Source organism: Sciurus carolinensis, chromosome 3 (assembly GCF_902686445.1).
Source record: "Sciurus carolinensis chromosome 3, mSciCar1.2, whole genome shotgun sequence".
In the NCBI taxonomy this organism is placed as follows: Eukaryota; Metazoa; Chordata; class Mammalia; order Rodentia; family Sciuridae; genus Sciurus; species Sciurus carolinensis.
Genome location: NC_062215.1, coordinates 3461454 through 3727186, shown reverse-complemented (window position 1 = coordinate 3727186; position 265733 = coordinate 3461454). Strand labels below are relative to the sequence as shown.

The 265733-nt window shown below is 56.8% G+C and overlaps 4 protein-coding genes, 1 long non-coding RNA gene and 2 pseudogenes across 9 annotated transcripts; 3 read left to right on the top strand and 4 right to left on the bottom strand.

Annotated features, from left to right (window-relative positions):
- Positions 1 to 8453: 8453 nt before the first annotated feature.
- LOC124980791 (uncharacterized) lies at positions 8454 to 10195 on the bottom strand. Of its 2 annotated transcripts, none has more exons than XR_007107869.1 (3): positions 9686 to 10195; positions 9057 to 9130; positions 8454 to 8919 (listed from the first exon to the last, which is right to left on the bottom strand). It is a non-coding gene; the product is annotated as an uncharacterized LOC124980791 (long non-coding RNA). The 2 variants fall into 2 exon arrangements; XR_007107868.1 differs by having other exon boundaries at positions 9057 to 9223; positions 9870 to 10195.
- Positions 10196 to 77267: 67072 nt separating this feature from the next.
- Positions 77268 to 80199, bottom strand: Socs3 (suppressor of cytokine signaling 3). The gene is made up of 2 exons (XM_047547520.1): positions 79907 to 80199; positions 77268 to 79349 (listed from the first exon to the last, which is right to left on the bottom strand). The coding sequence occupies exon 2, from the start codon at positions 79259 to 79261 to the stop codon at positions 78566 to 78568; it is 696 nt and encodes a 231-aa protein (XP_047403476.1). The 5' UTR covers positions 79262 to 79349; positions 79907 to 80199; the 3' UTR covers positions 77268 to 78565.
- Positions 80200 to 94127: 13928 nt separating this feature from the next.
- Pgs1 (phosphatidylglycerophosphate synthase 1) lies at positions 94128 to 131156 on the top strand. 4 transcript variants are annotated; one of them, XM_047542843.1, is made up of 10 exons: positions 94128 to 94266; positions 103767 to 103956; positions 107330 to 107407; positions 108820 to 108919; positions 109947 to 110136; positions 110747 to 110925; positions 113109 to 113630; positions 122900 to 123048; positions 126438 to 126566; positions 130513 to 131156. In XM_047542843.1, the coding sequence occupies exons 1-9, from the start codon at positions 94136 to 94138 to the stop codon at positions 126555 to 126557; spliced, it is 1659 nt and encodes a 552-aa protein (XP_047398799.1). In that variant the 5' UTR covers positions 94128 to 94135; the 3' UTR covers positions 126558 to 126566; positions 130513 to 131156. The 4 variants fall into 4 exon arrangements, 3 of the variants coding, with proteins under 3 accessions (XP_047398799.1, XP_047398800.1, XP_047398801.1); XR_007107581.1 differs by lacking the exon at positions 122900 to 123048; XM_047542844.1 differs by lacking the exon at positions 130513 to 131156 and having other exon boundaries at positions 122973 to 123048.
- Dnah17 (dynein axonemal heavy chain 17) lies at positions 128449 to 242160 on the bottom strand. Its single transcript, XM_047542791.1, has 81 exons — positions 242088 to 242160; positions 240843 to 241036; positions 240207 to 240399; positions 239941 to 240040; positions 239629 to 239714; positions 238058 to 239444; positions 237426 to 237499; positions 237152 to 237304; positions 236975 to 237061; positions 234968 to 235135; positions 234386 to 234502; positions 228869 to 229134; positions 227928 to 228123; positions 225724 to 225870; positions 218848 to 218956; positions 217893 to 217996; positions 217063 to 217203; positions 215838 to 215981; positions 214459 to 214641; positions 213144 to 213398; positions 212067 to 212236; positions 211433 to 211655; positions 210149 to 210265; positions 209560 to 209646; positions 207381 to 207533; positions 189745 to 189993; positions 187168 to 187290; positions 186274 to 186621; positions 186090 to 186181; positions 185741 to 185867; positions 184106 to 184258; positions 182630 to 182755; positions 182424 to 182531; positions 181732 to 181863; positions 181429 to 181589; positions 180792 to 180948; positions 179226 to 179330; positions 176345 to 176502; positions 175836 to 175974; positions 175444 to 175671; positions 175052 to 175189; positions 173903 to 174062; positions 172979 to 173106; positions 172065 to 172213; positions 168290 to 168572; positions 168026 to 168199; positions 167376 to 167583; positions 166858 to 167023; positions 164435 to 164537; positions 163600 to 163747; positions 163167 to 163258; positions 161134 to 161295; positions 160380 to 160544; positions 158198 to 158389; positions 156268 to 156534; positions 155114 to 155275; positions 154484 to 154717; positions 153790 to 153954; positions 152801 to 152896; positions 152488 to 152705; positions 150129 to 150336; positions 149883 to 149998; positions 148182 to 148374; positions 147681 to 147916; positions 147051 to 147173; positions 145506 to 145710; positions 144782 to 144946; positions 144430 to 144570; positions 143989 to 144159; positions 141387 to 141509; positions 140661 to 140854; positions 139024 to 139172; positions 138157 to 138284; positions 137343 to 137570; positions 135207 to 135398; positions 134234 to 134413; positions 133790 to 133972; positions 132892 to 133074; positions 132436 to 132579; positions 131821 to 132046; positions 128449 to 130605 (listed from the first exon to the last, which is right to left on the bottom strand). Exons 2-81 carry the CDS (start codon positions 241001 to 241003, stop codon positions 130358 to 130360), a joined length of 14373 nt encoding a protein of 4790 aa, XP_047398747.1. The 5' UTR covers positions 241004 to 241036; positions 242088 to 242160; the 3' UTR covers positions 128449 to 130357.
- On the bottom strand, positions 195460 to 196489 carry LOC124981036 (transcription factor AP-2 gamma-like; annotated as a pseudogene).
- On the top strand, positions 218761 to 222688 carry LOC124978923 (TRAF3-interacting protein 1-like). Its single transcript, XM_047542846.1, has 2 exons — positions 218761 to 218958; positions 220201 to 222688. Exon 2 carries the CDS (start codon positions 220390 to 220392, stop codon positions 221014 to 221016), a length of 627 nt encoding a protein of 208 aa, XP_047398802.1. The 5' UTR covers positions 218761 to 218958; positions 220201 to 220389; the 3' UTR covers positions 221017 to 222688.
- A 16411-nt stretch (positions 242161 to 258571) lies between the features above and the next one.
- Positions 258572 to 259278, top strand: LOC124978882 (dnaJ homolog subfamily B member 6-like; annotated as a pseudogene).
- Positions 259279 to 265733: the final 6455 nt, after the last annotated feature.

Genomic DNA, 265733 nt, shown 5'->3' with positions numbered 1-265733 from the left:
CGGAAGCGTGGGTCCCAGGCATCGCCTAGCCACGGCCGAGCCACAGAACGACCTCCTGTTTGCAGATCTTTCTCCGTTCGCACAACCTTCCAGCTGGCAGTCTGGGGGAGGGGACAGGGCCTGGAGGGCAGGGTAATCCTTTCCTGGGGGCAGAGGGGACAGAACAGCTTCCATCTGCCAGGGCCTCCTGGTCCCCAGGGCACCTACACCAGCCCCACTGAGGGCCAGTGGGGTCTGCAGGGTAGAGGGAGCAGCAAGGGTGGGCTCTGCAGGGGAAGCGGGGGGCCTGTGGGGATGTCCTTCCTCTGGGGGCATGAGGTGTGTGTGTGCATGGGAAGTGCATTTCTGGGGGTTCATATGTGTGGGTTGTGTGTATGTGCACTGTGTGGGGTGGTACATGTGGGTGCGTGGGTATGTGTCTACACATGACGTGTTCACATGTGTGTGAAGGTGCACGTGTGCACACATGTGTATGTGGGGTGTGTTCACCCCTGCGTGCATACATGTCTGCAGGGGGTGGGCATATGTGTATATGTATGTGTGTGTCCCTGGCTGCACCTGAGATCTGAGTCATTACAATGGCAGCTGGGGACAGGTCTCAACTCCGGGCTGGGCTGAGAAGCCTCCACAGAGCCAGAGTCAGAGCCAGCTCTTCTTGTCCTGTTACTCTGGCTCTGTGCTGACCCCCTCCCTCCTCTTTGTAATTCTGTTGTGCCTTTAATTCTCAGCAGGAGAATTCCCACCAGCAGAGGTCATGGGTCGCCCCCCATCAGCTGTCCTCTTTTCTCCCACAGCCAGTGCTTGGCCAGGTCTCTGAGGGCTCCTGATGGCCCAGCAGGTTCCTGGCCTCTGGGATTGGCCCTGCAGCCCGGCCCCCTCCTGACACTGCTCTGCTCCCTTGAAGGTCCATGGCTGTCCCTGCACTCTGGCCTTGACATTTCCGTTCCCTAGGTATGCTGGCCTTTCTTCCACAATAGGTCTCTGCACCTGCATTCCTTCTACCCAGAATTCCCTGACCTGGTCACTGCCCTCTCAGTCTTCAAGTCTCCGAGAGGCTTCTTGGATTCCCGCTGCCCAGGGTCACAGCTGTGGGTTTACTCCGCCAGCCAATGCTCTACGCACACAGCGACCCAGAGCTTCCACCCTGCATCCCCGGCCCAGTGCCTTGCTCCCGGGACTTGGTGATTACAGGTGAATGGTCGACAAGGGAGGGACACAGGGTCTGACATGCCTGAGCTGGGGTCCCTGCAGCATGAATGGAGAACTGGTACAGGCTCTGCTTTGGAGGAAGGTTTGGGGGTCCTTGGGGTTCCTCCCTTGCTGGCTATCTTGAACTGTCAGTCAGTTCCCAGGGCTGTGGGAGACTGTGCAAGCAGCTCAAGATAGGAGTCCTGGGTGGGCTGCCTCCATGACACCCCTGGCTTCCCGGCACCTGCCCTGGCGGGTGCTGGCTCTGGGGTATGGGTGCTCACACACACACACACACACACACACACACACACACACACACTCACACTCACATGCTGAGTTCAGTGTGCATATTCCTGTAAGGCTGCTGCTGGCAGGAAGTGAGCTGCAGGGAGGCCCCTGCTGGGAACCGGGGGCTGGCCCCGTAGAGATAAAGAGGCAGCAGATTGGAGCTGGAGATAGCAGGTCCTGGTAAACAGGGCCAGGGAAATGTCCTTTCCATCCCATCCCCTTGGCTCTGAGCCCTCTATAGGGCGCTGGCCTACACCCAGCCCCAATAGCCTGTGAGTCTGGGGACACTGTAACACCAGCATCATTTCCAGCCTGGAGGGTGGCAGGAGGGCAAGGCACAGGGCCTGGGGGCCCGGCGGGGCATGGCGGTGTGGGGCCACCCCATGTCAAGGCCACCTGTGCTTTGGGAGGGTGGGGGGGAAGGGCTGGAGCTCCCCCGAGCCCCTGCCTCTCCCCAGCTGGTAAGGGAAAACTGACCGCGTCTCTGACAGCACGTCTGCCTGCTCCACCTCAGGAAATCCACAGAGAGGTGCTCCGAGCAAGGGTGGGGGCCAGCGGAGGAAGCGGGGGCAGCCCGGCGTAGAGCAAGCAGACTTTCCAGACTGGTTGCTCGTGGAGCTGGGGAGCCCCTACCGAGCTGAGGATGTCCCCCTCCATCAGCCGGTGGTGGTGGGCTCCAGGGGCTGGCTGGGCAGAGCGGCCAGGTCCCGGAGCTCTGCACAAGCACACTTGCTTTTCTTTCCACCTTATGAAACCTAACACTCCTGCAGAAAAGGGCATGAAGCATTTTTTATAAAGTCTTGCAAATAAATATAAATATCGGACGAGCTCCCAGGCCACTCGGATCAAGAACAGACCATGGCGGTGGTTCCAGAGATGCCCTTCCCATCCAGCCCTCCCCCTGCCAGAGTCGCTGCTGTGCTCTCGCCACCATTCCCGGCTTTTCTTACCGTCTCGTCCCCTGTCTGCGTCCCCCAGCGTGAGTGGAGTGTGGCCGGCTTTGAGCTTTCTGGGAGTGGAATTAGCGTGTGCCCTTTTAGGTTTGGCTTGTCTGAGTGGACACTACTTCCCCAAGAGTCCTGTGTCTGTGGCTGCAGTTCCGGTCTTGCCACCACCGTGTACCTTTCCACCGTTGCCTGCGACACTCTATTTCTCCATTCCCTGGGCTGTGTCTGGATATGCTCTTCACAAACAATGCCACCAGAAGTGCTCTTTTTTTTTTTTTTTTTTTTTTTTTTTTTGGTGCCAGGGATTGAACCCAGGGTCACTTAACCATAAGCACATCCCCAGCTCTTTTATTTTTTATTTTGAGACAGAGGCTCACCAAGTTTCTTCAGGCCTCGCTGAGAGGCTGAGACTGGTCTGGAACTTGGAATCCTCCTGCCTCAGCCTCCCGAGTCGCTGGGATTACAGGCGTGTGCCACCACACCTGACCACATTCTTATTCCTGTTTCCTGGGCTCAGGTGCCTCTGCTTCTGCAGGACACATGCCTGGGGGTGGAACTGGTGCTGCGGGATACCGAGTGAGCCATTTCCTGGTGGGGTGGAGATGATTCCCTCTCCCGCGTCCGTCAGCTTGTCTGTCTCAGGAGAACTCAGCACCGCCAGACTTCTTAGCTCCAGCCATCCTGGGGGGTGTGCAGTCCTCATTTGTGGAAAACCTGTTCATGTCATGTCCCCCACTTTTTCTTTTTCTTTTGGTACTGGGGATTGAACTCAAGCGTGCACAACCGCTGAGCCACTTTTCCAGCCCTTTTTACTTTTAATTTTGAGAAAAGGTCTTGCTGAGCTGCTAAGCCTGGCTTTGAACTTGTGATCCTCCTGCCTCAGCCTCCAGAGTCACGGGGATTACAGGCATGGCCACCATGCCCAGCATCTTTTCTCATTGACAGGCCAGACTGGAATCTGCTTGTACGTGCTGCTGGCTGAGGCTGGCGGGTGTTGCGGAACCCCCTCTGTGGCTTGCCTTTCTGCTTTGTCCGATGACACCATTGAAGGATGGGAAGGCCTTCATCTCGTGCCGTCAGAGTGCCTGGCCCCGACTCTGTGATGTCTGATGAAGGTCACCCTCCCCACCTCAAGGTCATGGTGATTCTCTCCTGTGGCATCTCCTGTGCTGGGGACCTTGTGTGTCCGTCACCTCCCTATGCTTGCCCACCTGCGGAGACTGGCAGGGGAGGGCAGAGGTCTGACAGCACAGCAAGGCTTCTGCCCCTGGGGTCTCCCTTTGTTCTGTGCTGCCCTGGTTCAGGTTGGTGAGGTCACAGGGGTCAGAGTGGGGATCAAGGGTGGACGATTGAGGTGGGTCTGAATAAGCGTCAGAGGTGGCAGAGGGCTAGGGAGGCCAGGGATACCATAACACCATCACCACCGAGGGGGACTCAGAGGTGGCCTTGGGCCAGCCTGGAAACCCCTCCTGGGGCCTCAGGAAGCCTGGCATGACAGGGCACTGCCCTGGGCCTTCCTCCAAAGAGGCTGGAGCTCTGCATATTGGGATTGGAGAGGCTGGGTCAGGTGCCCACCCTTGGGAGTCCAGGGGTGTGGCCACAGGGAGCTGGGGGCCTTGGGGATGGGGTGGAGCTGAGGGGCAGACTTGGAACCTAGGAGCCCAGTCTGAAGGCCTGACAGTAGGGCGGGCGGAGCGGCTGGAACCCTGGGAAATGCTCTGCGCGGCTGGGAAGCAGCCAGCCTTCCAGGAATCTGGGCTTTGGGGCTGGGGGCAGAGAGGACTTTAAGGGGCCCAGCAAACCCCAGAGCTGGGTCCCCAGCTCAAGGGCCTCTCTTGTGGGTGGGATGCTGTGATGTGCCTGGACCCTGGGGACAGGGGACCCTGGGGACTGAGTGCCAGGGATCCCTGCAGAGCTCTGGAGGAGACTAGTGCCCAGGGAATGTCTAAGCCCCCTTTCTAAGGCCCGGGCTCCCACTGAGTGCAGGCCACACCCCCAGGCCTGTGCGCCGAGGCCCCACCTGCTCCCACCGCCCCCCACCCCAGCCTGCAGGCCTGCTGCTGTCTGTCAGCTGGGGCCTGTGCTCAGTCTGACATTATTTACCGCTGCAGTTTCCTCCTCCTTCCAGTAACTTGTCCTCCAACTTCAGGCGGCCTCTGATTAGGCAGCGAGACCTCTAATCTCTCTCGGATCTCATTTACCGGCATCAGGGCTCTTGCTTCCTGTTGCTGGGCCTGGACCCAGGCACAGGGGTCAGCTCCCTGCCTGCTAGGCCCTCGCCTGTTAGGGGCCTCTGTTCTGGCCCCTCAGCCCACAAGGCAGGAGGATGGAGGGGTCAGACGCCGGGCATGGGATGTGGCAGCCATCAAGGGGTAGGTTCAATGCCACAGACACTGGCCCAGTGAGGGCAGGGGGTCGGAGGATGAGGAGGCCACGGGCTCGAGGTCCAGCTCAGGGCCCTTTCTATTCCTGCCTGCTTGGCGCGTACCCATGGGGGACCCTTCCCCTGAGGCCCTCCCCTGCAGCCCCTTCTCCTGCTCCTGCAGCCACCAGGGCCAGAGTCCTGTGGGAAAGAGCCGGGAAGGCTCAGGAGACGGGCATGAGTGGGAGTCACGTGGACAGAAGCTGAGGCTTTGGCTCTGCTGCCTGGAGACACAGGACCCACTCACCTGTCACCCTGGGTGGGCTTCCCCAACTACCGCAGTGGGGTCCTGGCATCTCAGTGACAAGGGGTGTGGGCGCGAGTGGCGCCCAGCCCACTGAGGGCCTTAATCCAGGGAGAGGCAGATTCCCGACAGGGAATACAGGTGGTTCCTGACGGGAGGTTCAGCTCAGGACTTTGGACTTTACTGTGGTGTGAAAGCCTCCTGCAGGAACTGCACTTTGAATCTTGATCTCTTCTAGACTAGCAGTGTATGCTGCCTTACTCTGGAGATGCTGGGTGGCAGGGACATGGCGGAGGAAACCTGGGACCTCCCAGTGACGCTGCTGTCCTGCCGTGCTCCTTGGGGCAGATGGATTAACTGCCTGTCTGATTCTCAACATTTCCAATCTGTGATTTGTAAACCCAGGAGCCCCCACCAGGGCTGCACAATGCTGAACACCTACTGTGCGCAACACGAACAGTGCTGGCGCACTCCAGGTGCCGGCTCTCTGTTCAGAGAGGCTAGCCAGCTCTGAAGAGCATCTGCCTTCATCCTAACCCACCTGTCCTCTTGTCCCCTGCACCATAGGCAATTCTAGTTCATCTCCCCCTGGAAGTCCTGCAGGGCTGGAGGATGCCATTGCTGGAAGACAACCGCTGCATCCCAGGCCCGACCCCAGCAGCCGAGAACAGCCCAGACCATGAGAGGAATGTTGGTCACTATGGCAGCTTGGGAGGGGCATCTCGGGGAGGAAGGAAGGTACCCTGAGGTACCAAGACCCCTACCACCGTGGTGCAGCATGAGGTGTCTCCTTCACATTGTTCTCCAAAATGGGATCCAGAGGGCGATCCAGAGGCAGAGAGGAGGGGTTCTATACTTAGTCTGTTTTTAAAATATTTTTTTAGTTGTCAATGAACGCTTATTTCAATTATTCTATGTGGTGCTGAGGATCGAACCCAGTGCCTCACACGTGCTAGGCAAGCACTCTACCACTGAGCCACACCCCCAGCCCCCTATGCTTAGTCTTTATCCCTTTTCAAATACCTACCTTTTGTGAATATTTCATAATGCAAGTACTATATACATAGCCACGGAAACTCATGATCTTTAAATAGCTATGCATGTGTTGTATGTCTGTATGTCTATATGTATTTTGGCACCAGGGATAGAACCCAGGGGTGCTTTACCACTGAGCTACATCCCAGCCCTTTTTATTTTTTATTCTTAGACAGGGTCTCCCTAATTTGCCCAGGCTGGTCTTGAACTTTCGATCCTCCTGCCTCAGCCTCCTGAGCTGTTGGGATGACAGGCAGGCGTTTGTGTGTGTTTCTTACTGGCAGGTGCATGATCCGAACAGTGTGACGGTCTGCAGGTGGCTGTTTCCTAGCCTCTATCATTTCTTATCCTGAGCAGCTGCCCACTGAGCTTGCTGTGCAGGTGTGGGATGAAGGAAGCCCCACGCTCAGGAACCTGGAGGGGCAAGTCCAGAGACGGCTTCATGGAGATCAGGTGGAGACCAGGGCGTAGCAGCACCATGGGTACATTCAGGGATCAGGCCTCTGGTGGGCACGTGCACCCACTGGGAGGAGGGACAAGTAGGAAGCCTGGGGTGGAAGAGAGGGGCAGCCCAGGACTGGGGCTTCTGGCCAGGATGCCAAGAATCCCTTGCTGGGGACAGGGGGGTGGCACGTAGGAACAGCTGTAAGACGACCCCTCAACCAGCTCGGGGACCCTTTGGGAGGTTGGCCTGCGGAGAGCCAAGTTCCATGGACACACTCGGTCCCACTCCTGCCACGCCCAGGCCAGGGGCAAAATGTAGTTTGGGCTGCTGAGTGTTCCTGACCTGGCGAGCAGTTGCCACACGACACCAGCCATCCTGGAAGTTCAGGTGCACTCCTTGTGTGCCTGGCGAACAGAGGCAAGTTGCCGCTGGGGAAGGAAGATTCAGGAAGAAAAGCCCTCCAAGATCCACCCATAGGCTTGCCCACCCATTGGGTGCTCGGGTTAGGGTGCTTTGTCTCTGGCCCACGGCAGGACCTTGGACAGACAGCCAGGAGCTGGTAAGGCTAGAACCATGACCCCCATTTGACTGGTGAGAAAACTGAGGTCAGGGAGGTAGAATAACTTGCCAGCAAGTAGCATAGCCAAGATTGGAGCCTATGCTTCAAAGGTCTCTGCAGGACCCCTGTGGCTGTGAGGACCCCCTGTGCAGAGCCAGCAGGACCTGGAGGCTGAGTGCAGCCCTCTTTCTTTTCTGCACCTGCAGAAGTTCCATCTGGTTTTCAGCCTCTTCTTCCAGGAAGTCTCCCATGATAGCCTCCCTCTGCCAAAATACAAGTCCCCTTCTTTTTGTTTTTATTTTGGTACTGGGGATTTAACCCAGGGGCACTTTACCACTGAGCTACACCCCCAGACCTTATTTATATTTTTTATTTTAAGACAGGGTCTTGCTAAGTTGCTCAGGACCTCCCTAAGTTGCTGTGGCTCACCTCAAACTTGCCATCCTCCTGTCTCAGCCTCCTAAGTTACTGGGATTACAGGTGAATGCCATGGTGCCCAGCTGACCCTTCCCCTTCTTCCTGTGTCCTTGCACCTGCTTACCTTAGAGCAGCCTCTGTCACTGATCACTTGCCAGAGTCCCTCACTGGGCTTTGGGGTCCTGGAGAGCAGGAACTGTCTCTCATTCTCATTTTGGGGTCCCCAACATGATGGGCATTCAGAAAATACCTGAATAAACGTGGATGAAAAATCTGCCAGCCGAGCGTGGAGGAGGAGCTTCCTTGAGAAGAGGGGCAAGGAACCCGGAGGGAAGCAGAGGATGAACATGAAGAGAGCTGTGGGTCACCCGGGGCAGCCCAGCAAGGGCACCGAGCCTGCTGCGTGCAAGCGCCCACCTGACTTGGGGGATAGTGTGTGGGGCAGAGGACCGGGAACAGGTGGACTGTGACCAGACTGGGGGACTGGCGGGTCCTGGAGCAGAGGCATGCCAGAGCAAGCCTTCCTTCAGCAGGGCCGTTCCTGGGCTGACCCCGCTGCAGAGGAGGAGGGCGTGGAAGGCAGCTGACTCCCTGGCAGCCTTCTCCTGCCAGGCAGCACCGGCCCTCACCAGAGCGCAGGACGCACTCCCGGGGGCCTGGAGTTCAGGGGTTCATTCTCATTTATACGCCGTGTCTTTACTGGGAATCAATTGGCTGCTTAGGGGCCGTGTGGCATTGGCATTGGCCCAGGGGCTGGGCCTGGGTGCCTGAGGCCACTGCATGGCAGTACTAGTGTCCTCCGCCCCACCCCTGGGCTGGAAGCCCCCCTGTCACCCTGTACGTTCCCCGTCTAGGTTAAGCAGGGAGGCAGTGCCCTGGCGCTGGGGAGGACCCGGCCTGATCCTCCCCAGGAGCAAGACCGGTGAGGTGGGCTTCAGCAGCCCCGCCCTGGGCCCCACACTGAGGCAGCTGTTCCCGGAATGGGGGTTTTAAACTTTTTGTTGTCGTTGTTGGCGCATATGCATGTGGCCTTAATTATTTACACGCAGCACTTATCTCCCCCAAATGTTTTATGGGGATTTGGCCCTTCCGAGGGCGGGAGCGGCAGGCGCGGGGGCTGGGAGCAGCTGGAGCGGGAGCGTGGAGAACCGAGGAAGCGGGGCTGTCCCGCAAATCAGCCCTGCAGCCGAGACCCGGTGGTGAGTGAAGATTGACCCTTTCCGGCACCGGCGGCCCGGGTAAAGCCGCACCTGCGCCTCGGTCGGAGCGGGAGTCAACACCTGGGGCAGGTTGTCCTCTCTCGGGCTCTGGTCTGTGCAGACACCGCCGGTAGGGGGCGCCATGACCAGAGACCAAGGCTGGGGTGCGTCCCTAGAGAACCAATCCAGGGAGAGGAGCCACGTATCAGCAGGTCTTAAGACCCGCTGGCTATTTTCTGGTAGGAGTGGGGAGGAGAGAAGGGGGGGGGGGGCTTTGGCATTCGCATCCACTGATTTCCCAGGCATTACCTGGTCTCATTTTAGCGCTCATCACCCCCTGGAGACAGGAGTGGTCTTATGTGTCCACTTCATAGATGAGGAAACTGAAGTTCAGAGGAGTTACCCGTCTAAGGATCTCCAGCAGAGCAGGGGTTGGTGTTCACCTGCATTCAGGGGCGGGTGGTCACTCCGGGCAACTTCCCAAGAAGTTGAGCACAGTGAGCCCTCCCCCATCACTGCCTACCCCCTCCCTGCTTGGTCCCTGCGTTTGGGCACCGCCCCCCCTGGAGATTCCTGGAAGTGTCTTTGGACACGGACACAAACACACAAACACACACACAAAGTCCTGACCCTTCCACCAGCCTACATGGTTTGCAGGGGCCCCCAGGCCAGCCTGGGCCTCCCAGCACATGGTGCGCTCAGGTGTACACCATGCACCCTTGGCCACATGCCTGAGTCCCGGGCGCCCCGCACCCAGTAAGCCCCAGAGGTCCGCGGCTGAATCAGCTGCTCAAGTGGGGCGTCGGGAGTGCCCAGGTGGGAGGTCTACCTGGGGGAGCCAGCAACCGGGTGGGCAGCTAGGCGGGGTCCACCCAAGGTGCCGGAAGTGGGCGTTGGGGCTTGGAGGTGCACCTGAGTCTCGGGTCCCTGCCCCTCACCCCTTCTCCGGGCGTCCAGAGACCCCGGTCTCACTGGCTAGGAGGGCTGAGCGTGTCGTTGGGGTGGAAAGGACTTGAACTTGCGCCTGGGCGGGAATCTTCCCCACCGGGGCTGGGTCCGGGCGAGCTCCTGTCCTCCTCACCCCAGACCCCTCGGGTGGGTCGGGCCGGCGCGGGGACTCACTCGTGGCATCCGCTGGACTTCACCCCAGGCCGCGAGCCCAGCGCGCTGCGGATGGAAAGCTCTCGCAGGAGGGAGATTCCCGCGAGCTCCCGGGCGGCCTGGTAATTGGTTCATCGATTAACAGCCGGGTGTAGGGGCGCTTCGATGGGGGCGGGGCGGCTGAGTCAGGGGCCCAGCCCTGGGGAGATGTTACCGGAGCCAGGCGGGGAAACGCGTCCTGCCAGGCCGGGGAGAGCCGGGTGCCTCTCCAAGGTGGGGAGGATCCCTGGGGGGCCCGCGGCCTGCCGGGCCCCCCTTGGGCCCCTGGAAGAATTGGTTCCCACTAGCCAACCTGTTCCCACAGCCAGAAGTTGCCATGGTGACCCCTCCCACCTTCAGCTACAGCTTTTCCAGTAAAACCACTGCAGAAATCCATACTTCCCGACAGGCACGCCCCCGGCCCCCCACCCCCATCGCGCGGTCTGGAGCGGCCCGGAGTTAACCCTGCGCATGCCGGCGTCGGCTGTTTGGGGGAGACAGGGGAGCCCCACTGGCGGTGGGGGCCGTAGGCAGGAGAGAAGGTGGACGTGGGGGCAAGGCCGCCTGCCCAGTCACTCCTGCCTCTGGCTAGTGACTTGAGCAACTCCAGGAAGTTGGAGCAGAGAATGGAAGCCAGCCCTGACTTTGCCACCCGCCCCTCCTGCCTGGGAGGAGGCCTTGCTGGGGCCCCACAGAGCCTGGGCTCCAGCCTCAGGGAGGGAAGGAGCAACTCTCCACAGTCAGTGGGGCAGAGGTCCTGCCCAGCCTGGTCTTCAGGGCTGCCCTGCTGACTCTGCCATTCCTCCTTTACCCCTCCGGCACAAACCCCTTTCCTGAAGGCAGAGTAGGCCACCGGCGGGAGCCTGTGCTCCCCTGGGTTGTGGGACCCCAGAAGTCACTGGCCACTCAAGGTCCTGCGTGTCCTCCCTGACAGGGATTGGGATCTGGGCTGCTCACAAGTCTGGGGAGGAGGCTCTTGGAAGGTTGGAGCCCCCTGGGCCCCAGGGACAGGCTGCCAGGCCTCTGTCAGGGGAGGGGCCCAGGCCAGCCTCCCAGCGCTGGGGATGGAGAGGGTGTGTTCTAATTGTTTTCTCTGTAGCCGGGATGAATAATTGAGAGGTCTTTGAAAAGAATTAATTAGCCGCTTATTGACTGTGAATGCTCTGCTGCAGATGATAAAGGGAAGGCTTGTTGCCTGCCTTGGGTCCTGCTGGGGCACATTCACAGTCCTTCCCTCAGCAGGACCTGGGGCTCTGCCTCAGCCTGGGACCTGGCCCCTGGTCCCTGGGGAGGGAGCTGGCAGCCTGCTGTAGTTCTGCCTGGACTTCTGGTTTGGGGGGTAGCATCCCTGTTCCCTGCTCAGCCACAGCATGCTCCATCTATCTTCCAAGAGGCAGGTTTGGGCTCCGGGCCCCTAAGGAGGGGGACAGGCCTCACTATTACCAGACCTTGCCCCAGGAGGTTAGGCTCAAGTCCTGAGGCCAGACTCTGGGCCGGACCCCAGAATCTCAGAGAGAGGCACCACTGCTGAGGGACTCATCAGTCTGGCCCACCTACGGTGCCCCAACCCGTTTTGGGGAACTCTGGAATGACAGGAACATAAGCAAGCGTTCTGCCCGCCCCCGGGATGGGGGTGGGATGTGTGAACATGGCTGTCTTGGTGGGAGAAGACCTGCTGGAGCAGACCGGCCGGCTGGCTCGCAGGAAGCCCTGCATTGCCTGGGGTCCTAGTCATACCAGTGACTTATGTCCCATGGCGCTTCCTCCCTGCCAGGCCCGGCGGCGCAGAGCATGTCACACATACTAACTGGGTTGGATCCTTCCAACAACCCCACTGGACCCTGTGAAGTCAGGGGGGTGGACATGTTTCCAAGCTGGGGCTACAGAGCCTCAGGACAGCACCTGGCACCTGGACAGGAGTTTGTTGAATGAATGAGTGAGCGAGGGAATGAGTGGATGTGAGGTGGCCAAGAGGCGAAGCTGGGCCAAAGCACCTTTTTATCTAGCTGGAGGACCCGCCGCGAAGTGCCTGCCGGTCCCAGGGAGCGGCCCCAGGAAAGGCATGGGGGGCCTGGGCTCCGTGGGGGAGCAGAGGAGGCGGCTCCCCAGGGCCGTGCTCAAGGTCAGCCCCTGCCTGAAGAGGGAGAGCCAGTTAGCGACCATTGCCCCAGAGAGCCGTGACATGGCCTGGCTGTGACCCCTGCACAGGGGGAGGGAGAGGCAGCGAGGGGTCTGAGATGTCTGGGCAAGTTGGGGGATGGAACCGGGCGGAGGGGTCCCAGGGCTGGGAAGCACCGAGCTGGGCTCTTGGCCTCCAGGGTCTTAGGTCACCCGGCCTGTTCTGCTTCCATACTCACCCCTCCCGCTGAGTGCTGGAGGACACTGCGCCTGACCCCAGGAGGGCCATGACAGCAGGCTTCCTTGCCTCTCCTGGGCTCAGAGCTCTGGGCACTGCAGACATGGGAGGTGGAGACCCGTGCAGGCGGGGTGTTGGTCCCCCCCAGCGCCCTCCCCGCCCACTCCCTTCCTCTCTTCCAGCATCGTGGGCTCCCCACGTCTGTCTCCAGCGGTCGCAGCGTGCCAAGAGGTGGGTTGTCGCTCAGCTCCTTGGTTCACAGCTGGAACTTGAACCCCTACCCCGAGTTGCTGAGTTAATAAGTGTCAGGAGGGAAGACTTGAGCCCATGTCTGCCAGACTCCATGTTGCAGCAGACAGATGCCGGTCGCTGGCCTCTGGGAACTGCCCCTTCCCTCCGTCTGCACACTTACATGGGAACAAATAGCCACTTCCCCTCAGGGCCTCTGTCTGGCTGCAGAAGTCAGACCTGGAGCTGAGGGAGAGAGGCCAGTCTCTCTAGGTGGGTGACTCTGGGCACACAGAGCCTGGGAATGTTGACAGCCATGGGTGGCACAGGACAGGAGCAGAGTAGGGGTCTTGTTCCCGAGGTGGGGACCCAAGCCCGTCTCCGTTCCCTATCTGTATTCCTGCTGGTGCTGGACATTTGACCTGTTGGATGCTTGGAGTCCATGCAGCCTCTCTCCTCTGGAGGACTCCCAAGAGAGCCAGGAGGCAGGACGCCTGCTCCCTCTCCTTGCTAACCTGTGGGCATGTCACCAAAGTGACCAAGCAGATGCTCCTGCCTTGATGTACTTGGAATCTGAAACACCTCTAAAGGCTCACGTGTCAAAGGCTTGGTCCCCAGCTGATGGCACTACCAGGAGGTGGGGCCTCATTTGGAGGAAGTGGGCCATGGGGGCGTGTCCATGAAAGATGTATCTTGTCCCTGGCACCTTCCAGCTGCCATGAGGCCAGTGGCTCTGCTGCACCATGTGCTCTGCCTCACCACAGGCTGGCAGCAGTGGGCCACTGACCACAGCCAAAACTTCTGCAACCGAGCCAAAATGAGTCTCCCCTCCTTCAGGTGGTTTTTCTCAGGTATTTTGTCACAGGAACTACAAGCTGACCCATACAACCTGGATTTTGAAATCTTGAATAGAAACACCAAGGACAAGAAGAATTTAGGGGCTCGAGGTGCAGCTTATTGGTAGAGCTGTACTTACCATGTGCAAGGGTGTGGATTCAGTCCACGCACCAAGAAAATAAAAATAAAGAGACAATGAGGAGTATTCACAGGGGCTGTGACAGCATACCTGAGGGACAGTCCAGCAGTGATATCCTACTCTGGTCATTCTGTGCTAATCAATACACCACAAAATTCTTTTTCTGCCTAAGTCAACTAGACTGCCTCTGTCATTAGACATACCGACTAGTGACTTCCCTTGGGTTCCATGTGAAACTTCCTGTATCAGTCAGCTATTGCCGTGATTAGGCTGCATAACAAACATAGCTCTTCCACAAGGGAGTGAAGAGCAGGATTTAGTCCAACCCCCTCTTATTTGTTTTTAAATTTTATTATGAAAATACTTGAATAGGCAGAAGGGCTTTATGAAGTCACACAGAACATTGCCTGGGTTTCACCATCATTAATATTTTGCCATATTTTTAATCCATCTTTTTTTTTTCCCCTTGGTATCTATCATGGTAAAATAAGCATAACAAAGTTTGTTACCATTTTAACCATTTTCAAGTGTGCAACTCAGAGGCAGTAAGTGATTTGCACTGTTGCACAACCACCATGCATCTCTGGAACTCTCTCGGCTTCCCCAATGGCAACTCTGCCCCCCGTGAGGACCAGCTCTCCCCCTGGTGCTCTCCTGAGGCTGTTGACCACCCTTCTACTTTCTGTCTTTATGAGTCTGGCCACTTGGGGACCTCAGGTAGGAGGAGTCACCCAGAGTTTGTCCTGTAACAACTGGCTTGTTCCGAACCGCATGTCTTCCAGGGTCCATCCACGTTGTGGCAGGTGACTGAATGTCCTTCCTTTCTACGGCTGACATTGCCTGGTGGGAGGCACTGTGTTTTGTGTGTCCACTCACCTGTTGATGGACACCTGGTTGCACCCGCCTTGGGCCCTGCTTCTCTCTAGGTGATCCTGCTCTTAGTTCTTCTGGGTGTGCACCCCGTGTGGAATGGCTGGCCCTTATGGCCATGCTGTATTTAATTTTTGACCCTCCACCCCGTCTTCCACAGATTCACCATCTTGTGCTCCTGCTGGCGCAACCCACAGGTCTGGCCTCTTCACACCCTTGCGACGCTCCCCGTTTCTGTAGTTTCTGTTTTTAAGTAACAGCTGTCCCGATGTTAGTGACGTGTGTTCGTGTGGTTTTGATCTGCATGTCAGTCTCCTTTTGACCTCAGCTGGCTCGAGATGGGTTTCTGTTTCTCGTAACTGGTACTAGTTAGTGTAGTGTAGTGGCTGTGGCATCAGATCTGATGATAGGAGTTGTGGCTTATGAGAAGTTTATTTCTCTTCTGTACCAGCCCAGTGTCACGAGCGGCAAGGAGGCGTCAATGAGAGTAAATTTGGTCCAAAATCAATTGGCTTTTATTTGATGCTGATCACACAATTATTTATAGTTATTCTAACTTTAGTCACACCAATATCACACACAACTTAATCACTAAATTATTATAAGCCCCGAATAAGCAAGACTCACTCCTTACTGAGACCCGTTCCTAAGGTCCACTCCTGTGTGACGTGTCTTGAGTCGAAGGGCAGCGACTCCCAGAGGTCAATCAGGAAGACAGCTCAGGAGATCTCGCTGGGGAGCTCCCTCCGGCCAGAGTCCTGATCAATCAGCGAGGATGGTTGGACAGCGAAGGAGGGTGGCGAGGGCACAGCAGGCAGGCTGGGTGGAGACGTCTCAGGCAGGATGCACACGGGCAGCTCCGCTGTCACTTCCACGGGAACGTCTCGGTCACGGTCAGGATGATGGATGGTCCATCAACCAATGAGCAAGTCAGTGAGTCTCCTCCAGGCTGGGCACAGCACTGGCGTCATTGGTGTAAAATGGGGACTGGAGCTAGGCTCAACACGAGTCCTTTTAAATCCTTTTTATCAGACCCTGTCAGCCGGTCTTGGTCAGGGGAAGTCAGTTATCTTATTTGGGGTCAGTTGCACGTGTCTCCTACTTGGGGGCAACGTCAATCTTATCTTGGGGCAACACCACATCATTACCTCATTACAGCACAGAGCACTCAAGTTATTTTTTTGCAAGTTACACAGCACAAGTTGTTTTTTGTAAGTTACACAGCACAGAGTAAACAAGTTGTTTTTTTTTGCAAGTTACACAGCACACAGAATGTCACACATTTAACTTTGCTCCTTACACCCAGGTTGGGGACTCCCCGCTCTCCTCCCCTGGGGACCCAGCAGATGCCTTCTCTGCCATCTCAACCTGGAGTTTAAGGTGGCTCTGCTGGTCACCCCTCAGCCCTCAGGAAGGAGGCTCAAACCGGGGGAGCACCTGGCAAGACTGGCGACCCAGGGTGGAGCCTTCCTCTCACCCTTCATCAGGGCAGCTTCCGGAAGGGCCATGCCCACCGCAGAGGGGCCGTGACAGCAGTCCCTGGCCAGGCAGCTGAGCCCCTCCGCACTTCCAGAGGAGAGAATGGATCGGGGGACGGCCAGCTGTCTCTCACAGGATACAAACAGCTCCAGCGGGTGGACCAGCCGGCGGTCTTCACTCTTCCACTCCTTCCTGCCCCACCAGCTCCCAGGAGGAGTGAGGACCCCATGGGACCTTGGGAGTCTGTGTCCAGCCTGCCAGTGTGCCCAGAGTGGGCCTCCGGTGGAAGGAGCCCGTGGCATGGGTGTGGCTGCAGACCCTCACCCGTGAGGCCGACATGTCTGCACCAGGGGGTGACGTCGATGCTGGGCCCCGCCTCACCTGTGAGCAGGCGCTGGGCGTTTGCATTTCTCTTTGGACATCTTTGTCCACCTGGAGGGAAAATGCTGCCTGGGTGGCTGCACAGTGTCCCTGTCACGAGGAGGAAGGCCCCCAACAGACCAGCTTGGTGGCCCCTTTCAATCAAGGAAGTGCCCTCTGGCTCAGAAAGCTGCAGGGCAGTGTTGGTGGTCAGTAGGGTGACCACTGCCCAGCCCTCATGAGCCACTGGGACTGTGAGCTCTGGAGTTCACAGTTCCTTTGACCTGGGTCCTGGGGCTGCCCCAGACTTTCATCAGAGCTTGGAGGGACCGGCTTTTCTGTCTGCCCACTCCCACCTTCCAGCATCTGGCTCCCCAACCCCTTCATCAACCACCGTGTCCTTTGTGCTGTGACAAGGACCTTCAGTGGGCTCCCTGGGTGGAGAGAGCAGTCCTCTGCTCTCTCTGGGGTCACCCGTGGTCCTGCAGTGGGTGGACTGGACAAGCCCCGGGTCACCCTCGGGCTGGCAGGGGTAGAGCGGGGCCACCCGTTCTTTTCTCTTACTTTCACTAAGCGCACTTTTGTGCCAGACCCCGTTCTGGGTGCTGGGGACGCGGCAGTGAGCCAGCCCGAGGCAGGTTCTCTGGAGTTTGCGTGGTTGGGGGTGGGGCGGGTGGCTGCCCTTAGCACATGGACTCAGACCACAGCGCTGCAGAGTGACTGCTGCCTCTGTTCCCTCTGTTGCTGTGACAAGCTGCCACAAGCTTCAAAGCTTAACACCACACACATTCACCAGCTGAGGGTGCTGGGGGTCCAGAGCCCAGCAGGGTCTCCCCACACTAAAACCAGGCCCCTGCGGCTCTGGTCCTTGGAGCCCACCCCCGTGCCCCTGGCCTTTGCCAGGCTCTCCAGCCGCCTGCGTTCCTCGGCTTGTGGCTCCCTCCAGCATCTTCCCAAGATGGGACAGAAGAAGCAAAGAAGATGGGGAGAAAGGAGACCAAAGGGAGGAAAAGGGGTTCTAACCTCATTGGAAACCTGGGGCTCCTTCTTCATGCCTTTGCCACAGGCCAGTGTTCCCCAGGCCTGTTAATCCCAAAGTGCTGGGAAATCTACAGACCTTCACTCACAACCTTCAAGTTACTGGAAATTCACTTGCTTATGAAAATGGCCCTAAAGCCTATAATAGAGGGTACAATCCACCATGATCTATTGATCAGATAATGGAGAGGACTTCAAAGATCCTGAGAAGGGCTGGCCACTGGTGATCAGGATGATGCCCACCCCTCACGGTTTCCTTTAAAAGAGGAGGCCGAGACCCCCAACGCTGTCTCCCTCTCCAGGCGGCCGGCACTCTCCCTTGGCCGGGGCCGTTTCCTGGTAAATCTCTGCTGCGTCTCTCCCTGACTTGTTCTGGAATTCCTTCCTTTTCTTTTTACAGTACTGGGGTTGGAACCCAGGGGCGCTGAACCACCGAGCCACATCCCCAGACCTTTTTATGTTTCATTTTGAGAAAGGGTCTCCCTGAGTCGCCAAGGCTGGTCTTGAATTGGCAGCCCTCTTGTCTCAGCCTCTGGGATCCAGGGTGCGCCACGGCGACCAGCCTTGGGATTCTTTTCTGTGTAATGTGTCAAGGGCCCTGTTGTCCTGAGTTGAGGGCCCATCTCCAGGACTCCTTGGACCCTATCCAGTGACATACAGGCCAGCAGGGCAGTACCTTTCTGTCCCCTCTGCCTGGCCTTGCCTCCATCTGTGCCTCATGGCTGCATTGAGCCACGCTGAGGACCCAGGACCCGCTCCCTATCAAGATCCTTAGGAAGGCCGGGGAGATGGCTCAGCTGGGAGAGCGCTTGCCTACATGTGCAAAGCCCTGGGTTCCATCCCCAGCACTGGGGAAAAAAAGATCCTTATGAGAAAATTTAAACACAATGTTATTGCAGTGCTGAGGATGGAAGCCGGGGCCTTGCGCGTGCCAGGCGAGGACTCTCCCTCTGAGATCACCCCGGCCCAAGACCCTTGTTCATCACGCCCCCGAGGCCGGGGACGGTGAATATGGGGCCATCTGTCAGCCTCTGACAGATACATGCAGAAGCCCAGGAGTGGGCTGGTTGGGGGGCCTGGAGGAGGCGCCTGAGTGCAGGAGGGGGTGGCGTGGGGGTGCTTCGGGGAAACCGAGGGAGGGGGCGTTGTAGAGGCTCAGCCCCAGGGTTGCTCCCTCCCTCCTCCTCTCCGTTCCTCCCGCTCTTCCTTCTTTTCTGTTTTTCTTCAGTTGATAATTCTAAGACTCTGCCCTGTGGGAACCTTACCTGGTCCTCTTATTTAGTGTCCTGCTCACAGTGGAGAACACAGGCACTGGAGACCACAGGACCCTCCTGTGACATTCCTGTGGTTGGAACCCGGCAGTCTGACCCCAGCGACCCCACGCCTAACCACAGGACCTGGTGGGAGTGGGGGAAGGGCGCTGGGCCTTCCTGGGGACAGCGCTGCTCTCCTGTCCTGGCCCCCAGAGCCTGGGACTTAACAGGAAGTTCTTAGGATGCACTTGAGCATGAAGCTGGCGGCTCTGGAAGCGGCTGCCCACTTCCCAAACCTCATTCCCAGCCCTGAAGAGCAGCCTCTCCTGGGCTGGCTGTCCTCAGTTCCCCTCTGGCAGGGTTCGCCTGCCATCTGCGCTCCAGGGCCGAGGGACCAGCTCCCCCAACCAGCCCAGAGGCGGCAGGGGCAGGCGTGTGCCCGTCCCCTCTGTGTCCCCCGTGCCCCACAGGACAGGAGGCTGCTGGTGCTCCCAAATGCTGGGCGAATGAGTGAACCTGGTAACAGGGGCCCGCAGATGCAGCTGGCCAAATGTCGGCCGGTCTGGTCATCAAGGGCTGATTATCAGGTGGAACCCCAGACACTTCCCCGGGCCTCCGGGAGAGCCTGCCACCTGACAGCGTGTCTTGGGGACCTTGGTGGGTCTTGGTTTTCAGCACTAGACTCCAGCCCTCTGGAGGGCTGATGGCCTGGACAAGTCCACCTGCCAGCTTGCTGGGGATCCAGCCCCAGCCTGGCCCTGTGTGTGGTGGACTCTCCAGCTCTGGACGCCAGGTCCGCCACAGACTGGCTGAAGGCTGCTGGGAGCTTGGGACGGCCCAGCTACGCATGCACGGTCCCACTCACCTCCCAAGGGCCCTGAAATGATGTGTGTGTGAGGCCTACCCAGGGTCAGGTCATGGAGGTCAGAGTGGACAGGTGGCTTGCCCAGAAGTATCTACCAGGGTTGTGTGGGCACTGCCAGATCACTGCCTGGGAAGATCTGTCCCCTCCCTCTGCCCCAGACTGGGAAGACTGGTGTGGGGAGGAGGACCCCAACATTAGACAGCCCTGGACAGGCCAGTTGGAGACAGAGTTTATTGGAAAGGCCAACCTTCTTGCCCCAAAGGCCTGCTGTGGTGCCTAAGATCCGGCTTCCTCATTTCTGGGAAGGGATCCCTTCAGCCCCCACCTGTCTGCTGACCAGGGAGACTTCGGCGAGGCCCGCTCCTGGCTGAGCCCACACGTAACTTCGGGTCTGTGAGATGGGTTTGCTCACGCAGAGCTCATGGTGGAATGGCGTGGCGGGAGGGGGCGCTGCAGACAGGCCAGGCTGTTCTCTCTTCATTTCTTCTACCCTTCTCAGCCATCAGGTGGAAGAGAGATCCGTGTTCCCTTTCACAGAGAAGGACACTGAGGCTCACAGGCTGTCATTTCCCAACAGGCCTATGCGGCCATCTGCCGGGTGCTGAGGAAGGCTGGCTGGCTGGGCGGGGCCTCCACCTCCCACCTGCTCCCCCCACGCGCCCCCCACATGGAGTCTTGCTTCTCCCCTGGTGGCCCGTAAGTCTTGGTCATGGAGGAGGCCCCTTCCCCCAGGAAGGCCAGGCAGCAGGAGGGCCCTGAGACAGGGGCAGAGCTGGCTGGGCATGGGAGCCTCCCTTGCCCACCCCCAGCGCCTCAGGAGGCCACCTGGATCAGGAGCGGGGGGTGGGGGCCAGGCGGGGCTGGGCACAGCTGGGCCCGCGGGAGTTGCGGAGGGGCCACTGGGGAAGGGACTTACCAGCAGGCAGCTCTGCAGGACCCCGGGAGGCTTCCTCACTTCCAGGAATGACAGAACCAGGGTGGGGGAGGCGCTGCCCGGGTGCCAGCTCCTGCCTGCATCCAGGCCCCTCCTCCCCCTGCGCCTCCCACCTGCTGTCCTTCCCCGCACCCCCTCGTCCCCCTCGCCTTGCGGCCTAGACCTTGACGACTCCCCCAGAAGGGGCAGAGGAGCTGGGCTGGGCTCAGGTGCAGAAAGGCTGGGTGTCTTGCAGAGGGGGAAGCACGGCCGGCCGTGGGTTGTTGAAGGCAGGGTTGTGAGGCCCACTGAGGGGCGGGGGCCACCTGCCACCCCTTCCAACCTGGCCGCCAGCCCAGACACCTTCCCAGCCGTCATGAGCATTCGACTGCGGCCTGCTAGCCGGAGTTGTGGCCCAGCTGCCCTGTTGACGGGTGGTGTTGGGGAAGCTGCACCCCACTTGCCCCTCCAGGGGTTGACCCAGAGCACTCACTGGGCCTCTGGCCTCCATGCTGGGGGCAGGGCCGCCATCTAAGATGACACCCCCACTCTCCCCACCCCGCCCCAGCTCCTCTCCTGGCTTTCTCCCAGGGTGGAGGGTTTACTCCAGGGCGTGGGTGCCCTGTGTCCCCAACCCCAACCACTTAGATGCAGGAAGCTGGGGCCCTGGGCTGAGGGAAGCCTTTGGGAGGTCCTGGGGCCTGCAGGGCGGCCCAGCCTTTCCCAGAAAGAGGAAGGGAGGAGCATATCTGGGGAGTGACGTCTCCATCCTCATCCTCTGTGCCAGAGCTCCACCCCTACCCTGGCCTCTGCCAGACTCCAAGGCCCCCCAGGGAGGACATCAGCTGTGGGAGGTCAGCCCTGCAGGGCATGCAGGGGTCAATCCCCTCCGTGCCTCGCCTCTCCAGACTCTGAGGGGCCTCTCTCCAGGGGCCTCCTGTGATCCTCTGCCCCCAAGCTTGGGGTGCAGGCCTTGCCCATCTGTGCTCCTGCAGGCCAAAGTCCAAGCCCACTGGCACCTGACTAGGGCTGCAGAAGGCTTTCCTCCATCTTGCCTGGGCTTCAAGCTCCTGCAGCAAGAGGAGGGGCCAGAGAGGTTGCAGGTGGGACCTGGGGCCAAGAGCAAGGGTCTTTAAACTCCTACTAGGGGCACAGCTAGTGAGTTTCTGCAAAGCACATGCAGATGAGGTCCCTCCCCAACTAATCTCACTTGGGGGAGAAGACCACCTAAGCTGGTGGTCCCACCCATCCACCCATCCACCCATCATCCACCCATCCATCCACCCATCCACCCATTATCCACCCATCCATCCATCCACCCATTATCCACCCATCCATTCATCCACCCATCCACCCATCATCCTCCCATCCATCTACCCGTCCACCCATTATCTACCCATCCATCCATCCACCCACCCATCCATCCATCCACCCATTATCCACCCATCCATTCATCAACCATCCATCCACCCACCCATCCATCCATCCACCCATTATCCACCCATCCATTCATCAACCATCCATCCACCCACCCATCCATCCATCCACCCATTATCTACCCATCCATCCATCCACCCATTATCTACCCATCCATTCATCCACCCATCATCCACCCATCATCCACCCATCCACAGACTTTTTTGGCAATTCCTTGGTAGGTGCCTGTAATGAGACAGGCTCTTCTCAGGAGCGAGGCAACAGTGCAGACAAAGACGCCTGCTCGGTGGAGCTTGACTTCCTGCAGAGGAGAGAAGAAATGCTGGAGAGGAGGCTGCCAGAGGAGGAAGGAAAATGGAAGGTGGGGGGCTGAGCGGGAAAGATGGCAGCATGGCCCTTGCAGAGAGGTGAGACTGGAGCCAGGACTGGAAGGCGGTGAGGGGTGAGGCTGCAGGGGGCAGGAGGCTGTGGCTGTGGACAGCCTCTGGGGTTTCCTGAGTGAGGAGGGCGGAGGGGCCTTGTGCATCGCTCAGGAGCCGGGAGGTCGTGGGAGGAGTGGGAGACCCTGGGCCAGCACTGTGCAGGGTGGCGGGGGCTCTGGCCAGGACGGCAGTGGAGGTGCTGGGAAGCGGTTGGCCTCCGGTATATTTTGGGGAATCTTTCCTGTCACATTTCCATCTCATTTGCATGAGAGGAAGACAAACGCCTGTGTGTTCTGTGTTTAGGGACAGGAGCCTGTGGTCACTTGAAAAGGGAGGTGGGAGGTGGGAGGTGAGGACAGAGGGAGCGTCCTCAGGGCTCTGGGCAGACTCAGCACTGGTCCCTTCTCCTTCAGTGCTTCAGGGTGACTGTCCAGAGGTGGCAGGTGCCACCCTCTGCCTACACTGTGAGCCCTCAAGGTGGGATTGTGGCGGAGCCCAGGGGTTGCTTGGGGAAGCCGTCCCCCACAAGCTGGGCCGTGGAGGGGCCCTGGGGCCAGGCCGACCTCTGGAGGACTTCTCCTGACCCCCCGGGCCTCACCTGGCTTGGGGTGGGGGAGGGGCGAAGCCACCAGCTCTGAAGGGCTTCTGTGCTTCCTGTCAGCTGCCCAGAGTCGCTTGCTACCGAGCCCAGTGACTAAGTGGCTGCTCAAAGCAGGATCGTGCAATTTTCACTTCAAAACGAGTCCTTGTTGGAAAGTCCTGGGCTGAGCTTCTGGGGTCACCAGGAGGCTGGCCGGGAAGCCAGGCCCCCCGCGGACAGCGACTCCCTGAAGGCCCAGCTGCAGCGGGACTGGACGGCCCTCTGCAGACCGCTGCCTGGGCTCCCGTGCAGACAGGAGAAGGAATGTGGACTCTGCAGTTCCCCCGGCCAAGCCTTTACCGGTGCGACCCGGGCTGGCCTTCCACTCCCCTCCAGCCGTCACGATCACAGCCCCGCGCCTGTCCCGTCACCGTCCCAAGCCTTAAATGCAGCGTGTTGTCACAACCAGGTCAATGTCACACCAGAACCATGGCACCAAGGCTGTGGCAGACCCCTGGAACCCCGTTCCTCTCCTCCTTCAAAGTCCTAGGCTATGGGTGGCATCTGGAGTGTCCCCAGAGGTCCAGTACTAAAGCTTGGTCCCCAGCTTGGTGCTCTTGGGAGGCTGTGGAAACTTTAAGAGGCGGCGCCTGGTGGGAAGTCCTCTGGTCACTGGAGGCATGCCCTCCGGGGAGATGGTGGGACCCAGCGCCCTTCCTCTTTCTTTTTTTGCCTTCTGGCCACAATTCAAGCAGCTTTGCTCCGCCACACACTCATAAACTGTGAGCCAAAATAAACTTTTTCTCTTCATAACCTGATGATCTCAGGAGTTTGTTACAGTAATGGAAAGCTGACCAATACACTTGGGGATATGGGTAAGCCAACGGAGACCAAGAATGCCCTGCCTAACCGCTTCTGAGGCTGGGAATGTCCCCCAGAGTCCCTCTGAGCCTGGGAATGTCCCCCAGAGTCCCAGCAGTTCCTCACTCTGAGTCCTTCTACAGGAGTGGGAGGTTCACCCTTGGTCTTCAGACCTACCTGACGTTGCCAAACTTAATAAAACCAACCAACCAACCTAAAACCTAGACACCTAGTTAAATTTGAATTTCAGGTAAGCAATGAATAAAATGTTAAGTAAATCCCATTGAAAGAACTTATTCTTTGTCTATCTAAAATTTAAATTGAACAGTGTGCTGTTTTCTTTGGGGCAACTCTGGTCCTGTCCCCTGGTTTCACATTTATAAGAACTATTTTTCTAAAATGTGTGCTGGGCCTTCCATCTTTCCTGGAGCTGAAGGGGTGTCTCTTCTTTTCCACGTCTGATAGTTCTCTAGTTGCTGCAGGACACATTCTCGTGAGCAGGATCGTTGTGAAGGTTATGAGGGTGCAGATCAGCGGCAGGGTGCTTGCCTAGGATGCTGGGGACCCTCGGTTCAATCCCCAGCCCTGCAAAAACAAAAACCAAAAAACTACAAAGGGCATCATTTGCCCTATTTGTATCCTCCTCAGTGACATAAATGGACCCCCAATAATCCCACTACGGTTTTTGAGAATTACCTGTGTGTTTTACGGTTACTTACACAGCCTGTGCAGCCCCAATGGAAGGATCATTCACATCCTGGGTTTTGCAGTGATATTTATCCCCAATAATCTTGCTTCAGTGGGTTCTTGATATTTCACAGTTATTGTTGCACTAAAATTGATACAGAATTATGACAGTATTCAGCTACTAATGGGATTATTATTCTTGTTTGTGTGTGTTTTAAAGCCATGGAAATAAAATTTGCTTCTAACAATACAGTTGCAATTTTATGTCCCTAAAACTAACCGTAAATAATAAACATAATAACAGAATGCCTGTAAACACACTAAACATCTTTCTCGGAAAATTAGGCTCTCTGTTTCCACCCTGACCAGACCGGTGGCAGGGGGCCCAGCCTAGGAGTTAGGACTTCAGAAGGATGAAGTAACTTCTTGACAGGAGAGCAAGTTACTTAACCCTGCGGAGCCTCAGCAGTCTGTGAAGTGGGGACAGAAAGACCCGGCTTGGAAGGCTGGACCTGAGTAGGGTCCCTGTGTCCGTCTCCTGGGGCTGCCAGGACAGAGCACCACAGCCCAGGTGGCTCGAAACAGCAGAAAGGATGGCCTCACGGTTCTGGGGGAAGAAGCCTGAAGTCCAGGTGTTGTCCGCACTGCGTCCCTCAGAGACTCCAGAGGAGGCTCCTCTCCGCCTCGTCCAGCTCCTGGTGGCCCCAGGCATCCCTTACTTGTGGTCACAAGGTTGTGATCTCCGCCTCTGCCCACGGGTCTGGCTCTCTGGGTGTCTCCCATCTCTCTGTCACTTAGGGTCTCCCTAGTCCAGTCTGCTCTCATTTCAAGATCCTTAACTTGCTTACATCTGCAAAGACCCTTCCCCAAATGAGGTCTCCTCACAGGCCCTGGGGAAGGGGGCTTTGGGGGCCAACCCTCTGTGGTAGCATCGTCATCACCTCCCACAGCTGGGAGGGAAGATGGAAAAGCAGAGAAGCACAAGCCCCAGGGTGGGGTCAAGCGGGAGAAGCCCAGAGGGACTCCGATGGACAGAAGGAGCCTGGCGGGCGGAGAGCCTTGGTTGTGTGGACGTGCACCACCCAGTCCCAGGCCTGCTTGCTGGACTGGGAGAGCCGCTGCTGGACGCTCCTCAGAGGGGCCCCTGGAGGGTGGGCATGGCGAGGCCCCTGGGGCTCCGCGTCCTGGTCCCACCCCCGTCAGACCCGGATCCCGAACTGCCTCTTCCTTGAGCTGGACTTGTGCCGCCCCCACATCCCCCATGAAGGGAAGAGTGTCGCAACCCTGAAACCAAAAAGACCACTGCGGGCACGTCAGGCCACCTCGGGAGAGGACGGCCAGGGAGGGAGGCGCGGAGGAAGCGGCAGGGCCCTCGGGGAGGCGGGTGGCCAGGACTGGGCCCCGCTCACCCCGCAGCGGGCGGCGTCTGGGCCCGCATCACCCCACTTTGTGGAGGGGGAAGGGAGGCAGGAACGGCAACCCGGTGACAGAGGACGGCCCGCTGGAATTTGCTGGACGATGCCCAGCGGGAGATGGAGGCCCAGAGGCCCAGGGCCTTGCCCGAGGCTGGGGTGGGGTTTGAGCCCAGGCCCCTCCTCCTCTGGTCGCACCCACCGCCACTCTGGGTGGCACATGTGTAAGGCTCGGTTGACATCGGTGGGACTCCCGTCCGTGTGTGGGCCGGACACTGTCCCTACCCTGGAACTGCTCCGGACTGATGTTGAAGCCTGGTCCCCAGTGGGAGACCCCTGCCCCTCGGAGAGGGGACCACTGGGAGTAACTGGGTTTAGGGGGTCATGAGGGTGGGCTCTCAGGATGGGATCAGTGTCCTGCCAGGAAGAGACCGCAGGGAGCTCCCGGCCCCTCTGCCCGCGTGTGAGCACATGGCAAGGTGGCGCCCTCTCTGCCCCCGACCTGCTGGTTCCCTGACCTTGGCCTCCAGCCTCCAGAACGGGAAGAACAATGTCTGATGTTCGTACCTGTGGCAGAACCAGCGGGCTGCGACAGGGAGCGTGGCAGGTCCGGCCCCTCTCTGACCACACGTCCTCCTCTGGAGAGAGGCCGTGGGCCAGGTCTGTGGCCCGCATTCCAGGAGGAAGCAACCAGCGCCCTCCCCCAAGGAGGCCCCAGGGACATCGCTCACCATAGGCCATGTGGCCATCGCACGGTTCAAATTTCGAGACAGTTATAGAGAAACGGTAATTGAAAGCACCCCCTCGGCTCTGGCAAGAAGCCAGAGTGACCGATGACCACACCGGACGATACTTCGTACCAGAGCTACTAGGCTCCAGGATTCTGAGAAACCCTGTGACCCAGGGTCTGGGCCCCAAGGAAGCTGGGTGGGTGGGGACGGGGACAGTGCTGAAGCCCAGCAGATAGTGGCCTGGCATTCTGGATGGTAGGGCCTGTCGGGAAGCTCCTGCCCGGGGTGCCTCCTCCTCTCCCCGCGGCTGCCCACCACTCCCCAGAGCATCTTGGCATCTGGTCACTCTCCCGTACCCGAGTCCCTGGGGTCTGGTCCCTCTCCCGTACCCGAGTCCCTGGGGTCTGGTCCCTCTCCCTACCCGAGTCCCTGGGGTCTGGTCCCTCTCCCGTACCCGAGTCCTTGGGGTCTGGTTATTCTTCGGTACCTGAGTCCTTGGTGCTGGAGCTCGGGCGCGGTGGCGCCTCCTGCAGTTGCCCTTAGAGGGAGCCACATGTGGGCCCCGTCAATCAGATGGGCAATGAGGATGCTTGAGGACAGGATTCGAGGCGGGAATTGGAGTGTGGCCCAGGGGCTAAGGGATGTGCGGGGGAGAGGGTGCCAAGGGCAAGTTCACCCACCTCACGGCTCTGCCATGGCCCCCCGAGCCCGTGTGGGGACGAGGAGGTAGGGCTGCCTGGAGACCTGAGCCCAACTTCCACAGCAAACCCACCAGCAAGCAGGCTCCCCGCCAGCCCAGAGCTGGTGGGTGCGGTGACACAATCGCAAGGACGGCCCGGACGCAGTTCAGTGGTAGAGCGTGTGCCCAGCACGCACCTGGCCCTGGGTTCAACCGTAAAGGAGGTGCTCAGCAGTCACCAAGGGATACAGTTCAGCAGCTCTTCAAGAAATTAAAAATCAAATTGTCATTTGGCCGAGCAATCACACAGTTGAGAGCAGCATGCGTTCACGTTCAGAGCAGCGTTTTCCACCACAGCCACGGTGCAGTCCAGCCCTACGACGGAATATTACCCAACCATGAAAAAGAAGGGGATTCTGGCATATGCTACAACATGGATAAACCTTACGGCCATCATACTCAATGGAAGAAGCCAGGATGAGAAGGGGCAGATACTATATGATCCCTTTTGAAGGAAGTACCTATGGTGGTTGAATTCCAGAGACAGAGGCAGAGTCGGGGCTGCAGGGACGGGGGGGGGGGGGGAGAGGGAGTAGGAGCTAGTGTTTCAGGGACAGAGTGTCTGCGTGGGTAGATGCAGGGTTCTGGCGACGGATGATGGTGTTGTTCGCACAGCGAAGTGAAGGAGCTCAAGACCACCAACCGGAAGACTGAAAAATGGCTAAAATGGCAAATGTCAGTTACGTGCATTTATCACAACTGTGTAAAAATAAAGCAGATCATAAAGAACCTGTGACCTTTGCCAGGCCCGACCGGTGACGAGGACACTGGGGTTGGGGAGGGGGGTGAATGGCTGCCAGGACTCATGGCAGCTGAGGGGCAACGTTGCAGACCGGCACCCACCCAGTCTTCTTCCCGGCAGCCTAGGCAGTGTGTCTGCTGCAGGTGATGGGGGTCCCCGGTGCCCGGCCCCCCGCCGCTCCCGAGCCCTACCCAGTGTGTGGTATTGCAGGCGACGGCGGAACCCGGGGTGCTTGCTCCCGAGGGGTTCTGGGGCTAACCCCAGCGTCTGGGGGCCTGGGACCTGCTTCTTGACCAGTTCCCAGTCCCGGGACTGCCACAGGGAGCCCCGGACGTTTCCAGACAGGACCATCTCAAAACTTGCTTGTTCCATGTACTTTTCCTGGCTGCCCCTGCTGAGTCCGCCGAGCAGGTCGCGGAGGGGTCCCTGGAGTCTAGTGTTAGGAAGCGCTGGGCATTCCTGCCGTCCACCCACTCACTGGCCTGGGTACCTGGCTACCGCTGAGACTGCCCCACCGACTGGCCCACGCTGCCTGGGGTCGCAGCACTTGCTGGGCTCTCCGTCCGCCTGGGCTGCCTTCTTCCCTGTCTGTGTCCCGACATCAGGGCTGCAGGCTCTCCCGGCCCTCACCCGACCCTCGGCCAGCCCTGGGTTCCGGGAGCCCCGGGGCCTGTCCAGCACTCCCAGCTGCTGGCTCAAGGTCATGCTCTGTGATTTTGGCCTCTGGTTGGGCTGCTGTGGGCAAGTGCCCAGCCCCTGCTGCTCAAAGGGATGCAGGAGCAAAGGCAGGGGCCCGGGTGCTGTGCAGAGCCGGGGGAGTCGGCCCCCAGGATGGTGCTGTTGCCTGGGAGGAGGAGCGGCCGTTGCTGGCTCCCCAGGGTGAGTCCTCTGGCCCAGGCAGCTGCTCTGTGCAGGGCCGCCAGAGGGCGACCGCGGCGGCCCAGCTCCGGGTTTGCCGCTTGGCTAAAGCCACAGAGGCAGCAGCAGGACACCCAGGCTGAGGTGTGTGTGCTCGCGGGTGTTCTTGTCCCTCCTGGGCAGCGGGCAGGGCCCTGAGCCTGCACACGCTGCCGGGTGGCCTGGCTTTCCGGGGTGGAGAGTAACTCGCCAGAACTATAAGGCCGGAGCTAGGATTTGAACCCAAGAAGGGGGAGCCACATTGCTGGGAGGAACCACCTCCTGGCACAGCCAGGCCCACTGAGCAGCCCTGCAGAGCCTGGAGTCTACCTTTGGGTTATAGTCCTGTCACGGACGGGCCAGGTGGGTGTCCTCAGGTTCCTTTCCCTCTCTGACCTCACTTCGTCCTCTGTAAGACAGAGCTAATGGCACCTATCACGCTGGGTCACTCAGAGGCTGAACTGAGACGTGGTACAGAAAGGGAGGCAGACCTTGGGGCCTGTTAGGAGCCTGGGCCTGCAGCCACAGGGCCTTTGCATACATCATGAGTGTGCCAAGGTGCCTGTTACAGAGCTCTTGCCCCCCTTTCCATGACTTTTTCTTCCCTGCTGCAGGGCCAGCTTCAGGGACGGGTGCCCCACGGCAGTGCACGGTCCACTCGACAGGACCCCAGGCTGTGTTTGATGGTCTCCCATCGCTGTCTTGAAGTTCAGTTTTAAACAACGGCCCCACATTTTCATTTTCCACCTTTTCATTTTCCACCCTGCCCTGAGGGTGTTGCAGCCGGGCCTGCCTCACAGTCACCGCCTCACCTCATCACCAGGCCAGGAGCTGCCCCACCAGGAGGAGCCCAGGGGGCTGGACGGGCCGAGCTGCTGCTGCCACCTCAGAGGACAGACGACGCTCTCCCTTCTCAGGCACACGCTCCTTTGGCCTCTGGGTCAGTTATTACCCCTAAAGTAGGGCTGAAGGTTGCAGGCCTCTGCGGTCCCTGGTCGTGGGGTTGGTCTCCAAGCCATGCCGTCCACCCAGATGGTTAGCAGGGTCCCCCGAGGCAGGGGCCTCACCCGGGCTGGTCAGCCCCCTCCCTGCTGGGCCCCCACACCCCAGGCCTCCAGCTCACTCTGCTGGGCTCCATCCAAGGGCTGCACCTTGGGAAGAAATCCCCGCGCCTCAGAGCAGGGGCCCTTGTCTCTAGCTCCCTCTCAGGGACGATCAACTCCTCCATCAAGTGGACCTCACAGGTGACAGCCCCAGTGGGGGGACGTGTCACCTGCAGTTGGCATCTCTCGTCCTCAGTTCCAGGCTCCTGGATGGCTGATGTGCCCAACCAAGGTGAATGGCCTCCGGGGCAGGCCATGTTCTGGGAATGGGCTGTGTCCTGGCAGGCAGGGAGGCCAGGGCCAGAGCTAGCTGGACCTCTTCAGGGTCCACCCTGGGTCCACCCATGCTCTCCCCAGGCAGGGACACTGTTGCCAGTTACCAGACATTCAAAGGCCACCTGAGAAGGTAACTGGGTAGGATGGAAGGGAGGCTGGCCCCTCCCCTGGCGTCCACCTACCCCATGGGCCCATCCAGCTGTGCTTCCCACCCTAATGCACTCTTTGTTGGAGAACTCACCTCCTGGCTTACAGAGGGTGCCACGGTGGACATCCAAGGGCCTTGGGGGCACTGCTCCCAGATCAGCCCCAATCACCCTGCACCGGGCCTCACCCCTCTTCGTTGGCCCCTCAGCTCAGTGGCCCACGCAGCGGCCTCCTTGGAGCCTCAGCCTCCGCCTCCGCCTACGCCCTTCTCTGACGAGGCTTCTCCTCCCAGGGGAGAGCGAGCGGAACGCTGCCCTCAGAAGGCACCTAGCTCCTTCTTGCTGAGATACTTCACTCCCACCTGCCTCTGATCCCGTCAGGTGCCTGGGCTCTGTTCCCTTGGACCCGGCTCTGGGACACTGGGGCTGGACACCCGCCTGGCTCCGGCTCTCTCCTCCCTTCTTCTCTGCCCCCTCCCTCCCTTTCCTTTCTTCGTTTTCATCAGCAGTTATTAGACATCCATTCTGTGGACACAGCTGCGGCTGTGGCCGTCCTCCAGGATCTTCTGACTGTGGATCTTGGGGCTCGCTCAGGCCATCTCCCGGGGTGACGGCTGTTACTGTCTTCCCACCGTCCACTTCTCCCCACCCCGGCTGCAGGGTAGCCTTGACTGGTTGAGGCCAACCTGAATCCTTCCTCCTTGGTCACAGTCACCCAGGACGAGTGTCCCACCTCAGGCCAGAGGGGCCTACACCATGCAAACCCAGGGATTTTCTCTAACTGGAGGTAGTTTTTTCCTGCTGGACTTGGACCCGGAGGCACAGCGGGCAGAGCAAGGGCAGCTTGGGACCCTGAGGCAGAGCCTGCGGGGGTTGGAGCAGGTCCCCGCAGGCAGGGCTGTCTCCTTTGTTCTGGAGCAGGGTTCGTCTGGTCTGCTGGGTTCTCGCCCAGGGCAGAAGGGCCTTCCCAGGAGCCCTGAGCATCGTGTGCAGGAGCCAGGCGAGGCCCCTCCATGAGTAAGAGGGGCTGCTCGGTTTTTGGTTCACTCACAAAGCAAAGCGTTCCAGCGGAGACAGCGTCCTCCCTGGCTGAGTTCAGTCTCAGTTCAGGCACCGAGGCCCACTCCTGGGCCAGACAGGCCCCTTGATGTCTGGAACATTCCTCCTCAAGAGAGCGCGGAGGGCCTGGGGGTACAGCTCAGTGGGTAGGGCGCTTGCCTCGCATGCACAAGGCCCTGGGTCCAATCCCTGGCACTGCCAAAAAAAAAAAAAAAAAAAAAGAAAAAGAGAGAGAACTGGAATTGAGCAAGATCTTCCTAATTATGTTTCTGACATTTCTGCCCGGGGTCTCCCTCGGGTCAGTTATCCTCAAGCTCCATGTGCCCCAGCCCTGACCGCAGTCAGCCGGAGGGAGCTGAGCCCCCCCACCTCCCCGGGCAGGTGCGACTCTGCTGGGGTCAGGAAGACCTCGCCCCCACCCTGCCCCAGGCTGAAAGACCGGGGGCATGGGCAGCAGGTGATCCAGGTCTCTGCAGCGGCCTGGGCTCCTGCTGAGAACCACAGCCATGGCTAAGGTTTGAATGTCCTCCATGTGGGAAACCGACTCCCCCATTCACGTGTCAGTGGTGTTTGAAGGTGTCCTTCGGGAGGTGACTGAGGTTAGATGAGGTCACCAGGTGGCCCCAGGGAGGCATCAGCTTTAACGAGGGGAGGCCTGAGCTGGCTGCTTGCTCCGTCTTGCCCCGTGGGAGGCTGGGGCATGCTGGGACTGCAGCTCCAGGACCCTGAGCGAAATCAGCTTCTCTTCTTTGTAAATCACTCAGACTAGGACAGCCGCTGCTGCCCGCAGGCAGGGGTCTTATTTGTTTAAATGGAGAGAACGTCCCAGAAATAAGGCCAGTGCAGGGTCCTGGCCTGGAAACCCAGGTCAACAACCCAAACAATCCCAGGTGCTCGGCTGCCCTGGCTGGTGACGCAGGCCCCGGGGCTGAGTGGATACCGGGCAAGAGGTGCAAGAGAGGGTGCTTGCTCCCAGCATGTTGCAAACACGAGCAAGGGCAGGCGCTGGCTCGCTTGGGAATGGCCAGGGGAAGAGTCACCACCTTCGCAAGCCTGGGGTTCCATTCGTTTGTTTAATATTCTTTGAGTTGTTGCTGGACTTTTATTTTATTTATTTTTATGTGGTGCTGAGAATGGAATCCAGTGCCTCACATGCTAGGCAAGCGCTCCACCCTGAGCCCCAGCCCAGCCCCCAGCCTGGTTTATTAGACTTAGGTCTTTAGGAAGAACTTGCATGTGGATCTGAAGTGGTCCTGCCCGGGGCTTAAGGGATGGGGCAGCAGGGGGACGTCGTGATTTTAGATGGTGCTCCTGAGGTCCTGGTGTTAGCTAGGAAGGCACGTGGTTAAGCGCTCAGGGAGGAATGAAAACTTTTTTTTTTTGGTATTGGAAATTGAACCCAGAGGTACTTAACCCCTGAGCCACATCCCCAGCTCTTTTTATTTTTTTATTTTGAGACAGGGTCTCACTAAGGTGCTGAGGCTGGCTTCAAACCTGCCATCTCCTGCCTCAGCCTCCTGAGTTGCTGGGATTACGAGAGTGTGCCAGCCACCATGCCCTGTTTAGGAGTGAATATCTTCTATTTATGAGATAAGCAACACAGCTCTGAGTAAAAGTGAATATTCATATGTTAGTATTAAAATTGGATTTATAAAGAGAGTGCAAAACTTGTTGGATTGGGATTGCAAGGTTCAAGAAAGGCTAGATTTTTGATACTTACAACAACCTTTTTTTTTTTTTTATACAAGGAATTGGACCCAAAGGTGTTTTCCCACCGAGCTACATCCTCGACCCTTTTTATTTTGAGACTAGGTCTGGTTAAAGTACTGAGGCTGGTCTTGAACTTGTGATCCTCATGCCTCGGCCTCCCAAGTTGTTGGGATTACAGGCAGTGCCACCACACATGAGGATGTGTCTTTTTCTTTCTGTTTTCAGTCCTAGGGGTGGAGCCCTGGGCCTCGCACATGCTAGGCAAGCACTCTACAACTGAGGTGCACCCCAACCCTTTTATTTTAGAGGCAGGGTCTCCCTAAATTGCTGAGGCTGGCCTCCGATTTACAATCCTCCCGCCTCAGCCTCAGCTGGGATTACAAGCATGTGCCACCATACCCACCTAGCACTTATGGTGATTCTTAATTCAAATTCAAGGCTCTGAATCTCCCTTTCAAGTTACAAAACCTTCCTCTGACATTAAAAAATCCAAGTGACACAGAAAAGAGAGTGGCCTCTCCCACACCCTGGCCCGTGGGTGCTCTGGAGGAGGAGCTGGATTTTGAGCTGGGCTTGGAGGCCAATTAGAGGGTCTTTGGAACACTGAGCAAGCAGCATGGCCCAAACATACCCACCCCAGCCCCACCTCTGTTGGGGTGGACACCTCTCTCCGGGGCTCCCCTGGCTTCTTGGGCAAGTCTGAATGTCTCAGCCCCAGTGCACCAGATCCTTTAGTCAGTCAACAAACCACAGAGCCCCTGGGGACTCCAGGTGCCATGCCACATGCTGGGGACTCAGAGAGCAGAGTCCTGTCGCCCCCTTTCATTGCTTTGCTCTCGCCGTGGGCTCCACGTTGACAGACACTCAACCCCTGGATTCCCATGCTGAGTACCCACTCCTGGTACTCAGGGCGCTATGTCAAGAGGCGGGGCCTTCGGGAGGCAGTTAAGTCACCAGGACTCCACCCTCAGGGGTGGGCTTGGTGGCCTCTTAAGAGAGGCTCAGAGAGCCTGCTTCCCACCCCAGCACCGGGGGAGGACACAGCATCACCAAGAGGAAGCAGCCGGGAAGGCACGCAGAGGAGCCCCCCACTCGCTTCCTCCGTCTGGCCTGGCCTCGCCCATCCTCCCACACGACCACAGGGCCCTGCAGCACCCACAGGAGCTGGGTCCCCCGCGGCAGCACCCGCGGCACCCACCGGGCAGCTGCTCCGGGTGCCACCACAACACCCACTGGGCCGGGCACTCCTCGAAATCCACCTGCCTGAAACCAGAGCGCGGAGCTCGTCGGTTTTCCGTTTAGAAAAGAAGCGCTTGCGCACTGTTTTTCAAACGGAAGGCTTATGGGACCAGGCGAAAGCTCCCAAGGCCACGGGGGCCACGCCTGGGACCCCAGCTGCTGGGGAGACGGAGGCAGGAGGACCACGAGCTCAAGGCCAGCCCAGGCAACTTAGTGAGACCCAGCCTCAAAATAAAAAATAAGGGCTGGGGACGTGGCTCAGCGGCACGCGGCCCTGGGGTCCAACCCCAGTATCCGAAACAAGAGCGGAGGGGTCAAGAACATAAATGCCCTTCTCAGGAGTTTTGTTACCAAGGGAGCTTGAAGGCTGGCCGCGGAGGGTCACCTGGGCCCAGGGAGGCTTTGAGATGGGAGATGACCCACACATTTGCCCAGGGGAGAACAGCAGGAGTGGCCCTGAGAGGGCGAAGGGATGACCCAGGGTCCAGAGGGCTGTGCCAGGAGGGAGCCAGCACGTGGGAAGGCATGGCAGGGGGGGCATGGTGGAGGCTGGGTGGTGGGAGTCATGTGGTGGAGGCTGGGTGGTGGGAGTCATGTGGTGGAGGCTGGATGGTGGAGGCTGGGTGGTGGGAGTCATGTGGTAGAGGCTGGGTGGTGGAGGCTGGGTGGTGGGAGTCATGTGGTGGAGGCTGGGTGGTGGAGGCTGGGTGGTGGGGGATGAGGGGGCGGGGAGGTGTGGGAGAGACAGGTCAGGAGGAGTGAGTTGGTGGGGGGATTGACATGGGAAGGGAATGGGGCCCTGCAGACCCCCAGGGCTGAGGCTGTCGAAGCACAGCAGTGCTGGTCATGCCCTGAGCCCAGTGGACCCCTGCAGCTGCCCTGGACCTTAGTGGTCAAGGACTGTGGAACTGGTGTCTATCCAGCGGTGGAGTGGACAGCCAGTGCCTGGAACCAGCTGGTCACCGTGGGGCCGCCAGCACTCACTGGGTGGTCCGGGGCGCCCGGCGTCGTGCTGGGCCCTGACGCTGGCTCGAGGCTGCAGGTGGCCCTACTGCTTCCTGGTGCTGGGGAAAGCGGGGCTCCTGACGGCTGGCTGCCTGGAGCAGGCGGGAGCTGGGTTCCAAGGATGCCCCTGGAAGTGTCTTCAATGTCCCTGGAGGCTACTCACCCCCTCGCCATGCCAGGTCCAGGGACGTCGCCATGAACAGCTTCCAGGTGCTCTGCGCTCCTCTGCTGGTGATGTGTGGGCCCCTGCGCGCGCTCTCTCGCTCTCTCTCTCTCTCTCTCTTTCTCTCTCTCTCTCTCTCTCACCTAAGAGCGTTTTCCCACTGAGTTACACCCCCAGTCCCTTTTATTTTGAGACAGGGTCTCACTAAATTGCTGAGGCTAGCTTTGAGCTTGCGATCCTCCTGCCTCAGCCTCCCGAGCCTTGGGGAGGACAGCTGTGCACCACGCACCTGCCCGGTTTCATTTGGGGACTTGTTCCAGACACAGCTGGCTTAGCTATGGATGGCGCCAGTTCTGGAACTTCTATGGAGTTTCCACCGAGGGGACTGCAAGGCAGCATTGTGGGGGAACGGGGCTCAGGGATCTGCCCTTCACCCACTTGCCTGAGGAGCATGCCGCGTGCGGGAGCCTGGTGGATATTCACAAGTGGTGCGAACGTCCCCTGCACCCTCTGCATCACACCCAGCTGGTCAGGGAGAAAAGGATGAGCCACTGAGTGGGGAGAAGGCCTAGCAAACAAGGAATCCTAGTGGGATCGAGGAAGAACTCCTAGGTGTCAGAGACAGAAGGTCCAAGCGCAGGAGGGGCAGAAGAACGGAACAGCAGCGAACCCAGCAGGAACTGCACGTCCTCCAGAGAGCGTGTGCTGGAATGTTCACTGCCATGCCGGCTGCGGCAGCCCCCCGAAGAGGGAAGGATGGGTGGATGCGTGTTGGCGGCACAGCGAGAGCGAAGCAGAGCGGCGGCACCGTGTGGCCCACGCCTCCGGCAGAACGCGGGGCCGAGGGAGCAGGCACCAGGCTGTCGTGTGCGGAGCCACTAGAATAAACGGTGCAGACACAGGAAACCGCTCCGCAGAGTTACAGGCCAGGGCCGTGGCTGTGCACACGCGGGAGGCCGCCAGAGGCCTTCTGGGGTGCTGGCCCTGTTCGGCTGGCCCGGGTGCAAGCACATGGGCGCTGGAAACTGGCCCCGCGGCACCCCTGGGGGCCCTGCAGCCTTCTGTAGCGTGTCCCCTGAGCCTGCTCCACACAGCCCTTGGTGGGGCCACCTGCAGCCCCGCCCTGGTGCCACCTGTTTCGAAGACACGCCCTCCTGTGATGGTCCCTCGCTCAGGGGAGGCTCCTTCCTGACCGCTGCTGCGCCCACTCCCTTCTCCTCTGCTCCCCAAGTTCAGTCAGCATCAGCTTGACCTCGCCCCCCACGCCCCTGCCCACCCGAGTGCCCGTCACACCCTCTCCCTGCCCACCTGGCTTGCCTTCCTCCACTCCCAACAGGCCAGCGTCAGTTACCCTGTTTCCCCAAGGAGGTCCGGTTCCCAGGGTGGGAGGGACCGAGCTCTTCCCCCACCGGCTTCTGAGCCCATGTGGGCTGCGCCAGCCCCGGCCCCAGCGACCCGGCTCCGCTGCTCCCGCCTCCAGCCTGGCCCAGCTCGGGTGCCCTTTCTTCTGCCTGCAGCGCCTCCTCTTGCCTCAGGCAGGTGGCCGCTTGAGTCCCTGGAGAGTGTCGCACCTCTCTGCACCTTCTCAGGCCCCTGCCCTGCCTGTGTCTCTTACAGTCAGGCTGGGACCCTGTCAGGGGTGAGGCACAAGGAATTTGTTTCCCCAAATAGGCAAGGCGACTGGGCTAAGAAACGATTTATCTTTTCAGTACAAGGCCCTGGGTTCAATCCCCAGCACCCAAATGAACGGACAAAGAAAAATAAAAATGATCTATTTTTTTCAAAAAAATAAAATGTTACTCAGTGATCTTGATTTTTCTTCCCTCCCTCCCTCCCTCCCTCCCTCTCCCTCTCTCTCTCTCTCTCTCTCTCTCTCTCTCTCTCTCTCTCTCTCTCTTTCTTCTTTCTCCAGGGATTGGACTCAGGGGCACTCAACCACTGAGCCACATCTCCAGCCCGTTTTTGATTTTTTTATTTTGAGACAGGGTCTCAGTACGTTGCTGAGGCTGGCCTTGGATTCACAATCCTCCTGCTTCGGCCTTTGGAGTCACTGGGATTACAGGTGTGGGCCACCGCACCTGGCTATGATCTTGGCTTTTTTATGCTGTTGCCCATTTTCTATCTTTCTACAAGGAGTACGTAATGCATAATTTAAATAAAGCACGGCTTCAGCTGGATGTGGCTGCACACCTGTAATCCAGAGACTCAGGAAGCCAAGGCAGGAGGATCGCAAGTTCCAGGCCGGCTTCAGCAACTCAGCAAGGCTCTGTCTCAAGATGAAAAATGAAAAGGGCCGAGGATGTGGCTCAGTGGCAAGTGCCGCTGGGTCCCGTCCACCCCCACCTCCTTCTGCAGGGTAAGCTACCTCACGCAGGGGCCAGGGCGATGGAGTCAGCAGAGCAGCCGGAACTGTGAGCCGCAGTAAGCTTTCCCTCTGAGTTGTCCTGGTCAGGCATTTTGGTCCCAGTGATGAAAAGCCGGCCATCACACCCTCCCTGCTGGGAAACCGAGGCACGAGGGCCGGGGTCTTACTGGATTCTTGGCAGGCCTGGGAGGTAAGCTGAACACAGTGGTGCGTGGCTGGTCTCCTCCACCGCCGTCGCCCTCTGCTCTGTGTTTGCTGAACACTGTCCTCGGCGCTTTCTTCCTAAGAACGATGCGAGGATGCTCTCGCCTGGGTCCGGATGAGGAAACCTGCCTCGGCAGGCTGAGCCGCTGCGCGCCACTCCCCCAGCCTGGCCTCACTAACAGGGCCCTGGCCCCAGGGATCTGAGCCAGTCACACCGACCCTGCTCTTCTGCAGGCCTGGTCTCGGTGACTGTGTGACAAGTTCAAGAAGAAGTCTGCTTTGCTCGCTCGTCGTTGCCTCTAGCTCTCGAGGGGTGATGCTCGGAGCTGTGGCAGTCGTTTTATGCCTGAGAGGAGCAAAGGTCTGAGTGAGGTTTCCCTGGATGCAGGGTTTCCGCACTAAAACAGAAATCCTGGGCCGATTGGAACCGCGGACTGTCCTGAACTGGTGGCAGGGGACACAGAGAGGAACAGGACCCTTGCCTACCCCTAAACTCCAGAGTGTTTTCTATGGGCAGCGAATGTCCTTATGGTGGAAGTCTCTCTTCTGTCCCTTGCAGTTGAAGTCATAGGTCTGACAGCCACTCACCTCCCTTCCTTTCCCACCTCTTGCTTTCTGCTGCTCGGGTCATTGTGCCCCTGTCCCCATGCCGGCTATGGACACTGAGCTCGGCTGGCCGGCCCCAGGCTTCCCGTCTCCCTGGGTGCGTGTGCTCGCCCCTCTCCTCCTGGTGCTGCGGTCTGCTGTGCTCACTGCTTTTCTCCTGACCCCCTGCCTGTCCTTGCCGTACCGGAAAGCTGGTCATGCTGGAGGAGGTGGCCAGTCTCCCTCACCCCCGCCTGGTGGGCTGCGTGACAAGTGGCCCACAGACATGGCAGGACCCATAAATCCCAGCCCTTGTCTGCTCTGCACCACCCAGCCCACCGCCCGCCTGGGTTACTCACTTGCCATGGCCCCAGGGCTGCCCCCAGCTCCGGACCCGCCTGTCCTCTCTCCCTCCTGTAGCTGGCTCAGCTCCTTATCCAATTGCCCCAGGCCCTCTTATGGGAGAGCCGCAGGTGGCGTCCCTACTGGTCCCAGCCTTTTCTGGCCCCTAGGACCTCCAGGTCCTTCTCCAAGGCCTTCTATCCTGAGGCCTATGGTGTTTACAACTCTGTGCGCACTCTGGACCACTGTCTCCTCCTCTGGCCTAGAGGGACTCACCTGGAAACGACGGAAGCTCCTCTGGTTAACAAGGGGCAGGGTGTACCCTCCTGGGACAGGCTCCCTGAGGACCACACAGGGGCCAGAAAAGGGGAGAGGGGGAGAGGAGGAGAGGAACAGAGGCCAGCACTGTCTCGGGCCCAGGCTGGGCATGGGGTCCTGAGCTGGAGTTGGGGTCCAGCTGGCCTCCCGAGCTTCTGGGGCCAGCAGCTCTCTCCTGGGGGATTGGTGCCAGGGAGGCTGGGGCCTGGAGGCGACCGGCGAGGCCCTTGCAGGAAGGGAGCCAGTGGGCTTCCAGGAAGGGAAGCTGAGATACCCCTTCCCGTCACGTCCCTGAGAGAGGACAGGGATCCAGTTCCCCCGCCCTGCTGTCCTGGGGTGGGGGTGGTGGCCCTGAGGGCCCTGCAGCAGCTGTGTGGGGTCAGGCACTTCTGGGGGCTGGAGCCTGGGGCTGGACATCCATTGGACGAGGCCCAGGCCGGTGGGCTTGGCCAGGGCAGGGCGGGCACATTACTGGAAGCCAGGCCAGCTGTCTGTCCCTCTGCCAAGCTGCCCACTGCATTCCGGGGCCTCGTATTTCCAGGCAGTCTCTGGGATAGGTCCCGGGCCCGGCCTGCCGAGTCTAGGTGTCGTGTTTGGGGGTCATTCGAGCTGTCACTGGGGCTCTCTCCCCGGGCCGTCCCCAGCCCAGGTGCCGGGCTGTGAGCACGCGTGTGCACACGGGTAGCACGAGCGGGTGGCTGTGCGAGGCCTGCACTGGCCACGTCTCCTGGGAAGTGTGAGGAGCGTGGGCTGCCGTGCTCTGTCCTCTCTGCGGGCTGCCCCGGGCGAGATGCGCCCCGTGTGGCCGGCTGCCTGACCCAGAGCCGCACAGCCGTCCAGGGGGCCGTCCCAGAACCACCGCAGGGTCTCGGGTCCCACCCGGTGACTGTCCCCAGCCCAGCCCCACTCCCCCTGCCCGGGATGGCCTGGGCGCCAGCCAGCACCACGCACTCTGGAGGCACCGCCGGACTCCAGGGTCAGGGTCTGCCGCTTTGTTTTACTTTAACTCTTTGCCATTTATTTATTTATTGTGATACTGGCGATTGAACCCAGGGCTGCTGTGCCACTGAGCCACGTCCCCAGTCTTTTTATTTTTTATTTCAAGGCAGGGTCTCGCTGAGTTGCAGAGGCTGGCCTTGAACTCACGATCCTCCTGCTTCAGCCTCCTGAGTCTCTGGGATGACAGGCGAGTCCCGCTGCTCCTGGGTTATTTAACGTTTTTATCGTGCTAAAGCAGAAGTAAGATGCGACTTATCGTCCTGACCAGGGTAGGCACACAGTGTGTGTGTCCATCCACCTCCAGAACACCCTCATGGTCCCAAGCTGAGACTGTCCCCACTAAATGACACTCCCGGTCGCTCCCCAGCCCCAGACGACCCCTCCAGGTTCCATCCCTGTGAAGTGACCGATCCAGGACCTCCCAAGTGGACCCTCACAGGCTGTGTCTTCAGTGCCTGGCTAACTGCACACAATGTGCGTCCTCCAGGTCCAGCGCGCTGTCGCGGGCATCGAAATGTCCTTCCCCTTTAAGACCAGACAGCGTTCCCTTGCGTGGAGGGGCCACCGCCTGGGCCCTCACATGGCCCCTCCGAGTCTCAGCTTCTTGTCTGTGAACGGGATGCACGGCAGTCCCTGTGGTGCTTCTCCCGTTGCTGTTTTGGTTTTGAAGCTGCGGGTGGAACCCAGGTCCTCACCACTGAGCTACCTGGCCTCAGCTCCAGTCCCTGAGGCCAGGGTCTTCCCAAAGGTCAGCCTTTGTGTGGAGTGCTGGGTCTCTGACCAGCAGGATGGATGAACTGGGCTAGGACTCCATCTGGCCGCCTGGCCACAGCGGGGCCTCGGGAGGCGAGGCCGGGAGTGGCGGGAGCAGGCACCTCGGGCTCTGTGGGGCGGCTCGGCTCTGCATCCCTCTGCACCTCCATCATTCCCGGGCTCCCCACCCCGGCCTTCCAGGATCCACTCGGGGGTGGACGGGTGGACCTGACCTGGCCTGGAGGTCGCCTGTCCTTGCCCGCGGGAGCGCCAGGCCAGCGGCCCTCCTCCTGCTCCACCTGCCCTCCCCCTGGGGCCGGGATCCTTCCTCAGGACCCTGAGCTGGCCTTCCAGGGCGCAGAGGGAGAGTTGGACGTCTGGTGCCGGGTCAGGCCCTGAGAGGGAGGGAGTGGGAAGGTTCCGGAAGCCTGGGCTGCTCCCAGATCAATGGAGGGAAAGCTGGCCACCAGCAAGCTGGGCAGCAGCGTCAGAGCCAGGGTCCTGGGTGGCTTTGGTCAGGGCTCACAGTCCTGGCCAGTCCCATGCCCTTCCTGCTGGACACTGGAACCTCCCTCCCTCTGTCCTCTCCTGACTCAGAGCTTAGCTGGGAGGGAGGCCTGGTGTGACCACCTGGGGACATCAGGTGGCTCTTTCCCTGGTGGTCCACAGGACTCCACCTCCGAGCCTCAGTTTCCTCACCTGGACACTGCGGGTCGTTCCAGGCCCAGGGGAGGCGTGTGGAGTGGGATAGCTTCCCGCCAGCAAGGAGAGGGGGAAGCCGGACAAGCCCGCCCCAGGGCCAGCGCCAGCGGCCGCCTCCCTCCTGCTGGGCCCCTCCTTCCAGCAGGTTCCTGAGGCCCTGGGGGTGCTCCCCTTTGCTCCCCATCTTCTTGCAGATGGCGCCGTGTCCCGGGGCCAGCCCCACCCTCCTGCCTGGCGGTGTGTTGGAAGGTGGCTGTGCCTCCCCGCCCAGTGATAGGCTCAGGACCAGGCTTGCCAGACTGTCAGGAGGCAGCTCCCTGAGCACAGGACCCCCGCTGACCCCCGAGGACCCGGGTCGCAGGGGGCGCAGGGGTCCCTGTTCCAGAGCTTGGCACGCACTCGCCCGGAGCTGGGTGGGTTGAGGAGGCCGGGCTCCCTGACCGGCCGACTGGGGGCCTTGGGTGTGCTCTGAGGACTGCCCACCTTGCCAAGCCCCCATCTTCCTCCCACAGCCCTCTTCAAGCCCTCTTGTCCCCACTCGCGTCCCTGGCATGGTGGACAGTCTCCGGTGGCCCTGTGACCCTGCCTCTGGCGCGCATGCCTTGGGTATCTGCCCAGGGTGCCCCGTGTGACTTCTGGGGCTAGGACACAAGTGCCAAGTGTCCATCTTGGTCTCCGGCTCCCTTGCTGTGAGGGAAGCCGCTCCCCATGCGAGTCTCGAGTCTCTCTCGGGAGAAGGGCGGAGGCTCCAGGCCACACCTCGGAGCCTCGTGCAGGGCCTCCTGATGAAGGCTGGAGCCTCCCTCTACAGCCTCCAGAGCAACCCAGGCTGGAACCACCCAGCCAAACCACTCCTGGATTCCGACCCGTGTGGCGAATAAATGGGGAGCATTGCTTTAACCCTCCAAGTTTTGGGGTGAATCATAAGCAGCCAAAGGACCCATGTGTCTCGGGAAGCGCCCGTTTGGATGGGAGGAGCCCGGGCCTCAGTCCCCTGGCGCGTCTCCTCTCCCACCCAGCCCTCCCGGGCGGTGCTGGCAGCAAGCTGCGTGACCAGTCGGCCCAGAGTCAGGACCTGCCGCGCAGGGTGACCACTGCGGAGTTCCTGGGTCTGCCCAGAGTCCCCCGCAACTCGCACTCGTGCCCCGAGCGGTGGCCGGCGGCCTTCTCTCTGAAGGGTTGACCAGGGTCCCTCTGCCGCACACCGTCCAGTCTGGAGAGCCCAATTCCCTGTGGCCGCAGGTCCAGGTGCCGGCCTGCCGGAGGCCGGGGCGGCCATGGCTCCCCAGGGCTGCTGCCTGGGTCTGGGTCCCGTCACCCCCTCGCGGTCGTAGGTCCCTCACCCCGGCCACGGCCACCGCTCAGAGGCGGGTCTCGGCTGCGACCCTGCTCACGGGGAGTCACCAGGCTGGTGCCCTGGTGGCATCTCAGGGCGGATCCACAGAGGCTGGCAGGCTCTGCCACGGTCCTGCTGCCCCCTGATGTGGGTGCCCCCTCCCTGGCCAGGGCCAGGGCTGCTTTCCTGGCTTGCAGGCTGTTCCTGGCCGCCGTGGTGCCTCTCAACGTGAGCCACGCGTGCTCGCTTGAATGGCGCCTTGATTCTAACCCAGCTCCTGTGAGGCCATTTCTCTGCCGCACCAACGGGGCTTGCCAGGTGCCAGACCCAACGAGGCACTTGAATTTACTATTTCCACGTCACTCGGCTCAGCGAGCAGGTATTGTTTCCATCCACTAGACCTGAGGTGCCGGCATCTCCCTAAAAGGTCAGCTGGTAGCTCTTACTCAGGACTCTTGGAAGTCAATCGAAACTGGCTTAAGCAATGAGAAGGGGGTCATCTGACTGGGTCACATGACAAAAACTCACAGGATCAGATCTGAGCCTCAGGCACAGTCGGATCCAGATCCGCCAGTGTTGGGCTTGGAAACTGTTTCTTTCCACCTTCCAGGTCTGCTTGCCTCTGCCTCATGGTGCCAAATGGCTGCAGGCAGCTGGAGGGAGACTGCTGTTCTGGGGCTGCTTGTTCTCACCCCAGCCTGGACCAGCAAGGGTGAGATGAGGTCAGTTCCACCTTAAGCCACATGACCTGAGTGGTGAAGACCAGAGACTGGGGTGCTCCCACCCAGCAAGGGGAGGGGACTGCAGAGCAGGAACAGCTGGTCATTCTGGGGGCAGAGCCCAGTCCAGTGCAGTAGCCTTTGGGTGGCTAGTGGGCCATGAGGGTTCCTCCCTCGGGAACAGGACTGAGGCCTCTAGAGAAGAGGCTCTGCTCAGCCACCAGCTCCCTCTCTTGCCCTCTATCCTCTGCCCCTGACTCCTCCCCAGCACACGCCACGATTGGGAAGCAGAGGCAGCCTCACCAGACCCTGACCCGCCAGCCTCTGGGTCCCGGGCTTGCTGCCTCCAGCGCTGCAGGTCTGTTGTTCAGCGCAACAGATGTCTGTTCGTAAATCACCTCCTCCGATGCTTTGTTATGGCAGGACAGGGGACTGAGCCAGTAACCAGCCAAACAGAAGGTAGAAGGAGCTGATGACCAGCTGATAACCAGCAAGAGATGGAATGGTGTGTGGGTGTGTGTTGCTGGGGACTGAAGAACCCAGGGTCTCACACACGCTAGGCAAGCACTCTGCCACTGAGCCACAGCCACAGCCCAAGACCTTTTCGAAATTTACTTTGAGACAGGGCCTTGCTGAAGCTGACCTTGAATTTGTGATCCTCCTGCCTTAGCCTCCCAAGTAGCTGGGATTACAAGTGTGTGCCACCATACCCACTGATACGGAGCTCCTTTATGCCCTTCTACACACAGAATCGAGAGCAGAAGAAGCTTCCACCTAACATAATGAAATTTTGCCCCAAAATTTCAAAAAAGAAAAACAAAACAAAAAAACTTGATTCTTACCAGTCACTCCTCTTTTGAGCAGAAATCCCACCAGACTAAATGAAAAAGTCACCCACCTCCAACACACCCAGAGCCCCCCAGAAGCACAACAGCTCTGGTATCATTCACACTCTAGACTTTACAACAGTGCCCTCTTGGAGTTGCTCAGTGTGCAGCCTGCACAACACTACCTGGTACCCCCAAGTCACATAGTTTATGTAGAAGAATAAGGAAAGGAAAGAGAGGGAAGGGTAGGGATGTAGCTCAGGGACAGAACCCGCTCTTTGGACGCACCAGGCCTGCGTTCAATCCTCAGCACTGCCAAAAAGAAGTGGAGGGGGAGGAAATCAGTTCAGAGAAATAATAACTGAGCATAATACAGAAGGACAAGCACAAGCTGGTGCCTTCCCTGCCGCAGTTGGATTCATAACTCCCTCCTTCCGCTGACATTCATGCTCTGCTGCCCTTGGCCAGCACCTCATTTGGTCCTGGTTCCCCTGCTCTGGGGACGCCCACTCTGAATAGGGCCCCAGCGGCAGGCCGGGTGATATGCCAGGCTTGGAGGCAGGCTGAGGTGCTCACCCAACAGGCCACCAGAGCTGGGACGCAGGACTCCGGGGGCAAGAGCCACCAGCCCCCACAGCCCTCCCAACACTCCTGAGGATGAAGAAGGCCCAGGTGGAGGGAGGTGGGCGTGGCCAGGTCCGGGCAAGGCCAGGCCCCTGCGGTGAGAGCCATCGGCCTCTCCCCGGCGGTGCCCTGCGGTAGCTGCACGGATGGACTCAGGAACCACTAAACCAAACGCACTCCGGTCGAGTCCAGGTAAAACCCGGCAATCAAGGCTGGGGACTCATGGAGGTCAGCACGCCTGCTGTGACGTTGCCCTGGTTTTGAAGAAAGCTACCCTGGGGTGAACTGAGCCACGTGTGCGTGAACTCTGTGGTTTTCTTCTTCGTCCAGTACCGGGGGTCTGAACCCAGGGCGTCCAGCGTGCTGCGTGCTCGACCCCGGAGCTCCGTCCCCAGGCCTGTGTCAGTTCCTACAACCACTCCTGAGTCCACGATTCCCTTCATAAGAAATGCAGGGGGAAATTTATTTCTGAGGCTGAAGTCCTGCTTCGGGACTCCTCCCCGGCAGTCCTGACGCCCAGGCTTGTCACAGGCCCCTCCAGCAGTCCCTGCACAGGACCACTGCTGCTGCCCCTGGGCGCCCCGCAGAGGCGGGCTCGCAAGGGACGGGGCGCAGGGAGGGGTGTGCTGGCGGGTGTGCCGGAGGCAGGAGGGTAGCCCCAGGGAAAGCCCGACCACATGCCTGGCTGGAGACCTGGGTCCCCATCAAGGGAACGCAACCCGGCAACCAGCACCTTGGAGGGACTCCAGTTCCTGCGTCCCCACCTCTTCAGACACCGAGGTGCACAGTCTCATTCCAGAAATCCCAAAACCCCAACCAGTCCCCGCACCTCTTTGCTCCTCCTGCTGCTGCCCTGGCTTTGGTCTCACAAATCCCCCTGGACAAGATCAGACAGCTGGCCTGCACCTTTCTGGCCAGGCCCGAGCAGACGCCCCGGCCTCAGGTCTGACCGCACACCTGGCCAGCATGCTCTAGGCTTTGGGCAGGGCTTCCTGCCTGGCCTTCCTCCCTGTCAGGCTCTAGGGCAGCCGAGGGCTCAGGTGCCCGGGCACACTCCCTGCCCAGGCTGCCTGTCCTGGGCTGTCCGCTAGACTCTTCCCTCCACCTGCAGTCCCCTGAAGAGGACCCTAAGTCCAGTGGGGGCTGAGGCAGTTGGAAGGGGCAGGTTTCCTCCCAGAACTCTAGGCTCTTCCTCCTCCAGAGAACAGAGTGCCCTCTCCAGTCCCCAGGGGAGGCAGGGCAGAGACCCCAGCAGGACAGGGCAGCCCTGTGACTCTGCCACCTCCTCCCTTCCCCCAGCGGCAGTTAGGAGGTGCCAGAAGGGCTGAGCTGTTGCGGGAAGGCCAGGCAGGGCGGCTGCACCTGCCCCTCATGGGATCAGACCTCTTGGCACTGAGGGGCTATTCCTGCACCTTCCCAAAGACCCTTGCTCCTCTCTGTTCACCTCTTACTCCTCCTCCTGTCTCTCTCCACCTGCTAAAAGTCAGGAAAGGGGGCTGGGGGCTGGAGGCAGGTCGCCTGGGCTGGGGAGTCCCTCTCTGGCAGGAGGCCTTTGCACCGGATGGGGCATCCCAACAGGTGCAGCTCTGCTCGGGCTTCTGTTAGGGGCTCCCTCTGCGTGAATACTCGCTGACCGCTTGAATCCCTAAAGGCTGGGCTGGGGGAGACGTGGGCACCCGACAGTCCTAGTGGGAGCAGGGCTCGCTGGTTCCAATTCCCTGCCCAGGCCTTTGGAGTCTGACCCCACAGCCAGGACCTGGGAGTGGTCCCGGCAGGGACCCGGGCGCGCCCCGAGGCTCCCTGGAGAGGGTTGCCCGAGGGTGACCCGTCCCGTAGGACCGGGCCTGGCCAGGTGGGGCGCGGTACCCTGCAGGCCGGAGGGCCCGGGCCGCCACGGCCCAGCCGCCGCAGAAGGAGGGCGCGGAGCCGGGGTGGCGGCGCGGGCGCGCATTGATTGCTGGTGTAGACGCAGCCGCGGCGGCGCGGCCCGGGGGCTCTGCGCGCCCGCGCCCGGCCGGGCTGTCGGGAACTCGGGCCGGGCTCGGCTCGCTCGCGCTTACTGGAAACGTGCTCCGGCGAGGAGCGGCTGGGTGGCTACAGCTCGGGGCCGCCCTTGGCCGAGGGCAGGGCCGAGCTGGGCACCCGGGCGCCTGCGGGCTGCCCTGGGCGCGTGCCACCCCCGGGGACCGCGCGGCGGTGGTGCACCCCGGGCCTCCCAGCGTCGCGCTCCCCCGTGGGCGGGCGGGGTAGGGAGCTGGGGGCCGGCCGGGGAAGCCGCGGGGCGGGTCGTCCACGGCTCCAAAGAGAGCTGCCTCCCTTCCCGGTAGCCTCACAGCCACGCGGGGGAAGGTGGCGCCGCGCCAGGGCCAGGCGGAGGCGAGAGCCCGGCCCGCAGCCACGCCCTGCCCGGGGTGCAGGTGGCCCGGGCAGGAGATGGTGTTGGGGGTGGGCAGTCTCCTGACCGGGGAAGGACGCCTGCACGCTGCCTCCCGACCAGAGCAAGGGGCCTGCATCAGCACAACAACGTTTATTGAGCACCTACTGCACCGGAGGCACCCTGGGAGCAACAGACAGGGAGGGGCGGTTTCTCCCTTTCAGGAAAATGTTTCAGAGCACGTATATTTATTTATTTATAAAGCATAGGCACTTTATTACTGGGTTTATATATTATGCATCCATAAAACTTGAAATTTAAAGAGGATGAGATAAAATAGAAATAGGGTTGAGTTTCTTTCCATGTGCCAACAAGGAAACAAGCTGCCTGCACCCGGTCTTGAAGACCTGGGTTCGCTGACTGCATCCTGGTTGGCCCTCCGTTGGAGAGAACACCCTCACCTATTGTGTTCATATCATCCATCCCCCAGCACAAGCCCAAGGCCGAGCATAGGGGAGATAGATAAGAGTGGGAGGTGCTTCAACATCTGGGCTGGAGTCTTGGGTCTGCTGCTTGCTGGCCCAGTGACTCTGGGCTTCTCTGAACCTCAGTTTCTTCTGCAAGATGGAAGTAACAGCATCTCCCACGCCTGGCAGAGGAACAGGCAGTGTGCTGGTCAGCTTTGGAGGGGACCTGGTGCTGTTGCCAGCTGGGCACTGAGTGAACCCAAACAGCACAGTGACTAGGAACACCCTAAAGGACCAGGCGGACTCTTGAGGTGGTCATGCCCATTCAGAAAGAGAGTTCACTTACTGTGGCATGGATAGGGCAGTTGTTTGTCAAGTCTGTGTTATGTGTCTGGAGAGCTGCTGGAGGGGGCCGGGTTCAAGGAAGAATTGTCAAAAGAGAAGAGCCAGTCAGTCAGTCAGTCAGTCAACAAACAACTGAGAGTCAACTGTCAGGTGCTGTTCTAAGTAGTGGACAACAAGCTCCCTGAGGTCCTTTGCAGCCCAGGGTGTCCCCATCAAAGGCACTGGGTTCTCTGAAGAGCATGGGGGTCATCTTCAGGCCAGGGATGAGAGGCCCTTGGAACAGGGGGAGGCCCGCGCCCAGGTGGTCACCCCCTGAGGTGTGGTCACCCCCTGAGGTGCGGTCCCCCTGGGCGGAGAGTGACTCAGGCCCCGCCCAGCCTCCCCACTGCCTGGGTTTGGTTTGTTTAAGAACAAATTAGTCACAGAGCAGGCAGCTTTCCCGAAAATAAACCGAGAATCCCCAGGAAACAGGGAAAATTGAAGGCAGGCGGTGAGTCAGCACGTGCGGCCCCAGGGCTCCACTTTCCAAACGCGCGCCCTGCCCCGCCCTCCCGCCCTCCTCCCGGGCTCGCTCCCACTGCTCGCTCCGGCCGCGCTCACTGGCCTCTGCTCCTTCCCGCCAGGGCCGCATCCATTCATCTCTCCTTCTGTGTTTACAGCGCCCCTAGCAGGGCCGGGCACGGGTGCCAGCGGGCAGGAAGAGGGAGGCCCAGAAAGCGGGCTCCTCCTGGACCCCCTGCCTGCGCACACACAGCAGAGGTGTCCCCAGCTGAGGCCCCGGGGAGCAGAGCTCAGCCCAGAGCAAGGCCTGAGCCAGTGAAGCTGGGGGCTCTGCTGAATCTGAAGGACAAGCTCCCATGTCCTTTCCTCTGGTGCCTCTCTGCCTGAGCCTCCTGCGGGAGAGGCCACACCCCACTTGGGGAGGCCTCTTGCCTTCCCATTGGCACCCAAACACTGGAGGTCAGCAGGGGAGGTCGTGGGCAGCCCCATGCTGGGAATCTGACTTCTCAGCTCCCCATGGCTGGAGCTGGTGAGACCCCTCCTGTCAGGACTAGCTCTTGAGGGCCCTCATCTTCCCTCAGTGTCCCCCCATCTCCCCAGCTGGAGGCCATGCTATGCCACTCTCCTTGGGACCCCCAAGCTCCTCACTTCCCAGACCCCTCAGGAGCCAGGGAAGGCGGCCCAGGCATGGGTCACAGGGCTGGGCTGGGGTCTCCTGTCTCCCGGTCACTGGCCAATCTCTGTCTGCAGCTCTCCATGAATAATTTAGTTGTTCGAATTACAGTAAAGAGCTATTCAGCTTCCCTTCCCAAATCGTTAAGAGCTGATAGAAGACGCCTTGGTTCCTTCAGAGGAAAGTCCCTTTCCCAGTGAAACTGAGCCCTGTGGGTGGGGATTTCTCCCCCTCCACCGCCACCCCAATCATGGACCCATATCCAGTCCTACCAGGCAATTGGTATTTGAAAAAAAAAAATGTCAACTATAAAAAATGGATGGAAGCACTGGCCCCGGTGCTGGGGAGCGGGAAGCATAGCCGTCCCGCAGAGCCTGGAGGGAGCACACGGAGACCCCAAGTGGTAATCGCAGGTCCCTGGAGTACTCCTGGACACAAGGAGGAGCAGGGCAGGAGCCTGGTGGGAGAAGCTGACCAGATGCAGGAGCCCTGCATGCCGTGTGTGTGTGTGTGTGTGTGTGTGTGTGTGTGTGTGGCTGGAGTGCGTGGGCAGGGACCGAGTGGGGCTTTGCGGAGCCCGACAGCTCCCTGGTGTTTTCAGAGCTGGGAAGTTGGGATGGGGACTCTGGGTGGGGCTGGGCTTGGACCTCCCAGTCAGGTGATTTGCAGGCAGGCAGGGGAGGAGCTTTGGGAAGTTCAGAGAGGGGGAGGAACCGAGGGAAAGGGCCCTGGTGGGGTCTGTGGCCAGGAGATTCAATGAAGATGGAGGCAGCACCCAGGGGCTGCGGAACCTGACCCTGGCACCAAGGACCGTGGTTAGCCCTGGACGATGGAGCCCCCGGGGTGGGGACCCAGAGCCCAGAGTCGGCTGTGGCTGCCTGAGGAGGGGGCCCAGTCCAGAATCGCAGCCTGCAGGAGGCTCCCAGCACCTGGAGAGCCCCTGCAGTCCAGGCCAGTGGGACGTGGGGGACGGGGCCAAGCAGCAGGTTCCCAGCCTCTGCAGCATGGTCCAGAGGAGGCCAGGGAGGAAGGAGGGAGCCTCTGCAGCTGGCCGGAGGCTTGGCCTGAGCCTCCAGCAAGCTCGCCTGGACTAGCTGAGGACTCTGTTCTGAGCCAGGCCTGGCCAGGAATGGGTGTGGTTTCCCATGATCTGCCCCTGCCCAGAGCCGCTGAACCTGCCCTGCACACCTGTTCACTGACTGCACCTGAGCTGGCCCAACGGGCCTCCCACAGCCACCCAAGTGCCCTCCACGTCTGTCCATCCTCACAACAGGACACCCAGAGAAGGGCTCCAACACCTGTGCAAACACCGCTCTAGGCCCCTGAGGGCAACGGTGGCCTCTCAGGCCTGCTCTCCCCCCTGGTCCCACTAGCATCCAGGCTGCCTCTGTTCCTAACTGTTCCAGATTCCCCAGGGGCCATCTTGGCAGAGAGGCAGGTCTTTAGGCATCTCGGAGAAGAACGTGCAGACCCTCCACACCTGAGTGCGGAGCCGGGCGGGTGAAGGAGAGGCTGGGCCGGGATGGCCCCCACCGCCAGTGGAGGAAGCAGTGTTCATCAGTCCGCGCCAGGGCAGCCCAGGGGCCTGCTGGCAAGGATTTTGCCCAGCTAGATAGTGTGATTCGCCCGTGAATGCCCAGGTGTCCCCACCCCTGAGCCCCTGTGGCCCCAGACCCCACAGCAACCCTGACCTGCACTCGCTCATCCTAGTGGAGGTGGCTCCTCCCCCTCACGGAGGCCTTGTGGGGCTCAGCGGTGACCTCAGCAGCCCTCAACCAGATGTGGGCCTGCTGGGGTCCCCAGGGGCCGCCCAGTCTGCTGTGTCGGCATCTCTGCCGCTTCTGCTGCAGGAGCAGAGGCTGTGGAAGGACCCGCGGTGCAGTCAGGATGGCAGCCCCTGGCAACCCCCTCCTTCCCTCCCCAAGCCCACGCTGGCACCTGGGGGGAACAGGGGTAGTGGAGCCCCACGGAAGAGAGCAGAGTTCCTCCTTTCCTTGGAAGGGATGGCCAACACCCTGGTCCTCAAGCCCTCTCTAGGCATCTGGCTTCCTGGGGTAAGCAGATGGGACACACTGTTCCCCACATTCCCTCCCCTCCTTCCCTTGCTGGGGAGGCTTGGGCAGGGTGGCACCTGGCTGGTGGCAACCAAGCAGAGGCCACCTGTCCTCGACTCCTGCCCTCTGTGGGTGAGTGACCAGGGCCCTCTCTGGTGGCGGTATTGGGTGGCCTCTGCAGTCTCCCACCCCTCCCACACGGTACCTCCCCCATCTGTGCTGGGCTTCTGCCAAGGCAGGAGAAGCACCCCCCTCTTTCCTGAGGGTCTTTGAACAAGAGGGGCCGGCAGACTTTTTCTGAAAAGGCCCGGGGGTGTTTTGGTCTCTGGCTTCATAGTGAGAGAGCCGCCCAGGAGCAGATGAGTGTGTCTTTGTCTCCAAAAAACTTTATTTACAGATGTTGAAACTTGGATTTCATATCATTTTCACATGTCATGAAACATCCTTTTCTTTTTGATTAGTTCTTTCTAACCATTTAGAAATGTAAACACCGGTCTTTGCTCCGGGCAGAGCGAAATCAACCAGCAGGTGGGCTGCGCTTGGTCCGGCTGCCCCTGCAGACTGCTGCTCCGGGAGCAGAAGCACCCTCCTCCACCAGGAGAGCACAGCACAGGCGACACGCCCGCTGCGCCCGCTTCCCAGTCTGTCTCCTGCTGGGGCCTGGGGCGCCTGCCGCCCAGAGGCCATCCGTCAACCTCTAGTGCGCTTCCTCTGCGTGGACGTCTTGAGCCTCACAACTCCTGGTAAGGCACCGCTCCATCCCTCATCATTCTGTGGATGGGGGAGTAGGAGCCCAGAGAGATTAAGTAGCCTGCCCAGGGTCACCCAGCTAGCTGAGGCAGAGGAGGAATGCAGACTGTGCACAGACGGTGCCTCTTTCCCCAAAGGTAGCCCTGGGGCTGGGCCTCCACCTGGAGCACTAGGCCTCCAGGGGACATGGCCAGGGCCAGAGAAGCCCAGCCTGCTCTACCCAGAGGTGCAAGGGCTCCTTCTGAGGACTGAAGTTCCTTGAGCTTCATTTCTAGGGCTAGCTTTGGGTCGTGGATCTTCTGGGCTGGGCTCCTGCCTTCTCAGCAATGGCAGATGAAGGGCTGGTCTGGCCATTCTGCACCCAGACTCTGCAGCTGCCTGCCCCTCCCCCAGCCTTCCATCTGAACCTGGGGCTGGAGCGACCGCCTCCAGCACCCTGACCCTGCCTCCAGCTGAGGACATGCCCCACTGCCCACGGCCTGCACCACCCGCCTCTGCTCAACAGCTCCACTCAGCCTCCGGCTGGCCCCCTCTTTGCCAAGCGCTGCTCTCACGCATGTCCGAGGGGGACAACCACCCTGACACCTTCCCGCTCCCAGCGTCAGCCTGGGAATTGGGGCCGCTCCTGGGCGGGCCGGGCTGGATAAACATGTGGTTCCGCTGTGGTCTGCCTTCCCATGTGGGGTGCCTGGGGAGGCTTCTGAGGTTGGAGGTGGGAGGCAGCTCCCTCCTTTGCACTCACAGGCAGTGACCCCAGCCCAGCATGGTCCCTGCCACTCAGCCCTCCCTTCTAGACCTTTCCCATAGAACATCCTGGCTTCAGGGATTCCCATCACTTCAGCCAGAGTTCAGAGTTCATGGGAAGTTGCCCTTCACCCCCTTCCTGGTCCCCCGGAGGAAGGGGAGGAAGAGAGACAGCCGGGTCATAACTGAACTGCAGGAGAACTCCAGGGTCCTAGGGGGAGTGAGGTAGCAGAGTCTTGAAGGAGGTCAGGTGGGGCAGAATCCAGCAGTTCACAGCACGGGCTGGAGGCCAGGAAATGACAGGTCACCAGGACCTGGATCATCCGGGATCATCCTGCCCAGCCACAGGAAGACCAGGTGGGCTCTGCTGGGGCGGCGAGTGCAGAGAAACTCCAAGATGTGGCTCCTCTCCTGTCTCCTCTCCTTCCCTGTGAGGGTCTCCAGAGAAAGCTGGCCTCCCCCAAGGGGCGGAAGCAGACTTCGGTTGGGGCACCAGGAAGATAGGAGACAGGGCTCCGAGGCCAGGGGCAGGGGCAATGTTGAACCCTTGAGAAGCAAGGAGAGAAGAAGGAAAGGAGAAAGGAAGGAGAGAAAGAAAAGACAGACAGGAGGGAAGATGGATGGATGGAAGGATGGGGGAGGAAAGGTAGAAGGAAGGAGAGAGGAAGGAGTGGGAGAGGCGGCAGGGAGGGTCCCCGTGGCCTGGTCCCCTGCTCTTCCACAGGCCCCCCGCCCCCATGAGGGCTTAGTTATCTCCTTGCCATCTCCTGCTCTGGCCTCTGTCCAGCTGGGATAGGCAGCCCTGTGCCCACACTCCGTCGCCCTGGAGACACCAGCATCTGGAAATGTCAACGTTGTCCGCGGTCAGACCCCGTTCCCTCCCTTTTTCCCCTTCTCCTTTTTCAATCTCAGTTGCTTCTGCCCAAGTTGCAAACTTCCTCTGTCTCCATGGGGATGGAGGAGGGCCGGCTCTCTTTTTCCATCCCAAACATCTGTCTCCATAAACAGTTGTGCGCTGGCTCGGGGCACCTCCTCCTTCTGGCTGGGGCTGGGGAGGAAATGCTTTGTTTATCTGGAGGGGTCCGTTTCCTTGCTCCTCTCAGGGTTGGCCCGTGCTGGATGGCTGCAGCCCTGGACGCTGGGGGCCCTGGGCACTTGGCCAGATCTCCCTGCTCCTCTGTGGCCGCTGCTCTGCTCAGTCATCTGGTAGATCTTGGCTCCACTTTGCCAGGCGGGTTGTGTCGCACAGTCCTCTTAACCTCTCTGAACCTGCCTTCCCCTGGGAGGTGGGCATTCTAACTGTGCCTCTCTCCCGGATTTGTCCGGCAGGCAAAGACCTGCGCCGGCGCCAGGTGTAGGAGCTGGCTCTCATCAGAATGCTCTGCTGCTCCTCGTGTCCGTGGGTAAGATGTCACTTAGGACAATGTTCAGACCCAGAGAGGTTGCTTGTCCCAGGACTGTCCAGGAGCTTGGTGGTGCGGACAGGACTCCACCCCAGGAGACAAGCCCACCCATTCCATGAACCATCAGGACCCCTGTCCGAGTCCCAGCGCTTTGGTTTGCAGGTGAGGGAGGGAAGGTCCCTCCTTCCTAGCTTGAAGCTTCTTTGATCTATTTCAGGGAAGAAGTTGGGGTAACTAAGGAAAGTTAGTGGGGTTTTGCCTGGGAGCCAGGGACAGGAATGTGTGATGTAGGATAGTCAGGGAGTCAGGGACAGGGACTCTGTGACTCATCCCTGCCTCCCTGGCTGGTGGAATTGGCCACAAGAAGATGACAGGACTGGCCCAGCCCCAACCCTGGCCCAGCCACCTTGGGAGCCTGCTCTGGGCCACCTGACCCAAATGCCGGCCTCACTCCCAAGGGCCTCACCAAACCTACACCCCAGTCCAAGCCCAAGCCCAGCACCCTTCCCTGTGTCCATAGTGGCTGCGTGGGTCAAAGAAAGAGACCAATCCTCCTGTTCCCAGATGACCAAAGAGGAGCCCTCAGAAATGCCCAGTGAACATCTGAGTTGGATGAAGTCCTGGCTCTGGAGCGGGCGGAAGAGCTTTGGGGTCCCGCTGCACGCGTTCCTGGCTGACCCTGGGCGAGTTCATCTCTGAGACTGTGAAATGGAAAGCACAGTTACAGTCCCCGCTGGGGACTGGAGCCGCTCACGGTGACGTCTGGTTACAGTCCCCCTCCAAGTGCTGGGGGGAGCCCGGTGAGCAGCTCCACACCCCTCCCACGGCAGCTGCGCCCGGAAGAGCTGGACACCAGCAGGGAGGCAGCAGCAGAGCAGCTGGGGCAAGCAGGGGGTCTCCGGGTGAGCCTGGACCCGCTCCGCCCCAGCATCCGTAGTACAGTGGGGTAACAGTGACTCGGCGGCTGCTTGTGAGGACCACGGCAGCCAGGCAGGGGCAGGTCCCCCCAGGAGCATGGGCACCACACCCACTCCGCCTGTGCCCAGGCCCCCAAAAGGGCAAGAGGGCAGGGTTTGCTGGCTGGGGGCTAGGGAGCAGGTAACTGAAGATCCCTCCCTGACGGGGCAGGAGACTGGACCACCGTGGGGGAGCTGATGCTCCGTTTTCCCCTGAACTTGACTTACACAAATCAAATGGTTAATTTTGTCTTTCAGTGTTGGGGATGGAACCCAGGACCTCATGCCTGCCGGGCAAGCACTCTACCACTGAGCTGCACCCCCAGCCCACGCGTCGTGAATGGAAAGAGGAAACTATAAGAACATGCAGGTGACTGCAGAGCAAGCATTAAACCCAAGCACAGGGTCCCTTTCTGAGTGTGGGACCCCAAGTCTCTGGGAATCCAAGATGACTGATTGCTGTCTCCTTGGTGTCTGCTAAGAGAGAAATAAACTGGGTCTGAGGAGAGATGCTAGGAAGAAGGAGGATGTATCCCTGGTCCTGGCTCAAAAGTTCAGCCTGCCAGGTGAGGCCAGGTGAGCCCCCACAGGGAAGCGGGAGCACCTGGGGCAACCGACACACTGCTTTGCTTGAGGCTGTCACTGAGACTCTGCAAGCTCGCCCTTGTCTTTAGGAAACACACCTAGTTATGCTGGGGTGAAGAGACCACGTCTGTGACTTACGCTCAAATGTCTGAGCAAAAATCATGGGGGAGCAACGCCAACGTGGGAAGACGTCCCATCCGGGGAATCTATCTGCACAAAGGATGTCGGGGAACTCTCCGTGGTGTTTTTGCAACTTTTCTGTAAGATTGATATTTTAAAAATAAAAAGTGGGGTTCCTTGTTCTGTTTTGTTTTTAAGAGTCTGATACCGTTATTATTCTGGGGGAATAATACCGTCAAGAGCCAGACCTGCTGGCTGGGCAGGTGGGTGATGGTCTCTTGGAGGCTCTAGGTCCTGCAGGAGGGATCACAGCCCTGGGCAGGGAGCAGGGTCCCCGCGGTGCCAGCACCCCCGCTCATGCCACCGTGGGTTCCAGCTTTCCGGCCTTGTGGCCAGTCTTTCCCTTTGGGGGGCCAGTGACTCAGCCATGGGTTCCATGTGGCAGGAAGTGGGCACAGTGACTCACAGGGTGGCTGGGCACCCTCCCTCCTGGAGACTGGGATCTCTACTAAGGCCTAGGCCACAGAAGGTCCCTCAGAGAGCGGGTTCTACACCCCGAGTGATAGCCCAGGATCACTGCTGGGAGGGGGTGGCCTGGAGGTCTCTGCTGGGCCCTTCCTTGCACTGGTCAGCCAGCGCTGCCCACAGCCTGCAGAGATTTCCAGCCACTCGGGCCATCTGCTCTGTGCTGGATGCTCCTTCGGAATTCCTCACTGCAAAGCTGGTGCTGTTGCCAAGGCCTCCGACCCTGCTGGCTGCCCCCGGCTGTGAGCCTTCACCGGGCCTGTTAGCAGCCAGGCAGAGGTCCTCAGGCCCAGGTCCCTGGGGCCTGGCTGCTTCCAGCCTGCGAAGAAGCCTGGAGCTCCAGGGCAGTTTCCACTTGCCTTGGGGACCCTGCTCGGGGCCCCTCTACTATCTCCAACGCAGGCTCAAGACCAACAGCTTAGACTAGTTAGTGGGTGCATGCCACTGTGGAGAGCAGGCTTGTCCTTCCTCCAACGCGTCCTGACCTCTCCGCCTTTTCTTCTCTGAATCCTGGGAGCACTCAGGGCTGGGGATGTCCTTTTAAAGCAAAGGCATGCTCACATTCATGTGGGTAAGGGTCCAGCGTTCCTGTGTCCAGGGCCTCATCCTCATGGCTGAGGGAATCTGAGGCTCAGAGAGTCCGAGGAGCTTGCCTGAGGCCACGGGGCTCCAAGTGAAGGCCGGGTCTGAACTCAGGCCCTCCTGACTCCAGTCCCCTGTGGCAGAGCTGGTCTCCCTCGGACTCCAGTTCCTCATCTGTTCATGACTTTCCCACTCCTGTGTGTGTTCCCTGTTTCTCTTCTTCTGGGTCCCTTTCGGTCCCCTATGTCCTCCTTCCCTTGTCCCCTGTCTCCTTGGGGTTGTCATCAGGCTGTCCTCACAACTCCAAGGGAGCACAGCCTCCTGACAGCCAGGCTGCCTCCACTCCCAAGCAAGAGACCCCTTTGCTGGGTCACTTCACGCTTCCTCTGTGCAAACCCAGACTCGGGGTGGGGGCAACATGCTTCCAGGGGACTGGAAGGGAGCTGGGGGTCCTGGATCCAGCGACCCCGTGGTGCCTACCGCGGCCTTAATTCCTTGTGAATAGCCCTGCGGGCTGCAGGGACTCCTCGTGTTCTGGTGGGTGTGGTGATCCTGCCTGGGGGCTCTTTGAGGGCTGGGCAGGATGGTGCTCTGAGTATCCGGCAGTCGGCAGACTATCAGTGAGTGGAGTTTCTCCTTTCCTTCCTTGTATTGAGTTAGACTCTGCCTCCTGGAAACTTCCTTCCCCTGTCCTTTGATCTGGGTGGAAGCCATCTTCCTAACTAGCCAGCCCTCACTTGACGGTCAGCTAGCTGGTGAAACCCCTTGTCTGAGTTTTTGTTGTTGTTGTTGTTATAACAAAATACCTAAAGCAGTTCACTTTAAAGAGAAAAGAGGCTCATTTTCGCTCTCAGTTCTAGAGGGCAAGGGCAAGGGGCTGTATCTGGGGCTGGCCTTCTTGCGGGCAGAGTCTGAGGTGGCTCAGGGCTTCACATGGCGAGAGACAGGAGGCTTCTCATGTGTCTTCTTGTGTCTTCTGGTCTCTTTCCCTTCCCCTTCTTCTCATAAAGCCACCAGGATGCAATCATCTCTGGAGACTTACCTCCATGTGGACATTGGTTACTTATCAGTAGCTATTGGTTTTGTTTCTGATAAACTTTTCTTTCTGCTATAATCTCGACCTACTGTTTTGTAGGTTACTTTTTTTTTTGGTAGGCTACTTCTTTTGTGTCTTCCACAAGGCCATCATGGGAGGCCTAATGTTTGGGGGGCGTGGGGATATTCTATACCCATAGCATTTCTGTGATCTCACAATTCCATCAAAGAAGAAAGGAGTTACTTTGGCCTGAGTTGCTAATGATAAGCACAATTATTCCTTGGAAAAAAGATATTCTATGTTTCTATATTCTTTATTAAAAATTTAAAATACAGAGAAGTGAAAAATCATTCAAAAACATTATAAATGTCTCTATGTAGAGATTGAAACATTTGGTATAAACTATGTATACCAAAAGTCTTATAAAAATGCCTTTTTCCACTACTTATGTTTTATGCATGTCTTCACACGTGAATGAATAAATAAATACACAGTGACACACTGTTTCCATCGGTTGGGCAGTGTTCCATTATACAGACATCTTGGCCAACAGGTCCCAGCATATTGGACCTGTTTTTTGCCTCTATAAACATCGTTATATATACCTGCAGGAAACATGTTTGGTTCAGCTAGGCGTAATGGTGATACTAGTCACTCAGGAGGCTGAGGCAGGAGGATCACAAGTTTAAGGCCAGCCTCTGCAACTTAACAAAACCCTATCTCCAAAAAAAGAAAGAAAGAAAAGTCCGGTTCCTTCTCTGATACATTCTGAAGTTACTGTCTGCCCTTCCCCGAACATCTACCATTTGCCCTCCATTGGATGCCTTGGCATGTTTAATCTGCGCTTCGTTGGTAAACATATTTTCCATTGCAATAATTATATCCCATCATTTTCCTGCCTGTAGCCACCACGATCACACAGGGAAAAGTCTACCCAACTTCAGCTCTCACCCCCCCCTCAGAAAAACAAACAAAAAAGATTTAAAAAATAAGCAACAACCAAAAAACCTCAAAAAAGTAAAAAGAGGATTCAAACAGCAGAAAGACTAGCCCGCTGCTGCCTGCCACAGCAGTCGCGCTCTGAGACGCTCCTTAAATGTCTGTTGGCCAAGGGCATGAATAAATGAATTTGCTCAATGATTCACTGCAGAGTTTCCTGGAGACCGGCCTCATACCCTGGTGTTCAGCTCTGCAGTCTGGTTTCTGCCCCTCATTCCGCATCCCTGTCTGGGTCTCAGGGATGACAGAGAAGCACCAAGGTCCCAGCTCCTTCTGGGGCTTGCTCACCCTGCCCACTGGAGCTGACCCGGAGCCCATCCCGCCCTGTCTTGGACTTCAGCACCCTCTTGGCCTCCCCTGCCCTGCTTTTTGTTTTTATCTGAGTCTGACAGAGAAGCAAGAAGCTGGAACCACTGTGCGCTTCCTGGGGCTATCAGAAGTGACCCGGAGAGAGGCCCTGACTTGCTTCTTGCTTCCCATAGGAGGGTGCCACAGCCCCCTTACTGCCAGCTTTGAGGAGACGGACTTTGGGGCAGACCAGTCTGCAGTAGGTGTTCAAAAGAGGCCACCTCCCTTCTCTCTCCTCATCTGTCGCCTGGCGCAGTTCAGCTTCTGAGAACTGGATCCGTACATACGTGACTCCTCCTTGTGGGCCTGACTACAGCCGCCTACATCTCCGTCTTCTCAAAGGTCGCCTTAGGAGCTGAGCTTCATGGCCCCTTCCTTCCCAGGTCCCTCCCTTCCCGCCTTCCTCCCTCTCCTCCTTCTCTCCTGATGGTTTTGAAATACCAGCCGCTGCCTAGAAGACACTGGGTTCCCTTCTTGGGAATCTTTGTGAAGCCAGGGTCTGAATTGTGGATCTTTTTTCTTTCAGTTTGCCATTTTCTCCTTTTCACTCGTAGATCTATAGTTTTGTTTTGTTTTTCCAGAGTTCCCCGAACTTTTTGAAAAAAAATCCCCTAAAGTCTAAGATGCCCATCTGACAATTTCCAACATCTCTTTCCTGAGCTACCGTAGCTCATAGAATCGCCCTGTGTGGAAAGGTGGCATGGTCCCCTCCACCAACCCAGGTGACACAGAGCAGAAGACCCAAACCCAACCGAGCAAAGGCCCGGCCTCCAAGGACTGACTTTCTAATTAATGGCTAAGACAGGAGCAGTGGCACAGGGCTGTAACCCCAGCAACCCAGGAGGCTGAGGCAGGAGGATCAGTCTCTGCAATGTAGCTAGCAAGAACTTATCTCAAAACTAAAATAAACATGAATAAAATAAAGGGCTGGGAAAGTAGCTCAGTGAGAGGTAGCACTGAAAAAAATCCCCAGCACTGAAAAAAAAGGAAAGAAAAAGAGAGGCAGCATCATTGGACATAACGGGATCCAAAGAGCACCTGCTCTGCGACTAGGAGCCAGCGGTGGGCCAGAGAAAAGGTGAAGGAGCCTTGGTCACACCCGCAGAGCTTCTAGGATTCAGGGCTGGAGTGCTGCCGTCCAAAGACAAGGAATGGAAAGACGAAACTAGGAAGGAGGGGCAGGTGGAGGATCGGGATAGTTTTGGTTTATTTAAAGAAATCTAAAACTGTGTTGTTGTCTTCCTGTTTCTTCATCAGGTCTCAGTAGTTTCCAGTCATTCCATTCATTAAACAGATGTGTATTAAGAAAGAAGAGCACAGACCAGCCCTACTGTGCACACAGCTGCCGTACACAGTGAGGGCATTCCCAGGAGGCTGAGCCCTACTCCTCGAGAAGGTATGGAATAGGGCAGACGCCAAGGTCAGAGGGCAGATGCCTGGCCGGGACACCGGGGGTCACCCTAAGTTCCATGTGAGGGGCTCAAAGTTGGGTAATCAAGACTGGAAATCTCTGGAAAAACCCAAATAGCCTGTTGCAACATTCTAGGAAAACGGATCGTCTATTGAATAAGAGTGAATCACCCAGGGGAAGGCTAGGGGCAGTCAACGCTGGCCTGTGCTGGTCATCCCCACCCTTTGGTTCCCCAGTAATGGCCCAGAGGCCTTCTGGGGGCCATGTGGAGGAGGGGCGAACTTGAACCAGACGCATGCAAATGGCCCAGTGGGCTCTGGAGGAAGTTACCAGAAGGGAGAACAGCGGGCAGGTCAGTGCTCATGGTCCAAAAAGCAGAAGTGAGAGTGGGTGAGATCCCCAGCCCCTCCCCCTCCCTTCCCTTCCCACACTGCTCCACTCCCTGGGTGGCCCCCTGTCCCTTTCCTCTCAGAAATGAGACCTCTGACTTTACCCAATTACCCAAGTCTGCAAAATACCCATGTTGAAAGGAAACCAGCCTTGCAAGGTTTCTTGCTGCCCCTGAATTGAGGAATAGATTTGGAGGCCCAGGGGCGGGGGGGGGGGGGGCTGGAGGGCAAATGACAGGAGGAGAAAGACCCCTCCCCACCGAGCCCACCACCGAGTCAAGAGTCAGGCAGTGAACCCAACCCAAGATCTTCCCTGGAGCTCTCTGCAGTATTAGCATCTTTGTTTGGTAGATGAACTGATGGCAGCTCAGTGGGCAAACAGAGAGCCTAGGATCTGACTCGGTTTGGCTACAGTGGTAGCGGCCAGCTGGCTTCCCAGGCTGTACGCCCTGGACTCTGAGCCCCCCAGGACTGGGCAGATGCTAGTCGTTTAGGAAACAAGACACATTTGGCACATTTCAGGTGCAGTTTCTGGCCTCTGTAGCAGATGCACACCTGATAAACACTGCCCTAGCTGCTGGGTTTTGATGGAGCAATTCTATATTCCAGTAAACTTCCACTTAATTAATCGTCAATTGATTCCCCTTTCACTTACTTGTGAGTGTGAGGACTCTGGCTTCTCTGTCAGGAAGCAAACTACCTATTGATGAATGAGTCAAAGGCTGGCTGTTGCTTATTCACCCAGGAGGGTGTTGGTGCATCTGGGTTTCCCCTCACCTGTTCCAGCGAGCCCTGAAAGATGGGAGGAAAACCCTGGGGAGAAAGTGGTTTCCTGGCTCTTCCAGGGCCTGTGTCTGAACCACGCTTTCTCTTCCCCCCTCTCTCTCTTTCTCTGGCTCCTCTCCTGAGATTTCCATCCCAGGTTTGGGTGACTGTGGTCACACTTTTTTTTAATCCATATTCTACAGTGTTGAGTTTCATTTTTATTTATTTTCACCAAGGATAACTTTTACATTCAGTACACACACCTTTTATAATTAATTACCTTTTACAATTCACAGCATCATTGCAATAATTGACAAGAAAAGGAAAGGAAGGGCTGGGGAGATAGCTCAGTTGGTAGAGTGCTTGTCTTGTATGCCCAAGGCCCTGGGTTCAATCCCCAGCACCGCAAAAAAAAAAAAAAAAAGGTCTTCCCGAAAAGGAAAGGAAGATAAGGGTGTCACCTGCCCAGGGTGGAGGATGGAGGTGCCAGGCCAGCAGCTGAGGCTCCAGGGACAGTGTGTGGGCCAGCAGGGTGGGGGCTGCTGGCCTCAACCCTTCAGCTAGCCTTTCGTCCCCCTGGACTGTGGGCTCTTCATCTGAAGAGCAGGAGCGTGAACTCACAGGACAGCTGTGGGGTTCTCCTCCAGTTCCTAGTACAGCAAAGTCCTGGCAATACGAAGCCCCACCGGACCTGAGGGATCTTAGTGTTGTAACAAGGTCCAGCTGACTGGTGCTAACGCTCCAGTACAAGAAGGACTGGGCAGAGTAGGACGACCCGCCCCACGGAAGGCACCTGGCAGAGAGGATAAATGTTACCTCCCACTCTCTGAGCATTCTCAGTTCTCCCTGGGACGCGGTTTGCTCTGGAGGGAGTGATCTGGTATAGATAAGGTAACAACTTGCATTCTGATGATGTTACATGTACTTTGTCCCCTTTTGACCACTGATGTGGGGCAGACTGCAAATGTTCTTCTTCTGGTTCTCAGATAGGGAAGAGTGACCAGGAAGAGATCAGCAAGGGGTCCTTATGTCACCAGTGAATCCAAGGAGACCCAGGTCACCTGAGTAGGGCTACCATGGAAGTGGTCACTTCCCTCTGGTGGGGTAAGGGGCCAAGAGGGCAGCAGAAACGTATGATAAGAGTCTGCTGAATAAGAGGTTCAAAGACCTCTTATTCAGGGGATGGAGTTTGGTGTCTTAAAGTGACACAAATGTGACTGTTCAACAACTTTCATTTGATGATTACCTGGCGGGGACACTCATTCTGGACTGGGGCACTGGAGATTCAACACTGAACTTCAGGGTCACTTAGGGGAGGGGACTTACAGTCAGGAAGGGCTGCAAACTGGACACAAGGGGCAAAGCTGTGTCCCCCAGACAGAGGGCATGTGAGGGCCGAGAGGCCCAGGAGGAGGGAACCAGGTCTGAATGGGCTAATGGGCTCTAGTTACTCTGCGCGCTCACCACCAGAGAATGTTCCCGGCCTAGGCAAGGACCTGGGCCTAGCCAAAAAGGGGAGGGAGCTGGGCGCGGCTTGGGAGGAAGGTGGGGTGGTGGGGAAGTAGGGGAGCCCTGCCCTAGCGTGCCCTCTGTCCCGGGCACGCACCCTGCCGGGAAGCCCTGGGGTCGCAGCTGCTCTGGCGGTCCGGCCCAGAATAGCCTCCTTCCGGGCAGGGCTGCCCCGGCCCGCAGCGCCAGCTCCCGAAATAGGTCGCCGCCGGGCCAGGCTATGAGAGGGGACGCACCGAGGAGCTGGGTCCCGGCACGGGACAAGGACCAGGGGGACTGCAGGGCGCGGGCCGGAACCGCACGCGGGGCCAGGGTGGGCTGGTTCCGAGGCGGGGACCTGGGCAAGGGGTGGGCACCGGGGCGCGGAGAGTGGGGGAGGGGAGGGCGCGGCCCGGGGCTCCTGAGCGCGGCGCCTGTCGGCCAGGCCGGGGCGGGGGGCGCGCCTGGGGACGAGGCCCAGGGGGCGCGGAGGGGGCGCGCGGGCCGGGCCGGGGGCGGAGCGCGGGCCGGCCGGGATCCCGGGCGCGGGGCCAGCCCGAGGCGGGGAGAGCGGGGCGCTGAGCTCACCGCCCGAGGAAGCCCTTCGGGGCGGCGGGGCTGATGGCAGCCCTGAGGAATGCGCAGCTGGCGGCGCGGCCGGGCGAGCGCGTGTTCCCTTTCCTCTTTAAACGTTGCTGGGCGAGGAAGCAACAGCGCAGCGGTTGCCATGGCCACGGACCAGGCAGGGGGACCAAAGCTTGCGAGTGGGCGGTCACCGGCTGACCACCTGCCTCGGCCAACACAGGCGACCGGAGAATCCCGGGGCTGGGGGAGGGGACCGCCAGGGTCTGGCCTCCAAGGGACACCGCACCATCTGCTCTGCCGAAATTCAACAGTCCTGCTTCTTCCTCTGCCTCATTCAGACGCAGTCCTGGGCCTTTTGGTCCTCAGACTCCAAGAGGTGGGCAGAGGTGGCTGCAGCCCACTGAACTAGTGACCTAAGCAGACAGAGGCTTGGGGGGACCCTCGAGGGTGCCTGACCTCACCTCCTGCCCTTCACAACCACCCCTCCCACCCCTCCACCAGCCTCTGACCTCTTTAACCTCCCCCAGTTGTTTCCTCAGCAGTTAACCAGTGAGTAGTCTTAGCCATCCAGTGGAGTCAGGTGCCCTGCACTGTCAGTGTGGCACTTTCCCTCACCCAGCCTGGAGGGCGTTAGGCTGCCCATGCCATGGCCTGGCCCCTACCCTGGGGACAAAGATGCATCCACACCCCTGCCAGAGCCCCATCTCACTGAAGAGGATGGTCCAACTTGTCAGAATCTGCAGAAGTCCCCAGCTGAGGTCCAAGAACATGCAGGGCGGGCACCTGGCTGGAGCGGGCAGCCTTTCCTGCCCTTAGCTGCAGCTCTGGCTACTCTTTGCAGCCTGGACAGGTAGGTTGCCAGGATGAGGCAGCCCTGGACATTGCTGCAAAGATTATCCTGTCCCGGGGGTGGAATTAGGAGGACTGGGCTGGGAAAGTCTCCTGAGACCCCCTTCTCTTTCTCTGTGAGGACCAGGGCTTGGGAACGGAAAGATAGGGCCTCTTGTAAAGAAGGATGAGTGTGATTTGCTGTAACTTTCTGGCCTAAGGCCTGGTGGTCTGGAGGTTGGACATGCCAACCAGAGAGGCCCGGGGCATAAGGAGATCTCAGGGAGAATGTGGCATTGCCAGGGCCCAATATGTGTGTCCTGGGGAGTGGAGTAGGGGTTGGTACTGTCCCTGATTTCCCAGTGAGGTTAGTCCAGACAGGTGGACGGCCTGGGGGTACCCACTGTGTCCCTAAGCAGGTCAGGTCATTACTTAAATGCCAGATTATATGCAAGGAAAAATAAATAAATAAAACGGCTCTGCAGGTGCACAGTCTCTTCCAGAGGGCACCAGCGTGGTCCGTGTTGACTAAGCACTCAGCAGGTTCTGGGAATCGGGGGCATTCACTTGCTAAACTTTACCACCCCCAACAAGTGGGGCTTTATTATCCCCATGATACAGACAGGCAGCTAATTTAGAGACCTGCTAGGGTCTCCTTGCTACAAGAAGGCAAACTGGGGAGGAAACCCAGCTCTTAGCCCCCACTCCACCTGGCCTCCTAGGTGTGGGAACCCATGTGGCCCACTATCAGCAGGTGCCTGCCCCTCCACCTCAGGCACGGCATGCTGCCTGCTCAGTACTCAGCTGACTTCCTGTCCCTGGAAGAGCAGCTGTGGGTATGCTGGGGCAGGGCGGTCCCCTTCCTGTGGTTCAGGTGAGGGTGTAACCCCGTGACTTCTTGGCATCCTCTGCTCTCCTTTCCCAGGCTCTATAGTCTGACCTTGGGACCCCCAGGCCACCTCTAAGCCAAGTGTTTGTCCAGAATGAGTGCTCAGCTACTGGTGAGGGTGGAGTGGGCAGGGAGTGGCTTTAGGCCTGGGTGAGGAAGTTTTGGGGGACCTGAGGACCATCCTTTGTCCATGCCACATGGAGGGCTCTCTGTCCAGGATAAGGGTACATTGGTGAAGGGTGTTGTGGAAAGCCCCTCTGCCTCTTCTGCTCTCCCGCGCCTGGTCATCTGGATTGGACAGGAGCACCCGAGGGAGAGGCCAGCACCTCCACCTCAACTCCTCCACCTCACTGTCACATTCTCCAGGGCTGTGGACCGAGCTGGCCGACTGCCGGTCAGCCCCTCTTCCCTAGGTGGCATTGCCAAGGAAGTGTGGCACTGTCTGTATTTCCTGTGCCCAACTCCACAGCTCCACCTCCCTCCTGGACCTGTGGAGGCTCACTAAGCCTTTAGAGGACAGTGTTCCTGTGAGGGGTCATCTGAGGCTGCGAAGACTCAAGCTCTTCACCAGAGAAAGGCAGGAAGCTCCCTGCAGCTCCGGGAGGCCATGTCTAAGCAGCGCCAGGCCAGGCTGGGCGGGCTGCAGGTGTGCCCCTTCACCAGAGGCCTCTCAGCCCTGCAGCTGACTGGGCCATCTGCTGGCTCCATCCTGGCTGTCTTTTCAGCCTGTCCTGGGTGCCCAAGGTGTTTTTAGTGGAGGATAAAGGGACATTTCATTTCCTCTGCCCAAGAGGGAGGAGGAGCATGTTTCCCAGGTTCTTCCCGGAAACATAGAGACAATTCTCACTATGTTGCCCAGGCTGGCCCCAAACTCTTGGGCTCAAGGGATCCTCCTGCCTCAGGCTCCAAACTAACTGGGAACTAAAAGCGTGCACTCCCACACCTGTTCTTTTTTTTTTTTTTTTTTCCACTCTTGGAAATTGAACCCATGGTTTTGCATATGCTAGGCAAGTGTTCTACCATTGAGCTATTCCCCAGCCAAAATTTAAAAAAAATTAAAAAGTTCTTAATATGGACCCCACAGGACCACTGTAGTAGGTCAAAAAATATCCCTTTCTCCAAAATCATGTCTATGAGGAACTATAAATGTGACCTTATTTGGAAATAGGGTCTTTGTAGATGTAATTAAGTTGAGATGAGGTCATACTGGATTAATATGGGCCCTAAGCCAATGATCAATGTCCTTATTGAAAAAAGAAAATTTGGACACAGATACATAAAGCCATGAGATTGGAATGATGTGTCTACAACCAATGTCCCCCCAAAACTGCCAGTAGCCTCCAAAAACTGGAAGAGGCAAGGGAAGAGTCTTCTCTACAGCCTTGGAGACAGCATGGCCATGAAATACCTTGATTTTGGACTTCTGACCTCCAGACTGTGAGAGAATAAATCTCTGTTGTCTTAAGTCACCGGGTCTGTGGTATTTTGTTCTGGCAGTTCAGGACATTGATACAACCACCAAATTCAAGCAGTGGACGGGTGAGGAGACCAAGAAGGAAATGCATCAGGCCCATTAAGAAAAGACTTGGAAGATACCAAGGAGAGAACAGGAAGGAGTGCTTCCCCAGCTTCCTCTCACCTGACAGGAAACCATGTACCAAGTGACTGAGCCCGAGAAGACACAGCCACTATCTGCCCAACTGGAGGGTGTGAGCTGGGATGTGGGCTGAACAGGAGGTGTCAGGGTCTCGTCAAGTCCCTGGGAGACCCTGTTAACCATAATGAGCTCATGCCATGGACTCCTCCTCAGAGGTATGGATCCAGAACCAACGAAGGAGGCTTAGGGACTTGCCCAAGGTTGCCACCATAAGCAGTGATGTGGGACACAGGCCCAACCCTTCTGACCCGAAGCCCACTCCACCTCTGCTGCTTGCCCCTCTGCTCATCCAGGGATCCCATGCCCACAGCTAGGGCCTCAGTGGAGTTGGGTGGAAAGGCACAGTAAGCACCTGGCCCGAGGTAGAGGTGCTGGAGCCTGAGGGCTAAGCTTTGGATCACAGCTCTACTCCAGGTTACCTGCATGACTTTGGGCAAGTTCCACTACATCTTTGTTTCAGTTTTCTCCACTGAAAAAGTGGGAACAATATTAGTATCTAACTCATGAAACTGCTGGAGAATTCAATGAGTCAATATGTTTCCAGTGCTTGGCACATGGGAAGCCCGGCAGTAAAAATGTTTGTGAAATCAATAAAGCGAGCTGGGTAAGGACTCTTTTCCTCCAGGGTTAGGAGCAAGAAGAGGCTGTGGCGTGGCAATCTGTCTTCCTCCTGGGGCCAGGGGGAGACCAAGGCCAGCAGCATCTCTCTCCAGTCTCATCTGTTTCCAAAAAGAACCCTCCAGAGATCAGCAAGGAGGCATCCGAGCCCGGGCTGCTGGGATCTGCCTACACCCCGAAACAGCTGACTCAGTTGCTTCAATACTGCCCCTCGGGCCAAGGCCACCTTTTGATCCTGGACTCAGCAGCTTTCTCCTCCTGCTGGAGAACTGGGACCCGGGTCACGGCCGGCCCCTGGAACCCTGGTTGGCCATCACTGCCTTGGCTCACAGCAGGAATCTGGACTGGGTGATTCACAATCATTCATCGCCCTGTGGAAAGACAATGTGCAGAGCACATCCCAGGGACAGAGATGTCCATCACCTTCACACAAGGAGCTCGGATGTGCGAGCAGCAGCCCGGGTACCCTGGGCGCTTCCGGGAAGTTCTCCAGTCATCTCTGGTCACTTCCCCGTCTTTCTCTTGGGGGCCTGCAGCCTCACCCAGCATCTGGCTCTTCTCCAGGTGACTCCTACTAGCCACAGAGCCTGGCCTGCTGGCCCCAGGGTCTTGGGGTCCTTCTCCACACAGGACTGTCCGACTCAGTCCCCATCCTGTGTGGGCACAAGGTCTTTGCAGCAGCTGGGGCCCCTTGGCTGACCTAGCTCCTTCTCTTAGACTGGAGAGGCCTGGAAGAGGGCCCAAGGGAGGGTCTGGGCTGTGCTCCTGGGCTCCTCCCCTCTACTCCAGGGCTGTGACTGGAGCCTGCTCAGGGTCCTCAGTGAATTCTTGGCCAAACCCTGGCCCTGTGATGGCCTGAGGAGTCCAATGGGGAAGCCCCGACATCCAGGGCAGTATTCCAGAGTCATTGACTGCCCCTCCCCCCACCGTGGGCAATGCAGGCTGGATAGACTTCCTGCCAGCCCCCCTTGCCTACTTTCACCAGGTGCCAAGGGACACTGAAAGGGCAGTGAATAGCTAGCTGAAGGACCACTCTTGGAAGTCAGCCTGCCTCCCGCCCTGTGCTGGCTCCTCTCCCTCCAAGCCTCCTTTACACAGGAGCCTATGACAGGAAGGAACTTAGTGGTCCCCTCCTCCACTCCCCACCCCTTTTCCAGAAAGGATAGCTTGGAGCTATTTGCAGTTCTCTGAGGCTTCAAGCAAAGCCCTGGATGTTAGGTTGGCCAGAGGTCTTGCTGGGGTTCCCGTGGGAACTCTATTTCCACGGGGGCACCAGCCAGGACATCTGAGACTCCCCCAACTGGGAGGTGGTCTGACTTTGTGCTTTCTGCAATCATTTAGGGTCTAAGTGGGCAGGAGGGCAGCACAGGACTGTCCCCTGGGTCTGTCCAGGGCTCTGGTGAGAGCTGAATGGGCCCAGCTACCATTTGGCTTGGGAGCTGCTATGCGGAAGCCCTGGTTGAGTGTGGATGGTGGGGCTCTCCCACACGGGTGCAAGCAGCCGCAGACAAGGTGCCAGATTCAGTCAGGGGACAGGTTCCAGTTTCTTCTGTGATTATTGATCTGTGATTGCAGCCAGGCCCAAGCCCCTCTACACCTTGGTTGCTTTTCTGGAGAATGCGGTACAGTTACCTTCCCTCCTTCCCTCTGAAGCCTGGAAGGCTGATGGAATTAAGTAGACTATTAGGATGCTTTATTCTTAGCAGTGCTGGGGAAGGAACCCAGATCCTTCCACACCCTAGGCAAGCGCTCCACCACTGAGCCACATCCCAGCCCTTAACATGCATTTCAAAAAACCAAAGCCTAGGACATGTTGGTTATAACTCAGTGGTAGAGCCCTCGCCTGGCACACGTAAGACCCTGTGTTTGATCCCCAGCACTGCGTAAAAAAGAACCAAAGTGCCATTTATGCCAATGTATGGTATTAAAAATAAGACACTCCTGCTCTCCTCTGGAAGTAAAAGTTGTGATTGAAAAAAATGACATTTTAATTTTTTGGGGGTACTAGGGTTTGTACCCAGGAGTACTCTACCACTGAGCTATATCCCTAGTCTTTCTTTTTTAAGAAACTTTGAGACAGGTTTCATTTTGTTTACGTTACTAAGACTGACCTTGAATTTGCAATCCTCCTGCCTCAGCCTCCCAATTCATTGGGATTACAGGCCTCTGCCACTGTGCCCGGCAATCAATGATGTTTTAATAACTTCTAAAGCCCCATTTTTGCCCCTAGTACTAGGAATTGAACCCAAGTGTACTTTACCTCTGACTTATATCAAACCTTTTTGTTTTTTCTTTTGAGATAGGATCCTGCTAAGTTGCTGAAGCTGGACTTGAATTTGCAATTCTCTTGCTTTGGCCTTGCGAGTCACTGGGATTACAGGTGTGTGCCACCGCACCTGGCTAGAAACTCCATCATTTGCTGGTCACAGTGGCACATGACTATAATCCCATCAATCTGGGAGGCTGAAGCAGGAAGATCACTAGAAGAAAGAAAGGGGTTGGGGGAAGAAAGAGAGAAAAAAGAAGAAGAAAAGAAAGCAATCCATTATTTAGAGCATTTCTTCTTCCATGTAGCCACAGATCAGGTGTTTGGTGGACGTTGCCTAGGAACCACCAGTTCCGCTGAATCTTCTGAAGAACATAAGAAAGCAGGAGCTATGACAGGCACAGTGGCCCATGCCTGTCATCCCAGTGACTTGGGAGGCTGAGGCAGGAGGATTGTAAGTTCAAAGCCAGCTTCAGCAACTTAGCAAGGCCCTAAGCAACTTAGCAAGACCCTGTCACAACATAATAAATAAAAAGAACTGGGGATGTGGCTCAGTGGTTGAATGTCCTTGGGTTTAACCCCTGGTAATAAACAAACAAACAAACAAACAGGAGATACCAGGCCTAGTGCAGAGCAGGCATTATTCAATGAATAAGTATATACAGAATAAGAGAGCGTCTTCACTCTGAGAGTTCACAGTCCAGTTCGGAATGAGACCAAGAGTAGGGAAGTGGCGTGGCTGTCCATATGAGTTGCTCTTGAAGGGAAGAAAGGTCTCCGGGACTGTAGGGAAGAGGCAGGATAGGAGGACCCTCAACAGGGGCAGGGCCAGAGAGGGGAAGGGCTGGCTGGGCAGGTGGCTAGGCCCAGCGTGGGCTCATGGGTGGGCAGAGGAGGGTACGTGCTGTGAGCAGGTGTGGAGACCGTCGTGGTGGGAACAAGTGTGTCTCCCAGCACAGAGGCGTGGAGGTGTGGGAGAGAGGCTCTCGTGGTGGCTGGAGCCTGAGGGTTTGGATGCCCCTCTAGGTGGAGAGTGCCAAGGGGAGGCCAAGCCATCCTCAGACTGCATTTATGACATGATGAAGGCAGTGTTTTTAGAAGAGTCTGGCATGGATGTGTCTGATGGGGACAGACCAAATTTCATCAAGTTCCCCAAAGTTTCCCTTTCCTGGACCATTTCCCCATTCGTTCTGATATTTAGAAAGTCCGATCTTCCATCCTGTGGACAGGACACCTGCTGTTTGGCCTGAGCTCACAGTCTCCCTTTCTGGGAAGCCACTCTCGGTCATTTCCTCCTGGGCACCCCCGGCGGTACCCTGTAAACGGTTTTATTTTATACCCATTCCTTTTTAGGATACTTCTCGGCTTTCAGTCTGGTTCTCCTTTCAGACTGTGAGCCTCTGGGAGTCTCAGATATATATCCTGGTTGTCATTGATCTCCAGCACCAGGCACAGTGACCAGAACAGTGTTCCCACCAGCATGGATGTCCTCGTGTGTGCTGATCAGGTGATGCTGATGCTTCCTGACTCAGGACCACGGCAGTGCCCGCCCCCCACCTCAGCCTCTCAGGACACCACTCACAAAGACCCACAGCATCACAAGTAGTGACCTGGGCAGCTGCCTGGCTCCCCACGGACTTTCCATTTCACACCTCTACTTTCAACATCTTCTACATTATTGATACTACATAGCACTTTCTGTATGAAAAGATTCTGTCATTGATGATTTGGAGGAGGGGAGGGGAGACAGGAAACACGTTTTCCTGTGTAATGAACATAATGAACTTGCACGCTGGTGGTTTTCTCTGTAAGTGTCCCCGTACCTAAGCCCAGGCCTGAAGATTGCTTTGAAGGGCAGCAGGCACAGGGCTGGCGCAAACAGCCCCCAGCGTTAGCATTCGGATCTCTGGCTTCTTTTTGGAAAAGAGCCGGGGGCCGCTGGTCTCTCTGAAAGCTGCCTTCCAGGCTGCTGCTGTTGCTTAAGGCTGCGCTGCAATCGGAGCACTCAGGAGTGGGAAGTCCAGAGTTCTCCCTGCTTCTGGGAACAGCCCCATCCCCCTCCCGGCACTAGCTTCCACAGCCAGCCCTCATGACAGTGGGTCAGGCTCACCCAAGGATTTCACAAACGCCTGGCCTGTTCCCAGCACAGCACAGCTGGGAGGCCTCAGTGCTGGGGGAAGAAGCACCATCCTCCACCCTGGCCCCACTGTCCTTGGGCCCAGGGCCTCCAGGGCCTCCAGGGCCCCCAGGGCTGGAGCCCAGAGAGAAGGCTGCTCTTGTCTGGGCTTGCCATGCAGCAGCGAGGGTGGCATCAACTCCAGGCCTTCCCTCCCTGCTGACTTCCCAGCCCTGGCTTAGTCAGTGTGCAAGGAGGAAATTCTGTGTCCAGGAAGAGAGGAGAGTCTGGGCCTGCTGGCCCCAAAGGCACAGGCAGGTGGTTCTGGACTCACCTAGAGAGGAGGCAATTATTCATATTCCAGGTCTCCCCTCAGGTGTCTGATTCAGAAGAGCTGGAGCTGGAGTTCAGGAACCAGTAATTTCCTCCACGCCCCAGGGAATCAGCCATGGGCGGTTGGTGGTGCTTTCAAGGGGGTGGGGGGCAAGGTGTAGACACTGGGCAGAGAAAAGGGCCCAGTGGAAAGAGCCCTGGATTCTAAGTTAGAACCTCCATCTCTCCTTCTAGCCCCATGACCCTGAAAGAATTGTCCTTGGATTTGGGCCTCAGTTTCTCCATCTCTAAAGTGGATGTGTTCAGACCTGAGGATAGAGTGGCCACCTGTCCTAGTCTGCCAGATTTTCAAGGCTGACCCTTCCACCCGGGGAAAGCTAGTTACCTTATCTGAGGGTGGGGCAAAATCCAGCATGTGCCATGTAATGAAAACGTGATTTGTTGATGCTTCTCCCTGATACAATTCGATTTATTTAATTTACATATCTACTAGTTTCTTGCCTGGTCCCTCCCATTCACGCTCACTCCTGCGAGGGTCCCCGCGGCGCCTGGTCTTGCTGGACCCTGGGTCCACCACAGTCCCGGACACACAGGAGCCGTCAACTCATCTACTGAACTGACGGAAGGTTGAATGAGTGCGGACAGGAACTGTGGGCCTCCAAGGACAGGCTCCCTGGATGGAGCTGGGGGTGGGTTGCTCCGCCGACCTGGACAGGGGTCCCGGGTCCCCCGCCAAGGAAACCTGATCCACTCGCCCCAGGGAGGAGAGTGTCTTCTGAGCAGCTGCCGGGGTCGGTGACCCCCGGGGACCCACGGCGGGCTCCCTCCCGCCCTCGCCCAGGGAGGTGCGCCTGGCAGCCTCGCGGCCGAATTTCCTGGCACTCGGCTGAGAATAAACAGCGCTCTGCGCCTGTAATCCCGTTGCCGGGGCGACGGAGCTCCGCGGGCGGGGGCGTGGCGGGGGCGTGGCGCGGCGGCGGGGGCGTGGCCGTGGGCTGCGCACGCTCCGCGGGGCTGCAGCCCAGCTCGCGAGGTGCCACCCCCCGCGCTCGGCGCGGACATTCTTCGCATAGCTCCGCCAGGGCTCCCGCGGTGTCCGGGAAGTGACTCTTCCTGGCAGAGGGCTGCTCGGAGCGACGCGCCCGCCCGCCCGGCGGCCGCCAAAATGCGAAGGGGGGCGGGGCGCGGGAGGGTGCACCCTAGCCCGGGTCTCCTTGGGACCCCGGTCCCTGTGCACGTCGCCCCTCACCTTGCCCCGTGCTCCAGGAGCACGAGTCCCACACCTCCACAGGCTGGCCTCTGCCTGGACGCCCTGCTGACTGCTCCGCCTCTGCCTGGTACCCATGCGGTGCCCCCTCCTGAATATCTTTACTCATTCCTTAGGCTAGGACACATCGTGCGGGCTTATTTTCCATCGCTGGCTTTCCTGTCTGTGGCCTCTTCCCTCCTTCCCTCCCCCTAGGCAGGCCTTAGATTTCCCATTCTTGGCTCCAAATCATCAGGATTCCTTGCCCAAAACAGCAGCACCAGAGAGGATGGGGCCTCTTGGGGTGGACTGTTAACGCTAGGAGCAGGGTAATGGGGCACAGAACGGGAGAACAGTCATCTCCCCCCTTGGGTTGGCGAGGGACACCCACGGTGCCATGGAATACCTATAGGGAATTGCCCCCACCCTGCAGGCAGTCTTAGTGCATCTTGGAGCCAGGAGTACCCCTCCTCTGGCAACCAGGACAGTGGGACCCCCATATGTCTTTTGGAGAAGGGGTATCTTCCCCTGAAAGGATTGAGAAGCACAGGAGTTGTGGAATAGGAATGGGATGAAGAGGGAAGAAAGGCAAGCGCTGCTGACCCGCAGATCCACTGGAGGGAGAGACGCCTTCCTGATGTGACTGCTAGCTTGCTGTGTGAACTTGAGCAGGTTGCTTCCCTTCTCTGGGCCTCAGTTTCCTTGCTACAAATGCAGAGGGTAGGAGCCATCAGTGATCTGAAATGGGGAGACCGAAGAAGGCTAGGGTGGGCAGTCAGCTGTGGGTAGGGAAGTGAGTTGGGTGTCTTCCTGACTCTGAACCTGCCAAAGCCAAGGTTCAACCTCCAGGAAATAGGAGAGAGAGTCGCTTCCCCCAGACTAGAGAAGGCCAAGTTCTTTTGCTAATGTCTTGTGAACACATACTGTCACTCAACAGTCATCTGTGCCCAGGACAGGGACGAGGGACACCCTGGTTTCCACAGTTCCAAGGGGGCTGTTTCAACAGAAAGGTGCTCTCTGTTGCAGGAGACAGGTGGTGGTCAGCCAGCAGGCTCTAGCACAAGGGCTGCCAGCAGTTTTCCCAGAGTCTATACTCCTGGGGGTGGGGGTAGGGTGGAGAAGTGTGTGTGGGGGGGGTTGGGACCTGGGTCCCCAGTGCCCACTGGCTCCTCTTACCTGAACCTGGTCTGGGAATGTCTCTCTACCTGGGTCTGCAGCCTCAGTTACTGAGTTGATGATCTCTCTGTTGTGGGTCCCATGTGTTCTGTCCACTCAGTGGTCTCATGCCTGGCCTGGCCCCTTCTCGTCACTTTAGGTCATTTTCACCAAAAGTCCAGGAAATGGGAAAGAAAAATGACTTTGTTTATTTACTCTCTCAGTTGCCTTTTGGACACTGATTCCTGGAGCAGCTTATCGGGTTGGCTGGGAGGGGTTGGGGGAAGCTATGCTGGGGGCCTTGGGATCAGGAAGAGGCCCTGGTATTTTGTTTCAGGCATCTGAGACTCAGATAAGGAGATGGGGTCCCAAATTTGGGGAATAACACTTGTCACCCAGCTGTGAAGTCTGGGGAGTCATAGGAGGAAATATAGAAGGAGAATATCAGCGGTGTTCCCACCCCAGTGTGGGGACTGAACCAGGAGTGCTCCATCACCGAGCTACATCCCCAGCCCTTTCTAGTTGTAGATGGACGGGGTCTTGCTGAGTTGCCCAGGCTGTCCCTGAACTTGTGATCCTCCTGCCTCAGTGTCCTGAGTAGCTTGGATTACAGGTGCACTCTACCATACTGGCTTTGTGTGTGTGTGTTTATGTGGGGGGATGCTAACCTCTTATACTTTTAGGGAGTACTCATGTGGGGGTAACTGTGGGCATGTAGTGTATTGGGAGGCAGAGTTCACAGGTTTTGGAAATCAAATGCTCCTGGGTTCCAGTGCTATGGTGTCCACATTCCCAGGTGTTGTGTCCTTGGGCAAATTGCTTAACCTCCCTGAACCTGAGTTGCTGGCCCCACTCAGTTGACAAATATTTACTGAGCACCTATCTAGGCACCAGAAGTGACCAGACAAGTCCCTGCTCACGCAGCACAGCTGTGTCTGAGAATACCCACTGCCCTGTAGGGGTGCTTGGAAGAGTCCACCCACATAGCCTCCAAGTGCCGAGGGTGTGGGAGATACTAAAGATGAGTGACTAGAAGGCTGCTGTTTCTGGGAGGAGCCTGGCTCTGTCCGAGGCTCAGCTTGGGGCCCTAAGGAATGTGGGATAGAAGTTGGAGGTGTTGGGAGCAGTGGGCAGGAAGCTTTTGAACGCCTGGTCCCAGAGTCCCACCTGCACACAAGGGTTGCATCTGGATCACCCTCCCTACCTCCTGTGAACCTGGTGGTGCAGAGGTCGGAGGTCATGGGGCACTGCTAGGACCCCACATCTGGGCTTTCTTGGAACACCTCCCTGCCAAGAAGCCCAAGCGCCTGTAATAGCTTGGAGACTCTGACCACAGCTCAGCTTGCTCCCTGCAGGCCCTTTGAAGAGAGCTTCCTTCAAACTTACTTTGCATATTCTGGTCAGATCTGAATCAGACTAGCAGGAATTACCCCTCTTGGTAACAGTCTAAGTGCTGCCGTAGCTTGTCAGTGACACACAGGCAGGCACACCGACACACTGACGTGGAGGCGCATTTGATTTCACCAGAGGAGTGCCTCAGCAGGGATGGGGCACCGCCAGCCCCTCTGTGGTTCCCTCCCTCTCCTGAGTGTGGGTGTGGGTGAAAGAGAAAGCAAGGCAGGGCAGGGGCTCTGGGAGAAAAAAGCTCAAGGCATGTTTTTCATTAAAAAATAGTGCTCTTTATTATAAATTACTGAAATGTTCTTTTCTGAGTATAAATATAAATATGTGCAAAGTTTGACTTGGATTGGGATTTGGTTGAGTTCTTCAAGCATCTCCTAAGCCTCCAAGGCCTGAGTGGGAGGGGCGAGGACTGGAGGTGGAATCTTTATAAAAGACAGAGTGATCGAGGCAGATTGTAAACATTATTAAAAAACAGAAAACAAAAGGAAAAAACCACCCCAAAGCACAACTGCCCCGCCCAGCCCAAATACCTGACACAGAAAACTTGGTTTAGTTTCCTCCCCAAAAGAACAGTTCCAGGTTAATTCCATTGCTGCTACATTCCTGTAAGTTGTCACCGATCAGTGCTACAGCAGAGCCAGAGCAGCTGGAGTGGCAGGCGCCTGGATGACTTCCTGCCCCCCCACCTAAAGTGAGGAGGGAGGGCTGTGCAGGGCCTGGAGGACTGTGGGACCTGGTGGCTCTGCTCTGACCACGAGGCGCCTATGACTGGCCAATACCCACTGGGCTAAAGTTCTTCCAGTGCTCAGCCGGAAGGCATGGGTCTCCCACCCCCCACCCACTGATCCTGGCCAGCGGCTGGTTGAGTGCCCTCCAGCGAATCCCTTGGCCTCTCTGCCTGGATGGCCCAGTGTGTGGCTCCTCGTGTGCCAGTCCCTATCCATGGGACAGGGAGCATTTAAGGCGAATCTCTTAGCCAGACAGGAGGCACAAAGTTGAATCCCCCATCTTCTCTAGGGGGCATGGGGTCAAAGATGGCTCATCTCCTCCACCACCATCCCCCAGGTGCTGAAGTCACAGCATGGGCAGGAAAAGGAGACAACGGACCAGCCCATCCATCCCCTCCACTTCCTTCTTAAACAGGGAAGGGCCCTGGGCTCTGGGGCAACAGATGGCTCCCTTCAGGTCATCCCTTGCCTTTCTCCCCAGAGCCAGGGAGTAGAGCATGCAGCCACCCCTTCACCTGGACTGGCCATTTCCTCAGCCAGCCTGCAGCCCTGGGGCCCCTCAGACTTTCCTCTCCCTTCCATCCTTTCCAAGGCCCTTCACCTTGCTCAGGTTTAAACCAAATCAAAGCGCAAACAAGTTCCACTGGAAAGTTTGAAGATTCCAAGGCAGTTCTTATCAGTTCAACTCTCCTGAGGCATCCCATGTTGGGAAGCAGCGGAGAGTAGTGCAGGAAGGGGAAAGAAGAGTGTCCACTTGTCATTGCTGTTGTCCCACCTGGCCAGCTGGCTCCTCCAGAAGCTGGACTCAGGGAGGGGAGCCCAGGTGGCACTCCCCCTCCCTCAAACATATTCCAGGTCCACAGGCCCCATTCTGCAGGGGGGAGGGCCGCAGGGAGGGGCCTGTCCTCCTGACTCCAGAGCGACAGGACTCTCCTGCGGCTGGATTTTTGTGCTTGTGCCATGTGCCACGGAGAAGAGGGGGCCAAAACCCCTCTCCCGACCCCTGCCCTTTGCTCTTTAAAGCGGGGCATCATACTGGTCCAGGAACTCCCGAATTGGCCCAGGCAGCTGGGTGACTTTCTCATAGGAGTCCAGGTGTCCGTTGACCGTCTTCCGACAGAGATGCTGAAGGGTGGCCACGTTGGAGGAGAGAGGCCGACTCAACACTAGAGGGATCTTCTCCCCCCCTGAGTAGATGTAATAGGCTCTCCTGGGGGGGCTCCCTGGGAGCGTCTGAGCAGGTTGGGCTGGCGGCTCTGGGACCTCGGAAGAGGGCGAGGAGGAGGGTTCAGTCGGTGGTGAGGGGAAGGAGGGGGTGCCCGGCGGCGGCATGTAGTGATGCACCAACTTGAGCACGCAGTCGAAGCGGGGAACCGGCTGCGTGCTCCGGGGATCGCTCTGCAGCGAGAAGCTGCCCCCCTCACACTGGATGCGCAGGTTCTTGGTTCCCGACTGGGTCTTGACGCTGAGCGTGAAGAAGTGACGCTGGTCCGAGCTGTCGCGGATGAGGAAGGTGCCGGCGGGCTCGGCACTGAGCAGCAGGTTCGCCTCGCCACCAGTCACAGCGCTCCAGTAGAAACCACTCTCCTGCAGCTTGCGCACTGCGTTCACCACCAGCTGGTACTCGCTCTTGGAGCTGAAGGTCTTGAGGCGCAGGCTGGTGTCCAGGGGGCGGCTCATCCCGGTGGCGGGAAACTTGCTGTGGGTGACCATGGCGCACGGAGCCAGCGTGGATCTGCTTGGTGGCGGCTGCAGCTGCTAGGCGGCCTCCGCGCAGCGGCCGCTACCGCATCCCGGGGGGCTGCAGAAAGGAAGGCGCGCGCCTTGTGAGTGGCCGGAACCCTTCAGCGCGCCTAGCCATCCCTGGCTCCCTGCCTCTACCTAGCGGCTGGGGCACCTACTGCCGAGGCCCTCGCTGCGACCCAGCACCCCGCGGAGCCCGCCCAGTCTTGGCCCCAGCCGGCGGGGCGGCCCCAGGCAGCCCCTTCCCCGGGAGCGCACTGGGAGGACGCCGAGTGGAAAACTCGCGCGCGGAAGTTGGATCTCCAGGAGCGCGATCGGGGTGGGAAACGGGAGAAGAGCCCCCGGGACATTCCGGGCGCCGCTCAGTCCGGTGGCCCCGGGTGGCAAGGACTCGGGGAGAAACCCGAGGAATGGGGGTAGGGAGGGGACAAGAGAAGCCCGAGGGCCCCAGCCCGAGTATTCCGGGAACCTGGGATCTCCGACTTTCATTCGCTCTGCCCCCTACTTCGTCCCCTCCCTGCCGGGAATGACCCGAGAAGGGGAGGGGAAACTGGGAAAAGCTCCCGGGACTAGGAGAGGCCCCCACCCTCGCCACAGTGCGCCCCTCCTGCCTACCTGGTCCTGAACCGAAGTCTCCGGCCTTGGGGCTGCGCCTCCTACGGTCCCCAAGGCGAGGTGACGGCGCGGCGGCCAGCGGTGGCCCGCGCTGCGCCCTGATGTTGGCTGCCGTGAAGTCCACAAAAGGGCCCTTGCGCGTGCGTCCCTCGGGCTCCGCCGTCCCCGGGTCGACCGAGCAGGGACGAGGCGAGGGGCCGCGGCGAGAGCTGGGCCGGGCGGGAGGCGTGCAGGGCCGGAGTGGCCGCGGCGGCGCGGGGAGTCCGAGTCGGAGCCGCCGCGGAGGCCGCGCTCGCGGGTATATACGCGGCCGCCGCGCCCCGCCCCCCGATTCCTGGAACTGCGCGACCGGTCTTCTTGTAATGTTTAGTCACTACTCGCAGCAATGAAAGGCTGCGCGCGGAGGGCGAGGGAGGGGCCGCGGGCGGCCGAGGGCGGGCCTCGAGCAGGGGCAAGGACCGGCGGAGACGCACCGAGAGACAAAGCGCGACGCGAGGCAGCCAGGGCGGCCGGCGGGCGCGGCGCCAGCCCCGGCGGCGCGTTCCTGGCAGCGGCCCCTCCCCCGCGCGCGCTCCGCCCCCAACTTCTCATTCACACTTTCCCCCCCACCCCCTCCCTTCTAAGAAGGCCAGTTTCTGGCAGAGGCGGGGGCGCCGCTCCGGGAGCGCAGGCAGTTCTGGGAGGCCGACCCGAAGAGGCTCCTAGCACCCCTTCCCTTTTTCTTGGACCCCGCGGGGACACCCCCTCGCCCCCACCGAGCCCGGATTACAGGCGGCCCGAACCAGCCAGAAGGGAAGTGGGGCCATCCCGTAGTCAGGCCGCGGGGCTGGTGTCCGAGCTGGAAGTTGGAGGTGGGGGACACGCGACAGTCACCTGAGGGCAGGTCCTGAGACGAGAACGGGAGTCCCAGGGGTGGAGGCGAGCAGCCTGTGAAACAGCTGCTTGACCACGGCCCATCGGCCCACTGCCAGGTTCTTTGCTGGCACTGATATGCGTGCCGGACCCCCCCGCTCCCCCACAAACCAACCAACCAAACACAAAACAACTGCTTTCGGACAGCATCTGGGTCTCGCAATCTGCGTGGTCTGGTGAGGGTCCGGCCAGGTGCTCCGGGGGGCGGGGGGAGCAGGAGCCGGAGAGTTGGTCCAAACTCGCGCCCGCGTCCGCTAGAGGGCGCCCTGGAGTCTCTTCGGGGGAGCGGAGTTTGGCAGTACACATCCCAAGCCCTGGAATAGGAACGCATGGGGGCCGCGGGACCGGATCGCTCAGGCGCTGGAGTAGGGGACAGAGGAAAGCGGAATTCACACACAGGCTGCAGTCAGACCTGGGGATAAAAGTCCAGCAGGAGAGAATTTCCAGAAAGCAATTGTCCTGGGCTCAGCCCACCGCCAGATGGCCCGGGACCGCCTAGCATGTGACCTCCCTTGCCTCTGTGGGGGTGTCTGAACTCTCCGTGGGGGGTGAGAAGAGCTGCCAATTGAGATGAAAGGTTAATTTGCTCTTGGTCACGTTGGCACTGATGAGGGCCAACTTTATGAAGGATGGAAAGTTTTGCAACCTGTCCCCAAACAGGCTGCAGGGTTCTGGAGCCAGAGAGCCAGCTAAGTGGCATATAGATCAGCACCCTCAGGGCACGGAGGCAGTGAGCGCGCTTTGGGCCCTGCCTTCTTCCCTGATCTCATAGGCTGAGGATGATGAGCTGGTGAAAGGGAGGCAGAGGTGCCCAGGGCACAGGCACAGTAGCTTGGGAGCTTGAAAGGGAGAGTTGGCAACTCGACCTCGCTGTCTTGGTCACTATGTCTTCAATCTGAACTCTGACCTGTCTCCCCAATGTTGGGTGACTGAATGAGATTTGGACAGGACGCAGCCTCTCTGGGCTTCAGTTTTGCCATCTGTAAACAGAAATAAAGACCTTCTCCCATCAGAGATCTGAGATGTAAAGAGGTTAAAACAGATTCTGTGTGTCAAAGTGTGTCCAGTTCTCCCTTCTGTCTTAGGTGAGCGGTAGCTGGAGAAATCCTCTTTGCTCTGGAGGCTCCAAGGGGCAGGCATGTGCAGGCACTGAGCATGAGGGAGACTCCCTCGCTGTCTTTGACTGCTTCCAGGTTTCCTCAATGTATTTGCCATCTCTGTACGATCAGTTCATTCTATTTCCTTTTCCTTTTGTCTTTTGGTATGGGGATTGAACCCAGGGCTTTGCCAGCACTAGATAAGTACTTTGCCATCCGAGCTTCATCCCCAGCCCTTTTTATTTTTATTTCAAGACAGGGACTCACTAAGTTGCCCAGGTTGGCTTTGAACTCAACAGTCCTCTTGCCTCATCTTCCTGAGTCACTGGGACAGTTCGCTCATTCTTGTTCTCATGCAGGTGGCTGCTGTGACCATATGCTCCAGCGCTGAGCCCTGCGGAGGACAAGGAAGACTCACAGGGAATAGCCCTGCAGTTAATGGAAGGGAAAGTGCTTTGTAAATTACAATGCTCTGACACAAGTCAAGTTCATTCATCCATTCCACAAGCTCTCCTTGAGTGCCTGCTTTTGCCAGGCACTGGGTGCATGCTGGGAAGACTGTCTGCTGAGTGAATCCTGCAGGGAGTGGGGCCACAGGCACGCTGCTCTTCTGTGAGACCGGTGGTACCTGGGATGGAGTGGGGCATTGGAAAAGGGAAGTAGCAAGGAAGAAACTGCACTGGGGTTCCGGGTATCCCTCGCGGGAGAGACCTGCCTCTCTGAAACAGGTGAGTCCTAATGCAACTGTGTGGTACTCGAGGGAGACTGCAGCGGGGTGTGGGCAGCGTGGACTGTGTGGCCAGTCAGGAGAGTGGGCCCAAGAGAACAGGGATGATTTGAGGGGGGGGCGGGGGGGGGCAGGGCCAGCAAGCTCACCTAAGGGAGAAGATCAGGGTAGGAGGTGGGAAGCTGGGCTAGGCTCCCTGCACACCGTCTCAGGAAAGTGAACTGCGATCCAGGCTCCGCGACCCTGTCGTTGTGTGAATTTAAGCAGTTTGCTCCACTAGCCGGGCCTCAGTTTCCTTATCTGTGAAACAGGCTGATGAGTGCACCTACTTCATCCCTGTGTTGTGAGGACTAAATAAACTAATATGTACAAAGTGCTGAGAACAGCACCTTGCCCTGATTAAGTGTCCCTGTATGTTAACTCTCACTTTTTCTTGTTTGTTCTTAGTGCTGGGGATCAAACCCAGGGCCCCAAGCATCCTAAGCATGAGCTCTACCGCCAGGCTGCACCCCAGTCCCAACCATCACTGTTTGAAAAGCACTGGAAAGTCAGGTGCTCTGGTGCACCCCTGTAATCCCAGCAATTTAGGAGACTGAGGCAGGAGTATGGCAAGTTCGGGGTCAGCCTCAGCAACTTAGATCCTGTCTCCAAATAAAAATCTGTTTTAAAATGGGGAGGGCTGAGATGTAGCTCAGTGGTAAAGCACCTCTGGGTCAATCCTCAGCACAACTGGGGAGCACTGAGGTGGCTTCCGGAACAGAGGAGGAAGGTGGGGGCTACTGGGAGATGGATGACCGTACAACTCCCACATTAGAAGCATTCCAAACACTCGTTTGTCACCAGCGTTCAGCCTGCTGCCAGGCTTTCCTTGGGCTCTGTAATTTCCGTGGTTTCCCAGGGACTTTAGGGTGAACTCAAACTCCACAGTGGAGTGTGTGCCCCAGGCTGGCTACTCCAGGTCAGGCTGTCTCCGTGAGGTGCTCTGTTCCAGGCCTGGGTCTTGGTTCATTGGCTCCCATTGGGGTGGAACTACCTCCCATACATCAGCTAGTTGCTACGTTCCTTTAAGATTGGGCAGACACTCAGTCGAGTCTTCCAGGGAGGCTCTTTCCACATGGCCTAAGATGTTCTGACTACCTGTCCTGTGAGAATCTTGAGGCAGCAGACGATATTCGATCTATTTCTTTGGAAACTGCTATGTAGAAAATGCATGGCAAATCTTTAAGCAAGGGATTGGTAGGTGCCTATTTTGCATCATTTTTAGATGCCCAGCCTGCTTTCCTCTGGGGTAGCTTTTGGTTCCTCCTGGGGGACTCGGGAGTTGCTGCAGAGATGGGATAGAGAGTGTGGGTTCTGGGAAGCCCCATGGGTAGTTCCTTGGAGATCATTAAGCCTGCTAATCTGAAGACAAACATGTTGGAAAAGTGGGAGGAGACGCTTGGGCCAGTCCACAGCCCGTTTCCAGGAACCCACTTCCAGGCAGGGACCCGAGCAGCAGAGAGATGCCAGGCCCAGGGCCATGCCTCTGTCTTCCTTTATCTGCTGGGTGCTCAAGGGGAGAGAGCACTCTCCAGGTCCAGCCTCTCTGCTCCACCCTGCTGTTTTCCCGTCTGAGGGATTTAGGAGAATCCTGTCTTTTCCTAATCTCTCCATTTGCAGAACTTCTATGAGGTCAGAATCCCATTTCCAGGCAAAGGTGCTTGCTCATAAAGATAATCATTCATGGTGGAGGGGAAGTACACCGTGGTTTCAGCTGCCTGTGGGGCTCCACTCACTCCTGGTGTGTGACAAATGCTAGGCACTTCCCCAAACCTTAGATGGGAAGGAACCCTGGCGCCCGTGGGGGCTTGCAGGAAGCAATGGCATGGCCGGGTGAGCACAGGCGCCTCATCTGCAGCTGGGGTGGGGTGAGGTGTGGGCCTCAGAACACCACCTCACTAAAGGCCAAGCCCAAGGCCATTGGGCTTTCCGTGGCTCGGGTGTGATCGCCCCGCGGCCGGACATTGGACCTGGCGCCCCATCTGCAGGCCTTTGGGGATGCCAGAGAGGGCAGGCAAATCTGTCTCCCCCACTGCGAGCTTCTAGTCCGGAGCTCGGGGCACTCCCTGCTCTCCGCTAGTTGCCCTTCACCTGCTCCCGGGGCTCCAGTGTGGCCCTCCCAGGTCAGGCTCAGCGTGGGGCTGGGTTTCACCTTCCCCCTCTGCTCACCTCCCGGGACTGCTGCCGGGGGGCCTCGCAGAGGTAGGGCCCAGATGACCTTCCCTTGCAGGAGGAGAGGCTCGGGGGTCGCCTACCAGGTTGACCCTGATCTCTCCCTTTCCTGCTTCAAACAATCCCAAGGGGCGGGTTGAGGGAGGCAGGGACAATGGCCTGCCGCCGGGAAACGGTCTTCCAGTTCGCAGGCTTTTGTTCCCGCCGGGAGGGGCCTGGAGCTCATGCAAAGGTCTGCGGCTCGGATGTCGAGCAGCGCGGTGGAGGGCTCCTTTCAAGCCTGACATTCCAGGCCCAGCCGGCCTCCGGCATTTCCCAGAAAACTGCCGAGGAGAAGAGGGAAAGAAAACACTTCCCCGCCCCCCACTGGCCCACCCTGATTCTTTTCCTGGTGCCCTTTGAGGATGGGGCTGGCCGGAGTGCCAGGACCCCTGCCCTGGTTGGTCCCCTTGCCCCCCTTACTCCTGCCAACAGAGGTGGGGGTGACTTGAGGAGGCACAGAGAGGATGAAGTGGGCATGGAGGGAGGAATTTCTTCCCGCCCTGTGACGGAGGAATCCACATCTGGTCCAAGTTCTGAGTTGGGGGTAGGGCATGAGGAGAGTTAGCTTCCAGTCAGTTATCGCCCCGACCCCAAACCAACAAACCCTGCTGTTGGGGGCTGGGGTGGGCAGACTCTCTGTTTGTCCAGAAGCAGGGTCCAGGCCAGCACCTTGCCCTTTGGAAGAGACACAGAGGCAGTGGCCGTTCCGGGAAGTGGCAGTGCTGGTGGTGGACTATCTGGGTGGCGTCTTGGCTGCAAGCCAGAGTGGAAGCGAGGGTGCCCAGGAAGGAACGCCCACCCAGGAGAGGCTGAGAAGGGGAGTCCTGCCCCCTCGCCCGGGAACACCTCAGGATGCCCTGGACCCCAGCTGGCTTTGGAAGGGCCAGGGATGGTAGGGACCAGGCCCAGCTCTTTGGCCTATTCTACCTTAAACTGCCTGCAGGCTGCCGGGCCCATGGAGTCTTGGGTCAGGTGCTCCTTTCCACTGTGACCTGCCTGTACCATCTGCTCCACCTCCTGCAGCCTGTACTCAGCTGTCCTCCTAAGTCCCCCATCCTCTGAGAAGGTCCTCTGCATTTTGAAGTGCTCATTGGTAAGCACTTCACTGCCTACTGATTCTTGGACAAGAATCCTCTCTCTGGCTCCCAAGGTCCCAAACCGGCCCTCATGGTGGAGAAGTGAGTCAGAGGAGTGGGGGCTAGGGTCTCCGTCAAGGACAGGAAGGAGAGAATCTGGGGAGTGACCTTGACCTTGGGGTACCTCTTTTCATGCCTTTCTTCCCCTCTTGCCAGTGCTGCACACACTGGGCCTCCCTGGGTGTTGTTCAGTTTCTTAACCCAGGGTGCATCCCTGGGTTTTCATAAGCCCCCCAACTCCCTTCTCCAAAGTGCTGGCGGTGGTCCAGGTCCCTGGGGGAGGCAGGACCCACCAGGCGTCATTTCTTGCCTCTGCAATACTTACTTTAGCATCACCCATTCATTCCTTGAATGATGTTTATTGAGCACCTACTGTGTGTCAGGGATTGAACTAGGTGCCAGAAATCAACCAGGCTGGTTCCTCATTAAGCTTAAATTCTTTCTGGAAGGACAAGATTCTTCCACAATGGATGACTGGATTCATGTAGTTTGACCACGTTAGTTAAGTACTATGAACAAGCGCCAGAGCTGTGGGATACCCATCTGTTGGGAGGGGGATTCCCTGAGGAAATGAGAGTTGGACTGATGGGAAGCTGAGGTCCACAGAGACCTTGGCCTGGGTCAAGTCTCCCAGATGTGCCTGGCAGCTTGGGCTGGTGCCCAGTCTGCTCACCTGACTCCTGGGCTTTCCCAGGACACTGGCTCCTCTGTCCTCTCTCCTGATCACCTACATGCACACTGAGAGAGGAGGACTGAGAGTTGGAGGAACCAACTGGGGACAGGCATGCCACCAGTTACAAGGTGCCCAGGGCTCTGCTGCCCGGTGTGTTCCACAGTCTTCTGCTGAGACCAGTCTCCCTCTCACCCACTGAGGACCTTGGCTTCCTGCTTCCAAGCTCAGGCTGAGGCAGCCTGGACCTGAGATGAAGATGAGAAGTTTCTACTTCATTCTACCCGTGGGAGGCACGTTAAACACTTCTGCAACTTTATCAACTGAAAATACAGTTTGTGAAGGCAAAACAGCTTCATGTGTCCACATTCAAAAGTCACATCCCAGGGGCTAGGATCTTCCTCTCCTGTTCCCTGTCTTCCTGCCTGAGGCACCTGGGACCTTTTTATATTTTTCTTTTTCATAAGAGCAGAAGATGCCATACAGTAGCGAACGGCAGGTTGAACGCAGCCCGTAAATGCATCGGCTGACCCATACGGAACTACTTATTTATTTACTTACTTATACATTTGGTACTGAGGGTTGACCCAGGGGTGCTCTACCGCTGAGCTGCACCCCCAGCCTTTTTTATGTTTTATTTTGGAGACAGGGTCTCACTCTATTGCCCAGGCTGGTCTTGAACTTGTGATCCTCTTGCCTCAGGCTCCTGAGTTGCTGGGATTACAGGTGTGTGCCTCTGCACCTGGCCCATGCAAAATTTTAAAAGAGGGCTCAGTGGAAGAGCATTTGCCTGGCATGGACGAGGCCCTGAGTTTTATCTCCAGGGCTGAAAAAAAAACCAACAGAATTTACCATTATTTTTGAGACAAAATTTAAGATCTGGAAATCTTATACCACATCTGAATCTGGGGCTTTCTTTGGAAAAACCAGACGCTTTAACAGTAGTGGGCCTGCCTTCTGGTTCATCCTGTTGGCCCTTCAGATGGGGCCTGGGCTCTCAAGCTCAGCATGGCCCCCACCTGCCTGCCCTTCCCTTCCTGGCCTGTCAGGGAGCTTCAGGAATTGGGGCTCAGGCTGATCTCAGCCTTCCTGAGGCAAAAGGACAAGACTTTGGGGGGTTTCTTTTGAGTCACTTTCCTGAATTCCCAGAGACGGCAAATCAGTCAGGCCTGGGCCCAAGAAACAGATCGGATCTCATTCCACCTGCTCAAGCCTGGCTGGATTGGGCCTGGTCTCAGGCCAGACTTGTCCTGAGGGAGACACCCTTGCTTCAGCTTCCCTGCGGGGGCTGGGCTGTGAGAAGCCAGGAAGGACGGTGGCCAGATGGGCTTCGGCAGGGGAGCCCCCATCACCTGCCCTGGCTATCCTAGCTGGGTCTGGGGAGCTCGGGATGCCCTGGGACATAACTGGCCGAGTTTCCCCCACGCTCTGGGCTGCTGGATCACGAGGGCTGCAGCTCCTAGCTGGGGTGGCGCTGGCTGCCTGCCACGCCACAAGAGGTTGAGATTCCCCTGAAACCAAGAGCTGCATTTATCCTCACATTGACAGAGAAACAAACCAGGATGCTCTGCTTGGGAGGCATTTCCAGAAATTTGGGCTCTGGCTTCTTGTTGATCAAATGCCAGAAAGTCCTGGGCTTCTTTGTGGTGAGCCATTGAGCAATAGGTGTTTTGTTTTGCTGATGACAAGATTTTTGACATTGAAAAGTTAAAACGCTGAGTGGGAGAGCCTGAACTGTCTCCACCCCTACCCAGGGAGGCTGCCGATCTGAGCTCCTGTGCTGGCCACATTTCTTCTTTGAAACCTCTGGCTCCTGTGGGCCTCTGTCTAGCTTTGATGGACTCAGGTTCCTGGTGCCAAAAGACCCACTCTTCTAATTTTAGGGCCATACAGGCCTGGCAGGGGCCATGGTCAGGTATGTGGAAACAGCTGCAGGGGAAGCTGTTTTCTGATACAGGGGTCAGCAGATTGCTTCTGTGAGTCCAGCGTTATATTGAATGCAACCAGGCTCACGGTGGCCTTTTTTTTTTTTTTTTTTTTGGTACTGGGGATTGAACTCAGGAGCCCTCAACCACTGAGCCACATCCCCAGTCCTATTTTGTATTTTATTTAGAGACAGGGTCACACTGAGCTGCTTGGCGCCTCACTATTGCTGGGGCTGGCTTTGAATTCATGATCCTTCAGCCTCCTGAGCCTTTGGGATTACATGTGTGCACCACTGTGGGCTGCTTTTGCCCAGAGTTGGGTAGTCCTTCTGGCCTAAAGAATGTAAAATATTTTCTATTGGGCCCTTTAAGAAATGCATGGTGACTGGTCCCAGTGGCTGGGGAGGCTGAGACAGGAGGATCATAAGTTCAAGGCCAGCCTCAGCAACTTAGAGAGGGCCTAAGCAACTTACTGAGACCCTGTCTCAAAACAACAACAACAACAAAACAACAAAAAACAAAAGGACTGGGAGTGTAACTCAGTGGTTAGGTACTAGAGAGGGGGTGGTGGGGGAAACGTATGCTGACTGGGGTCAGCAAGCATGACAATCCCCAGCACCCAAGAAAAGAAAAATTAATGCTGACCCCTGCCTGCAGGGAGCAGCCCGGTGCTGGTGCCAGGGAGGGCTGCTGTTACAGTTACATCTGAGTTTGGGGGGAAGGGTATCGAGGACTGCAAAGGACCAGGATGTCACCTGGTAGGGAGAACACAGCCCAGGAATATGAAGGCAGGAAAGGGGCTGGGGCCAAAGCGGTGGCAGGGGCTTGGGTGAGTCAGCGTCCAGAGGTCTGCAAACTGATGGAAAGGGCAGATCAGGAAGGCCCCCAGGAAGCCAAGCCGCTCTGGTCCCCATCCCCTGGGAAAGCACATGTGGGAGGGCATTCCCTCCTCCAGCTGGGAGCCCCTGTGGTTTCCTTCTCCCAGCAGGAATTGGCTGCGGTGAGGGTGGAGCCCAGGCCTGCAAGCTCAGAGCTCCACAGGCTCTAGGGCCTCACGTTCCCATGTGAACTGGGGACAAGACCTGCAGCAGACCAGCACAGCAAGAGGAGGGACGCAAACCGATCCCCAGGTTGGGAAGGCCTTTCTAGGGAGGTGACATGGTGACAGAACTCAGAAGAATGAGAAGAGCTGGGGGCGGGTGTTCCTAAGCGGACAGATGAGCCTGTGGAGTCTGAGGCATTACCAGAAGGCCAGGGGGAGAGGCCGCACTGGGACCAAGGATGGAGGAGAAGGGGCAGTGGCCTGTGGCAGGCTTCAGCCCATGCTTAGTGCCTAACTCCATTCCCTGCCACCCAAGAGCATGCTCCTCAGAACAGCAGGTGAGCCCCAGGTTGCACTGACCGAGAGAGCTCCGTTCCTGGAGGCAGGAGGGGGGCTGCTCCGCTTCTTCCTCCCCCCATCTTATTATTTCTGCAGTGCTGGGGACGGGACAGTGCCCTGCACATGCTAGGCAAGCATGCAACCACTGAGCCACAATCCCTCTTGCGTGTGTGTGCACCAGGTTATTAAAAAGGGGCACCTATCTGGGAGAGTGGCAAGTTCTAGGCCAGCCTGGGCAACTTAGTGAGACCGTGTCTCAAAATAAAAAAATAAAAAAGGGCTAGAGGTGTAGCTCGGTGGTAGAGTGTTTGCCGCACATGCACAATGTCCTGGGTTCAATCCCCAATACTGGGGGGAAGAGAGAGAGAGAGAAAGGCACCTGTTCAACCTCAAATAGCAAGCCCTCCTGTTTACCTCACCTGCCCCCACGTCGCCTTGGTACTACAGAAATATACAGACATGTCTCAGTTTAAAAGTGCTTAAAACAAGCAACATTGTTCTATAAATCAGGGATTTCTAACCTTGATTGTATATTGAAATCATGGGCATTTTTTTTTTTTTTTTTTTGATACTAGGGATTGAACCCAGAGCACTTAACCACCGAGTCACATCCTCTGCCCTTTTTTCTATATTGTTTAGAGATAGGGTCTCACTGTGTTGCTAAGTGCCTCCCTAAGTTGCTGAGGCTGGCTTTGAACTCTCAATCCTCTTCTCAGCCTCAGGAGCCCCTGGGGTGGTATACCACCACACCTGGCTGCCCCAGCCCTTTTTATGTTTTATTTTGAGACAGGGTCTTGTTAAATTACTTAGGGCCTTGCTAAATTGCTGATGCTGACCTTGAACTTGTGATCCTCCTGTCTCAGCCTCCTGAGAGTAGTTGGGATTACAGGCATGTGCCACCTTACCCAGCTAAAAAAGAATCTTAGAGTAGGATTCGTCAAGTTGGTCTAAAAACAGAAAGGTCAAGCAAAATCAGAGAGGTCTCAGTAGAACAAGAAATACAAAGAAAGAGAAAACATAGACCATTTTCTATGTTTTCATAGTGCCTCAAAGCAGTTAGGCCACAACCTGATCCTTGCAGGAGGAATTACTATCAAATCTCACAAGGGTGACGTTAGTGAAAACTCACCCCTCCTGTGGCCTGTGGCCTGTGGCCCGCACTTGTGAGTTCACTGGGCACTTGATCTTCCTCCCTCTTGAATCTGCCAGCAGCCCTGTGTTTAGGAGATACCCTGTCTCACAACAAGTTGGGGGGAGGTGACTTCCTCTGGCCTTGGCATGGCTTTCTGTTCAGGGAGTGAATCACAGACAGCAAGGCACAGTCCCTTGGCTCAGGACCTCCTGGTGCTTCCTGCCTGGGAGAGCAGCCTACTCTTGGGGCAGCGGCCCACCACTCCTGACGTCAACTCTGCTTCAATGAATGGATTTCCTTTTCCGTTTGGGAAGACGCGGTATCTGTCATCAGTCCCATCGCCCCTTCTTTCTCACCCTGGTACCTCCTGTTTGGGAAGGAGCTAGCTGGAATAACGAGAAGGCAGGGGGTGGGGGCAGGAGGATGGGCAGGACCCTGTGGATGGGCCTCCTGGTTGCCAGGGGGTGTCAGGGGAAGATACCTTTTCATCTGGGGTCCTTGAGGTGTGCATCCAGAGCACTCCTCAGTGGTAGAAGTATCTGCCCCAGATCAGGAGCCCTCCAAGTAGCTTCCGGAACAGGAATGCTCCCCAGCAGGCTCTCGGGTCTCCTGTGTTATCTGGGAGAGTCTTATCTCCCCGACTAACAAGTCGATTAGCCCAGATGAGAACCTCTTGGCCGAAAGAATGTGTGTGCTGTCGTCCTGTAAATGGAAGCGTTCAAAAACTGCTTAATCTCTAAAAGCCATTATTTAAAATTTTTGCAAGTCCTGGGACTAAGTCAGGGGGCTTCTCTCCGATTGTGGCTCAGTCTGCTTCATAACAGCCATGAAGGCCCGAAGGCCAGAGGCTCTTGGCGTGTGGTTTCAGGAGAACTGTGCCACTCCCGGTTGTTTATCCTTCATGTAAACATGTATGAGTGCAACTCGCCATGCCGTCAATCTCACGTCTGTTCCTATCATTTCTTTTAGATCGGAAATTTCCAGTGAGACGGTGCTCTGGTGGTTTGTCTCAGCACCCCCCCACACAAAGAGCCACACACAAGAAGCAACCTGGGGCTCTTTTCAGGATGGGTAGGTGGTTAGGATGCTCCCCAGGTCCACGCAGTGCTCTCCACTGAGTGGGATGGATCAGCCATGCAGCAGATGCTTAGGAGTGTGTGCCGGGCACTGTGCAAAAGAGGAACCCTGTAGTGGATGGTCTCATCCTACTTACTGGAAGTTAGGAAATTTCATGATTCACCATTTCTTTCTATTCTTTTCTTTTTTTGCGATATGTTGGATGGAATCCAGGGCTTCATGCTTGCTAGGCAAGCACTACATTCCTGACCCTTTAAATTTTTTATTTTCATATTTTAAAAATGAATTCTTCTTCTTCTTATTATTTTGGTACTGGGAATGGGATCCAGGGGTGCTTTACCACTGAGCTATATCCCCAGCCCTTTTTATTTTTTATTTTGAGACAGGGTCTCGCTGAGTTGTTTAGGGCCTTGCTAAATTGCTGAGGTTGACCTTGAATTTTTGATCCTCCTTCCTCAGCTTTCAGAGTTGCTGGGATTACAGACATGTGCCCCAGCACCCCACTTAATGATTCACCATTTCTAACTTGGAAAAGTTGAATCGAATTCCACCTAGTGTTTGTAAAACTATATAAACTTAAAAGAAAATGAAAACCAATCTGAAATACTCGATTGTAAAACATTTAGAAAGTCCTAAATAGCATCAAATAGTTGATATTAACATTTTGGTGTATTTCGGTTTGTAGTATCTTTGTCTTTCTCAATTTTTAATGAAATGAGATAGTTTCTATGCTACTCATTTGTAACTGGTTTTTAAACATAATGGTATCAGATATGCCTCTGGAACATCACTTTTCATGGAGGTATGGCCTTCCAAGGTACCCATGTGCCACTGTGAATTTAACCAACTCCCCCACTGTAGATGGCTTCCATGATTTCCATATGATGAAACTCACTGAGGCGAACATTCTTGTGGGAATGTGTAATTAATTTCCCTGGAATAATTTGGATGCTGTTTTCAGTGTGACCATATCATTTCAACCTCACAACACCCTTGGGATAAGTAGGATATGATTGTTTTACAGCTTTTCCAGTTTCCAAGTCCAGCCTATTGTGGATGCTAGCCAGGATTACAGAGCAGAGCTCCGCTCTCCGCCTTTCAGAAAATTGCAAGATTTTCCTTTCCTTTCCTTTCCTTTCTTTCTTTTTGCAGTGCTGGGGACTGGATTTAGGACTGGGTAAATTTTCTACCACTGACCTACACCCCTAGCCTCCTCCTACTTAAAATTAGTTGTAGAAAGTGTTCATGGCTTGCCAGGTGTGGTGGGGCAGGCCTGTGACCCCAGCCACTTGGGAGACTGAGGCAGGAGGATTGCAAGTTCAAAACCAGACTCAGCAATTTAGTGAGACCCTGTAACAAAATAAAAATTAAAAAGCGCCGGGTATGTGGTTCAGTGGTTAAGCACGCCTGTGTTCAATCCCCTGTTCCCCGCTCCAAAAAAACCAAAAAGTGCTAGTGGCTTATAGGTTTTGCGTTCCTTCGCTATACTGGGCACAATACTGTGCACTTCCAGGGGCCAGGGCTGGTGGGAGCCCTGGGGCACCTCAGGAGGGTGGAGGACACACTACACATCTCACGGAGGTTTGTTCAGTCCGCTCAGTTGCAGCCTGACACGGACCACGACGGTCCGCGGGCAGCGGGCCCTGGTCCAGGCGTGCAGCTCGGAGGGTCAGCGCCGAGCAAGGCCAGCACCTGAGGGGTGCGCACGAGTCCGGCACACGGCTCAGCTGCAGCCTGACACCGCCCCCGACCATCCGCTGACCGCCGGCCCGACCCCGACGCGCGCGGGCAGACCCTCACCAGCCGCCGCGCCCGCGGGCTCCGGGGCCCGGGCGCCCGCGCCTGCGCGCTGCTGCCGTGTCCGCGCTCGCGTTGTCAATAAAGTTCGCGCGCGCCGGAAGCGGAAGCGGCGAGTCTCCATGGCGGCGGCGGCGGCGGGGCCGGTGTTCTGGAGGCGGCTGCTGGGTCTGCTGCCGGGCCGGCCCGGGTTGGCCGCGCTCCTGGGGCGCCTGTCCGACCGCCTGGGCAGGAGCCGGGACCGCCGGCGCAGGTGAGGGCGGCCCCCGCCGTGGCCGCGAGCCCTGGAGGCGGCGCTGGGCGCGCCCCGGGCGCCGGCGAGCTCCGGGCGGCGGCGGAGCCCGGCGGGGGCCGGGGGAGCGCGTGGACGGCGGGTCCGGGTCCCGTCCGGGTCCGGGGCGTCTCTGCCTTAGCCTGCCGGGAGCCGGCGTGGCGGGAGTGAATCAGCCAGCCCGCCGGCGGCGGGCGCGCGCGGCCCTGCTCACATCCTGCCCGAGAGGGCTGTTGGGCAATCCTGAGTCAGTGACGCTCGGGCCCGGGAAGAGGAACCGCTCGAGAGCCCGGTCACGCTGTTCCAGGGCCTGCGTTCTGGAAAAACACTGAAGTGAGTTGTGTAAATGGTGAAGTAGGCTTTGAAGAGATGCGCTCAGGCCCGTGGTCTCGGAGAGCAAACATTTGCCGAGAAGGCGCTGGCCCAAGAGGCCTGCTGCTGCTCGTAGAGAAGGGAAAGGTGATTCTTTCGTGTGCAAATAGTGTTCCCGTTAGAGACATTTGATCCTCACACTCGATCCCTAGGAAAAGATCTTCCAACCGCATCCTGTAGTTGAGGTTGCATTGTCCTAGGTGCCCCTTGGGTAAGATTTGGCCTCCTTGTCTTTGGGACAGAGACCTGGGTTTCAAGTTGTGTGTTCTGATTCTGGGTATGGAAAGGAGCTTGTTCTTATTGAGTAACTGCAAGATTTTCAGCAAAAACTGAAGTTTGATTTAGGGGAACTTTGAGGTGATAGAATCAAGGCAGGAAGGAACTCTTGGAAGCCGACTGATCAGAAGGGCCCAAGTTTCACAATGTGACCCACTCCCCCTCCGGGTGTAGAAGTGACTTCTTTATTTTCTGTAATTGATGCTTAGCAAAAGACTTGTTCATTCCATTGGATCGTGGCGTCAGATTATGCCTATCCCCAGCATCAAATTTCTGAGAAATTTTGTTTAAAGTTCCAAAAAGTGTTCTGTCCTCAAAGATGAGATGTTCTGGCCACTTTTATGCCCCTCTGTATGTTTAAACTATGAAAACCATGTTATTAATCCTTGTTTGACTTTGGAATTGATGGCTCAAGGGTGTTGGGGCAGTTTCCACAAATTCTTTTTAAAAAGGCATTTCTCTTGAGCATGTGTGTGTTTTGGGGAATAGTGCGGCTATGGGTATAGTCTAAATTGACTTCACAAAGTTTTTTATAAATAGTGTCAATGGGATGTAGTTTGTGTGAGTCCATATTTATTCATGATTAAGTTGGGAGGGAGAGAGTTGTTTCTGATTCAACGGTTACGTCAGAAGCTCTGTTTCTTGTGCATTAAGTCGGAAGTTCTTGTTTTATACTCCATGGAAATAATGCCTATGGCTCAGTTGAGGAAAAATGCTTTAGCCAGTGTTGATGATGCTGTAGGTTTTTGACTTTATCCTTTGCCCTGTGCTTTTTGCAGGGTTTTTTTTTTTTTTTTTTTTTTTTTGTACCAAGGATTAGAACCAGGGGCACTTAACCAGTGGTCCACATCCCCAGCCCTTTTTTAAACTTTTATTTTGAGACAGGGTCTCACTAAATTGCTGAGGCCGACTTTGAACTTGTGGTCCTTCTGCCTAACCTTTCCAGTTGGCTGGGATTACTGGTGTGTGCCACTGTGCTCAGACTTTTTTTTTTTCTGGTTCTTTGTGGCCAGGGTGTTTGGAGTTATTCATGTCTGTTGTGGCCACTCACCCACTGTTGGCTGCTGACTTTCATTTCTTCTCCATTGTTCCACTGCACCTCCCGATTCCTCATTCCCCAAATGATGTGGTTTCTTGTAACTCTCTGATCATTGATTCATTGATAATAGTTCTGTGTAGTCATGAGCTCAAGTTATTTTAGATTTCAGCTCGCCAGTTTGACTCAACTTTGGGGGTGGGGGGACCTGGTAAATCCTTGTGGCTTGCAAGAGGAACGGTGCTTGATGCTTTTACTGCCGTGGTTTCCTTTCAGGCTTAGAGATGGCCTTGAGACTGAGAACTCTACTTAAGATAATTTCTAATTAGTGATCTTGAAATACTGTTGTTTCCTCTTAAGCAAGCTTCTGACTCACTACCATTAGAGAGCACTGGATAATTCATTTATTTGTCACTTGTACAGAGCACTGCTGTGCTAGGTAGCAATCATAAAGACATAGCCCTGCCTTCAAGATGGCCAAACCTGTGAACAATAACAGGAAAGTAAGGTGGAAGGTCATGGTGGTACCTTGGAGACACCTGGAGGTCATGGAAGGCTTCCTGGTTCTATAATTGATTTGTTTTGAGGGAGGAGCAGGAGTAGGATGAGGTGAAGAAGAGGGGAGTGGGTGTAATCCCTGGTACAAAAAAAAAAAAAAATTAGGACTAGGTTTGGGGATGGTAAAAAGGTCACTTGGGGCATATTAATTAGTATCCAAGTGCCTGAGATGGAGGTGTTTGGTAGACTGTGGGAGAACTGAGAACTGGAGCTCAGGAGAGGGAGACGGAAGCCTCACATTGTTGGAGTCATTGGCTCCACTGAGTGGGCTGCTTGTTTGGAGTAGGTAAGACCTACTGGGAGATGGGTTAGGAAGGTCCTAGTTTCTAATTTTTTTTTTTTTTTTTTTTTTTTTGGTACCAGGGGTTGAACCCAGGGGTGCTTAACCACTGAGCCACATCCCCAGCCCCTTTTGTATTTTATTTAGAGACAAGGTCTCCCTGAGTTGCTTAGGGCCTCACTAAGTTGCTGACACTGGCTTTGAACTTTTGCTCTTGCTGAGCCACTGGTCCTAGTTCCTAATCTTGACCTTGTCTGCCATACGTGGAAATATTTTCTCTGGGACCTCTTTTTTTCTTTTAAACCATTTTTAGTGTGAACTAGATGTGCAATAAAGTCTTTATTTTTGAAACATAAGTCCCATTTTCTCTATTATAGGTGCATGAGTGAAGGTGTGTGTATGTGTGTGTTGGAGCCAATGGGCTTCCTCACTTTCCTGAGTTTTAAAGGGAAACAGGTAACCAGTGGGTGGTTTCTTTTATTTTTAAATGTGGTGCTGAGGATTGAACCCAGAGCCTCACATGTGCTAGGTGAATGCTCTGCCACTGAGCCACAACCCCAGCCCCCAGTGGATATTTCTTTCAATTAGGTTTTATTACCTTGTAATGGCAAGTCCTAGTCAGTTGTTTAATTCTTCAGTAATTTCTTCTCTAGGAACCACCAGATTTTCCAGAATTGCTTTTGAACTTTCTGATGTTGAGATCTAGTCTTCCTTACTTGTTAAGAGTTCAGAATAACCCATTCTTGGTTTATTTATATATAACAGAAGAATAGATAGAAGGGGGATAATTTGGAATCAAAGCATCATTTTCTCAATAATTCAAATTTGTATTTTTTGTTTTTTTGTTTGCTTTTGTCCTGGGGATTGAACCAAAGGGTGCTTTATCACTGAGCTACACCCCCAGCCCTTTTAAATTTATTTTGATACAGGGTCTCACCAAATTGCTCAGGTTCTCACTAAATTGCTGAGGCTTGCCTTGAACTTGAGATTCTCTTGCCTCAGCCTCCTGAGCCACTGGGATTACAGACGTGCACCACCACACGTGGCCCATATAATTCTTATTTGATCTTGCCATGCATTAGAGGTAAATTAGTAGTTGACTGACTTTCTCAGCTGCGACTTTAAGTTACTATTAACATGAGCATCCCTGAGGACATTGGAGCTGGAATGAATTAGGCTCAGTCAGTTGTGCACGGCTAGGCAGACGGGAAACAGCTGGGGATTAAAATGTTCTGATAGATAATCCCCTTGTAAATAGCATGATCTGATTAACGTAAACGAGCCAGTTCACGACTGCCCCTAGTCAGCCTGGCTGCAGTACCTTTGGAGTACCAGAACATGTGACTTGTTCTACTTGGGCACTTTGATCTGCTTGGTGTACTTGGCTACCTTGGGGTATATTGTGAGTTATAAATATATTTTAGATCTTTGCGTGCCCCCCCCCCCCCCCCCCGCCCCAATGGAATGGACTTCCTTTGGTTGAGCCAGGAGGAGAGTCATCTGGTCAGCTTGTAGTCCAGTGCTGGCAGCCCTGGCCTCTCATGCCGCCTTGCTGGGGGAGTTCAGCAGGCCATTGGTCTTTGGTAACCTACGGGAATCCACATCATTTCCCTTACTTGGGTGCAGGTCTTGCATTAGTCAGGAAGGGTTGCCTGCTGCTAGGGTTGCAGGAAGTACGGGACCTTGGTGTAGTTTTTCGAGTCCTTCTCAGGAAGTGTTATGACTGTTGCTTGTTTCTCATCAGTTCACTTTTTATGTTTAAATGTGTATGAATAGGGTGGGGTGGGGTGGGGTGGGTTTTTCTTAAAAAGTAGTTTCTGAAAATACAGCAGTCCAGAGAGTTCAGTTTCTGTTAAAGACTTCTTTCTTTTTATGTCGTTTTGTACAGATTTGGATGGGATCCAAGCCACAGAGTTTGTCCCACGAATCTTATGGTTTCAGCCGAGCTCATGGACCCTTAGAGCATGACTCTGAGCTCACCGAGTGGAACACTTAATGCCCCGTGTGGGGACAGGGACTACGACTCTTGACTGTCGTGGGTTTGTGAATGGGTCTGAAGATAGTCTTCCAGCTGTACTCTTTGTTCAAAGCCCACACACTCTCTTTGGAAAAAACCCTGAGAAATTGGCCTACAACTTGTGTTCCATTGGTAGTGGGTGCCATTAAGTATTACAGTTCCAGGGGAAGCAGACGTGTCCCTGGGTGTCCTTCTAGGGCTCAGTTGAACCTGCAGGCACATCATTTCACATCCAGAGGAGAAACGAGGTGTACCGGTGGTTTTCCATGAGATACCTGCAACTTTAGAACGTTGGGTGAGATGGGAAACCCATTTCCTCAGAGAAGGGACAGATGCTTTTTTTCCTGTTTCCCAGGGGCTTTTGTAAACAGGTGTGCTCTGTGGCATCTCAGCTGCGCAGGTTTTCCTGAGCTCAAGTCTCGCTGTTGTCCCCAGACCTCTCATGGGGACCTTGAGGGAGTGTGTTGTCTTCCTGGTGCTTCCTGATGGGCCAGGCAGGCTTCACTGTACTCATTTCGTGGCTGCCTCCATCCAGGAGCTCAGGGATAAGGGCTGTGCACTCACTCCAGGCGATTGAGATGTGGGTTCTCCTGGAGATAGAGGGAAGATGCTTCCCTCCCGACTTGGCCTACCCCTCCATTCAGACTCGTCATGCCCACTCACAGAGGCCCCCTCTGGGTGAAGAAATGGATCCCCAGATAGAGGGATTTGTCTGCATTGTTCATGGGAAGCCGTAAATCATGTGACTAAACCTTTACACAGAGGCAGGTGTCCTGTGGGCGTGGCTGGAGCTGGGTGATTCACATGTGCCATTTCACCTTCAGGATTGTAGGCAAAGATTGCTTTGTGTTCTCTGTCTTGGTTATTGCTGCAGTTTATAGGTTGAAGTGGTGCAGCTTCTGGCCCCGGTACCTGGAGGACCACCTGCTCTTGCTCTGTTCTCTGCACACTCCCATCATTCCGGAGAAAAGGAGTGGTCCTTTAGAGAGGCTAGACTGGCAGTCTTGCTTTCTGGTCCCTCCCCCCACACACTTCCTCCTTCTTATAACTAGAATGGGTACTAGATGATATCCAGAAAGAGAAGACATGGGGGAGCCGGTTCTAGATGTGGAAATCTTGCGTGTACACTGGTTTAGTTCTCTAAATAGTGACTGTGACACAGGACTTGGCTATTTTGGTGACCACAGCTTCTGTGTCCTCAAATCTCAGGGCTTAGTTTTTGGTGGGACGTGTGGTTTCTCGGTAATCTTCCTGTTATGAGGGGGAAATGCATGTGCAGGTGGTCGACTGAGAGACTAGAATTACTGTATCCTGGGGCTGCTGCTAGCCTGGGAAAATTCCCAGGAGTTGCCTTGTGGGAAGCCAGAAACTAACCCTCCTGGGTTTTGATGGAGGTAGGGAAAGAGCAGGCCCCTGAGCAGGCCCTGGAGAGGCTTGTCCTGCAGGTTCAGGAGGAGTCCTCTGCCCAACCTGTGCACTTGACATGAATTTTGAGTGTCACCTGTTGAGATGGGTCTCCTTGATGTGTGCTGTGGGACTGTTTACAAAACCCTTGTCAGGACACCTTCCTCTTTGGGGGAATAAAATGGACTTTTGAAGACTAAACCTCGTCCATAGTGAATAGGTGAAACCTAATTGGCTTCCAGCTCCTTCTCCTCTCTAACAAAAATAAACCTGTTAGTACACAGATTAAACAGGAAGCCAACACAGAAAGGCCTTCAATAACTGTTGGACCCAGGCCCTGGTGGATCATTCCCAGAGAGAGCTGCCTGGCAGGAAGGAGACCTGTCTGAGCTAACCAGCCCCAGGCACTGAGGCTCACGCTGCTGGGTGCCTGCAAGAGTGCTGCTCTCACGGGGTGGTTGGAGCTGGTGGCGGACCCTGGCACCCGCCTGAGCTCTGTGTGTGTGTGTGTGTGTGTGTGTGTGTGTGTGTGTGCGCGCGCGCGCTCTTCGCACTGGCCATCGAGGCGCTCCTGGGTTTTCTGCTGTGTGCATCCTTGCCTGGAGCCTCCTTCCCTCGCGGTACCAGGGATTTAACCTTTACCACTGAACTGCATTCCCAGCCTCACTGAGTTGCTGTGGCTGGCCTGGGCCTTGCGATCCTCCTGCCTCAGCCTCTTGAATTGCTGGGATTACAGACGTGTGCCACAGTGCCTGGCTAACTTAACATTTCTGCTTGTGTTGTTCTGAGATGATTCCAGGTGTGTAAGCTCTTGGGCCACCAAGACTGTGGAGGTGGTAACTGCTGGGCTACCTGGGCGTGCTGAGTATGTGGCAGGTGTTCTCTGGGGGGGCTGGGATTAGGTTTGCACTGTTGCTTACCCTCTTCTCTGCCTGTGCCAAGGAGTAGTTTCCTCTCTGGGAGCTGCTGTGCATCTCAGCCCACGTGGAGGCTGATGGGGCCTGACCACTTGGTGTGGAGCGGCACAGGTAGAGTCTGGCTCTTTCCTGTGTGATCTGAAAGGTAGCAAGAAGAGCTGTGTGGTGGGGTAGCTGATCTCATGTTGCTGTGCTCTGCCGCTGCAAGCAGATCACGTTTCATTCACGAGTATTAGATTTTAGGTCCCACGATAGGCTTTAAATTGTTAAGTTGTTACACAGTTTTCCCGTTGTCCCATAGTCTTCTGCTGGGTCACGGAGCCTTCCTTCTGCTCTCAGGCCTGGCAGGTGTGTGACATTGTTTGGGAAGTTGAGGCAGCAATCCCTTATTTTTTTTGAGCTGATGCCAGTCATGTCGTCACCCCCTCTAGAGACCGAGGGGGAGAACTGCTTTCCCATCTCTGCCCTGGGTTGCTGAGGCCTGTTCCAGTCTTCTTAGGACCTAGAGAGCCGGCACCTTCCTTCCTTGACTAAAGTTTTCTTAGCATCGAGTTGGTCATGGCAGACTGGTGGACTTTCTGGGAAGCACAGCTGTGGGCCATCTGGCATCTGAGCAGGGCCACTTATGAACCCTGGGAAGATTCAGTGCTTTATCATGAAGCAAGCAAGTGAAATCATCTTCCTGGAATTCGTGGCCATTCAGGCCTTGGGGGTGTTTGAGCATCTTTTCCCCAGAGTCCCTCTGGAGGTCACATGCTGAAGAGGGTTTTCCTGCTGCTGTTTGTAGGACTGGAATTCAAAACAGGGTGGTATTTGTGTAGGACCCTGGGTGTTCAGGGCAGCAGAGATGTGGCTCCATGTGCACTGCTGCACATCCTGCCTGGGCCTGGGGAGTGTGGGCACTCTGTGGGGGAGGGGCAGCTGGCTAGAGGAGGCCTAGCTCCGAGGTGTGTCTGCTGGTGGAGGGACCTTTCTCATCACTGCCAGCATCTTGGAAATAGGCCTCCTTTCTTAACCTTTTCCTGCTCCAGCCTTTCTCTCCAAATCTGAGTTTTAAAGAGAAACACATATTTTTCTGAGACCTTCCTCTTATGAGTCCCAGGGCTGGGGCTGTGGTATAACTCTCAGAATTTCACTAGGCTGACCCTTTTAGGTGTCTGTAGGCAAGATTTTTTTTTTTTTTTTTTTTTTTTTTTCTTTTTTAGGTGCTGGGGATTGAACCCACGAGTGCTGTACCACTAAGCCATCCTCGGTCCTTTTTCTTTTTTATTTTGAGATAGGGTCTCACTGAGTTGCCCAGGCTGGCCTTGAACTTGTGATTTTCCTGTCTCAGCCTCTCACGTTACTGAGATTACAGGCCTGTGCCACTGTGCCTGGTACTGTAGGTAAGGTGTCTTTGAGGTAGCTTTGGTAGGAGTAGTCACAGACAGTAACTTTTGTGAGTTTACTTGTGGTGGCTCTAAATTTGGTTCGTGAGTTGTTTGGAATTAAAGTTTGGGGTTTATCCATAGGCATTGGCACTTTGCATTGCTCATGGACTCTGTGGTGTTAGAAGGAAAGAGGCTGAAGGACAAACCCCTCTGCAGAGCTTGGCTTGGGCTTACTATTTCAAATGTTCTAGAAAATCTGAAACTGACTAAAACAACACTTTGGTCTCCCACAGCAGCTGAGAGAGGTGTCTCCAGGAATGAATAAATAAATATACACACACAAACACACATATAATTTTTTAAAATTAGAGCTTTATAGTTATACATAATAGTTGGATTCATCATGGCAGATCATACATGGATGGAATTCTCTTTTTGTTCATGATGCCCCTTTTCTCTTTTCTCCCCTGTACTCCTTACTCTACTCTATTAGACTTCCTTTCATATGTCTGTATTTGATTGGTTCTTTCTTCCTATGCATAAAGGTGGATTCCCTGTGGTGTTATATAATGCACAGGATGTGATTAGTGAAGCATTCATTGTGCATTGTCTCCTCTTACCCATCTCTCCACGCTGCCTCTCAGTCTCCTTCTGCACTACTGATTTTCCCTGTAACTTTCTATTTCCCTCCCCCTTTCCTTTATTTTACTCTGACTTTCACATATCAGAGAAAACATTTGACTTTTGAGTTTCTGAGTTTGGTTTATTTCACTTAGTGTGTTTTCCATTTCCATCTAATTAATGGTAAATGCTATAATTTCATTCTTTTTTTATGGCTGAGTAGAACTCCATTGTATAGGTATACCACAATTTCTTAATCCATTCATCTGTTCGTGGGCACCTGGGTTGATTCTATAATGTAGTTATTTTCAGTTGTGCTGCTATAAATGTTGAAGTGAGTGTATTGTTATAGTATACTGATTTTAGATCTTTTGGGAAAATACTGAGGAGTGGGATAACTGGGTCATGTGGTGGTTCCATCCCTATTTTTTTGAGGAATCTCCACACTGCTTACTAGAGTGGTTGTGCTGGTCCGCAGTTTCACCAATGGTGTACGATGTACCTTTTCCCCACATCCTTGCCAGCATTTGTTATTGTTTGTGTTCTTGCTCATTGCCTTAATGACTGGGATAAAGCAAAATCTCCAGGGGTGTTTGAGGAGAGTGACCCATTTGTGTGTTTTTTCAATCAGGTCGCCATGGCTGCTGTTGGCTCCCTTGCTATCTCCAGCTGTCCCGCAGGCCACCTCCCCACCTTGCTGCCTGTGTCCAGAGGGTGTGCACCGGTTCCAGTGGATCCGAAGCCTGGTTCCAGAGTTCGGTGTCTGCAGCTCTCATGTCAGAGTGCTGTCCTCCCCAGCAGAGTTCTTCCAGCTCATGAAGGTGGGTCATTTCTGAAGGACCCAGGGGCAGAAGTTGGAGTTGGGCCCTTCAGGGGATCAGGTTGGGTGAGTCCTCGGTGCCCTTCATTCTAGAAGCTTCTTTTTAAAAAAGTTATTTGTTGATGGACATTTATTCATTTATTTATTTATTTATTTATTTTTATGTGGTGCTGAGAATCAAACCCAGTGCCTCACACATATCAGGCAAGCACTCTACCACTGAGCCACAACCCCAGCCCCTAGAAGCTTCTTGTGCTATTCAGCCTAAGTTTCCCTGCATGGCCAACATCTTTAAGCAGGGAGCAGTGAGGGCAGGGCCCATTCTGATTCTTGAGGACTCGCTGATTCCCTTGTTGTTTGTGTTGCAGTTGTGGGTCATTCGAAGGGAAGTTAGTGAGGATGTGTGGACCCACAGCATGTCCCTGCTAGGTGGCTGGGGAGGAGTGAACCTTTATCTAGCCTGTGCAGAGTGGACCCCTACCTTTGGAAATGTCTGCACACAATGATGTTGTCTTGGTAGATGTCACCACAAGGAGACCTAGCCATTCAGCAAAGGCATTTCAAGATAACTGGGAGGGGCTGGGGTTGTGACTCAGTGATAGAGCATTTGCCTAGCATGTTTGAGGCATTGGGTTCAAATCTCAGCACTGCATATAAATAAAATAAAGGTATTGTGTCCGTCTATAAGTAAAAAAAAAAAAATTAAAAAAGATAACTGGGAGACTTGGACACTCTGGTTTTAGGTTTCACAGTCCTGGTTTTCTGGGACTCTGTCTAAGGTAAGTGCCTTCCTTTCCTGTTAGTGATAATCATCTTTGCATTTTGAGTAACTTTCAACATGTTTCTCAGGTTTACACGCTGCGTCTGATTATTTGGGGTTGAACCACTAATTGGAATGAAGTAATTCAATACTAATGAATCTTTAACAGCATGAACTTTGCAAGTTCATATTAGCAATGGTGCTAGAATGCAGATCTGATGGGCCAGACAGACAGGAGAATGCTGGGGGAATCTTAGGAGACAGAAGTGGAGGTGCATCTTGGTATAGCAGTGAGCCCTCATTCATGTGAAGACCTGCCCGTCTCCTCTGCTTGCAGCCTCTTGTTGTGTTGGTCCATGTTTAGCTTCGTTGCCAGCTGGCTCACTGCAGAAGGCATTTGTTATGGTGCTGGGCAGGTCCTCTTGTTCTCCCTCTCCCCCTCCCCGTGCTTCACTACTTGCCCCCCGTCCTGTGCATCCTTGCTCGTCAGGAGCGATGCTGCTGAGAGCTCTTGGGTCTCTCCTGGGGTTGAAGAAATAGGTTTTTCTATGCTGATTCTTAGTGTCCTGATTGATTCTGGGTGAACGGCTCACTGTGATTCCCCTGGCCAGGAGGCTGGGCCATGCCGTGTCCCTGCCAGACTATGGCCGCAGAGCCCAGGAAGGGGCAGAGGGGCTTGGCCCAGCAGGTTGAAAAGCCGAGACCTCTGGACAGGATTATGAGCAGGTCCTCCTGGCTTGCATCACATGGGGTGACATGCATTTCTTCCTGAGACAGACAAGGACAAGGGAGGACAGCAGTGGTTTCTGCCTGGTCCCCATGCCTTCCTTACGGCCAGGTTGTCTTGTGGGCCCTGGTGACCTATAGCAGAAAGATATGCTTTGGTTGCCTGAGCCAAATTGACCCAGACCTTATTTGCTTTTCTCTCTTTCTCTCTCTGTCTCTCTCCTTCCTTCCTTCCCCTTTTCCTTTTCCCTTTTCCTTTCCTTTCCCCTCTCCCCTTTCCCCTTTCTACTTTCCTTTCCTTTCCCCTTTCCCCTCCCATGTCTTTCCCTCCCCTCCCCCCTCTCCCCCCTTCTTCTTTTCTTCTTTCCTTGCCAGGGATTGAACCCAGGGGCACTTAACCACTGAGCCACATCCCTGGCCCTTTTTAGTGATTTGCTTAGGCCCTCACTAAGTTACTGAAGTTGGCTTTGAACTTGAGATCCTCCTGCCTCAGCCTCTGGAGCCACTGGGATTATAGGAGTGTGCCATTATACCTGGCTGCTTCTCTTTATTATTATTACTCCCTACAAGCATCTATATTTATAGGTCGCAAAGGAAATCACAACCTTGGGATGATGTTTTGTTTTTTTTCTTGTGCTTAAGCCTTTCCCAGTGCTGCATTCACACGTTTATAGTCCAGATACCCAACTTCCTGTGTGGGTGACTCGGGCTGGGGATGGCAGGAGCTGGCGTGAACCATGCTCCTCTTACCCTGCTCTTGTGTTTCATCGGGTGTTGACCTAGGGCAACACTGCTGTTTTTTTCTGCCCTTGCCACTCCCTTCGGGGCAGGGCTGCCTGGAGTTTTGGAGGCAGGGTCTGTTCTTGCTGGAGCAGAGTCTAGGGAGAGAACACTGGTTTTGGGGACATCTTTATGATATGTCCTCTTTGAGCGTTGGTTCTGTTTTTGTGTCTGTGTATCTTGTATGTATTTCAAAAGTGATACCTGTTCATTGTAAGCAACTCAGCTGTGCAGGTGGTGGGTAGAAAGGGTATAGGTTGCACCTGTATTCTTCCTTCCGCTCCTGTGTGGCATATATTCTCCACGTTCCTGCAGGTACATACATATGTGCACATGTGTACAGCTGTATGTCCACAGGGTTGGGTATAAGCAGGTGGGAACATGGTTTGCATCCTGCTCAGTAATTTGCTTTTGCATTTCAGCAATATACCAAGGACATTATGGACATTCACATTGTCAGGCACAGATCTCCTTCATTCTCCACCCCCCCCCATATTTTTTTATTGGTGCATAATAGTCATACATAATATGCACATAATATATGATATTCTTCCTTCTTTTTCTTACTTTTTAAAAAAATTTTTTTGGGTCCTGAGGATTGACCCCAGGGACACTTGGTCACTGAATTTTACCCCAGCCCTTTCTGTTTTTTATTCTGAGACAGGGTCTCACTAATTGCTGATGCTGGCCTTGCACCTGCAGTCCTCCTGCCTTAGCTTCCTTGCTGTTGGGGGTTATAGGCATGGCCATCAAACCCAGTCCTCCTTCATTCTTTTTAGTGGCTACCTTGCATTTTATAGTAGGGTTAGACTGTGCCTTTTACAGGTTTGAGGATAGTATGTCCTTATTTGGGGGTCGCGATATATGGCGGGTTCTTTTTTTTTGAGATAGGGTCTTCACCTTCAGCTCATGCTCTTCCTCCTCAGCCTTTGAAGTGTACCAACCCTAACCCTAACCCTAACCTTAACCTGCACTGTGTGTGTTTTGGTGAAGACAGAGGGTAGCTCAGCTTGGAGTGTGAGATGCCTTTAAGGTCAAAGGAACATATTTTTCTCAGTAAACTATGAAAATGCTGACTGTGAATTTTGAATGGGTTCTCTTCTTTCAGGGGCAGATAAAAGTAGCCAAGAGGCGGGTCGTGATGGCATCCCTCTACCTGGGGACAGGTCCTTTGGAGCAAGAGCTGGTAAGGTTTATGAGGAGTTGGTCCCTGAGTATCACAGTGCCGAGGGGCGGGTTAGTGCTGTCTTTTCTTGGCCTCTGTTACAGCCAGCGCTTGTTCATGTTGCTGCAGATGTCAGATGTATCAGGAGGATGTGAGGGGGCTTAGTCAGGTGCTGGCCAGTGTCCTCCTGTGCAGGGCTCTTGCCTTCTCTGTCTACCAGTCAAGGGCTTGGCAGACAGCAGCTGGCCCACTGACTGCTTGGTGTGGCCTGAGAGTTAAGAATGGCTTTTGCATTTTCCAATGATTGGAAGAAAACAAAGATGACTATTTTGTGGCTCAAGTAAAGTGTAATTAAACTCACAGTTCTGTGCTTGTCACTGAAGTTTTATCTGAGCAAGCCACACTCATTGTGTATCCACGTGGTTACTTTTGTGCAACAGCAACACAGCAGAATAGTTGTGACTGAGACCACCTGTGACAACTCTGTGGCCCTTTTCAGAAAAGATTTTCTGACCTTGTACTGTATAGATGAACTCAAGTGCAGGTGAGCTGGCCTGTGTCCCCAGGCTGGTGTCGGATGCCGGGTACGAACCAGCCCTGTTCTTCCTGAACTTTCTAGCATGCCTCACTGGTTATTCAGACAGGCAGGGTGGGCATGAGCTGGAAGCTGTCCAAGTGGTGCCGCTCATGGCATGGTCCAGTACAGGCTGGCGGCTTCTGAGGTGGAGTTGGTGGGACCGTGAGTGAGGTCTTGCCTGTGTCCTGTCTCGGGTTGCTTTCTGCCCAGAGGGAGGGGAATGGCTCCTTGCCTTGACTTGTCCTTGTTCAGAAACTCACAGATGGGAGCTAGGCAGTGCTTGAGGTGGGATGGGAGTGTGGCAGAGGGAAGGTGGTTCAGGCCACAGCTCTCTCCCTGCTTCTGAGGCCGGAGTCTTCTCCTGTCTCCAGGTCACACTCTCAGCTGCAATCTCGGGAAGCCTGTTTGTTCTCATGGGGTAGGAATGAAATGTCCTGGCCACCGACAAGGGCCAGTGGGCAGGTTGTCTTGGATTCATTCATTGAGCAAATATTTTTACTGAGCACGCTCCATAGTAGACCTGTATTTGTTGTGTGTCTGTGCAGATTGTCTTTTGAAATCTCTGTGGGAGACAGTGTCTTAGAGAGTGTGTCTGCCAGACCAGCTGCTGAGCAGCATACCCCTGGCCTTTGTCTCCTGGGGCCTAGGTTGGAGCAGGCAGCAGTGGCTGTTTCTGATCAAGTCCCAAGGCCTTGCCTGAAGCCCTCTCCCTGTGGTGACTCCTGAGTGCTGGGGATGTGTGTGCGTGTTCAGGAAGGGTGGTGAGAGTGTGTGCTCACTAGGCGATGAGCTGTCTTAAACACAGAAATATCCTTTTGGTCTTGTTTCTGTTCCTTTGGGTTCTTTTTCCTGATAGGTGGATTGCCTGGAAAGCACTCTAGAAAAGTCTCTGCAAGCTAAGTTTCCATCTGACCTCAAGGTCTCCATTCTCCTGGATTTCACCCGGGGCTCAAGAGGTAGGTTGCATATTTAGCCCTTTCCTCTTCCTCTCCCACATTCTTGGTTGGAGGAGTTATATCGTCACCTCTCCTGGTTCCAGGCAGAGACAAGGCCCAGAACTGCCTACTTTTCCTAGTCAGGATTCCTTCTGCATCAGGTGACTGGCAACCTAACTGTAAACAGCTTCGGCAAAAAGGGATTTTTTTGCTAGGGTCACACTCCTATAATCCTAGGGTCTCAGGAGACTGAGGCAGGAGGATTGCACATTTGAGACCATCCAAGGCAATTTAGCAAGGCACTGTCTCAGAGCAAAAAGGACAGGGCATGTAGCTCAGTGGTAGAGCACCCTGGGTTTAATCCACAGTACTGCCTCCCTTCCCCCAATTTTTTTTTGACTCTTGTGCCTGACCTCTTTGAGTGGCTCATGATTTGGGGCTTGGATTTATCCCCAGGATGCATCTCCTGGCCCTGCTTTCTTTGGGCTTGCTTCCTTCTCAGAGTCTCTGGTGGCTGAGGCCTGTGCCCACGACACCCCACCTTTGTTCTTGGACTCTGTGTGGTGGTGTCTGTGACTGAGGCCCTGTGCCCGGAACTCCTTTGCTATTGGAAGAAAGTTTCCTTCTCTGACACTTAGGCCAAAAGCCCTGAGTGGCTGCTGTGGACTGTGGCCCCAGCCCTGAATTGTCACAGACCTGGAGTGTGCTGAGAGGCCCAAACCAGGCCTGCATGTTGTCTTGTGGACCTTGGGTGAGAGGTCAGGGTGAGTCCTCTTTACCGAGGGCAGGAAGGCCGAGACTGAGGCTGGGTGGTACCTCCAAGAGGAAGTGGTTGCAGTTACCAGCAGGAGGGTAAGTAGGTGTCAGGTGGCAAAAATGGTAGCTGTCTGCTGCACAGTCCTGCTCGAGGCAGTGCCCATTGGTGTGGCTGGTTCAAACCAGCAGCCAGGTGAAGTAAGGCCCACCTGGGAGGTGGCTCCTCCCTGGCAGGTGGGATTTCTTTCCCGGTTTGAGTCACCTGCCGTTCTCTCTGCTCCCTCCTGTCTAGGCAAGAAGAACTCTCGCACAATGTTGCTTCCACTCCTGCAGAGGTTTCCAGAGCAAGTGCGCGTATCCCTCTTCCACACGCCCGATCTGCGGGGGCTTCTCCGGCTCCTCGTCCCTGAGCGCTTCAACGAGACCATTGGCCTCCAGCACATCAAAGTGTACCTCTTTGATAACAGTGTCATCTTGAGTGGGTGGGTCTGACCTGTCAGCTTCCCCTTAGTGCTGTAGTCTTGGAGTCAGTGGGACAAAGAGAAAGGACAGCTGTCTGTTAACGCCTCAGAGCCCCTGCTGTGTTGCCTGCAGACACTTGACCTCTTCCACCGCCCTGCCTGCGCCCTGGGAGCTGGAGCCCCAGAGGGTTGCTTGGAAGGCAGCCAGCATTTACTGAGCACTTGTGTGTTGGCCACAGTGCTAAGCCCCTGCTGTGTGCCTCGTCACTTCTCACCATGACCCTGGGAATGTTCTCCTTGGTTTATACCTGGAAGAACAGGTCAGGGTGGATGAGTGACATTTGTCAGGCAAAGCCCAAACGACAAATGGTGAAGCAGCCAGGGTGGACGTCCACAGGCTTTTGGTGCCAACAGGGAGCTGGTAGATGATCCTGCTTGATTGGACTCTTCTCAGCAGATGGTCAGCTCCTTGGAGTGGAGGTGGGGTTGGCAGATGCTAGTCCTTGCCCCGTCTCCTGCTGTTTGTTAACTGACTGCTCTTGTTATTTCCTGACCTGAGTTTGTCACTCCCCTCCTGTTCTCTGAGGCCTGGTCACCTCTTACCTGAGTCTTCACCTACTTCTTCCTGTAGTGCAAACCTGAGCGACTCCTACTTCACCAACCGCCAGGACCGCTACGTGTTCTTGCAGGACTGTGCAGAGATTGCCGACTTCTTCACAGAACTGGTGGATGCCGTGGGGGATGTGTCCCTGCAACTGCAGGGGGACAACACAGTACAGGTGGTGGACGGGATGGTGCATCCTTACAAAGGTAGGCCTGGCCCTGTCCTCCTGGGCTGGGGTGCAGACCAGGGAGCACACCTGGGTGGCTTTGCTTCAGGCACAGGAGAGAGGGTGGCAGGCGACAATCTGCCTTTTTCTCTGAAGCCAGATAGGTGTGACCCACTGGCTAACAGTCATGCTCTGAAGGTGAGAGCTGGCTGGAGAAGACAGGAGTGTGAACTTGGGCCTGTGTGCCTAAGCGGGTCAGCCAGGAGCCTCCCCTGCTCTTACAGAAAGAAACTGCTTAGTGACCGCCCTTCTCAGCTCATTCCCCAAACCTCCTGTCACAGACACCCTGTGGCTCTCAGCTCCATTGAGTCTGTGCCTACCACCTGGAAGGTGAAAAGGGAGCGCTCTCAGCTCTGCTTGCTGGAGGCAGGCGAGTCCTGGCGAGGCTTCCTCGGCCCTTGCATTCCTGTGATTCCTGTGGCTCTGGCTTCTTGTGGATCTTTAAAGGGCAGCTGCTGAGTTTGCAACCGTGTTCACAAGTTGGGGACAACTTGGGAAAGGGGTTAAATGCAGACTTTGTAAGAAGAGCTCTCCATGTCCCATAGACCCAAGATGGAAGCATCTGAGTGGGTCTCCTGGTGGGAGCCCTGCCTGTGCCAGGGGAGCCATGGCTGTCCAGCCAGGCTGCGATCTGTGCCACCGCCCTGTGTACTGCCAGCAGGAGTCTCAGTTACTACTATTAGCTTTTGCATTTTTTTTAATAAAAAGTTGACATCAGTCTGTTTCTGGTCATATGAATATCTACACATTAGACTCAGTTTTGTCTTTTAGTTCACAAAGCCTAAAATACATTCCATTTGGCCCCTGAAAAAAATGTTTGCAGATCTGTGGACCACCGTGGCAGGCTCGTCATGACTGAGGAGAAGGCAGCTGTGCTCAGGGCAGAGCATGCACAGATGTGCTCAGCAGCCTGCTTACACCTTCCTGACCATGCAGCCCTTGTGGCAGGGGCACTGTGCCTCCTCCGCACCCCCTGCAGTTGCTGGTGGCAGCAGTGATGGATCTTTGCACAGGCTGTTCCTTCTCTCTTCGGTGGTCCAGCCCTGAAAGGCACTCGCGTGTCTGTCCCTGTCCTCAGTTTGGTCTGTGTGAGCAAGTGTGGATGACCAGTATGGCCATCCTTCCTGTTTGCTTTCCTTCCCCAGCAACCTTGCCAGAGCCTTGCTGTCTCAGCAGTCTTCTCAGAGGATTAATGTTGGGCAGTGTTCTCCGTTTTTGTATTTCTGCTCTGTTAACTGCTGGTCTTATTTCTTTGTCATGTATTTTGGCTCTTGTTTGTTCTCCCCACACTTCTTGAGCAGCTCATTAACACCCATCCTTTGCTTGTCTAATAATGGCTCTTGTAGTTGTATCGTTCCACCCAGTTGTCTGCAAAGCTGCTTGCCACCATCGTCCTATCCAGCCAGGACAGTGACTCCCTATAGAGCCCAGAGCCTGCCCTCAGAGGAGTCCATGTGTGTCACCCCTGGGTGGCTAGTTATGTTGGTGCCTCTCTACACATTTGTCATGGTGTGCGCCCACTCTGTTTTAGCTGCACTGACTTAACTTTATAATCACAAACTTTCTCATGAAGTTCACATATGTACAGAACACCAGTCACAGATATAGCTCATTTGCCTGTTCATAGTGGATTGCTCTCCAGAAGCCCCCCTTGGTCCTTCCCACATGTTATTCTCCAAGGTAACCACTGTCCTGATTTGTTATCCCAAATCCATCTTGTCTGATTTTGAGCTTCTTAATTGGAAACCATGTAGGTGAGCCCTTTTCACTTCTCCCTGGGGGCAAGGTCCTTGTACTGGATAGCTGTGTCCTCAGAGGAGCCTCATGCAGGTCTTATGCCTGGAGCTCACTCAGTATGTGTTCTGGCTGGACATGTAGTGCACACCTGTAATTCTAGTGACTTGGGAGGCTGAAACGGGGATCCCAAGTTTAAGGCCAGCTGAGGCAACTTAGTGAGACCCTCTCCCAAAATAAAATAAAAAGTTGGAGACATAGCTCAGGAGTAGAGCACTCCTGGGTTCAATCTCCAGTACCAGAAAAAAGAAAAAAAGGTATGGATTCTGCAAGCGATTGCTTTCTGCATCTGCGTGTGCCTGTCGCATGCTGTGGCTGAGCCAGCAGCGTCCTGACTCTCCATTTCTTTTTTCTCTTGTCTCCCTCTAGGTGACCGGGCTGCATACTGCAAGGCAGCCAATAAGCGGGTCATGGATGTGATCCACTCAGCCAGGACCCGCCAGCAGATGCTGCATGCTCAAACCTTCCATGGGGACTCCTTGCTGACACAGGAGGAGGCAGCAGCTGCTGGAGATCGGAGACCAGCACCCGATACCTGGATTTATCCACTGATACAGATGAAGCCCTTTGAGATCCAGATTGATGAGATTGTCACAGAGACCCTGCTGACTGAGGCTGAGCGAGGTGCTCGGGTCTACCTTACAACGGGCTACTTCAATCTGACCCAGGCCTACATGGACCTGGTCCTGGGCACACGGGCAGAGTACCAGATCCTGCTGGCCTCTCCAGAGGTGAATGGCTTCTTTGGAGCCAAGGGGGTGGCAGGTGCCATCCCTGCAGCCTATGTGCACATCGAGCGGCAGTTCTATAGAGAGGTGTGCAGCCTGGGGCAGCAGGAGCGGGTTCAGCTGCAGGAGTACTGGCGGAGGGGCTGGACGTTCCACGCCAAAGGTATGTGGTGGCTGGCCAGAGGACTACTCCAACACGGGGCAGCTCCTGGCAGTGGGGAGTGCCACACTCTTGGTACTGTGGCAGGGGCTGGGCTAGCTGGACTCTGCTGGCCCCCGTGGAGCACCAGCCATGCCTGTGGCACCCCATCTTTCTCTCGTGATGCTCACAATGCCCTCTCAGGCCCATTGTGGTTGCCCTGGGTCCTGGGGAGGAGAGTGCTAAAACACTCTTAAGTCAGTTTTTTTGCAGGGGCCGGGTCGGGGGAGTACTGGAGATTGAACCCAGGAGTACTTTACTGCTGAGCTCCATACCCAGCCTTTTTTATTTTTTATTTCGAGGCAGGGTTTCACTGAAGTTGCTTAGGGCTCCTTGAACTTTGAATTCTCCTGTCTCAGCCTCCTGAGTTGCTAGGATTACAGACGTGTGTCACTACGCCTGACTTCAAGCAAATTTTAGTTGTGTAAAATCTCTCCCTCTTACACACCAAAGACTTATAAATGGAAATAATTTTGGTGATTGCCATAAAAAATGTGGTGCATGTGATCTCTTCTCACACAGTGACTGGACGTGACTTAATCTTGTCTCCATGGTGCTTCTGCTTGTTGGCAGAGCAGAGGATCATCAGGGATCTTTGATTTGTCATGAACATTCTTTTTCTGTCTTTTCCTCACCATTTCATTTGTTCGTTTTTCCCTGCATGTCAATCTCCACCTTTTCCTCCCTGTAACTCAGAAAATGGAACCTATATTCTCAGCGTTTAGTCCTTATTGATGGACGTCCTCTGTACTTGAGATACAGGTAAAAAATGGATCATAGTCCAGATCACTTTTTTATTGTGGTCCCTCTCAGATATTCAGTAGAACAGCCCAGATGGGGACATATTCTTATGTGTACCTTTCTGAACTGTGGATGAAGTACATTTAAAACCTCAAGCTTGCTGGGCATGGTGGCACATACTGTAATCCCAGCAGCTCGGGAGGCTGAGGCAGGAGGATCATGAGTTCCAAGCCAGCCTCAGCAACTTAGCAGGGCCCTAAAGCAACTGATTGAGACCCTGAAAAATCATGAGAGTGGGTCTGGGGATGTTGCCTAGCAGTTAAGTGCCCCTGGGTTCAATCCCCATACCCAAAAAACCCTCAAGCTTATGGTACAGCCTTGTAATCCCAGCTGCTTGGAAGACTAAGGCAGGAGAATCACAAGTTTGAGGCTAATCTTGGCAACTTAGACTCTGTCTGAAAAAAAGAGGTGGGGAGGCAGGACGGGGGATGTAGCTCAGTTGTCCAGCGCGCATGAGGCCCTGGGTCCTATCATCAGCACTGAAAAAAACAAAAACAGAACAACAAACCCTTGTGCTTAGCAGTGGACTTGCCTTTTGACCACTGGGTGTCACGAGTGTGCCCACCTCTAGTCGAGCAGGTGTGCTGTACTGGAAGCTGGTCATGTGCCTTAAGAGGAATGGACAGGGCTGGGGATACAGCTCAGTGGATAGGGTGCTTACCTTGCAAACACAAGGCCCTGGGTTCCATCCCCAGCACCGCAAAAAAAAAAAAAAAAAAAAAAGAGAAATGGACAGTTAGGGCCTTGTGGCTGGGAATTCCATTCGTAGCTTTTCTGGCTTCTCCTTGGGCAGCCCCGAGGCCTCTTTTGCTCATCCCAGCCGTTCTGCCCATCCTTAGTCTTTTAGAAGAGCTGAGTGAGGGGAGGAAGGTGCTGTTGCCTTGACCTCTTCTTGGGTGCCATCCAGGCTGCAAGCCACCGTAGGCATATGCCTGTGTTGTTGAGGACATCTTTAAATCCCTAGGTTAACCTTTTTTTAATCCCCTAAAACTAGTGTTTGCAGTGTGGATACATTTTAAGAAGTACTGACATCTAGGCCATCCTAGATCTGAGTCCAGCTCTCTGGGTGTTGAACCTAACCTGGTATTTAATTAATTAATTGATTAATTAATTAACTTTTTGCAGAGCTGGGGGTTGAACCTGGGGCCGTGCACATGCTAGGCAAGTGCTTACCTCCTAGCTGCAGCCCTGTCCCTTAACTTGGTGTATTTACTCCCACCCCTAGGAGATTTTGCTGCCCAACCTTAGAAAACATGGTGAGGCTCCCGACTTGTCCGCACTGGCCCCACTGTGTTTTGAGGCCCCACGCCTGCCTAGGCAAGTGGCATTGCTTCCTGTGGGAAGTGAGTGCCCCATTGTACTGTCGGGCTCATCCTAGCATGTCATGGACGCAACTAGGCTGGCGGTCAGGTGTCTCAGGGGGGGTAGGGCTGGCAGGGAGGTGTGTGGAAAGTATTTTCAGGTTGACCTTGTTCCTTCTGGGACTCGCAACAGTGGCCAGGGGTGGGGTGTCAAAGGAGGAGCTGAGCAGCTGTGGGAAGCTTTGAGCTTCGAAGAGGTAGCACAGTGCAGACCCAAGCCCAGGCTGAGTAGAGGCACAGCTGTGCAGCGCCCTCCTCAGCTGCACTCGGCTCGCCTGCAGGCCTGGCAGTCCTGCCTCTGCTACATGTCTCTTCCCTGGAGCTGCACTGATAAGCATGTGGTGACTCCCCAGTTACCTTTGAAGCAGAAACACCCAACTGGCTTTTCCAGTGTGCCTCGCCTTTTCCCGGACTGCGTGCTCCTGTTGCTCCCTCCCTCCTGCCCTGATATGGGTGGGGCTCTGCTCTCTGGGAGCACCGGGTTAATGGGGAGGCATGGAGATCCCAGGGCACCTGGGAGTGTGTGTGGCAAGGGGAGGTGGGGCTGGGGGCAGATGGTGCATGGAGGAGGTTCTTGTGAACAGAGCATCCTTTAACCAGGAGCCAGAGGTCACTCCATGCTGAAGTGCAAGGCCAGAGTCCATCCTTACTTGGTGGCTATGATCTGTAACTAATGGGTTCTTAAGTCAGCCTTTTCAGGCTCACCTGTTAATGTTCGTTTCCCTAAAGCAGCCTGTGTCAGAGGGTGGGCGGGCAGCCCATATTTTGTGGGTTGTGGATTTGGATTGCTAGTGTAGTGGACCATTTCCTGCAAGGTCCTTGCTGTGGGCCTGTGTGAGCCCCAGAACGTTTTTGATCACTGTGCAACCAATATGACAATTCCCTCACCCATTTTCCTGTGGGACAGGCCTGGTCTGGTCTGGTCTTTTCTTGCTCCCAGAAGCCTTGGAGAGTGAGCTGGATCCCTAGATTCCAGACAACCGCCCCCTCCCCCCTCCATGCAGCATCCCCGTTTGTCAGCACAGCATTTCCCTGGGAGTCAGACAGCAGGAGACGTTGAGGACTGTGTTGGACTGCTGACAGCCTTGTGAGGGTGGCTTGTAGGGAAGGTGGGTTTGGTCCCTGCCCTGGGGAAGCCTGAAGGCAAGGCTGGGAGAGGCAGCCTTCTGTGGGAAATGACCACACCAGTTAAATGGGTGCCAGTGGGTTTTAGTGCAGCTTGATGGCAGGAAATCCAAAGGTCTTTAGTATTTTGTGTTATCAGATGTTGCTGGGAATACGCAGCAGTTGCTTAGATGCCTTGTTGGAAAGATCCTTGTGTGATGACTAGTGGTGAAAGCGGTATTTATTCTGTTTCCCAGCCCGACCAGAGGTCGACCTCACTTGCGTACTATGCTCATTTCTTCTTACTTATTTACATTTCTTCTTACTTATTTAATTTTTTTAGTACTGAAGATTGAACCCAGGACCTAATATATGCTAGGCAAGCATTCTACCACTGAGCTACATCCCTAGCCATTTTTATGTCTTATTTTGAGACAGGGTCTTCCTAAGTTACTGAGACTGACCTTGAAGTTGTGATCCTGCCTCAGTCACCCGAGCCACTGGGATCACGGGCATGTACCACTGTGCCCAGGAGCATACTTTGCTGATTACTTAATAGACTTTAGTTTGTGTGGCATATTTCAGTAAAGTAACCAGAGGTGCCTTCAATTTAGAGTCATGCCTAGAGACTTCTTTTGCAGTATGGATGGTCTGTTTAGTTTGTTTCACTTTTTGCAAAGGCCACCTCTTCAGAAGATCTGGTGTCTGTGTACTTTAGTGTGGAGGTTACCACATGTGGTTCTTGGTTCAGTTTTACTCTTGGTAGACACTGAAGGACTGGTTCAGTTTTCTTTCTGTCAAATGGGGTGATGGTACTGGATTATCAGAGGAGCAGGGCTGCAGAATGCACATTGAATTTCTAGAATGCCTAGGGGCACACAGCCAGGAGGGGTGCCCCAGGGATCTTGAGTCTGATGCTGTGTTGACATTGAGTGCCCCGTGATAGGAGCAGCTCTGTTAGCTCAGAGCAGAGGAATGACAGTTGGGCAAAAGTCTTGTGTCTCTGGGTGTGGGGTCTCTGGCTTTGTACCTGTACACATGCTCCTCAACTTAAATGGGGGTGTGTTCTGATAAGTCCATTTTAAGTTGAAGATAACGTGAGTTGAAAAATAATGCAAGGGTAAATACTGTGAGTTGAAAATGCACTTGATCCACCTGACCTGCTGACTGTCCCAGCTTAGCCACAGGAACATGGTGGAGTGCCAGGGGTTCCCCATCACTTGTGTCTGCTGGGAGCTGCAGCTTGATGCTGCCACCCAGCATCACCAGAGAATTATACCTGTACCTCCTGTTGCTACCCTGGAAGGATCAAACTAAAAATTGGAGTTTCTCTGTGGTAGAGTAGTTGCCTGGCATGTGTGAGGCCCTGCGTTCCATTCCCAACACCACAAAACATGAAAAACAAAACAAATCAGAGTTTCTCTGGAATGCATCTTTTTTCCTGCCTTCATAAAGTCACTGCCTTGTTGGTGGAGTGATTGGAAGTTGGCCTTGTGTAGTTCTGGTGCTGCTCTCCCTGCTTCTGGGTGGTGAAGGACAGCTTGAAACCAGAGGCCTTTACCTGTGACTTTGGTCCCCAGAAACGGAGTCCTCAGGAGCTGCCCTTGGGATGCAGGCTGGGCAGGCTCCCATGCACGTCAGCAGCAGTCTGCTGGTTGCTCCTGTGCTCGTGGTTTGCCAGTTTCCTGTTGCTGGCCCTCATTCCTTGCCCTGCAGATGTGGCAGGACGAGGTTCTGGGAGCCAGGGTAGAGTCTGTGCAGGGGCAACTTAGATGCTGCAGCAGACTCATCTGATTGGACGCTGGGCCCACCAGCCCCAGCCTGGTCCCCGTGAGCACTGGGGTGGGGAGGAGCAGCCCAGCTGTCTGCCCTGGTAAGCCTGTAAGTGTAGGGTGTCACATGCTGGCAAACTCACCGTGAGGGCTGCGACAGGCCGCAGCTTTAGCAGAGGCTGAGTGTGAGCTACGTCAAGCTGTGTTCCAGCCTGTCAGCTTCCTGCCCATGGAGGGTAAGTTCAGGGCAGCACTCATGCTGTTGTCTGGCTCCTTGCTGAGAGCACAATACATCAACCATGTCCCAGCCCTGTCCTGAGAGCCAGCAGCTCTTTCACACAGGGACGCCATGCCCACGCTGTGCACCCAGTGGTGCAGTGTCCATGTGCGGGCTAGCCCTGGGCTTGCATTTTAGGGGGAGGATCAGAAAGTGAGTTCACTGAGTTCAGCTCAGTGACTTCATTTGTTCTGGATTCAGTACTCTACACTAACAACACCACATGTGTGGCCAGGGTGGAGCAGGCCCATTGGATTGAGAGATTGCTGGCTCTTGCTGACAGCGGAATCTGTTAATGATTGTGAGAATGTCACTATTTTTATTGTCTTCCTGATAGACTGATTGGCTCGGTGCCCAAAGGTGAACTGATGGTGAGAGCCAGAGAGCCAGGCAGCTCCACCCTTGCTCCTGGGCCACAGTGGGAAGGCTCTCACCTGGAACCCTGCAGGGGTGCTCTGGGCTTGGGGGCTATGCTGGTGCATACTGTCACCGTAGGCTGAAACACCCTAGCTGTGGGGTCTCTCAGAGCTGTTCTGACATCAGACCTGGCAGGTGCTTCTCCCTGGAGTGGAGGCCAGGGTGTCTTTTGCCTCCTTGTTTTTACAGGAGCCTAACCTCTCTGAAATCAATTGCAGAACACTGTAGGGTCCAGCAGGAGGGGCTGCATGCACGTGCTTCCTCAGAGATGCCCCAACTTAAAGTATCCTCGAGCTCCTGCTTTTGAACTTCACTTAATCTAATCTTCCTATGTTGGAAGATCATTGTTACTCATTTTATTCAATCAGATATTTATCGAGGTCCTACCAAGTGTCGCACATCATTCAAGGCAGTGGGAATAGCTCCCTGGGCCAAGAGGAACTCTCCCCTCCTGGGACTTCAGTCTAATAGGAAGCAGATAGCGAGCAGAGGAATTTGTACAAGTGTGCACCAGGTGAAAAAGAGCAAGGTAGGAGAAGGGATCCAGGCTGCCAGGCTTAGGAGACAGGCAGGGCCTCTCTGAGGAGCTGACATGTGGCAGAGCCTAGGTGAAGAGAGCAGGTGGCCCAGGCAGGGGGCAGACAGTAAAACCCTATGGGCCTCGTAGGCTTGCAGAACTGCATGGCTTGGGAGTGGGGCCTGTGCCATCTTGCAGGACCCATCAGAGAATGCTGGGAAGCCTCTACAGGGGACTGCAAAGCACTATGAACTGGTTCATGCTTCACATGGACAAGGTGACTGTTGAGAAGGGCAGAGGCTGGTGTCAGTTTCTGAGGAGGAGGCCCAGAGCTGGAGGCAGCAGGGGTCTTTGGACTTGAGTCCAGGTCTGTTCTCTTGTGACTTTCCACCCATGTGCTCTGTGGTGGGCTCCAGGCTTGGTAACGGCTGCCTTGGCCTCCCCTGCCCCCTGGGACCCAGGTCTGCAGTACTCCTCTGCTCTGTGAACAGCCTGCACCTGGTCCGCTCCTGAAATCACTTTCTCCACAGCATGGTGCTTCCCCGCTCTTCCTGCTGCAGTTCCTGCTGGTTCCTGGAATGGTAGAGATGTTGGGCTCAAAGGTCAGGCCCTGGGGTGAGGAGCTGGGGCTTGATAACAGTTTATGGCCCTGCACCGGAAGCATGTTTCCCGACAGCAAGTCCCTGCCGTCTGACCCCGTGCACGACAGCCAGCATCCTGAGCTGTGCGGGCCTGACAGGAGCAAGGGAGATGAAACTGCACTTCAGGGGTTTTCTTGAGCCCCACCTGTTGGAAATTTCACGGCCGTCCTCAGGGTGCAGTCCAGGGGTGAAAACCCTTGACTTGCCTGCCTGGAAGAGTTCAGATGGATGAAGACTTTTCCCGTCAGGGCTTCCTGGGGCATGGTGCCCGGTGCCACCTCTGATGCGTGGGCAGCGTCCCTCCTGGGCAGTGCTTTCCACACCATCTCAGTGTATCTCACCAGCAGGGCCTGGTTGTCTTGCCATTTGCTCTTTCTTTTCTTTCATAGCACTGGGGATGGAACCCAGGGCTCACACCTGATAGGCAAGCGCTCTACCACTGAGCTGCACCCCAGCCCTTTATTTTTTCATTTGAGACAGGGTCTCACTAAGTTGCTGAGACTGGCCTTGATCTTGGACCTTCTGCCTCAGCCTCCTGAGTCTCTGGGATTGCAGGTGTCCCAGTGTTTTCAAGAGGCTGCTGTCGTCATGAGAAAAGCAGGGACCAGCAGTGGCAGGTGGCAGAAATCTGTTGTCTTTGGTCTGAGTCTGCTGGAATTCCTACCCCGTGCCTCATCTCTCCCAGCTCCATACTCTGGGAAAAGTTGGGCCTGGGGTGAGGCAGAGCCTAGTGGCTGTGCACATGAAGAGCGGTCAGTGCAGAAGAGCAGCCTTGCCTTGGACTCCTGGTACGGTGAGCAATCCAGAACAGAGCTGCCAGAGCCAGGCAGAGGGCACAGCCTTCCCCGCCTGTGGCCTCTTGAATTGTCTGCACAGCCAGAGGCCCTATTGATGAAGAGGGTAGAGGGCAAGCAAGTAGCTTTGATGTGGCCTTCTGTAGAGGAGGGGACGAGCCCATTACAGGAACAGGCAGCAGAGCCTCGTCACCTCTTACCCAAGACATTCTTGGAAGTGCTCCTGCTCTGAGTGAGAATTAGGAAATGGTCTTCTATTTTGGGAATGTGGTGTGCATTGCAGACTGCCAGCTCGCTGTGGTCATGCAGGTCTGTGGGCCTTTGAGAGCGTCGTGTTGCTGAAGGAGACATGGTGGGAAGTTGGTCCTGTGCAGTTGCCCACAGGGGCCTGTGAGCACGTGGTGACACACTGGGTCTGGTTTTCTGGTGTGAGTGAGGGTGCCGTGAGAAGGCCACGCTGGATCCATGCTCGTTGGAGGAGGAGGTCTTGAGCAGCATTGTTCTTAGGAGGTAGGTAGAATGTCTTGGGTAAGGTTTGGGGAATCTTCTGCTAGGAGTTTTTTGGGCAGCTGAGCTGTGAAAGCAAGTCCTGGGACTTTGGAGGTTATGCAGGACAGGAGACCTGCCTGGTTGTCTTGGACGACAGTTTAGGATTCTGAGAGAACCCATGATCTTTCAGAAGTGTCCCCAGGGTATGGTGGTATGGTCAGACATGCAGCTGTCCCATCACACAGTCTTCCTGCTGAGCCTTGATTGATCTCCTAGCAAAAAAGGGGAACCAGTGTTTCTCTGAGAGAGACGGAAACTTGCAAGGCCCTCAGGTCCTCTCCTTCATTGGCCTCAGATGGCCTTTGCCTAGTGCAGTCGGAAGGGAAGTCCCTGGGCCCCTCTGAGAGCAGAGGTCTGGCTCTGGAGCCCTTTTGGGCTTCACAACTTTTTGGTGTGTAAACAGCTTGGTGTGTTAGTAGGGAGACTTGTGTGTCCCGAGGTTAGGGTTAGGGTTAGGGTCCCGAGGTAGGAAGGGTGGCAGCTTGTCCTCAGGCAGGTCTGTTCTTACCCAGTACCTGTATCTTCCCCACCAGCCTGCTGGCCCAGGCAGAGGGTCACTGTTCCCTGCCTGCTGCTTCCCTGGCCTCCCCTTGCTCCCAGGAGCTCCGGGGCTGGGACAACAGCTGCTGCCTGTGTGGGCCTGAGCTTCACCGGCAACTTGTGGCAGAGGCAGTTCAGTGCTGGGATCGAAGCCCTGCCCTCTCTGGGGCACAGTTGTAGGTGGGTTGTGAGAGCAGACCTTGAGGCCAGCCTCACCAGTTCCCTCGAGGAACCCAGCTGCTCATCCTGCAGGGGACCCAGGCCGCAGCAGAGTGGTGAGGTGTGCAGAGCAGTGCTGGTTGGGGTGTCTGTTGCGCCTCAGCATGGGGCATGGGGGTGGAGCCACCTGTCCACCTGCGTGCCTGGCCAGCTGCTTTTCTCTTAGGTTGACACAGTCGTGGTGTGGACATTGGCAGATTCTGCGCTCATTTCCTGTCTGCCCATTTCCTTTTCCCTGCAGGCCTCTGGCTGTACCTGGCAGGGAGCAGCCTGCCCTGTCTCACGCTGATTGGCTCTCCTAATTTTGGGTACAGGTCAGTTCACCGGGACCTGGAGGCCCAGATCGCCATCGTGACAGAGAGCCGAGCCCTGCAGCAGCAGCTCCACCAGGTTGGTTGACGTGGTGGGATTCCCAGGTGTGCAGGGTGCAGCTGGTACTCAGCCTGGCCCCGTGTCACTGGGCTGCCCTAAGAGTTGTCCCCTGACATTGTCTGCTGAGACAGTGAGACCAAGGCTGAGAAAGACTATGGGTTTCCCCAAGTCTGCAGTGATGTGGTAGCGAGGCCTGAGAGACCTGCCTTAGAGCCAGGCCCTTGATCTTGCAGCTGTGGAACTGTGTGGACCTGTCTTGGGGTCTTCTCCTACGCTGTGCAGAGGGTCTACCTCTTCTAAAAACAAGGGCGTCTCTTAAAGGGCCAGCAATGGATTTGGCCCTCCCTAGATGGTAGCAGTGTTTTCTTTTCTATTTAAGTAGACAAGAAAGTCACCAAGAATTCATTTGTGTTTTTACATAGATCTCGGTGTTTGGTTACCTACAGCAGTGTCGATGGGCTTTTGAAATGGAAGCACAGGTCCCATTTGGGTGAGGCCTCGACAGTGTTTTGGGCTCTTGAGGGTGTGGCCCTTATAGTAACACCTTGCCATGGGAAGCGTTAGCTTCTCCTCCTGAGTCACTAGAGTGCAGAAATGCCGCTGCAGGCCAGGCTTCAGAAACATCCTCTGACCTTGCGCAGCTCTTATTCCAACCTTGGGGAAGGGCTGCTGAGCTCTTGGACGAGGAGGAGCCACCCCCTGCAGTCTCCTGTCAGTGGTAGAGCAGGCCTGGGTGGCCACTGGGACGCTGGATTTATCCAGCAGGTTTCCTCCCCAAAGCTGAGAGATTCCAGTAAGGGGGCAACTGCCGGCCTCAGAGCTCAGCTCGTAGGAAAGTCAGATCACTGCTTCCACCCAGTCCTGGACTCCGGCCTCTAGTGCAGAGAGAAGTGTGTGCCCAACTGGAGAGTTGTTGGTGATTTTGGCCTGGGGAGGGGACGAGTTCTATGGGGAGCCTGGGTTTACTTGAGAAGTAAGTGCCCAGGCCTATGCCCAGGGTCTTGGTACTGACTCTTCCCCACTTCCTGAGTCAGGGAACTCAACCCACATCCTGGATCTTGAGAAAAGCTGGGCTGGTTGTGGTTGGGAGCTGCTTTCTCAAATAACATATTTGGGATATTTTCTTCCCAAACCTGCATCCCAGGGGCTTTGGATTGTGGGAGGGTGGTAGAGAGATTGATTTCTGTGCCTGTGAATTGCAAAAATGCATTTCTAGATTGTTCTGCCTGTCTTCCTCTGTGCCAGGATTACAGTGCGTGGTCCCCGAGCACCAAATGCTGCTGGGGCTGTGCAGCCCCACACCAAAAAGTCCCTGCAGTTCCAGCAGCCTTGGGGCTCTGCTCTCAGCAGCTGTTGCTAGAGTTCTCCTGGGACACAGGGAAGGGCCCTGGCCATGTCACGTGGAGCTCTGGGAATGGGGAGATGTCTTTATAAGAATCCAAAGTCCCTCCCTTCACTTAGTGCATGCAATAAAAATGGAAAGCTTCCTGGCTTTGTTCAGAGAACAGTTTTCCACTTGTGACCCAACAAATACTCCCTCGAAAAGCATTGTGACCCTGGCCAGCTGACTTCCTTCTGCATCCCTGTTGTGGAGTCTGAGGACACGGAATCGTTTCTGGTAATCTCATTGCAACCTTGGCCGGGTGTTCACTGGAGAACACAGAGCTGCGCTGCGTTTGTGGGAACTCATGCAGAACAGCCCCCAAGCCCAGTGCTGGCTTTTCAGGCAGGCACCTCCTGCCAGGGATTTGGAGCTCGGCAGCAGCAGTTGGGAGGCCAGAGAATTAGGCCCCCTGTCTGTGACACCTGGACCTGGGTAGAACGGGCTGCGGGTCTCTGTGTGTGTGTGGATGTGGCTCCAGGGCGTGCTTCATGACAGCAGAGAGGGTGCAGGAGAAAGCGCGGCCACTGACATCGAAGACGTGGTCTTCCCTCACACGGTGTCCCTCTTGTGTGACCCTGCAGTTGTGGGGTGTGAACACAGGCATGACCCAGAACTTGTCGATAAGACACAGACTTGAGTGCAGTGGGGTTTGGTCCCCAGCTGCTGCCTGGCCATGAGGCTTGGTTAGGAGAGGACATGCCCTGCGGACACGTGACTGAAGGAAGCGGCATTCTCCTGGAGATCCTGCACACACTCGGAGGCAAAGCCTGTGCACCTGTTCCAGACGTGACAGTAGTAAACATTTTGTTGTAAAAATTAAAAGAAACTAGCCTTTGGTCAGAACTCATTTTGCTTGTTCCCTTTTATTCTGTGTACATGTGGAGAGGCATGACTTTAAAAAAGGAATTAGGATTACTGCTGGCCCTCCATACCCCTCGGTTCTGAATTCAGGGATTCAACCACCCATGGATCAAAATGGTTGGAAAACCATTCCAATTGTACTGAATATGTGCAAATATTCCCCTGAAACAATACAGTATGACAGCTATTTATGTGACCTTTTCCTTGTCTAAGATGTCACAGGTAAGGTGGAATTCAGAAGTCCCCCGGGGACATGCCCACATGGACGCTGTGCATTCGGTGTCAGGGACTTGGGCACGCTCAGGGCTTGGTGTTTGTGGGGTCCTGGAGCCTATCCCCCGGGAGTGCCAGGTGTGTATTCCACGTCCAGCTGCTTCTGCCAGGTGCTGTGCATTCTGCCCTACTGTTAAGCATCCTGTGATGCGGCTGCCTCGTGGTGAAGGCTGTCTCTCCACGTGGGTGTCTTGCTAAGGTGCTTTTGGACGTGTCAGTGGTTTCCAGTTTCCCATCACAGTGCCATTGTGATAAGTGTCTGTGTGCAGACACCCTCGTGCTCAGTTCTGGGTGCACAGCTGCTGTCTTGGGAGAAGCCTGCAAGCGGAGCTTTTGAGGCTTTTGATACCTGTCGCTGGATGGCCTTGGAGAGAGATGCCTCTGTGCCCCTTTCCACAGCAGTTTACGTCAGCCAGGGCAACGACATCACACATGACTTTACCAGTTTGCTGGAAGGAAACTGTCTTATTTAAAAGATGTTTTTCTTTGTGGTGCTGGAATTGAAGGAGAGTCCTCTGTGCCACGTGCTGGGCCAGGCTCTGTCCTTGCGCTGCACCCTGCTGGCCCCCCACGGCGGCGCACACTCCGTGTATCTCACTCTAATTAGGATCCCAGTCGTGGTGTACACGACTTCGAGTTGGTGAGCTTTGACAGCACTTTTTCCACCAGGCATGTTTCCTCAGCTCTAAGTGGGAGAAGCGTAGACACCCATGTGTCCCCAGCACCGCCCCTCATAGCTCCTCTGAGCAAGTGGCAGCCTTGCCGTGCCACCGGACACCCCGCACCTCTGGCCTGACGTGGGAAGTCAGTGTTTTCTAGGCTGGTCTGAGGGCCATGTTACCTGGTGCTGGAGGGACTCTAACTACTCCTGTCTGTTTTTCTTCCTCAGGAGCAAGAGCAGCTCTACCTGCGGTCAGGTGTGGTGTCCTCTGCCACCTTTGAGCAGCCAAGTCGGCAGGTGAAGCTGTGGGTGAAGATGGTGACTCCACTGATCAAGAACTTCTTCTGAGGACACCAGGTGCTGTCTCCTGCACCGCCTCTCAGCTAGTTTTGCAGAGGGTGGTCCAACTAGCAGAGACCCTCCTGAAGGAACCCTGAGGGCTCTTTCACCCCTTCCTGACTTAAGCACGCGGAGGCTACTGTAGGGTTTGGGTAGCTGTCATCAGAGTTTCTGAAGACTGGGGCTAAATTAGGCAGCTGATTCACCTCTTGTCAGGTGCCAGTCACACCAAATGATGGGGCCACTGTCAGCTGTGTGTGGTCGCTTCTGCTTGCCCTTGCCAGGGCCATGTGAGGCCTCGGGCGAGGGGCAGGCAGTTTGTCCTTCCCTCCTCTTGCTGAGCAGGACCCTGCAGGAGACAGCTGTGGGAGGAGGAGGAGGAAGCCCCTGAGAGTGGAGAGGGGCTCTGGCCTGCTGCTCTGGCCAGCTGCAGCTCGGGGCCAGGTGGTGGCTGAGCCAGACCTTGGGCTCTGCCTTGCCGTCCCCATGAACCTCTGGTGTGCAGTTAGGGAGCATGGCGTTCTGTCTCCGACCCGAAAGCCGCCTGCCGGGCCCCAACCACCCCTGCTGTCTTGCTGCCTGGAGGTCGGTAGAGAGGGGTGGCCACCATGAGATGGGATCTCTCTGCAGTGGCCCCCTGTGTCCCTGAGCACATTCTGGAGGGCCCCAGAGGGGGTGGGTATCCTGGGTCTTCTGCTCATTGGTGTGTTTGGGACTTCAGTTTGAGGGTAAGGGGGAGTGAGGAACCACCAGAATGGGGGGGTGGCATGTGCTTCTGTGTTGGCACCAACCATGTTTATAGTGTAGGGTTCCTTGGCTCTTGACAACCTCATTTTTTAAATTTTTTTGCATTTAAAACTGTAGTCTTTTGTTATTTTAATTAGTTGTGTGTGTGTGCACACATACACACGCGCGGGGAGGGGTACTGATGATTGAACCCAGGGACATTCTGTCATTTAGCTACATCCTAGCCCTTTATTTTTATTTTTCACGACACAGTGTTGCTAAGTTGCTGAGGCTGGTCTTGAACATGAACTTGAAATCCTCCTGCCTCAGCCTCCTGAGTTGCTGGGATTACAGGTGTGTGCCGCCTCTCCCAGCTCATTTTAATTTTTTATTTGACTCCACATAAGCACTACACCTTGTGATTGGTTGGTAATGTCAGCCCATATTCTTTGTTATCTGAAGCAGGGCATTTGGAAGCCACATGCCTGCATATTTACAGAAGTCTGCCCGCCCCCATTGTCTTGGGACCCAGTTTCAGAACTCGCCCAGCCTCAGTGTGTCGGGTGCTTGAACCTTACACAAAGCATGAGTCTTTTGTAGAGACCCCAAGCGTGGCAGCTCATCCTTTAGGGGAGCCAGACTGGAGTCCTTCCCTGTACCTTGTGCTTCTGGAAGCAGTTGCTTCTGCCTGCCTGCTGAGAGATGGCAGCCACCAGGGTCCCCTTTTATGGGTTCTGAAAGGTCGTGCCTGCTGGCCCCATCCCCGTGGGCTGGCTGTGTGCCGGGAGCAAGGATGCTGAGTGACTGTGCCACCCCCCACCCCGCCCGGCTTGCAGCGTATGGTTAAGGCTCTTTGTCCTTAGGCTGGTCACTAAATTGTCCCTGGGGACATTGAGTTGAGAGGAGCCACAGGAATGGCAGGGGCACTGGGTTTCTGTGTGGAGAGGCTTTCTTCACCAGCATGCGCATTCCTAGGGTTTCTGCAGGACCGCAGTAAACACCATCGCACCACAGCCTGGCTTGAGCATTCCTGTCCCCACTGCCCCCTTTGTCTCTGCTAATGACCTTCAGGGTGGCGGGCAGGTTCTTCTGCCCAGGAGCTCTCCCTAACTGTACTCAGCAACCAGGAGAGGCAGAGACCGGAGGCCCCTAGTTTCTCTTCCAAACAGTGCTTTCCTCCTCACTGTGTACAGCCCAAAGGTGAATCATCCCTTGGAATGTTTGGAGATAGTTTTGTCAACTGCCCACAATATGTACATGTGGAATAAATTACTGTTTTATTTTAGGCTCTAAAGGCAAAATTGGAAAAAGTTCACATTTTGCGGCTATTACCGGGGAATGGAGATGAGCTGCTGGTGGCAGGCCACTGGTGGCCTTTTCTCCTCCCGTTGAAGACTGGCCTGTCCCTGCGACCTGGTTATGATCAGCTGCAGTAACCCCTCCTGGCCAGCAGGGGCATGGGCGTTCTGCTTCCTTCCCTGTGCCCCAGGGGCTCGGATTCCCTCCTGATCTGAGGTGCTTTTCCTTTGCCCTCTGATCAGAACCTCTGGGCCTCAACCTCTGTTGAGTATGCACGGCTTCTTTGCCCGTGGTTTGGGTAGACATACTTGTAAAAAAGACCTTGCCAAACTTAAGACCGAGCTGAGGTTAGAGCGCCATTCCCAGGGTGTCTGCTAACGTCAAGCCTAGAAAGCTGTGTCTTGCCCCCTGGAACCCATCTTACCTGGGGCTTGTGGGCTCTGTGCCTGCTTCCCCTGGCTTCCAGACTTTTGGGTAGTTGTCTCCTCCTCTTGTCTGCACCCCGCTGCCCCAATCCGCCTGAGTGGCAGCCTGGTCACATTGCTGGAATGCCTTCCTTGGCGTGGCCACAGGGCCCGTTGGGCCTGGCTACCTCTCACTACTGTTGAAGTGATTCCGATGGCAGACAGCAGACTTCCTGCTAGCCTGGGGGCTCAACAGTTCCACCTGTAGCTGCCTGTTGACTGGGGCAGGTTCCCTTGGAGCAAGGAGGGGCTTGACAGCCATCTGCCTTTGTCTTCACTCACTCAGGACAGATAGTTGCTGGCAACTGAGCACAGGTGTATATGGGCAGTGTGGTTCTCCTGACAGGTCGAGGGGAGTTTTTAGGGTGTCATGTGAATGTCCAAAGCTCAGATAAGTTGAAGGACTGCTCGTAAGGAATAGGAACGTGACTTTGCTTATTCCAGGAGCACAGTTCACAATGGGGAGGCCTCACTGGGGCTTGGAATTGGGTGGAAGCTGCTGCTGAGCAGCCAAAATAGCCGTCTCCCAGCCTGGGCTGTACGGTTCACAGGGGTACCTCCGGACTCTGCACACCCTCCTGCTGGCCCTGCCTGATGGTGGGGGTGGGGATAGCAGACAGGAGAAAGTATAAATCTCCCCCGTGCCATGCTGTGGAAAAGGGAACCTGTGAACCACCAGGACACACAGGACACCACCTTACAGTTAAGGTAGTCCCCTGAGGTCCCCACTGTCTTGCCCCGTGGTTTCAGAAAGTGTGGGTGACTGAGGGGAAGCACCCTAGGCGGAAGCGGCCCCTGCATGGAATAGTTTCCTCTTCTAGACGCGGGGGCGGAAGGTGGGGAGTATCATTTGTCAAAGCCCTTTTGTCCTTGGAGAGGAGTGCGACCCTGGTCCCTCGAGTGGGGCTGCGCATGACGTCAGACCATACTGTGCTGCACCCTGACTCCATATGCTGCTTGCACCCTCTCTTCCCCAGGAGTCAGGATTTGGAGGTTTGGCTCCTGTGATACTTTCCCTGGGCTGCTGGAATGGGGGCCCTGCCCAGCTGTACCAGGCTCTGGCCAGCCTGAGGCGCCGAGCCCAGCTGGATGAGGACAGCCGAGTGACTGCGGTAGCTTTAATCTGCACCCCTCTTGTACACCAGCCTCCACCCTCCTGTTAGTCCAGGTGCGCTTGGTTACAAAGCACCTTGATTATGTAAGGGAAAAAACAACCATCAGTTCCCATAAAGAGCAGGTGACAGTTGCAAGGCCCGTCTCCGATGGTGGAGTCTGGTTGACTTGGTTCAGGTGGGGCCATGGGGCAGGACCAGCAGCCCGTCACACCTGCAGCAGCAGCGCCACGGCCGCCAGGATCCACTTGGCTGCCTTCTCTTTAGTCTTGAGGTTGAAGGTCCAGACGTAGGTGGGTCCACGGATGCGCGTTTTGTACACGGGGCACTCATAGATGTTCTTGGTCTCCATGCGGTCCACAGGGATGGCCTTGATGAAGATGACGGGCATGGCTGGCGTCAGCTCCTTCAGACGTGCTTCCGTGATGACTCCGGTCTGGGTGTCCCAGCGAGCTCCTGCAGGGACGGCATGGCCAAGGGTCAGGGCAGCCCTGACGTGGCCAGCAAGTCTTGTCTGCGTGCTGGCAGTGAGGGAGGGGCACACGGGGAGAGAGGCCCAGCCTCACACCCCACCCTTTGCGAGGAGGCCAGCGCCCTGAGACTCCTGAGGAGTTGAGGCCAGAGCCAGGGGCAGGGGGTGCAGGTGTCCGCAGAGCACGCTGTGGTGAAGGCGGCACGTCTGCCTGCCCTGTGCATCTCGCTCTGCGCTGAGGAACAGCTCCACACTAAGGCTCCTGGGTGCCATCTGTTGACACCTGGGGTGTGTCCAGAGCTTCGTCTGTCGGCTTTCTCACTCTGTAGCAAGAAGTCCTAACCCAGCTGAAGCACAGCGTTCCCTGACCGCTCCTGTTGGCGCCTGCCCCCTGCAAACGTGTGCAGTGTACGTGACTATATATGTGCATATGGAAATACTCTGCCTTGAACCAGACCGCGGCCATTTCTACTCATCATGTTCAATGATGTTCGTATTTTCTGTCTGGAATTCCAAAATAAACGTGGGGAACGGCTGCTGCTGTTTTTCTTGGATGCCGTGGGAACGGGGTGCCTCGGCCTCTGCCGGCCCTGCCTGATATCGGGTGGGGGCAGTTGTGGAGTGGCTGGGGTTTGGCCGAGGAGTGGCTGCTCTGCTCAGCATGTCTGAGTGAGTGGCCTGCCTCTTGGTGGCAGTGGGCTGAGGGGTCCAGTTCTAGCCGGTGCCTCCACCTCCCTTCCCCTTCTCTGGTTCCCAGCCGTGTGGATGGTGACACACGGGCTCTGAGACTGGGGGCCAGGCGGGCCTCCCGTCCCTGAACTCCCGCCTGGAGGTTGGCAGGGCCTGGACAGGAGCGCAGCAGAGGTGGGCTCCTGGCTGGGGGCCAGCCGATGTGCCCAGCAGCACGCGGCTCTGCAGGAGGCACACCGGCCCTGGCCCTGCGCCCGGCTGGAGGGCGAGTTCCTCGGGTCTGCACGGCCGTGGGCCGAGCACACAGCACTCTTGGCTTCGCCCCGGCTCGCCGGCTGGAATGGTCTGTGTCCCCCGGCCCTCTCAGTCCTCAGAACCCACCGACTCCAGTGGTCAGCGTGCTCCAGGCTGTGGGCCCGCGTGCCTGTCCTGACACCGCTCTCCCACCTGCCCCCTGCTGCACAGCCTGTCCTGCTGAGAGCTGGCTGTGTCTGGACAGCACTCCTCACCTTCCATGAAGAGCCCGTACACGTAGGCGCCCTCTCGCGGGGGGGCAGTCACGTCCTCCCGGTTTCTCTTGGTCACTTCCACTGACAAACACATCTTGTCGAGGGGCCACTCGTTCTTCCTGGCCATGGACTGCATGATGGCCGTGAGGAAGGACTGGGGGTTGAAGAACCCAGCCAGCCACACGGTGGTGGGCAGGGCAAAGTCCGTTGTCCAGGCCTCGAGCTCCTGCGCAGAAGCACAGGCCGGGGTGAGCAGGGGAGGCCAGGGCTTGCCCGCAGCTCCACAGAGGGCGCCCTCCCTTGCTGTCTGGCTCCATTTTAAATGAGGGGACAAGTGGGAAGGGCGGGTCAGGGAGGGAGTGGCCGACCTGGCCTCGTCACCAGGCTCACTGAGGCCTGAGCCCTTGGCGGCGCTCACTGGCAAGCGGGGCTGCCACACTGGCTTGGCCCTGGCTGGACTGCCTCCTTGAGAGGAGGCTCCTGCCTTGTCGGGGTGCCTGGGGATGGGCCAGGCCCTTCCACCTGCTCTGGCAGAGGCCTGGCCTCTGCTCCCGAGGCTCTGGGGCATGGTCCCCACGTCTGAGTTGGGCAGTGGCTCCGAGGAGCAGTGCTTACCCTGATGCGGAGCAGCAGATCTGAGTACCAGGCTGCCAGGCCCATCAGGGAGGGGTAGGCCCGGGCCACCCACGTGTCGGGCACAGTGTCGTAAAACAGAGCCGTGGACAGGTCTTCCATGTCAGTGGTGATGGTCAGTTCCCCCTGAGGGACATGGCTGGGTTCAGGGCAGTACGGGCCGTGCCGCTTGGCCTGGGGCAGACGTGGTCAGGCACACCTTTGCCCTGCCCACGAGGGTGGGAGGCACCCAGCCCGTGTGTTGTGAGCCGCCAGCCTGACTCTGGGGACCCTGGAGACCCCTGCACGGGGCCCTGGCCAGCGTCTCCTGCCAGGAGCAGGCAGGATGAGCTCCGTGGCTTCCAGAGCAGCTGGGACTCCAGAGCAGGGCAGGAGGGCAGCCGTGAGTGCGCTTGGTGCGCTGATCCCTGAGCCACCCGGGCTGTGACCTGACCGCACCTTCAGCCCGAGGTTCAACTCCTTCAGGGAACGACGCATTTCGTTGGTCAGTATGTTCATCCTTTCACATTCTTGAAAGGCGACTACCACGTAGGGCGTCTTCTCAGCTGCCTTTGCCATGATCTCGGCCATGTTGAACGTCTCCGGAATCTTCTCGAGGATCTCATCCAGCACGGCCTTCACCTGGAAGCCAGCCCCTAGTAAGCCCCCGGCACTGCCTTCAGCACAGCAGGGACCCTCGCCTGCTGCCTCAGGCCAGGGAGCCTCCCTGCCTTCAGAACCCAGGACCACATGTGGTGACCAGCGGGCGCTCTGGGTGCACCAACCCTGCTGGCACCATGCGGCTGCCCGCGTGCCTCAGGCCTCCCTGGCCTGCTGCCTCCACACCTGCTGGAATGTGCTGGTGGGAGTGGGGTCGCTTTGTCCCCACTGCACCCCTTGGAGTGGTCACGCCCACCACTGTCCATCAGGAGATCGCTAGTATCACGTGTAAGGTAGCTGGCTGGCCTGTGCTGGTGTGGCAGTGCGGGCCCTCGCGTGGCCCGAGGTGGCCCTGACAAGCAGGGTTCGTGCAGTGCTGTGCTCCCTGAGCTCTTCTTAGTGGGTCTGCCCGGTGGCCAGCTGAGCTCGCCTGGGGACGGGGAGTGTGTGCAGGCTGTCCTGCCAGAGCCACACTTGCCGCCACCCTGGGGTCTGACCGCGCCTGACGCAGGGCGCTTCTGAGGACAGCAGTGCCTGGGGCCTGTAACCAGTTTGCAAGCTCTCACCCCGGGCTTCTCGCTCCCGAGGCTGGGATGGCGTGTGCCTGGCTCACCAGGGCCCAGGCACTGCCGCCAGCCAGGCTGCCCTGTGCTGTGTGACTGGCCCAGGGTCCTGGGAGGGACGCGAAGGGTCCTGCCTTCTCCTCGCGGGAAACTCCGGTGCCTGCTCCCGAGTCTGTCTCTTTGGGCTGCATTTCCAGCACAGTGCGGAACAGCTTCTCTGAGGTGACCGTCAGAAAGCCAATCTCTGCATTGGGGTGCAGGCCGTACAGGTAGGGGCTCTCGGGGGGCAGGTTCTCATCGATGTACTCGTGGTAGCCCTGGAAGGAGGACTGTGTGAGCAGCCTGCCGGGTGAGGCCGTGCCAGCCGAGCGGGCTCCCTGCCTCACTCCAGCCCCAGGTTCTGCCCGCACCCCGCCCTCTGCGGGAACCTCGCTTGGTCCCTCACCCCGGCCTGGCTCCCAGCTACAGAAAGGAAATCCCGCCCCTTCCTTGTTCTGGCGCCCGGGTTCTGGCTCGGCCACCTGCCCTGTTTGAGAAGCAGCCCGTCCGCCAACCCCCCAGCGCAGGCTGCTCCGTACCTTGTAGTCCAGGTTGGGGGGGATCTGAAAGCCAGGGGCCAGCATCACCTCTCCCTCCAGCATCTCCCCGCGGACGTACTCCGCTAGGTACGTCCTGCACAGCCGGCGGTCCCAGTCGTCCGTGATGTGGCCGCCATACATGATCTCACCAAAGAGGTAGCGGAGATCATCCCAGGGCACCTGGGGAGGGAGGACGCAGTTGGGAGAAGGCACCCTGCCCTCTGTCCCGCGGAGGTCGGGCTGGGTGGTCAGCCATGCTCGGGAGGGCCTGTCATACTGCCCTGTGCTTGCTGACCAGGCTGGCCTCCCAGGCTGTTTGCTCTCAAGCTCGGCTGTGACCGCTGTGACCGCTGTCGCCAGGCCGAGGGCTGCCTTCCCCGTGCCTGCACCACCCGCCTGGAGCCGCCTCTGGTCTTGGGTGGAGCGCCCGGCTCTGCTGGTGCAAGTCCTTCCTGCACCTTCCCTGCACCTCTGCCTCTGAACGTCAGGGGACTCCCACCCGGGAGGTGAGACACCGCCAGGGCCGTCTGTCCCCGGCAGCCAGAGTCCCCCTGTCCTTTCCCCAGCTGCGCCCTCCCTGCTGGAGACGGTCTCCGGAGCGCCTGACTTTGTGTCTTTATTCCCATTTTTCGTGAGAACAGGGAGAACTGCCCCTTCTCTCCTGCGTCCCTCCGTCCCCAGAGGGACTGTGTCTGTCCCTGACAGAGCAAGGGACCGTAAAGCCCTGCCTGCCCACGCCCATTCACGGTCCTGGGACTTCTGGGCCTGTTTCTGCCTTAACGGCCCCATGCGGGCAGGACGGTCCCAGCTGCAGGAGGGCCGGGCAGGGTCATGTGGGGTGGCGATGGGGGGCGATCATGCTTGTAGGTCTCCGTGGGCTGCTGGCGCCCACTTAATGCCTTTGAAAGGAGACAGGGAAGACAGGGCAGGCGGGAGGGACCGCGACCAGGCCCGGGAGGGCCGCGCTCCTCGCCTTGGTGTTGGCCTCCAGGTAGTTGTAGAGCACGTTGATGGAGATGGTGAGGTCCCCGTTGTTGAAGGGGTATGACCGGTTCCAGCCCTGGGCACCAAACTTGCGCCTCTCGGCCACCACGGCGTGGAAGTAGCACAGGGCGAAGAGGATGCACTTGAACTCGATCTCCTTGGTGCACATCTCCATGGTGTCCTGCGGGGCGCGGGGCAGGAAAGGGTGGCTGCACACAGACACCTGACGTGGGACCAGGGTCCCGTCTCGGGACGCGGGTGGAGGGGACGGGGCGGATCCCGTCTGCTGCCTCCTGGGACCAGACAGGAAAGCCCAGCTGGGAGGGCACCGCAGGGGCTCCCCTCCTTCCTGGTTCTGGCGGTGCTGGGGATGGAACCGGGGCCCACACTCCACCCACGGCGCTGTGTCCCCAGCACCCACTTCCTTTCAAAAATGTAAGTGATCATGACGAGGCAGACTGGCACCACGCTCGTCAAACAGGCCGTGGGCCGCAGGTGCCCGTCTTGCTCAGGACGGACCGGGCCTGGCCTGGCGTCCCACAGGACTGACAGAGCCGGGGTGCCTGTGGCCAGTGGTGTTCTGCTGCTGTCATGTGGCACACGTCGCCTGCAGGGCCCGCTGTGCGCAGGCGTGCGTGCCAGCGGGCCGCCCCTGAGGACAGTGTGGCTGTTCTGCACAGTGGCACACTGGCCCCGGCACAGGGGAGCCCCGAGCTGGCTGGAGCTGTGCCCGCCCCAGAGTGCCCGTGACACTCGTGAGACACGGCACAGGTGAAATGCGAAGACCAGAGACGCCGCCCGCCACGGTCTCTCCGTGCAGGCGGTGCCCCACGCCAGCGCTGACCCGGGCGTGACAGCTTCAGCACACGCCCCGTGCTTCCTGCAGCGCCTGCCACGCGGGGGTCCCGATCTTCGGGCACGTCCCTGCCCCTCGCCCAACGTGGCTGGGCACCCGGCGGTGACCTTGCCCATCTGCTTCTCCCCCTCAGGGCCCCCTGGTCTGCACACTTGGATGACGACTCCTCTGAAAGCAGGTCGGAGCCGTTGTGGAGGCTCAGGGGCTCTCCTGTTTGCTTTGGCTCTGGGAGCGGCACCCGGGCGCTCCGCCGCTGCGCCGCGTTCCGGCACTTTGTTTTCATTTAAAAAAAAATTTTTTTTTAGTTGTCAATGGGTCTTTTATTTATTTCTACGTGGTGCTGAGGATGGAACCCAGGGCCTCACACGTGCCAGGCAAGCGCTCCACCCTTGAGCCACAAGCCCAGCCCTGTTTTTCATTTTAAGACAGGGTCTTGCTTAGTCTCCGAGGCTGGCCTCAAAGTGTCATCCTCCTGCCTCAGCCTCCTGAGTTGCTGGGATTACAGGTGGGCATGACCGCACCAGCATCCGTGTCTTTTTGTATTAGACGTGGGAGTGGTGCATTCTGGGACAGTGTGCTGCAGGGGCACGTTGCCTTCCTCAGGTGTCACAGGGCAGGACAGGGTCTCCAAACCTCAGGAAGGGTAGGCTGCAGGTGGGAGATGCGTGCAGAGCAGGGCAGGGGACGTGCAGAGGGAGGCGAGACGCCAGGGGTTTGCAGAAGCAGCAACCCTGTAGGCGGTGGTGGGCAGGCTGCGGAGACGCGGCCTCGGGTGCAGCCTGGGGGTTTGGGAGGTGTGGGTCAGAGGGGGTCCTGGGAGCGCAGACCCGGGTAGAGGTGGGGAGTGGAGGTGGCCTGGGCAGGCAGGCCTGGGTGCTCGAGGTCCTGGGTGCCAGCCTGTCAGAGGCCTCAAGCAGCCACTGCAGTGTGGGCAAGACCGGGCTACCCGGCCAGCCCTGGCCTTGTGGCAGGGCAGGAGAGGGGACAGTGAGGAGGCCAGGCCACAGAGCCAGAGCCCATTTGCTGTCACTGGTCATCATCTGCAGTCGGAGGTGCTGTGGCCCCATCCATTCATAGCTGGCCTGCAAACTAGCACGGCCGCTCCCGAGGGCGGGAGCAGGGGTCGGGGTGCCCGGGACACCGATGGGCCCTCCCCTGGCCTCCTGTCCCAGGACCCCGTGGCCAGGCGTTCCTGCGCCCAGGCCGGCCTCCGCCCGTGGCGGCTGAGTGACCGCGTGCTGCACAGCCTTCGGCGGCGGCGCCTCCCACCTGGTTGAAGAGGTCCAGGGCCTTGTGCAGGTTGGCGTACATGCCGGTGGGCGGCTCGTTGGTGATCTTGATGGCGTTCTCCAGGATGCCCTGGGGGATGATGTGGGTCTCGGGGCTGGGCGCGGGCTCCGCGCTGATGAACACGCGGTAGTCCTCGTGGCTGCCAGCGCTGTAGCGCTCCACCTTCTTGTCCAGGGTGCTCAGCCACCGGGCCACCAGGTGGATGTTCTGCAGTCAGAGCAGGAGAGGCCCTTGGCAGTGTCCCCTGGTCCGCACGGGGCTCTCCTAGCGCAGCCTTGCGCCTGGGGGCCGCCCCCACCAGGCGCTGGACACCGGGCGGGCCCTCCCAGCAAGTCTTGGCTCGGTTATTTCACACTTGCAGCCTGTGCCGCGTTCTCTGTGTCCTTCCCGGCACGGGGCCAGGTCCCATGGTCCCCGGCCCTGTAGGAGCTAGGAGGGTCGTGGAGGGGCTCAGGACACGGCGGTGGTCCTGCTGGGGTCTGGCCAGGCTGTGGAGAGCACATCTGGGTGCGTGGCCTCTGCCGGCTGCCCCGCAAGCGCGGGCGGCGGGTACGGGCCGGGGGACAGGGACGCTTTCGCTGGCTGAGCTGGTTCTCAAATACTGAGTCTGAGGGGTGCGCTGGGGTAGGCCCGGCATCGCCCCGCCCGCAGGGCCCCCCTCCCGCCTGGCACAGAGCAGACCCGGGCCATGCCCTCCGTCGGGGTGGTGGGACGCCTGCCCTTGACGAGTGCACGTCCTGCACGGAACCCACCCCCAGGCCTCGGCCTCCATGCTGCCTTGTGAGGGCCTCACCTGCAGAATGACCCAGTGCCCGTTCTCTGCTGCCACGTCCAGAGCATTCTCGGCCACCACCTCTTGTCCCTGCCCCAGGGACACATTATGGAGTTTCCCATTGTCTATGGTAAATCCCAATTTTTTTCCTAAAGAAAGGAAAAACAGGAAAGGCACAGGGATGAGTCAATGGCAGAGGTTCAGGTTCTGTGTCCACAGCCGGGAATCCACACACTTCCCCACCTTGTTTATCAGGGGAAATGCACAGTGCACAACATATTCAACCTCTCAGCACAGTTCAGGGGCATTCAGTATGCTCCTGTGTGCTGCAAGCCACATACCTGGGTCCAGATGGTCATCACCCCAGGGGCCCTCATGCCTAGAAAGAGCCAGTCCCCCTCCCCTCCCCCTCCCCTGGCAACCCTAATCTGCTTTCTTTCCCTGTGGATTGGCCTATCTTGGACATTTCACATAAATGGGATCACACTGAGGTTTTGGCACCTGGCTTCTTTTGCTGAGCCTAAGGTTGTCGAGGCTTGCCCCTGTCCTGGCGTGACTTTTCAGGGCAGCATAGTATTCCACTGCATGGATAACCCACTCATATTTAGCTTTCCATCAGTCGATGGGGGTTTTCTACCTCTTGGTAAAGTACTTGTCCAGATGTCGTTTTCAGGGGTTTGGCTGCATGCCCAGCAGTGGACTGGCTGAGTCACATGGTAGTGACATGTAGCTTACTGGGCAACCCTTTGACACAGCAGTGGCCACAGTGCTTTAGGCGCCCACCATGACGCCCAAGGGCTTCATCTGCCACGCCCCTGCCAACCCTCCTCATGGGCAAGCGGTGGGTCTTCCCTGATGACTGAGGACTTCACGGCCCTCTGCACTCACCCAGCGCTTCCACGTCTTTCAGGGGGTCCACCCCGGGGGACAGGATGAAGAAGATGGGAGTGGAGGGGCTGCTCTCCTCGTAGGACTTGGAGAACTCCACGCTCCGGCCTTCCACGAACTTGCTGCCCATCTTCTCCTCCACGAAGTTCCTGAGGGCGGCAGGCAGCGTCAGGCCCCGTGCCCCGGGCTGCGCTGTGGCCCCGCGGAGGGCCCTCTCTTGGACTTTCTCCAGCAGAGAGGCCTCTGGCGGGAAAGCAAAGCCCTCGGGCGCGTCTCCGCGGGGCGGAGGGTTTCCTCTGCCACCTGGGCTTCACGAGTTAGGGTGCCCTTTGCTTCTGGGGGCTCGGCAACCTGCTCTTCCCTGGGGTCCACCGCGGCGGGGTGTGAGAAGGAAGGACCGCGTGACGTGGACCATCGGACAGACCAGCGGGAAGGTGGCGAGGACATGGTGCCTCCTCGCCAAGCCCCGCTTCCCCTGCCCTGGGAGCCCAGGCCAGTCCAGGGCCCAGGTGGCCCTCTTGGGAAAATATGGTGCCGGCACTGAGCTGACCGCACTCGGATGGCTCTCCCCCCGTGGTCGGCAAGGCTGTAACGTCCAGCCCGCCGGGACCTTGCTTGCCGAGGCAGTTGGGGGCCTGGGTGCCCCAGGATCCGGGACGCGCCCATGGCCACCCAGCCGCTCCAGCTCCTCCTTCAGGACACCTGCGTCTGTTCCTCGTCCCCCGCGCTGCCCTTCGCTAGGTCCTGCAGTTTCCTGAACAACCTGACTACAGGAGGAGGGGGCTGTCCCCCAGGGCTGCCCGGTCCAGGCCTCAGGAATGGACTCAGGCCAGGGATGCTAAGATCTGGCCCAAGGGGCTCCCAGAGGGAACCGAGTTCTGCACCTGGGCGGGGCGGAGCAGGGTCACCTTTGCTGACCCCTTGGTCAGGCCAAACGGCCCTTCTGTGCCAGTGAACCCGCCTTGCGGATGCAGGCGGACCCTTGGAATCCCGCTGGCACTCAGACACGCCAAGCTGCCCCAGGCCAGGGACGCTCCTGCCCCTCAACGGGTCTTCCCAGGCCAGGGAGCGCAGGACCCCCTGCTCTGGCTGGCTGGCCGCACCCCTCCTGGCCCTTCCTCCTTGAGGAAGACGAAGCAGAACGCGGAGCCTCGAAGGACCAGAGAGGGGAGCAGGCGCTGCTCTGAAGGTGGGTTCCTTGAGGGACGCGGTGCCTCTTGGGAAATCGCCCCCCGTCCGGGCTGCTAGGAAAGTTGGGGGCCAGAGCCGACCATGGCGCCCACTCAGAGTGGCCTTGGGCTCTCCGCCCGTCCCTCCTGTAGCGAACAGCCCCTTGTCCTCAGAATCAGCGGTTCACTGGCACACTGGCCGGAGCCTAAGGGGCTGACATTGGCCGGGCGCAGTGGCCACACTTGTGAGCCTGGCCAGCCACGGGCGGAGGCAGGAGGATGGCAGGTTAGGGGCCAGCCTGGGCAGCCTAGCCAGACCCCGTCTCAACAAAAATGGAGAGGGCTGGGCTGTGGCCCCGCGGTGGGCAGCCCCGGGTTCACCCGCAGGACCCAACACACGAGCAAGAACCCCACTGAAGAAGCAGGTGAGGCGGCCGGCGCCCGCCCAGGCCCACAGCCTGCGCTCACTTGACGGCGTAGGTCATGCGGTCGGGCCGCATGCAGCGCACCATGCACAGCTTCTGCAGCGCCGTCTTGTTCTTCCACTCCTTGGGGAAGATCTCCTTCTCCGGGGTTTCCGACTCCACCAGCTTCTTCCACCGTTTGGCAGAGCCCTCGATGTCGCTGTCCAGGTTTTTGAACTCGTCCATCTCCGAGAGGGCCTGGGCAGAGCAGCGGTCCAGGTAACTGCCCGCCCACCCGGCCGGCACTGTCCCCTCGCCTTCCTTTGTTCACGGAGGAGAGGCCGTGGCCTCGGAGGAGCAGGGGCTCTGGGGAGGGGCGGCTGTCCCTCAGATCAGCCCCAAGCCTCCACAGGAGGAGTCCAGCTAGGGGCCCGAGCTCGCCACCCAGCCACGCGTGTTAGGGGAAGGGGCCTCTGCAGGTTCTGGAAATGGGCTGGTCCCCTCTGGGCACTATTTGAACTGAACCTTGAAACAAGGACTCGAGGGTCTCTGGCAGCGAGTCTGGATCCGAGGGGTACCCTCATCCTTGCACTTTGGGGGCCTGGGGACGGGTCCCCACCCTGGAAGGCCGGGCCGGCTCTGGCCAGCTGTGTGGGCGCCTCTGCCGGCTGTGTGCTGTCTGCAAGGACTTAGTGGCTGCCACACCCCAACACCCGCTGGGGACCGCGGCTGCCCCACGCTCTCCCTCCTCCCTCTGGCCCGGCACACAGCTCAGGCTCTGGAGACCAACCTTGATCCCGCCCCAGCCCTGGTGCTGCAGGAAGTCCACAGGCGAGACCACGCCGGCCTTGAAAGGGAACCGCAGCAGGAAGTCCAGCTCCACGGGGTTCAACTCCTTCTTCATGGACAGGACCTGCGGGCACAGGGTCAGCCTGAGAGGGGCAGCAGCGCACTGGGCACTGCACCTGGCCGGGACGCTCATTCAGCCCTCACCATCTTGGCCCTCGGGTCGTGGTGGAACCCGGCGCACAGGTCATCTTGTAGACATTCCCAGTGTGGCACAGCCGAGGCCACAGGCTAGTTCCAGAACCTTCCTGGCCTGCAGAGGAAGCCCTCCCCTCCCGGCCCCAGAGCACCATCCACTCTCTCTGGATCCACCTCCGGACGCCTGGCCTGAGTGGGATGTGTCTCAGCGGCCCTTTGCCTGGCTGCTCTCCTTGGCATGTGTGTGAGGTTAGTTCCTGTCCCGGTCCTGCCCGAACCTCGTTCCCATACGTGGTGCTGGCATCCGACCCGGCCTGGTGTGTGCTCGGCGAGTGAGGCGCCACCACCACAGCCCGCCCGGCGTCACTGCCTTTGCTCAGCCAGCAGCACCGCGCTGTCCGGGGCTCACTCCGCTCCTGCGCTGCGGAGCTGTGGACGTGTGGTGGTTGGCGGCTGGGAGTCACTTCTCGGCTCTGTGACCAGCGTGGCCCCGAGTTTACGAGTGTCTGTCTGGACACCGATTTCCAATCCTCCGGCTGCCTGCCCGGGAGGAAGCTGCCCCCTTGAACCTGTGCACGCCAGCTCTGGGCCTCCAGCAGGCCGGGCAGCATGGCAGCCTGTCTCAGCTCAGGGCTGGGGTCACAGTCACTGCTGAGTCCTCGGTCAGGTGTCCAAAGGGCCCCTCTTCCTCCCCAAGTCAGACTCTTCCTTGGGGTTAAACGAAAGGTCCCTGGAGGCTGAATGGAAGGCTTCCCAGCCTGGAAGGTCAGGGGGCACCGAGGAGCCTCTTCCCGGGGACGGCCCAGTCCGAGAAGCTCAGGAAACCTGGGGCTCGGGGACAGACGGAAGAGAGGCCTGTTGGGTCCAACTTGGAGTTTGGATTGAAAGCGGTTTACGCTGACACCTCCGCTCTCTGTGAAACTGCATCCGAGAGGGGCCCTGCGGTGGCCAGAGGTCCCTGCGCAGCACAGGCCGGGAACTGGATCCCAGGACAACAGCGTCGGGAGCTGGGGCCTGACGGGAGGCGAAGGGGCCAGGAGGGCAGAGTGAAGGGCCACCTGTGCTGCGCGAGCGCCTTCCTTGTAAAAGGGGCAGTTCAGGCCCTTTGCTCTCCAGCATGGCAGGAAGGCCTGGCCAGGTGCAGCCCCAGAGCCCCAAGAAACACGTCGCTGCTGCTCCAGGCGTTCTCTAGGGCAGCACAGGCCACCAGGACTTCCTCATTTTCAGTCTGACTTTCCCTGTGATGCCAACCTAGTCTTAGATTCCTGGCTCAAGTGATCCTCCTGCCTGGGCCTCCCAAGCGTCTGGGCCAACAGGCATATGACACCACGCCCAGCTAAGACAGGCTGTTTAACCAATATTTTAAAAAATATTTAAAAGCATTTCAGCAGGACTGTGCATGCAGGAATACAGACGTTCCTCCTTATAAATGGTACACTTAACTTATTCAGAGATATTGTCCAGTACCTACAGAGGGCAGAGCACCAGGTGGGGCCATTTACTCAGCACTGCTGAACTGTAATGAAATGACGTTTCTGTGTAAAATCATCTTGTATCGACTTTCCCTTCCGCATCTCCCGTTAGAACACCTGGCCTACTTCCTTAATGCCGACGAATTAAAGTCCCGTGTGTTTTCCGCCAGGCATTGCAAACTTGATGATCACCTGGGATCTTGTAAAAATGCAGATTTGGACTCACGGGACCTGAACGGGGCCCCAGGGATCTGCATTTCCAACAAGTTCCTGGGAGATGCTGGTACGGTTTGGATCTGAGGAGTCCCCCCAAGCTCCTGCTCATGCAGGAGCCTTGAAGGTGAGATGTTGGACCGTGAGGACTGTGGTCTGCTCAGTCCACCCTAGCTGGAATGGAGTGACCGGTGAGGCGTGGCTGGGGGGCGGGTCACTGGGCTCATGCCCAGGAAGGGTGCATCATCCCTCGGCCCCTCCTCTTCCCCTCTGCTTCCTGGCTGCCAGGAATAGAGCTTGCTCCTCCACCACGCCCTTCCTCACAACGTTCTGCCTCACTTTGGACTCAGAGCAATGGACTCGGCTGACCATAGACTGAGTCTTCTGGAACCAACCATGAGCCAAAGCTAACTTTCCCTCCCTTTTTTTTTTTTTTTTTTTTTGGTGCCATGGATTGAACCACATCCCCAGCCGCTTTTAATTTTATTTAGAGATAGGGTCTTGCTAAGTTGCTTACAGCTTTGCTAAGTTGCTGAGGCTGACCTTGAACTTGCAATCCTCCTGCCTCAGCCTCCCAAGCTGCTGGGATTACAGGTGTGCACCACTGTGCCTGGCCCCTAAATTATTCTTGGCAGGTGTTTTGGTCACAGTGACATGGAGCTGGCTCACCCGGTGCCTACCCTGCTGGTCCATGGACCACACCGAGCAGCAAGCCTGGGTTACCTGAAATGTCACTTGTGCCAGAAAGATGAGCTTGTCTCGCTCGAAGAGTCCCCGGGCGGTGTACATGAAGACGGAGTAGGTGATCTCGTCCGTCAGGTTGATCACGCGCTGCCTCACCTCGTCGGCCGGGGTGGTCCTCTGGATCGCCTTCTCGAACACCACGTTGAAGGCCTGGGGAAGCCACGGAGCCTCGCGGAGCTGGACTTTGGCCATTCCCACCCCAATGGTGGCCTCCAGCTTGCTCTGATTGGGGCCCAGGGACAAGCAGGGTGGGGACCGCACAGACCTCCCTGCCTGTGGTGCGGGCCTTGGACTGGGCGGCCTGGCTCCCCTCCGTCCCCACGAGCAGCCTGACTGGCCTGCCCGAGGTGGCGCACTGCCCTTGCGGCCGGTGCACGCCTGGCCCGCCCTGCGCCCTGCTGGAGCCCGGGTGCAGCCAACCTTGAGAGAGAACTGGTAGATGGGGTTGATCTTGTTGAGGTCGTTCAGGATGAAGTAGAGCAGGGACGCCCGCTCGGCCGCCGGGCGGTAGTTCTCTCTCGCCTCGTTGATTTTGGCTTCTGTGATCTTCGCCTCTTGTACCTCAACATGAACAGGAGGGGCCTGGAGGAGACCCGCAGGTGGACAGCCACAAGCCACAGCAGGGGCTCCACCTCTCCCAAAGCCCTCGCTCCCTGGAAGCCACTGGGACCCTCAGCTGGGTGCCGGGCAGGACGGGTCTTCCCCAGACCTTGGGTGCTCTCCCCACACCTCCCGGGGGCCAGCAGGGCAGCAGGCGGGAGGAGCCCCCTACCTTCTCCTCGATCTCGCTTGCTGTGTGTTTGGTGGTCTCCAGGTTCTCCACCAAGGCCGTGTCTCCCAGAAAGTTCCCCGATGCAGCCGACAGCCGGGCCAGGAGCGAGTCTTCCAGCTCCTTCAGAACAATCTTGAACTCATTCTGAGATTTGGTGAGGTTGGCCTGCAGGAGTGGCAGAGACCAGGCACCAAACCCATTAGGGCCTAGCCTCACCCCTGCTGGGCCCAGCAACTGCCTCTGCCTGGCCAAGGTCACTGCCCAGCCAGAGGAATGGGGCCAGGCCTGCAGGGAAGCTGATGGAAGTGGGGTCCCCAGAACTGTGGTCCCCAGAACTGTGGAGGACTGAGGCTTCCTGTCGTGGAGACCATGGAGAAGAACAGGGAGGTGGGGACCGGACTGCCCTGAGCCACGCGTGGCTGACACAGAGCTGGGAAGTGACCATGCTGTCAGGCAGCCCTGAGCCTCAGATCCCTCCCCGGACAGCTGTGCCTCCTGCTCCTCAGGGAGGCCGTCCACTGATCTAGAACTGAACTTAGGGGCCAAAGGAAGAGACGCCGGGGAAGGACGGACCCTACTGGATGAGAAGACGTAGTTCAGGATCTTCAGGCAGCTTTGAGAGAAGCAATGAGACCCTCGCGGCCACAGTGACCTCTGCTCGAAGCCCTGGGCTCCTGGCCCGTCTCCGTGCCGCTGCGGTGTGACCAGCCGTTGGGGCTCTCACCTTCAACTGCTCGAGATCTGGGCGCTCTTTGGCCACCACAGCGGCCAAGAGCTGGTCCTCAAGTCCGTCCCTGGTGACCAGGAAGTTGATGAGGGTGCACTGGGCCTGCATCTCGGGCTTGTAGTGTGGGTTGAAGTACTTGGTGTGCAGGATCAGGCGGAATTTGGGGTGATACTCCACCTCCTTGTCACCGATCTTGATGTACCTGGTGGATCGGGAGGCAAGGCTCAACCCGGGACCAGGCCCAGCTCGGTCCACCTTTCACACCAGCCTGGAGGTGTCCCCAGGTCAGCTGCCACCAGGAGCCTTCCCTTCAGTTGCTGGAAAAGCTCTATAGCTCCCCTTGGCCTGGGATGGGCCTTCCGGACGCATCTGTCCTTGCTCAGGGGTGTTTGTGTGACCCGGGCTGCACTCGGGGTGATCTGCAGCCTCGATGGGAACACTGCCAGGCCCAGTTCAGAACACCAGTGCACCGGCCAGCCCCTGACGCAGTGGGCAGCTGATCCACAGTGGGCGGCGTCTCTCTGGCCCCTGGCTCTGCTCTTTCCTCTTCTGGTGGAGCTCACCTTGGCTCCCTGCCTACCTGCGTCACAGCAGGCCCTTCTCAGTGCCTTTGACGTGACCATGCTGACCTGCCCCCCACGCCAAAACGCCGCGTCCGCCAGCCCTGACGGCGGCACGCTGGAAACCGAGTTGTTTTTAATTTTTTTTTCAGACATGACTTTCCTATGATCATATATGAACACACGATGAGTGAGACTCCACCTGTGTACAGCCACAAGAATGGGAAGTCATACTCCACGTATGTGCGATATGCCAAATGCCTCTACTGTCATGTGTGACTAAGATGTTCTTGATATTATAAAAGTCATGCAAGCTCCAGGCATCAGGCAGCGAGTGGGTACAGTGAACCCAAGAGAGCCACAGAGCGGGACCTCACGTGGCCATAAAGAGGAATGGGGTCCCCATACGTGTGACAACACAGAAGAACTTGAAAACACAACGCTGAGCAAAAAGAGCCAGAGTCAAAAAGGACCCTGCCTGGCTCCAGTGCCAGGAAGTGTCCCCAAGGGCAACTCCAGAGACAGGAGGTAGATCAGTGGTCGCTCAGGGCTGGGGGGTGGCCTGGAGAGTGAGGATCAATGGCCACGGTGCCTCCTGCAGGGCCGCAGTGCAGTGGAGGAGATGGGTGCGGTCTGCACACCGCGCCGCCTGCTTTACTAGGGCGATTTCTCCAGAGTTCCTGAAGGAGGCAGACTCTCAAAGTTTGCAAAATGCACGTGGAAAGAGGGAAGAAAATGTCACTGTCAACCAGGGGCTGCCACCTGCAGGTAGTCACGAGCACCGGGCGTGTGGACAGTCCTCGCTGGCTGGGCTCCTCTTCCAACCTCCCCAGGCACTGGGGCTTCCTTCACGCCCGGCAGCGTCTCGTTCAAGCCCCTGCTTGTCCCAGTGCAATGCGTGCCCGCCTCCGCGCCTCCGCGCCCCAGCGCCAAGGCCTCCCAAGGTTTCCCCGGCCAATTCTCAGGGCTCCACGCAACTTACTTGCCCTTTTTAATTGTGTTCCTGCCCAGTAAAGGGTCCAGCACAGGGTCCACGGTTTCGCCAATGTTCTCAATGAGCAAGGTGTCCCCTTCCGAAATGGCCTGCTCAATGATGTCCAGGTAGCTGTGGGCACAGCACGGAGGCCAGTCAATGGCAGAGGGCCGCGTGAGGGAGCAGCTGCAGGCCCTGAGAGGCGGCCCCAGGGAGGGTGTCTGGGTGGCGGCCGAGGGCCAGCAGCTGCCTCCCCCAGCAACCCATCCTCCCCTGAAAGGAGTGGAGGCCAGGGGGCTGCCTTTGGCAGCAGGGCAAATGCTGCCACGTCTCTGCCCTCTGTGCTGAGCCCGCCAGGAAAGCGGGCAGGGTGGCCATCATCACCCGATAGTCACAGCCACTGAGTCTCATCCAGGATGAGAAATGGCCAGCCTGACACCTCCTCCCTGCTGGGCAGCGGGCAAGGAAAGGGCCCCTAGTTCTTTGGTGCTGGTGCTGTTCCCCAGAACTGGACACCCAGGCCTGGGCGCCTGCACTCGCCAAGGTCCACCTGTCCACCTGACAGACACGCCATGCCTGAGATGCATCCGCACGCGCAGGGCTCAGCCAGCCCACGCCACCCCGCCCGCTCTCTGGCACCTCTTCTGTCCCAGGCGGATGGCTTTCAGAGCACTCCCATATTTGTTTTTGATCCACTTGATCCCCTGAAGCTGGGCGTCCACAATCAGGGGCCAGCGCTCCGTGTTGCACAGGATGGTGGCGTTCTCAGTGGACATGCGGTCGCTGGGAAGGCCCTGGTTGTTCCAAGAGGCCACATCCGCGTCATCCGTCAGCAGACTCAAGGGATCCAGGCCTTCCGTGATGGGGATGGGGATCTGCCGAGGAAGGCACTCTCTTAGGAGGGGTGTGACCTCGTTACTCCTGGGAAGCGGCGTTCCGAGTGACCAGCTGGAGAAGACGGCCTGGCACCGCTCTGAAGGAGCAGCGTGGCAGCACGGCCACTAGCGACGTCAGCCCGAGCAAGATGGGGCCCCTCTGGACCCTGAAGGGGCTGAGCCGCAGGGGGAAGCGGGGTGCAGTGTGGCTGCGTCTGCCCAGGGCCTCCCCTGATTCCCTGAGTCACAACATGACTGTACTCACCTTCAGGCTATTTACATAAGGGATCCAGAATTTTTCCATCAGTTCATTTCGGTATTTCTTGGTGAAGTAGCCCACATAGGAGACAAAGGCCGAGATCAGCAGGACGTCCCCACACAGGGTGACCCCCTGGCTTTTGAAGTTCTCCACGGATTCAGCCCAGCGGACGTTTTCCGACGCTAATCCGCCTACCAGCCTAGAAGGGGCCGTGAGAACAGGGGTGCCTGAGCTGGAGGACAGGACGGCCTGCGGCCTTCACACCCTGACTTGACTCGGGGCTCAACAGTGAAATGCTTTGGGGAAGACCCGGGTCGCTCTCTCCCTCCCGGGGCCACCGTGCCCTGGCTTGTCTGTGCTGGTGCCACCGACCGTTTCACCCACTCTTGGCTCGTGGATGGTGAAGTCTGGGCAGGGACCCTGGTGGCCGCAGGACCACATGGCATCCAGAGGGCACCCAGCCCTGCAAGAGTGGAGACTCCAGCACATGCATCACGCTTCGCAGCCAGCAGTTTGGGGACTGTCCCTGAGCCCAGATGGCACCTGTGACCCTGAAGCTTTGGCATATTTGTCCAAAGTCCAGGTTGCCTGGTTCAGCAGACTGAGGTCTGTGGGTGTGACCCGCGCAGCCCTCACTTCCCGTGACCCGTGGAGAGGTCAAGTCCTGCAGACCACAGAGCGGGAGTGTCTGCACCACCTGGGGGCTCTCCCTGGGCTCCCAGGCCACACTGACCCTGATCGGTCACTGGCCGCTAGGGAGAAAAAAATAACAAGCCTGACTCTAGAACTGACCACCAAGGTGCCCGAGCTCACACTGCCCACCATGGCCGCTGGAGCCCTGTGGCAAGAGTGAGGCAGGCGGGGTGCCCCACAGGGATGAGCTGGGGCAGAAGCCCCAGGGGCTGGGGCTCAGGGGAGACTGGGCATGGAGCGCGTGGTGGAAGCTCTGGGCAGCGAGTGTTGAGCGACGTGGTACAGTGAGCCTCATGGGTCTCTTGGTGCTTTCCTGATAGGGCTGCCGGGGCGCGGACCTGACTGAGCTGACCACCTGATTCCCAGTGGACGGTTCTACCCTGGAGCCCAAGCCCTGAAGCTGGCTGGTCAGTGGCCCGGAAGCCTGGGCCCAGACCACCTCCTGGGAGAGGGACCTATGAGAGAGCCCGCCAGCCCCACCCGGCCAGGCTCCACATCTGCGGACATAATCAACCTCAGACGGAAAATATTTGGGAAAAAAAATTGTGTCTGCACTCAACGCGTGCAGACGTTTCTCTTGTCATTATTCCCTAAACGTACAGCACAGCACGCGCCCAGCGTCGATGCAGCTTTGGGCCTCCTAGAAGGGCTGAAGCCGTGGGAGTGTGTGCCGAGGGCTGTGCGAACCATACCATTCACAGAGACCCCAGCGGCTGCAGGCTTTGGCGTCCATGGGGAGAACCACGGACCAGTCCCCCGAGGACAGCGAGGGAGCGTACTGCCCCAGAGCGAGCCCCTGGACACAGAGTTCCAGGCAGCTCTGGGCCACCCAGCTGTGCTGCAAAGTCCAGTTTCCTCAAGGTGGCTGAGTGCAGGGGCCGTGGGCAGGGGCCTCGGCCAAGGTTTAGAAATGGAAACTGCAACGTTTCCTCCCTCCAGACCCTCTCTGCGGGCTTGTCCCTTCCAAGGAGGCCCAAGAGACAGGAGGGGTGTCCCTGAAGAGGAGCCAGCTACCTGTTCGCCAGGGAGATCACTCTATTGGTGGCATCAGCCTCCTGTTGACACTTGATTTTCTCCGCAGTTGCTTTTTCAAATGCTGAGGTTAAGTTGCTCAAGTTGGCATTGAGTTCCTGGGAAGATGAAGGGGCAGCTCCTGGAATGTCAGGGCCAGGCCCACCAGGGCGCGGGCGGACGGGAGCCCCCGGCCCCCAGAAGGAAAGGTGGCAGGTGCCACGCAGCCCTGGCCGCACGGGTGCTGACCGCGATCTTGTTTTTGATCCGGGACAGCTTCTCCTGCGCCTCGGCCAGCTCGGCGTTGGCCTCCTCCAGGGCCTGCCTCTTGGGCGCCACGTCGCAGTAGACCTCGTAGAAGCGGACGATGTTGATGCACCAGGAGCACAGGCCCGCGGCCGCCGTGGACTTGGAGCGGATGAACTCGGGGTCGAAGGTGGGGTTGCCTTGGTAGGGCCTGGGGAGCGGCGGACACAGGCAGGGTTACCGCCAAGCCCCATTCCCGCCTCCCCTTGTTTGGTCCTATCTTCTAGGTGGAAGGGAACAGGAGTGTCTGGGGCGTCACAGAGCAGGTCTTCAGGGTGCAGGCTGGGGGTGGAGGGTTTGCCCGGCAAGCCCAAGGCTGGGGCAATCCCCAGCACCACAAGGATAAATAAATGCATTAACTAATTAAAAACCACACACACGAAACATCGAGGGCAGCCACACCCATGGTGGGCCTGCGTGCTCACCTCATGTTTTTTCTTTTTTTGGGGTACTGGAGATTCAATTCAGGGGCACTGGGGATTGAATCTAACCACTGAGCCACATCCCCAGCCCTTTTTGTTTTTTGTTTTGAGACAGGTCGTACTGAGTTGCTTAGGGGCTCACTAAGTTGCTAAGGCTGGCCTTGAACCTGTGATCCTCCTGCCCCAGCCTCGCAAGCTGCTGGATTACAGCCGTTTTTCTTTCTTACGCTTCACACTCTTCCAGACTGAGCCAAGGGTTTCAGCAGTCAACCCCATCCCTTGCAAGTGGGGGCTGGGAGACATGGGGCCCCTGGGGTCATGGTTGTGGCCCTTTTTCAGGTAGCCTCTGGAATTGAATGGCCAGGGGATGGCTGGACAAGGAAGCATGGGCTGGGGGCTGGGGTGGGAAACTGGCCTGAGTGTCCACAAAATGGGGTGCCTCGTGAGCCCACCGACTGAAATTATGGGTTTAAAGTGGGGTCCTGGGGCTAGGCTGTAGCTCTGTGTGGAGCACTTGCCTAGCCTGTGTGAGGCACTGGGTTCGATTCTCAGCACCGTGTACAAATACACAAATAAAACAAAGGCACCGTGTCCATCTACAGCTAAACATATTAAAAATGATAAATAAAGTGGGATCCCAGGTCCCAGGGCCACCTGAGGGAGACCACTGAGAGCCTGTGGGGCCTCCCTCCAGACGTGGCCTCCATAGCAGGCCAGTGGAAAGCAAGGGAGACAGGATGCAGCCCCCTGAAGGGAAACATGCATGTGCACACTTGGCGTGTGTGCACACACACGTGATCAGCTGCTCCTGCAGGGACAGGCCTCTGTGGGGCCTGGCAGCCTGTCCCAGGGTTAGTCCTGGGCCCCAGGGTTCCTGCTGAGAGCTCATCAGCCATATGCTTTGGCCCCAGGTGCTGAATGGGGAGGGGGCTGCTTTCCATCTGCCCCAGCTTCCTTCAGGAGAGGGAGTCAGGGTGGTAGGGATCCTAAGGAGCCTGGGTCATGCTTTGCTCCAACACCCCTAACCCTCAGGGGTGGCCCAGAGTCTGGATTCTCCCTGCTCAGCTCAGCCCAAGACCCTACCCCCAGGAAAGCACATGCCTTAGGGGCTGGTCTGTTCCCTAGGGCACTGGTCTCCCAGCAGTGGTCTCCCAGGGGCTGGTCTCCCTCCCAGGAGCTGGTCTGTCCTCCAGGGGCTGGTCTCCCTCCCAGGAGCTGGTCTCCCTCCCAGGAGCTGGTCTATCATCCAGGGGCTGGTCTCCCTCCCAGGGGCTGGTCTGTCCTCCAGGGGCTGGTCTCCCTCCCAGGGGCTGGTCTCCCTCCCAGGAGCTGGTCTGTCCTCCAGGGGCTGGTCTCCCTCCCAGGAGCTGGTCTGTCCTCCAGGGGCTGGTCTCCCTCCCAGGGGCTGGTCTATCCTCCAGGAGCTGGTCTATCCTTCAGAGGCTGGTCTATCCTCCAGGAGCTGGTCTATCCTCCAGGGGCTGGTCTCCCTCCAGGGACTGGTCTGTCCTCCAGGGGCTGGTCTCTCTCCAGGGGCTGGTCTGTCCTCCAGGGACTGGTCTCCCTCCCAGGAGCTGGTCTCCCTCCCAGGGGCTGGTCTATCCTCCAGGGACTGGTCTCCCTCCCAGGGGCTGGTCTGTCCTCCAGGGGCTGGTCTCTCTCCAGGGGCTGGTCTGTCCTCCAGGGGCTGGTCTCTCTCCAGGGGCTGGTCTGTCCTCCAGGGGCTGGTCTCTCTCCAGGGGCTGGTCTGTCCTCCAGGGGCTGGTCTCCCTCCCAGGGGCTGGTCTATCCTCCAGGGGTTGGTCTCTAGCAGGGAAGACCGCAGGCCACACAGGTGTCCCTACATGAGGGAGAGCGGCAGGGAGGGAGCCAGGACTCACTTAAAGGCCTTCAGGCAGGCCTCGGGAATGTGCTCCTTGTCAAACTTCTTGAGGGAGTCCAGGAATGTGTCCACTTTGCCCATCATGATCTTTGCAGCCTTCCAACTCTTGTCCTTGGGGATCTTGCCTCCAGGTGCAGTCAGAATCATGACTGCGGCCGTGACGTTGACCACGGCATCCGGTGGGGACCCGAAGGACTTCAGCTCTGTCAGGTTGTTCTGCGGAGGACAGAGGCAGCATGAGCATGGCCACCTAACCCCAGGCACAGGTGTCTCCTGCTGCCCGGGCCCTTTCTTTCCACCCCTTCTGCTACCTTGTTCAGAGTGTCCAGGGCCTCCTGTGCGGCCAGCAGGGCTGGCTCTGCCTTCGCCAGGTCCGTCTCACAGGCCTTCTGTTTCTCAGTGACATTCTAGGAGAGATCGGTGCAGGCCCTACAGCGTCTGCTCCTGCGGGGAACCAACCCCTCCCAGCTCTGGGGCCCAGTCAGAGCCTCCACTCTGAGCCTGTAGTTCTTCTCTTCTAGGAAAGCAGAGCCTCCTCGTTCATGCCGGAGTTTGTTCTGCACCCACTCTCTGAGCCTTCAGAAGCCCAGCAGAGACCAGAGGAGCTCAGAGGGAACAGGCCCTGAGGTCTGGGTCCCCCCTAGATCCTAAGTAGGCCACCTGCTAGTTTGAGACCTGGCCACCCGAAGCCTCAGACTCCCCTCTGCCTAATAGGCTTGTGGTTGTGCCTGTTAATGAGAAAGGGGTGGAGTTCTGGCTGCGCTGCCTGAGTCTCCTCCCCACCAGGGAAATAGCCCGTCCTCCAGCTGGACCTGCTGCGTGAGCCCTCCGCCATCTGGAGGGCGTGGGCAGCTGCTGGAAGACTAACGAAGCCAGCACACAGGCCTGGCCCCAGTGACACGAAGGGACGTGGGGAGGGCCAGGAGCCCCAGCACAGGACCCCTGGGCCACGAGTGGGTCTCTGCTGGAGACACTCCCTAGCCAGAGAGTGGCCACCGGGTCAGGGACGCCTCAGCCTCCGGGGGTCTTTTCCAAATCTCAATGGAGCAGCAAGTCTGAGCACCAGGGCTCCGGTGGTGTCTTCTGCATCTTGTCCAAGAGCAGAGCGGACACCATCTGCAGAGTGGGCTGGGGCCAGTGACCTCCATCTCTCACGAGCAGCCAGCAGCGCCACTGTGGGGGCCTGGACCTGCCTTCCAGGCTCTCGGCTGCGGGGCAGGCCTGTCTCTAAGGAAGGTCCCCGGGTCTGCGGGGTGGGAGCTCCTTCCCTGGCCAGCTCAACGCTGCCCTGCTTGCCCACCTTGTTGATGACCTCCACCTTGACCTCCTCCTCGTCGGCAATGGCTTTCTCTTTGCTGACCTTCTCGGTCTCCACGCCCACCACCTGGATCAGCTTGTCTGCGTTCTCGTTCTTCAGCTTGAGCTCAGCCTCCTGAATTGCCAGCGTGGCTTTTAAGTCATCCACCTGGGGAGAAGAGACCGGGGACCAGCAAGCTGGGGCTGCGGCCCCGCAGGCTGCCCTGCACAGTGGGCATGGCGCGGCAGGGGTGTGGGTGGCTTCCACCTCCCCGGGCGTCCCTGGAAGTCTGTCAGGTCTCCAAGGAAAGGAGGCCTGCTCCAGTTACACACTCCTGCTTCTCCAGGGCGCAATCAAGGTGACCAGTAAAAACGTCACCTCAGTCAAGGCATTGGGGCTGTGGCGGGGAGGGGCCCCAGGTGCCTTTCCACCGGCTGGGCTGGCCTTGAGGTCCAGCCCCGGGGCTCAGTGCAGCATGGCCGCCATGCCGGGCGCCCACCCTAAACCCTGCAGTGCGAGGACTTCTCCAGTCTGCGCTTCCTGCTGGATCACAAGTCCTGCCTCTGGGCCAGGTGAAGCGTCTCTCTGAGGCAGAAGTCGCGCTCATCTTCCTTCATGCAGGGCTCAGCCCGCGTGTGACGGTCCCTGGGGTGGCCCATGGCAAGCCAGGTCCCCTCCAGGGCTGCGGGCGGCCTACCTGGGAGGCCGTGCTCTGCAGCTTCATCAGGCCGTTCTCCAGCCGCTCGATTTTGGCCACAAGCTCCATCCGCTTCCTGGCCAGCAGGTTCTGGTAGAGCTTGATCTGCTCCAGGAAGGTCTTGGGCGTGGTGTAGTTGTAGCGCCTCTCGATCGCCAGGTAGACCTTGGACATCTCGTTGACGGTGGTGTGCACGTAGGACATGAAGAGGCTGATGGAGGTCTTCACCTCCCGCTGCGGGAGCAGCAGATGGCTGGCACCCTGGGCCCCGCACCCTGCCCCCGCTCCTGCAGGGGTCCCCAGCCTCGCTCCGAAGGCCCGGGGAAGAGGGACATGCTGGCCATGGCGGATCAGCAAGGCCGCACTTCCTGGACTCAGCCAAGGCTCCTCTCAGCCCTTAGAGTTGCAAGAGGTTCAGGGGAGCGAGACTCTCACCCAGGGCTACGGTGGGTGCTTGGTGACATCGCTCCACAGAGGGTTTAGCCCTGCCCTACAAGTGGCCCCAGCGAGACTCCTTTTAACTCTGGTCAGTTGGAAAGTGAGCTCCTCCCGCCTGGCTCCCTCAGCCCCAGCGAGGTGCCCGGGGTGCTAGCGGCCACTCCTTGCTCCTACGGGCCCACCCTGCCTCACCGAAATGCCCTCGGTTTCCTCCAAGAAGCGAGCGCTGACGGACACCAGTGCATCTTCCGGCCACTCGTGGAACCAGTCGATGGCCGTGCAGTTGACCACGGCAGGGAATTTCCTTGCTCGGACTCGCAGGACGGAGCCCACCGGGGAGAAGCACAGGATCACCTAGACGTGGGACACAGGCGGCGGCTCACGGGACGGCAGTGCCCAGGCCCCTGTGGGAAGCGCAGAGGTCAGCAGTCACGCTGGCCCTGGGCCTGGGAGCACATGCCTGGCTCTGGTTTGAATGGTGGCTGTGTGCCCGCCAGCAGCGTGAGGGTGTGGGGCAGCCTGACTGCCCCTGAGCGCCGCCTCCTTCTGAAAGAAAGGCTGGACCTGGGAGGGGCGGGAATGGCCTCCACACTGAGCGGGTCAGGCCATGGACAGGGAGGGCCCAGTCCTTGCCGGGTTCAGCTGGACATTCAGAGCCTCCTGCAGGCCTCCAAGAACGGTGGCCCATTAGACAAGAAGGGGACTCCTGGGACCCCCGGGGGCAGATGCCACCCTCCTCCTCTGGTCCCTTCTCTCAGGGTGCAGTGGTTGGCTCTCTGGACGTGGCCAAGGCACAGAGCTGGTTAAATGCTCCTCTGACTCCCCTGCTCTCCCGTGAGGTGTGAAGTGCTCGTGGCCCTGGGACCGAAGGACCCCGCTGAAGAAGCCAGGAGCCTGCAGCGCCCTCAGGGACGCCGGCCCCACAGCAGCCTCCACTGAGGGGACTGGATGAGACAGAGAGGCAGCTGGAGAGCCCTGGCTTTACTGTATCGAGCAGGGGAGGAATGGCCAGCAGCAGGCGGCCAGCAGGCTGAGGGTAGACCCTCCCCAGGGCAGCCACCCTGGGCTCAAGGCGGAGGAGCAAAGCACCCTCGAGGTCTTCTCGGTCTACCCAGGGGTTTGCCCCTTCCCACGGCAGCGTCGAACGCCACGCTGCATGGACGTGATCCCACCACCGAGGGATCCCCGCCAGCCCCCGGGAAATAGGTCTCCAGGCTGCAGTTCTTCAGGCCGTTCCCTCCCGGCCACCCTGCACCTGCCTAACGGTCCCTCGCCCTGACTGCGGAGGGAGGACCCGTCCCTGGAGGGGCAGGGAGCCATGGGTCCTGCCCGAGGCCGGGTCCCACCTTGAGCTGCTTGCGAACTTTCTCGATGAAGAACTTCCAGCACGCCTCCCGCGTGTCGGTCATGCCCAGGGACTTCACCTGCGGCCGCATGGAGGAGATGATGTTTTCCACGTCGTCGTCCGCGAACAGCCCGGGGATCTCCCCGGAGGCCAGCAGGTCGTTGATCAGCACCAGGAACTGCTCTTCAGCCACCTGGGAGTCCGTCATCAGGAACACGGAGGGCACGTTCTTCACAGCTGCTTTGATGTACTGGGCAGCCAGGTCCATCTGGCCGGAAGGGGACACGTTGAGAGACTTGGCCGGCTGGGCCACCCAGAGCCAGAGGCTGGGAACTCGATGGCCTGGGAAGGTGCGGGGCCTGGAGGGACACCTGAGAGGAGCACCACCAGCGGCTGGGACGGCCCGGGTGTCCGTTGATGGGCGGACGGACACACACTGCATGGTCCTTGGTGAGGAAGGACGTTCTGAGACCTGCGACAGCACAGGTGAACTCTGGGGACGTCACTAAGAGACGTAAGAGCCACCAAAGGACAGAGGCCGCATGGCCCCACACAGAGATGGAAAGCGGAGGCATGGCCAGGGGCGGCGGGGAGGGGCCGCTGCTTAACAGGGACAGGGTTCCGTTCACCGTCAGAGGGTCCTGGGGTGGGCACGGGTGAGAACCAGCCCTGTGAAGCCACTGAGGCCACTGTGCTGCACTGAAGCTGGCTGCAAGGTGAATCTCTGTCACCACAGGTTACCACGCGCGCAAAGGCAAGAGCCCAGCGGCGCCTCGGGTGGACTCCCTGGAGGAGGCCCCCGGCAAACACACGCAGGCCTGGACCGGGAGACCAACCCTGCAGCGCCGTGACTGGCCCTGAGGGGGCCCCACGCGGCCTGACTCCGTCCAGGGCCCGGCAGGTACAAAGAGGTCGCAACGACTTTAATTCCAGAAGTCTCAGCGCAGAGCAAGCACAACCAAGAGCAGTTTGCAGGGTTTGAATCGCCTGCCATTTTGGAAAACAATTTGCCAATTTCCCTGTGTGTACACACCAAGAAACGTCTGCCAGGATGATCCAGGGCTTTAGTGACTTGTTTACCTGTGGTATCCGATTAATTAATTAATCACTTTTGCTCCTGGGAATTGAACCCAGTGTGCACCACTCCTGAGCTACACCCCCAGGACTTTTTTTATTTTTTGAAACAGGGCCTCACTAAGTTGCCCAGGTTGACCTTGAACTTGCAACCCTCCGGCCTCAGCCTCCTGACAGCTGGGATTACAGGTGTGTCACTGCCCCCCACTTCAATTTATCTTTGATAAGACCCACGGGCCTCCGTCGTGTTAAAAACGCCCCCACGGGCACCCCGAGTTCCTGGTCCTCTCCCGTGGAAGTGAGCCCAAGTCCCTGAAGTCTGCTCAGAGCAACACCGAGGCTCCTCCTGTGGAGCAGCTGACTGGGGCCCACCTGAGGTCAAAAGCAAGCCTTGAGTTCCATGCCTTTTGACACGCTAAAAAATGAAAAGGCCGGAGCCGCCAGAGGGCAGAGGGCAGAGGGCACGGAAGCCGGAGGGTGGAGTCGGGGTCCACCCGGCCTCACCTCCTGCAGTCCCCACGGGGGCTTCCGTGCGCAGACCCTGCGCCCGAGCGTGCCCTCTGGCTGTGCTCCCACCAGTGCCAGGCAGGCCACCCAGCCAGCGCCTGCCAGGGGCAGAGTGCGCGGGGCCCTAGGGGACCCACAGAGGCAGCCCTGGCGCGAGGCAGGGAGACCTGAGTGCAGCGTTCTCGGTCTGGAGTCCCGGTCTCCTCCAGCACCCCAGTGGCCTGCTCTGGGCGGACAGGCTTTGCCGCGGTTCCCCGGGAGGGCGAGCCTCTTCCCAACAGCGTCACCCCGTGGCAGGGCCGAGCACACGCCCTGGTGACACCGAGGGCAGCCGGCTGCAGTGAGCTCACCTTGAGGTCCGGGATGCCATAGCCCTTCTTGAGGGTGATCTGGAACACGTCCAGGGCACTGATGTAGGCGGCCAGGCGCGAGAGGCTCTGCTTCCCGCTGCCGCCCACGCCCACCAGCAGGGCGTTGCCCCGGGGGGACTCCAGGATGCGGTTGATCCTGCAGATGTGGGCCACAGCGTCTTCGAACAGCACCTGAGGAGACCCGGCTCACGTAGGATGCCCGCCCAGCGCGCAGAGCTGCCAGCCCTTTGGCGGGCTGCGCCTTGCTACGGTGACACCCTGGGATCCCCGCTGGGAGCCACGAAGCCACCGGGTGCCATTCAGACGGGCACATCGTGCCCCCCTCAGCTGTGGTTTCACTTTGTAAAGTTTCAGTTACCGAAAATATCAAGTGGAAAGTTACAGAAATAACTAGTTATTAAGTTTTAAATAACTTTTATTGCAGTATAATGTTATAATTATTCTATCTTATTGTTGGTTATTATTATTAATTTCTTAGTGGGTCTGATTTATTTTTTTCTGGTGCTGGAGATGGAACCCAGGGGTGCTCTGCCACTGAGCTGCACCCCCGGCCCTTTTTATTTGATTTGGGACAGGGTCTTGCCGAGTGGCACAGGCTGGCCTTGAACCTGCCCGCCTCCTGCCTGAGCTCCCAGCAGCTGGGACTCCAGGTGGGCCACCGCTCCCAGCTCTACTTTGTAAACGAGGCCTTGTTGTATGTGCGTGTGGGGAAACCGGAGACCACGCAGGGACTGGCGCCCTCAGTGGCTTCAGGCACCCATGGCCCCCGTGCCCTGGGGCGTTGCTCTGGGAGCAGGAGAGGGGTCTCCCCCTGGTGGGTCCGTGTGGGAGCAGGAGAGGGGTCTCCCCCTGGTGGGTCCGTGTGGGAGCAGGAGAGGGGTGTCCCCCTGGTGGGTCAGTGTGGGAGCAGGAGAGGGTCTCCTCCTGGTGGTCAGTGTGGGAGCAGGAGAGGGGTCTCCCCCTGGTGGGTCAGTGTGGGAGCAGGAGAGGGGTCTCCTCCTGGTGGGTCAGTGTGGGAGCAGGAGAGGGTCTCCTCCTGGTGGTCAGTGTGGGAGCAGGAGAGGGGTGTCCCCCTGGTGTGTCAATGTGGGAGCAGGAGAGGGGTGTCCCCCTGGTGGGTCAGTGTGGGAGCAGGAGAGGGTCTCCTCCTGGTGGTCAGTGTGGGATCAGGAGAGGGGTCTCCTCTTGGTGGGTCAGTGTAGGAGCAGGAGAGGGGTCTCCTCCTGGTGGGTCAGTGTGGGAGCAGGAGAGGGGTCTCCCCCTGGTGGGTCAGTGTGGGAGCAGGAGAGGGTCTCCTCCTGGTGGTCAGTGTGGGAGCAGGAGAGGGGTCTCCTCCTGGTGGTCAGTGTGGGAGCAGGAGAGGGGTGTCCCCCTGGTGTGTCAATGTGGGAGCAGGAGAGGGGTGTCCCCCTGGTGGGTCAGTGTGGGAGCAGGAGAGGGTCTCCTCCTGGTGGTCAGTGTGGGAGCAGGAGAGGGGTGTCCCCCTGGTGGGTCAGTGTGGGAGCAGGAGAGGGGTCTCCTCCTGGTGGTCAGTGTGGGATCAGGAGAGGGGTTTCCTCCTGGCGGGTCAGTGTGGGAGCAGGAGAGGGTCTCCTCCTGGTGGTCAGTGTGGGAGCAGGAGAGGGTCTCCTCCTGGTGGTCAGTGTGGGATCAGGAGAGGGTCTCCTCTTGGTGGGTCAGTATAGGAGCAGGAGAGGGGTCTCCTCCTGGTGGGTCAGTGTGGGAGCAGGAGAGGGGTCTCCCCCTGGTGGTCAGTGTGGGATCAGGAGAGGGGTCTCCTCTTGGTGGGTCAGTGTAGGAGCAGGAGAGGGGTCTCCTCCTGGTGGGTCAGTGTGGGAGCAGGAGAGGGGTCTCCCCCTGGTGGGTCAGTGTGGGAGCAGGAGAGGGTCTCCTCCTGGTGGTCAGTGTGGGATCAGGAGAGGGGTCTCCTCTTGGTGGGTCAGTGTAGGAGCAGGAGAGGGGTCTCCTCCTGGTGGGTCAGTGTGGGAGCAGGAGAGGGGTCTCCCCCTGGTGGGTCAGTGTGGGAGCAGGAGAGGGTCTCCTCCTGGTGGTCAGTGTGGGAGCAGGAGAGGGGTCTCCTCCTGGTGGTCAGTGTGGGAGCAGGAGAGGGTCTCCTCCTGGCGGGTCCCCAGCCTGTGCCACCAGCTCTGGCACCACTCACCAAGTTCATGACGGCATTGACCTCGTTGTAGCTGTCCAGGACGTCCACCAGGAGCTTGTTCAGATAGGGCACGTCAGTCACGTAGAAGTATTTGGGATCGCCAATCCCTTGGGCAAAGTGGCAGAAGATATTCGGTTTGGCAAACATGAGCTCCTCACCAAGTTCCTAGAAACGAGAGACAAGACACTGGTGTTTTTTGCCCTCCCTGGGCACAGAGAGCAAAGGGTGTCCTGAGGACTTTGCTAAGGTGGCTGGGAGGCCTTAGGCTGCCAGGGACGCAAACCATGGCTGTCGTCAGCACCCCAACCAGGGCAAAAATCCCTGGTGCGATGATCCAATCCCCCCTGTGCAGAAGGAATGGACGGGACTGAGAAACTGCCCCGGGGAGTGACATTGGCCAAACTGTACGGCGGCCCTGTGCGCAGGGCAGGGATGTAATAGCACCTCTCATGACTGTGCACAGCTACGACGCACCAGTGAAAACCGTGGAGAAATCCACTGCACCCCAAACCCAGGACACAGAGCGAGGCACGAGGCTCGAGGCTGGGGATGGAGGGTGCATCCCACCCCAGCCGCCAGCTCCTCCTCACTTGGATCCACTGTCTTGTGGCTGAGCCATCCCATGGGACCACCCGTGGTCATCCCCACCCCAGGGGCTCTTCCGAGAGGACTACCACTACCGCCGGCCACAGGCACTCCATTCACCCGTGGAGCCTCCCTGGGCTCAGCAGAGGGACCTGGGGGCTTGACTTACATCAAAGAATTTCTTGGTGGAGGCGACGGTGACTCTGTGCAGCGTTTCCTGGTCTTTCTCATCAACCATTTTGTCACCATACACTCGTTCGGCCTCGTGCAGCCAAAGGCGGACAAGGTCCAGTGGGATCTTCAGAATCTCTGCTGTGGAAAACAAGAGGCCCTGCCCCAAACACAGGGTGGTCAGCACCTTCTGCTGCATTGGGAGGGGAAGCCTCACTCTGAGCACAGAGGCACGGTAGAGGAGGCTGCTTCCCGGGAGGCACCTGCGGAGCTACCGGCACCTCTGCACCCTCACCCGGGGCCAACCTGTCACTGAGGTCATGCGCGTCCAGGCCAGGGGGCGCGTCGGCCTCCTGAAGATGAGGGAACTTCCTCACAGGGTCAGGGACTCATTCTCCAATGGGGAGCACGAGAGACAAGGGACAAGGGAGGCTCACCAGTGGGGGAAACCAGATTATCAAAGGCCCCAGAGCTGAAGGTGCAAGTGCTTGGGTCCAGTCCTGGATCAGCCACATACTAGCCAAGTAACCTCCAGCAAGCTCAACAAGACCCTTGTCGAGGGTCTGCTACTCACCAGGCACCCTCTGGGCTCTGGGCTGTGATGGCAAGACAGACCCTGTCTTTGTGGCAGGTATGTTCTAGAGAAGAGATGGAGGCAGGTGGACAAAGTAACAAGGAAATGGCCTGCTATGGTGTGTGCTAGGAGTGCCGTGAGCAGGGCAGGGAGATGGAGGGCGTGGGGCTGCAGCAAGCTGGCAGAGTGGGAGGACACAGGCGGGACTTAGCCTCCTTGAGCCTCAGTTTCCCCTCTGTGAAGCAGTATTAAAAGCACCAACTTTATGTGTTGCTTGGAGGAGAAATGGGAGTTTAAGTGACCAAACCCAATGCCTGACTCAGACCAAGCAGCCAACAGATGAGAAGGAACATGGTCACCATCAGCAGCAGCAGATCCTCACCATCACCATCATCCTCACCATCACCATCACTACCATTGTCCATCATCACCACCATCCTCACCATACTATCATTGTCACCATATCACCATCATCACTATCACTACCATTGTCACCATATCACCATCACCATCACTACCATCATCACCATCACCATCATCACCATTGTCACCATCACCACCATCGTCACCATCACCACCATCGTCACCATCATTCCCCTCACCACAATCATCATAGTCATTGCCATCACCATCATTGCCATCCTCACCATCACTACCATTGTCACCATCCTCACCATCACTACCATCATCACCATGACCACCATCATCACCATCACTACCACTGTCACCATCCTCACCATCACTATTACTACCATCATCACCATGACCACCATCATCACCATCACCATCATCGCCATCACCATCATCACCATCACTACCATTGTCACCATCATCACCATCACCACTATCATTACCCTCACCACAATCACCATAGTCATCATCATCACCATCGTTGCCACCATCACCACCATCACCATCATCCTCACCATCACTACCATTGTCACCATATCACCATCACTATCACCACCACTATTACCATTATCATTATCACCATCACTACAACCACCACCATCATCACCATCATCACCATGACTACCATCATTATTACCACCATCATCCCCATCCCCATCACCATCACCATCACTATCACCATCACCATCACTATCATCACCATCACTATCATCACCACCACCATCATCACCATGTTCATTATCACCATCACTAAAACCACCACCATAACCACCATCATCATTACATCACCATTATCACTACCATCACCATCATCACCACCATCACTATCATCACCATCACTACCATCACCATCATCACCATCATCACCATCATCATGACCATCACAACCACCATTACAATCACCATCATCACATCACCATCGCCATCACCACCACCATCAATCTGCACTCACTTTGCCTTCTCTTGTGAGAGTGGCAGAGGAAGAGGGCACTAAGGGCCAAGGACGTGACCACAGGTGGTCTGACATAAAGCTAACAGAGCAGTACCTGGAAAATATTGGAGAGGTCCCTGAGGTTGAAGACATAATGAAACTTAATGGCCGTGGGAAGAAATGTTGATGTGACTTTCTGATGCAAGGCTGTCAGGGGAAAAAGACATCGATTCTGATGTGCTCCTAATGGCCTCAGGAAGCACAGAGCTCAAAGTTTCTACAGCAAATGGACGGTGAAATGGTGACGATTTAAGTAAGAAATGAAGGAGGGGGAGCCTGCTGCTGCACTGAATCATGGCTGGGTTTCTGTCCTCCACCTCCCCCTGAAGCAGTTTAGTTCACCTATCTCCTGCTGAAACACAGCATCGTTTAAGAAATATTGATTCCAAAGTATAAATAAAATATTTACCAGGGGGAAATATGAAGAGCCATCAGCCCCATAAAGCAGTCGCTTCACTGGCAGGTGAGGGGGGAGGCTGGCAGCTTACCCAGGGCCGCAGCCACCAGCTGGCTGCTCATCCTCTGAACCGCCATGGGGACGGAGCGGTAGGACAGGTGCTGTATCAGGATCGTGCTGTAGATGGTCATGAGGGCCTCCTGGCCAGGGAAGCTCACGGCAAACACGCAGAAGTGACGCTGTCCCGGAAGAAACGGAAACTTCCGTCAGGCAGCTCTAGGGGACCACCTGGTGGCCACGCCACCTTCCTGGGCGAGGAGGCCCTGTCCTCACCATCTGACATCTTTGGGACATGGTCAGGGTGGACAGTTTCCCTCTTTGTGCCTTGCAGGTGAAATCACGTTAACTATTGATTGGATGTGAAATGGCCACACGTACTTCATGCTGTCAAGAAGCATTTGCAGGGGCAGAGTGTGGCTCAGAGTGGGGGCCTGGGTTGGCACCTCAGGTCTCCACATGCTTCCATAATTTAGGGTTGAGACCGTCTGAGCAGAGGTGCAGACAGGATGCTGGGTGTCCTATTAAATCCCAGCTTCAGATATGCCGCAAATACAAATACCTTTTTTAGTTGAAGTATGCCTCATACGATATTTGGGACGGTTTATACTAAAAAGGGCATTTGTGGCATAGCTGGAATTCAGATTTAGCTGGGTGCCCACATGTTTATTTGCTAATTATGGCAGCCCTATGGGGTCATAAGAAGGGCTGGCTAGTCTCTTGTCCTCCGGCCTCCCTCAATCTCCTGACATTCTGACAGGCCAGGGAATGCTCCAGAGAACACGCCAAACCAATGCTTTTATTCTCAATTGACAAAACCAGCCTCAGACCCAGGGCAGTGGGCCAATGGGAGTTTGATTTCTGCTAACCTGCAGTCTTGGGTCAATGGTGAAGGATCCGGCGGTGGGGTTCATGCAAGCCACGTACTGACAGTTATGGATGTCCTTCAACGTCAGCTTCTGCCTGTCGTACCTGTGCCAGGGAAACCAGCATGACCACAGCCCGAGGAGCACCCCTGCCTACCCGCTCCCAGGAGTGCCCTGCATGTGGCTGAAGAAAGAATCTCAGTAAAACCAACTGCACGACAAACGGCCAAGTTTACCTCATGCTTTCAAGGGAAAAAAAATGACATTTTTTTATATTGGGGATTAAACCCAGGGGTGTGCTGCCACTGAGTCACACCCCCAGCCCTTTTGATTTTTTATTTGGAGACAGGTTCTCAGTAGGTTGCCCAGGCTGGCCTTGAACTTGCAGTCCTCCTGCCTCAGCCTCCCGAGTCACTGAGATTACAGGTGTGCATCTCCACATCTGGCATTTCAAGAAAAAATTTGAAACAGGAGGCAGAAGAATGTCCCTTAGTGCAGGCCTGGGGTCACATCCTAGCTCCTTCCCAGAGGCACATCAGGGTGCTGGATAAGTTGGCTAACCTCTGTGCGCCTCGGTATTCTTTTTTTTTTTTTAAACTGGGGATTGAACCCAGGGTGCTCTACCACTGAGTTTCTCTACCACTGAGCCACATCCCCAGTCCTTTTTATTTTGAGACAGGGTTTCATTAAGTTGCTTAGGGTCTCCCTGAGTTGCTGAGGCTGGCCTTGAACTTGCAGTCCTCCTACCTCAGCCTCCTGAATTGCTGGGATTCCTGGCGTGCACCACTGTGCCCGGCAAGGGCCTTGATAGTCATACTGTGCAAGGGATCCCTGTGAGACTGCATGAGTCCCTGGAGGGACGCTGGGACTGGTACCTGGACACAGTCAGCGTGTGACAAGTGCTTACTGCCCGTGGGCATGTTGGTCACTGCCAGCATTGCTGCTTGGTGGGCGTCCTCCTGGTGCCTGGGTACTGGCGGGGCATCTTCCTGAGGCAACCTGGGTGATCTTTCTGGGTTCCCGTTACTTTTTGCTCTGCTCCATAATGCATTCCTTTCTGCAGGCTTGCTGCCTCCTGAGGACCTACAGGAAGTCCTTGTGTGTCCAGTGTTGACCCTCCGAGCTGTTTCCTCCTGTTGTGCTGGCTGTCCTCTGCTCACTGTGTCCTGAGTTGAACAAGATTCCTTGATTCCAGTGTTGATCGCAGCTGTTGAATGTTTGCCTTTGGGACTTCTTCCCCGCTGCTGCCCTTGCTGGGGTCACATAGGTGAACCTCACAATTGACCTCCCGCCTGGGGGTCTGGGTCAGGTGAGCTAGGGGCTGGCCTTTCTTCCACAAGCGCCTTTTCCTACTGTTCCTGACACGCCCGCCTGTCGTCACGGGGCCACCTGGACATGAAACTCCAGAGGAATCCTTTTAAAACTCAGGCCTGACCCCCGTCACCAAAGGTCCTTCAGGTTCATCTCGGGGCAGCCGTGGACCCGGTGTGGCCCGTGCTTAGCCACTTGGGGGCCCTCTTGAAGAACACCAGAATCTCAGCAGATTTTACTGGAGTGCTTGACCGTGTGAGGCCACTCCCAGGGCTTGGAAGGGGCCTGGGTGGGCACAGCTGAGCCCTCGTAAGCCCCATGGAGAACCCCTGAGGGGCCTGCTGGCCCCACCTTCCTCCCACTTTCCACTCCTGTCTTGGTGCCCTCAACTTCCCCGCCCACACCACTTTCTGTTCCTCGGAGATGTCCTGCCCACAGTCCCTGCAGGAGCGGCCACCCTGGCTGGCTGTGTCGGCTCCCGGAAGCGCGTCCCTCTCACAGGCGTCCACACACGCCAGCCTGCAGCGCCCACAGCTCCAGGGCAGTCCTGCAGGTGGTACGGCGGGAGCTCTGTGCGCCGTGCTGTTCAGGGGGGAAGACGAGCCGTGGTATTGGCCCTGCCACTCGTGAGGGCCCGGACCTGGAGCAGGCAGCCCAAGCCCTCGGCGGGCTCCTGGAACCACTGCCTGGCCTCTGGGTGCCTCTGGTATTGGAACGACCGGGTTGGCCTGGGCTACCTGCTGATCTTGAGAGAGAAGATGAACCGAAGATCCTGATCTTTCCAAAGACGTAGCGCTCCGTCTGGTGCGCCCAGGGGTCTCGGGAGCCCTATGCGGTTTTGCCACTTGCACTCCATGCCACGGCCTCCATGGCCCTTGACCCTGTGGCCCTCTGCCCTCTGGCCTCTGCCCTCTGCTGGCCCGTGGCTCCGCCTCCTGCCGTCCACAGCCTTTAGCAGTGCTCGGTGACTCCGCCCCACATCCCTAACCACAGCCTTTGGCCCCACCCACAGCCCCACCCACAACTCTGGCCCCGCCCCTTAGCCCCACTCATAGTCCTGGCTCCGCCCACAGCCCCACCCTTAGCCCTTGGCTCCACCCCACGGCCGGCCTCACCAGTGCCCGTGGTCCATGTGCTGTCGGATGAGGGTGTGCGGCGCCACCGTCCCGTACTTGTCCACCTCGGGCATGTTCATGTCGTCGATGAAGTAGATCAGCTTCTTGGTGCCCGGCGGTCCGTAGTTTCTCCCCGATTTCTTCTCCAGGGGCTTCTCGAGCACCCCTGGGGAGGGCAAGGGATCCACCATTGCCCCAGTCCTGCGCCCTACCCGCCTCAGGGAGGAAAGTCAGTGGGAGCTGTCCAGGGTCATGGCCACCGAATGCAGCTGCCCAGGGAATGGCTCTCCAGGGGACTCCGAGGGAAGCAGGCAGGGGTCACGATGGCGCCTGGGCTCTCCCGAGGCCCAGAGCAAACAGAACCCAGGAGGCAAGAGTGCAGGAATCTGGGACCACCACCTGGGGCTGCCAGTCCCAGGGACCAGCATCTTTGTCCCCTTGGCCTAAGGCCGGCAGGGAGGCAGGTCGGGATGGGGGCGGCAGCTGTGGACCCGGCATGCTGTGTCCGCGGCCCTCACCCTGCAGCATGGCCGAGGTGGTGTAGAAGTTGAAGGGCACAGCCTGCACCAGGTACTCGTCTGTGCTTAGCTTCTCCAGCTTGTCCCCCATCAGCACCGACTTCCCAGTGCCCGCGTTCCCCACCAGCATCACCGGCCAGGACTTCTCCATGAGCAGGTCCATGAAGTAGCGGATGCGGATGGTTTCCGTGGTGTGGACCAGAGAGGCCTGGGGTGGGAGCGGTAGGGGAACCGGAGGGAGGGGAGGAGAGCAGAGGGCATGGGGAGCTGCCTCAGACAGCAAATCAGGCAGCTCCTCCTCACCAGTGGGCACGTCTGAAGAGGTTCTTTCTTCTTTTTTTTGTACCGGGGATTGAACTCAGGGCACTTTCCCATTGGCCACACCCCCAGCCCTTTTTCCTTTGACACGGGGTCTTTCTAAGTTGCTTAGGACCTCACTAAGTTGCTGAGGCTGGCCTGGAACTTGCCATCCTCCTGCCTCCACTTCCCGAGTACTGGGATCACAGTAGGTCACCGGCTCTCGCCAGACCTCTAAATTCCCCTGCGTCACTTCAGGAGGGCTACTGGGGAGGACTGGTTGCATTTGGGCAGGTGCCTGAGCATGTGGGTGGGACCCCGAGTTCTGCTCCCGGCCTCTGCTTTGGGGTTACCTGCAGTGGGATGTCGGGATCCAGCTCAAAGGCGGGCACTTTGTCTGTCCATGGTAGGAACTTTTTGGTGTCTGGATCGATGTAGTAGTCAAAAATTGTTCCCTGAGAGGGCAGCTTGATAGTCTTGAACTCATTGACCCACCACCTGCTGAACTCGACTCGGTAATCTATCAGCTGTTGAAAGACAAAAGCACACACGCACACGAGACCCAGCTAAGCGGGGCTGGCCCGGGCTCCGCAGCGGGGTCCCGCCACGCCCGTCACCTGGTCCTGGAACATGGCGCCACCGAAGGCCCAGAAGCAGGCGAACACGAAGTAGAGCTCGTAGAGCTCCTTGGGGGAGTCGGGCGGCGTGTTCCTCTCGGTGAGCAGGCACTCCAGCAGGTACAGGATCATCTGGATGATGGTGATCTCGGGCACCGGCGTGATCCTCTTAAAGCCAAAGCGCAGCTTGTCCAGGCACGTGGGCAGGTACTTGTCGAAGAGGATGGTCAGGTTGGCCTTCTCTGACTGCACCCTGCGCCTCTCGATCCAGCTGCTCACCACCCTGGGAGACAGGGCAGCCTGGGTGTCAGCGGCTGCTGCTTTGGGTCCACCCAGCGGTCTCCCTGTGGCAAATGCACCATGTCCTTCCACATGATTCTGAGGGGGTGGCCACAGAGGCAGGGCCAGGGCAGCCCGGCTACTCCTATGTGGGTCCAAACAAGGGTACCCTTGGGGCTGCTGCAGACCCTAAGAGGGTCTGATGAGGCTGCTGGGCTGGTGGGGTCAGTGTTCTCCCCGACTGCTGGCTGTGGGGTGCTCGGTAAGCCCAGAACAACTGGGAGCCATTCTTGCCACTACACTTCTGCCCCCACACAAAGATCATACTGAGGGCCGGGACGGAGACAAGAGAGGAGAAAGCTCTCATGACATCACCTGCAGGGGTGGAAGAAGTGGGGATGGAAGGAAGAAAAAGGAGAGAAGAAGAGGACTGGGAGGAGGAGAGCAGGGACATCTCATTGTCATTTGGACTTCTGGACCCAGCCATGCCTGAAGCACCTGCTTACGGACTTGAGTGTGTGGCTGTCTGGCTTCAGTTGGTTAAGAGTTGAATTTGTCATGTTCAGTGGAAGAGTCCCCTGAGGAACCCCTGGGTCGCCTGGTACACAGTCCCTCCCTGCCATAGTGGCGTGGGGCCTGGGTGCTGTAGCCGGACTGCCTGGGCTTGAGTGGGTTGAACTGTGGCCAGCTGCAGCTGAGGCAAGTTTCTCCACAGGCCTGCGTCCAGCTTTCTCATCAGTGACCGGGCCATGTTTACATCAGCCCCTGCGCAAGGATGCGTGGGCCAGTCTCTAAGGCTCACAGAAGGGAGCCTGGTAAGTGCCAAGTAAGTATCTGCTAAGAGCACAAATAGCATCGGCTCCCCGAGGGCCGGTGAGCTCAGCCAGAGCGTCATTTCCAGGATGCCCGGGCGTAAGCAGGAAGCTCGCGTTGCCCAAGGCAGCCCCCACCCACCTGCCTGTCCCTAACCCTAACCCTGCCAGACCGGGAACTGAGGGCTGGAAGCTTCGCCGGCTGCACCTTGACCTGGCTGTGTCTCCAAGCCCGCGGGTCCCCTGCCAGGCACCGTGAAGGGCTGCACTCCTCGGCCAGGTGTCTTCGCGGGACATCAGGTGCCGCTCCGCAGGGCGGCTTCGCCCTCTGGCTGAGGGTGCTGTGGCCCGCAGCTCTGGCTGGCCGGCACCGTTCAGAAGCAGCTGGGCACGTCCGGCCTGGGGTGTCCTGCCTCCCCCGCAGCAGCCTGGGAGGGCTGCTCCTGCCGCCTGGCCCCGGGCCTGCTGCTCATCCACCTCAGGGCTCTCCTCCAGCAGGCCACGGGCGCTGTCCTGCATCCTGTCCGCCTCTGCCCACGCCGGCTCCGCCTCTCTCCCTGCCTCCTGTCCCACCGCCTGTCTCAGCAGCTCCACCTCATCACAGTCCCTGTGCCCAGTCCTGTGCCCACCCTGAGAGCTTCAGTGTGCCCCAGGGGCAGAATGGTCGTCCCTCCAAAGACATGTCCACCAAGACCTCAGCGAGAGCACGTGGTGAGCGCAGGTCATCCTGGATTGGGGCGGGCCCTACACCCGGCGCCTGGTGCCCTTGTGCGGAGGAGGGTGGGCGCGGACGCTGGAGAGGGTGTGGAGACCCAGGCAGAGGTGGGAGTGCCAGCCTCTGCCAGCCAAGGAGGCTGAGGGCCGCAGTGGCCGCAGTGGCCGCAGAAGCAGGAAGGGAGCCTGGGGCGAGCTTCCCCCAGACCCTCGGGAGGAGCCAGCTCTGCCTCTGCCTGGACCTCGGGTCTGCAGCACCGTGAGTGGACGTTCAGGGTGTGGCTCTGTGGTGGCAGCCCAGGACGCCCCTGCACCTGGGCAGGCGCTGCTGGACAAGGGGGCACGATGGTGCCTCAGTGGCTCCCAGCCCTGCAGGTCAGCTGCGAGTCCGTCTTTTCTCTTCCCGTGTCCTCCGGAGCCCTGGCCTCACCCAGCTGCCTCGCTCGCAGTGGGGCGTCCGGTAGGGAGGGGCTCAAGCGCCAGCCCCCCACCTCTTCCCCTCCCCACCGTGCGTGCGCCTGGGTCCGCCTGCGCCTGCTCCCTGAGCCAGAGCACAGCGCTCACCTTGCAGCACCGCACTCCATCTTGCCCCTGCTCTGCCCGGCTCTGTCCCGGCCTCCGTTCCAGAGAACCTCACTCCAGGGCTCCCCACCAGTCCCCCGCAGCCCCTCCCCGGCTTCTGCCCAGCCTCCTGCAAGTTGCTCTCCCCAGTTACGGGGTGCGCCTGGCCATCAGGTCCTGGGCAAGCCTTCCTGGCCTCAGCCCCATGTCCTTGGACACACGCCTGTTGACCTCCTCCCCAAGGTTTTCCCTCCCCGGCTTCTGGGACCTCATCGACCTGGGTGTGTCCCACCTCAGGATCTCACTGGATTCCTCTGCCTCCCCAACACAGGGTCAGCCTTGCTCAGAAAAGGACCCCCCCCTCTTCTTGGTACCGGGGATTGAACTCACAAACCCTCAGCCACTGAGCAGCACCCCGGCCCTACGTTGTATTTTATTTAGAGATGGGGTCTCACTGAGTTGCTTAGCCTCTCACTTTTGCTGAGCTGGCTGTAAATTTGCAATCCTCCTGCCTCAGCCTCCTGAGTCACTGAGTTGACAGGCGTGCACTACCGCGCCCAGTAGGAACATCTCTTATTCACTCCTGATCCTCCCGGAGAATCCAGTTCCCCAGTGCAGAACACGCGAGGCTCCAGCACAAAAGCGTGTGCGGAAACCAGGGGTGGGAGGGGCGGATGGAGGGTGAGACACCACTTCCGTGGAGGTGCTTCCTAGTAGCCTCTGGCTTGGGGACACACCACTGGGTTTCTACCTGGGCTGATGCAGGTCATTTGCTCTAAGCTGTCCCTTCTGGTTGCCCTGAAATTCTGCTGCTCTGCCCAGCCCTGGCCACGCGTCCGGGTGGGAAGTCGTGCCTCCTGGACCAGTGCAGAGCCTGCAGCTTCTCATGATTTCAAGCATTTCTTAAGTCCGCGTCTCCCTCTCCCTCCCCTGTGATCGCCCATCATCCACCAGCACGGCCAGCTCTCTTCTTCAGGTCGTCACGGGCCCCCTCTGCCTGCCCACCCCCTCCATGTCCCTGTAAGTGCTGGTTCTCGCCAGGGATGCTCGGGACGCTGACCTGGATTTTGTCCACCTCCAGGGCTCCCCTGCTGTGGGTGCAGCCCTGACCTCGTCCCCTGGAGGACTCCCCGGGGCCGAGCTGCTCCCCCTTCCTAGAGCTCGGGGCTCCAGCCCTTTGTGCAGACGAGGTGGCTTCACTGCACACTCGGGTCACTTACTACACATGTCCCTGCCTCGCTCTTTCACTGCCCTGACCACAAAAGCAAGAGCAGGCATTGTAGTTATAAGGAGCCAATTGAGAAAGAAAGGAATGAACTGGCCCACTGTCGCATGGAGGGACGGGGGACGGGACGGCCCACCTCCGGTGCCCTGCCACGGTGGCAACGGGAGAGCCAGACGCCACTCACGGGTTCCAGCCCAGGTCTGCCGGGTTGATGTAGAGAATCCCAGCTCTGGAGACGGTGGCCGGGGTGGCCGTCCGCAGGTGGCTGATCTCGAACACCAGCCTCATGGTGCGGTTCAAGGGGATGCGCTCGTTGCTGGCCAGGGTGAGGACCTGGAGGGAGAGGCAGCCGTGCGAGGTCAGAGCACCATCCCGCCGGGTCCAGAACGAGGAGGAGCAGGTGGGGAGCCTCGTGTGCCCACCCTGAACGGGGTCTCACCGTTCTCTGGGCCCTTCCTAGCCTCCAGTCCCCTCTCCCAACCTGGCGAGGGGACAGCTCTGGACCTGCACAGGAGTAGAAACGTCCCCCCAAAACCACGGCCCTTGCCACCCCCAGAAATTCTTGCATTCCCTCTACCGGATGAGAATGATTTCCTCCCTCCCTTCCCTGGTGCTGGAGAGGGATCTAGGATCTCCTGCGTGCTAGGCAAACACCCTACCTCTGAGCCACATCGCCAGCCCTTTTTATATTTCATTTTGAGACAGGGTCTTGCTAAGTTGCTTAGGACCTCACTAAGGCTGGCCTTGAACTTTCAATCCTCCTGCCTCAGCCTCCCGAGCCCCTGGGATCACAGGTGTGTGCACTGCATCCGGCTAAGAATCATCCTAAACTGCTTCAAGATAAATCTGAATCCCATTTCTCCTCCCCAGCCTCCAGCCGGCCTTTCCGTGTGCCAGGGACAAGCTGGAGGACACTGTCCCCATCCTCACTCGCGGAGGAAGGGCATGTGGAACTGCGTCCTCCGTCTGTGCAGTGACGAGGCGGCCTCTGTCACTTGTGACTTCTGTGCCCATTCTGGGTGCCGGCCTCGGGCAGGGCCAAGTGCGTGTGGCTGGTTGACCTCATCGTCCCTGCTACGGTGGCCTGGGGCGGTTCACCTTGTTGTCATCCATGACAGTGTTGAGAGACTCGATCCACATGGGGTCTATGTCCCCATCCAGGACGATCCACTTGGGGCCGTCGTGAGTGATGTTGGCCAGGTCCCGCATGACGGTGGAGAACAGGCCTGTGAGGAGGCGACGGGTCACATCCAAAGGCCAAAGGGCCCTTGGCACTCCGGGCCACTCGCCTCAGCATTCTCTGGCCTCGCTCTGTCTCTCATGGGCGCCTGTCCCCTGGGGGGACATGGAGGCCCTCGGACAGGAGGTGAGCGGCTCACTTCCCTCCTCCCCCCGCCCCAGCTGCCCCCTCTGCTCTCCCCACGCCAGGCCCTGCCTGTGTCCCCTGTGCCCTCGGCCTCCCACCCTCTGCCCCAGCTCCTCCCAGAGCCTCCTCCATCCACACGGGCCAGCGGGCTCTCCCCGTCGGGGGGCCTGGGGGACTGGGGTACAGAGCCCGGAGGACAAAGCCTTGCCACTGCAGAGCTGAGGGACAAGGGCAGCTGCAGAGGTCCGGGCAGCACCCCAGGGGCCCCGGCAGCGGGAGGAGGCAGAGCAGGGGAGGGGCCCGCCGGAGCCCTCAGCTCCCAGTCGTGAAGCGCCCGCTGAGGGAGGTGTGGGCAGGTCCCCGAGGGCACAGACCCCACGGAGCCATGTCCGGGAGGAGCTTCCTTCCCAGAGCCCAGGGACAGAGGCGTGACCTTCGCACGGCCTGTCTGTCCAGGCTCGGGACCCTCCCCTCCCCTCTGGCTCCCTCTCCGCCTGGTGGTCCCCTGTCCTCAGAGGCCCTTTCCCTTCCCCGGTGTGTGTGGTCCCACTGGCCACAGTCCTGCCGAGGGCCCTCTCCAGGCAGAGCCGCAGTGATTGCCACTGTAGGGAGCCTGGTGACCAGCCAGAGGACCAGGGCGGCCAGGTCCCCACAGCCTGCTCCTGAGGCCACACCTCCATTACCGTCTTTCCACTCCCTGGTGGCTGGGTTGATGATGCCAAAGAGCTCGTCACAGGTGACAGCCTTGGGGTCCAGGTCCACGGCCACCGGCTTCCTCTTCATGTTCTGGTAGGTTTTGTTGAGGGACTTGAGGACCTGGCCAGGGGGGGTGTCAGGTGTGACCCGATGTCCCCTGCACAAGGACACACAGGCAGCGTGGGACGCCCTCCTGTGAGCGGTGAGGAGATCCCTGCACCTGGTGTGCTGTGGGGCGGGTGGGGATGAGTCTGCAGCCCAGACAATGGCTGGGTGAAGGGGCCCGTCCCCCGTGCAGACCACGAGAGCCCTTGGGCCAAGCTCAGGTCCGGGCAAATCCACATCCGTTTCTTCTTCCTTACGCAAGTGGTGCGTGCTCGTGGGAAAGAGCAAAGCAAAACAAAGTCCTCGAGGGAAGAGAGCCACCCACAATTCCTGAACCCAGAGAAAGCGTTCTGAGGGTAGATACCGGCCCTTTCAGGAAGCCATTTCTAAACAGTTTCTGCCTTTTGGGAAAAAAAAAACAACAACTTGCTGCAAGCTTCCCCCATGTTATTCATCTTTGGAAGTGATTTTTGAATTTATTTTTGAATTCTGTGATGCTGGGATTGAACCCAGGGCCTGGTGCATGCTTAGGCAAGTGTCACCACTGGGCTGGGTCCCCGGCAGCTGGAAATGTTTTTTTTTTTTTTTTTTTTTTGCGGTGCTGGGGATTGAACCCAGGGCCTTGTGCTTGCAAGGCAAGCACTCTACCCACTGAGCTGTCTCCCCAGCCCTGGAAATGGTTTTTAATAGCAGCCTAGTAGTTAGTCCTGTGAGTACCCTACTGACCACCTGCCTGGCTAAAATTTCCAGGGTTGCAGATATTCGTGATGTCACTTTCCACCTTGCCTGGGCCCTGGCCAGGGACCGGAGGGCGTGGGCGGGGCCTGTGACCAGGGTGGGTGTCCTGGGTGGACCAGAGCCTTGCTGGTGCCCTCCTCCTTCCTGGCCCAGGCATTTCTTTCGGGGCCGGGATGCCATGGTGCCCCTTGCTGGGTCTCTGCCCTGCCCACCCTGCCCGGCCCACCCTGCCCGGCCCACCCTGCCTGGCCGTGCCACGAGCAGACCTGGGACTTGCCGCTGCCCGCGTTCCCGATGACGAACACCGAGTGCCGCACTTGCAGCAGCTCCTCCAGCTGCACCACCTTCAGCACGAAGCTGTCCTCGGCCTGCAGCCGCAGCTCCACCACGCTCTGCTTGATGACCTGGGGGGCGCATGGCATGCTCTCAGTGAGAGGCCGCTCGGGAGCTGCCCCGCGAAGCGTCCGCAGGCCCCGCTGCCTGGAGCCCCATCCTAGCTCCTCGTGGACCTGGGCAGGGAGAGGGTGGGGCCGGCAGGGCGAGAGGGGCGAGGGCGGCTGCCCAGGGAGGCGCGGGGTGCGCTCGGTGGATGACCGTGGGCCACCTACCCCAGAGCCGCTTTGGCCAGGTAGCTGCCGGCCCAGGAGTGACCGCCTACCTTCTCGAAGTTCAGGTCTCGCTTCCGAGGCACGTCCAGAGCCGGGAAGAGGTCCCCGATCAGCCCCATGAAGACGGGCAGGTCGTCGGTCACGATCTTGGGGATGTTGAAGTCCCTCAGGGCCCTCATGAGCACCTGGTCCTCTGCCCGGGCAGGGTCGCCCCTCTTCAGAGAGCCGGCCACCACCAGCACGGACTTGATGGCTCGCAGGCCCCAGTCGTAGTGATCCTGCGGGGGCAGGTGGCCGTGAACGCGCCTCCCCGGGCTGGCCAGCCGGTGCCGCCAGGCCCGGGGTGGCTCTGGGTCCAGTGGGGCGGGATGGAGGCGGCGTGGCCGTGGGACGCGAGGCACCCTCCCAGGCCGTCTGCGAGCCCCGGGACCCCGTGACACACCTGCTTGGACAGCAGCTCTTTGCACAAGGTGTAGAGTGTGATGAACTTCCTGGCCAGCAGGCGGGCCTCCAGAAAGCCCTCGGCCACCAGCATGATCTCACAGATCAGCTCGAAGTCGGGGACCACCATGGCGCAGGGCCTGGGGGGTCAGGCGGCTGTCGGCTTCTCGCCCACCTGCGCCCTTTCCCTGGCAGATCACTGCCCCCCGCCAGGCGGGCTGCTGCACTGGCCACCTTCAGGGCCGAGCCAGCTCCCAGCTGCCCTCCCCACCTCGCCTGTCCCTTGCCCAGTGCCCCGGGCCCTGCACTCGCCACCCACTCTCCTGAGCCCCGTGGATGAGCCAGGGAGTCTCCCCGGGACCTCTCACCTCAGCAGGACCCGGAGCTTTGGAAGAAGGGCCCTTCCTACTGCCCGCCTGCCAGTGCCCCTCCCAGGAGCTGATCTCCTCCGTCCCCAGCTCAGCCCCTGCTCCTCCTCCACTGCCCTCCCCTTTCCCCAGGGCCACACACCTGAACAGGGCCTTCAGGTTCTCGGGCAGCTCCGTGCGTCCCGCGTACCCCGGGTTCATGGTGATGAAGATGCCGACAGTGGGGATCAGTCTTATCATCTCTCCCAGGAAGTTGAACGTCTTTTTCTTGGCCCGAATTGCGTCCTGGACACATTTTACCTAAACGGTTGGTGCACAGACACGTCAGCATGGAAATGCCCAGCTTCGAGGGTCACTTGGTAAAGCGCCACAGAGCGTGTGACCTGAGGCAGCTCCTGTCACTCTGAGGCATCCAGGCTTTCGAGGATCAGCCGCTTGCTCCTCTTCCTCACCGAGTACTGTTCTGGCTCCAGTCCTTTCTGAATCTGTTCCTACTCTGGCGGTGACCCCTTGGGAGGTCCCTCAGTGGCCACCTTCATGTCACAGAGTCTCTGAGACCATCTGCTGCCATTTACTATGTTAAATACAGAACTTCAGGGATCTGGTCTGCATTTGGATTTTGCAAACTGGAGAAAGTGGCTGCAAACTTCCGAGTCACCACTGGGGGGCGCCCGATGCCCACGGCGGCAGCCTCGCTCACCCAGAGCCGAGAGGGCCCTTTGCCAGGGGCACGGGGGCTTCTCCCTGCTGTCTGCACAGCAGTCTCAGGTCTGGGACCCCTCCCCCTGCACCAAGCCCCTCCTGTCGTTCTGTTCCCGTCCCTGCTTCTGTTTGTGTCGGCAAATACTCAGTACTTCAATCAGGCTCTGCACGATTTTGGGGTTTGTCCACCGACTTTGGCATGGGGCAGAAACACTGCTAAATGCACTGGGGACCAGGGAGGCGGGTCCCTGAGGAGGGTCTCTGGTGGCCCATGTTCTTGCCTGACTGGCCTCCATCCAGTCCCAGGGCTGGTAGTCAATGTGGAGGGAGGAGCAGGGAGGGGGAACTTCTGCCTGCATTTGCTCCAATCCCACCAACGGACCTGTCCTCAGCCCATTTTAGAGATTCCAAGATGGCGTACAGAGACTGAGGGGAGTTAACTCCCCGGCCGTGAGCCTGAGGGGCCCAGCCCTCATGCGTTGGGGTGTTGGGAGGGTCTCAGCACCGACAGCCCCCCTTCCTTTTCCTTTTGGAACCTCCGTGTTGATCTGCACAGGAGGCTGCCTCGGTTTGCCTCAGAGAGCCCAGTGGCTCTGCAGTCTGCAGGCCTCAGGACCACTGGGGCTTTTATGATTTTATAATCCAGAACCTGGAGCTGGGGAGATAGCTCAGTTGGAAGAGTGCTTGCCTTGTAAGCACAAGACCGTGGGTTCAATCCCCAGCACCAAAAAAAAAAAAAAAAAAAAAAAAAAAATCCAGAACCTTCCTCCACATACGGGAGCCAACTCAGGCAGCCAGCGGACACCACTGGGCAAAGGCAGACACTCTCCAGTGGCCTTCACTCAAGACCGTCGGACAGTAGAGCCACAAGGACCGGAGGAGCCCCCTCCCCCTCGTAACGGGCCTTTGGGGGGCCGCCCTTGCTGAAGAGCGCTCTTCGCCCGACTGCCCGCTCCCGGGCACTACGGCAGGGCGAGCGGCATCTCTGCCTCTCCTGCGTCTGCTCAGAGCCCCGCTCAGCTCTGCACAGGCGTGTCTGTCTCTGGTAAGCAGGCTGGCAGCCCTAGTTTACCTAACCAGTCTCGCCCCTTCAACACTGGGGACACCAAGGGAAGAGGGCAACGTCCTCTTCCAGATGCCTGGAGAGGAGCCACAAGTCCCCAGTCACTAAACCAGCATCGCTTTGGATTCCAGGAACAGTGGGCCTTGCAGGCAGATCCCCCATGGTGAGACCACGCCCCAAGTGAGCAGTGACCCCTGAGGGGAACAGAACAGGCTCGCAGGCCTGACAGACCAGCAGCAGGTGGAGACTGTCCCCTCTAGGACAAGGCCCCCTCAGCGCCTCCTGAGGTAACATCACCCAGACCCCGCCCACCCCAGCCACCCAGGAAAAGGCTGGCCTCCCCTTATTTAGGGGGCAGAGGGCTCTCCCCTCCTGGAGGTTAGCCCCAGTTAAAGCTCTGCCTGAGTCCCTAGTCTTTGACCGGCTTCCTTTCAGTTGTCACTGGGCCTGAGGTTCTGGTCTTGGGCGGCACCCCATCTGAGGACCCTGCTTCTTGCCTCAGGCTCCGCACTGCCCGACTGTGCTCTCCGCCCAGGGGTGTTCCCGAAGGACACGAAGGACACGCACATCTCCTCCCTCCTGCTTCCTTCTCTCCCTTCCCCGCTATCCTTTCAGCACGCTCGATCCCTGCAGGAAAGCCCTTTGTCCTTCTCCCCTGTTGGATTGAACTGCTTGGTCTACAGCCGTCTCCATGTGCATTTTAAGTTTGGCTCAAAGGTACAGAGGGAAGTGAAAGCTAACGTGACGTGTGGCCACCGTCACCTACTCCTGTGACAAGACACTCTCAGTTGCCAGCAGTCAATTGTTCAAACTGGGTTCAAACAAGACAGACGCCAACTGCAGCCAATCAGGCCGTCTCTGCCTCACCTCCTGTTCTCTGGCCACAGGTATCACCTGCCCAAGTGGCGGGTCTGACATTCTGGGCCTAGGCTGTGACCTGAGAGCAGCATCCCAGGTAGAGCCAAAGGTCTGCAAAACTGGGATTCACTGTGACTTCTTCTCTTAATACCCCCAAATCAAGCACCCCTGCATGTACCTGGTCACGCAGGTGGCGCCACATCTGTGCCAGGTCTGTTGGTGGGTCTGGGGGCCAGGTGGGGTGGGAGGGGCTGGCGCATCTTGCCACACCAGCCCTGTGCCTGGAGTGCTACAGGCGGGCAGGGCCAGGGTCCCTCTGGTGGGTGAGACAGTGGAAAGCCCAGACAACCCGGCCGGCGAGTGGCCCCTGCCCTACCTGACCCGGGCGGGCGGGACCCACCTGCACTGCGATCACGGACAGGACTTCCACCGAGATCCGGTTGAACTCATCAAAGCAGCCCCAGGCTCCTGTCTGGGCCAGGCCCTTGTAGATGTTCCCACAGGACTGCGGGGAGAGGAGAGGAGGCGGAGCTGCAGGAGTCCGTCCCCCAGCCTCTGCTCCCGAGGCCCCGGGCAGGGTCGGGCTCAGCCTGGGGACTTCGGGAGGCGCACATCCCAGAACAGGCTCACGCAGCAGAGCTGGGTGCCAGGAGGGTGTCCTGCACCCCTGACCCCGGCGATGGCAGTGAAGCCAGAACTGGGGACAGGCAGTTAGTGCAGAAATAGGAGGCTGAGTCAAATGGAGGAAATGGAGGCCATGAAAGCCATCCGCCTCTGGAAGTGGGAGACTGCCCCTGGGAGAATGGGATGTAAGGACCTCTGGAGTCCGTTGATGACCACATCTACCTGCCCTTACCAAGGAGCTGCTCAATGCCCCCGGGCCCCTGCCTGGCTGAATCGCTTTGGCCCTCCCCCTGCCCGTCGCTTCTCACTTTTTGCATCTCACCTGCAAAAGGGGGTCTAGTCACATAGGCAGCACGGAGAGATAAGGGGGAGAGAACTGGGGAACAAGAGACCTCAGCCTATAGAAGATGTAGGGTGCGCTCACTTCTTGGGACCCCAGAACATCCACGGCCCCATCTCCTCCCGGGAGGTCTGTTATTACCACTTTAAATAAAACCTGCTTCGTGCGCTTGCCTTGGCTGCGTCTCTAGTGCTCAGACTTCAACACTAGAGGGAGCAGGACTCGCCACCGACACCGGTGAACGGGGTGTCAGGGCGTCCCGTGTCCCCTTACCACGGGGTCCACCGGCTTCTGCCGCTTCTGCCCTCGCATTGTCCTTCTCCTGACCTTCTTTTTAACATAGGCAAAGGAGGGGAATCCCTCCAGGGCAGGGCAGGCCCCGGCACTCCCCAGACTTCTCCCGAGACTTCTCCTGACCTCCGCGTCACCCTGGCCCAGCGTGACGATCAGGGTGACTCCTGGACACTCACCCGTGGGATACGCTCTGGGGGCACCTGACTTCCAATTTCACTTCTCTAGAACCCAGGAGGCTGGTGTGGACGGCTTGACCCTGACTGATGGTCAGCCTCCGCCTGGGGACCCCCCGGCTGTGGGACCCAGACACAGATGGGCAGGGGTTCTGAACCCTGATCACTGCCCGCCTCCCCCTGTGAGAGGCCGCCATGGCCGGGAGAAAACTGAGGTCCCTTCTCTGAGAGGCCTTTGAGCTCTGATGAGGCCTGAGCCCCGTGACCACGGCGCGGCCCCTGCCCCGCGAGCCCAGCTGGCCGCGGCTTTCACCCGGCATCCTTCACTAACACCAAGGGCGTGCTGCTCCCGTCACAGTCTCCGACCCGAGTTCGAGAGGGTCACCTCTGGGACAGTGGGACGTGGGGTTGGAGCCCTGGGAGCCTCTCCAGACAGGCCACGGGGGACGCGGCAGCACCCGGGCCTCCGCCCAGGTTCTCCCAGCTGCCTGCAGGCCTCCTGGGGCCCGGGCCCCCGGCCCTGGCCAGCGCCTACCTTGTAGTCCATCTGCTCGGAGCAGTTGAAGACGTACACCATGGTGCCCAGCGCCCGGCCCAGGTCCTTGGTGGTCTCTGTCTTGCCGGTGCCTGCGGGGCCTGCCGGGGCTCCGCCCATGATCAGGTGCAGAGACTGGGTCAGCGTGATGTAGCACCTGCCAGAGGCCCGGGTCACCTGAGTGGCCCGCCACCCTGCTTCACCCCGTGAGGTTTCAGCCAGTCGAGTGACAGTGCACCTGCTCAGCTTCAGGGGGACGAAAGGGAGTGGGCAGGGAGGACCTCAGTGTGACTGAGGGACAAGCCCGTCCTGGGGCAGCGGCGCTGAGGCCCAGCCGCAGACCTGGGGAGTGCACCCCTCGGATACCACGGACACCACGTCAGAACAGGGGCTGCTCCGGGAGCCTCGGACCCAAGGGCCTTTGTAATTCACCTGATGCGCAACACGCTCACGAGGAGTCGTGAAGCACGACCCCACTTTGCAGGCCCTCAGAGAGGTTAGCTGACTCCCCCAAAACCACACAGCTCGTGACAGACCAAGGGTGCAGGGCCGGGTGCCTTGCCGGTGGCAGATGTGCCCGCTCCTCACCCTCAGCCAGTCCAGCAGTGGGCAACCAACGCGGGTTGTGGGCACTCACCTGTCCGTGAGGGGCGTGATGACCAGCCGTGGGGTGTTGCCCAGGTACTCGTAGGAGTACTGGATTTGTGCGTCGCAGATGTTGGCGAAGCAGTGCCTCTTGTCCTCGTCCCAGCGGTGGCGGAGCTGAGACTGCCAGGTGAAGGCCTGGGAGCTCTCCACCTGCGGGGAGCCAGCCGCTCCTGTCGGCCCTCCCTGGACCGCCCTCTCCAGACCCACACTCCTCCCTGCCGCCAGTCGGGTCTGCCACGTGGGAAGGGACTGGGGCCCCTGGGCTGGGGCCACCCGGGCCGGGCCAGCGTGCCTTGGCGGCGATCATCTTGGCCACCACGTCCCGCGCGTGCACGTCGATGGTGCAGATGGTCATGATCTTCATCCTGTCCCCGGCGCTCAGGTTCCCGATGAGCAGCGTGATGAGCGCGTTCAGCTGGCTGATCTGCAGGGGGACCTTTGCTGAGACCCGCGCGGCACCCTCCAGCCGCGGGTGGGCGGCCTCTGGGTTGGTCTGGGGGCCAGCCAGGTGCGTCCAGGGGAGGTCATGGTGGAGGAGGGAAGACCAGCCCATGAGGAGCAGGGAAAGGTCTCCACATCCCTGGGAGGGGCCGGGAGTGCCACGGAGCAGATGGAAACTTAACCTCAGCCCAGCGGGTGCAGAGTTGGGGACAATGATTGTGACATCGTGGAGGAGTGTGTGTGTGAGGGTCTCCCCGTGCCGCCCAGGTGGCCTCTAACTCCTGAGCTCAGCTGACCCTCAGCCTCCCGCACAGCTGAGGCGGCCGGCCTGTGCCACCGATAGCTAGTGCGCGTGTTTTCAGGTACGACCCAACTGCACGCAGCCCACACGCGTCTCGGCGAGGTGGGATTGTGGGTAAGTTCTCTGTATTTTTTTTTTTTTTTTAAATCATCTGTTTTCTAATTATCTAACCAAGAATTTAAAAAAATAACGACGTCTGTGGCATCCTTTGGTGATCTCGGGGCGAGCCCCCGCCGGCTCGCCTGCTTCTTGTTGTAATCCTTGATGGCGTTCTCGTAGCCCTCCTCCAGCCTGGAGAACGCCAGGCCCACCTCGGTGGTCCACCAGATCTGGGTGCAGGTCAGCGCAATCTGGAAGCAGAGGGGCGCCGTGCCCCCGTTGAGCTTGGTGCCTTAGCTCCGGCAGCAGCTCCCCAGGCCGCTGGCTCTCCCCAGGGCTGCCCTCGGACCTGGGCCGGGTAGTCGAAGATCCACTGCTCCCTGGGCTTCTCCTCGTAGGTCACCACGGCTTCTGGGATTTCGTGTCGGAGCGTGGCGCACATTCGGTCCAGCACTCGGTTCAGCCAGACCTCCACCTGGGGACAGAAGTCACACTGACCACACGGAGCCTTGAGTGCATCGGTTCCGAGGATTTGTTTTGGAGTAAAGAAAAAAACCAAAAAGCAGCTGGTGCCGCGTCCTGCACCTCGAGTCCCAGGGCTGGGGAGGCTGAGGAAAGAGGATCGCAAGTTCAAGGCCGGCCTCGGCAACTTAGTGGGACCCTGTCACAAGGTGAACAGGGCTGGGGATGGAGCTCTGTGGTATACTTAACGACACACGAGCAGCGCTGGGTCACACACACGTGTGCACACGTGGAAAAAAAAGAAAGGGCCGTTTGTCCTGCCCGTCATCCCAGGGTTGGGAATGTCAGGTGGCTATAGAGCACAGAACTGCCCACCTCAAACGCTGACTGGCAGCCCGGCCAGACCCTGGCGAGCTCGCTGCCCACTAAGCATCAAGGTGCACGCTGACCATTTTTGGGTCGGAGAAGGGAGAGGGGACCAGAGAAAAATCCGGGCACAGGGCAAAGGGCTAAGCTCGCCGATGTGCTGAGCTGAGCTGAGGTTCTCTGCGAGCCTCCGGGTTCTGAGTCAGGTGCTGCCACCTGCTGGTCAAGGGGTGGGGGTGGGGGCGGGAAGAATCCTCCACAGGACCTGCTGCCCACCAGTCCTGTGGACGAGTCTTATTTGCATTTTGAAATGTAAGTGCTGTGGCTGAGGATGCAGCTTCGTGGAGGATGCTCTGCAGGCCTGAGGCCCTGGACTCCATTCCAGCCCCAGAAAACCAGAAAAAAGCAAAGCAAAAAGTACCCCCTTGACCAGCTGCTGCAGCAGGGAAGCACCCCCAGAGGGTTCGTGGGCAAGCTTCCCTGTGGAGAGTCGGCAGGAGGGATCCTGGCGGGGAGCCGGAGCCAGCTCTGACAGGTGGATCTCGGCCGTGCCCCGCCCAGCGCCCTCCCTGCCAAGCGGGGAGCCTGGGCTTCCTTGTTCAGGTCCCTCCCAGGTCTGCTTTGCCTCTGCCCTGCGTTTTCCTTAGGCCCACGTCACAGTCACCTCTATTTCTGATGGACAGCTGGGCAGGGAGCCTGGGGAAGGGAGCAGCCAGCAGTGGGGCCACGGGCTTGCTGGGAGAGGGAGGAGGACCCAGGCGGCTCTGGAGCCGCGGAAGCAGCGCAGCCAGTTCCCGTGGGCAGGTGTGAGAGACCCGTGGTTCTGGGGAGGGGTCCCCTTCAGCACAGTCCCCTTGGTGACCTGAACGAGTCTCTCCTTGCCTTCCCCCTCCAAGGCGCATCTCATAGAGCTGGGAAAGTCCTCTGGAAGCCCTGGGGGCGTCCGAGTGCTCCCGAGGGTGAGGAGAGGGCAGCGCGTCCTGGGGCTCACGCTCACCTGCCCCGAGAGGTCACACTCGTGGTCGAAGTCCATGTACTCGTCCTCCTTGCTGTACATCCCCAGGCCAAATTTCAGCGGCTTCTCCTCAGCATCGAGTCGGAACTTCAGCTTACACAGGCTGTCGAAGAGCTTGGACAGGTGGCGGCTCACCTGGGGGGGCACCTGAGGCTCGGCCCAGGGGCTGTGGCCCAGGCCCAGATCTCCTGCTGCGCTCTAAGGTCTCTTCCCCTTCTTTCCTCTCCTTCCCTCACCCCTTCCTGCCCTCCTTCCCCCTTCCCCCCTCCTTCCCTCCTTCCTTCTCTCCCTCCCTCCTTCCCTTCCCCCCTCCTTCCCTCCTCCCTTCTCTCCCTCCCTCCTTCCCTCCTTCCCTTCCCCCCTCCTTCCCTCCTCCCTTCTCTCCCTCCCTCCTTCCCTCCTTCCCTTCCTTCCCTCCTTCCCTCCTTCCTTCTCTCCCTCCCTCCTTCCCTCCTTCCCTTCCTTCCCTCCTTCCCTCCTTCCTTCTCTCCCTCCCTCCTTCCCTCCTTCCCTTCCTTCCCTCCTTCCCTCCTTCCTTCTCTCCCTCCCTCCTTCCCTCCTTCCCTTCCTTCCCTCCTTCCCTCCTTCCTTCTCTCCCTTCCTTCCCTCCTTCCTTCCTTCTCTCCCTCCCTCCTCCCTCCTTCCTTCCCTCCTTCCTTACCTCCTCCTTACCTCCTTCCTTACCTCCTCCCTTCTCTCCCTCCCTCCTTCCTTCCCTCCTTCCTTCTCTCCCTCCCTCCTCCCCTCCTTCCTTCTCTCCCTTCCTTCTCTCCCTCCCTCCTTCCCTCCTTCCTTCCCTCCTTCCTTCCCTCCTTCCTTCTCTCCCTCCTTCCTTCCCTCCTTCCTTCTCTCCCTCCCTCCTTCCCTCCTTCCTTCTCTCCCTCCCTCTTTCCTTCCCTCCTCCTCCCTTCTCTCCCTCCCTCCTTCCCTCCTCCTTCCCTCCTTCCTTCCCTCCTTCCTTACCTCCCTCCTTCCCTCCTTCCTTCCCTCCTTCCTTCCTTCCCTCCTTCCTTCTCTCCCCCCCTCCTTCCTTCCTTCCTTCCCTCTCTCCCTCCTTCCTTCCTTCCCTCCTTCCTTCCCCATTCTCTCCCTCCCTCCCTTTCCTTTGGCGTGTTCTCCCCCATCGCTGGTCGACACTAACTAGACTTGGGTTAGGCACCTAGAGGAACCTAAGACAACGCCCCAGGTAGGCTGCAGAAGCCAGGTGTGCGCCGGGGCCAACCCCGTGTGTGTCCCAAAACCTCAGGATTGCCATCAAGTGTAGCCATTTTCCTTTCACCCCGATAGCGCTTCTCTCTCTCAGAAGAGCCCCAGGGAAACCCTCCTCCTGGCTCCCGGGTGATCTATCAGGGTGGTGATGACGATGGCCAGGGAGCCCGTGTGTCCTTCAGAGGTGGTGCCCTGCTGGGTCACCAGAGTCTAACCCACTTTGCAGACCAGTAAACGGAGGTGCTGGTGGCAGATGGACTTGCCCAGAGCCACAGGAAGCGCAGGGCGGGATCTGAGGTGAGTCCACCCCGGGGCTCCCGCTCCCTCCCAGGGCTGGACGCAGGCCCCCAGAGGCCAGATTGAGGCGCCACTCGGGCTTGTCCTTTGGGGTGCCAGGCGCCCGCCCACCTCCACGGGGTCGTTGCCGTTGGAGAGGATGTCCAGCAGGTCGGCCGAGGAGACGAAGTAGAAGCGAGGGAAGGCCAGCCTCTTGGTCTCCAGGTACTCCGCCAGCGCCTTCTCGCACATGGCCAGGCTGCGGGTGGGGGAGCCGGTGAGCCCGCGGACAGGGGCCCGGGGTTCCCATTCCTGCTGACCGACCGCGCTGCCCGGACGGGAGGGCACCCCTGCACCCACGGCCGCGGGCTCTTGGCGAAGGCTCTCACAACCCACGGCTCTGCACCGTCGCCCCCGGCCGGCAGTGTGGGATCCCGGCTCTGGCCACCCACGCCCCTGCTCTGGATGTGTGGGGACCCACCTCTTCTTCAGCGCCTCAAGTTTATCGTAGAGACCAGGCTTGTTGGTGGCTTCTACCACGTTGGGAGTCTTCACTGCGTCTTCCATCAAGGCCTGGGAAGGACAGGGCATCGCAAGGTGTTAGGAGACCTGTTTTGTCCAGGGTGGCGTTTCCGGAAAGCCCTGGTGCCAGGGGCTGGGCTCGCCTTGAACTCCATGTCGATGTCGTCAAAGCGCTTGGAATCCTCGGGGAGCTGGGCGCGGATGTCTTCAGAGCCTATGAAGATGCTCTCCAGGTGGCTCCAGGTCCTCTGGACCTCAAACCAGATGGAGATGACCGAGTCTGCCGTGGACAGCTTCTGCTGCCAGCTGGTCACCTCCTTGAGGAAGTGGGACAGGTACTTGGACATCATCAGGTTCTGCAGCTGCACCTGGTTGTCCTCCAGCGTCTCCACCAGCACCTCGTCTGCCTTGAGCATCATGGTGCCCGTGCGCGGGTGTGGCTCGTGCTCGAATTCCATGGTGGTCCAGGTGCTGTCCAGGGCTTTCAGCACCTGTCGGGGGAAGGAGAAAGAAGGGCAGGGTGCGTGTGGCACGCAGGGCTGAGGGAGGACTCGAGGGTCCCAGGACACGGCATGGAGCCAAGGCCTTTGTGGTCAAGTCGTCCACACACGTGGCCACGGGGTGGGAGACCCCGCTGCCCGCCACCTGCCGCCCGTGAAGGGGCAGAGGCGGGGTGTCCATTCACACCTGGGGCATCACTCAGCCTTGGGTAGGAGTGAGGGACTGAGGCGTGCCCACTGCAGATGGACATGGCTCAGCAAAGGAAGCCGGGCACAAAGGCCAGTGGCTATGTGCGGACGTGAGTACACGCCAACCCCAAAGGATGCCACTCTGGTGCACAGACCGATTCGATTTAAAAACACTCAAAAGCAGCAGGTACGAGGTCACACCTGTTCCCTAAGAGCAGGAGATGAATGCCCAGGCCACACTGCCCGGGAGACCCCCGCCGCCAGGAACGGCCCTGCTGTGGTCATTCACTCCGGAAGGACCTGACGTTTCTGTCCCCTGGGTGCCCTCCTGCCAGGCCCTGGACCTACCTTCTCCATGCCCGACTCCTTCACGGCCTTGTCCACGATGTTGCGGACCTCGTCCTCGAACCTGTGGAGATTCAGCTGCAGCAGGTCGGCCAGGGTGGTCTCCTCGGACATCTGGAACTTCACCTGGGGAGAAGCAGCCATGCTCGGCACAGACCCTTGCCCTCTGCGGACACCGGGCGCCGTGGCCGAGGCTTTGCTCTGCCCCCCGCATCTCCGAGCCCCGCCTTCCTTTCCTGTAAACCCACGAGACGAGACGGCCGAGCAGCGGGGGGAGAAGTGTCCCCCGGAACCGCGTGCACCCAGGACTCAGAGGGACCTTGTCTGGAAACAGGGCCTGTGCGGATGGCAAGGGTCCTGAGGGAGGTCATCTGGTTTTCAAGCGGGCCTCGAATCTGATGACCAGGGTTCTCATGGAGGCCGCAGGATCACGGAGGCAGAGGCTGGAGGAGCAGCCACAGGGCAAGGGGTGCTGGAGCCCCTGAAGCAGGAAGAGGCCGGAGAGCCTCCCCTGGAGCCTGGGGAGCCAGCCCCGCCCAGGCCCCAGCTCAGACCCTGGCCTCCGGAGCCGAGAGCCGGCTGTCCTGCTGGCCCAGTGCCCCTTTGCAGGGTTTTGCCACACTGGCCCCAGGAGGCGTCGACCCTCAGGGAAGTGCCGGGCTAGTGACCGCACTGTGACCCTAGTGACCTCACTGTGACCCAAGTGACCACACCAGACACTCGCTGTACCACTGTGATCTTAATGGTCCCCAGAGGCCACGTGCTGAAGGCTCAGCCTCCAGCCTGAGGTGCTCCTGGGAGGGGGCCTTTGGGGAGGAAGCTGGGCAGTGCCCCTGAAGGGGAGGTGGGGACCCTGCCCCTTCCCGGCTTTCTGCTGGCTTTCCAGCCACCGCGCGGTACGCAGACCCCCTCGCCATGCACCGCAAGGAGCTCTGAACCATGGGCCAAGACGAGCCTCCCTCCTGCTGTGTGGCTGTCAGGTGTCTGTCACCGTGAAGCACAGCTGGCTGCCCGTCCCAGATGACTCCAGAGCACTGACTCCAAACCACGGGGAAACCAGTTTAGCCGCTGACCGACTCCAGCATCTCCCGGTTGAGTTTGGGGAAAGCGTCCACCCAGCCTCCCCACGTCCTCAGGTATGCCGACTCCTCTTTCAGTGGGACAGTTTAGTTGCTTGTTTTGCCACGGGGGCCTCTCCTGGGGCACCTGGGTGGGCACTCGAGTCTCCGGGCTCAGGAGGCATCCCATGGCAGCAAGAGAGAGCCCTGGCCCAGAAAGCTTTAATGCAGTGGAGGCGGGGAGGACCCGTCACACTCCTGGGTGGGCACCTCCAGGGCTGGCGGAGACCTGGTGAGCAGAGTGGAGAGCTGCCGGCCCGTCCTCTGTACTTCCCGCCTACTCGGGTTGTCTTTGGAGGCCAAGGCCTCTACCTTCCTGCTTGTGGGCCATGGCCTCGCAGCCGTGAAGCTCTGCCCCTGATCCCTGCTCCCCAGCACCCAAGTCCATTCCATCCACGCCTTTGTGCTTGACTTTGGGTCCTTCTCTCTGCCAAGGCCCGGGCCAGAGTCCACGCCCACCCACAGTCGCCTCCGCTCTGCCCTGGCTCAGGCTTCCTCCTCTAGGCAACTAGCGGCTTCCTGAAGGGCTCAGTCACTTGGCGTTTGAGTGGACCAGGAAGGCTGCAGAACAGGCCTTGGAGCTGGAGTCCACACAGGAAAGCTCTGCCCTCTGACGTCTGCCTGGGGTGTCCCTGCCACCGCTGTTCAGGAGGACGGAAGCGAGTCCCCGAGACAGCCCTCAGGAGTTGCCACCCCAGCCCCGAGCCCTCGGCCCTGCCCGGCCAGGCCAGGCCACCCAGCCCTGAGCGAGCCCTCTGCCCTGGTCACACTGGGAGCTGCCTGCACACCCCAGCGCCAGCTGCCCCTGGAGCCTGGGCCTTCACGTCCACTGTGCGTGCTCACTGGCCCTGCTCGTCCCTCCCTTGTCAATCGGTCTTTGGTCAGTCTAATCCACAGGCCCAGCCAGAGAACCACAGTCGGGCAGGGGGACAAATAAGTCCCCTGCAGCCTCATGTGCTGCCCGCTCCTTCTTGGCTTCCTCAAGAGCAGGGACCTGGCTCTCCTGTGCCCTTGGTGTCCGCGTGGGGCCTGGGCAGAGGGGCTGCTCGGTACCCCTTTTTCACCGTTTGCTGACGGTGGTGAGCTCCCGTCTGCCTTCTGTGGGTGTTGAGCTCCTGGGGTGCGTGGGGCCCCCAGGGGAGCTGGTCCTCTGCTCTAGCTTCCCGGCCCCGTGGACGCACCCTACCACCAGGATGGCTGCACACCTTGAGGACCCAGCGCAGAATGAACACACAGGGCCCTCCGCTCAGAAATCCCTGCCGTCTGAGATGCTGGGAGCAGAGAATGAACGCAAGCATGGCAGCCAGGCGTGGGGTCCCCAGGACCGTGGGACGCGGCCCTGCCTACCAATGACTTCATCGGCACAGCAGCCGAGCCCCTTGGCAGAGCAGCTCAGGACGGCCAGTCCTGCAGCCGGCCAGCTGCCAGCGGCTGCCCCTCCTCCCCATGGCGACGGCGGTACCTGGGTGGCCTGCATGAGCTGCTGCCAGTGGCGGTCGCGGATGGCGGGGTTCTGCAGCTCGCTCACGGCGCGCAGGGACGTGATCATGTTCTTCACGGTGTTGTCCAGCCCCACGAAGGCGTCCCAGGTTTTCATCTCCTTGTCCAGCGACCTCACGTCCTTGGCGAACTTCTTGCAGTCGATGTCCATCTGCTCCACGTTGATGTCTTTCCACTTGGTGGTCTTCCAGTCGTCGATGCTGGTGTTCACCTGCAACGGGAGCCCGGCTTCGGCCCCTCTCCAGGCACGGGGAAGGCAGCGCTGCCCCTCCCTGACCTTGCTCTTAAGGGGCGAGTCCCAGTGAGGAAGAGTTTTTGTTTGTTTGTCTTGCAGTGCTGGGGATCGCTCCCAGGGCCCTGCATCTACCACCGAGCTGTGTTCCTAGGCTCCGGTAAGGGAAGTTTAGAATTAAAACCAGAGTCTGGGAACATGGTTGGATGCAAGGAAAAAAAAAAAAAAAAAAAAAACCCAGTCATATCATAAAACCTGCAATTTAAAAGTTGGTCATTAAAATGTATTTTGGCAAAAACCTGTGTTGGGGCCCCGCTACTGCTGAACAGGACCCAGCTTTCTCTTGCTTCTGGGAAGGACCATGTAACTTGCCTTGGCCAGGAAACATGAGCCATGCCTGAACTTCGAGGCAGTAGCTCTTAATTGGCCATACTTGGTTTGGTGTTCTCCACCTGCCTTGGTAATCACCAAAATGTGCTATTGATACACAGCCTGGAATGCTGAGCCGGCTGCCCCAGGGACAGCTGCTTGGAATGAGAATGTGGATTTCACATGAGAGAAGTGTACTTTTGTTGTTCAATACACAGAGATTTGTAGGGTTGTTTGTTACTGCACAGTAACCTAGCCTATACTGCCTGATGAAAATACCATAGAAGAAACTTCACTCTTGACAACAAGAAACGAAACAAATGAAACCATCTGAAGAAAGCCCTACCAAGAGTATAAACAGAAGATTATGAAGTCTGCATTCTTAAATGTGGGATGGGTTGAAATTGGCTAGGAAGCTGGAAAACCACTAGTTGTTGGTGGAAGGAGAGAGACTGTTGACCCAGGTGCTGGAAGCAGGAAGGCCCAGCTTGCCCAGCGTCCGAGTTCCTTGAAGGCCAAACTAGGAACATCTGCAAGATGCTCACCCTGAAGGCACGAAGACCCCAGCCTCCCACCACCCAGGGGCACGGCCTTCCCAGAGGGCTCAAGCTCATTCTGTGTGCTGTGACCACACGACGCCCTAGTTATCTTTGGAGAACTTCCTTGAGCTATTCAGACTGCCAGTGTTTATCACCATCTCCTGGAAAAGGTCCCCTTTCCTCTCTCCTCTGGGCTCAAGGTTTTACCACATGAAAGAGCAGCACCCCTTCCCAGTAGCCGCAGCTACCCACATGGAGGAGACTGGAGCTCAGTGAGTGGGGAAGAAGAGCAGGAGGCTCTGAGAGGCCCCTCTGCAGACCTGATGTAACAGAGCCTGTGAGCCAGGGCTTCCCTCTCTCTAAACACGCAGAGTGGGCCGGGCAGAAGGAAGGCCTTGCGACGGTTTACTATGGTGGTTTGTTTTTGTAGAAATGAAATAAAACGAGGAGACAGAGCGTGCTCCCGTATGGAGCCGGGAGCGGAGTTCTCCCTCGTGAGTTTGCAGAGTTGGTTCAGTTCCATTTAAAGTCCCCTGTGGGAGGTGAGGAGGGTTAGAGGAAAGATCCTAAGGTTCATTCAGAAGGATGAGAGAGGAAGAGAGCTCAACTACGTTTGAAGGCAGGTGAGCAAAGAGGACAGAGAATGGGGGAGCCACGCATGCGCTCACAGAAAAGACCCAGGGGCGAGCCGCGCTGGGCCGGGCCTCCTTCACTGCCTTCCTGCTGCCCATCAGCCCACAGAGCAGCCACAGGAGACCCAGCTTGGACCTGCTCCCGTGGTGAGTTTCCAGGCCCCCGAATTCCTCTTCGTCTCCCCAAATACCACCCCTCCCAGTTGCTCTGAATTCCCATTTCCCTGGGAGCAAATGAAAAAGTCTGTTCACGGTTTTTTTTTTTTTTTTTAAAGTTGCCAGTTTTCCCAGTTCTCCTAAGATGGAGCGACCCTCTGTCTTACACCTGAGCGACCCTGGGCAGACCACAGCAGGCAAGACAACGGGCAACACAGTCACCTAAGAAGGTCACATTGGGAGGCTTCAGGAGGGGGGAATAGAGCGGGCGCTTTCCTGGCTGCGCTGTGGCATGAAACCAAGAAGGCAGACAGGAATCTCGGCAAGGTAGGCGAATGAAGAAGAAAGCAGGGGTGGGGGGCTTCCCTGGGATTTAACACTGGACCCTCAAAGATCGGGGACTCAGAGGTTGGATATGATAAAGTAAGGAAGATCCTCCAGTGCCACAGCCGCTGCCATGGCCAGAGGCACCGGCCAGAGCTGCCCCTCATGGGCACAGGGGAGGGACAAGGGCACTACAGCAACACACATTTTTAGGAGGACTGAGGTGTGTCTGGGTACAGAGCGTTTAGAGATCACGGACGCTGCGCGACTAAACAGAAAGAAACTGCATCTCGCCCTGCGGCCCACAGAGGACGGAGGAAGGAACCATTTTGCAGCCCCAGCTTGGGGACTAGCAGCTGAGGGAGCCGAGTCCTGACAAACCCAGACCTGGACTGGAATACAGGCCTGGCAGACCCACACTGCACGGCATAGACTGTGCCTAAGTGACCAGGAGAAAATCAGACGTGGAGAGAGTTTGACCCAGGGAGCGACAGGTCACAGAAACCCGCCGGCTCTTCCCCTCCTGCTCCAATCTGAAGCTCGCAGGACCAGCTGGGAGAGACGCATCTGGCCAGGAATTCGAAAGGGCAGGGGTGGGAGAGGATGAGTTTGCAAACCGAACCCGAGACCAGGGAACTTGGGGTCTGCAGGTGAAGCATTGGACTAAGACTCGGTTCCTCCTCCAGGGGAGATCGTGGGATGCAGTCTTCCAGCATGGACCAGCAATTTCCGGGTCCTGGAGGTGCACAGATTTAGAATCTCCAGACTGACTGGCATCTAGCAAAGGGCCTGCAGCCTCCCTGAGCCTCACCCCCACTCCAGGATAACCTCTCCCACCCCAGCAACCCACCCTAAGGGTGGAGCAAGCACCGACTCCAGACGGCCTACCTGCTGAGAAGGGAAGCGGAGAGTCTTCAACGGAAACAATTCTTTAACTTTTCATTGAGACGTTTTTTTCCCCCTTTCTCTGCCTAATTGTGACCCTAATGGTTCATGGACATTTATACATACTCATGTTTCTTTTTTACTTTTCTCATTTCTTGTGTTTTTTGAAACCAGTTATTTTTCATGGATCAATTTTTTGAGGACTTGGAAGTTTGATTAGTATGTTTCAATTTTTTTGTATTATTTTTAATTAAAAATTTTTTACGTTATATATTTTGTCTCTTACTTCTGTTTCCCTTGAATCTCCCTCTTTTCTTCTGCTAACAGCCATCTCTATTGCTCTCTCTTCCTTTAATTTTTTTCCATCTATCCTCTCTCTGCCTCCCTCAAAAAAATCACATCCTACATTATTTTTATTTTCTCCCCGTCCACCATTCAAAATTGTAAACTATTTTACAAACTTACTGTTTCTATTTTGGGCAATGACCCATCATATAATTTCTGCTTATTGTGACAACATTGCAGACAACATAGCAGGACCTATTTGGTTTAATTCTGTATATTGTTTGCATTGGTTGTTGTTATTATTTGTTTCCCCCAAAACAGTGAGGTACTGGAAACCTTCAGGGACACTATAAGTTCACAGGTAGAGACTCTACTGTATCCATACTGTTAGATGGGTAGACACACAAACAACATGAAAAAGCAAGGGAAGAAATCACCCCAAACAAGCCAAGATACTTCAATAACAGAATCCATCACCACCACAGTGGAAAAAATGTCAGAGAAGGAGTTTAGAATGTATATAGTTAAGCTGATCTGCAAGATGTAAGGAGTGATATCAGAGAGAAAATACAGGAAGTGAAAAGTCACTTCAATAAAGAGATAAAGATGGTGGAAAAAAATCAAGCAGGAATCCTTGAAACGAAGGAATCAATAAGCCAAATTAAAAATTCAATGGAAAGCATGACCAACAGACTAGACATATTAGAAGACAGAGTTTCTGGCAATGCAGACAAAATATATAATCTTGAAAAAAAAAAAAAGTTGACCCTGGAGAAGATGTTGAGAGACCATGTGCAGAACTTCCAAAAAATATGGTATAACCTGAAAAGACCAAATACAAGATTTATTGGGATAGAACAAGGCTCAGAAATGCACAATCTTTTCAATGAAATAACATAGAAAATTTCCAAAATCTATGGAAAAACCAGATGCAGGCGGCTTACCAGACCCTGAATATACAAAATTACAACAGACCCACACCAAGGCACATTACTTTTTTTTTCTATCGAGAATACTTTTTATGACACAGGTATCAAATGCATACAATTGTTTGGGGAACATTTAGAGGCACAGAGTTCAATTCCAAAGCTCCATTTCACCCATACAAACTATATCGCACAGTAACCTTGAGGTTCAGCCCCACAGGAATGAGATGCTTTCTAAGTTACTGCTTTCTGAACAGAGAACTCCAATTAAATAGAATCTTCCAAACCAAGGACAAAGCCCTGTATCCTCTTAATTCTTCATATCCTGTGTACAGATGAATACAATCTAAAGATATGTTATAGATTACCCCACCACCATTAAAAGTTAATATTAAAATCGAATCCCATTTCTCAAAAAGTCATAAGAAGTGCACCAGTATTTACAGACCCCTTTAAATTATGCATAAATAAAATCTGTACACACAACACATTGTTTCTCAAAACAGAGCTGCCACAGGGACTTGGGGGTGTCAGGCAAAAGAAAAACCTTTGTGTCCACCCTTTTCAAGTTTACTTGAAAAATCAAGATTGAAATAAGTATGCAAATAAAGCTTCAGCACCTCACAGGAACCTGTCATTTCAAAGAGTCGCCCATTTAAAAGAGTTACTTTTCAAAATTAAAAAAAGAGACAAGAAAAGAAAAATGAAATCGTCAGCAGGCACTGTCTCCACAAGTTTCCTACACTGAGAAGGCCCTCTGGGCCCAGGGTCTGCAGCCACCCGCCAGCTGCTCACTAGCCGCTGAGCACGGGGCACCTGGCCTCCTCCTGAAGGGCACGATCACTGAAGAAGGTAGGTAAAGACTGATTTTTGAAAAACTATTTAGTGGACATAAAAACCAGCCATATCTTAACACTGAATAAAATAAGTTATTGTTGATCTGATTTGCATCCATCTGACATCTCAACAGCTGGGCCCATGGCTTCTTGTCAGCCCAGGGAACTTATGAAAAGCCTCTAAAACTTGTAGCACCGATTTCAGAGGAAGGAGGGATGGGGCTTCCAAAAAATAAGTGCTCAACAAGTAAAACAAAACCCAGTACTTGTCACCTTGGGATCATGCGTCCAAGGTCAGGCCCTGCAGTGCTGGAGAAGCCACAGGGATCCAGGAGGGCAGGTCGAGAGGGTACAAGCCTCCAGTGACCCAGGCCTTTGGGTAGGTGGGTAAGGGAGGCTGGAAGCTCTGCCCCCAGCGGGAGTGCTTCCCAGTCTGTCCCAGCGGAGAAGGATTCCTCCGTCCTTTCCTTCCTGCCCTCTGCTCACCCCCATCTTACTTCCTGTGCTTCTCCATTTTCTCCAGGGTCTTATCAGAATCTGCTGGACTCTGGTCTCCAGGGTTCATATAGGATTTGTCTATGACAATCAGAGCTTCTTTCATGTAGTTCTGCACCACAGACACAGCGGCACAGATGGCCTGGCTGCCAAACCCATGGGTAATCAGGCTGAAATGAGACAAGCAGTTCTGGATGTTTGTTTCCAAGACCCGCGTGGGCCTGTTGTTCCCGTTGGGGGAGGAGGTCTGTGAGTTCGTTATGCACTTGCTGAGCCACCAGGAGCAGGTTCTTCCTCGAGGCCATCTTGTTCCGTCCTACCAGGTGAGGCCTGGTTGTGTGTTTGGCCACTGGCTTACTAGGAAACTGCTTCACAGACATAGGCAAAGCCCCTCGCCAAGGGAACAGCTTTGCCTTCCACCAAGGATGTCGGGAGGGTCATGTGATCCGTTTTCCATCTCCCAGACAGAAGATTCAGTCCAATCTTGTCCAGCTTCTCCTGCAATGATTGGACTTGGCTCTTTTTTTTTTTTTTTTTTTTTTTTTTTTTTTTTTTTTTTGGGAGGGTGCTGGGGATCGAACCCAGGGCCTTGTGCTTACAAGGCAAGCACTCTACCAGCTGAGCTTTCTCCCCAGCCCCTGGACTTGGCTCTTCTGAGAACACCTCCCAGCAATGAGGCATTTAAGCACTCAGGCGGTGACAATTGCCTCTGTGCTTCAGCCACCGTCACTTTATATTTGGACATGGAACAGAGGAGGGATGGTCTTCTAGGAACAGAGAAGAAGACCTCAGTCTCCCCTCAGGGGAGACTCAGGGGTTCTTAGCCATGGAAATGGGATATTTTTAGAGTAGAGTCTGATGGTGCCCAAGCAAGTGTGGGTTGCCGAGATGACAAAGTGTCCTGCACCCCTTCCATCTGGTGGGCCATGTCATGGAGTCCCAAGTTCTTTACCAGGCCACAGTATCCAGGTGTGTGCATGGAGCAACAGCAGGTCTGAGTGGCAGTAGGCATCCCTGCGGGCACCCATGGCACCTCCCTCCAGCCTGGAGAGGTGGGGAAGCAGGTTGGCCCCTCCTGACTCCGATAGCTAGGCCAGGCTTGTTGTTGGTTGCTGGCGGCCATAGGCTGGTGCAGGGGGTTGAGAACCACAGTGTAGGCTCCTCCCAGATGGGAGTAGGTATGGTGGTAGAAAGTAGGGTGGCAGCTGGTATTTGGCAGCTCCAGTGTGGGACAGTGGCGGTGCAGAGCTATAAAGATGCTGTACTGCAGAGGAGAGGTGGGGGTGCACGGTTTCCCATTGATACTCTATCGTGGTGATCCTGAGGGAATGAGTCCTCAAAGCCTGGTGGTGAAGGTCTGGGTTCTCCAGTGCCCAAGGCACTCCCAGGCACCAAATCTGGACCTTCAAGGCACATTATAATGAGAACGCCTACCATACAGAATAAGGATAGAATTATAAAGGCTGCCAGAAAAAAATGACAAGTCATATTTAGAAGGAAACCAATCTGGAACTCTGCTGATTTCTTAACCCAGACCCTCAAAGCTAGGTGATCTTGGAAGAATATATATCAAGCTCTGAAAGAAAATGAATGCCAGCAAAGAATATTATGCCCAGCAAAATTAAGCTTTGGAATTGACGATGAAATAAAAACTTTCCTTGATGAAAGTTAAAAGAGTCACAACTAGAAAGCCTGCACTATGAAACATACTCAGTAAAATATTTCATGAGGAGAAAATTAAAAATAAAAGTGAAAACCGGCAAAGGGAGGAGCTACACTAGAAGAATAGTCAATCAAAGGAGAAAAAAATTCAAAGTAAACACCGAATGAAAAGATGTACCCCATTTGTGTACAATGAATCAGAATGCAGTCTGTAAAAATAAAAAAATAATTAAAAACATCAAAACCAGAAATAAATCAAAATGACAGAGAATAAAAATTATATCTCAATAATAACATTAAATGGCCTAAATTCATCAATAAAAAGACATAGACTGGTAGATTGAATTAAAAAACAAGACTGAACAATATGCTGTTTCCAAGAGACTCACCTCATAGGCAAAGACATCTCAGACTAAAGGTTAAATGATGGGAAAAAGCCACATCATTCACAGGGATCTTGTAAACAAGCAGGGGTTTCCATCGTCATATCAAATAAAGTGGACTTCAAGCCAAAGTTAATCAGAAGGGACAAGAAGGACATTTCATACTGCTTAAGGGAATTGTACACCAACAAGACACAACAGTTGTAAATATGTATGCCCCCAAAATGGAGCATCTACATACATCAAACAAACCCTTCTCAATTTCAATAATCAAATAGAGCAAACACAATAATACTGGGTGACTTTAACATACCTGTCTCCAAACAAATCCTCCAAACAAAAACTAAATAAAGAAGCTATAGAACTAAAACACACAATTAATAATTTAGACTTAACAAATATATATGAAATATTTCATCCATTGATGACTTAATATACTTTCTTCTTGGTAGCATATGAATCCTTCTCTAAAATAGATCATATCTTAGGCCACAAAGCAACTCTTAGAAAATACAAAAAATAGAGATAGTACCTTACATTCTATCAGATCATAATGGAATGAAATTAGAAATCAATGAAAAGATAGAAAACAGAAGCTATTCTAACACATTGAAACTAAATAATATGCTGTTGAATGACCAATGGATAGCAGAAGAGATCTGAGATGAAATAGAAAATACTTAGAAGTAAATGAGAATAGTGATACAACATATCAAACTCTCTGGGACACTATGAAGGCAGTGCTAAGAGGAAAGTTCATCGCATTGAATTCATTTGTTGAAAAAATAGAAAGTCAACAAATAAAATAAACCTAACATCTTAAAACCCTAGAAAACAAATAAATCAATACCAAAAGCAGTAGAAGAGAGGAAATGATTAAAATCAGAGCTAAAATAAATGAAATTGAAACAAAAGACATCCTCCAGAAAAATTCACAAAATAAGTTGGGTCTTTGAAAATCTAAATAAAACTAATAAACCCTTAGCCAAACTAATAAAGACAAAGAAGAGAAAACCCAAAATACTAAAATTCATGATGAAAAGGGAAATATCACAAGAGACAAGGCTGAACTACAGAAGATAATCAGAAACTATTTTGAAAATTTATACTCTAATAAAATAGAAAATCTTGAAGACATCAGCAGATTCCTAGAGACATATCACCTACCCAAATTGAATCAGGAAGACATTGAAAATTTAAACAGATCAATTTCAAGCAATGAAATTGAAGATGCCATCAAAAGTCTATCAAGAAAGAAAAACCCAGGACCAGAGGGATGCTCAACTGACTTCTACCAGACCTTCAAAGAAGAACTGACACCAATCCTCCTCAAATTATTCTATGAAACAGAAAAGGAGGCAACCCTTTCAAACTCATTCTATGAAGCTAGTATTACCCTGATAGCAAACCAGACAAAGACACATCAAGGAAAGAAAATTTCAGACCAATATCCCTGATGAACATAGATGCAAAAATTCATAATAAAATACTGGTAAATTGCATTCAAAAACATATTTAAAAGATAGTGCACCATGATCAAGTGGGATTCATCCCAGGGATGCAAGGGTGGTTCAACACACATAAATCAATAAACAAAATTCATCAAATCAACAGACTTAAAGACAAGAATCACATGATTTTCTCAGTAGATGCAGAAAAAGCAGTTGACAAAATACAGCTTCCATTCATGTTCAAAACACTAGAAAAATTAGGGACAATAGGAACATACCTGAACTCTGTAAAAACTATATATATTAAAACCAAGGACAACATCTTTCTAAATGGAAAAAAATTGAAAGCATTCCCTCTAAACACTGGAACAAGACAGGGATGCCCTCTTTTACCACTTATATTCAACATCATCCTTGAAACTCTAACCAGAGCAATTAGACAGAAGAAAAAGATTAAAGGAATACAAATAGGAAAAGAAGAACTTGAACTATTACTATTTGTTGATGAAATGATTCTATATTTAGAAGATCCCAAAAAACTCCACTAGAAAATCTCTAGAACTCATAAATGAATTCAGCCAAGTAGAAGGATAAAAAATTAATACCTATATATCAATTGCATTCTTATGCATTAGCAAAGAATCAACTGAAAGAGAAATTAAGAGAACTATCCCATTGATAATAGCCTCAAAAAAATTGGGAATCAATCTAACAAAAGGGGTGAAAGACCTGTACAATGAAAACCACAGAACTCTAAAGAAAGAAATTAGAGAAAACCTTAGAAGATGGAAAGATCTACCATGTTCTTGGATAGGCAGAATTAATATTATCAAAATGTCCATACTACCAAAGGGTTATGCTGATTTGATACAATTCCCATTAAGGTTCCAATAACATTATTCATAGAAATAGAAAAAGCAGTCATGAAATTCATTTGGAAAAATAAGAGGTCTGGAATAGCCAAAGCAATCTTTAGCAGGAAGCTACACACCAAACCTTAAATTATACTACAGAGCAATAGTAGCAAAAACGGCATGGCATTGACACCAAAACAGACATGAAGACCAATGGTACAGAATAGAAGACACAGAGACAAACCCACATAAATATGGTTATCTCATACTAGACAAAGGTGCCACAAACATACTTGGAGAAAAGATAGTCTTTTCAACAAATGGTGGTGGGTAAACTGGAAATCCATATGTAGCAAAACGAAATTAAACCTCTATCTCTTGCCCTGTGCAAAACTCAACTCAAAGTGGCTGAAGGACCTAGGAATTAGACCAGAGACCCTGCCCCTACTAGAAGAAAAAGTAGGCCCGACATCATGTCAGCTTAGGAAATGAATTCTTCAACGAGACTCCTAAAGTGCAATAAGTAAAATCAGGAATAATAAATGGGATGGTATCAAACTAAAAAGCTTCTTCACAGCAAAGGAAACAATCAAGAACATGACGAGATAGCCTACAGAATGGGAGAAAATCTTTGCCACCTGTACCTCAGATGGAGATTAATTTCCAGAATATATAAAGAATAAAAACCTTAATATAAAAAAAAAACCCAATCAATAAGAGGGCAAAGGAACTGAACAGACATTTTACAGAAGAAATATGATCAGTCAACAAATAGATGAAAAAATGTTCAACATCACTAGAAATGCAAATTAAAACTACACTGAGGTTTCATCTCACTCCAGGCAGAATGGCAGCTATCAAGACTACAGGGAACAATAAATGTTGGTGAGGATGTGGGGAAAAAGGTACACTCTTGCATTACTGATAGGACTGCAAAATTGGTGCAACCACTCTGGAAAGCAGTGTGAAGATTCCTCAAAAAACTTGGAATGGAACCAACATTTGACCTAGTTATCCCACTCCTCGGCATATACTTAGAGGACTTAAAATCAGCATATTGTAGTAACACAGCCACATCAATGTTTATAGCAGCTCAATTCACAATAGCTAAGCTATAGAACCAACCTAAGTGTGGGGGTGAATGAATAAAGAAAATATGATACATATACACAGTAGAATATTACTCAGCCATAAAGAAGAATGAAATTATGGCATTTGCTGGTAAACGGATGGAATTAAAGACTATCATGCTAAGTGAAATAAGTCAATAAAAAAAAAAAAGGCTGAATGTTCTCTCTGATAACAGGATGTGGACTCACAATAGGTGGGGGTCCAAACACAGAGGAGAAGTTCACCAGATTGGACAGGAGGAAGCAGGGTGAAGGGAGGGAAGATGGGAATGGGAAAGCCATTAGAATAAATCTGACATATCTTTCCTGTGTGCATATATGAACACACAACCAGTATAACTCCACATCATGTATGACCACAAGAATGGGAAACTACACTCCATGTATGTATGACATGTCACATATAACTAAAATGAACAAATAAACTTTAAAAATGATGGTCATATTTAAAGGAACAGAAAAGAGGGAAAAGGGAGCTAAGAGGAAGTGAGATTTCTACACTCAAAGTCATAAAATGTTGATATAGTGGACTGATAAGTTACAGAGTGATATGGGAATATGCAAAGTGACTCCTAAAAAAACTATAATGAAAATAACCAAATAAAGTCAAGATGAAACAAAAAATGTTCAAATAAAAGAAGAGGCAGAGAAACAAGAAACAAAGAAACAGAAAAACAAAACAAATGTCAAGCTGAAGTCCTAACATGACAATGATTGCCTTAAGTGTAAATGGTCTAGATGTACCAATTAAAAGACAGAGACTGGAAGGGTGGGTGGAAAAGCAGAGCTCAGCAATAGTCTGCCTACAGGAAGCTCACCTGAACTAGGAAGCGTAGGCAGGCTGAAGGTGCAAGAACGAAAGCAGATACCCTGTGGGAAAACACTGATAAAAAGCAAAATCAGCTGTGTCAACAGTGGCTAAAGTCAACTTCAGAGCAAAGACAATTGCTAGAGACAAAGAAGAACTTCTCAGGATGATGAGAACAGCCAATTCACTAGCAAGTGTAATAAATCCATGTGTTCACACACCAAGTCTCAGAGCCTTGCAGTGCTGGAAGCCAATGCGGATCCAGCCGGAAAGGAGAGAGGAACACGTCTGCAGCTGCAGTTGGGGAGTCAATCGATACTCTGCCCTTGGCAGCTCATAGGCTGCAGGGAAGAGCAACCCTCGAGCTTCGGAAGGACCGGAACACCAACGGGACCTACTTGGCATATGGAACACTCCACCCAAAGAATGCAGGATAGGTGTATTTTTGGAATATCTACCAAGTCAGACCACATACTGATCCATAAAAGGAACCTCAACACACTTAAAATAGTTGAAGTCACATGGCAATCTCTTCAAGAAAACAAGTTAGGGAACAATTCGTTTTAAAGGAATACATTTGATTAAAAAATCACAACACAACAACAACAAAAAAAACCAATGTCTATGAAGAACATTGGACATAGACCGAGACAGACATTATTACCTCATATACCTCTTTCTGTTTCTGTTTCTTGTTCCTCTGCCTCTTCTTTTATTTGAACATTTTTTGTTTCATCTCGACTTTATTCAGTTGTTCTCAGTATGATTTTTTAGTTGTCACTTTGCATATTCCCATACACCTATGTAACTTATCAGCCCACCGTATCAGCATTTTGTGACTTTGAGTGTAGAAAACAAGAAATTATACTCCATTTAGGTATGATTTATCAAAACATACAAATGCATTCTACTGTCGTGTACAACTAATTAGAATAAAAATAACAGTAATATAAAAAGAATGCCCTTGGTAAACTTCCTACTCTCCACTGATTCCCTACAAAGACAAGTTTTTCCCAAACTGCAGTCGTCTGCTTCCTGGAATATGCTGTGCTGGTGTACTCAAATGCCATTTCTCCCCCATGACTTTATTTCAAAGTACCAAGTAAAGCAATTATAACAGGACAGTGTGTACACACGGATGTCACAACCAAAGACACAGAGGGCACAGTGAAAATGCCATCCATCCCCGCTCCGGCCCCCCGCTCATCCTGGGAGCCTCCTCGCCAGCTTCTGGGGTATCCGTATGCAGACAGACCTCTTACTCTCTCTCATTGATCATGGCTCTGTTTTAAAATTAGAATGCTTATAGGACTTGAAAGAAGTGTTGGTCTCCCTTAGTTCATGCGACTATTAGGAGACTTTCTAAGAGCCTTCAAATGCCATCAGGAAAGCAAGCGCGTGCTCAGAGTGGCACTCTGGGTCCGAGTCACACACAGAGTCAGAGGACTGGCCCTCCCGAGAGGATCCCTATAGCAGACAAAAAGCAATACAACAGGAAACTGTCTTTGGACCGTCTACAGTGGAGCCAACATAGCACGACCTCATGCGATGCCTGTGTGTTTGGTAATGAACTCTCCCGAGGACTACTGCCTCTCACCCTCACACACAGATGCAGGTGGAAGGTTAAGACCACAGGACCAGCCAGTAACTGGAATGGAATGCAATTTACCCCAGGTTTATCAGACTCCAACCTCAAGTGCAATCTCCAGCTGTCTGCTTATAGGATTCCCCCTCCCTTCTTCCCTTCCTTTTTCAGTCTTGCAACCAAGTGATGCCACTTATAAATATTTTCAGGCTTCTATGGCATTATTATGAAGCTAAGTGTAATATAATCCTAGGATTATTTCTAAATAGCTTGGAGGGAAAACCAGCAAACTAACAAAAAGATATTCTGGATAATTAGTTTCTCACTCCCCAAGTTCACGACCTCTATAAAAAGTCTTAGAGATTCAGAGGAAGTGAGTTTGTCTTAAGAATTTTAGGGTTGTTGGCTTGTTAACATAGGAACATGATAAATGATCCCTTACAACCAAACGTTGATTCAGTCAGTACTAATGCTCAGAAAATGAAGTCAATACAATGCAAATGAGCCTTGTAACTTTCCTGAACTGTCCCAAAGTCCTTTATGAGTTCTTCATATCTTTTGATTTTTCTGTCATTGTGAGATGTATTTTTTTTAATTTGGAATTTAACATCCATAACTGAGACACAGACTTAATATCTGAAGTACTTCTTTCTTAATAAGAGGCTATAATTATATATTGAATTAACAGAAAATGTAAAGAGAGCCCAAGAAGGTAGTTGAATAAATGGACTGAATTTAGTCTCAAAATGTGACATGTCCCAAATTTTTCGTTTCCTCGTTTCTTGAGTCTGCTCATCCACTTGTGACATAAATGGACTAACTCTGCTGAGACCATGATGTAAGATAATGGATTATTATGTATTATTACTGCTGTTATTACTTTGTTCCCTGGTTTCTTCATCTATACAAAGAATCAAGCCAACTGAGCAATCTCCAAGGTCATTTCAAGGACCAATAAATTTCCCATCCTATTTTGTCTTGAGAACTGAACTGAAATTCTGGGCAACTTAGGACAACTGGGCAGAGGAAGAGCTGGTTAACTGTCACCTGGAGCTTCCTCTGGTTCAGCCTTCTTAACGTCACAGGTTTCCTGAGTTCTCACATTCTGGTGGGACTCAGTCCTCCATGCTGTTTGTCTCTGGTTAAGTCAAGACCTCCACTATCGTGGGCAATGAGGGAGAGAATTCTTGCACTAACCCACTGTGTAACTCCTGCCTGGGCACTTTGGACATGCAGTTGAGTGAGCTGTGGTCCCTCATCTCTGGTGATTTGATGGCAACCATCAGTTTCAACCAGTATCTTCCTTTTGTAACACAGGGTAACAGCTTAGGACATCATTGCTTAACCCCCATGGATAGTGAAGGTTGAGTTGTCTTCTGTGATTCAACCGTCCATTCGTAGAGCAAATCCAGCTACAGAACGTGACGGCATCTGTGTAAGACGTGCATCTGGACACAGTTTGGAACATCTGCATATGGCGGAACGGGAAGGGGGACATCTCTGTTTCTTGCTCTTTCTATCCTGTGGTCTAGAATTAAGATGTGATCAGGAGTTCCAGAGGCTTCTTTCAACTCTGACATGTCACAGCAACCCAGGGCAGGGGCTGTCTCCAAAGAAAGGAGGAATTCACTGCAACTCCTGTTCCAGGCAGTCAGACCGAAAGTGAAAAGCTGAAGCTGCAGCCAGTGAGGCAGACACAGCCTGGGGAGGAAAGGGGTCCCCCACCTCAGGGGTCCCCAGGGACCCACCAGGGCCCTGCCAGCCGGGCAGCCTGGGGAGGATCCACTGTATCCAGATAGCCAGGAAGCAAAGGGCAGGGAAACATTTTTAAGTCATGAGTCTAGTATTACTCTTACCAAAACCAAAGATATCACGAGAAAATGATAGACCAGTGTTCTGATGAATTTACACACAAAAATTCTTAACAAAAATATTAGGAAATTGAATCCAGCAATGTACCAAAAAATTACGCACCTTGATCAAATGGGGTTTAGTCATATATTTTTTAAAAAATCAGGGAGATCCTCTATGACAGACTACAGGAGAAAAAGCATACAATCTTATCAGTTGACACAGAAAGCACATTTTAAAGAATCCAGTACCTATTCATGAACATTGAAAAATACAGGGATAGAGAAGAACTTTCGAGATTTACAAACTTCCAGCTAATACCACACTCAATAGTGAAATGCTTTCCCTGAGGCTAAGAAAAATGCAAGAACATTTGAACTCACCGCTCTTATCCAACATAGCACTGGAAGTTCAAGACACCACAAAAAGGCAAGAGAAAGAAATAGGAACACATAAAGATCAGAAAAGAAAAACTCTCCTGATGTGCAGATAACATTATTGTCTATGTAGAAAATCTCTAAGGAACCCTAGAACTAAAAAGTGAGTTCAGCAAGGTCACAAGATAAAAATAAACACAAAAATTCATCACATTTGCATGTACCAGAACAAACAGGTGGAAACCAAAACCTAGGACACAGTACCATTCACAATCACTCAAAAGAGAAAAGAAATACTTAGGTGTAAATTCAACAAAACAGGTAGAGCGTCTTTATGCCAAAATCACAGAATGCAGATTAAAGAAATGAGACAAGAGCCAAATAAATGGAGAGACATACAATGTTCATGAATGGGAAGGCTCAGCACAGTAAAGATGCCAACTCTCCCCAGATCCATCCATAGGTTCAAGGTAATTCCTATAAAGATCCCAGCAATTTTTTTTTTCCATATAGATACAATAGACTTATTCCCAAAATTTCCTTAGGAAAATGCAATATGAAACAAACTTGGCAAAGAATGTCAAGTGGGAGGACCTCCTCTGCCTGATATCAAGCCTGGCCGGATGGGTACAGAAATCAACACTGCGGAGGAGCAGGCACAGACCTGCAGAACAGGGACCTTGTGAAGAGTGCCACTCATTTACACCCAACTGACTTAGGACAGAAGCACAAACCCACCCCAGGGGAGGAGGGACGGCCGGCCTTTCAACAACAGTGCTGGAGCAACCACACGTCTATATGCCAGACTGTGAAGGTCAACCTAAACCTCACCGTCACACAAAGTTAACTCAGGTTGGAGCTGGGACCACAGGAGAATGTCTTTGGGATGCAGGCACAGAATCCCTCACTTAGCCCCTAAGCCACGATCCATGAACGGAAGCTGATGAAACGGATTCTGTCACAATTACAAGCTTTCATCCTGGGAAAGGCCACTGAGAGAGCGAAACGGCCAGCTTCGGACTGAGAGGAACAGCTGCAAACCATGCATGTGACGAAGGGCCAGCTTCTAGAATAAACAAAAGCTCTCAAACTCAATGGTAGAAGACGATGACAGAAAGCTCCAATTAGAAAGAGGGCAAAAGCGATGGACGGTTCATTGCAGAGGGACAAATAATGTCCCCGTCAAATAAGCCTGGGGAAAGGAGCCTCTCGTCTTCAGTTGGTAGGAAGTGCGGATGGAAGCCACGCCTCTTTCCAGTGGACCCAGTGTGCTAGGGTCTGAATGTTCATGTCCCCCTGCCCCAGATTCTTATGTTCAGACCTCGCCCCCAAGGCCACGGTGCTTGGAGCTGATCAGGTCATGGGGTGCAGCCCTCTCGAATGGGATTAGTGCCCTTATAAAAGAGACTCCAGAGACACCCTGGCCCCTCTGCCATGCCAAGCCACAGTGAGAAGGCGCCATCTATGAGCCAGGAAGCCGCCCTCACCAGACAGGGAATCCACCCTGACCTGACTCCCAGCCTCCGGAACAGTAAGAAATAACTAGGTTGGTGTGTTGTCACAGCAGCTCGAGTGGACTAAGACAGGTAAGGAGTATCCTAAAATGTTTTTAAAAAGAGAGGCGAGGCGAGAGGAGGCGTGAGGGAGAATGAGAGGAGGAGGCAGAGGCGGGAGGGGACACAGCAGTGGGCGGAGGCAGGAGGATGCCCCACCCAGAAGCAGCAGGCCTGGAGAGCAACCGTCAGAGACCCCGGGCCCCAGAGCAGCCGCTGGAGCCGGGCGGCGCCCCCCTCCGTGCCCCTGGGCCTGCCGCCTCACCATGACGATCATGTCCCACAGCTCCTTCAGCAGGCGGACCTCCCTGTGGCAGGCTTTGAGCTGCTTGAAGTCGGGGACGGTGACCTCGAACAGGCTTCCGGACTTGCACAGTGCTTCCATGCTCTCCTCCATGGCTGCGATGCTCTTTTGTTGCTGGGGCGGGAAGGGGCGGGAGGGGCCGTCAGGGCTGCTGCTCAGGCCCGGGGCCAGCCCGCTCTGCTGCCCCTGTCCTCTCTGCCCTCTCTGCCCTCCAACCCCCGGCACGGAGCCCAGTGCTCCAGCCAAGAGCACAGCAGACACCCCTGCCCCACCTGTGACGCCCTTGCTCTGGACACAGGGAGGGGGCCGCCTCTGCAGGCCTGGCCGGGGCTCGTAACAACTGTGCGGACGCTCACTTCCTGCTGAGATGTGGTTTCCCAGCGTCCCCCCCATTTTATACTACATTTTGATCTTATTAAAAATGACACGAGTAATGCTGGCTTGCTTTGAAAATGAGAAAGTCCAGACAGGCAAAGGGGAGGAGAAAAGATGTGTCCCAGGGTCCCCGCCCCGGTCACTCTTTTTGCCCCTGCTGCACGCCTGCAGTTTCCGTCCAGGGACTCAACCAAGTGCAGATTGAGCATATTTGAGAAAAGGAGGGAACAGCTGAATCTGCACTGACCGCGCACGGGCTTTGGTTTCCGTGTGGGTGTTCTCTAAATGCTACGGCCTAGCGGCTGTTCACACAGCGTTCACAACACACGTGCGGATCAGCAGTCTAGAGATGACGTATGGGGGGTGCTCAGGTTCTGTGCAAATACTGCAGGCCGATGGGAGGGACTTGAGCCTTGTTGAAGCTGGCATCCACGGGAACCCGTCCCCCTGGGTACCGAGGGACGATCATGCATGTGTGTGTGCGTGTGCATGCGTGTGTGCGTGTTCACACATCTGCATGGCACGCAGCTACATGGGACGGGTGGAAACAGGACTGGCTCTTGCATGTGGGCACACTGCCCTCAATGGCCTTCCTGGACATGCACGTTGGGCCCAGCCTTCCCTGTCCCTTGCTGGAGGCCGTGGCTTGGATGGGATGGCCGCCAGTGCCCCCGCCCCTGGAGTTCTCCAGAGTTCAGCCTGGGCCTGCAGATGGACGGCTCCAGGAGGACAGGGAGCGCCTTGGCCCTCTGGAGGGGCAGGCCCCAGAGCTAGGCAGCAGCAGAGCAGAGGTTCGGGGCAGGGAAGCGAGGTGACCACAGGACATCCTGGCGTTTGGATCTGCTGCAGGTCCAGCTGCTGCCGAATGAGGCAGAGGTCTGGGCCTGGGCTCCATGCTGGGAGCAGAGGGACTGGCAGGTGGCCGCTCTGCTCATGGGCCCTCCAGGCCCTGTGCACCTAGCCCGCTCTTGCCCCCAGGGCCCCAGGGTGAGTGGGTATCCAGGGCCTGTGAACCTCTCCAACGGACACTGACCGTGAACTTGGACCATGGGACATAGTGGGGACAAGCAGGAAACCTGGCATCTGGCTGGACATGGTGGGCCAGAGAGGGGAAGGGGTCAGGGTTGGAAGGTGAGTATTAGGCCCAGGTGACAAGAAACCATAGCACAGGAACAGAGATGGGGACCAGCAAGATGCTGGGCTGAGGGACAGGGGTTGGCGAGACTGGCAGAATGTCCAGATGAGCCTGGGTACAGTCCTGCAGCGCGGCATAGAGGCCTGTGGCAGGGCAGGCCTGAGGGGCACATCCACGTGTACACGCATGCACACACGCACACACACACGTACACATGTGTACTTACACGTGTACACACCCCACACACATGCACAGACGTGCATAGACGTACATACCTACACATGTGCACACACATGCATACACATGTGCGCACCCACACGTGCGCACATACACACCTGTGCACAATGCACATGCACACACACAGGCACACGTGCATACACATGCACACGTGCACACACTTGCATACACACGTGCACACCCACACGTGCGCACATACACACCTGTGCACAATGCACATGCACACACACAGGCACACGTGCATACACATGCACATACACATGCACAGCCCCATGCACGGCTCCCAGCAGGCCCCACGGAGGCCAACTCTGGACTTGCAGGAAGACCAGCCTGAGGAGGGCGGGCAGCGCTGTGTCCCCAGAGCCAGCCCCACCTGGCCTCGTGCACGCCTACCTTGTTCAGGGCCTTGTAGGGCTCCAGGCTGCTGAAGGAGAACGGGGCCTCCCTCCTGAACTTCTCCCTGAACTCTTGCTGCTTGATCTGCGGGAGAGCGAGGCAGAGACACACTGACCAGGGGTAGAGCCAGGCAGAGACATGGCTGACCAGGGGGAGAGCGAGGCAGAGACACGCTGACCAGGGGGAGAGCGAGGCAGAGACACGCTGACCAGGGGGAGAGCGAGGCAGAGACATGGCTGACCAGGGGGAGAGCGAGGCAGAGACACACTGACCAGGGGGAGAGCGAGGCAGAGACACGGTGACCCGGGGGAGAGCGAGGCAGAGACACGGTGACCAGGGGGAGAGCCAGGCAGAGACACGCTGACCAGGGGGAGAGCGAGGCAGAGACACGCTGACCAGGGGGAGAGCGAGGCAGAGACACGCTGACCAGGGGGAGAGCGAGGCAGAGACACGCTGACCAGGGGGAGAGCCAGGCAGAGACAAGCTGACCAGGGCCGGCAGGGCGCGGCTCCCAGCCGGGCGTCCCCAGGCTGCCCCAGCCTCTCGGCTCCCGACCTGGCACGCACGACTCCGCTGATCGCCATACCTCGAATTGCTGGCACTTCCGCCGCAGGATGCTGACCTCGTTGGCCTGGAGGGGAGCCACGTTCTGCTTCACCTGGATGGCCAGTTTCTTGGTGTTTGTCCACTGCTCCGGCAGCTCCTGTGGGAGGCAAGGGCCAGGGAGGCCTTGTTCTCTTTTTTCTAGACTTCCTGCCTTGAAATGATCGCAGGCTCACCAGAAGCTACGCGAACAGCGCCTCGCACACCCCGCGAGGGTGGACCAGGAAGCCGGGGCCGGCGCTTCTGCCAGCTGGACGACGGAGCCACCTCTCCTTTCTACCTTTCTACCTGATCTGCGTGTGTGTGCGCGTGCACCTGTGTCTGTGGGCTGCGGTCTTGCGGCCACCACCATGGTGGGGGGACTTGCCTTCCCCGGAAGGGTCCCGTGCCGGCCGCCCTCCCAGGTGGCTCTAACCGTCAGATGAAACTCCCTGTTCTCCACACGTGGGCAAACGTCGGCCTCCTAATCGTAAAACGTTTTAAAGGCAAACGGGACTCCTGCCTGTGAACTGCCTACAACAGGGCGGCTCCTGGCTCCCAGGTGGGCGGTCCTCAGGGCCTGCTGCAGCAGCTGGCTCCAGCGCCATTCTCGCCTCCGCTGCCCCACCTGCGGCCTAGGAGCCCCGAGGGACCGGCCAAGCGCTCCAGGCTGCACGGCCCCAGGGGCCTAGGGCAGGGTGGTGGCACCCCACGTGCAGTCCCAACCCGACAGGCCTGTGGCCGGCTCTCGGCGGCACAGGGTGGCCCTGGCCACCAACCCTGCAGGGCCTTGAGCCTACGGGCCCCTTCCCCTGGTGACCCTGGGAGTGGGCCTCGGCACTGGCTTGGACCAGGTGTGACGGGACACAGAGAAGACAGGGAGCCAGAGAGGCAGGCAGGTCTGGGAAGGCTGGTGACCCTTGTGGGCCCCGAGGAGGCTGGGCAGTGCCAGCCCTGGCCAGCCTGCCCGCGCGCCTTCTTCCGTGCTGACCATCAGCTCCACAAGTGCGTGAAGGCAGCTTCCGTGCCCCTCCCTTGACTGCCTGCTCTCCAGGGGTCCTCTCTGACCTCGGTCTCTCTCCAGCCCCTCGGTGCCCGGGGCGGGTTCAGTGGTCAGGAGGTGTGGGCACGAGGGCACTTTCAGCCCAACAAGACCATCAGGCGGGGCCCCTTGGGCCCAGAGGTCGCCCCGCGGCCCTGAGCTCCAGGAGTCTGGAGTGCGCGGAGTCGCGCCTGTGGTGCCCGCCCCACACCTGTGGCAGCTGGCCTCCCGAGGCGGGGAGCCTACCTGCAGCTTCAGGTGGGCCTCCTCGGGCAGCTCCTCCCCGTAGGTCCTGAGCAGCTCGATAGTCTGCTTCAGGGGCTCGAACATGCTGTCAGTGGCCGCCTGCCTCTCCTTCACCCTCATCAGGTGCCCCATCACCTCCACCAGCCCGTCGTAGTCCCCCTCCTTGAGCGGCTTCTTCAGGCCCGTCCTGCACACCTTCATGAAGGCCTCCAGGTCTGTGAGGCTGGGGACAGAGGGCTCCTCAGCCACAGGCCCCAGCCCCGGGGAGGGAGGGTTGCTGCCCCCTTTGGTCCCCTGATGTCACCTGTGCCCGGCCAGCTCAGCCAGAACTGGTCCGTGAGTGCCGGCTGGAGGTCACAGCCCAGAGGCCCCGCTGGCTGCTGCCTGGGTGACTTGGCTAGGTGACGCTGGCCCCCAGCAGTGTGCCTGTCCCGGCCCTGACTACGGCCCGTGATTTCAGTCACTGGGGGGCTTGTTCAAGGACGCCTTTCCCTGCTGGGCTCTGGGCTCCCCAGGGATTCCTTGGCGGCTGGACACCGTAAGTGCCTGCCAGCAGGGACACTGTCTGCAGGAACCCACCCTGGCCGGGGGCGGGGGCAGGACGTCGCTGGGGCAGGGCTGGGCGCCGGCCCACCTGTTGATGACGTGGTTGCTCAGGTAGCGCTTGAACATGAGGCTCCAGCGCTTGATGGTGTTGAGCAGGGCCTGTTTGAAGGGACGGCAGTCGCACTGCAGCCAGCTGTGGAACACCTTGGTGTTCTCGCACCTCGACACCTCCTCGTACAGCTTCTCGTAGGAGTCGATCTGCAAGCCAGCCACGGCCCTCAGGACCCCTGCTCTGCACCCGCCAGCCGGGGCTGGCGCGGCCTCCTGGTCGGGCTGCAGAGGGCAACTGCCCGGCGGGTGTGCTCCGGGGGGCCCTGGGGACAAGGCGTTTTCCTCCCCAGGGGGCCTTCTAGCCCCAAGTTCACCCCCTGAGGGGGTGGCCTGTCAGAGGGCAGAGTCGGGAGCACTTCCGGAGCAGGAGGGACAGGAGCAGCAGAGGGGCTGGCAGGCTCCAAGGGAGCCCCTAAGGCCCTCTTGGGGCTCTCTAACCTCACGGTCACTCCCCCCGGAAGGGAGGTGGCCTTTCTGGCAGGGCTGTCTCCTCACTGTGCCTTGGGATGGCCTGGGGAGGGGCTCGTGCAGGAAGCACGTTCCTTAGTCTTGCATCTCGCTGCTCTGCGTCCGGGGCCTTGCGTGCTCTCCATGTGCCGGGGGACCGGGCTGCAGCCAACCCCGTTACTGGACTGTCCCAGGGCCTTGCACTGGGGACCAGTACCCCGCCCTGGTGGGGCCGGGTGGCAGCGTGCTTGGCTTGATCCCCAACACCCCACACACGCAGACCCTGCTGCCCTGAGCACCCCAGGGTGGCACCAGCCTGAGCCTGTTGGACGGCACTAGCAGCCCCAAGCCTGCCAACTCTGCCTGTTCCTTCCCTGGAGACCACAGCACGGGCTCCTGTCCACGTGCCCCGCGCTCCCTCCACCTCCCAACCAACCCTGGTGGCCCTGTGGCCTGCGTGGTACACACTCCCCTCCTCTACCAGCTTTGCTCTGGGTGGCAATCATCCCCTGGTCCAGTGGCCTCAGCAGACCTGGACGACCGTGTCACCAGGTCTTATGCCAACCCCTGGCATCCTGCCTGGGGGACCCCGGAGGCCTGGGCACACCTGCTCCTGGAACTGAGTGAGGGCTGGTGGCGTCTTGGGCACAGGGGCGTCTGTCCGGGTGTCCAGCTCCTCCGCCGTGGGCACGTGCCCAAAGATGAGGAAGTTCCTCATGAACTCCTGCAGGTCGTCGGTCCAGAGGTAGGAGTACTTCTCCATGGAGTCCTGGTACTCCTCGGCCTCCTTCATGGCGTTGATGACCATGCTGGACAGCTCCTCCCTCATCTCGATGAGGTCCGTCTTGTCTTCCAGGTCCGTCTGGAAGCAGGTGGGAGAGGCCGAGAGGTGAGCCGCCTGCCTGCCACTCTGACTTAGGTCTCCCCGCCCTGCCTTGGGAAGCAGCTGTGGTGGCCGAGGGGTCGGGGCAGGGGGTTCGCCAATTTGCAACGCTGTCTCGGGAGATTGCTGAGCGTGGTATCTGCCCAGTGGCCCTGAGATGACTCCACGTGGATTTCCTCCTTCCACAGTTACTCAGCCCTTGCCGTGTCCATGTGCCAGAGGGGACATGGGACAAAGGCAGGGACCACATGGGGTCTACTGTCCAGGTGTGAGAGACCCTTGGCACCATGAGCCCTTCAGCTCTGCGACATCCTGCCTGGGTGTCCCCGGTGTCTTTGGGACAGTCTGTGTGTGGGTGCCAGGAGAGCCCCTGGTAGGGCAGCAAGCTCTGTCCACAGCAGTTATTGGGCTGGGGACACTCAGGTGGGTGTAGAGGGCACTTGCTTGTCTTGTGTCTGCAAAACTGTGGGGGACCATTCTGAACTCTGGGACAGTCTGCTGTGGTCACAGGGGCTGGGCACATTGCCTTTCTGCGACTCAGAAGTCACAGGCCATTTCCACTGCCCGACTCCGTCTGGACGGCTCCTCCCACCTTCGGGAAGAGCTCTCGGCAGCACATGGGAGAGGCCACCCCAGGCCTCCCGGGAGTCAGCGAGGTCCTCCCGCATTCCCGCTCGGCTCACCATGCACACGGGTGACAGTGCATGTACACACATTCACAAACACCAGCACACGCCTGCGAGCAGAGAGAGCCCCAGAGTGGGCCCAGGGGGAGCAGAGACCACACGCCCCGCCTCTCGCCAGGAGCGACACCCCGGGGAAGAGAGGCCCCCTGGGCAGGATGGAGTCAGGAGGGAGAGGAGAGGGGGAGAGTTTTCCATCCTGGGAACCCCTGGGACAGAAACCTGGAGCGCCTCGTCAGTCACGCCGTCACTGAGCTCAAGCCCAGCCAGGTGCTTGCTGAGCTCAGGAGGCAGCTCTGAACCCAGGGCCAGGGCTGCCCACACAGAAAGGGCAAGGCCGCATTGAGCCAGCTGACCTTGTAGTTCACCCTGCCCTTGGCCAGCCGGGGGATGAGTCTGGCCACATTGTAGATGTCGTTGACCAGGCCCTCGATCAGCGCCAGGAAGCCGCGCTCAGAGCCCACCTCCAGCGACGGGCTGAAGGTCAGCCCCTCCTCGTCCAGCTCCATGTGGATCTCAAACAGGGGCGCGATGCTCTCCTGAAACACGTGGTCACGGGGTCAGAGCCTCACGGCCACGGCGAGGTTCCGTGGCACCCTTCTCGGTGGCCCTCCACCTGGCCGTGGGTCCGCGGCCGGAGCAGGCTGTGGGGAGGCAGTGCCTGGGGAGGTGGTCTCTTGGGCCAAACCCACAGCTGCTGACCTCGCTGTGTGGCCTCGGGAAAGCCACTCAAGCTGCAGTTTCCACAAGTGTATAAAGCAAGGGTCGTGAAGGATGGGGACAGTGGCCACTCTGGCCCTCTGGGCTCCTGGGGACTGAGGGAAGCAGAGCACACAGTCGCACTGGGCAGCCCTCACGGCCCCAGGTCCCGGCTGCCAGCAGCCCCGTCTGTTCCTGGAAGCCCCAGACTGGCCTCCTGTTATGGCAGAATGGACCGAGAAGGTCGCCAACCAGCCGGGAGACCTGCGCTCACCCAGCTGCCCTCTGCACCTCAGTGTCATGCCCCTCCTGTTGGTGGCTGGGGCGGCTCTGACCTTGCCTTCCACTGTACTGGGGACCACTTGGCAATCACTGCAATGCAAAGGAGGCGGGCAGGGAGAGAGTCATCCCCTTGGAGAACCCAGGGATCGTGTCTTGGTGGAGTTGACCAGCGCACCCTCTTGCTGACCTGCGTAACGCTTCCGCCCCGCCCAACAGCGGACCGCAGGTTGGTGATGGTGCTGGCTGAGCTCCAGCCCCCACCAACACGTGCAGGGGACCGCAGTGCACCGCAGTGTCTGCTCTGCCTCTCCTGGCAGCAGGAGGGACCATTCCCTCAGATCTATTCAGGCATTCTCCAGTGGACTTGTGCTATGGCAGACTTAGGTGATCCGCTGTCCTGATTTTAATTAAGAAGACTTTAATAAGTGTTTTCTTGTGGGTTTTTTTTTTTTTTTTTTTTTTGGTACCAGGGATTTTTTTGGTACCAGGGGTACTTAACCACTGAGTCACATCCCCAGGGTCTCGCTAAGTTGCCAAGGTTGGTTGTGAATTTGCAATCCTCCTGCTTTAGCCCCCCAAGCTGCTCAGATTACAGGTGTGTGCCACTGTGCCCAGCAAGTCTGTTTATCCATCATTGGGACTCCACACTATCATCTCTGGCACAGCTCTGACCTTGTGTTTATGAGAATAGAACTTGTGCACACCCTCGCCCTCACCCACACATCTCCAGGGCTATCGTGTACTGACCACTTACATCCAAAACCATGTTGTCCATCAGGTAATTGAGAGACTTGCGGACAAAATAGTCGAATTCTTTTAGGACCATGCTGTCGATGTAGTTGACGTAGTCCTTCCAGGGCTGGCTCAGTGTGTCTGCTTTGAACAGCTCTGCGTTTTCCTGTGAACAGAACATGTTGGCTGTCAGTTGCTCTGGTTCAGTTCAGCAGGACACCCTGGCCACCTTTGCCCTGTGCTCGAGGTCTCCGAGGTTCCCCACTCTGTCCCAGGCAAAAGCTTCGCCAGGCCACTCCCTCCTCTCCCACCGGGCGTTAGGTCCCCACTCAGATGTCACCCCTGGCCGAGGCCCTCCTTGAACACCCCTGCCCATCTCAGCTGGGGCTGCCCTCCCTGACCCCCACTGCATCCCCAGTCACTATTACTCCCTCTGGCACGCATGACTGCTCTAATGGGCTCGTCTTGGTCTGCATCCACCTTCGAGGCCCAGCCTCAGAAGAGCGGGGTTGACTTCCTCTCCCATAAGGCACCCCCGGGCAGGCGGTGTGCCTGGGACAGCAGGGGCCGGTGACCGGATCCACAGTGGGGGATGGGTGGGGGGGTTGATGGACAGACGGACAGGCGGTCCAGCTGTCATTCATTGGGCCAGCAAACTTCAAGGCCATGAAGCAACCACAAGGAGAGCCACATGGGCCATCCTCCCGGGGAACCTGCTGGGGTCTGGATGTGACCTGCCATCGGCACCCTCGGCGTTCATTTGCACACCGCCCTAGGGAGCCCCCAGACTGCCCCGACGATGTCTGGAACTGCGGGGAGGGGGTTCTTTCTTCCAGGCTGATTCAAAGCCCCAACTTTCACGGCCCAGGAGGAGTGTCCTGTGGTGCCTGCGTCACCTCCTCAAGCCCCTTAAGTGTGTTGGCTGGATGCAGCCCGTGCCCGTTCCGGTGCCCACGCTCACGGACGAGAAGCCCTGGGGACACAGCCTAGCCCCGGAGAATGGGACTTGCTGGACCAGAAGGGCAGGGTCCCTTGCCTATACCAAGTCTGTGCAGGGTTTGGGGCTCTAATTCCCCTGACAGAGGAGGGCGGACACACCAAGGGTCGGGCTTCCAAGCACACAGCTGACGGTCAGCTGTCCTGCAGGGAGTCTGTCCTGGGTTAGAGACCAGGGACTGCACTAGAGGGCAGTGACCTCTCCACCTTGCTCCCCGCCCTCCCTGAGAGGGGCGAGGGCCTGTGCTCACCGTGACCATGGCTTGGATCTTCACGCCAGCGTCCTTGACGGCCGTGTAGCGCTTGTTCAGGTTGACCGTCCTTCCATCCAGGTCCAGCAGGGCCTCTTTCTTGTTGTCCTTTCTTTCAAACAGGGGGTTGGCTGACCAGTCCTGGAGGGAGAGCGGGAGCGGGAACAGGCGTTGGGTAGGCGGCCCCGCTGGGCCTCCTCTTGGGGTGGGTCGCTGCGTCCCTGGCCCATCTCCAGCCGGAGCCTCGTTCTCCGCGCCTACTTGGGGCCCAGGGCACACTGCCTAACTTCTGAGAAAGTCATCTGAGGACCTTCTCCACTCAAACGAAAACCGAATCCAAACGTAGGAGGGAGCAGTGGCTTCCGTCCCCACTTAGTGGGCAGATCTGAACGGAGCAGGAAGATGCAAAGGCGAATGGTAACAGGACCATGGGGACTTGAGCTAGGAGAGGAGAGCCCCAGGGACACCATCGGACGATGACCTGAGTTCTGAGAGCCCGGCCAGTGGCCCCGGGGGGGTGGAGTGCTGCCTATGCTGTGGGGCCTGGGCCTGCTCCCAGGAGGGCGAGAGCCTGTCCCTGCCTCGCTCCTGGTGCCCGCCTGGCGCGGGCAGCCCTGCACCGCTCTGCTGAGCTCAGCACTTTGGAACAGAATCCAGTTCAGAGTGACGGGGCTCCTTCTGCCTTGGGACCACTCTGACGTGGCTCCTCAGTCCCGAGCACTCAAGGGCAGGGTCCCCCTGCCTTTTGCCAGGCGCGGCACTTGCCACGGGCCTCTCTGCAGGGCCCCGCTGGCTTCCCTGCCCCCGTTCAGCTCTCGGGGTGTGCTCACCTTCATGGCCTGGGAAATCCCTTCGATGTTCTGCTTTGCTTTTTGCATCCTGTTCTGCAGGTTGTGCAGAATTTCTCGCATCTCTTGGATGTATTGAAACACACCTGAAGCACAAGCCCAAAGGGATCTCACAAGAAAGGACTTTGCAACACAAGGACCCTCGGTGGGTCAGCTCAGCACTGACCGCTATGGGGTGGCTCTGGGAAGCCCGTCTCCTCTGCCATGGAGAGCGGCAGGGTACCTTCCGCCCGACCCTCGTTCCACCAGAACCCAGGACTCCCGAGCTCCTGCCCCTCCAGCCCCTCCAGCCACGAGTGACTGCCAGAGGGACCTGAGCTTCCCACAAAGCTCTCAGGGACATGAGCAGCTGGGAAAGAGGTGTGTCCTCGGCAGACAAGGGAGGAAAGGGGCAAGACGCACAGCGAAGTCCAGGGGACCCTGTCTTCCAGGGTATGGACACCAGCATTCGGTCCCGCCCAGCTGAGTGGGGGGACGGTGTGGCCTCGGGGACAGGAGCAGACTGAAGGCACAGAAGGCCTCAGGGAGGGGAGCAGCCGTGGGCCGGCAGCACCTCAGAGGCAGGGCCAGGTCTGGGGGGGTCGGGCCTTCCGCCTGCGCCTGGAGGAAGCAGGCAGGAGGGGCTGGGCTGCACTCCCGGACCCTCCAGCGTCTGCCGGGCCACGTTTGCTGTGCTCCTTTGGCTCCGTGGCAGAGGACAGTCAGGCCCGGAGCAGAGACGGTCTCCCCACAGTCCCCAGGAGGCCTGGGCCCAGCGTGTGTGAGTGACGGGGAAGGCCAGGACCGCAGCAGGCAGAGCCGCCTTGGCTTTGGACCTCAGCCTGGCGCAGCTGCGGCCGCTGTGGAAGGTCGGGAGGTGCCAGCGCCACTCCTGGGTGGCCCAGGGCCTGCGTGGGCAGCTGGGACCCGAGCGGCCCGGGCGCGGTGGCCGAGGTACCTTCGCCGTTCCAGAAGAGCGTGGTCTCTGCGCTGGACAGTCTGTCATCGATGGCCTCCAGCTCCGACTTGATCAGCGGGTACTCCACGTCCATCACTGTGGCCTTTATCTGTAAGTCAAGGGCCTGCTGCTAGCCTCGCCGCACCTCGACCCGCTAAGGGTGGAACAAGTCAGGGCTGCCGCCCGCCGCTCACCACCTCCGGGTTACAACCAGTCATTTGGGGGGAACTGCGTGTGAATGGTACTTCAGGAGATTTCGGTTTTCACAGAGATTTTTGAGACAAAGGGTCTGCGTGTGTTCTTGACTCTTCCTCAGCTGTGTCACAGCGGGGAGAGCTGGCCCCCCGCGGAGTGCAGGCAGGGCCACCACCCCCAACTGTGCCTGACTGGCTTAGGTCTGTGTTGGCAGCTCAGCGTCACTGTGGCCAAAATAACCCAGAACAGCAACCTGGAGGAGGGGAGGCTTATTTGGGGCTCGGGTTTCAGAGGCCTCAGTCCACAGACTCCATTGCTCTGGGCTCAGCTCACGGCAGGTCAGGAAGCAGAGAGCGAAGGGGCCCGGGGCAGATGCACCCTTGCAGGGCACGACCTAGTGACCCCCGCCCCTGCCACGCCCCAGCTGCCCAGTTACCACCCAGCCAGTCCATTCAGACCTGGGTGGACTGATCAGGCTACAGCTCTCACAGCCCAGCCACTTCCCCTCCGAGGACTCCTGCGTGAACAGGGCCTCAGCTCCAACCCTTAACGGAGTCTTAGAAAAAACCAAAGAAGTGCGCGTGAACGACGGGGGTGTTTCTGGGCTCTGAGCCCCACTTGCTCAGGGGTCTAAGTCTAGTCATGCAGCAGGGGCCCCAGGATCAGCAGGATCACAGGATTAACGGACCCATTAGTGACAGGGTGGGTTCTGTGGCCGTGACCCAGCTCTGCCCGGCTCAAGAAATTACCTAACACTCAAAAAACCCAAATCCATGAAGCAAAATAAGAAAAATGCAGGAAAGGAAGTCTGTACCCAGTTCTTACAAATTATCCCCTTAAACAACAAATGCTGCTTGAGTTTCGAGTACCACTTCCTCCAACGGCATTTGCTTCATACGTAAATTTTCAAGGACAGGTCTGGGCGAAGTGAGGGATGGCTCAGTGTTAGAACAGGACATTGAACCAGGGGCCGTGGTGCACACCTGTGATCCCGGTGACTAGGGAGGCCGAGGCAGGAGGATCACAAGTTCAAGGTCGGCCTCTGCAATTTAGGGAGGCCCTAAGCAACTTAGTAAGGCCCTGTGTCAAAAATAAGAAATAGAGAGTAGGCTTCACCAGAGACTGAACACAAGGAGTCAACTGATCTTGGGCTTTCAGCCTCCAGAACTGCAAGGTGACCCCATCAGTGATGCAGGAGAAGCTGGACCCACTGAAGATAAATCTGAGGCGTCTGAGAATCCCCAAGCCCCCGGCGAGCTGCCCTCCAGCGCCAGAAGAATACCTCAGCCCAGCAGTGCAAGACCTGCGCCTCCCTGGGTCAAACAGCAAGAGAGCGCCGAGACCCTGATGGCAGATAGGACAGGGAGTGGTAAAACCGTCTCAAATGTGATTATAGAGTCACAGAATTCAGACCACGAAGAGGATGACCAGTTGGTGGTGGAGGCTGCCCCTCAGATCTCTGAAATGTCAGAAACTGAAATGGTGCCAGCAATGGAGCTGGAGGACAGTGAGAAGCATGGTGGACTTGTGCAAAGAATTTTGGAGACTAAGAAAGATTATGGGAAGTTGCAGCAGCCACCCAAACCTGGAGAGGAGGAGAAATCCTTTGTCTTTGAGTCGTCATGGAAGGAGGAGAAGGATATTGTTTCCAAGGAGATTGAGAAGCTCCGAGTGTCCATTCAGACCTTGGGTAAGAGCGCACTTCCTCTGGGGAAGAGTATGGACTACATCCAGGAAGATGTGGAGGCCATGCAGAATGAGCTGCAGCTGTGGCACATGGAGAACAAGCAGCATGCAGAGGCCCTGCAGAAGGAGCAGAGGGCCGTGGAACCCCTGAAGGCCGAGCTGGCAGAGCTGGAGCAGATGATTAAGGACCAGCAAGACAAGATCTGTGCCGTGAAGGCCAACATCCTAAAGAATGAAGAGAAAATCCAGAAGATGGTGTACAGTATCAACTTGACATCGCGAAGGTGAACGCGGAGAATTTCAGTGACGAAAAGTCACCTTTGGTGTGAAAATGGAAAGAAAGCTAGGAAATCCTTGCCCCCGAGTTGCAGCTGGCTGAGAAGGTGGACTGTGCGCAGCATGGTCTTCAGCCCGCGCATCTGAGCCCTGAAAGGCCAGCATGTTGAGGGTGGGCGGCCATGTGTCCCTCCTCCCGGCTGGACCCCTTGTTGGTTGTAAATGCTCTTCAGAACACCTTTGTGAGAGGTTTTTTTGCAAGCCTCATCTCTCTTTCTCTGTAGCTGTCTAGTCCTGTACCAGAATTCTCATGCAGGTCAGTGATGTCAGCACCCAGGAAATGTCCTTTATTTTCGTTTTTGAGTCAGGACTTACTGCATCGGCCCCAAATGAAGGGTCACCTTGAACTTTCTGATGGGCACTTTATACATAGACTGAGGCCTGAAAATCATCAAATTATATTTTAAATTTCCAGCTGAAAAGGCTGGATCAGAGCCTGTATCCTCAGGTACGTGTCGACGACTGGGTTATTTTTCTTCCTCTTCGTGATTGCATAGGCTTCTTTATGAGGAGATTTTATTGGCCTTGTTAACTTCTGCTTGTGTTTCTGGCCCTTGAAGTTTACAAACGGACACGGGAGATTTCAGTGTGGCCGTTGAGGTCCTCGTCTGATGTGGATTGCCACAGGGACACTTTGCTTTCCTCACGCTTCGCCCCGTGCTTGCCCTGTGGTCAGCACGAGCAGACCCCGTCCCGTAGGAAGAGGCCTTCTGTGGGAGGCAGTGGCGTCCTCCTTTTCCTGCGCATAGGCCTGTGCACCGTGTACCAGAGGCAGGGGCCTCAGGAGAAGCCTCATCCAGGAGACTTAGAGGACATGCCAATACCAAACGTTTTTTGATGTTATCACTTTTTTTGGAAATTGTTGTTTAAAGGAAAGTTATGAATTAAAAAAAAAATAATAAGAAATAGAAAGGTCTGGGAAAGTGGCGCAGTGGTTAAGCGCCCCTGGGCTCAGTCCCCAGCACCAACACAAGCAAGCTGGAAACCGGGAACGCCCCATTCTGACGGTTTGCTTTTCAGAAAGAATTTTTGTATAAACGTGAAACTTTAAATGGTGATCCCCTCAATGCTGCTCACGTTTTTAGACCATGAGCTCTTAGAACAGATGGGTGAGGGCAGAGAAATCGAGCTCCAAGGCAGAGCAGGCAGCAGTGAGAGGAGCATCTGTGGGGACAAGCAGGACCATGAGCAGGAGCCACCCTGTAGGGCCCCGCTGTCACACAACTGCAAGGACAGTTACGAGCCCGCAGCCCGAGGATGCCTCCCACACGGGACGGCTGACGCCTCTCCAGTGTCTGCAGCTACAGCTCTGGAGGGGCGTTCGAGAAGGGGCGCTGATACCGAGTTCAACCACTGGCCTGCTGATAGCTGGCCCTGGACCACGACGGTGTGGCTGCTGGCTGAGGGGAACCTGGGGCCCGTGATTGGCAGGACCGCGGTCTCTTTGCTGCAGAGACCTCGTGAAGAACAGGCCCCAGCTGCTCCTTTGAGGAGCAATGGCCTCGCCAGCCCCCAGCGCTGTTGAAGCTCAGCTGGGTCCACTTCCTCTTTCCACCCCGCTGGCCCCACATCTGTACTGACAGCATGACATCATCCGTGGCTGAAGGGTTCACAGGGCTGGACGGGACAGCGTGTGCTTGGCTGGCTGTGTTTGGAAATAAAGTAGCAGGTGGTCAGTTTTTCGATTTATTTTAAATACTGTTTGTTGACTTTTCTTTTTCCTGATTACGTGGTCCCGGTAGAAAGCCCTTTGCACAGGGTACAAGGCAGGATCATGTCTCTGCTGCTGCTTCTCTTTGGCTTCTGTTCCCCCAGCACCGCGACCGGGTACTGCTCCAGGAATGGGAGGCTCGCCGCGCGGGGAGTGGTCCTGGAGGAAGAGGATTGGGGCAGCTCCGTCACACTGCGGCCGGGGCGGATTCTTCGGTGGTTTGGTGGGTGGATGATATTTTTGACCAATCGCTGTGACAGCTCATCTGTCAAGCTTCCTCTGACCTTGGCTTCCCAGCCTCTCCTGAAGGGCTCCCACGCAGCAAGAGTGGAGGCTTCCCAGGCTCCCGGCCTCAGCCCGGATCTTTCACCTTCCAACACGGCTTTCCGAAGGATGCAGCGTAGCGATGAATCGCTGGGCTCCGTCTCCTCCCTGTGGCATTTCGTCAGCAAGTCCCCATGGCAGAGACACCCTTTGTCTCACAATGTCACCCTTGCCGCCCCTTCTGTCGCAGGAGGACGTGGCACAGCTCCATCAGGCAAGGCTTAGCGAGGGGCCACACAGGAAGTGGACGAAGCGGAAGAGACTGAAGTCCACATGAGGGTCCCGGCTCCCTCGGCCCCATCCCTCTCCTTCCCGCCTTCTCTGCTCCTGCTCCCACGGTGCTGGGACTGTGTCCCTTCCTGTGTCCATGGCACCAGCAGACACCTTGCTCTCTGGACCCACCCCAGACTCCCAGGAACCCCAGGGGAGGGGATCTCTCTGGCTCCTTGTGATGAGGTGTGTGGGAGCCTCTGTCTCCCCATGACGCCCACGTCCCCATCCCTGGGACTCACAGAGATGTTGCCCTGCGTCCCAGGAGAGGATCTGAGGGAGACTGTGGGTGGGCTGGGCTGTGGGCCATGTGCAATCTCAAGAGGGAGGCAGGGCCGAGGGGAGGAGGTCGGATAACGGGAGCAGAGGTTGGGGTCAGTGCCTTGGAGTCAGATGTGGCCGTCACGGTCAGTTGTACCTGCTAGCTGCCTTGCCTAGTGTGCGGGGCAGGCCCAGGCTCCACATTGCTTCTGGCCACTTCAGGATGGGACGAGCCTTTGATGAGGGCTCAGGGAGGCAGGAGGCCCTCCCCAGCAGGGTGGGCCTCATCTACCTTCTGGAAGGCAGGAGTGGAGGTGCAGGGCGGTGGCCTCTGCCTCCTGCTCTCTGCTCAGCCGTGACATCCCCTCTGCTCTCCTGCATTGGGAGAGGTTTACATTGCCCGCCCCGCTCTTCCCTGGCCCTGGGCTCAGACTTCCGGGCTCGCCAAGGTGCAGACAGCAGGTGGTGGGCGTTCTCGGCCTCTGTCACCGAGCGAGCCAACTCCTCGTCATGAATCTCCGGGTCGATCTCCACTCCCGCTGCTCCTGTTTTTCAGGAGAGCCTGGCCCTGGGGCTGTTGGCCAAGAAATGTGGCTGCCCTTAAATGCTGGAAAAGCCAGGACACAGACCCTTTCCAGAACCTCCTGCCCAGCCGGCCCTTGACCTGCAGAGAGTCAGGCTGTGACTCCTGACCTCCAGGACCAGAAGACCACGGGTCTGTGTTGCTTCGGGCCACTCGGCTTGTGGTGCTGTGTTACAGCAGCGACAGCAAAGCCATACTCTGTTCACACCGGCCCATCTGCTGGGGTGGCAGGTGGGGAGCGTCAAAGCTGGGTGTCCAGCGTGCACCTGTGAGCTTTCCCTCATGGCGACAAAACGCCTGGAAAAAATCAACTTAAAGAAGATTTATTATAATCATTATTATTATTATTATTATTTTGTGGTACTGGAAACTGAACCCTGCTCTCCTTTGGCTGCATCCCCAGGCCTTTAGCTTTTATTCTGAGACAGGCTTTCCCTAAGTTGCTGAGGCTGGCCCTGAACTTGGGATCCTCCTGCCTCAGCCTCCCGAGCTGCTGGGATGGCAGGTGTGTCCACCAGGCTCAGGTGGGAAGGTTTATTTTAGCTTATGGCTTCCAGGGTTTCAGGCCTGTGGTGAGGTGGCTCACTGTGGAGGCAGAGGAGGCTGCTTACCTCGCACCAAGAAGCAAAGGGGAAGAGGAAGGGGCTGGTCCCAACAGCCACTCCTTCAAGGGCACACCCCCAGTGACCCAGTGGGGGTGACCCAGTCTCCTCGTGGGGGCCTACCTCCTGAAGGTTCCATAACCCCCCAATAATGCCACAGGCGGGGGACCAAGCCTCCAACACAGGGCTGTCCGGGGCCTCGAGATCACACCACAACGTCCCTCTTCCCGCCTGTGGGTGGGGTCTCTCAGAGGGGGAGCCCAGGACAAGGACGGCATGTTGCGCCAGCCCCACGCCCGGCTTCCCAGGCTCCCTTCTGATCCTCTCCCGTCCTGCCCGAAGGTGCTCTGAACACGCAGCCTCGCCACGCCCTGCCACCGCGAGGCACTGTCTGGAGGGCCAGCCAGTCACTGCACTCGTTTGTCACCGGTCCCTCAGTGACCGACGTCCGGCTCCAGGTCTGATGTCAGGAGCCTGGGAATTCCTGAACACAGAGTCGTGGTGGGTGGGCTGGCCACGTGTCCAGGCACCTCCCACACAGCTTGCTGGCCAAAGCCCCGGGACAGCGAGAGTCCCAGCCTGGGTTCCAGAAGTCCCCTTCCCTCCCCGACTTTAAGAGAGGAGTGGAAGTTGTGGAATGGCCTTCGTATTATCAAGAGATGTTTGGGAGAGAAAAGCATCTCTGAGGAGCCGTGCAAGACCCGCTGGAGCCCGCGGAAGTAGGTGTCCTCCACCAGCTGACCCGAGTCCCCGCTGTCTTTGCTCGCATGCCTGTGAGCGGCGAGACCCGCGTGTGAGTATCAAAGCACACTTGTTTATTCTGTCCTACGTGCAGATCTTACACCACTGCTCGTTCTCAACCGAAGCCGAAACTTGGCAAGAAAACCAAACAAGCGACGCCAGCTTACCTCATTGTACCAGCCAACGATGAGCTCCAGGTTCCCCACGAACTTCCGGAAGGTCTCGTTGTCCGAGAACAGATGCTCCGCACTGCCCGGGATCTCTTTTTGCTGCTGGAAGTTCAAATACTTGACTTCTCTCAGGACGGCCACCAGCTAAAGGGCAAATGAAGGTCAAAAGCCACTTAGAAAGGAACCGGGAAGCGCGGCACGGTGTCACCCAGGGGTCAACCCGGGAGGGGTCAAAGCAGGTGGGAGAAGTTTGCTGGCAGGCCCAGGATGACTTCACCCTAATTACGGGTCCTGAGCCAGAAAGCGCCGACGTCATCACCCCGGGCGGACGGCAGCAGCGTCACCTGTCTTCTTCCTCCCCGCTCCCATCCCAGGCGTTTGGAGAAAGGCTTCATTGAGGGCTTCACCTGGGTCCTCCCTAGGATCTAGCCTCCCTCTCTCCTCTCTCCCCATCTGGTTTTGACTTAGGAGATCTGGGGCATCCCTTCCAATACTGCTCCGTCCCCAAAGTCATCCTCATCAGGGCTCAAGGACATCTCCTTGTTGCTGAATCCATCCGCCATGTCACATGGCCTCCCAGCCGCTGGTCACTCCCTCCCCTGAGGACAGGGCCTCCTCATCGCTTCCAGGACATCAGACTGTCCTGGTCACCCTTATCAGTCCCTTTGAACATCTTGCAGTTCCCATGCTGGGGAGGCAGAGTGTGGTCCTTCTCCGTTGGTTCTCATCTGACCTCACAGCTTGAATTACCACCTAGATACGGATGAGTCCTGCGTTTGTGTCTCCAACCCCAGCTTCTCTCCCAACCTCCAGACTTTCACGTCCATCTGCTTATTCAACATCTGCACTTGAATGTCTGACATCTCAAAGTCAATGTGGTCAAACAGAGCAGCCGACCTTCCCCGGCAGATGGTGCCACGTCAGCTGATGGCAATTCCTTCCTCTGGTCACCCAGCCCCCAAACAATGGGGCTGACTCCTCTCTTCCTCTCCTACTCTGTATCCGAGCCATCCAGAATCTCATGGTGCCATTACTCAAATCTAACCACTCTTTACCACCTTCATTGCTGCCATTCTGGCCCAAGTCATCATCTTCCGGGCTGGGCTATCATCTCTCACCTGGATGGCAGCAAAGAACTCCCAGTTTCTGTCCAGCCCCCCTGAGAGAGGTCCTTTACAGGTATAAGTCAGGTTTCTGCCTGAAACCCTCCAGGGGCCGCCATCTTGCTCAAACCCTCACCCCGTCCTTCAATGACCCATGAGGATTGCCCATCTCTCTCTTCTCCACCACCTCCCCTTGTCCACTCTACCCAGCCCCACTGGCCTCCTTGCTGGTCCTAGGGCATGCCAGACACACTCACACCTCTGGGCTTTGCTTAGCTCTTTGCTCTACCTCTGCTTGGCCAGCGCCCTTACCTCTGGTGGACCTTGGATCACATCTAAACTTGCATCCGCCTTTTCTCCAGCCCTCTTGGTCCCTCTTCACCAGTCCCTTCCTCCATCCCTACGCACCTTCTTCACCTGCCCTCCCTGCTCTCTTGCCTGAGGTACCTGCTCTCACCTTGATATGCGGTATTCCCTGCCTCTTTGCGCTAACCCATCTCTTTCTCTCTTCCCCCTCATTTCCTCCTCCTCTCCCAGATCAGCTCCAGGAGGGCGAGACAGAGACCTTTGTCTCTGGTTCATTGATTTATCCCAAACACATGTACACAGTAGGTGCTTAGTAAATCTTTGTGGAATGAATGAACAAATGAATTTTAGTGACGTTTCCCTGCCTTCCTGGTGTCATCACCACACCCCGGTGGGACGGGTCACCAGGTGGCACATGAAGAAGCTCAGCCCCCTCCTGCGTCCATCTCTGTGCACATGCAAGCTTTTCAGGTTACAGCCCACTCGTGTGAATTCGCTTTTAAAACCTTTTCAAATTGATGCTTCCCCTTGGGATCAAATGAAAGTGACCAAGCTTTAAAAAGGGGCATTCAACTGGTGCTCTTTTCAAGGATTCTCCTGTTTTGCCCTATGTCTTGAATATCTCCTGGACATGCTTAAAAAAGCTTGAAAAAGGAAGTGGCCGCCCCCTGCGACATCAACAGCAACCTTCACAAATGAACTGTTGGTGGGACGGGTCCCCTCGGTGGCCACGGTGGGCCCTGGGCTGTTCCCCGCTCCCGGGCGGCGCCTCCCCGCAGCCCCGGGACCCACCGCCTTGCTGAAGTTGACTTTGAGGAGGCCGGAGGTGGCGTCCCGCTGGATCAGCGGCTGCCCCAGGTTGAAGTGGCAGTCCTCGTCCACCCTCTCCACCCACTGCCTGTAGACCTTCTCGCGGTAGCTGCGCAGCAGCTCCATCATCTCCTCGTACTTCTGGTAGATCATCTTGGCCTCCATGCTGGACGTGACCCTGGAGCAGAGTCGGGCGAGCAGTGAGGCCTCAGGCTTCACGGGGACAGCTCCTCAGAGTCCCTGCCAGGCCTCGGGGCGCCGAGGCACCAGGCAGCCACCTGCTTGTTCGAGGCTGACAGGCGGGGTGTACAGACGGGCAGTGGCCAGACCCCTGCATCAGCCAGAACTCGGACCCTCAGTCTGCTACAGCCAGCCCAGGGAGCCAAGCCACTATCTGAAGCCACCAGTCTGGGGAGCCAGCGCAGCCCTGGTGGCCATCGCCGCAGACGCCAGGGCTTGACTCGCAGCTCTCAGATTCCCTTAGTGCTGCCTGCCTTCCGATTAGGGACCCACCAGAGAAAAGCCAGTCCTCAGGTGGCTGCTTCTGACTAGCCACGGCCCCGCCTGTGGCCTGCCCCACTCCCGCCCCAGCCTGCCTTAGAACCTCGGCCAAGGCAAGTGGCCCTGGCTTGGTGGCTGCTCTGCCCTGACACGCTGCAGAAACAGCCTCGGTCTGCTCCGTTTTGGGTGGTCTGTGGTGATTTCCACAGGGATGGTGGTCGAGGGCGAGGACATGCCTGGGAAGCCTTCAGGCAGAGGGAGGAGGCCGCGGAGGGTCCTCTTGGGAACTTTGCTTTGGGAAGTGAAGCCTGGCGGGTGGGGAGCCTGGGATGGTGTGGGCTCAGGAGGGCCCTTGTCCCCCCTGCAATCGAGGCGCAGGGCTGACCGTGGGCTGCCCTGGGGCCTTGCCAGCCGGCACTCACGGGTGGTCGATGTGCTTCAGGTGCTTCAGAGCCACCTCCAACCTCTCCTGCAGCTCCAGGCTCCACTTGAGCTGCCCGGCCACGGGCGGCATGTTCTTGTGGATGGGCGGGATGGTGCCATCTGCGGAGGCCGCCATCTGGGCATCGTACAAGAGCTTGGCATTGTCCAGCTCGGTGTCGAACATCTCCAGCATGGTTGAGTACCTGGGCACCACCTCGGCCAGGATCAGGGGCCGCTCCAGGAGGCTCCCACACATGTACAGGAGCTGGGGAGACACGCAGAGCACGTCTGTGCCGGAGTGGCTGCCCCTGCCTTGGCCCCAGCGTTGTCTGCAGCCCGTGGTTGCTGACAACCAGGCAGGGCCAAGCTTAGGATCAGGAAAACACGTGGCTTGTCCTAGCAAAAAATACATCTGGACCTTCCTCTATGTGACAGCTGGTTGTGGCACCTGCAGGTTTCATGTTTCTGTACGCAGAGGCCCAAAGTGCTCGGCTTATAAACCAGTGGTGCCAGCTAGGTCTCTGGCCCAGGAGGAACAAGGGTGTGGGCAGAGAGGATCCGAACCGTTAAAAATACAAGCGAACAACGGAAAATGGCCTCAAGACCACATTTCTCTAACTGGGGCTCGCTCTGACTGCCAGACAGAGGAAGGCTTTCTTCACACGACGCCTTCCTCTGGGAAGGGCCCTGCTACCCTCAGACCCGAGCTCAGGCAGGGCAAACGGCATCAGGAAATTGGTTTTGTTCTAAAAAAAAAAAAAAATGCAGTGGTGGTCGGGGCGGGGGAGGGACAGACAAGGCGGGAGGGGTCCAGAGAGCAGGAGAAAGGCTGTGCACCCAGCCCTACGCGCTGAGCTCACCAAGGGCTAGTGGGCATCTGCAAGCTCCCAGGGGCCACAAAGTGCCAACTGGGCCCGCAGGCAGGCCCCTGTGAGTCCCAGGCAGTCCCAGATTCCCACCTAACTGCTGTCCCTGACAATGTCCTTTTGAACCAAGACGACAAGGAGGGAAAGGCTTTCAGTCTGAGTGGAGCAGCTGCGGGTCCTCGGGGAGACGAAGCCCAGCTCCAGCCTTGCCCTCTCCCCACAGCCACCTGCCGACCCAGGTGGGCACCACCTCGCTTTTTAAAAACGTCAACTTGTGCTAGGGAAATCCCACTTACCAGCTTAAGACCCTCAGGGCCCTTTTTCCTCCTTATTTTCCCATTTCTCTTCCCTTCTTTTTCATGCTGACAGATTTCTTGACTTCTGGGAAGGAAGTTCATCTTACTTTCTGCCAGGGGTCACGTAGACAATGGCTCTAGGCCTTTCCTGGCTACGTGTGATCCACTGACCCAGAACCCGCGTCCGGGCAGCTTGGGAAGCCAGGAGAGTGGAGGGGCCCACCCTGTCGGGCTCAGGCAGCCGAGTGCAGGGAGAAGGCTCCTAGGTCCCTTTTCCCTTCTAACAAGTGGAAATCAGACATGACTTTCTTCAAGAGTACAGAAGCTGGATTTGGGCCTTAACAGGAGGGCCGTGTCTCCTCCAGGAGTCCAGGGAAAGGACAGCTGGCTGGTCACTCTGGGGCCACATCTAGGCACCTAGGTGCTTCCTGAACCACCTGCTCCTCACAGAGAAGGGGCATAATACTCAGGGGGTTGCTCACAAAGGTGGGCGCTTCCAGGCAACCCGCCCTTCCTCCCCAGCCCCAGGAAAACCGCAGCATGGAGCTGTAGCCTCCTAGCAGGGCTCAGCACCCCCAGAGGCTCCTCCTTATCTGTTATTCCTCTTGTTCCAAACCAGATTTATGGGGGCAAAATCTCTGGGTGCTACTGGGGCCCGAGAGACTTGGGGCCACGTTCTGCCCTGGCTGGCTGCGCAGAGCAGGCGAGTTACTCTGAGTTACTCCACGTCGTGGAGATCGGCAGAGCCTAGCCCTTGGTCACCCCACGTTATGAAGCAACCGCTCGCCATGAGTGACTCCATTTTGAGTACAAGGCAGAAGGGCTCGGAAACTTGTCTGGGCAAGCAGATGGCCACCAGGTGTTGGGCATACAGAAGTTATCCAAAGACTAACCCCAGCTGCACAGCACAATCGGGAGGCACAAACTGAGCAACTTAAACGTGCTGTGAACTTATCAGACTCAATCAGAAGCACGTGGGTGTGTGGGCATATCACAGCCACCCCGGGAAACCAGCCTGTGAGCCTACCTAACACAACAGCCCACCAGTGATGCTGCCCTCACCCAGAACCCAAGACGCGGCCCCAAGATGAGGCACTGAGACACGCCTCCACCTGTCACCTTATCCACCCCCCTGGGGAACGTCCTGACTGTCCCCAAGGCTGCAGCCTGTAGTCTCCTGACTGACCCGGGCCACCTTGCCTGCTTCCCCCCCTGTGGCCTTGCCCCGGGACATGCCAGAGTAGCTGGTCCTTCCCACGCCTCCAGGGTTCTGGGCTGGGTGTACTCATCTGGCCAGCCGTGGTGACTCTGTGGCCGTTGTTATCAGCTCTCTGCCTTGACCTCCTGTCCTGCCCCTTTCCCCGTCCTCCTCATATCATTGTGTGAAGTGTGATGTGCGACGTGAGTGCTGTGGACACGTGCGACTGAGATCGGATGGGATTGAACACGCGACTGCTGTGGTCCTGATACCAAGTGAACTGCGAATACTCGGTGAATTAAACCCAATGGAATGTAGCCTGTGAATTCACTCCTATCCAGTGAAGTCCAGTGCTGTGGAGCGACACCAGTGAGTCAGGCCTGTTACCGGGAAAAGCTCGCAACGCTGGGGGAACTGTTTTCCTTTCTATTTTTCTGAGCCTCTTCCCTCCTCTGCACACCGGGGGAATGCCAGCTATCGTAGGGACACACGCGGTGACGGACAGGAGCCTGGCCTGCTCAAGCCTGCTCTCACAAGGGCCTTTCATTTTGGAGACCCCGTCACTGGGATCTCCACCTTAAAGGACCCACTCAGGGCCTCTGCGTTAGTGACCTAATGCGTCCCCACACCAAAGCCCTACAGAGAGAGCAAAGCCACGCCACCTCCCCACACAGCCTGGAGTACACCTGCTCCCTCGCTCCGGCCCCCGAGCCACACAGCAAACGCTGCTCTTAAGTACTAGGCTTGGTCCTAAGTGACCCTAAGTCACACACCTTCAGTGGTGCAGGGTGTGTATCCTGCTTGGGAAGTCAGGATCGCCTAAGAGTGTCAACACTAGAGCAGCACTGGGCGGGGGCTGCCCCAAGGAGAGAGGCCCAGCTGGTCAGCCTCAGCCAGTGACAGGGAGGAAGGGAGCTCGGGTGAAGGAGCGGGAGGCGGGGCCAGGTGTCTGTGGGGAAGGAAGGCAATGAGGAGCTCTCTAGGGAGAGTTCAGACGGGGATCAAGACTTGAATCAAGAATCAAGGCTAGACTCGAGCTGGCTCCCAAAGTCCCTCCTGGGTCACCAGGGCACGTCCTTGACCCAGCGTTAGTGAGGTCCCGTGTGCAGTGAGCAAGCAGCCCCACCCAGACATCTGATCAGGCTCCACATCCCCCGCCTGCCCCCAGGTGGTGTCTGGTCACCTCGCCTGGCTTCAGCAGGAATCCCGCCCAGTGGGTTTAGCAGAGGGTCGCCCGCCATGTTCCCTCTCTTGGCGGCTTCCATCTCCTGACCCCACCTGCTCCTCAGCTAGGGGTCCCACTCACCATGCTGTGTTCAGAGTTGAGCCCGACTGCTGTTCCCCACTGCCAGACCCTGTTGTGGGGGTCCCTGTAGCTATTGCTATGGTCCCAGTGAAATCTGCCTCACTGAGATTTTAAATATTTTTCTCTAACCACAGCAAGGAGGCACTGCATTGACTGCATTCATTTGGTATTTTGCTCGGAGTGCCAACAATCCAAGAACTAGTGGGTCATTATATTTGCAGAGCTTCAAATGCCCACGCACCTACATCTTTTAAAAGGATGGTTACGGGGCAAAGAAACATCCTGGCATTTGTTGGGAAAGATGTTCAGGGGCAGAGGGCTACCTGGGTCCCCAGCCCAGCACCAGAAAGCCAGCCCTGACGTGCTCCAGGAAGACGAGCAGTCTTGAGCGTCCACTCAGCCGAGCTCATTGCCGTGTCTCTCCCAGGCCTGTCAGGCCCGGAGCTGGAGAACTCTGCCTCCTGCAGTGCTAATCAGGCCACCAACATGTAGATCAAGCAAAGAGGGTGTGACTTTGAGAAACGTGATTCAGGGGCTTCCCAGTGCTGCCTGTTGATCTGGTAGAAAAGACCCGAGGTTCCTGAGACCCCCCAGACCCCCAGAATCCGCCTTGAGATCCCTGCACAGTGTCACCTCACAGACTTTCCATTCCCACGCCCTACCAAGACTCCTTTAGCAGAGGAGCCCCTCGCTCTGAAGTGGCCACATCCTCCCTCCATACGTATTCCTGGCTGTTCTAAATGAACCTCCACCAACAGGCACCGAATTCGTTTCTGTCATGTATGTCAAGGGCCCCCTCTCTGGGGTCCCCTTAGGACTCTGTCCTGGAGAGATTTCTTCTCCCAAGACTGAGAGCAGAGAAAGACAAATGAGTCCCCCAAGCGCTGACCTGAGTGAACCCTTCAGTCACAGGGTCCCTGTTCTCTAGAAGTCACACACCCCAAACCCTGCAGAGACGCTGCCCTGGCCATGGGAGGGGCGGACAGGCCCCAGTTGGCGCAGCACAGGGAGGGGCGGTGGGAACAGGGCAACGGCCCCACTCAGCCGCAGAGGTGGCACGGTCATTGTAAACTGAAGGTGTCAGAGATTCTGGAGAGGCAGGAGCTGGCCTGTAATCCCAGCCATCAGGAGGCTGAGGCAGGAGGGTCACGAGTTCAAGGCCAGCCTTGGCAATTTAGCAAGACCCTCAGCAACTTAGTGAGACCCTGTCTCATAATAAAAAATAAAGGGCTGGAAACGTAGCTCAGTGGCAGAGGCTTGCCTAGCATGTGTGAGGCCAGGGTCCCAATCCTGGAACCACAGAAAGAAAAGAAAAGGAAGAGGGAGAGCGACAGAGACCGGAGGTGGGGGAAGTCAGAGGCAAGGCCTTAGAGGGCGACCCTCAGAACAAGGTCTGGGATCACCAGGTGACCTCAGGACACTTCCAGAACTGGCCATTTCTCAAGACTAAGGAACTCCCCTGAGACCCAGCTGCCCGAGATGGACAACATCCCACCAACGGTGCCGTGCAGACTTCCAGGTGCGCTGGGCAAGAAGAACCCAGGCGCAGGCCGGCATCCTGACCAGCCGCCGGTGCCGAGAAAGCGGCTTCCCCGTCACTCTGCCTCCCTCGGCAGCAACAGAACTGGGCTTCTGTGACTCCCTGGGCATCCATGAAGTGACCACGGTCACCTGCTCACTTTGCCCCGTGCTCAGCGGTGCTGAGGTGCATGGGACTCGCCCCAGGCGTTTGCCGTGACCAGCGCTAAGCCCGGCTCCTTGCCGCCCAGTCGGAGCCTCTGGAGGAGGTCCGGCTGCGCCTCTGTCCTGCTGGGCTGGCCGGCCGCCAGCAGTGCCCACACCCCGCTTACCTTCGCGGAGGACTCGATGGAGCTGCAGTCGTCGAACGCTTGGCAGAAGATGGTGGCCAGTCTCCTGTCCAGATCCTGAATTTTCGTCTCAAAGTCAGCGTAGTCATTGTCAAAACTCTAGAGGAAAACGACAGGGGGCTCGTGAGGTGGGGCAGCGGGCCACTGCAAAGGCTCCCCCAGTCAGGAGGTCTCAGGGCGAAGTCCCAGGGAGGAGGCCCATTGGGTGGGGGCTACTCCTGGTGCAGATTCCGTATCACATTTTTTTTTTTGCAGTACCAGGGACTGAACCCAGGGCCTCCTGCATGCCAGGCAAGTGCACCCACTGACCCACATCCACAGCTCTTTTCTTTTCTTTTTTTTTGGAAAGTTTATTTGAGGCAGGGTCTCACTGATTTGCCGAGGTTGGCCTCAAACTCTCACTCCTCCTGCCTCGGCCTCCGGCGTAGCTGGGATGGCAGGTGTGTGCCACTGTGCCTGGTTCCTCCGTGACTTTTAAAGCGGTGGGATGGCCTGTGACTGGCTTCCCTCACGCCTCCCTCTGCTCCTGGGGCCCCAGCCCAACCGTCCGTGCCAAGGACTCACTTCGTCTCCAGGGTCCAAGGGGTCGTATTTGCACTCAGCAAAAACCTTCACCAGCTCAAAGACCTCGTCGTAAATCTGAGTCACCATGTTTCCCAGGATGTTCCCCCGCACCCCCCCGAGCTCGATCTTCTCCAGCTTCAGAAACTCAATAGCAGTTTTATAAAGATCCTGGTGGAGAGAGAGAAAAGCCCCAATAGACTTAGTCCCTTCATCTCCTGAGCCAAACCCAAGGTCCTGAATCTAAGCAGGGAGGCCCAGCGACCAAAACACCCCTGGTGACGAGAACTCCAGGGCCTGCGTCGCCCTGTGTGATGTACCTGCGTCACCCTGTGATGTGCCTGCGTCGCCCTGTGCAATGTGCCTGTGTCACCCTGTGCAATGTGCCTGCGTTGCCCTGTGATGTGCCTGCGTCGCCCTGTGCAATGTGTTCTTTTCTGGAGCACAGAGGGAGGGAGGGAAGGGAGGGGGTCTGTGCACCATGTGCATGTTAGGAGCCGGGGGCGTGAAGTTCGGGGTCTGGTCCTGACCAATGCTGGCAAAATACTTCGCTCAATAAACTGTGCTGTGCGCGGCCCTCTGTCTGCACAGCACCGAGGAAGGCGGGCAGGCACCGTGTTCTCTGCTGTCTGGGACCATCCCACGGAGCAGGAGCCCGTACCCCAACAGGTGTGCACATCCTACTTCCTCCCTGGGGCACTGTGGACCCGCCCCTTCCTAGCCCCTCCCCAGCGCCCTGCCCTGCAGCCCTGCTTCCTGTCCGAGTCTCGAGTCTCGTTCCTTCTCTGTGACCTCTGCTCTACAGTTCACCAACGTTCAGACTCATGGTTAGCTGGTGCTTCTGTATGTGTGTTCATGTTTCCCAGATGAGGTCCCCAAGGCCCCTGGAGGACAACCAGCCCCTGCCGGGGCCACGCCCAGGGCCAGGCAGCCTTTAGAGCCCAGGTGCTCCTGTGGGCTTGCTGTCACTCCCCTGGGCTGGTGCTGCAGGCAGTTGGGGCCGCCCTCCCCAAGAGGCCTAGGACGCACCAACCACAGGATCACAGTGAACCGGGTGAGCAAAGCCACAGCCATGCCACATGCTCTCAGGCACTGACAGCCAACGTGGAGGACAAGGCCAGCAGAGGCTGGCCCAACTGGCATGGATAGTAAAGCCCTTTGCCCACTTCAAAATCTCATCCCCAGAAGTAGCATCCTGGTTCAGAATCTCTGACGTAGGAACCCACAGCTGCCCCACCAGTTCCCAGGTTGGGAGCCTCTAGTATGAATAAACACACCGGGATCTCACTCCCGAGTCCTAAGTGGGCCTCCCTGCTCCGCCTCCCAGAAGTGTGGCTGAGAACAGGTCAGGTCTTGCCTAAAATCCTAAAATCAATGCTCAGTGGTTCCAGGATTATTCCCTTCCCCATTTTTTGAGTTACACGTGCACACGGTTTAAAAATTAAAAAAAAAATCCAGACCATGCAGAAGATTAGGAAACAGCCAGCCAAGCCTCCTCACCCTGCGCATCCGGACCCTCTCACCTCTTCCCCAGGGAAACCATCCTGACCCACTTAGAAGTTTAACTGGCCATGTGTCACTCTGCGAGTCCACACAGGACCTTGTAAGTCTTCCTTGGTGATAATCTAGTCCCACTGCCCTGCCTTTGGCCTCCAGGCTTCCTGACAATGAATGGTCATTGAACTTGTCATTACTTTCTCATGAGTGAGCTAAGGGGAGAAGCAACCCCGTGGGTCATTTTGACCTTGGCTAACAGACCCAGCGCAGCGGATGCTGCCCCAAAGACTGGGTTTCTCCTTTCTCCATGACTTAGACGATTGGTCTCCACTTGTAATTTCCTTAGTGGGAGATTATTCTGGAATTTTTTATTTTTGCAATTCTAGGGAAGGAAGCCAGGGCCCCACACACGCTGGGCAGGTGCTCCGCCCCCCAGTTAATAAGTTACCCGGGACTTATTCTAGAGGGGCCGTGTGAGAAGTCCAGGTGAGGGGGAACAAAATTCTGTTTTACCTCAATGGTTTGGATGCGGCGGAAGAAAGAGTTCATCCTGGAGAACGCAAGGGAGGACGGGAACTCCCAGGGCACCGGCTCCTTGTCCTTGGGGAGCGGGAGAGAGAGAAGCCCTGGTCACCTGGGATGCCCACCTAGCCAGCCGCCGGGGGTGTCACGCTGCCGGGCGGGCGGTACCTTGAAGAAGAGCTTCATGTTGGTGCAGCAGAAGTCGTAGGCCTGGAAGAGCTGCTTCAGGACGCGCACGGACAAGGAGATGCCCACCAGCACCTCCTCTATCTCGCCCTGCAAGCCCTTCAGGACCTCGTCCGGGCTCAGGAAAGTTCGCGTCTGGACAAACAGAAGACAGGCATCCTGGAGACACCCTGCCGAGCCCTGGAGAGGGGCTCAGGACGAGGCATGGGCCTGCTTCCTCTGACAGGGGGACGGGCGCTTGGGCACGCGGCCCGACCTGAACGCCAGCTGCTGGGCTGTGTTCAGGGCACTGAGAGGCTTCCCATGCTTGTGCCTCGGCCTGAGTCAAAGCTGCAGACAAAGTGGATTTGGGGCACCGATGATTAGGGAGCCTCCAGGAGCCAGGGATGCGCGCCCTTCTGGTCCTGCAGACAGGGCGCAGGCTGATTTGAATACGTGTTGGCAGCCTAGAGTGGCAACCCTTCACCTCTGGTGACAAAGGGGAGTGTGTTGAGGGATGTAGGAAGGGGCTGATTTAGGGCCAGATTAAACCCCACCACGTGCCTGGGTCTTGGGGTGCAGACTCTCGGGGAGAGTCTCCTGCTCTAGCCCTCTCTTCCTTTTTCCCTCTTCCTGTGGCAGATAGGGCAAGGCCCTTCCCAAGCTCTGGGAAGCCTCTTGGTGACCCCCAGGAGGGCTTGGCCTTGGCTCTGAGCCCCAGAATACTCAGAGGAGGAGGATGGAGGAGGATGGAGGAGGATGGAGGAGGATGCAGGGGGGTGCAGGGGGATGGAGAAGGATGCAAGGGGATGGAGGGGGTGCAGGGGGATGGAGGGGATGCAGGGGGATGGAGAAGGATGTAGGGGGATGCAAGGAGATGGAGGGGGTGCAGGGGAATGGAGGGGGTACAGGGGAATGGAGGGGGTGCAGGGGGATGCAGGGGGATGGAGAAGGATGCAGGGGGATGCAGGGGGATGGAGAAGGATGCAGGGGGATGCAGGGGGATGGAGAAGGATGCAGGGGGATGCAGGGGGTGCAGGGGGATGGAGGGGGTGCAGGGGGATGGAGAGGGTGCAGGGGAATGGAGGGGGTGCAGGGGGATGCGGGGGGATGGAGAAGGATGCAGGGGGATGGAGAAGGATGCAGGGGGATGCAGGGGGATGGAGAAGGATGCAGGGGGAGGCAGGGGGATGGAGAAGGATGCAGGGGGATGCAGGGGGAGGCAGGGGATGGAGAAGGATGCAGGGGGATGCAGGGGGAGGCAGGGAGATGCAGGGGGATGGAGGGGGTGCAGGGGGGTGGAGGGGGTGCAGGGGGATGCAGGGGGATGCAGGGGGTGCAGGGGGTGCAGGGGGATGGAGGGGGTGCAGGGGGGTGGAGGGGGTGCAGGGGGATGCAGGGGGATGCAGGGGGTGCAGGGGGTGCAGGGGGTGCAGGGGGATGCAGGGGATGCAGGAGGTGCAGGGGGTGCAGGGGGATGCAGGGGGATGCAGGGGGTGCAGGGGGGTTCAGGGGGTGCAGGAGGTGCAGGGGGTGCAGGGGGTGCAGGGGGTGCAGGGGGATGGAGGGGGTGCAGGGAGATGCAGGGGGTGCAGGGGGATGGAGGGGGTGCAGGGGGTGCAGGGGGATGGAGGGGGTGCAGGAGGTGCAGGGGGTGCAGGGGATACAGGGGGATGGAGGATGGAGGGGGATGGAGGATGCAGGGGGATACAGGGGGATGGAGAAGGACGCAGGGGGAAGCAGGGGGAGGCACAGGGACGCAGGGGGTACAGGGGATGCAGGGGAATGCAGGGGGTGCAGGGGGATGGAGGGGGTGCAGGAGGTGCAGGGGGTGCAGGGGGATACAGGGGGATGGAGGATGGAGGGGGATGGAGGATGCAGGGGGATACAGGGGGATGGAGAAGGACGCAGGGGGAAGCAGGGGGAGGCACAGGGACGCAGGGGGTACAGGGGGATGCAGGGGAATGCAGGGGGTGCAGGGGGATGGAGGGGTGCAGGGGATGCAGGGGGTGCAGGGGGATGGAGGGGGTGCAGGAGGTGCAGGGGGTGCAGGGGGATGGAGAAGGATGCAGGGGGTGCAGGGGGATGGAGGGGGATGGAGGGGGATGGAGGGGGGGCAAAGGGCTGCAGGGGAAGCGGGCGGGCCCAGCGGGCGGCCGGCAAGGCGCACCATCTCGATGATCTGGTTGCACAACTCCCGCAGGATGACGATGACCCTGGAGGGTGTGTTGTAGTGCTCCGAGGTGGCCCAGATGAAGGCGATGGTGTCCAGCACCTTGGCAATGAAGTTCGGGAGCTGGAGAGAGATGGGCACACGGGGCTGCCTTTGCCGTACTGCCTCAGCTGGCACTGGGCACCCAGGGGCGGGTCCCAGAGGACCTTCTGCACCTATAGAAAGAAGCCTGCGCGCCTCTGCTCCCCCAGGCACGGCCCCCGCCCCGCATCACCGTGCACAAGAGGGCTTTCTCTTGCCAACGCACCACCGTGAAGTCAGCCTGCTCCATCTCCTCCAGCGATATCCGCAGGGGCTTCAGGTAGAGAACGATGTCGTTGGCTTCCTTCAGGCCTGAGTGGAACAAGAAGGAGCGCCGGTCATGCGGGGTTGGGGCACCATGCAGCTGAGCCCCTGAGCCCTGCTCCTGGAGGAACAGGAGCATTCTCAGGAGGAGGGGCTGGCAAAACTGCTCATGGGGAGACGTACACCCTCAGATTGGCAAGGGGCCTGCCCTGGGCCCTCCCAGAAGGCACAGGTGGCTTCCTCGGGGGGCTCATGGGTGGTGAGCTGGGCTCACCTTCAGTGACATTCATGTAAACGTTTTGCAGGGCTGGCCAGTAGCAGCTTTGGGCTTTCTCCAGGATCTCAACTATTTTGTTTACTTTGGGTCTATTTAGCTGAAAGGAGAGAAGAGACGGGCCGTCAAGAGATCTTGCAGACCCAGAGATGAGGGCTGCCTGACTTGTGGCTGCTGGAGCCGAGGACTTCACGCAGGTCTCGGGAGACCCTGGGCAGCCAGCACCCAGCAGGGACTCGGCCACCACAGCGGAGCAGAGGCCCTACCTGCTCATGGATGCACTTGAGGTTCATCAGTCGGGCATCCCAGAACTCGAACTCAACTTGGGGCAGGGGGTTCAGCCCGTCCAGGAGGGCCTGGGCCGAGTCCTTGCTCAGCACGTCCCGGATCTGGTGGGACCAGTCGATGATAATGGTTTCAATGGCGTGCAGGAGAGAGTTGTCCAGGGAGGTGGGGATCCTGCCGACACAAGGGCGGACGATGCTCTTCGGGCCACGTGCGTGCCACAGCCTCCACCTAGCCTTGCCTCCACCTGCTGGACACCCCCTGCTGCCTCTTCCTGTCCCTCAGAACTGCATCCTGAAGCACAGCATGCTGGCTCCCGGCTGTGTCAACACAGAGGCTTCTTTCACGAGCCTGTGCTCATTGCACTGGGGAACACACACGTGTGCTGGGGGTGGGGCATAAAGCACAGGCCCCGCCCTCTCCCGGACACAGGTGCTGCTCGGAGGTTGCAGGAGCTGGGATCCCAGGGACTCCGCTGTTCCTCCTGTCCTGCTGTGCCATCTACCTGACTTGGTGCCACCTAATGGTACCCTCCTGTCCTTTGCAAAACGCAAGACCCATTTGCAATGAAATCCCGTCCCTGTCACCACTCAGGGGCTTCCCCAGCCAGTTGCTACCTCTCCATGGACTCCAGCGTGCCGTCCAGGCTCTCCAGGTGCTCTGGGATGGGCAGCAGGGTCTTCCCCTTGATCTTGCCGCCCATCACGAACATCTCGTTCTTCAGCTTGTGGACTTGCTTCACGATGTCCTCGGAGACCACCCGGGGCCAGCCTTCCATGTTCTCGCTTTGGTTGAGTAGAGAATAGAGGACCTGAACAGAAAAGCTGCTGTCATTCCACCGCCCCCGCCCCAGGAGTAGCCGGGGGCTGCAGTCCCGGGGACACTGTTCTTCCTGCACACCAGAGGCAGCTGGGGCCCTGGGCGTGGGAACCAGCAGTGACAGCGCAGCTACCTGGTCTTTGCGGTGGCAAAGCCATCTCCAAGAAGGGCGGCCCCACCCCTGAAGTGATAGCTCCTTGCTGGAAGCTCTTGTTCCACATTGTCCAGAATTGCAGATGAGTTGGGCCGTGTCCCCCAAGTCCACGGCACAGTCCCGACCCCAGCACTTTGGGATGTGACTGTAGTCTTTAAATAGGGTCTTTAAAGAGGTCATTAAGGGCAAAGTGGGCTCTAATCTAAGAGGCCTGGTGCACTCACAGAGGGGTAAGTACACACACTCAGGACAGCATCTACAAGCCAGAGAGACTCAGAGGGAACCAGCCAGGCAGCGCCCATCTCAGACCCACCGCCTTCAGATCTAGGAGGGGTCACAGTCTGGTGCTGAAGTGCAAGTCCACGGTGCTCTGTCGGCTGGTCCGGCTGCCTGAGAAAAGCACCGTGCGCTCTGGTGTGGCCTACTGTGCTCATAACTCTTGGACTTGAGGCTGGGAAGCCCTGTTCATTACCTTGTTCTGGGCCCCGCTGAGTGGCCACTGGGCATCTCATTTGTCTCCCTTTGAATGTGCACAAGGCAGGGACCCAGGTCCTCACGGAACTCAGATTGTGGCCCCTCTGACCCTTTGAGGTGTGCCGCCGGCCCCCACCCTGCACCCGCTGAGCGTGGCCCAGGGAGGCTGAAGGACAGCAGCAGAGGTAGAGAAAATGCCCCACCACCCTTTAACTCAAAGGGTCAGAACTGGGGGACCTCCCTGCTGGCACTCGGATGGCCCACTGGCCAGTGTCCAGCAGGCCTAAAAGTCATCTGGAGAACAGGCGGTGGGCAGGGCTTCTCAGACACACCTGCATCACTGTGAGTGTGAGGAGCAGGGCATGGAGCCCCCAGCCTGCAGCCCGGTCCCACCCAGCCTCCTGGCCGCACGCACCTCTTCCACCACCGCGATCAGCTGGTCCACGGGCACAGGGCTTATGTCCCCATAGAGGAGGTTGGTCTTGTAGTTGAGCTTGTTGATGCTCTCCGGCTTTGTCTTGATAAAGTAGACCCCTTTGGATTTGAGGGACTCCGGGAAGCCCAGGCAGGGGATGATCATGCCAGTGGTGTTGAGTGTCAACACCAGCACGGTGACATCTGGCTTTTCAAAGAATTCTGTGAACAAGGCCATGTTCTCCTCGGCTCCAATCAGTTTGGTCCACTTGTCTGGCTTGAACTTGAGGATGATGGAAGAGATTTCCTCCAAGTACTCAAATCTGACGTCGGGGGTCATCTTGACCTTTTCTCACACTGCTGGCCTCTGCATGGTAAACAGATGGGTGCCAAGCTATTTCCTAGGCCCTTGGTGCCCACCCCTCATGGGCCAGCTGGGTCCTCTGTTCTAACCAAGCCCCTCGAGAGGGTTTGCTGTGAATAGACTGTGCTAGCTGTGGCAGGAGGTGGGGGAGGAAGGGGTGTCCGGGGTCTCTGGCTGGACAGCAGCCCTGGCCCCACTGTGGGGTGTCACCAATGGCATAGTGTGTGTTTGAGTTGGTTGTGACCATCAAGTTAGTTGGCTGAGAAAGATAGAGAAGGACACTGGGGGAAAACAGACGAGGAGGTGACCTCCCGGGACAGTCTGAAGGTGCTGGGCGAGGACAGGCAACAGGAGAGGACAGAGGGTGGTAGAAAGGGCCCAGGGAAGTGACAAAAGACACCTGACCCAGAGGAAGAGGAGGAGGCAGACCACACGCGGGGTGTGAAGTCCATCCAACATGCCCCCCCTGCACCCCAGCCATCCCTAAGGTGCGGGCCAACAGATGGCAGTTGGCAAGTAGGGCCATTCTCCCCACCCCGCCACTGATGCTTCAGGAGGCAGGCACACGTGGCATCTTTGGGGCAGGGACAACTTCTCAGGGAGGTAACCCTCAGGTGGGGGGCTTCTGGGAGAAGCCAGTGGGCTGAAGCAGGGCTTGCTCTGGAGCAGCTGGAGGTGGGTGCTAAGAAGCCAGAAAGGGACTGGGCTGGTTGTAGACAGCCTGCATGCTGAGCCCAGACCCCTGTCTAGCTCCAAACAGGAGCAGAGCCATGCTGGGTGAGTGGGGGTCTGCTGTCCTTGAGGGCCTGGGCTCCCACTCTGTGCCCTGAGGTTCCTCAGCTCTCCTGTGACCACCTAACAGTTCATGGCTGCTTACCAGCTTCACACAAATGTCTGCTCCTGTCACAGCAGGATGAGCCTTTCTCCAAACCAGGAAAGGAAATGGCTCCTCTCCCTTGAGGGGCTCCAACTGTCATAGAACTTCTGGAAATCTCAGGTCACCTGGGGTTTCTAGAACTTTCTCTCTAGGACCCAAGTAACTAGTGGTAGTACAGCAGATGAGTGATCAACCACAGCTCATCTGAGTCTAAAACAGCTCAATCAAGTCCATATGGGAGATAGTGGTACCACAAAATGACCCCCTCAAGGTCCAAGCCTCAGTTGGCACAGATAAAACCCTCAGCATGTACACTGATGGACTGCCAGCACAGACCATTGACCATTTCCAATTATTTTATTTCTCTCACCAATTAAGCAATTTTTAGAAGTCCAGTCTGCAGTAGAAAGGAATGGAATAAATCCCCTGGAGTATAACTATCTCTGGGCAGCTGTGGGACCCTTCCCTGACGTCCAACTGCAGGATTGGCTAGTTGCAAGAGCATCTCAGCTCTGAGCCTTTTCCTTCTCAGAGATTGCTGCTGGCCTGGGCTACCTTGCTCGAGGGCAGGATGGGCTGTAGCTCCTGGCTGGCTCGCCCAAACTCTTTCTGAGGCTCTAATATTGCTCAGGAGGAAGGAGGCTAGGCTACAATGCTCAGTGCTCCAGAATATTCAGAGTCAAATAGTAGGAAAACAGGCTTTATGCAAAGTCAGCTTTGCAGGAAGATAGAAGAACCTTAATTGTTTCAAAGGTTCTACCTTTAAAATCCCTGAAATTGAGAACTTTTAAAGATCGGGCAGGGGAGGAGTGAGCAGCTGTAAAGCAGGACAAAAGGCAGGAAATGTACATGTGCCTGTGAGACAGGACTGAGGCAGGGGCTGATCTCCCCTCTCCCGCTTCTGTGGCACCTGTCAAAGAATCTTTAGCTTTCTGGTCACAGACTTTTAGCTTCCTAATTCGGTGGGCAGCGAAGTTAGTCTGTTTCATTTATTTAGGTAAATATTCATTAGCTCTCCATCCCCCCACAATGCTCACCATTTTTTTTTCTTCCTGTTTCTCTAAGCTTCTCTCGGGGTCAGCTGCTTCCTACCTCCCCCGGCACTTCCCCTCTACCTTCTGGAAGGCTGCTGTGGAGGCACAGTGGAGGCAGAGAAGATTCCCTTCATTTCCTCAGGGTCATGCCCAATAGTCAGCTTCCCCCTAAGATCAGGAATAAGACAGGGATAGCCACTCTGACCACCACGGGAGTCTAACATTGTGCAAATAGGTAGCCCGGTCATCCATTTTCAAAATCTAATATTCGGCTTTAACTGGATTCAATCATAGCCCTTCCCTTTTGCCCACCCCAATTCTAAAATTAGCCAATCACGTAGATTGTTACCCCAAGCTCCTCCAATCAGAGTGAAGGGCAGCGCTGCATTAGGTTCCAGATATAAGCAGGCGGGCTGCCCACCCGGTGCACTTGCTAACCAGGTCCTGGTAGCACATCCTGCTGGCAGAAGTGAAGGCTTGCTTGCCCACCCACTTTTGAGCATGTGTCTGATTTCTTGTGGCACCTCGTTATTTTTAACAAGAGGAATTCAAATTGGAACACGTAAAACTATTTGAGACGACATGATCTTGCACGTCAAAAATCCTAAAGAATTCTTAAAATAACTAGTAAAGCTAATGGCAGAGTTCAGCAAGGTAGGATAAAAGGGGTTTTGTTTGTTTAAGAAATAAGGTCTCGAAGGATCCTCCTCCCTCAGCCTCCTGAATAGCTGGGGCTACAGGCACATACGACTGTGCCCGGCAAGGATACAAGATTGATGCATGAAAATCAATGGTGTTTCTATGCATGAAAATGAACGACCTTCTTTCAGTTCCTCCAAGGCACCTATGCACACGCACACACCTGCCCAGTCCTTCCCACCCTCAAGGTGCCACACGGTCCTCCGCAGACTCTCTTCCGTCTGCTCAGCACAGGTGCTCCACTGCAGAGCCTGCGTGGCTGCGACGAGTGGGTCACACAGCTGCTGGGAGCTGCCTACCTCCTGTTAGGCAGAACACCCACTTAGAGGAGGAAAGACTGTTTCGGTTCACAGTTGCAGAGGTCCTGATCCAGAGTCCTTGGCCCATTGCTGTGGTTCTGTGGGGAAGCACAACATCATGGCGGGGAGGGTGGGAAGGAGCAGAGGGGCTCACCTAATGGCAGCCAGGAGGCAGAGAGAAATGGGCTGGGGACGAGATAGAGGCCCAAGGGTCCCCTCCCTTGAACAAGGTCTCACTCCTACAATTTCCACCACCTCCCAATAACCTGTACAAATTATGAATCTGTCAGTGGATTAATCCACTGGTAAGGTCAGAGCCTCAGGATCCAACCACCACCCAAAGCTCCACCTTGATCATGGAGCTGGGAATACAGAAAGAGGGAGGCAGACTGAGTCTCAGGAGACGTGGCCATGAGCTGCTGGGCTGCAGCAGCCCACGAGCCCACCTAGTGCAGAGCGAGCATTCCTCAGCTACCTGCCTGCACCCTGGGCCTGTGCCCTTGACCCTTGCCCTTGCCTGCTCAGGGTAACAGGAAGGCCATGCCGAAGCACTAGGGAAACTGGACCAAGCTGTGAGCTCTGCCCGACTCCTGTCCTCTCGAGCAGCCCTCACAGTGCCCTCTACAAACACTGACGGCCAGGCCAGCCGCTTGCCATGCCTCCCTCTGGAGAGGGGCCACGTTCTCCCTGGAATGTGCGCTGCTGACTTCACCCCAGAGACAGCTCTCCCTGGAGAAGCCCACGCTGTGTTCCCCTTGAATGTGTGTCTGCTTTCCTGAATGGATCCATGCTCTGGCGTGTGCTGAAATCCTTTTCTGTCGTGGACTCCTAGGGCCTTGCTGGTCCTGAGTGGAGGTGGCAAATGCAGGCCACCACGCCCAGCTGCAGAAGGACCCCGTCTTCCAAGCACCACGACCTTTCTCCAGGGACACGCCAGTCACATCATGGCAGAAACACCAGGCCCTGAGGAAGAGGCCCGAGCCCCGTGTGGGAAGCGGTGCCATTTACCTTCCTAACTGGGAGACAAGCGGGCAGCATGGTGACTCCACCAGGGTCCCCAGCTAGGCTGTCATTCACTCACCTCTGTTGCCTCTGACATCAGAGCACACGGGGCAGACACAGCTGAAAGGGCCCCTCTGCTTGCAGTCCAGGATTCCCCTGTGCTGAAAGGACTTGGATGGCGAGTTCCAGAGAAGACATTAAGTAGGATTGCAGGACAGTTGTCCCCTGCAGGCTCTGCTCACAGGCAGCCCGGCCAGGCCATCTGGGTCTCCTCAGGCTCCTTCTGCATCTTCCCTCTGTAGTGCGGGCCAGGCCACATGTCCTCATGCTGAGTTCCCAGCAGAGGGGCAAGCTGTGGACCTTTGTGCTGTCCTTGCCCCTGGCCTTGGGCGGAAAGGGAGGGCAGAACCGAGCAGCCAGGCTGGCCCAGCGGGTCACCCCTCCCTTCATGAAGGCTGTCAGGGAGAAACGGCCAGTGAAAGAACTCAGCCGAGCTCAGCAGAGTGGAGGGAGGGTCAGTGACAGAAAGTGGTGAAGAGGAGGCCCGGGTTTTCCCTCAGGGCAGGCAAGGCCCCGGAGCGTGGTCAGGTATCAGGCGCAGGATGACTTGGCAGGATTCTCAGCTAAGACGGTCAGGGCACGGGTCCTGGCCAAAGAGAGCCCAGAGGAGCTGGCCTCTGTGCAGTGCAGCCTGGTGGAGGGAACAAGAAGGGCTGTCCCTGAGGCAGAAGGGGCCCCATTAGGGAGGATGAGGGGCTGACACCTGCATTCTCAGCAGTCAGTGGGAACCTTCTGCTTCCACCGGGCCACTGTGTGAGGGTTGAGGCTGTCTGGGTGCCCCGTCCCTCCCGCCAGCTCCATGTCCATCAGACCCAGCAGAGGGAAGAACTGCCTCTGACCACTTAGGCCTCCAGCCCCGTGCTCAGGGCCTGGTACCTGCCAAGCCGTCCCGCTTCCCCCACCTTCCTCTCTTCCCAGCCATGCGCTGACTAGTGCTTGGTTTGTCTCAGGGCGATGGTGCCTGCAACCTGTACCTTTATTAAACCTAAGTCAGACGCTCTACCATTCTCACGTTCTTGCTCGTTCGCAGTGCGGGATCCACCTCGGGCCTCACGCATGCTCAGCCAGGGCTTCACCCCGAGGCCCCGCCGTGGTCCTCGTTTTCCTCTCCCTCCACCTATGGAAGCGGGTCTGAGAGCAGGGCCCTGCACCAGCAGGCTGGGCATCTCCTGGGAGAGGTCACGGTGCAGGTTCTCAGGCCAGGTCTGCAGGGGCAGAGACCCAGGATCTGACTGGCAAGCTGCATTTTAACAAACTTCAGTGGGCTTGGTACAAGCCTCAAGCTTGAGGGCCACTGGGTTCGAGTCAAACTTTTCTGTTTTAAGTAAATTCAGTTGAAGTTGCTGATCGTCCTCAGCTGGCAAGACCCTGCCTTCCCTTTCTGGATGGCTGCTCACTGGAGGAAAAGCCACCAGTCCTGAACCCTCTTCTACAAGCCCCACTGTTCACCTGAGGAGCAGGTGTGTTTTAGTCCATCGTTTCACTGTGTGACTGCAGGACCTGACAAGAACAGTATTAGAGGAGGAAAGGTTTATTTGGGGGCTCACGGTTTCAGAGGTCTCAGTCCTTGGACAGTGGGCTCCACTCCTCTGTGCTCAAGGCGAGGCAGGACATCATGGTGGGAGTGTGGCGGAGGGAAGCAGCTCACACGACGACCAGGGAGCAGAGGGACTCCACTCACCAGACACAAAATGTCTACCCAAAGCCACGCCCCAGTGCCCACCTCCAGCCACGCCCCAGCTGCCTCCAGTTACCACTCAGTCAGCCCCGTCAGGGATTAAGGCCTCACACCCCAACCATTTCTCCTTCAAACCTTCTTGCACTGTCTCACATGTGAGCTTCTGGGACACACACATCCAAATCCTCGCAAGGTGCGACTTAAAGCTGGGTCTCTCCACTTGCCAGCAGGTGGAACCACCTGAGAAGATTCCAGAACTAACGGGGCCAGAGGGTCAGAGCCAGGTGTCAGGTTTCCAAAGCTCCCATTTTGGTCTAAGTACCAGTGGGATGGAGCATCCGTGGTCCAGGGGTCAGTGCCTCTCAGAGGTGAGTTTTGTTGTCCTTGGCCTATTTAGGTAGGAAATTGCTGACAGAAGGAATTAGACATTTGGAAGATTTAACTCAGAGACAAATGCTCTTCAGTGTGCTGCTTGGTACATGCCAAGTGGCTTCCAAGGAACTCAGAATAGAGAGTGACTGCTACCCAGGCCCTTGCAGTGTGTGACTGGGGTCCTGGCCAACCGTGTGGACTCAGGGGAGTCCTGAAGAAAAGGCCCGGTCACTCACCCAAAAGAAAACCTGATGGTAAGGGAAATAAAGAGTGTATGACCAGAGTGGTCGTACTGGGAGGACACACTTGGTCTAAGGACGGTCTCTGGGGTGCCAACAGTAGCTGGAGGCACCCGGGGAAGGCGTGGGCGAAGTCTTGACCAGGTGGATCTGGTTGAGCTCTATCCCGAGGCTGGCCGAGTAAGTCTGACCCTGGGAACTGCCACTGCCTGGGGTAGTTTCACTTCTGGGGCAGGATATTTGGGACCCTGGGATTTAAGATAAACTGAGAATAACTCAGAGAAGGACAGGTCAAAGAGACAAAAGGGAGTTCATCAGCCAGCGATGGGGTCCTGCTCTAGGCTGGCTTGTTCATGGTGGCGGATCCCTAAGGAACAGGCTTGGTGATGCCCTCCAGTCCTGGCCCACGTGGCCAGACCGGCTGCAGGAAGAAGGGGCCACCGGCTCCTGGCCACCCTCTCACGCCAGCCGTTCAGCACCCCATGGGCTCCAGCACCCTTTGTCTCTTGGGGCACAAACAGGCTTCAGATCAGTGCCCCTGCAGGCTCCCCCCACGGTACGGCTCAACACCAGAGGCTGGAAAGATCAAGGATTTCTTCCTTAAAAAGCAAAGACCCCGATTCTTGGGAATATTCTTTAAAGACCTACTGTATCAAAGAATAATCTCATCTTCAGTGACTTAACTCTTAATACCCCATGCCAGAAAAACGGCTTCAAGGTGAAGATCAAATGGCCCAAGAGATGTCCCCATGGGAACCCTGGGCTTTTCCTGCCTCTGGGGGCTGGCTCCCTCCTGCCCTGCCCTGCTACCTGCCTTCAGGCCTGTTTTCAGGGAGAATTCAAGTTTAACTCTGAATTTTGGGGAAAGAAGAGGATGAGCCACGTGGCCTGGGTGCTGGGCCCCCCATTGCGAGGCCATCTTAGCTTTGTTTGCAAAATTAAATGTGCCTTGAATGTAGTGAGTCAGGAGAAACCAATCTGAGCAAGGTCAGGAGATGAGGTTTCCTGCCTGTGGTTCGACTCATGACTGTCTGTCTCCAAACCTACCCCAAGGACATTCATTCCACTGTGACAGAGCCCAACCTCAACCAGGGGGAGGGAAGACCGTCGGAGGCAGGCAGGAGGTGGGGAGGGCCATGCAGCAGAGTTGCTGACCATGTCCCCTCACCACCCGGGGCGCAATCCAGATTCAGGAATTCCTCACCCAGGGCAGGATTCCGCCCAGTCTGGCCTCCTTCTCTGAAGGCCTCTTTAGAAATAAGGGGCCATGGGTCTCAAGGGTTCTTCCTGTCTCACCCACCTGGTAACAGACAGAGTCAGGTTTGGGACCTGATTTTCCAGTTCACAAACGCTGTGATTCAGCCCTCTGGGGGTCACTCCAAGAGCAAAGACTTATTCTAAGGTCCTCGAACCCACAAAGTGAGGTCCTCAGATTGGGTGACCAGGAGACAGTTGGCCAGCCCCGCCTGCCCCCTGGGGCGGACCCACATTTGTCCAATGCCAGGAGACTCACATGAGCAGTGGGCGCTGGAACCCCTGCTGAGCTCCAGAGGAGCTGTAGGAAAGGGTCGTTTACCTGCCGCGCTCCAACAGAACCGCACGATTCCAGGCTGGGAAGGGTGGTTCCATGTGCAGAAACAAGTCGATCATTGAATACACGGAAGATATCTTCTAAAAAAACTTTTTTCTTGTTTTGTTTTTAGTTGTAGGTGGACACAATACCTTTATTTTATCTTTATGTGGTGCTGAGGATGGAACCCAGGGCCTCATGCACGCTAGGCAAGCGCTCTATCACTGAGCCACCTCCCCAGCCTGAAAGACACTTTAAAACAATATTTTTAAAAAATACAACAGCCCCATGATCTATGGTTTCATTGATATGAAATGTCCTAAGCAGGTGTCCCACAGAGACAGAGAGCAGAGGGGCGAGGGGACGACTGGGTAGCGCGTTTCCCTGGGACTACGGAAAGGTCTGGCACTAGACAGTGCTGACCACTGGCCACCACGGTGAAGGACAGGATGTGACTGAGCTGTGCACTAGAGGGCTGGAAGGGTCCCTTCTGCCTCTGTGGGCTCCATCATAGTCTCCTGCAGGAAGGGGACAGCGCTGTAGTCGGGGGTTGCCGGACACTGGCCCACAGTCCTCGAGCTGCCGCAGGGGCTCGAGCCCGACCCTGCCCAGGTGCCTCCGCCTGTGTGGGCACGGAACCCAGACTCCCCGCCCAGCCCGACCCCCAGCCCTCGGGCGCCTCTTTAGCAGGCCAGTGTCCTCGTTTTTAGAAAAGGCTTTGCAGGTGGCTTTCCACAAGGTGGGGAAATAGGCCAGGATGTCCTCTCTCCACTTCTGCTTGACACAAAGAAAGAGAAATCAGAGCCGTCCAGGAGCTATGAATTAAAAAGATAATAACAAGTGTCACGAGGGCCGGAGGAGAGGGTGTTGTGGCGTCCCTCTGGTGCCCAGCTGCTCTGGAAAACAGCTGGCAGCTCCTCCAGACTCAGAACACAGAGCTATCATGTGGCCTGCAAGGCCACACTCAGGAGACAGACCCAGGCCCAGAGAGGCATTCTAAAGACCACCCGGAGTGGACAAACCCACGTTCGTCCATGGACGAACCGTGAATCAAATGTGCCACGTCGTTCGATGGACCATTATTCAGTCACAAGAGGAAGAAACACTCCGCTAAGCCAGTGCCAAAAGTTCATGTCTTCTGTGACTCCATTTACATTGAAACTTCCAGAACAGGCCACTCTATGAACCATAGTTGCTCGGGACTGGGGAGATGGGGACTGAGTGGGAGAAAGTGCTTAGGGGCAGCAGAAATTTTCAAGGGATGAGGAAAATGTTTTTGGTTGGTTGGTTGGTTAGTTGGTTAGGGGTTCCATCCTTTAGAAAAATTTAATTTTGAGCCAGGGTCTCACTATGTTGCTGAGGCTGGTCTCCAACTCACTATGCCTCAGCCTCCAGAGTAGCTGGATCATAGATGTGCTGTGAAAGGTTTTAAATGTGATTATGGTGATGTGTGCATGGCTGTGAATAGGCTCAAAGCCACGGAGCCTACACTTCCCCTGGGTGACTTACATGACATGTGAACGACAGCTCAATAAGACTGGTTTAGAAATAGGCACCCACATTGGAAAGGGGGAAATAAAACTGCTGTTATACACAGATGACCTAATTGTGTCCCTAAAAAACTTTCAGAAATCTGTCAAAAGGTTCTAAGAATCAGTAAATTTAGCAGCTGTTCTGGACACAAAGTCAATATAAAAAATCAGTTACATTTCTATATGTAACAAGAAGCAGAGGAAATAGAAACTTTAAAACTGCCATTTATCCAACATTTTTTTTGTGAAATATGTATGGACATATGTAACAAAATATTTGCAAACCTCTGTGCTAGATCCTCAGCCTTGGCAAGGTTGGCACTTTCAGCAGCACCCTCCTGGCACCACGGGGTGTTTAGCAGCATCTTGGGCCCCACCCTCCAGCTCCCAGTTACGCAGCTGACAACCAAGAGTATCTTCAGACAGGGGCAAGCTCACCCTGGTGGGAACCGCTGGCGGGGAAGCTGTGAGACACCACTGACAGGGAGACCGCAGAGACAGCGGGGGTGCCGTGTCCACCCTGGGAGGCAGCACGGTGCGGAGGTCGGGCCTCCCACGTCCGTCTGCAGGACAGGCGCCGTCTGTCCTCTCCCGACAGACCCGCCTGCGGAATCTGCTGACTGTGAAGCTGGGGAGTCCCAGCTTCGCGTTCACGCCCTACAGGAGAACAGGGAACCCAGATGGGAACTGATACTGAGCCAGCCCAACGCCGAGACCGGGGCCTGGCTGGGCTCTTCCATCACCTGGCTCTCCACAGAACACCTGTGTGGCAGAAGCACCAGCCCCTGACGCCGGAGCACAGCCGCCGAGGCACTGTCTGCCCACCACCTAGGCCCTGGCCGCAGGCTGGAGCGCGGCTCTCAGCCCCTGCGAAACCGACATCAGCTCTTGCAGGGTCCCATCTGCCCCCAGGCTCATTCGGGCCAGCTCCGCTGATTAAAAACCACCGGTACCAGTCTGCCCGAGCCACACGGGCCTGATTGTGGCCCGGAAAACGTCCCAGCGGAGAGCCCTGGACCTCCCCCTCTCAGGTCCCGCTCTGTCCAACATTTTGGAAGTTGAAGGTCAGCCCTCTCCCTCTCGCTGGCCCCACACAGGGTCCTCAGGCTCGAGGGGTGAGAAAGGGAAGCGGGGCTCCTACCCAATCCATTCTTTCTTGAAAATGACTAAAACCAATTCTGTGTTGAAAGAGTTCACGGAAAAACCAAAGAATCCAAATTGAAAATGGTGACTTCATGAAGCAGAATTTGAAAGACAAGGCTGTCGGGTCCTCAGCAGCTTCGGACACCGCTTCACCTGCCCTCCATGACCAGGACCCTGGGGTGAGGCTCACAGTCCCCTCCCACAGATGGGGACTGCTGGAGGCAGGAAGGGGAGCCACCTTGGTCCAGCCCTGGACAGGCGAGCTGCTCGCTGCTCGCAGAGGAACTGACCTCGGTACCCCACCCCCAGCCCATTTCAGGGTCCCAGGGGTGACGAATCTGAGACTGTGCTTCACCTTGTTCAGCCACCAGTGTCGACAACTACAGTGACTCCCTCCCTGCGTAAGCTGACCACCTGGCACCCGAGTCCTTCCTGCCACCTCTGCCGGCCTCGGCCCACAGAGCAAGTCCGTTATCTCTTACGTCCCCACTGCTGCGGGCGTGGTCAGGGTCCCTGGGGGACAGGGAGCTGTGTCACTGTGACTCACAGGCCTTCTGGTCACATATGCTCTCAAGCAAACCGTTTCCTGGGAGGAAGACATGGTCGCCTCTGGCGCCGGGAACAGCTGTGGTTGGCTGTCCTGCACACTGAGCTCTCCGAGTCTCTGAAATGCAGAAGCCCTGAGCACGTGGCCTCTCCCGGGTCCTCCCAGGACTTCACAGCGGGCACCTGGCAGGCCCGCTCCAAACCTTCCTTCAGGGTTGGCAGACATTCTGTAAAGGGCCAGAGTGAGCCTGTTAGACTGTGACGACCGTCGGACTCTGACATTGGGATCTGTGGCACCCACGGGCAGCATGTCACCAAAGAGGCCTGGCTGTGCTCTGATAAGCTTTACTTACAAGGGCAGGCAGAGGGCCAGATTCCGGCCCACTCTGTCACCCTAGTTCATGAGAGAGGCCAGCGCCCACCCCTGAACCAGTCCTCCCTTTGCCATCTCAGAATTTCTTTTCTGAATTACCCTCACCCTGGATTTCTCCTCCTCCTACCAGCTGGGTCCCACCAAAATGCAAATATACCATGGACTCTGCTGTCCCCAAAACCAAACAAAGCCACTCTCTCTAGAAGCCACCTCTGTCCAGCTCCTCTCCAAGTTGCTGATTCGATAAGGCAAGCACCCCTTGTCTCCCCAGCCCCTGCCAGGGCTCCCATCCCACCCTCACTTTCTCCAAGCCCCTCTGCCTGGGCATCTGCAGAGCCATCCGGGGGGCCCATGGGGCAGGCAGGGGTTCAGAGCAAGGAGGACAACCTGCCCAGTGCCTGCTGGCCTGCCCAGTGCCCGCTCCCCGCCAGCGTCTAACAACCAGGCGCCCGGCTCTCCTGGCTTCTAGGACTGCTTGGTTGGCAGTGAGGGTCTTCGTGCCCAGGCCCCAGCCATCCTGGTTTCCTGCCCTCTTGCCAGGACTTCGGAATGGTGGGTGTGCAGTTCCAGTCTCCCAGTTTCTGGACCGGCATGGTGTGGCGTTGAGGTCTTGCCTGTGCCCGTTCTCAGCCCAAGCCCTTGGGGAAATGTGTCCCCACCCTGCCATCCTCTTGCTCACCAAGCACAAGCGGGGCTCCAGCACACGCAGAAGGAGACAGCCTGACAGCCAGCGCTCCTGACTTTAAGAGCTGTCTGTGGCGGGACAAGAGATGTGGCCATCGGTGTGCTCTGAAAACATGCAGGAGCCCTTCCCGGCGGGGAAGCCTGAGTGGTCTTGGGCATTTTAGTTTGGGTGTCCCCAGGTGCAGGCCACATGAGGGAGCAGTCACGCAGTCCAGGGAGAGGACGCAGGTGTGCAGTCGCCACTTGCTATGCCCATGACCCCGACCCCCATGGTCCCAGCTCCCTCCTGCCCTCCCTTGCCCGCATCCCCTGGCCACCTCTGATCTGGTCCTATATGTGGCCTTTTCCAGAATGTCACGTAAGTGGATCCTGGGTGTGCGGCCCTGGGAGTCTGCCTTCTCTCATCGACCGATGCTGTTGAGACGCGACCCTGTCCATGTCCGTCAGGAGTCCCCTCTCCGTGCTGAGCAGCGTTTTGTCGCGTGCACCGCCACCCACTCATCCAGGTGTCAGGTGGCGGACGCCGGGGCTGTTTCCAGCTCTGGGCTTCTGTTGTTCCTCCTGCTGGGGTGGCCGGGGCCATGTACACGGCAGCCAAGCTCTGCCCTTTGGGTTAGCTGGAATGAAGCTTCCAGAAACACTTTGCCTCTGGTCCTGGGGTGGACCTGTCTTACTTCCCAGGGGCAGGATTACTGGGTCACCCAGTAGGGACGTGTCTGATTCCTAAGAAGCTGCCGTTCCCTTTGCCTCATGCGGTTCATTTCACCTTCCCAGGAGCGGCCTCCGAGGGTGCCACTGGTCCTCGGGGTGGGTGGGCCAGACCTCGTTCTTGTGGCACCCTGGTAGACGTGGTGTCTCCGTGCCACCTCAGCCGGGTGTCCCTGGTGACTGACCCTGGTGAGCATGTGACCGGGTGCACCTGCCGTCAGCATCTCTCCTTGGTTAAGTGTGGTTGGAACCTTTTGGCCATTTTCAGAGTTAGGCTCTTGTTTCCTGTGATTCAGTTCCGAGCGTGGTGTGTCCCACCTCAGTTCTTTATCATTTTCAACCACTTTCTCCCAGCCTGTGGCTTCACTTCTCATTCTTTTTTTTTTGCGGTACTGGGGAATCGAACTCAGGGCCTTGTGCTTGCGAGGCGAGCACTCTACCAGCTGAGCTATCTCCCCGGCCCTCACTTCTCATTCTTAACAGCTTCTTTCCAAGACCAGAAGTTCCTAATTCTGACAAGGTTCAATTTATTAGCTTTTCATATAGAGATTGTCATTTAAAATTTTCTCTTAGGAAATTTTTGCAGCTTTTCAATAACAAATCACTACCCGGCATACATTTACACACACACACACACACACACACACACACACACACACAGGATCTGTTTCTGCAATGCAAAGATAACATTTTAACATTGAATGAGATACAATCATGTTTGAAGTAAATTCTTCCTGTAGATCCTACTATTTTGAAAACAGATGTTGGGAATCAGCTACATGGTTATACTGATTTTGTTGTCAAATATGATAGGACTATTTCACCTGCTAAAAACTCATATCTGCACACTTTAATTTTCTTACGTCTTTACATACCCTCCCTAGTGGTGTTCTAACCAACTTGTTAATCATTCAAAAATACAATGCCTTCCCTTGACTGAGAGAGAGGGATATGAACTAGTCAGATTTCAGGGGGAAAATGCACTATTGGTAGATGAGACTGAAAATGAAAAACATGGTTTAATTAACAGAACCAATGATGTAACTTGACCTGTGTGGTCTTGTTGGGCTCAGCAAGCTCTTTGTGTGTGTGTGTGTGTGTGAGACTGAGGATTGCAACCAGGGTGCACTACACTGAGGTCCATCCACGTGATTTTTATTTTGAGACAGGGCCTCACTAAGTGGCTGAGGTTGGCCTTGACCTTGTGATCCTCCTGCCTCAGCCTCCGGAGCTCTTGGGATCACAGGTGTGCACCCCTGTGCCCATTGGGCTCAGCGAGTTCTGACCAGACGACATTGCTCACCACTAGAGAGTTCTGTCATTGAAAATGCCGGAGTCGGGAGAGGTAGTCCCTGACCTCACAGCCAGTCCATAAGGGGTGAGGACCAGACCAGGGCGTGCCACTTACCAGATTAGCGGCTGCTGGGCTCCTGCCGCCTGCGAGCTTGGGTGACACCCTGGCTCCATCCCTAGGTGCTCTGAAGGTGTCCCTGGGCAGAGGCAGCAGGGTCTTGCCACCTCTGGCCAGCTCCTGCTGCCAGGAGTCCCCCTGCACACGTGAACACTTAGGTAACCCAGTTCCAGGGAGCCTGCCCCACGCAGAGCAGCTTAGTGAGAAGGGCATCTGGGCACCATGAACTCAGAGTAAGGATGGCGGACGTCTCCCCTGCAGGGAGTTACTGTCAGGAAGGATTTCTCTGGATTCGTAAGCCAACGACACTGGGTTTTCAAGGCTGCTGTTTATGGCTGCTTCATCCACCTGTTTCTTGAGTGCGGGGGGCCAGCTGCCTGTGAGGTCCTGGGCGCTGCTGAGTGCGTTGGCAAGATTCCCACACGTGTCTATGAGCGGCCAGGATATATCGGGCAGGGTGAGGGGGGCAGGGCCTCGCTGAAGCCCCTGGCTCTGTCTGCTCTCTTCCTTGGTACTGGGTCTCGAAGGCTGGTTGGGATGGTCATTCCCTTGGGGGAGGAAACACCTGGGACGGAGATGCTTTTTCTGAGCCTGTCCCATGGGGCCAGAGACAGCGGCTTTGCTGATCCCCCAACACACGAGCTGCACACCAGACCTGCCAAAAGCAGAGCGGAGCTGCTGCAGGTCCCCAGGTTGCTCCCAGGACAAAGGGAATGAAGGGAGCTGAGACAGGGGCTGCAGGGTGAGCCCTGGCCGAGGTGCTCTGCCGGCTTCAGGGGACAGTGCCCACGTGGGGCTGCCTGATCTAAGATCCCCAGCCCAGTTCCTGGAACAAGAAATAGTTATGCAACAGATTAGGTATCAATTAACGAAAGATAAGCAGAAATCATGATTGGAACATAAAAATCCATTAGGAATGTGTCGGGCTGGCTTACCCAGCAAGGATGGAGCAGCAAGGGCTCCGGTGAGGTGCTGAGTCCCTGGTCTTGGGGCTGAAATTCATCCTATTTACCAAGATAAAGTGTGATGTTTTGATGCAACATTTGAAGAAGATCAGAGTTCATGCAAAAGATTCATCACAAGAAAATACCCAAGTAGTACATAGAGGATGAGCAGTAGCCCTGTACTGAGCCAAGTCGGAGCCACAGGTCAAAGAAGAATTCGGAATCAGTGATTCAGACGCTCCCAGGCACCCCACCTCGCCCTGGCTGTGCTGGAAAGGGGCTCTGAGGTGGCAGGTGGTAAGCCAGGGACCTCAGGGCTCCATCGAGGTGAGAATAGAGGAGGACAGGCCATAGGGCCGTGTGCTGCATGTTCATCAACTTCAGACATTAAAACCAGGCAGGTGTTCATTCATCAGGCAAGGTGGGAAGCTCCGAAGGCCAGCTCCAGCCTGAGCGGGGCACCGCCTTTCTGCAACACAGCACAGGAGACCCGTCTGGAGGCATCTGGGCAGAGGAGTCTGGGCATGAGGCCCTGAGCAGGCCTCCTTCCCCTCTCTCTATTCCCAGCTCCCGACTTTTCCGAGCTAAATACTGCTGAGTGCCGTGGGTGGCTGCACAAGGGCCCGGGGACCTGTGTGGTCTCCACAGAGAGGATGGGGCAGGTCTGCTCTGCAGTCGCTAAGGGAGTGACCAGGAGGAGGCCCGCCACCCCCACCCGAGGCAGGGAGCCTCCTGGCAGCTGGACCATTTCCAAGACTGGACAGTGACTGCTGGTGGCCTGTTTCCAACTCAGGACCAGCCAGAAAAAGCAGATATGGAGGAGAGAAAGGAAAGCACGATGAGTCACTGCCACCGTCACCAGCACAGCTGTGCTGGACCGCGAGCGCCCGGCCGCCTGCCCGTCCCGTCCCATCCGCCGCATCCTCAGACTTGTTCCAATGATCTGCTAAAACACGGCGGATCACGATGAAGTTCTAGGCGTGCAGAGACATGCCTCTCCCGAGGGTATCAAAAAGGCCTATCGGGAACTGGCACTAAAGTGGCATCCAGAAAACAATCCTGAGAATAAAGAGAGAAAATTCAAACTAGTAGCTGAGGCATATGAGGTGTTACCAGATGCTAAACAATGGGACATCTGTGACAAGTATGGCAAAGAAGGCTTAAACGGCGGAGGTGGAGGTGGAGTCATCCTGACAGTCCTTTTGAGTTTGGCCTCACATTCCGGAACCCAGATGATGTCTTCAGGGAGTTTTTTGGTGGAAGGGACCTGTTTTCACTCGACTACTTCAAAGACCCATTTGAAGACTTTTTTGGGAAGCGAAGGGGTCCCTGAGGAAGCAGAAACCGAGGTGCAGGCTCATTTTTCTCTGCTTTCAGTGGATTTCCATCATTTGGAGGAGGATTTTCTTCATTTGCTTCATTTGGGTCACTAGGTCACGATGGCCTTGCTTCATTCTCTTCTACATCATTTGGCGGCAGCGGGATGGGTAACTTCAAATCTATATCAACTTCTACCAAAATAGCAAATAGCAGAAAAATCACTACAAAAAGAATTGTTGAGAATGGTCAAGAAAGAGTAGAAGTTGAAGAAGACGGCCAGTTAAAGTCCTTAACGATAAATGGTAAGGAGCAGCTGCTACACTTGAATAACAAGTAATTCAACGTACGCATTTAACAGAAATGTTAAGCTATAACAAGCAAAGCACCTTTGGAGGATTAACAGGAACATTTTTTGAAGCTTTCAGACGAACTCGACTTTCAGTATAATTGTACCTAAAGTATTTATAAACAGCTCGTCGGACCCCTTATTTGTCATAGACTTTTGAGTTTATTGTTGGGACCTCACGATAGGACCATTTTTTGTCTTTAAAATTGTTATAATCTCTGTATGCACTTTGCTTTTTTATTAAACATAATCCAAGGTAAGGCTTGACTTTGAGTAGTGCTAGGACAGGATTGTATTCTAAAACCAGCTTGGATGTGCTTTCCATTGTGTTTGACATGTGAGCCAAGTAGTGTCAGCCTGCTGTGAGCTAACATTGCCAGGATGAGTCCCCTGTAGAAATAATTTGTTTTTTTTTCAGTATTTAGTGATGAAAGATATTAATGCATTAATGGGAATACATTTCTGGTTTAATATAAATATAAGGATGTTTTCTAGTTGTGCATGAATGCTGGCAACTTAGTAAAGTTTTGACAATTGTTTAAATATGTAATGTTAAGCTTAGGTTTAAAAAAGCTGGTAAAATGGGTCTTTGTCATTTGCTTTTTTTAAAAAAAGAAAACTAAAAAAAAAAAGCAGATACGGGGACTGGGGCATGGCTCAGCGGCAGAGCTCACCTAGCACACATGAAGCACGGAGTTCGAGCCTCAGTACCACATAACAAATATATAAAGGCATTCTCTCCACCTACGACTACAAAAAATAAAAATTAAAAAGAAGCAGCAGATGCGCCCCTACCCGACCTCGCGGTGCCGCCCCTAGTCAGCCGCCTGCCGCCCCTCACAGCCTCCGTGGGGTGCACCTGCAGCCCCTGCTGCCTCCGAGTCTCTCCCAGATGCAAGGGGGGCACCTGCTCCCGTGCCTGGTGGATGTTGCACATTTCCGCAGAAGAGGAGGCAGCGGGGCGCAGAGGCCCCCGACAGGCCGGGGCTGGGAATCATTTGTTCTCATTCAGTCGAGAGAACTCGTGCGTCGTCCCTGCCTTCCTGCTCTGGCCCGTGGCTCCGTGCGAAGGACCACGGGAAGTGCCCTAACGGCTTCTGCCTCGCTTTCTGGCATGAGGAGCCTGTCTTGGGGCTCCTCCCTGAGTGGCCTGGACTGGGCTTCCTGGGTTCTGAAATCACCTCTGAGGACCCCCGCTTCAGGGGCTCCGGGTGGAAGCAGGACTGTTCCCACCATGCAAGCAGCCTGCCCAGTGCTTCCGAGGCAGAGGGCGCCGTGGTAAGAACCACGTGGGAGGAACCACGGTGCGCCTTGTGCTGCCTCGGCCTCCACTTGGCGAGAAGTTGGGCCCTGGTTCCAGTTGCCAGCTCCCCAGGTGGCCGACCCGGACGGCCTTACACAGCAGCCTGTCCTGCCACTTCTGTGTGGGACACCAGACCCACGACAACACAGCCCACTGACCTGGCACCCCACAGAGACCTGCTGGCCACTACAGGGACCTCCACTCAGTCACAGTGGAAATCCCCAGCGCTCGTGCCTGCTTGCTGAAGCCCAGCCACTAGGCCCCTGCTAGGGGACCCAGTAAAGGTTTTGGTCCACATGCCGCCGCCCTGATGCGCTGACCGTCTTCTCTGCTGACTGGGCTTCCTGGTGGCCTTCTCTGGGATCTGTACGTGATAAAACTGCCTCTGTTGTTTCTGTGTTTTGTTTTTTTAGATGCCTTCCTGGGGTCTCTCATCTGACCACACATGCCAGCCTGCCTCTCCTCCAGGTCAGGGACCTCTTAGGGTGACCCTCTTGGCTGATGGTCACTATCCAGAAAGAGACCCCATGACCATATTGTTGGGGAAGGTGCAGGAGAGTCTGTGGCCCATGCCTGCCCACTGCCAGCTCTGGGGCCTCAGGGAAGTCACCCTACCTGTCACCTGTGTGCTCAGCTTTGAGTGGGGACTACAAGTGCCTCCCTCCTGGGGGCTGAGTGGGAGAAGGAGTCGACCTCCAGGCTCCGGGCTGAAGTCTCTTGGGTTCTTCTGGCCTGCCTCCTTCCCAGGAGACCGGAACACACACTGCCTCCCTGACCTCCCCAGGCCCCAGGCCTCCTCCGTGCTCCGTCCCCGCCTCCTGTGCCCACCCCTTCCTCTGTGGTGGGACACGTGGTCCTGGGTTTAAGGGTGCAAGCACAGTACAGCAGCCAAAGAACTGCAGCAGGACTCGGGCTCCCAGGGAGCTGTTCATGGGACTCGTGGGCCCGGCCTGCACACCCTGCCTACCACGGGGCTGAGGAGCTCCTACCAGACACCTCCCTGGCTTTTCAGTCTGGTCTGTTATTTTTCGTCTCTTCCAACCGTCGGTCTCCTCCTCTCTCCATCTGGAACTTCCTCCCAGACCCAGGTACTCCCTGCAATGGGAGAGGCTTGCTGGGCTCCACCTCAACCTGCAAGAATCTCTAGCTGGTTCACAAATTCTCCACCTGTGTGAATTTTGTTTATTGACAAGAAAGACCTGTTAAAATAAAAATGTCTTCACCCCCAGGGACAACCATGTGGTGGGCCAGGCACCTCTCTGGTCTTCATCCCTAGGGCCCATTTAAAATCGCAACACCCCCGTAGGGGGTAAAATCCCAGCTCACCTCTGATCCCTCTCCCCTGCTTTAGTCTTCATGGACACACGGCCTCATGCCAGGTTGCGTGGTTGACTTACTTACATGTGTGTTGTCTGTCCCTGTCACCAGCAGACCCCGGGAGCTGCTGCCATTCCTGCCATGTCGGGCTCAGGACACGCTCCTGAATCATCCATCATCCAGCCAGCACGCCTGGTCCCTGCTCCAGCGCAGTCTGAGAACTGGCCAGTCTGGGCAGTGGCCGAGGACGCAACACCAGGGCAAGTGTCCAACCCAGTAGAACCTGGCGTGGCCCTGACATCTGAGGGTTGGCGTTTTTCTGGCTGTTTTTGTGGTATAAGTCTCTGTCCCGTGATGGATCAGAAATTAAAAACAACTTGTTCTTAATGCAGATGGTTTGAGAAATACCAGGATAGCAAACAAAAGTCAAAAGCACCAGAAGAGCACATTTCTAAGTCAAGCAAGATCCCAAGTGCACGGTGCTGCGTGTGGCCAGGGAGGACATGGCACAGAGGCAAGCGGGACCGGGGAAGCAGCGGTGCTCTGACCCCCACAAAGCACCCACTCGCCTGGGGAACATGGAATGGCCACCCCATTGTAACCTGCTCGTTTCTTAAAAAACATTTTTAGTTTTGATGGACACAATACCTTTATTTTATTTTTATTGTTATGCGGTGCTGAGGATCAAACCCAGCGCCTCATGCATGCGAGGCAAGCACTCTACCACTGAGCCCCAGCCCCACCCGTATCCTGCTCTTTTTGGACCAAGCATCTCTCCACCACTAGCCAAGGCCATTGGCTACAGATGGAATTTCTTCTTTCCCAGGGAAAACTCCACTGGCCAAGCTCCCAGCTTCCCTTCCTGAGGTAGAGTGGTGGTGCCGTGCTGGATTTGGGTCATGTGAGGCACAAAACAGTTTTGGTGATTAAGATGTTCAAGGAAGTCTCGACCCAAAACTTCAGACTCATCTTGGCTCGGTTTGGAGCCAAGTACCAGTATCTTTCTTACCCCAAATCAGGGAAAGAGCCTCCCAGGTGAGACACACTCTCCATATGGCTGTAGGCAGAATCTGATACATAGCAAACGATCCTGGCAATGCCTCTCACAGGGTACAACTGAGTCACAAAAGCAAGGGGGTCTTGGAGCTGTAATATGGAGCAAGTGTATTTTGTTATTTCAGAATACATCCTATCCAGTGTTTTGACGTAGCCTTTTCCTTGTATGTCAAAGTTCTGTTAATTTTTATCATTTATGTACTTGATGGTCAGGCCAAATAGACGCGGAAAGGTTCTGGTCTCTAAGTCATGCTTAGCCCTTAAGAAACTTCCTCCTGGTCTTTGAGCCGGAGTCAGAGATGGGCCTCTATTGGCCTGTGTCCCACGGCTATGACAGAGCCCTGGGAGCTGAGTACTTTACAATGAGAAGAGTCGTATTTTATCTCACAGTTCAGGAAGACCAGAAGTCCCAAACCACGGCACCTGCTCTGGTGAGGGCCACCCCGCTGTGTCACATCAAGGCCGAAGGTGTCGTGGCTGGGGCTCGTGCAAAGGTAAGCAAGCGCACGGGGAGGCTGGCAGCCCAAGACGGGGAGGGGCTGGGTGCTCTCTGGTGACAAGGTTCACTCTTGAGAAGGAATTAGGGTCCCGAGAGAATTCACTCAACCCCCTCTGAGGGCGGGTTCCCCAACAACCCAACGATTCCTCACCAGGTCCATCTCCTGGGGCCCACCAACCCTCAACATCACACCCTGGGGACCACTCTTCCAATACCTGGACCCTTGGGGACACACTGAAGTCACAACCCAACCACGGCAAGCCACGTAGGGATGAGCCCGTGGTGTGGCTCGCGAACATGCACAAGGCCTGGGCTCCAGCCAGCACTGCAAGAGCCACGAGGTGAGGAACAGGGCGCGCGGCAGCCGCTGTGAGCGGAGGCCCTGGGCTCCACAGCTCCCTCCTTCCACAGCTCTCCTGAGGCTGCAGCGCCAGATGCAGGGGCGTGTGGCTCCCTGTAGGCTGAGGACGTCGCTGGAGGGCCGCACCCCATTGACAGGCGCTTGCTCATGGGGTGCCCAGGCAGCAGCTCCTGCATGCCGGGCTGGGAACCCAGGGTCGCGGCCTCAGCCCCTCATCTCACTGCTGGAGAAAGGAGGCCGCATGTGCCCTTCTGGAGGCAGAGGGTTAGGGGAGCCTGTGCTCGGATTCCCTGGCTTTGCCCGTGTCCCCTGGGCCCTCCCGTGCACGGCTCGCCAGGGCAGGCCTTGACTGCGGTACAGCTGCATGCTGAGGCTCACCAGCCTTGTGGTGAGGGACTGAACCGTGGCTGCTCCTGGGGCCCTGAACAACCCGCTGGAGGAGAGACAGCAAAGGCATCCAGGGGATGGACGACCCGCGCCTGTGTAGCAGCAAGACCTGCAGAACACCATGAGGAGGAGATCCAGAGCGGTGGGGCCTCCATCACCTCCTGTGGCCGGGTGGGGTGCCTGGAGCAGCTGGAGCTGTCTCAGTATGGCTGGGAGGGCTCCATGAACGTCCCAGCCTGACAGCCTCCAGCCAACTCGGTAGAGGCAGAGAGCAGAGGTCAGTGCCAGCGGGCTCAGGGAGGTCAGTGTGGGAGACTCTACTACATGGGGCCAGGGAAGTCAGCACCCGACTCTGCTCCAGGGAAGGTCCCCAGGCTACCCCCTACTGTCTTGGTGAGAGGAACATCAATGCCTTTGAGATGCGCAGGGGTGGTTGTCTGCTGTGGCTTGGGGTTGACATGAGGAGGGACAGCCGTGCAACTGGGCTCCCCAGGGTCCCCGAGGTGACAAGGTTACAGAACGGAGAGGGCAGGTGCCAGGGCACAGATAGGCATAATTACTATCATGACATTATGCCAGTGTCCATTGGGACGAGCAGCGAATTAGGGTGGCTAACCTGCATAAGTAAATAAGAACAGCACAACTGGCGAGCAGGAAGCCGACACCTGCCCTGGGCTACATCATATCGAGCCTGTTTTACAGACAGTCCATTTGTGGGGAGCAATGATGTGGATCAAGGGTTTCGATTGCCTCCTGGTTGTGGGGTGCTGTTTGTGCTGGGAACGCACTGTGCAAAAGTACAGGCTAAGATTTCCCAGTTGCTATGGTGATACCTGCCCATGGAAATGATGCAAAAGCTTAGAGTCATCAGTCTTGACCTTGAAATGCAGACACTAGTTCCCAACAATAGGGGATTCTGAGCACAGCAAGGTAACTATAATGTCTCGTCAGTGCTGCAACCTTCAAGCCTGCCTGCTTTGCAGAAACTTCCCACAAATAACCTTTTGATAATAAAGCCTATGTAATGAACATGTGCAGCCAGCTCTGGGTCACTCTTCTTAGCCAGAGATCAGTGTCCCACCTGATCCTAGTGTTCTCTCCAATTGTTTGTGTGTTTTTCTTAATCCCTCCTCACTCCTTACCAGTATCTGAATTAATGTTTGTGCAGGTCGTGGCATCCATTGATTGAAGGAGACCTCGGGTGTTCTTGAAAAGAGCCTCACAGTGGCCCTGTAAGATGGAGTCCCTAATCCTGTCCCATGGGACTGATAGATGTTCATTAGAGTCTCCTGTGAAAAAGGAACCACCCAGCCTTAGTCTCCAGGGCTCTGAACAAAACAACATAGACTGGGCAATTTATAAAAGACAAAATCTATTCCTAAGAGTTCTGGAGGCTGGAAGTCCAAGGTGGAAGTGCTGGTGAGGGCTCTTGCTGGCTGCACACGTGGAAGGGGCCAAAAGGCCAGAAGGGATGAACATGGTCCTGTGTGGCAGGCCAGGGGCGCTCACCTGTCCATGAGGAC

Bases quoted from the DNA above. Each gene is read 5' to 3' on its own strand.
- Socs3 (XM_047547520.1), bottom strand. From the start codon at position 79,261: ATGGTCACCCACAGCAAGTTTCCCGCCACCGGGATGAGCCGCCCCCTG.
- Pgs1 (XM_047542843.1), top strand. From the start codon at position 94,136: ATGGCGGCGGCGGCGGCGGGGCCGGTGTTCTGGAGGCGGCTGCTGGGT. The intron at 103,957-107,329 runs GTGGGTCATTTC...CTCTTCTTTCAG, and splicing joins AGTTCTTCCAGCTCATGAAG to GGGCAGATAAAAGTAGCCAA. The intron at 108,920-109,946 runs GTAGGTTGCATA...CCTCCTGTCTAG, and splicing joins TTTCACCCGGGGCTCAAGAG to GCAAGAAGAACTCTCGCACA.
- LOC124978923 (XM_047542846.1), top strand. From the start codon at position 220,390: ATGGCAGATAGGACAGGGAGTGGTAAAACCGTCTCAAATGTGATTATA.
- Dnah17 (XM_047542791.1), bottom strand. From the start codon at position 241,003: ATGGAAGGCTGGCCCCGGGTGGTCTCCGAGGACATCGTGAAGCAAGTC. The intron at 181,864-182,423 runs GCGAGCCGGCGG...GTCCCCCTGCAG, and splicing joins AGGATTACAACAAGAAGCAG to ATCAGCCAGCTGAACGCGCT. The intron at 133,973-134,233 runs GTACGGAGCAGC...TCCTCCTTCCAG, and splicing joins CCCCCAACCTGGACTACAAG to GGCTACCACGAGTACATCGA.